The following is a 254,223-nucleotide window of genomic DNA, read 5'->3' as shown; positions in this document are numbered from 1 at the left end:
AATGACAGAAAAAAATTAAATATAAAATGACAACAGAAACACACATGCCCTTTGTTGTTTCTTGTGTTAAATCTTAGATTGGTCATTATTCTAAACACTGACATGAATGTTGATAATGTCGATTGTACATTTATTGATTGATTGAATTTCACTGTAATTCATACTCCACACCTCTATCATTAAAATGCTAATATCAATCAGAGATACAGTAGACTGACTAAAAGGATGAAATGCACCAAAAGCATTGATTCCTATGCTTAAAAGGACCCATTATTCCTGAAGGTGCTAGTGCAGATGATTTCAAGCAAAACGTCCAGTTACAGTATTAATTAGTATCAGTTCAATTCTTCCTTTGTTTCTGTAAAACACATTTTAACAAGTCATTTAGATCAGGAAATAGTTGAAGGTATTCATTGATTACAAATGCACAACAGCCTTTTTTTTATCTTTTTTTTTTTTTTTTACAGCATTAGCAGTAGCAAAGGTCAGCTGTAGTGACGCAAACATGACACCAGCGAGTAGCTCCAGTTCTAACTGGCTACTTTGTGACATTTAACTGGTTTCTTTAGCCATTATATGTTTTACATTATTTTCTATAAATGCATTCAGTGTTTGTCTGTCTTATTCCATTATGCTGGGAGGGATAGACAGTGGACAGGACACCAGTCCATTCCAGTAAGCATGTTTATATGACGATGAAAACAATGTTGACATGCATTTCCCTTTACCTCAATGGAAATATTTCCATCCTTTACAGTTATTTTTTTGCAGTGTTAATTCAACACTAAAAAAGAGTTCAATTTAACACTGTATACAAGTGTATTTGTTCTTTATCTGAATTAGTGTTTAATGAAGTTTTTCCACAAATGTAATTCATTCATTCTACTCCGCCTGTTGTTGTAATACCTTTGAAAGACTAAATGAATTGCATATTTAACACAGAAAAATGTATGTGTTGTATCTGTCTCCACTAGCCAACTGCTAAGCTGACGTAATGGGTTATTTAGTATTGCATGAAAGCACCTGTTTGAGTAAATTTAGTTTAACAAAACCCAAATTTCCAATTGAACTCCTTATTTGTTCCTGAGTGGTTTTTAGAGTGAGAGTCCTGCAGGTGTTAACGTGTCTATAACCTCATTGTTAAAGTGCTTTGAGGTGGCATCCACTCTTATTCACGTTCATCTGCTTATTGATAATATTAGATTCCGAAGAAAAACCACTTCCTTTTTCCCGTGTCAGGGTTTCATGGAGCATACATACAATAGAAGTTTCTGATCCTCCTCAGGGGTCGACTCTACACTTTAATATTTAACTATAGAGTCTAAAGTTTAATATCTGAATCGGTGGGAATGCTGCAGGTGACTGAAGTTATGTCGCGTAATATCTACTACTAACCACTGACCCAGTCAGTGATTGGTCGAAGCCTCACTTTGTTTATCACTCTTTAAGAAATGTGGCTTTCGCTTTCAAAGATAATGCACGTTATGTGTGAAGAATAGGGAAATGCTGCATGCTTTGAAGGAGCATTTCCCTTTTCTGACATATTGGTATGGAACCCCGGTTGTAAAGTTGTGCATGCTAAAATAAATGGCAACTTATTGAAACATTTAATAACAAAATGTGAATTTAATTTAGATTTAATATTTAACATTTAGATTTAGATTGAACATTTAGCTTTGGATTTATCATTTAGATTTAGATTGAACATTTAATATTTAATATTTACTTTTAAAATGTAGATTTAAGATTTAGATTTAATATTTAGATTTAACATTTAGATTAAGCCTTTAGATTTAACATTTTAATTTAGATTTAATATTTAACATTTAAGATTTACTTTTAAGATTTAGATTTAAGATTTAGATTTAATATTTAGATTTAACATTTAGATTAAACATTTCAATTTAGATTTAATATTTAACATTTAACATTTACTTTTAAGATTTAGATTTAACATTTAGATTTAATACTTAACATCTAGATTTAGATTTAACATTTAGATATAGATTTAATATTTAACATTTAGATTTAACATTTCACATTTAGATTTAACATTTAGATTTAGATTTAGCATTGACAGTATATTTTATGAGAAATAAAATATCACAAATTTCACAAATATTGCCGTAAACCTGGTTAAAAGTAATGTTAAAAAAAATTCACATAGGTTTTTTGAACGTGGTTTGTTGCTAAATGTTGCAAGAAGGTTGCAGTTTATTTTAGCATGCACAACTTTACAATCAGAGATACATTGGTGCATACTGATGACTTCTAAACATTGCTTTAATGCATTTTAACTTTCCAGCACTAATACTGTTTTATAAGGGGTTTTTTTTTTCTAATTTTAATTTTATTTATTTTCAACCAGACTTTCTAGTGAGAGTCACCTGTTTCTTTATCTCTCCTTCCTTTCTCTTCCACCCACTCACTCAGTCAGAGTTGCCAAGCCTCACCTGTTTGTGCTATTTATAATACTGCTGATGGCAGAAAAGTTTGAACAGGTTTTAAAGATTTCGAAAGGAGCCAGACACACCCATACCTGTAAGTAACGCAGGTGTCCGGTTTCAGGTTCATCTGCTGATTTCAAATAAAAAACTAGTTTACAGGAAGACAAAGCATGTAGAGACAAACAAACACAAACTGATTATCAAAAATGATTTTAAAACAATGTCAGTATTAAAAATGACAATGTTAAATGATAAGAAATTTTCATGAGCAGGTTTACCAACAATAATCAGTGGATTGTTTTTGTACAGTTATAACCCTATATGTGCAAACAGAAATGATCTTAAAGAGACTCGTTGAGGAGTTTCTTTATAGGGCTGTAAACAGTTTATCAGAGGATTATAAAGTCTGACTTGAAAACAGTCAATCAGTGACATATCAACGTTATAAACAGGCCTACATGAGAGAGGAGTCTAATGTCTGCTGATTCATTGTTGTCATGCAAAAAGTTGGTCACTGGTCAACAACAACAACAACAACATGTTTTTCATATAAATTAGCATTAAAGCCCTTTGATCAGAGAATCAGTGATTTCTTTTTTTTTTTTAACTCAGTGAAGCCACAAAAATGGGGCCACATGATTAACATTCAGGTCAGCATTTAAAATAATAATCAATCTTGATTATTGATACAGCTTTTGTTGTCATTTAGTTTGTTTTTGGAGTCATTTTGTAAAATATTCTGTAGTTGGGTGTGTTTTCAGGGTCATTTTGTTGATTTTCTTCACATTTTCTGCTTTTGCAGTAATATTTATATATTGTTGTTGTTTTTTATTTTGTTTTTTTGTGTATTTTTGTAGCTGTTTAGTGTGTGTTTTCTTTTTGGTGTTGTCCTTTTTTTATAATTTTTGTCATTGTGTATGTTTACTTCCAGGCCGTTGCTTACTCATGTCTGCCTTAGTTTGTTAAAACTCGTCATAGATCCTGTAAAGCCTCAGGGCACAACCAGTGATCATAGAAGCTGAAAACAAAAGGGCCACTTTTGCCATTACTCTATAGCGCCATCTACGTATAGAAGAAAGGTGTAGCCTATTTCTCAAATATACTACTTTCATAAAAAGAAAAAAATATTCTTGAGAGCAAATAAAATATATAAAATATGAAGGATAAAAAGTTGAATATCACATATCACATTAAGTGCGTAAGTTTGGGGAATTTCAATGCAGTAACTTTTTAGCGTCAAACTGGTAGGGGAATTCCATCCATCCATCCATCCATCCATCCATTTATTCATCCATCCATCCATCCATCCATCCATCCATCCATCCATCCATCCATCCATTCATTTATTCATCCATCCATCCATTTATCCATCCATCCATCCATCCATCCATCCATCCATTTATCCATCCATTTATCCATCCATCCATCCATCCATCCATCCATCCATTTATCCATCCATCCATCCATCCATTTATCCATCCATCCATCCATACATCCATCCATTTATCCATCCATTTATCCATCCATCCATCCATTTATCCATCTATCCATCCATCCATTTATCCATTTATCCATCCATACATCCATCCATTTATCCATCCATCCACCCATTTATCCACCCATCCATCCATCCATCCATCCATCCATCCATCCATCCATCCATCCGTTTATCCAACCATCCATCCATGCAGTGATTTGGGCTATCCCAAAATCTTAGAATGTAAACACGGAAAATCCCTTGGAAAATATCTAAAACACAATAAATGATTTAGAAATGTTTAAACTGACAGGAAACGAAAGTTAGAAGGATATAATTTTTAGTAACTGTAAGTACTTCCCAGTGTCCTCAGGGAATCCCCTTGTTTCCCAGTCCAATGAAGCGCCTGAGGCAAACCTGTCAAGTATCCAGGAAACTCCCGTATTTTACCCCTTATTCCCGCCATCGTCCCGTATTAGTATTTTCCCGTAAATATCCCGTATTTTAATGTAATAATAATTAAAAGATGTCTTACTAAACTGAACACCGTCACGAGCCTCGTGAGAACTTCCACCTGAAATGGCCTTAGTGTCAGTCAACACGAGATTAGTGCTGACAGCAGCAACAAACCCAGAAACAACTCAGAACAGAGATGAATTAATGAAGACGTTCCTGTGGAAAAAAACCTAAGAACTGGTGTAAATACGTTGTGAAATGTGACAGAGTTTATTTTCCTAAAGAGCAGCAGGATGGGACACAGTTACACGTTCTGTAAAATCATGAAAAATCAGCCAATCACAAGCTCCACAAATATACACTGCTTTAAAAAAGTGTTAAAGAATGTAAAGTCTGTAATAAATGTTTAATAAGTCATTAGTGAATACCAGAGAACCACATGAGTGAACATGAGAAATTATGAGAAAATATGTAATGAAACTAAATTGTGTAAATGCAACGTGTTGACTTGTATATGAACTGTAAGTATATTAAATAAACACGTGCTTCATATACACATTTATGTTTTTATTTAGGCTGTTTTATAATTTAGGAATTAGGGCTGGGCGATATATCGTGATTCAAGATGTATTGAGTTTTCTATTTTGGCGATATAGAACACTAATATATACATACATATATATATATATATATTATAGCTTATTATGTATCAAATACTAGTTTTAGGAGTCACTGCTTTTACTTCTCAGAACAACATGTAAAGCTCAGTTAGATGGATTAATGTGTGCACATATTGATCAGCTGTTTGTTAATAAATGTTCCTGTGTGGCATTTAGCATCAGCAAATTTAACCCAGAATTGTTTTTCTGGTCAGACTTTATTTGGTAAAATTATCTAAGATTTATATCATATATCACTATTTTGATAAAAATATATTGAGATATGAGTTTTGGTCCATATCACCCAGCCCTAGTAGGAATGTTCACAGCATTTTAATGTTAATAAAGGTCGACCTACCAGATTCTAATCACATAATTGTATTTAATAAGTGGTTGATAGGTGGGTATTTTAGATTTCTTGTACATCTATCTTAAAATATAAGTGATACTGGAGTTTGGTTGAGGTGGTGGGACGACTGGTAGTGGACGCCAGAAAATGTCCCTTATTTTCAAATCCAAAACTTGTCAGGTATGGCCTGAGTCAGAGAGAATGAGGGGGGTGTGATTACAACTTCTTACCACCAGAGGGCCCCAGTGTTCCATTACTATGTTGTGCGCCTGTCAGTTTGACACGTGCTGTGTCACAATTATCCCAGAGACCAAACGTCTTCTCGGAGAGAAGAGGTGAACACAGGAGGGTCAAAACTCATTTGACCTCATGACCAGTTTAATCTAAAGTGAGCCAGAGCAGAAAAATACAGATTTTTTTGTGGATAAAAGAGTCATTTTGTGATGGGGTTGAGATTTCCACACTTAAAGAGATCCTCCACCGTTTTTACAAATGTGGCCTAAAACCTTTGACATGTCCTTATTAGAATATCTATGCCTAGCAAAACGCATTATTTAGCACCATATTTGTTTCATTAACTTTTAAAACTGGGACAACTGTACTCCATGCGCCACCATGTTGAAATGACATCATTGACGACGCCAATCGCCCCTTTCAGTCCATTGAGTTCTAGGTGAAGCATTTAGGATCATTTAGCAGCTTTTTCAGTCAAAATGACAACTTATGCTGCTTTGGGTTGCTCTAAATAATCAGTAAAAGTGAAAAAAAATTGACCGCAGTGGTCGACAGTTCCATCTCTGCTGTTTTGTAGACCACATGAAGAAGAAAAGAAGAGCAAAAAATCTGGACTTAAACCATTAAACCATACCTTCAACCATTTTTGACAAGAACAACCGGTATTACAGACGGACACGTTTCTGGCAGATGTTTTTAACCCACCAGAACAGAGAAGAACAAGAAGAAGACATCGAAACGCGTATGAAAGTAAGTGAAAGTTGATTAGGATACTCTTATATTTTTCATATCAGGCTATCATATCATAATACTCGTTCGACTGTAATACCGGTCCGTCGGAAACACTTCCGTTGTGGCCTGTTTGCATTCGTGTTGTGACCTGTTTGCATTTGTGTTCGTTTCTGTAAATGCATTCACCTGACACTTCCCAGCCACCGTATAAAAGTCTCTAACAACGTAACTCCACCTTTGCTGAATGTCTATGTGCTCCCGCGGCCGGTGGATATCGATTTTGTTACGGGGGAGGGGGCGCGACTGGGTTTGCAACCGCTCAATTCACCGCTTTATGTCCAGACAAGCGCTAAGAGCGGGGTTTGCTCGTTCTCTGTTTCACTAGGCTTGTTTTCTCGGTGCATCACTAGAAACAACAGACTTATGGGTCTACGGAGCACCCACGGTGCTCTGAGCTGCTACGGGAAGCAGGAGGGTCAAATGTCATCAGCTGCTGTCCTTTAAAACTTTTTTACACAATTTCATTCATGAATTTTAGATTCCAGTTTTTATTATTTGCTAGTCACTGTGTTTTTGGCACTCAAAATATTTGTATATTATGTACATTATATTAAGAATTGTATTTTTTTTTAATGAATTCGGGAAAACTGAAGTGACAACTTTTGATAGTGCCCTTCCAACCAATAAATTGTATTTCATACTATTTTGTACTTGTAAAGGTGAAATTTGGAATTAGTGATATCGCATTGTATCATTTTGAGTACAGTTTTGGGATGTATTGGGATTAATCTTATTGTAATATGCAAATCAATCATATTGTATTGTCAGATCCATGGCAATGCAACCCCTAGTTTACATGTTCGTGTGTGTGTGTGCACCAGAGCAGATCCTATGAATTAACAAAGAAAATGAAGTAAAACTTAGGAAAGTGACAGTCTGACAGTAACATGAAGGACATTGTGATGCTTTTGGGTGGATGGAGGGACAAATAAAACAGACCAATAATTTGGAAGTGGGTCAACAAAAAAAAAAAAAAACCTGACATAACTTTGGAAATCTAAACAATGAACATCAACAAAGTGGAGCCGCATGGAGCATTTTAATGGAGGCTTTGGGACGTCAGTCAACATGACGTTTATGACTGTAGCGTCCCTCATAATTGGCCGTTTATTGTGCTCACGCGCACGCTTGCAGTTGGTTTTTGCTCTGTTTAAAGCAGTAGCTTGGATACATGGGACAGTGTCCGTGGTATTTGGGATTGTAAAGAGCTCGATGAGAGAGAGAGAGAGAGATGGCCGAGGGGGGGGGGGGGGGGGGGGGGGGGGGGGGGCGATGGCAAAGACTGATAATTTGAACACTTGCCAGGGGTACGTTGTCAAATTCAAAAGGAATTTCAAAGAAGCGAGCCATTCACTTTTTTCTTTTCCTTCTCTCTGTCTTTTTTTTTTTTTTTTTTCTTCTCTTATTCCGCTTTTCTTTCTCCTCGCACGGTTGCAGGTCGTTTGAATCCACCAATGAGCTTTCAGCTTGGGACACATTGGGATGGAAATGAGCCCAGCGCGTGCTGAAAGCTCGGGATTGTTTATTGAGCTCCCGGAGCCACGCGCCTGGCCCGCGGGACCCAGCGTGCAGGGAGGGCGGGGCCTGGTTACGAAGCGTGCGTCTCAGAAAAGGGTGTGTGTGTGTGTGTGTGTGTGTGTGTGTGTGTGTGTTTGGGGGGGGAGAGGGTGGGGGGCGCGTGTTGAAAAAGAGGTGTGCTGCCAAAGTTTGGGTCAGATCGGCTCGTTGAGTAAAAGCAGTCAAGAGAGAGAGAGAGAGAGACTTGGAGCAGGAGTTTTGGCCTCACGGTGCCCACGCGAAGGACACGAGACCAGCGACATGGAAACGACCACCATCACCACCACGCACACCGCCTTCACTTTCGGCCGCGCCAGCCTCAGCCTGCACGCACCTGCCCAGGAGTGCGCACCTGCTGTCCCTGCAGCAGCAGCAGCAGCAGCAGCAGCAGCGGCGGCGGCGGCGGCGGGGGCGCAGTCCAACCCCAACCCGAGTGGATACCAAAGCAAGTGCAAAGTGCTGAAGAGACAGCGCTCCGACTCCCCGGAGCTGCTGCGCTGCAAGCGGCGGCTGAGCTTCAACGGGCTGAGCTACTCCATCCCTCCACAGCAGCCCGTGGCCGTGGCACGGAGGAACGAGCGCGAGAGGAACCGGGTCAAGCAGGTCAACATGGGCTTCCAGACACTACGTCAGCACGTGCCGAACGGCGCCGCGAACAAGAAGATGAGCAAAGTGGAGACGCTGAGGTCCGCTGTGGAGTACATCAGGGCGCTGCAGCAGCTCCTGGACGAGCACGACGCGGTGTCCGCAGCGTTCCAGTGCGGACTTCCGTCTCCAACGCTGTCCAACAGCTACTCCGCGGACCCGGAGTCTCCTCACTCCACCTACTCCTCAGACGAAGGAGGCTATGAGCCTCTGAGCTCAGAGGAACAGGAGCTTTTGGACTTCACCACATGGTTTGACCGCTACTGAGACTGTAAACATGAGCAAATTCACCACATGCTGCGTCTGTGCGTAAAAGCGCACGAAACAGACTCAACAAAAAAGCGCCAGATCAGTGCGTAAAAGCCACCAATGATGCTGGAGAAGACTGGTCAAGCACTATTTCACTCTCCGATGAAGACTTCAAAGGGATCTGTTGCTAGAGGAGAAGATTAAGTGTGTGTGTGTGTGTGTGAGAGTGTGATGTCTGTGTGTGTGAGCATCTTGTTGCGTCGCAGCGCACTGAGGAGGGAGGTGGACTCAGTGAAGGAACTGTTGATGCTGCTGTGCTTAAATAAGTGCAATTAGAGTTGGTGGTGCAGCGTCACGAGCTGTACTGGTTTCGATGGTCACGTTGCACTGGGACTGCATGTGTTCTGTCTTCTTTGGAGGATGTAACCGAGATGATGCGCAAAAAAAAAAAAACAAAGAAGAAAAGACTGTTTTTGACCATGAATACTATATATATGATCCCTCTGTCAATACACACTGCAACATTCAGCAAACAGTTTATACACCACAAGACATATTATTTTTGTACTATTCTCACTGTTATTGTCAGTTATGTGACAGCATGAAAAAGCTGTCATCATGCACTGGAGTTTGTGTGAGTTTGTGGATATACTTCCTGTGACAGATTGTAGTTTCCTAATATGTGACAAAGATACTTTTTATTGTATGTATATGAATGCACTTGTTCAGTTTGCTGTAGCCTGAAAATGTAAATATTTGATTTTTTTAACAGATATATTTTGTGCAAAACGACTTCTTTTTGTAATAAATAAAGCCGAATCTATTTATATTATTATAAGCCCTTTTTGCTGACTGTGTTTTTGTGCCTATTGCATGCATTGTGTTTGGATTGCGTGCGTGTGTGTGTGTGTGTGTGTGTGTGTGTGTGTGTGTGGCAGTAATTGAGCAAACTAGGAAGCCTTTCTTTTTATTCAAAGCACCCTGCATGACCTTTTCTCGACTTGGTTGGACAAACGGGGGGAAAATTGCGCAGCTGGGTGAGCACTCAATAACCATTATAGCGGTGCACCTTCCACTGCGCTTTGTCCACATCCACGACAGGGAGATTAATATTAGGTTTCATGCATTGCATTGTTTCTTTTGCACACTCTTTTTTTCCCCTGCTTTTAACTAACAGCACAGAGGGCCTGGGGCGTATATATGAGAGGGTGGTGGGGGGATTTTTACTTCACTCAAAGGATGGATGGAGACACTTTGAAATACAGCCCGGGGAAAGTCAGCAAGACAATGACAAGGGGTCAAAATTCTTATTGCTCGATTGAGATCAATCTAAATAAAAACCCGGGGTTGTAGACTAGTTGTATCCCCGACTGTGTTTTTCATGGCGCACACAGGCCAATCTGAAAAAGTCCACCTCCTGCAAAATGGGGATAACAGCGCCCCATTGCGCGCGCTATTGTGTGCGCCTTTGCGCCTCATTATGCGAATTATTGGAGTATCGTCCATTGTGTATAAAACACTGAGGCCAGATTCAGGGAAGAAGCAGGACGAGGGAGAATAATTTTATTTCATATCACCTGGTGCTGTCTCTGTGGGAGTGGAACACTGGAAACAAGAATGGATGATTAAAAAGTGAAAGTATTATCTCACAAAATGTGGCGAGGACAACAAAAAAAAAAAAAAAAAAAAAAGAAAAAGAAAAAGAATGGAATAATACAAAAGTAAGAAGAACAAACTATACTTCACTATAACAACTTCACTATAATAAAACTGTCTCCACGCGCTCTGTGCAGGTGTCAGCCACGTGCCTGCACTAATGTCTGGCCTCTGATTGGTCGGTGGCTCGCGTTTGTGCGCATTGACACAATCAAACAAGTGATAAATGACATTAATTACGCTCTGCATCATAACCTTCTACGTCACAAAGAGCCGTAGAGAACAAATCAATGCAGGAGCCACAACTCCCCGCTGTCCTCTTGTTGTTCGCTAGTGTTGGTGAAGCCGGGGACACTCACTGAAAATAAGCATTTGTCGCTTGTCTTTCCAGAGACGGAAAAAGCAATTTTGTCCACGGCAGGAATAGGGAGGAGCAGATTTATTCATGTCATTTTGTCCGCATGGCTCACAGACAATACTTAAGGGTGGTATTAATTTTGGCGTAAAGTTCAATGCAGACAATCAATCAAATGCAGGTCACTTGTGCGTAAAAGCCATTATTCATGCAAGATCCTGAGCACACGCATCCAAAGTAGGGGGAGTAAAGGTCATCTGTTGCTCTCAACTCAGCACCAGCTCATTACTTCACTTTTTACAGAATATTTTGACTCATTTTAGGGGAAAATCACTGACAACCTTTTTATATTTGGACCACTTTTTAAAGATGAAACCCCAAAAAGTTTATCTGAAAGCAGTGGTTCTCGAACCTTTTTGGCTCAAGTACCCCCTTTTTCTTGTTAACAAATCCAAGTACCCCTTGTCCAAGTATAAAATTTTTCTCAGAATTCAAAGAAAAAAACAACTACAGAAAACAATGATACACATTTTAAAGAATGTCATTATGTAAATAAGTGGAATAAAACAGTATTTAGTTCCTCCTGAACAAATTTATTTCCATAGTTTTTTATCATTTTCGGCCACCTCCCGCCTAGTGTGGAACAAAGACTGACCCTTGTATTTTCAGTTCATGTTCTAATCAAGATAATTTCCATCATCATTATTATGAATATCATTTTTAACTAGAATAAATAAAATAAATAAAACCTCATATTTTGTAATGCTTTTATCTGTTGATTTTCCACTTTCTCTCTCTCAAGTATATCCCCCATAGTGCAATTGCGTAGCCCTAGGGTACACGTACCCCCATTTGAGAAACACTGTCTCAAATAGAACTGGGGGTCGTGGCCATTTTTCTGAATCGATTCAATTGTGATTAATAAGGTTTTGAATCGATTAATCACTATTCAATTTCGATTCAGTATTGATTGATTGATTGTTCATATTTCATTATGAAGACGGTTCCAAACATTTGGGGCATCTTTCTACACAGAGCTTTGTCTGCCATATTTTTGCTAAATTGAAAGCACTCTGGTGTTGAGCAGGCGCAGTAGACAACTTCGCTAAAGCCAGACTGTAGAGCGAGACTACTGGGGTTTGATTTTTTTTTTTTTTTTTTTTTAACTCTATCCGCTAGAGTAAAATAAATCAATTTCAGCACCTATGAATTGATTTTGGAAAATGTCAATGAAATCAGTTCAAGATGAAATCTTAAAGCAAAAATTTCTCAAAATCAGTTTTTCAACACTAATTTTAACAATCTCTTTGTTTTTGATTGTTTTTAACTAAAAAACAACAAACAAAAAAATCTAGATCTTTGCACGGTTGATGTATCAAATTAAGGCCCGGGGGACAAATCTGGCCCTTTAGAGCACTGATTGCAAAGACTGGGTCGCGACCCACAGATGTGTCGCACAAGATTTTATTGGGGTTGCCAAATACATTTGCAATATTACAGTCTTTTAAGATTTACTACCACTCTACCACACTAACGGTTTCCACCCTAGTGGCCTTTTCCACCGAGCAGGAGCTGGAGCTAACTTGGAGCTAGTGTGTTTTAGCTCTGATTTCTTCTGTTTCCAACATAGCGGCAGCTCTCGGAGCTAAAAACGAGAGCTACGCTGACCCCAACTAGCTTCTGGGTGACAGCTCAGCTCCAAAGTGGGCGGGTGCTAGGTGGAGTTATCGATGGTCCTCCAAAAATGAAAAGCAGCCATTTTTTAGGTTCGTGAGCGGCTGTTAGCATTAGCGCGCATCCAACAAAAAAAAAAAAACACTTAAAAGTGATTCCAAAGTGAGTCCAAGCAGACACAGTAGTGGTCAGAGGAGGAGAACATTGTTTCCTGGTACTGTGGGTGTCTGAAGAGATTCAGGGGAAAGTGGACGGAGCCCCGCGGACCGAACAGAACTACAACCAGGGAGGAGCCCGTCATGTAGAACTGTTACTAATCCTGGTAAGTTTTATTTCACCCTGTTGTTAACCTACTACCAATATTCGCTTGCTAAAATATTCCTTCATCAATATTCTGAACGTTACGTCTAACATGGTGCAGGTTAACCAATTGGCCACTGGTAACCTAGGAAACAATAACAAGGCTTTAATATTCCTGCAAGCAGCAGCAATATATCATTGACCTGTATTCAGAACTTTCCTTGTTTTTACCCAATGGCCATGTAATAATATTACTGAACTATACGTTAACGTTTTTTTCTCATTTCAGAGTTGTTGACGTGGATTTGGAGCCAATGTTTCACCTGTAGGTCAGCTCACCGTCATCTCAGAACAAATCCAGATTCATTCATTCTATACAAACATAAACATGATCAATATTATTTGTTGGTCCATCCGGAAATATCAATATACACCATTTACTTGACTTTACATTTGTTTAAGAATAAATTAAACTATTGTTAAGAACTAATACTATTTTTTAATGCTTCTTTGTAGGAAAAACGGGGGAAGATGTTAACACAGATGTCCCTCCATGGAGTAGTCAGGGACACGGTTCATGGACCAGAACCAGCAGGACCAGGAACTCGTCCATGGTCCATAACCACCAGCTCATGATGAACTCCACACCACTGGTTGGACTGGTGTTGATTCTGGAGCAGATAGAGGCAGGATTTGACCCTCTGTAATAGAAAACAGAATGATTTACATATATATATATATGTAGTTGGTTTGTAAATCTATTTTACTTTGTGTAAATAAAGTTATTTATTATTATTTTTTCCAGATAATGTATAATTGCTCTTTACATCCACAGATTCTGAGTTTCAAACATCAGCATGTGTTATTTTTTGCCCCAAGATAGAAACATAACCTGCCCTGCTGCAGCACATACTATTAGGTTTGTACTTTTTTTTTTATTTTGATACATTTATAGGAATATAAAGTTCATGCAATAATTAAGGAGTAGGACATTTCAATACAATAATGCAAATGAGATTTCCTCAAATCAAATGATTCATTGAAACAAATAAAACAGTAGCAGTGGGTATAAAACAAATGAGGGTCAATAAGGTGTCATGTGTCCTTAATCATTAACAGCATCACTAACACAATTTGAATAGCATGTTGAAGAGGACACACAAACATATGTTTATTCAAATACAACAGCATCCCTTCAGTCACACACACAGTAGGTCCTCGGTTCAAACGCAGGTAGTGGAATGACATCAGGACACTTAAGTTTGACACAAACTTGCGCTGATTCTGGTCCTAGCAGCAGAGTGATCACGGACTTGCACAATCAGCCTTAAAAGCATCTATAATGATAAACAAATATGTATAAATAAACTTATTGTTTTTATCTGCTGTACTTATGCAAACGTAGTCGAAGTATAGCAAAGGCTACACTAACACGGTCATTGTTAAAAAATAAAACATCTCTCAAATAAATCAAGGAAGTTCTCTGTGTGTGTGTGCGTGTGCATGTGTGTAGAGCAAATTTCTCTGTTTGACCTGAAACTACACACCAGTGATGTGCCGTGACCACTAGGGTTGGGTAGGCACGTTGCAAATCGAGACCACCAATGACAATTCCATATGTTTCTGCTGGCAAGTGTTAATTCAATTCGAATCAACTTTATTTGTATAACACAATTTACAACAAAGTCATCTCAATGTGCTTATCAAAATATAAAATTCATAATAAGAAAGAAAAAACACAACAAGATCTACATGAACAAGTATTTAGCCATCTAACAAAATCAACACCATTAAAGAAACATAGACAATTATTTAATATAGCCTCCATACTCTCCCAACAAGTTATACAGTATCTCATGACACGGCAGCACATCCGTTGTTTGTGTTAGAAATACAGAAACATGGAGAAAATGACAACAACAACAACTCAGAACAGCCTCAGTGAGGAGCATCCACAAAGCCAATCCTTCCTTTTGTTCCTTTCACTGAGAAAAGTATGAAACATTTTCTGACTTTACCTTTGCTGAAGGTCTGGTAGCTCAGGTGTTGGTCTCCCATCTTTTAAAAACTGTCGTTTTTCCTCAAAAAAAAGCTTCTTTATCATCTCTAGCACTGTCATCCTGCCTGTTGAGGAGCTTATAGAGGAATCCCGGATTTGGTGAAAACTTCTTAATTCTTTCATTGATCTCTAAATCAATCAGTCCATTTTCAGAAAGCAAGCAGCCGAGATACCTAAACATAACTACTTATTTTGTCCTGGTACCTCCAAGGCTAATATCTGTTGTTATTTGAGATCCACTGAACTTCCATTTTTTCTAAGTTAAGCTAAAGCCCATGTTTCTTGAAGCATTCAAACCACATCGTAAATTGGTTCTGTAGGTCTTCCTCACTTTTATCCAACTGAGCTATGTCATCAGCGTATATCAGGACGTTGGTCAGTGGCTAAGTATCTGCTACTTCTTTTGATGACAAGGTCTAAGTACATAATGAAAAGCAGAGGAGAAAGTCTGCAAACTTGTCTTACTCCCGTTGTTGTATCAAACCATAGGTTTTCTCCCACTCCTGTAGAAACTGTACTCGTATGTGCTTATGATTGCTCTTCGGAGATGGTAAGGGACAGTATAATGTTCCAGCACTTTCCACAGACTAGCTATGGGGACTCTATCAAAGGCTTTTTCAAGATCTATGATTGCCATGAAGAGTGGTTGATTATACTCCCAGTGCTTGTCCATTACACGTTTCATGGCAAAAATCATGTCCACAGTACTCCTGCCTGGTCTGAAACCATGTTGCCATACTCCTCGTTGGCTCTCTACCCAATCCGATCTTTTCATAGATTTTTGCTATATGGTTTAGTAGAGAGATTCCTCTGTAGTTTTTATAAGCTAGGTGGTCTCCTTTACTATTGTATATACAGTATGTATGTATATGTATATAACTGCTTTTCCTCATTCAGATGGTATTTTACCTGACTGGTAGGCCAACGTGAATAGTTCTGCAATTGTTGGTGCAAGAAGAGTGGATCCTATTTTTAATATTCCATTAGGTATTAGATCAGTCCCAGGTGCTTTCTCTGACTTTTATGCTTTAATTGCCACTTCCACTTCACTGATGGTAATCATTTTTTCTCTTAATTCAAGTTGTTCTTGTTGGTCAGGTTGCGGTAGTTGGTAGTCTGCCTCAGCCCCTCCTGGATCACAATTTACTAGGGTGCAGAAGTAGTTCCTCCACATTTCATTTATCTCCTTCTGGTCCGTTGGTATCTCTCCCATTCCAAGATCTTTGATGTTGTATATCTTTTCAGTATTTCCTTTTCTATGTTTTGGCCATATGGAATATTAATTTTTTGTTGCGTTGCAGGTCTTCTTCCAGGTCTTGACATATTTTCTCCCACCTTTCCTGTTTTGCTATACTCTTTGCTTTGTTGGCTGCATTCTGCTTCTCCTCATGGACTCCTAGTTTCAGTTGTTAACAAGGTGTTAGCTTATTTTTGTCCATCCTGCTGTATTTGTATTCAATGGATTCCTCAACTGCTTCATAGATGTCAGATTTCACCTTACTCCAACTCTCTTCAATGTTCTCAAGGATGAAAATAGTCAGGAATGTTCCTTTATGCACAAATTTGCTTCTCTCACAGTTTATATACTAGGCCTATTGTGAATTGGGTCACGGTTTGTCAGTTTTAAAAAACGGGTCACCAAAAAAAACTTTGGGAACCATTGCTTTAGAGCATTCAATTCGGCCCGCAGGAGAAAATAAAAACGTCTCAGCTCCTTCGAATACACAAATTCAGCAAAACTCGACAATATTTGCCAGGAATCACAGTTTTTCATTACATATATCACAAGACTGCATGACTGCAGGCATTTTTAATCTCAAATGGTTGAAAAAACTTTTCCTAAAATTGTTCAACAAAAATAGCCCACAGCTATCCAACAACGATGGAAGTTTCATTCATTCATTCATTCTTTCTTTCTTTCTTTCTTTCTTTCTTTCTTTCTTTCCAACCAATAATTGTCATAACATGTAAATCAATGATGATATTTTCTCACTTATGATGTGATGGTGTAGTAGTGGAATGTAATTATGGAAGCTAGGCTAATGACAATTCTCCTTTCTGCCCCTTAAAATATTGGAGCAAAATAAGCTCTTGGTGTTGGTAATGGGAAATGTTGGTTGGCCTGAGGCTTTTTTTGAATGGGATTTGTTTTTTTTGCTTGGTCCGGATGCATGTTTCTTTGTGCGCTCCAGGTTTTAGTTTTTTATTCTATCTAGGGCGAGTTAAGGGCTTAAAGTGATGTTTGAAAGTATGGTTAATTTAACACACTCAACATTTAATATATGTTTGAAAGATTTTCCCAAATTAACAAAAAATTACACAACAAAAGAACATTCTTATGTCTTAAATCATGGTTCTCAAACTTTATAGGCACAAGTACCCCCTTTCTCTTACTTTTGAATCTAAGTATACCCCATTTTGTTTGATACCACATTTTGCTCAGAATTCTGTAAAAAAACAACTATAGTGCATCATGATGGAATTAATGAGTGATAACACACATTTTAAAGAATCTCTTTTCATAAATACATTCGATGAAATATTTCTATCATCATTTTGTGTATTTTGTTGTTTTGTTTCTGTTCTTTTTATGATTGTGTTTTTGGCATTATTTAAATTATTCTCTCTGTGCGTTTTTGTTCTTGCTTGGTTTTTTCTTATGTCGCTTGTATATGTTTTTCTATTTTTGTGTATTTAGTAGTGATCTGGTGTGTCTTTGGTGTCATTTTATATCAAAAAGACACCCGCCCCCCCCGTACCCCCATTTGAGAAACACTGCTCTACAAACTCAGACATTTGATAGAAAGCTTTCAGTGACAACTGAAAGCATTATCATCATCATATGAAACATTAATTTGTCCCAATGCTTTTGTCCAAAATGCAAAATCAATGGCTTTCAAGAGACTTGACAATATTTGGACATAATCTACTGTCCAAATCAGAAGGCGTCTCAACTGTTTTACCCAATAAGTGACTCTTTATACATCAATCCCAAAAATATTAGAAAAACTAATTCAATAATATATACATTTATCTGGTGGAATAAAACACATTATATTAAGAAATCACATATTGTAAAAGATCATGACGGTATTAAATTATTTGATTTTGAAGCAATGATTGGTACTTGCAGAATAAATTGGATTAAAGCATTTTTAGCAAAGCCGGATTCCATCTGATTTCGCAACCCTTAAAAAACATCTTTAAGAAATAGGGAGGATTAGAGTTTTTACTAGAATGTGACTAGACATCTCCAAACTCAATCGTTCGTTGAGAGATTACAAAAAAGTGTCCCCTATTAAACTTTATACTTCTGAGTTTAAAGTTGGAATTCTGAGTAAAAAGTAAGAATTCTGAGCTTAAAGTCAGAATTCTGAGGGAAAACGTGTTTATTAGGGGTGGGGAAAAAATTGAATCACATAGGAATTGCGATTCTAATCATCCACAATTCTGAATCGATTCATATACTTCAAAAATCAACGTTTTTTTTCATCATTATTTTTTCATTTCTTTATAAGTCAAACGATACAAGTAGAAAAACAAAACCAGAACAACAACAAAACACAGTATATATATATATATATATATATATATATATATGGTCCGACCCAACTTAATAACTTCAACTCAAAACCTTAACACTTTTTATGAACATTCTTTTTATTAATTTGTTCTTTCTTTCTTTTTTTTTTATAGCAATCCCTTCCTGCAATAGAAGGAGAAAATGATATAGAGAGAGGAAGATAAGAGAGGGGAACATTCTAAATCATCATGGGGGGGGATAGAGATTGAAAGAGTCAAACTTGAGTCTTGTGTTATGTTTCAATGTTTGGTTTTGCGGCGGATTCTTTTCCGTAGGGGTTTCTTTTTAGTGTGGCTGGACCACTCTTCTTCTAATTTCATAGTTTCATTATTCATTTTCTGCTCATGCACGAGGAGATCCTTTACTTTCAATTCTTTGTCTTTGATGCCGACGTTCTTCTGAGATTCTGATATCTGCGTGGAGATTAGAATCAGACAAGGTGAATTGATTTGTAAAGTGCATTTCATACACAAGACAAAGAAATTTGTATTCCTATTATATTTATATATAATAGTAATACAAATTTATTTGCCTTGTATATATATATATATAAAGGAGAAGTAGTTGTTTTTTTAATGATATATATATATATATATCATTAAAAAAACAACTACTTTTCTTTTTTCCAATAAAACAAAAGAAAAAAGTTTGTATAATTTTTTTCATGGTCAGACACAACTTAATTCAGTTCAACTTAAAAAATTATTTATATAAACGTGTTTTTTTTTTCATTTGTTCTTTCATCTTTCACTCAGAATTCTGACTTTAAACTCAGAATTTTGAATTCAAAGTCAGAATTCAGAGTTTAAAACTGGAATTCTGAAAAAAAAAGTCAGAACTTTAAAACTGGACTAATGTGCTCTGACCTCTTTATTCTAGTTAAGACCTGATTAGAATTAGAATATCTTTATTGTCATTGTGAACATTTACAGCAAAATTAAATATAAAAAGTGTCATTAAGAAACCAAGTAAGTACATGTTGAATACATGAAATAATCACTCACTGTTGTTTCCTGCTGAAGCTCCCTGGTTTTCTCTTCTACTTGTTTTTTGTTCTGATCCAGTAAGAGTGTGAGCTTGGAGATCTGCTGTTTCTGACTCTGAAAGATGGAGGTGGTTTCCTGCTCCCACCTCCGAATCTTCATCTGGTCAGACTCGCATCGGCCCAACTCCGTTTCCATTTCTTTCTTCATCATCATTATTCGCTCCTCTTCCCATTGTTGTTTCTGCTCCCGGAACTCCTTTCGGGAAAGTTCTAGGTCCACTTTGAGTTGGGCCAGGTCCTTCTCTTGGAGTTCCAACAGGTAACTTGCAAAGAATTTCTTTTTTTTCCTCTTTGCACATGTGATACACCCTGGTGGTGCTTGGTCAGGTACCGGTGTGCAGCCTGGTTAACAGGGATTACCTGGTACAGTGGCTGGTGGATGGTTCACATGCACATCATCACCCTTGTCTGCAGGAGATAATGGTTTGTTTCCTTTCTTCTTCTGCATCTTAGCCTTCTTCCTACTTTTGTTCAACAAGGGCTCAGAATCCCCAAAGTCAACAAAAGTAACATTTATAACTGGTTTTTGCTCCATTGTCAACGTTTCAAGAAACAAAAGTAAGAGAATGTTCAACTGAACAGTGAAGTTTATATCGAGCTGAGCTTTGAACTGTGTCTGTTAAGGAGAATCCAGGCACCTTCAAGTGACTCTTCTTTCATCTTCTGTGTTTGCTTTCCTTCCTGTTGTTAACAAACAATAAAATAATGAAATTAAAAAAATCTAAACGGGGGAGGAAAAAAAGACACCCCCCCCACGAGCAAAAAAAAAAAAACAAAAACAAAAAAAAACCTCATGATGAATTAAAAGCCTAGGAGTTAAAGTGGATTTAAAGCAGGATTTGAAAGTCTTCAGTGTGGGGGTCTGTTCGGAGTTGGGGGTTAGTTTACTCTACAGCAGTGATTCTCAAACTTTTTTTTTTCGCTCAAGCACCCCCATTGTCTTATTTCTGAATCCAAGTACCCCCTTTCAGTGGGTGTGTGTGTGTGTGTGTGCGTGTGTGTGTGTGGGGGGGGGTTATATCATATTTCATTTACTAAAATTATTAAACTGTGTAGTTTTAAGCAGCGTGACAAGTAAACTGAGGTTATTATTTAAAATTTGTGTTTACAATGGGATTTTGGGGGGGGGGGGGGGGGGGGGGGGGGGGGCAAAATAAACTGCAAAACTCCATATTTTAATGTTTTTATTTGTTAATTTTCCAATCTCTCTCTCTCTCTCTCTCTCTCTCTCTCTCTCTCTCTTTCTCTCACTCCCTCGTACCCGTTGTAATGCCATCACATACCCCTGAGTGTACACATACCCCCATTTGAGAAACTCTGTCTTTAATAATCCTGAACTTGAATTTATTGCAACAACCTAAAGCACATATATCTTGCCAGTATAAACTGTATATGTACCGTATATAGTGGTAAATTGATCAGGGAGTAAATTAGTTGTAGACAATGGCGTAGATGAATAAGTAGATGAACAACCTTGGGCTGTGCTGTCAGAGAGTGTTAATGTTTAGCCCGATGTTCACACTCAAAAAAAAAGTGATGAAGCAGGTGAAGCAACGGACCAACACACCTGACAGGTAATGACCTTTTTGAGGCCGGAGGAGTCACATAAATGGAGCTGTATATTATAAATACATGCTAAAACTGTCACTAATTGATTAAAAACACTGGTTTAACTGCAATTTTTCTTAATCACATTTTGTTGTTGTTTTATGTTTTATTTGGAGACTATTGATGAAATATTTTGTTATTATTAGTGATTTTTTTATTATATCAAATCAGATAATCACCATTTTTGTCTGTAACTACTCATATTTGTATGGTGTATAGAATCTAGACTCAACCCATTTTAGTTATTGATAATAAATATATCCTTTCGTCATGCATGCTGTCTGTGTGTTATTAGCAAATAGCAAAGAGAGCAACTCTTTCTATATCGTGGAGCAGAATAGAGGAATTATCACTACAAAGGTGTAAAGGTTAAACTGGTGTATATGTGATCCAATGAGGAGTTACTGGGAGCGGGAGGCAAAGCATCATTACTGTGATCAGCAGTGGTGATGATGGCCAGTGGCTCCTGATGGGTGGTTTGCATGTTCTCCCTGTGCTTGTGTTTATTTTCTCGTGTTTGCTCTCACATTCAACTAACTTGTAGGTGAACTTTATTGGAGTCTCTTAATTGCACACGTGTGTGAATGTAATTGTTTGTCTTTTTGTGTTGGTCCTGCTCCAAACCTGCATCCCTCCAGGGTGTCCCCTGCTTTTCACCAGCAAACCCCAGTGAGCCTGTATAGGATAAAATAAGAACAATGTGTGAAAGAATGAAATTAAAACTTCTCCAAAGAAAGTTTGTAGTTCCTGGTTTTTAACGTTTGTTGATGCAACCTTCAATAATTTGTGATGTATAAAGTATTTTATATGATCCACTATGCCATGGAAAACATCCATATCATTCTGTGAGTAATTTGTATTTATATAATTGAATTTTAGGCACAGCATATAACAACTAACACAACAAATTTGATGAAGGCGGAGCCAACCTGAAAGCTAAGTTCAAAATCATGCTTGCTTTTGAAAATCTGCGACCCTACCTTTAAATGATCAGCTTACAGAGTTACTAAAGGATGAGTTCCCTTCAAAATATACTTGGACTTTAAAAGGCTTATTCAAGTAGTATGCCACTTTCATTTTGCCCCCAGTTAGTAGAGGAAGTGAACAGCCCTCTTGCTGTTGCAGCCTCTGGCTCTACAGACAGTGACGGCCGGAGGAGTGATGTGGGGAAAAACTCAAAGCCAATTGGATATCACAGTGTTATGCAAAGTTGCTTCAAAAGTTTACATTTTTCAACTTTGAGCGACTTCCAGCGACTCAGATCATGCCATTGAGTTGCTGAAATCGCGGGATTTGTGTTGCTTGAAGGGAGGTCGCGTCATTTACATTGACTTAGAATGTAATCTAGTTGCCAGAGTCGCTGAAGTCGCGTACGGTGTGAACGCACCTTTAGAAAACGAGGCGAATAAATCAGGCAAACAAATCCCAGAGCGTTTTAACCCCTAAGATTCTTCAGAATGAACTCATCCTAAATATCATACGGGCAAGAACAAGATGTTTTTCAAACTGGCTGCTCGTCAATAAATTCATCATTCAAAGTTTATCTGGTTACGTGTAACATGGGATACACAAACAGACATAATGGGAACAGAAACAATATGGTTAATATATTTTTGCATGCCTTATTATTCCCAAAATATTTATTGTTTAAACAAAGAAAATAATATTAATAATGGCAAAGCCTTCACTAATCATTCAGCTCTTTAAATGACTTCTTAAAAACAATAACCTCAAAAGTTGATCTAAACCTGACTTTACTTTTGATTCCTGAAAGAAGTCAATGGTTTGACTCCTGTCTGGGTTCCGTCTTAGCCAAAGGGAAAAATCTTCTCTTTTCACCCAAAGAGAAGACTGCAGTTTGAATGAATGCAGCTCAGCACTTTTAACTGACACTTGTGCGTGCTTGTGAATAGAGTCTAAACTTCAGACATCCCAGTGGAGGAAGAACCAAGCTCAAGTCTGGAGGTTGAAGAAATAGAGGAGGTGGGGATTTGTGGTCGGGTGAAGGTGGCGGGCTGTGATTTGCATGGACCATTGTGCTGCACAAGTTTGGGTGCTTTTTTTTTTTTTTTTTTGCTTAGTCCCTTTTGGCCATTTACTTCCACTCTGGCTGGCTGTGGTGAGCTGTGAATAGTCTCTGCTTGGAGGAGACACAAAGGCGCTTTTGTGTTACGGCAGCACCATATTCATCATGTAATGCCTGTAAGACAAATCTGATTGGACGTCTCTGTCACTTTGATGTGGGTCCAGAGTGCGAGTGGCCCTGAGATTGCTAACTTCACTCTCTATTGCCTATTCTGCTGCATTGATATGGGAGAGTGGAGGTGAGGAGGGGAGGGTGAGGAGAGCTAGTTTGTGCAGGAGAAGGAGGAGGGGAGGTGAGAGCAGGCGGGAGGTAGCCCTCATTATTTGCAGGAGCAAATTCATAATAAATTTCCCCATTCTACAAAACCAGGTCGAGATGATTGACACTACTTTACGCCAGGCGGAACAAAAGCTCTGATTCAAGCAGAATGCTAAATGAATGGGGCGAGCATGGACTCAATTCAAACAATTTGAATCTCTCTCTGTCCTCTCCGGGTCCTCCTCGTCTCTTCTCTCCCCCTTCTCTCACACTTTCCCTCTTTTTTTTTTTCCTAACCCAACTCTCCTGCCTCTTTTGTCTGAAGCATTCTCATTTTACAGGGTAATTCTACGCCAACGGATGTGCTAATTGTGCTGGATTAAACTGATGCTGGTGGACTCCTGTGATACGGAGCTTATTCTTGCCTAATGACTGTAATGATGGTTCAGAAACACTGCTGCCTGCCATGACAAGTGGGTTGCTTGTAAAGTGCTCGAGATTGAGATGTTTGTTTTTTTTTTTATTTGAATGAAGATGGAGAAGAATGAACAGACCTGATCCTAGTATGAGGTGAAGGGATGAGGGACAAATAGGGTTCCTTTAAGTGAACGATATGACTTTGTTGTTCGCTTCTATGCAAATTGGGAAAGTTTCAATAGAATTCAGGAAACTTGATGTTTTTCTTTGTAAAAAGATGCTCATTCACTATATATATACTGTACATGCTAAAATGTTAAAGCCTCGGACTGCACAATACAACAACACCACCTTCTTCTAAATCATTTCAACTTCCTGCATTTTTCAAAGAGTAACTAACACCAAAAAACATTGTTTTTTTCTCCTGAAACCAAATATATTTGGGTTGGAAGTAGTGTTGTTGATTGATTCTTATCCAATTTTTTACATTTTAATCAGCTGTAAAAACGCAAAACTGACTGCCCTCTGTGAGCTAAAACCTGCTATTACAATCAAATTTTGCTATTGGATGAGAATGGTGGTTTGCGACATTTTGGTGGCTTCTTATGTCAACAACCAGCACTGCTGGCCCCGCCCCTTCCTATAGAAACTAGCACCTGTGGTGAGTAGGTTGAATTGTGAATAGAGAGGTAAAGTGAGTACTGTGTAGTTAGTTAGCATAGCACAGGTTCTTCTTTGGAGATTATAAGTACTGTGTTTACTGGGCGTGTCTTAACTGCTCCAGGAGCCCCGCCCATATTCAAGACCTTTTTTTGACACAAAAACCTCAGGGTTTAGTTACTCTTTCAGTTTAACTTGCCTCATGGTTTAGTCTTACTGTCAGTACATGATCCGTACCAGAAACACGATCGATTCTGAGCATGTGCACTTTCTTCACTTGCAATGTGTCGCGACAGACTAACATGTAAACCTGGAAATTATGTTTTATTTTTGTTTTAGAGCAAAACTAAATGTTTTTTTTATGAGGCCTTGTAATTGCTACAATCATTTTTTTTTTTTTTTTTTTTATCATTTTTGCACACAATTCAAATATAACTTACTGAGAGTTGCTGTAAAGTTGCACTTCAGTAAGTTAGATTTACTGGATTTACCTCCAGTAAGCAGGAAAGCCATTTGGATTCATGTTATATAGCCGCTGTTGTCCTCATAAACCTTCTAACAGTGATTTACTCACAAATGTGAAAGGTTGAAATTGCTGCTCAAAAGGTATGTTTTTTAATCCATCATAAATTATCGGTTTGTTGACAAATGGTAAGGTTTTTTGGAAAAGTTTTGCGCGTTGCATTGTGGGATTTGGAGCCCGGTCGAAGAATGCAAAGATGGTGCACAAGCATAAAAGTTTTTTTTTAGAAGTGTTTGACTTCATTCTTACCTTGATTTCTTTAGTTTCAGTTATTTGCGTGATGTCATTTTTTTGTTCTGCTTTGTTCATCATGTTCACCGTGATACATTGTCGCTCCGATTTCAGACGAATTTTCATAGAAAACCAAAATATCGACATTTGCCATTTTCAATCAATGAAGTTTTTGTGGTCACACTGGCATCAGCAGTGGGTGAAAACAACTTTTGGATGAAATACAAATTTGTTTATTCATTTTAATTTTTACTCAACATTATTTTTAATATGTTTTTTACTTATATAGACGCATTTGATGCTCTCATGGCCATCGTTGCACTTAATCATTTGTTTGCATATTCATTTACTCCTTGTCATTCAGTTTGCCTTACAACCTCTTTTGTAAAGTCTTTTTCCTTGTTTTTTTTTTGAGTGTGTGTATTATTGTTGTGTCTTAATATGCCGCTCTTTGCTTATCTAATTACCACATGGGGATTATTAACATTTTTTGTGATTCAGGTACATCAAAAACAATCCCTCGTGATTTTTTTTGATTTAATCAAAATCTCACTCTATTTAAACTTAACAGTTTCTATTAAACATCTTACATAACACATGTTTAAATATATACTCAATTTTGTAAAGTTGGCAAAAATAGAAAGGCTCTGTGTTTCCATGAGCGTCTTTCTTTATATTTTACCAGTACTTTGTTTGAGATCAGGTGCATTCCCTCAGTCAACGATGCCTCTTTATCTATCAGTGCTTGCAAACTCTCTGGCTTGTGTGCCATTTTTTTAGGACTGTCTGCATGCCAAAGGTCACACCTGTAACCCTGAAAAACACACACTTTTTTTTTTCATCCCAACAAAGTTGTGTTCCCTCCCTAAACACACAAACTCACACTTAAATGCACACATGACTCAATGTCCCATAGTCCCCAGCAGGCTGAAGCTTGCCCCAGGAGAACCAGTTCACAGGGACACACCGCAGCCTCTTCGTTCCCTGACATGTCTTGTTCTCATCTTTAGATCACATGCGTCATGCCTCTGTTGTTGCATTCAGGCAGATAGTAAGAGACTTAGACATTTTCTTTTATGTCTTGTGAATGTCACACAATTGCTGTGCCTTCTTCTATTGTGTCACAGCAATGGCCTCTGGGTATGAACGGTTTGTGCGTGAAGAGGAGCGACATGAAAGCACGAGTAGGATTAAGTATAGAATAAAAAAAGATAATATACGTGTGTGTGTGTGTGTGTAGTTTAGTTCTGTTAAGGATACTTGAAGTAAAATTTAATTGCAAACTATCAAAAGAACATATGAAATAGTAGAGCAGACATGGGTAACTGGCGGTCCCGAAAAGTGCAGACAGTGATTTTAAAAAAACAACAAAAACATCCAAAATGACTGAAAAATATGCAAGGTGACAAAAACAAAACAGAAAAATGTTAAGATTACAAAAAGAAAATGAAAGAAAAATATACCAAATGATTGAAAAAAAAAACTAAATGATGCCAAAAACACACAAACAATAGCAATACACAAAAAAGACAACAAATTCACACAATAGGAAAGAAAAACATCCAAAATGACAGTGAAAACACACAAAAGTGCAAAATATCATTACAAAAGCATCCAAAATGACAGAAAAACACACAAGATGACTAAAACAAAACAGAAAAATGTTAAACTGACAAAAAAACACAAAATGAAAGAAAAATATACCAAATGATTGCAGAAACACACAAACAAACAAAACTTGCAAAAATATACACCAAAAACACATTGAATGACAAAAAAACAAACCAAATTGAGAGAAAAAGTTACTAAATGATGCCAAAAACACACAAACAACAATAAGAATACACAAAAAGACAACAAAATTACATAATATGAAAGAAAAATGTACAAAATGACAATGAAAACACGCAAAAAACAACAACAAAATAAATAAATAAATGATTGGTGAGATTCATAATGTTGCCCTCAGATCAGCACATTTATAATTAATACATTAAACACATTTTATGATATAAACATTTAAATGTGTAAGTCATGAACAATTGTGTTTTCATTTCCAATTTCTCTGGCAATGTCAATTTTTTCCTCAATATTTTTATGATTTTTATGATGCCACACAGCTACAAGCCCATTAACAATTAGCAGTCATTTTTAAGACTTGGACTTACTTGATATTGTTGAGAAATGGAGAAAAGGCCAGAGAATGGCTTAAGCCAAGATTACTGTGCCTACAAATATTTATACATGAATGTGTAGATCATACAATTGCACACAAACAAGAAAAATCAATATAAATAGGTTACTGCATGGCTTAAAAGTCTTTTAAAAGTTTTTTTAAATTATTTTTCAAGTTTTACATTTAAAAATATGTGTTTATATAATCTATAGACGCCATACTAGATGTCGTCCCCATATATGCAGTATTTGAATCACGGATAGTTACTCGACTCAATTTTATCTTTATCCGATTTGTATCCACAGGCAGAAAATCCACAAATTTAACTGTGATTTGCAAATTTAAATGTGCAAAATTCTACTAAAATGTTTTATTTGTGCGTGAAAAAAAAAAATATATTTTGATGGTAGCCTTACTCATTCAGAGAATCTCTGGGGAAATAAAAGGCAAATGTAATCCACAGATGTCCAACCTGTGAAGGGAGCAATGTGGTAGTGTCCTTTAACATACATACGCACGCCCACGCACACGCACACGCACACACACACACGCACACGCACACACACACACACACACACACGCACACACACACACACACACACACACACACACTGAGTTTCCCCCCTCTCAGAAACAAGGTAGAGGGAGGATTAGTGAGCACCATTTAGAGCCCCCATTCAGCCCAGCATTTCATTTCATTAGCTTGTGACCCCTCTAGTTAATTATTTTGATCTGGCCAAAGACTTGGCCTGCTTTTGATGATTCTGACTGACTCACCGCCCTCACCAGAATGCACAATACTTAACACACCCATTGAGGGCAAGCAATAACAGCAGTGAATGGGAAAGAGGCGAGAAAAGGGAAAAAAAAGATTGAAAGTGGCATTTACCAGTCAGCAGCAGAAGCTGTGTGGAAAGGGGAACCTGGTGATGGCAGGGTGGCGTGACACCCTTAGACTTTTTTTTGTCAGAGTTCACTATTGTGCCTCATTGATGGAGTGGCCCTCCTTTTTAAAGGATGAAAATTACTGCGGGGCTTTATGTCAAAGAAAAGAAAAGCTATGAAGAAATAAACCCACAGGCCGTGCATCTTTAAAATGACTGTAATGGAAGTAAATCCTCTAAAGATCTTTCATTTAAAGTGCCACTTTGGCACAGGAATTTTCCGTCCTGAAATGAGACGGTACCAAGAACCTGTTGATGATTGTCAGACGAAATAGGAAATGGTTTATATGAGGGTAATAAACTTCCAACTAATTTGTTATGTTGATATTAAATCTGTGGTTTCATAAAATGGTGAAATTTAGTTTATTTTCATCAACTTCTACTTCTTCTCCTCTCCTTCCACTCCACCTGCCCTGCTGTTGCCGTGCTGCACTAATTGCCTATATTTGTTGATCCTACGTGTGTTTGCGAAGGGATAGCTTCCGTTTACCCACAGCCACACGGCTCCATATTGAACGCAAACACAATAAAACCCGAGCAGCTTGTGTTTTTTAATGCCTCATGAGCACACCATCCAATACACATTACATGATTTTATCCAAACATGAAGGATGGAAAGTTGGAGAGATGATGGAAAAGGTTTTGATATGCCTTTTTTTTTCTCGGGCCTCGCGCTTCGTCGTGTTTTTCTGCCTTGTTTTTCACTGGCTGCACTGCTGGCCAGTTTACTCTGTCTGGCTATGCATGTAAAGAGTGTCCCTTCTTTGTTCCAGCCTTAGGCCCACCGCCAAGCACCCCCTTCTTCAAACTTAAGCTACGCACACACACACACACACACACACACACACACGTACAAACGCACACATTTGCACACACAGTTCTAAAATCAACCATTTTTATTTTTTTTTACCAACTCGAACAACTCTCTCCCCCCTCTCCCCTGTGCTGCCCTTAAATTGCCTGGAACAATAAGGGAGGATAGGGCCGCAGAGACAAGCATCACTTTAAAAAGCAGGTGTCTAGAACTTTTCAGTGCTCGTCGATTTCAAACGGAGACCCTTTAACCTCGCTGCTTTTCTGGCTGGTGGCTGAGGTAGCCAGTCAGAAGCCTAATCAGTCTCGTCTGACAATGCTGGGAGGTTGAGGGCTGTCAGTCCTTCTTTCAGACAGCGGCTCCAATGAAGCCATGGAAGGGGAACCCCTGATTGATTAGTGCCTCTTTATTGAAGTGTGTGTGGGGAGCAATGGAGAGTGTGTGACTATAGGGGCCCAGCCAGAAAGCCTTATTTAAATCCAGCCAGAAAGAGTACTATAATTATGACTTTTTCTTTCTGCTGGCAGGTTAAAGCTGACAGAGAGGGTTCTTATGGCTCACTTCATCCCCTCAGTCTCCTAAAGAGAGATTATTACTACCCCTAAGAGCCAGGGCCAGTCAGGCTCATCAGCTTGGCTTTTTAGACCTCAGCCACAAAACCAGGTCCAGAGTACGACTCAGAGGAAAAGTGGTTGGGTGCTGAGATGAAGACGAAACACTGTGTAATCCTATTTCAGCCTTTTTACACATAGCACGACAACAGTTGATCAGTTTGCGTGCCAAGCATTTGAAATAAATGAAACAGACAATCTAGAACAGAAGGTCACTTCACAGACATCGCTGGTGTTTAGATGTACTCTGGCCTAAAAAACAAACACAAACAGTGGCTGGCTCAAGGGTCAGATCAATTAGCAGAATGTGGCTGAACATGTGTGGGCTTGTTTGTAGGAGGTCTTACAGCTTCTTCTTTATCTCTTTCTTTTGAACTGATCATCTGGCATCACACTGGACCCCGTCTGCTAGCCCGTCTGTGACTCTGTTTTAAAACAACGTCTTTGCTTCTGTTGTTAAGCAACCACTCGTACTTGATGGCCATTTTTAGATTTGGTCGTCTCAGTTAGTGGGTAGGCTGAACATTTGATCACTTTCATTGCTGGGTCAAATAATGCAGAGGTTTCACTTGACGGTGAGAGTGCAAACCTTTGCCAATTGCCAAATCTCCTCTTTGCCAGATATTGTTATGTAGATTAGTGATCCTGATAATAGTGCCATGATCTTTAACACTTTTAAGGCTTAGGAGAAATGTATATCCCCAATAATGATTATATAGTAGGTCCAAATGTATGGGAACCCCCATTTTTTGGAAAACCTGCAAAAAAAAGCGCGATGAAAATGGGTGGGTTAACTGAGGTACCAACCCGACATTACTAAGTCAAATTTCATAAAGATTGGTTTATTACGAACTGGGATATGAACTTTAACATTCCTGCCAATGATAAGAGATAGGTTGATTTTTGAAACTGGTTCAAAAACCGTTTTCATTTTCGAAAGTAACAAATACATATACAAACAAACATGACGACCAATATACTTTTGGTTTTCAAAAGTAATTAATAAAAAAGTGCCAGAGAAAATATGGTTGAAAATTGTTTGAATGTTGTGAGGCTGTAGTTTACATTAGACAATAAGTGTAGTAAAATGTACGTGCAGTGGGATAATCCTTTATCATTGTCTAAACATGAGTTTCAATACCAGAAAAAAGCAGAACTAAAGCAAATTTTTTTTCATTAGTACTTACAGTATAGTGAGACTATACTTGACGTTCTTACAAGGCAATGACACAATAGCATTGAATCGGATGGAATGAGAAAAAGCCACCAATCAACTGTTTGCTACTTTCGTCATTCTCTTTGTAAAATGTATTGTTTAATCTGCAACATTTGCGTCTAAGATCTGAACTTGATGAAAGTTGTCGGTGCGTCTTTGGATTCTTCTTCATTCACAACAACACGTTTACCAGCTTTTGTTGACATTGAAAGTGATTGACCCAACGAGGCCCAGGTTAAAAACACTATATTTGTTTTTTATTTTTAACTACATGTGGCTTATGCCATCACTGTGAGAGAACTTGACTGCCTGCTTTTGTCATTTGACTCTTAAGATTACCAGAAGCAAAGAACAGAAACTCAAACACTTTGAAGAGCACAAAAAGACCTATCATTTCTATTGATCTAAAGAAGCTGTCAGCTTTGATCATGTCTTCATTTTCCTCTTTGCTTTCACTCACTAAGAAGAATATCAGGGGCATTTTTATTATTATTGGAGACTGTTTAGTGGCATGTGGCTGCATGTCTGCACTCTAAAACAGTATTCAGAGCTTGTTAGATAATAACTTCATTTTGGGTCTTATCTCTTTGTTTCCCGTCCATAGACTTTTCAGGAATACAGGATTCAGCAGTACATAAAGGCCTCATCCACACGAACACACGCAGGCACGCCCGTACAAACACACAACAGACACGTACAAACACACTTGTTTAAGCATTAACCTTGTCAACCGCAGTTCTTTACATATCCTGTGCACACACACATGCATGCACACACGTTGCATGGAGGGGGAAAATTCCAACGTGAGCCCATTTATCAGAAGAAGAAGCTCAGCGATTAGATATCAGTGATAAAGATTTTAAGTCAACATTCAGGCAGGTGTCGGGCGTGTTTACTACAAACGAGTGACTCCAGTCAGGGGTCTTTGAAAGCAATAAAGGATTAAACTTTTCCACCTTTCGTCCCTCCATCATCCTCCATCCCTGCTGACATGTGCCAAGGTTATAGCTGGTGCTTTACCAGAACAAGAAGTAATATATAGATTATAGAAAAGAAACTTTTTGTGCCCTGAAGAATGAAAAACTCTCAGGACCCCACCATCGTGACAAAATTAAAAGTTTGGACAATCCATCAAATCTCCTAAAAATAACATAACATTTGTGATCACATATTTTGGAACAATAATAAAGCTCTTTATTAATAAAGTGCAAAGAAAATGAACTTACTACTTTACATGCTAAGGGTTCAGCAATGCCATTCTAGTGCCAACACCCCCCTGGCATGATGTCACCCCCACCCAGGAAATGGTAGAACGTGATATTCAACACGATCTTACATGGAAATGTGAAAGTGTAACCAAAAATAATGTTTCTATTTTTGTGCTTGCCACCATGCTGCGGGACACTACTTTCAACCTTGTGTGCCAATTGTAAGGTTTTTTTTGTGCAATATCATGTTAATATAACATTTAATTCAGGGTTTGGGTTTTGGTTATGGTGATGAATACCACTGACATACATTAATTTGTAATTTGTTCATTTTTGTTTGTTACTTGCGACTCAGGAAACCTTACATAACATAATTCTATGACAGTTTTAACAAACTCCCTGAGACTGGGCTATGATACCAGTTTAAAGAAAAACAGACTATGAACAAATTTTGCCCTGGTTGTCTAATAAATATTGATTACGCCTAAAAATTTAATATACTCAATGCATGCATTGAGGCTATTTTATTTTTCAATGTGTTGTTCAATGACATTAAAAGCCTTTACATTGATCAGAGGTGTCCAAACATGGTGGTCGAAAGCTACAGGACTGCAGATTCTTGGATTCTCCCAAGTCTAACAGAGGCTTCACACTGAAGTTTTTTGATCAGGCCATAGTTAGAAAATATTTAGCATTTCTAAACTTTTAGAGTAAAACCTGCTGAGCAAAAACTAACAAACCCCAACAAGCATGTCGTGAACTCAAACAGACACATTAATGCTCTCTGTTAAAGTTTAACATACTGGATGATTGGATTGAGATAGCACTTACCTTTAGGTGTAACGTTGCTCCATTTTTGCAGGTTCGCTCGTAAAACCAGTAAGGATATGAAGAGAAGTGGGTGTGAGAGGCCTCAGAGAGTATTAGTCATACTCTGACAGTCACCAACGATGAAACTGTATATCACTCAGCTGTAAATGACACAACACATGGCATTTCAAATAAAAAAAAAACATTAGAAATCAATGCATTTAATGAGAATGAGTGAAATTGGTGTCTGTTTGACCTGTAGGATCCCAGTATCACTGAGGTGATAAGTAATCTCATGAAGTCAGGAATGTGCAATGTGCTTTCACTTCTACTGGGGGGTCCGAATTCAACTAAATCAACGATGGCAGGAAAACCTACAGCAGAGACAGTAGCGTGTTTGCCCTCCCAATCATTACGAGAGGCACTTTGTAAAGTCAGCCACTCCATCAGGCTTTGACACGGACGGGGCCGCAGGTCCTGGAAATTAACTAAGTTATCCATTCAGATGCTCCTTTCTACACAGGAAAACAGGCCCAGAGAATCTGGTCCATTTGTTTGCAGATCAATCAAAGTCCATTTCTGGCCTCTTTTAAGGTTTGACATCACAGAATTAGATTGGAGCGTCTTCCCAGTGAACCATTCCTGAGATAGTTTCCTCACAATAGACAACAAAAGAGTGCCAGTTGGTTTTCCTGCAGGGATTCTCTACTGTATTGGGAAAAATACAGATGGATGGACAGCATGGATTGGGAGCTATTGTTGCACAATTGGGAGCTAGTCCAGCATCTGCTGCCCATGGGGACCAGTTACTCCACTGAAGGAGTCAATTCACTCACAATGGTAAACCATTCTGCGCATATTGGCCACAGTTACATGATGCTTTTTAATTCTGAATTAATTATTCAGAATTAAAGTATTCTGCTTTGTGTTTACATGGAAATAGTAATTTCAAATTAAGATTTACATGTAAACACATTTATTCACCTTTATTTAATTCCTCTTTAGGTCTGTGGGTTGGGAAGGCTTCTGATTGGACAGGGGGTGAACGTGACATATTCACAGCAACTGGAAAAAAACACAAAACAAACCCTTTGTTCCACATAATAAGAACTGTTTTCATCTTTTTTTGTTTGTAGTTTTGAAGCAGCAGCTGGACAAAACATACGGTTTCACTTTCCTCAACTGAGGAATAGAAGGGAGATGGAGTACCAGAGACCGTACTTTGGCCAATCAAAGCCAGCAGTTAGTGAAACGGCTGCTCTTCCTCTATTATACAGGATGTTAAAGCTGATATCTGGAGTTTCTGAGAGGACGTCTTGATGCCCCGCCCTCAACAGCCTCACTTCCTCTCACTGCCTCTCCCAATCGACCAGAAGCCACAAGCGCATCGCGGAACATAACAAGGTTGCAACAGGTTGCATTGATATAGGTCTATGGGTCAGGTCAGAGCCAAAATCATATTTACCTATTTGCTGTTGTGACACCTTGTTTCCGTGCACAGTTCCGCATTCACTTTGACTGGCAGTCCCACAAACAGGACGTTGAAGCCTATTGGCTGGGCACACTTGTATAGGGGTCTATAGGGCGAAGGAGGGACTTATATACATGAATGTATATGAATGGCAGTAGACCATAGTAAAAGACTAGTTAGGTAATTTTTTGCATTTCAAAAGAATCATACATACACATAGATTTCTCAGGAACTCCGAATATCAGCTTTAAGCTCTGTGGTCTGGTGCAGGGCTGCATGTCTTCCCATGAAGCCTGTCTCATTTGCTGATGTCCGCGTGCGTGTAATAAGTCTGTGAATGTTTGCGTGTTTATGCTTCCATCCATCCACTCTTTTCAATATATCCATATCCTCTGAAGCTATTATTCAACAAATAGTTTTGGCTCGAGTCCAACACTTGCATCGGGCGGCCATATTGGTTTATGTCTTCACCAGCGCGCCATCGCGACAGAACGAACATGTGCAGAACGACTGGATTTAATTGAAAGCAAAATCAACATATACAAGATCGAGGAATTATTCCATTCGGAATTAAAATCAGAATAAACCAGACACCTACTTTAAGTTTAATTTGGAATGGTCATTTTCATTCGGAATTTGATGTTTACGAGTTCATTTAAAAAGATTGAATTTTTATTTCAGAATGAAAGGGAAATTAAAGCTCTACACGTAGCCATTGTAAAACTATTCTGTATATACTGTAGATAACAATGGATTAGAAGAGAATTTAAAAAATGTTTACATAGTTTTTCAAATAGATTTAACAAAACGTTTTTAAAAATTGTATTTTCCTGATTTTCAACAGTAAGATGTCTTTATTTTATACTTACAAAGTCAAATCCCTCTCATGTCTAACCTGTAAAGATGCATCCTCAATAGCTTTTTTTCAATGATAACAGAAGGAGAGTAAACAGAAATATGATAAAGCAAAGAGGAACCTACAACTGGAGGTTCGATGTGCTGCCAAAGTTTACTTAATGTTAAACCAATAAGATAATAGAAGAACTATGTTGTCTAGAGTCACTCTCTGTCAGATAATGGCTGAACTGGGCCCAGTTTGGCGTGTGGTCTCTATGCTTGTATCAGTGACTCTGATTTTCAGTTAGATAGTGGCCAAGACGTTAGTGTTTGCAGTGTTTACAGCTCTCTCTCTCAGGCAGGTGTAACTTTAATGCAACACGTGTAACCTGGTGAACTTTGCTCTGAAGAGGCATTGTTTGTAACTCCCCCCCCCACACACACACACACACGCACACGCGCACACACGCACACACACACACACACACACACACACAAAGAGGGCCTGGGTTTTATAGTGTTTTCTGTGTGATTTATTGAGGTTTTTGTTTCAGTACTTTTAATTAGGGTTTTTCTCCTCCTGTGTAGGTTTTAATGAGGTGTTTTGTCTGTCTGTGGGTTTAGGTCCCTCACTATCCGCTGATTATGCTGAGTGAGTTTTGATTAACTCTTTCTTCTCATCGCACACAGGGGAAGCCACTCTTTCCTAATTACCTTCACCCACTACTTAATGGGACGCTGCATTGACACCGAGAGGGATATTTTTAATCATTATAATGTTGATTTATTTGTTTTTAGAGTTGATTTTGAACCCTGGTGAATTTTTAAGTGTTCTTATATTTAAACTCTTCACTGCTTGTTGTTGCAATTGTTTTCATGTAAAGCACATTGAATGGCTTTGTGAATGAAATGCGCCACACAATTAAATTTGTATATATGTTTGTATAACAGTACAGCTGATGCTACATTCAACGCAACTCAGAAATGGGCATTATAACTAGGGGCGTAGCAAGATCTTATGATATTAAAACGTCCCAAGAAGTTTTGTTGGGGATTCTAGACTATCTCATTTAGGTTGAAATTGTTGTTTTTCTCTTCAGATTCTCATTAGCTGACTCTCTCTAACCTCCATCATTGTTGTTGTTCTTCTTGTAGAGGCATTTTGTTGCCCCCACAGGTCAGCAAAGGAAATGTGTGTAGACAATAAATCGTGTGTGGAGTTATTTTTTATAAGATGACATGATGATGATGATGATGATGATTGACATATATTATTTGTGTGGTTCAGATTTATTTGTGTGGTTCAGGTTTAGTCTGGAATTAATTCAATCTGATATTTGCACTTTAAGTTTTTGCACTTTAAAATAAAAAAAAAAAGTCTTATTTATTTTATTGATTAATTTCTTTTAGTTAAAATTAAACTTAAATTTATCAACGGTAATTTGATTAAAAAAATAAAGGTACAATGTAAAATAATAATATATCTTTAAATTTATTAATAAAAAAAAAAAAATCCATAAAATAAATATTTATTTATTTATTTTAATTATTAAAAAAAATTCTTGCACTCAAATATTGTTTTCTTTCCGTTTCAAGATCATCAATCTTGTGAACCTAAAATCTTGTATCTTGTCATTTCGTAAACTCTGTGTTGTAGATGCGATAAACAAACTGATCGGGTTATCTTTTTAAAAAAATCAACAGTAAGTAAAGCCTTTATGTTAGTCGGATAAAACAAAATTTACATTAGGACAGATACAATACAATACAGAAAATGAGTCCAAAACGCACAAACCTTTTGTCATTTCCTGTACTATGCTCCGATTGGCCATTATTCTAAATATGAACGTTGATAACGTGGCCCTCTGATCTCTGATGTAGAGAAACGGCTGTAAACTAGAAACATTCTAGTGTCAAAAGAATCAGGCGGTAAGTTTTTCACAATGTGTCTAAAGACCTTTGTTGTTCATTCAGTCTGAGTCAGTACTAGTTTTTAGCCTCTGTATCCTCACACCTCTGCACGCTACAGCTCCAAACTCTGTTTCCGCCACATCTGTTGGCTTCAGGGCTCAACATGTAAGGAGCGGGGACATTCTTTCTGACCTCATGGAAAGCAAAGGAATAGCAGTCAGGTTTGACTGGAGAATGTGGCGGCTGTCAGGAGGAAAGCAGACGGTCGGTGAACCTTCGCAAACGTGACACATGGCCACAGGCTTAGCAAGAGTTGGGTTGAGCAAACAAGTGGAATAATCTGAGGCAAAAATGAAAGTAATTCTCCATCTTTCTTTACTCATTTGTTCTGAAGCATTTCAAAAATGAGAAAATTTCCCTTCATGGTCGTGTGTTTGCTGAGCTGCACACTTTTGTTTTTTTTTTTTTAAATATGTGGAAGCTACTGCCAGTGCACAAACAAAACAAATATGCATGATCAAACACTGTATTGTTTTTCCACAAACATTCTGAGATATTGTGTTGTTGTGCTGGCAAATTAGAATTCCCAAGCACCAGAAACAATTTTCCATTTAGAAGACAAGAACACAAGTTTTTGTTTATCCAGGGATCCATTTAATTAGCCTCTATTTGGTTTGTTTAGCGTTTCCTACTCATGATCTAATTTCTTATTTGGTTGCTCTTCAGATCTGTAAATGAATGCATCAGCTGAGTGCAGAAGCTGCATGTGGTGTAGAATTCATTAAGACTGCTTGTCTTTCATGTGTGTGTGTGTGTGTGTGTGTGTGTGTGTGTGTGTGTGCACGAGTCTCATCATGATGGAATCCCCAAAATAGTCTGTGTGTGTGCATGTGTGAGTACGTACGTGTGATGCAACGGTGAAAGGCACCATCTGTTCAAGTGACAGTAATGAAGTGAGAGGCATTGTGGTATAAAGCCTGAAACCTATTCATCACAGCTGTAGGCACACCAAGCATATTCCCTCAGTCATAGGGATACCCACACACACACACACACACACACACACACACACACACACACACACACACACACACACACACACACACACACACACACACACACACACACACACACACACCCTATATTGTGTTGAAGTGGGCATTTTTCTGTGGTTTGTTTTTAAATAAGTTATTTGAGTTTGAAAAACAGGATTTTAGGTCATATATGACAATGATTGACAGCCGCGGATCTTGCGTAGCTCTCTTTGTGAATAGCAGTTAAGTCTTGAAGGTAAGCCAAGACGCGATTTGTTTTGTACTAACCTCTGAACAAGCCGTTGGTAGAATTTCCAGTGGGAAAGATACTTATATGCTTGGCGTAGCTGGGCTGCGTAAGTCATCAGGGCATTACGCTAAATGGACCCTACTGCCCAGACTCGGGCTCCAAATGAGCTCAAATTTGCAAGATGGCAGCGCCCCTAAGTGCCGTATTTTGGCTTCAAGAACCTTGAGTGGGAACAGCTACAGTGCACGCCCACTGGTACAGACACAGTGGGTCACTGCTGAAGCTTAAAAGTTCCTTACTACATACTTTGCAAGAGCTGCAAGCACTTATTACCCTCTCGTTGGACGTAATAAAAGACAGATTCCAATACGTTTTGGAGGGGATCTGGAACAATAAACTGATTCTGGGTCAGTTTAAAAAATCAAAGAATCCCTATCTCTCATCATTGACCAAACTTAAAAAATTCATCTTAGCGCGTACTTGTTGGGTTGGTTCCACCATGACCTCATGAAGGCTGCTTTCACACCAGTTTAGTCCTGGACTTGGTCCGAGTGGGCAGAGAACAGGTGATAATTTTATCACCTTGGTTTGGCTCAGTTTGCTTTCAAATCGCAACTTCTGATCTGAGCTAACCAATTTCTCTCTCCAGAAAAACATAAACCTGAAGAAGAGGCTCTCATCTATGGGTCAAAGCGAGCACTTAATGCTCAGAAACATCTGCCTTCTCTGTTTGTTCTTTCCCAACATTCAACAATGGAGCAGCAACAAGTTGCCGAGCTTTTGGTGTTTTGTGCTGTCACCGATTCTTCCTGACCTCCCACAATGCTGTGCGGTCAATGTCATCTCTGCTACTTCCTGTTTTTTCACCTAATTAGTCTAGGCTTTGATTGGAAATGCTCCAAGACTGATAGAAACAATCTGTTTGATCTGTTCTAGACTTTGTTTGCACGTTCACATCGCCCAAACGAGGCGGACTATCCAGTGTAGATGCACCCTGAGTTTCATGTACTTTTAATCTGGATTACGCATTTCATTGAGTTCATGCTGATATCTGGTAATAAAGGTGCCAAGCGATGCTCAGTTTGTTTTTTTTTTTTTTTTTTTTTTTTTTTTTTTTTTTTTTTTTAAAGGATTTTTTTGGCTCTAGTGGCCTTTATATGACAGTTGCTTGACAGGAAAGGGGTCAGAGAGAGCAGGGAATGACACGCAGGAAAGGGTCCCAGGCCGGAATCGAACCTGGACCCGCTGCAGGTGAGGAACTATAGCCTCTGTACATGGGGCGGGCGCTCTACCCACTGAGCTAAACACCGCCCCTCAGTTTGTTTTTAATCTTTAATTTAACATAATATTTTCCACTTTCGCTGAGTGCTGCTGCTGAACTCCAGCAGACTGATTGTGACGTCAGCTCTGGAATCCTCAGCTCTTGTATCAGCGATACGTCTGAAGCACACAAAAGTTTAATTTCTGGTTGCTGGAGAAGTTCACTTTGAAAATGGTCGCCCTTCATGTTCAGATGAATTTAAGCATGAGTGCAACATGGCAACACAGACACTCCACAGAGAGTGATCGGCAACGTCCAGGCTTTAAAGTTTACACACTAAGTGATGACATTTCTTCCAGGCCTTTAAAGGGTGAACGATCATGGCACCATGATAAGGATCACTGATCCAGATAATTGACAATATCTGGCAAAGGTGATACAGTATATGGTGCTGGGCAGAGGTTTACGCTCTAAGTGATCTTGTTTTCTGTAATCCAATTTGATCAGGTGAAAGTAGAATGTTCTTTAAGTCTGAATCAAGATCAACCTATAGATTTTTAGTTATTCACAATAGGAGCCACAGATAAAAGTAATACACATATTATCAACATATAACCACACATCCTGTCTTTAATGAAAACAATATACAATAGCTGGCACAAATATGAGAAATCATTTAAGACTGTATACCAAAATGAATAATCTATTTGTTTTATAAGTTGTTAGAAACTTTTATATTTATTCTTTAATTTATTTTGCTTCTTTTTTAAAAAAAAAATCACACAAGACTTTTTTTTTTAATAGAATGGTTAAAATAATCAAGAACTCTACAAAATAAAATTAAGCTTGAGGTTTCCTGAGAATATTTTTTTCTTTTGTACCTAATCGTTTAGTCGAGCAAACATTCTGGTTTCTCCTTCTTTGCAGCTTTCTATCAGCTCCACACCAGGGCTTGATCTGTAAGATAAACCAAGACAGACTTCATCTCTGTGCAAATGATTGGATTCATTGTTTAAACATTGACATCAGCTGGAAACGTGCTTTTCCCACCTCTGTTTAACCAGACATGCTTTTCCTAACGCCACCAACACTAATATTGACTCATACAACCTAATCCCTCAATGTCTTGCCTTGCCTTCAAGCCCTGAATGCTGTCATTAAACAGGCCATTTATCATATTTTCAGACACGCTGAGTCGGTCTCCTCCGTGTTACCTACGCTCCCTCCTAACTCTGCATACTTATTGTTATGTGGCTGCACAGTTAAAGGCAGAGCAGCTTACTTTCAATTCTGTTGTTAGCTTTAAAAGAACCCCTCCCACCCCCACCCCCTCCCTCCGCTGCCACCATCAGGACCGTCGGCCATGCTCAGCATCTCTGTTACCGATACACAATGAGGTTCATTCTCTTCACTTGTTGCCCTCTCTCTGCATGACTTGCTTGTGTGTCCTCCATTTTTTACACTATATCAACACACGCTTTGTACTTGACTGCTCTTTGTGACCCCCCCCCGACTGAGGAAACCCCCTTCATCAACCGCCTTCTTAACCAAAATCACCTAGGAATCACTATATGACAACACATGATTGTATATTATGTGATTCTTAGATCTTATAACAGATTACATGTTTAGAGGTGTCTGGTGTCATTTCTCTAGACTTGTTCTAAAACAGGGGTGTCTTTCACTTTTGCCCGGGGGACAAATATGTACAGAGCAGTTTAATCCCAAGTGGGCCGCATATAAATGCTATTTAAGTGTAACAATATCCAATCAATAAATTACATATTAGTCCCTGCAATATCTTCTCTTTCAAAATGCATTAATTTTTACTTAATTTACTGAAGTTGTTAAATATTTTAAGAAAAAAAATGCAGGACTTTTTGAAAAAACAAGAGTTCTTTGAAGTAATTAAGATATAAAAAGCAGTCAGGTTGTTTCTGTCATTTTAATTTCTCTTTAGGGCCAAATTGGATGCTTTAAATCAGTGGAACTCAAACCTTTTTGGCTCAAGGACCCCCTTTCTCTTATTTCTGAATCCAAGTACCCCCTTTGTCCAACTACCACATTTTGCTCAGAATTCAATTAAAAAACACGTATAGAGCGTAATTATGGAATGAATGACTGACACATTTTAAAGAATCTCATTTTGTAATTAAGTGGAATGAAACAGTGTTTAGTGCCTCCTGAATAGATTCATTTCAATAGTTTTTTTTATCATTTATGGACATCTCCTGCCTGATGTGGGACCAAGACTGACCCTTGTATTTTCAGTTCATGTTCTTTTCAAGATAATTTCTATCATCATTTTGTGTGTTTTTGGTGTCATTTTGTGTATTTTGTTGTTGTTTGTCTATTCTTCTGATTATTCAGTATATTTATCTCTTATTTTGTGTGTTTGTGTTGTTGTTTTGCGAGTTGCTGGTAATAGTAAGTATTTTTCTCTCTTAGTCCGTGTGTTTTGGGTGTCATTTTGTGTTTTTTGTTGTTGTTTGTCGGTTCTTTTTGTTAATGAGTATATTTTTCTCTTATCTCGTGTGTTTTTTGTTGTCGTTTTGATGTAATATTTAGTACAATTATCATTTTTACCTTTAAAAATAAACATTATAAAACCCCATATTTTTATTGCTTTCATTTGTTAATTTTCCACTTTCTCTCTTTCTTTCAAGTACCCCCTGTAGTGCCATCACTGCTCTAAAGGTTCGGATTTGTCTCCAGGTCTTGAGTTTGACACATGTATTCTAAAGCAGAGATTCTCAACTGGTGGGGCCTGTACTGGGTAGGTCGTGGACAGCTGGTCAAAAATAAATAAACACTTAAATTATCTAATGGTGGACTTGTCTTTTATTTTGAAAGAACATTTTCTTGCTGAGAAAATGCTGAGAAATGCATGTTGCACAGGAAAATATATAGATTTACATTTTAAAAAAGATTATGTATTGTGTGTTTTCAACAGCTATTTTAGAAAAAATAACTTTGGTTGGTTGAATTCTAAGAAAATGTGGGTCCCAGGGTTAGACCAGTTGAGAACTTCTGTTCTAAAGTGTTGGTTACATTCTTCTTCTCCTGTTATGATGACTAAGTCACTGTCATATATTATTTGTAAAGTGAGTCTGCTGTGCGTAATCATCCACCTGTGAGCTCAAAGCCCAGCATGCTTTTCAAGTGCGTTCCTCATCAAAGAAAAACAGCATAAACCTCTTTTTAATGCATTGTCGTCCCGTGTAGTTTTACAAATTGCTCCATGCATCTTTTAATGGTTCTACTCTTGGTGCTCTGTTGTTGAGTGCGTTTAATTCTTCTCTCTCTTCATCGCCCTTCTTCACTTGCTGTCCCGCCTTCTCTCCTCCCTACCACCGCCGCCTCCTCCTCCTTATTTACTGGGTTGCTAGTGTGCCTCACGCTCTGTATAGGGCCCCACTTTGCATTTCATCAAGCTTGTGTATGTGTGTATGTGTGTGTGTGTGTGTCTATGTATAGGACACCTCGCACACACACACCCCCTCCTCCGTTTTCTCTGTAGCTGAAAGCACAGACACAGCGTCCCTCCCCTCTAGCCTGCAGGATAAGTCTACTATCATGCTAATGCCCATGTCCTGAGACTAATAGGTCCTTTTACACTGGAGGTTTTCATTCCTCTTGCCACGCTAAAGGGTTTAGTGCCAAGGCCCTTTCTCTCCTCCCTAAACTTTCAAACAGGATAAATATTTCTGTGATTCCTCTGCCCGAACGGAGCGTTTAGAAACCGTTCTCTGTATAATTGGCTCCGATGCCCTTGATACGCTTTCTGTAAACACACCAGGCGAAACGCAGGAGCGCACAATTAAAATAAAAGAAAAACAAAGGGTACAGGATTATGCTGTGCATTTGTGTCTGTGTGTGAATATCAGCTCAAGGGTGAGTGAGTGTCTGATTGTGTGCACGTGTGTATTTGTGTCGTTTTATTTAGATGAACTCAAAAACTCAGCTCTTCTTCAATGATATATTATCAATAGCATTTTTCATATGTCTTTCCAAATGTGTAATTGTACCCACATATCCCCTTTATCTTCATGTTTATAATACTGTAGCTAATCCTTGTGTGGATCGCGTTTTTGTGGACTTGTGTCATCCATCTCTAAACAGGCAAATGTCAGACAGAGGGTGTAGAGATATGTTTCTAGGTAAATGTGGGTGGGATTACCACTTTGACCAATTTGGTTATTTTAGGAAAGGATATGAAAGAAAATATGCAACTTCGACACCTAAAGTCTTGGATTGTTTGGCTAGTGTGAGTGAAACTGTGCTGCGCTTGAACACGGAATGTTTGGAAAGGTCGGCCTGAGTCCGAATGGGCGGGAAACAGCTGACTCAAATATACTCGGGGGGACTGTGCACACAGCGGACTCAAGCAATCCTTAATGCTTCTCTGCAGTCCTTGTACTCCTGGGACGTGTTGTAAAGGTGTCTGTACTTTTGTAGCTTATCTGCCAGTTTCACCAGGTGGGTGAAATGCAGGTTAGCATTACATTTAATGCGGGTCGATACAATGGCGAGCAGTGTTTTGTGTGACACCAGGTATGCTGACTAGTGTGCGTAGTCGTAAACACAGAGGTTTGCACTTAATTGGCCTGGCGGACTCCTAGCGGATGTACGCTCAAGTATGTTTGAGGGTTATTTTAACACTTAGGTTTGTCTCGGTTTGCGTTCAGAGAGCAACTTCTGATCCACTCCAAACAGCCTCTTTTGCTGTTGTGTTGCTTGAGGGCGTTGTTCCTGGAGTAGAGACTTCTCTCGGCAGAAAAACAATGCGTCAAAGCGAACACTTAAAAGTGCACAGAAACATCCGCCTTCTCCGCAACGTTCGACAATGGAGCAGCAACAAGTTGCCAAGGTTTCAGTGGTTTCAATGCCCTGTTTTGCTCCGTTGCAGGTTCTTCCTGACCACCCAAAATGCCGTGCGCTCAACGTCATCTCCGCTTCACTTCCTGTTTTTTATCTGTGCCAGGGTGCATTCACAGCTAACCTAATGCTTCGTGTTTTGTTTCGAACACGGACTGAAGCCGGGAAGCACATTTCTACCACAACAAAGTTACAATACCACAGAGGTCCTATAGATGAGATTCATAACGGCGTTGAAAGATGGTAAACTTGACAAGACGCATGTGGTTTGTAGAGAATGCCGTGCTGCTAAACCTTACACAAACTGAGGCGCTCACTTGTATCAATACGGCCGCCGCTGCTCCCCCTAACTCAGATTCCTCTGAGACAGACTGAAATCAGAGCTCCAGCAAAACTGGTGAGAAAAGTATCAGAAATAACTTAGTCTCGGCGGTACTCTGGCAACCCCCTCTACCTGTGATAAAGCCATAACTGACACCAGATCTGTTTTCAAAAGTGTATTTTATTTTATTCTTTAGTTTGTTTAATGGATATTAAATATGACTCAGTGAGGGTCTGTTTACAGCAGCTGTGACTAGTGACAAATAATAATTTGCATATTTCTTTGCACAAGCAGTTGCGAAAGACCTAATTGTGAAAGGTTATTATTAGACTTATTCACATTGTAAATGTTGATGCTACTGTATTAGTCTATTACTTGCTGAAGAGTTCATATTAAGTGTCTGTTTGAGTGATGTTGTCTTCCTGTTAAAGTTGTGACAGTCATGTTGTCATGTTGAATCGTATCGTACCACACAAAATTGCATTGTATCGCATTGTGTAGAATTAAATCACCATCAAATCAATATCAAATTGCATCAAATCGGGAACTGGAGTGAATTGCATCGCATCGCACTGCAGGGGATTTAATGTATTGCTAATGTATCGTATCGTTGGTAGTGTATAGAGGTGCGCATTGAATCGTCAGTGATGGAGATTCACATGCTTAGTATATAAACGTGATGAGAGCACTAGTTGACAGAAAAACAAGCATGCTGTATTACCTAAAGTCTACATGAAGTCTTTAATTTCACCATGCAAGCTTGTTTGCAGCCATCAGCCTCAATTAGAACAATTCAGTGGTAAAACATTGTGTCCTCTAGTCATGCAGCCTGCAGTATTCTTTTTAGACAAAAGTGACCTCACATCGCTGACACCAACATTTCATTGACTTGCAGGTTGTTTTTTTTTTTTTAAATTGCGCTCTGTTGCCTGAAAAAAGAAAACATGACTCGAACTTAAGTAGACGGTTCAGTGAGGTCGGAGCTTGTTAGACTTTTACTCTATTTTGGTTTTTCTTATCACATTGTGTTGTAAATACACAGACAAGATGTTGGCGGCAGTTGATGATCAAAAGGACACACACGCACACGCACACGCACACAGGCATGCATGCACGCACACACACGCACTACTAACACAAAAACAGACTAAGGTTTATGTTTACATAATTTACAAAGACAGGATCAGATACTGGCTTATTATTTTTTAGCTTAGTGACAATTAAACTGAAATTACCTTAAAATTAATATAAGTTTGCCTCTGTCAATTATTAAGAAAATCCTTTTAATTATGTTGATTTATAGTTTTTTTTTTAAAATCATAGTTATTGAGAACGATTGACCTTCAGCGAATGTATAGAGTGAGTTGAAATACATCATGGAGCCTTGGATGCAAAGTACCTTGTACAATGCAGTTACATCACCATAAAAATATTTATATTTACATATTTCCACCCACAAAATCCAGTTGGAATGAGTTATCAGTTGAGTGCATTTCCTCACGATAGTTTGCCGTGGTATGTGACGGACAGGACTGCACTTGTCTTAATGTACAGAAGCAAATGAACGTGGCCTTGAGCAAGAATGGCTTTGACTCTGAGCAAGTCAGCAGAAATCCAAGAGAGGGAAAAGTATGAACTACATTTTATCCTGTCATTTGGAAAACCTTCAAAAAACACAATTCCAAACTTTATTCAGAAAACACTGTTCTGTCGCTCCCTTTACATCAGGTTGCTTCCTGCGTGACGCTGAGGTACATAGAAGGTATTCCACTCCACTCGCACACACTGTCAGATCTCGTGTTTTCAAGTTGTTGTTTTTTTTTGACCTTTTTGGGTGCAAAAATCTGTCCCTTTAGAAGAAGACACCTTCCAGGTCCCACCCTTCTCTGCTTTGAGTGAGAAGGACAAGCCCTATGGACTGTGGACATGTCAATGCATTCTGACAACTCCGTCGAGCACATGAAATGACTGCTGGCCATCACTGATGCTGCTACTGGGCACCTCCATCTCTATTGTGTTTTATTTCATTTTTTTTCTTTTGAAGAACCAGAGTGCCCGACAGGCTTTAGTCCTCATAAATGGAATCAGATCTCATGTTTTCATTTATTTACATTTAGGAAATGATATCAAACATTTCCATATTATTATCTAAAAATGCATTTTCCCACCTTATTTTCCTTTTCTGCCACTTTGATTTGTCTTTGCCATAAAAGGAACAAGTCAGTGGGCAGGTAAAGAATATCAGATCGTTTCATACTAAGCAGTATACTGTATGTACTGACCATATTTAGAATACAGGTAACACTTGAAACCTTTAGAAACTGTTCATACAACCATACCGTGTGTTGTTAGGAAACATTTGTCCTTAAGATGTTCGTCAATATAAAGAAAGAATGTAATACAAATAAATACATACATTTTTCGTGCCTTAGTCTAATGCAGACATAGGCAACTGGTTGCCCAAGGGCCACATGCGGCACCTCCAAATAAATGCACAAAATAACTCCACAAACACACAAAATGACAGATTAAGAAACAAAATGAAGAAAAACACACACACAATGACAGTAACATAAAGAAAAGGACAATAAAAACACACAAAATGGCAGAAAAATACAAGAAATTACTCCCAAACAATAAAACAAAAGAAGTACATATAAAATTACTCCAAAAACACATGCAATGACAACAAACACACACAGAATGAGAGCCAACTATATACAAAATAGACAACAAAAAACACAATTTGACTCCAAAAATATACAAAATGACAGAACAACGCACAAATATACAACAATCAGACAACATGACAACAATATACACAAACTGACTGCCAAAACACGCAAACCCTTTGTTATTTTCTGTATTAATACTCCGATCGGTCATTATTCCAAATACTGACATGAATGTTGATAATGTGGCCCTATACCTATAAAGTATCTTACAATTATTGCTGAATGCAGTAATACTAACGGTCAGAAGAACAGAGAAAGTGGCCTTAAGCTGTCAGAGGGAAGATGTTAAAGAGACATTTAAAGCAAAACAAGTGACCCTCTGGGTAGTTTTTTCTCCTCTGCTTTGCCTCTCCACCTTAATTGTTAAAGGTGCGGTATGCATCAGCAGGAACCTTTGACAGATAACAGTGTCATACTCTTCACCTCAGAAAGCTTTTAACTTTTGTTGCCTTGCTTCAGGCCATACACTAACTGAAAGTCAAATTTTATGGCCAAAACACATTCACTTTAACGGACAGTAACCAGGAGAACATCACCTTCAGTTACAGGTACAATGTGTTGTGTGATGGAACCTCAGTCATTTACTAATATTAGATTTATAATATTATTCATTTAAACAAAACATGCATGTTGTCACACAGTCTGACACCCATCATCATGCTTGAATACATACAGATGAAAACAAAATAACTTTACTATATTATTATAAGCCAGTGGTTCTCAACTTTTTCAGCCCTTGAAGAACACGCCTCTCGTCAAGGTGTTCCTTCACATTAAAACCTACCCATCTTTACGTTATCTGTGGGATTAAACCACTCAGGTAATCTAACATTGGTGTATAGAGCAGTGGTTCAAAACCTTTTCAGCCCGTGCCCCCCAAAATAAAGGTGCCAGAGACCAGGGACCCCGACTGAACCTGAAGGTGGTTGAACACAGACATGAACATTGAGGAACGATCATGTGGAGACATAAGTGGGAATAAAGGGGAGAGATTTTTGGGGCCACGATAAAGTCAGCAAAATGATGGTCCATTGTTCTATGAATCTGTGATAACCACATTTATGTATTTATTTGAATAATATCCATTGTTATCCAGGAAGTTTATTATTATTATTTGCATCATAGTATAGTCATCTTAAAGTTGTAAGTCCTTGTTTTAATTCAAAATAAAATGGGTTAAAAGTGACCAAAAATGGTGGAAAAGGTGATGAAATTGGATTTTAAAAACCACAAAAATTGGTTAAAAGTTGCACATTAGAGTGGCCAAAAACAGACAGAAAAAGATGTAATAAGCTGGTACAAAGTGTCAATATTGACTTAAAACTGGCAGAAATAGGGGGAGTGGTTGAAAGATCTTGAAAGTGGAAAAATGTGCAGAACAGGCATTGAAATTTGATGGTGAAGAGGCAGAAACGGGAGTAATGCAGCAAAAATGCAATAAAAGGAAAAATATGGCAAGAAAAAGAAATGAAAATAAGTTAAAATATGGCAAGTTTGGTGTAGTTGCAGAAAAAAAAATATAAACAAAATTACAAGCAAAAATGTGCTCAAATTGTTCAGAATCTATACTTAGTTTCTTGAAGTCATCTTGCGACCCCCTCCTAGTGTCTTGCGACCCCAAGCGGAGTCCAGACCCCAAGGTTGAGAATCCCTGATTTAAGCATATAAATATACACATTTTGAGACGAGAACATTGGGAAAAAAGTGCCTATACCGTAGCCCATTATTACTGTATTTCCTTTCCATTTTCTCTTAGTGTGCATTGATTACTTCACAAAAGCTCACTGACATGACAACCAATCTGGTTAAAAAAATGATTAAGTCACTCTTCAGATTTGCCTGCATGTCAACTGTCTTTGATTACTAGTAACTGAAGCGATAGTGTGAACTCACTCGGGGTGACCTCAGTGAGCCGGGCTAAGCTGATTGACAGCTAACCCGCAGGTAAAAGGGCCAGGTATGCACACGAGTCCTCCTCACTCCAGCTCTACATGTGTGAACACCTGACAGCAAGTGACAGCCAACAACTGAGTCTCATCCCAAACCTTACAGAGTGCAGGAGTCTGCCTGATCGTGCAAGATGACGTGTATTAATAACAATCAGCAGTAAAACAAAAGATTTTAATGTTATTTATTGTCTGTGTTGACACAGATGACTTACATACGCACACACACACACACAGTTAAAGAAATAAAATATTCATGTGTAAAAGTCAATGTTGATGGATCCGTGACTCTAAGTGTATTTATAGTCAACATCCTGATGTGCACACATAAACACGCTCACCACTGCGACCGTTAACTGCTCTCTGCATGTGGTTACAGGTATTAAAGAAAAAAGGGAAGAGTCATTATTATTGTAAAAAAAACCCTCAAGATTTCTCCTTTGTGTGTGCGTGTGAATGAGATATAATGACGCCGAATGCAAATGGAACACAGGAAGATCCTCCAATCAGACATTTGACCCCGGAGGCTCTCGGTCTGTGGTAAACCAGCATGAATAAAATCAGTCAGATGTTGTTGTAACAATAGACATGTCTCAGTGGTGTAACTCCACTTTTAGTCATTCACCTAAAAGTACCTTCAATCCTTTCTTGTTTAGTTCTGAAGTTTGTTGAATTCCCAAAACTTCATATTTGGACATGTTTACAATTTTCCCTAATTTGACACAGATTGTTTGCATACAGTTCATGTCTATACCTGTGCAAACAAAGATGACTGAGAATCTAATGGAAGGTTTGGAAAGTGATGAAAGGCAGTTACAGTAAGATGTTACATATTTTGTCAGGAGTGGTTATAAGACAGATTTATGGTAACTTTTATAATTCTGACACGTTTGAGGTGAGTTAGGAGAACGAAGAACAGCTTCTCTTCACAGCTCCAGTTCTTCAGTTCTTCTTCGTTTTTTTAGGGGAAAGACAAACAAAAATGTTTATCACTTTTTTTTTTTTTTGTAATTCAGTTGATAAAGAATCCTAACTGTTAACACCTACTCAGGTCACAGTTAGGCAGCAAAAATATAAAGTCTAATATTAGCTTCTAGCAATGGGATGATATACTGAGTTCATGATACAGTTTTTTTTGCTCCTCTGCAAGAATGTACAAGTCCATGGCTGTGTTTTAAATAGCACACTCCGTACTATACACTACAAACTCAATGAGTATATACTATCTTCTATATACTATAAGTATGAATAGGATGATGACTGTTTCATTCTGACATTTTGGAGGTTTTCGGATACCCGCCATCGTGCTACTGACAAAACTTCCGGTTAATTTCAAAACAAGAGCCCTATTTACAAAAGAGTTAAAAAAAAAAAAACTAATGGAAGATAAGAAGAGATGCTTTTGTTTTGAAAAGGGAATGTTTGACTTTTAGCTTGTAGACGGTCTCAGGTCGATTTTACGTTCCGCTCGTAATGCATCATGAGTTGCGCGTGGTGCACGCCGGTTGGACGACTGTGATGTCACGAGACAGAGGAGTTTTCACGATATTTATATAATCGCGCGAGAACACAGTTAAATATATGTATTATAAACACAACAATAAACAGATAAACAGGTCAGTGTTCCTAACAAAGGAGGACAAGAAGGTTAACTCTCTGGATTTGTCATAGCCACATTTTTTAGCAAAAGAGAAGAGATAAAACTGCACCAGTAAAACATGAGCTAAATCAAAGTTGCTGCAGTTTACAGTGCAGTTACAGTATGAGAGGAAACAATATAGTCAATGTGATTTTTTTACACATTATGACATTTTGGTGATGTATTTACTTGAAATATAATCTGAAGTGTTTTATTTTGAGTACGTGCTTAATTTCCTGTTTAGCTTCATTTGCTCTGTGCTGATTGATGCGTCGTGCTCCGGTGTCCACCAGAAATAGAAGCCCTGTGTATATCTGGCGCAGGGCACCAGACTACCGCATCTGGGAAGGAGCAGACACGCAGCGCAGTGGACCCGGTGGAAATTACCACATAGACTAAAGTGAAAACCTATCAGCTCTGGTGGTGCAGCGGTGACGTAACGCAGCGGAGCCGCATCCAGTGGATATTGGGGGTTAGTATGATTAGTACATTAGTGTGATTTTGAACACAGCCCATCTCTCTGCAGTCTGCCAGCTACTGGTCACTTCCTAGTTCCAGATGTATTGTTGGTTTTCAGAAGCTCGTCTTGATAAAATTGTTTTTTGTATGCACTTGTTGTTTAATCATACCACAGATTTACATGAACGTAATAAAACCGGCCTATAGTTGAGAAACCGAAAATAGGCATTTATATATTAAAAAACATAAACAAATCTCGACCATCCCGAATATATCCATATCACTAAAATGCAGTTTCCTACAAAGCAAATACAAGTTAAAGAATTAAAAGAGAGTTATGGTTGAAGTCACATCTTCTAACACAACCATGCTGATGCTTTATTATTTTCCACGCCTGCATCAACTCTCGTTGTTTACTATCTTCTCTTTGCTGTGATTGGTCACAGTCGTCTGACCTCAGGCAAAAACTTTTTTACCGCCTTCTATTAAACCACACATGTCAACGAGGCCCCGAAGATATATAGTTACACTGTTGTTTACTTTTTACATTTTGTGAGCTATTGTGATCCAGCCTGCATGGATTTCCCCGCAAAGCAGACTTTGATAACGTGCCAACTTCAGTTGGTCTCACACACACACACACACACACACACACACACACACACACACACACACACACACACACACACACACACACACACACACACACACACACACACACACACACACACACACAGAGCAGATAATATTGACAATACAGTAATGTACTGTACAGTATATAACTCATTTATCAATGCTGAAGCTAGGTTTTTACCAAAATTAACTAGAGATGTCCCAATTTATCTATTCAACTTCTAATACAATAGCAATATTTCATCATTGGGTGTTGCCCAATTAACGATATCAATCCGGTACAAATATTACTTAAGCAGAGAACAATAGTCAGCAACAGCAACATTTATCTTGTGTTTTGTCGTCCAGTAGTCGTCCTGTTTCTACTTTTATTTTCATTATAATATTCTGCAAACTTTGTCCATGGATGCCAATTTTATGAAAAATGAGGTGAAATCTTTAATACATCAGTGGCCACGTTTACATGGGAGCTTTAATTCCTCTTTAAAGTGGAATAAAAGGTAATTCCTCTTTAACCTGACCATATAAACACTTAATTCCTAATGCTAATTTCATTCCGAATTAATCTTATTCCCAATTAGGTGGCTGGTTTTTAATTCCGAATTAAATAATTCCTCTTTCTTGTAAACAGTTAACAACACTTATTTCCACTTTAAGTTGATTCCGGTCGTTTTGCGTATGTGATGACATAATCCTGCATGGCTGCCCGGACAGGAGCCGACACTATTTAATAAGAGCCTTAAAAAAAATGGATATAGTGAAAAAAGGAGATGGACAGAGCCATAAACATGCGGACATTAACGCGGACACATGGACTATCACACACATGGAGATCAGCAAATGGAACAGGCTTCATCGGACAGGTGAAGCCTGTTCAACTGGAGACGGAGTAAATGCGTCCCCATAATGCAGTTCTCATGTGTGATCTTCTGTGTTACAGCCGACAATAAAAGGTTTGTTGTGTGTTTCTCCCGATAGACGTGATCGACGTGATACGTCATGTTCGCCCCCTGTCCAATAAGAGCCTTCCCATCCCCCAGACCTAAAGCGGAATTAACTAAAGCCGAATAAACCGGTTTTCCATGTAAACCTCAATTTGGGAATTATTACATGTAAACACGAAGCAGAACACTTCTGGAATAACTAATTTTGAATTAAAAAAACATCATGTAACCGTGGTCACTGACCCATGAATAGATAAACAACAAATTAGAAGACACTGAAAAATAACCTAGAAAAATCCAACAAAAAACTAAAAATGTATCATTTAAAAGTGCAAAAATAACACCTAGTTTCCCTTGACATTTGCATATTCTACAATTTATTAGAGTGCTTATATCAGAGATTACGTGTTGTTTTGCTGATATCTGACCAATATCCAATATCAGTATTGGATCGGGACACCCTTTAAAAATAACAGATTTCTCAGAAAATGATTTAGTTTATGATATTGTGACCAATGTAATGATTTTTGGTGCATGTTTCCCCTTTTTGATACAGTATTACCTTGTAAATACCTGGTAAATAGGGGAATGTAAAAGGAAGGGTTACCCAAATGGGTAATTGTATTCCTACTAGCTTATTTTTTTTATTTCCTATTAGTGCAATCTTTTTACGACAGCTATGCATGTTTTAATATTGCAATGAAATAAATATATTTATTGTATAGCTTAATTGTGACCATCCCTAAGAAAGAGTAAGCACAACTTTAAAAGAGGGAAGATATAAAAAGAGATGGCAGTGTTACACCTGGGTGATGGGGAAAGGAACAGGGAAGAGGGAGTTCGGGTGGGACATTATTTCATTTGATTCTTCTATATCTTTTACTTTGTGGTTCAAAGTTTTCATTCATTCATTGACTCAATTATTGTGATGAACAAGTCAAATCCAATCCTACTTTATTCATAAAGCAACTTAAAGATCCCAGGGGGACAAAGTGCTGTACATAGTGACATCACATAGAAAATATATATACAGTATATATATATTAAAAAAAAAAAATATTTAACCCACATTTAACTCTGTAAAACCATCCATCCATCCATTTTCATACCCGCTTATTCCCGTTTAACAGGGTCGCGGCGGTCTGCCGGTGCCAATCTCCGGCTCTCATAGGGCGCTGGGCGGGGGTACACCCTGGACAGGGCGCCACTCTGTAAAACCCCAATATAAAAACAAAAAACACAAAATAAATAGTTTAAAAGTGTACATGAAGTTAACACTTTGCTGTCCGAAAAAAAAAAAATGAATAGTCTAAATATTCAGGTCCTTCCTCTTCTTCTGACTTCATTCCTCTCTGTGTTTGATGGAGGTGATGTGAAAGTAGTCAGATGGAGTTGGCAGTTGAACAACAGGCTGTCAACCTGTGTGATCTTTACCAAACTGCTTTCTGTCACTAACTCTCATACATGCCTCAACCCTTTCTCTACCCTAGTCTTTATTCCTGGCTCAGTGATTGTGTTGGTCATCTATTAAAAAAAAAAAAAAAGTCAACAACACACATACCTTTCAAAATCTGCTGCCCTTGTTTTCCCCCTCGCTCTTCATTCTTTTACCATGTGCCATTTTGCCCCCCACGCTAATGGATGCCTTCATTAAATGTCAATTATACACCAGAGGCCACACAGTTGAAGGAGAGAACACAAAGATTTCTGACCCTCAAAGGTCAACATGCTTATGGGTATTCAGCTCCTGTTGGAGAACAGTCTGTCAACTCCAGGTTCTTGGACTTCTTCTGACTGGTTGTTGTTCAACCATGAACACAAAACTGGACCAAAAATGCCAAAGTGTTTGCCTTACTTTAGATTTTTTCATTTATTTTGAGTTTTTGGGGACGTGAGCTGAGCTCGATTGGTCAGTGGCAAAAGAAAAATCTCAGCATTGCCATACTACTACAGCCATGGGAATATTTGGATCACACATCTGTGCACTCCCTAGTGTGTTGCTGTGAACCTCATAACGCAGAAGGGCCTGGCCAGATGGTGTGTATGGTGGGAAGTAGAGTAGGGGGATGCCACATGTTGTGAGTCTCTATTCAGGCAAGCTGTGCAATGTGGAAATGCTCCCAGCTCTAAAATAAATAAAAGAAAAACCTGTAGCAGCACCCAGAGTGATCTTACACACCAGTTGCACTAGATCTCAATGAAATGAGAACATAAAACAAGACTAACCTCTTTCTTAATAATGTTTTTGGTGCAGTTCTGCATTTATGAACATCAGCACAATCGCTCTCATATTCTCACCATGAGAGAATTAAATTCCCTTTTGTATCGTATGGATCCAAATTACACAAGAGTGTTTACTCAAGACTTATGTGTGTGTGTTAGGACGAATCCTGTGATTAAAACATGCAAAACAGACAGGGAGACAAAAACTGTGGGAAAGACAGAAAAAATAGAAAGCCATCTGCCAATATTAGTCAGATGCTACAAAAAGGCAGAACAGGGAATGCTTTAATGCACAGGATTGTAATTCATATATACCAATGTAGGAAAAAAAGTTTCTAGAATTTATTTCTGGGTGATATAAATGTTGACGAGCACCCCTACCTCAGTGAAGATGTACCTTTGGGATCATAAACTCTCAGTCACAGCAGTTTTATATTTTTCCCTTCTTTCCATGAAACAGCTCCCACATTACTAATGCATCTCCCTGTCAGCAAGAGCTGAGAATAGATACACACTGACCCATTTTACCAAAATCACTCTGACCCCTAACTAAGGTGAGAGCTTACTTTTGGTCTACAGCTATAAATAATAGCTAAGCTCATGCGTTCTTTTCCTAGTGTTTCAAAGGAAAGTCCACCAACGCTACAGGTGACATTCAAGAAGGGATGGTTGACTTCTGGAGAGTCAGTGTTTCAGGTCAGAGGTCTCTCTCTCTCATTGAAACACTTTCCCATGCACCCTCGCTGCTTGTTTGAAGGTGTGATCGTGGGCTCACAAATTGTTTGTCCAGCTAACTAGTTTAGTGGTTTTGAAAGGTGGAAAGATGTGACAGAGGGGAGATTCTCGTGGGAGACTGATGGTTAAGTTCATCTGACTCCTTGACCCATGTCTATCCTTCCTATCTTTCTCTGTCCTTGAAGGTGCCTCCTTTCAGCCCCCTGGTCACCACCTCTGGCCTTATGGCCCTGGATGTCCACCTCCAGTGTGCTCCTGTCCACCCACTGTGTCCCCCCAAAGAGCCCAAAGGTCAAAGCTGCAGCAGTGAAAGTGAGAATGCATCTCTTTTTCTGGCCTGTTTGTTCAAGGCTGCTTTTATTCTGGGCATGATCAAGCAACCAAGTTCAGCTCCAAGATAAACCAAACCCCCTCCCTTGGCGTCTCTTCTCTCAGTATCCCCAGGGAGGTGCACCCCCTTGCTGAGTGTCCCCTGCCTTTCTCTGCACCTCATCCCTGGCAGAGGGCCAGCTATCTGTTTATTTTCTTTTTTGCATGCCTTCTTTTGTTTTCTGTTTCCCTCTAAAACTATCCCATCCTTCCATGAGTCTTTCTCATAACCCTTACCCGTCGCAGGGTTCTTCAACCTCCTTCTACTCTCCGCTTTCTCACAACTTTTACTTTGAGCTCCTCTTTATCCCACATCTCATCTTTTTCTTCATCTTTTGTGTTTAATCTTCGGTTTCTATATCTCATCTCTGATCTTCTTTCCTCCTTCCATCTCTTTTTCAGTGTGGTCTAGACATCCCGTAGTCTGGAAACGGGCCCATCCCGGGCCTGCCCCTGAGGCCCTCCGCACTGCCCCGTGGGTAATGGGCATTGTGTATTCCTACTGATCCCTGACGGGGCCATATTGTGCCTCGGCGGGATGTCAGAAGCACAAAGCCAACCGGCCTGCCACATTGTCTCACACTCCAAATGAAGAAGTTCCTCCTCTGGCTTCCAAAACAGCCTTGAAATGTCAGAGAAGAGGAGGGAGGCTTGTGTGTGAGGGCAGCGGTATGTTTTTTTAAAACAAAAATGTGTGTGAGTGTGCGTGTGTGAGGGTATGTGTGTGTATTACGGATGAGGGTGGCGTGTTACTCATTAATGCACCAACACTCGACTCATTTGGAAGCAAATCCTACAGGCGTATACAAGAGTCACACATACTCTTGGGAGCTTATTCTCACACTTTTGCACACAGGGAGGCTAGCTAGGATTCAAAAGTTTACTACCAATTGATCTGTCCTATCATACAGACCGTTGGTTGTGTTATAGTTGACTATGGTCATCAAAGGTTTGATTCTTCAGGTGCGTGTGTACAAACGGATAAACAGAGATAAGCAGCTTCATGGACAGGTCTTTGCCCTCACAGCTATCACTGAGCAGGAGTGATTGTTATAAGACGTGCCGTTTAGTTTTCTGTCTGCGTGACGAGTCAATAATATTAACCTTAGACAGATAACAAACTCCACTTCCTTTATGTCGTTTCTGGTTGACCTTGACTTTGTTGACTTCTGGTCCATCCTTCACAGGTGCATTATCAAACACTACAAGCATTTTTATTTAAATCTCAAAAAGTTGACCAACAACAATAAACAAGCGCCATCATTTTCTGCGTTTTATTTTAAATATATAGTGTATGCCTCATAGATCAATAAATTGAAAAGAATTTTCTTGAAAAAAAAACATGTACAAGGTCGAAATTGCTGCTCGACATTTGACATTTTTGGAAAAGTTTCCCCACTGCATTGTGGGATATGGAGTCCTGGAAACAGATGCATAGAAGTGTTTTTTTTTTTTTTTTTTTACTTCATTCTTACTGTGATTTTTGTGTTTCTTCGCCAAACAAAGAGGACAGTGATTGTTTGGCGAAGCGCTGAGTTGGTTTAAATCCTACCTATCAGACAGAGCTCACTTTGTTCATGTTAATAATCTTTCCTCAGCGCACACCAGAGTTAATCATGGAGTTCCACAAGGTTCAGTTCTGGGACCAATACTCTTTACATTATATATGCTTCCACTAGATAACATTATCAGAGAACATAATATAAATTTCCATTGCTTTGCGGATGATACACAGCTTTATCTCTCAATGAAATCAGATGAAACTTATCAGCTATTAAAACTCCAGGCTTGTCTTAAAGACATCACATCCTGGATGAGCTGTAACTTTCTCCATCTTAACCGAGATAAAACTGAAGTGATTTTATTTGGTCCAAAAGACCTCAGAGAGAAATTATCAGAACAAATAGTGTGACTGGATGGCATTACTCTGTTACCCAGCACCACAGTAAAAAAAGCTTTGGCGTTATCTTTGATACTAACTTATTTTTTAACTCTCATATTAAAAAAAATAACAAGGACAGCCTTCTTCTACCTCCATTGTATTTCTAAAATCAGGAATATCTTGGCCCAGAGTGATGCTGAAAAACTAATCAATACATTTGTTTCATCGAGGTTAGATTATTGTAACTCCCTACTGTCAGGATGTCCTAGTAACTCACTAAAAGTTCTCCAGTTAATTCAGAATGCTGCAGCTAGAATACTAACAGGTACTAACAGGAGAGAGCATATTTCTCCAGTATTGGCTTCCCTTCATTGGCTTCCTGTAAAATCTAGAATAGAGTTTAAAATCCTCCTGTTGGCCTAGAAAGCTCTACATGATCAAGCTCCTGTGTATCTTAAAGACCTGTTAGTGCCCTATCGTCCAGGCAGAACACTCTGCTCTCAGTTTGTTGGTCTTTTCAAAGTTCCTAAAGTGTCTAGAAGTAGAACAGGAGGCAGAGCATTCAGCTACCAGGCTTCTCGCCTTTGGAACCAGCTCCCAGTCTTCGTATGGGAGGCTGCTACTCTCTCCAACTTTAAGGTTAAACTCATAACCTACTTATTTGCTAAAGCGTAAACCGTATAATAGCGTTAACCTGACCACTAGGAACAAAGCCTCAAATTAGGAACCTAAAAATAGGATCTAAAAATCAAGATTATATAGTAGAATACCAACATCATACTCAAACAATGCCCCACTGCTGTTCCTTGTTGCATAACCCATCATACTGCTCAAACTGCTTCACACCATTTACACTGATGTCCACCACATATATCAATAAGTGCGACCAGTACAAGACAAAACATTGTCTGTAGTGGTAGCATTTCAGAGTATGGATGATGCCGTAAGGCATTTAATGTTAACCCAACCACTAGGAACGAGTGTATCATGTTTTTCCTGCAGTCTGTGCCTTCTCCTCGCCCTCCGCTCTCTTTTCTGTTTCAGGTGTCTTGATGCTGGAACTGATTGATGGCTCGCGGCTCAACTAGTCTGGAACACTTGGATGGACTGATCATTGGTTCGCGGCTCAACTAGTCTGGAACACTTGGATGGACTGATCATTGGTTCGCGGCTCAACTAGTCTGGAACACTTGGATGGACTGATCCTTGGTTCACGGCTCAACTAGTCTGGAACACTCAGATGGACTGATCATTGGTTCACGGCTCAACTAGTCTGGAACACTTGGATGGACTGATCATTGGTTCGCGGCTCAACTAGTCTGGAACACTTGGATGGACTGATCATTGGTTCGCGGCTCAACTAGTCTGGGACACTAGGGTGGTCTATCCTTCTATCCTATTCTATTTGCCCTTCTGTTCACTAAACCCAACCAGTCAAAGTGGATGGCTGACACCTCTGAACGTGGTTCAGCTGGAGATTTTTTCCTATAAAAAGGGCTGTTTTTTTCTTCCCACTGTTGCTAAATGCTTGTTCATGTGGATCTTGTTTGGTTCTTTCTTTCTTACTATGTACTCTATTTTTTTGTTAAGTGCTTTGAGATTAAATTGAATTGATTGGCTTGACACCATTTTTGTTCTAGTTTGTTCCTGGTTTTCCCCGTAATATCACCTCACCCTGAGAGACATTCAGTTTCAGCCAATTCAGATATTTCTCTGTAAGCCATAAAATAAATATCTGGCATTGTTTGCAGCCAATTTCAGTCCGTGAAACACCAGAAATGTGTTGGAAGTGACTTTGGCAGAGTTTTTGTGGTCAAACACAAGAAAACACGATAAGAATGATGTAAAAATTATTTTATGCATCCAGTTACGGGATGCATAGAAGTGGATTTAAACAAGTTAAGTGTTTACAAGAAAGAGGAATTATCTCATTCGGAATAAACCAGCCAGATTTACGTTTAATTTGGAACTAAATTAGCATTAGAAATTAAGTGTTTACATGGTCAGTTTAAAGAGGAATTAACTTTTATTCTGCTTTAAGGAGGAATTAAAGCTCTCATGTAAACATGGCCATTGTCAATAAGAGTGTTTACAGCAGAGATCAAGTCAAACTTTTGAGTGACATTTTCAATCTTTTACATCTTTTTTTTTGCAAATTTTATTCAATTTATTGATCTATGAAGCCTATACTGTGTTTTTATTATTTAAAAAAAAATGATCGTCTTCAGTTGATTTAAATATGGCCATGGGCCCAAAACCAAAAAGATAACCACCACATGTAAAGAAGCAGAAACCATCAAACTGTCTGTATTGTAGTGTCTTTTCCAATGCAAGTCTACCACAGGTGCTAAATAGAAAAGACAATCTCTCTCACAAACACACACGCACACACACACACGCACACACACACACACACACACGCGCACACACACACACACACACACACACACACACACACACACACACACACACACACACACACACACACACACACACACACACACACACACACACACACACACACACACACACACACTTACCAAATGCTGCCATTTTGGACATTCTGTGAAACTTAATTTAACAAATAGATTTTTTTAGATCATACTATAGGTACTAAAAGGGGTGACCATTACAGAGTGGGTCGTCCAATAACCGAAGGGTTGCGGGTTTGAATCCTGCTCTGTCCAAGTCATTGTTGTTGTGTCCTTAGGCAACGCCTTTTACTCACATTGTCTCGTATGAATGGGTATGACTTGTGCATGAATGTTGGTGGTGGTGGGCGAAGGGGCCGTATGCACGAAATGGCAGCCATGCTTCTGTACCACCACTGGTATGACTGATGTGAGTGACTGGTGTGAATGAATAATGGTTTTCTATAACGTCTGTAGTGCGCTTTGAGTCTCCTTGAAAAAAGCGCTATATAAACTCAAACCATTGTCATTATTCTTATCAAAATGATGAAAACAATATTTTTAACAATGATGAAATTACAGTTATAAACCTTTACTGTACACTTGCCTGTTGTCTTTTTTCTCAATACACAGTTTGATCAGCTGTCTTCTAAGAAAAAGTAAACCACAAACAAGTAGCCACTTACACATTCCCAGCATACAATCACTTATTGTTAATCTGCACAAGAATGTAGATCCAACCCAAAACCTGCCAACGCGTATTTGTGACCCTCACTATTTAAATTGGGTTAATTAGTCACTACCATCAACAGTGTTTGTGAGTCCTTTCTTTAAAATTGTAGACAAACGTTTCTTACATATGCTAACAGTGCCCAGGTGCTAGCTCAAATGACTAATGATTTTATTGTGTTGCACATTCCAAACGATATCACAAGGAATTACAAGAAGCTTAATGAACTTTTGTTCACACATCTATATTGTTAAATATGTGTCTTTGTCTGCCAGCTGGAGTCCAGGTCAACAGTATATGTTTGTGTGTTTGGGCTACAGGTTAAACATGAATGATGACACTGAGCACAGTTATACTGGCTGTGGCTCATAATAAAGACTGTTTCAAGGCCCAGAGGGCTTGGCCGGTGCTCGGTCCAGTTGCTCAGAGAACCACAGGAAGACACCGTCTGCATGGTTAAACTTTAGAGCTTTAATTCATGTCTTAAACTTATACGGGAGCTTTCCAGAGTGTTGCAAAGATGGTACTTTACTCGGAAAAAGTAATAGAATGGCTGTTAGGGATGGGAATCGAAAACCGGTTCATGTTTAGAACGGTTCCCAGTGTTTCAATTCCTTGGAATTGTTTGCCAACATTTCAAAGGATTCCCCTCATCGATTCCAGTCAGGTCACCCCGTACGGTGAGTAGCTTACGCAAGTTACGCAAGGTGCGTGGCAACGTCAATCACCAGTGCAGCCAGCAGGAAACATGGCACCCAAGTGGCACAAACGCCTGAAAGTTGTTATTTTTCACAAAAGAGGATGACAACAGGGCAACCTGCAACACTCACAAAGTGGATAGTTCATCACAAGGAGGGAATATTACCAGTATGCAGGAACATTTGCATACTTAGCAGCAATCGTTTTGGATCTGCTCCGGAGTGAATCTCAACTCAACAGTACTAGCACGCCCCCTGCTGTGGATACTGCAGCTGGTAACTAACTACTAACTAGCACTGCCTATCATGTTAGCACCCATTCCCACATTGTAAAACCTGCTTTTAACTGTTAACGTTAAATGAACGTCTTTTCATGTATTTCATTTAGATGGCCATGGCAAAGGACAGAGTTTGATTGGTTCAGACACTGCAGTACTCGCTCTAGTTCAGAACTAACAGTGATTGAACAACAATGAGGAGGATGTGCACTTCAGTCAGTGGAGTGGGATTTGGAACAAACTCAGTCAAGACCTCCAAACATGAGACTGTTTAAAAAAAGGCTGAAATTTAAAATATTAACTTAATACAGGTATGAAGTACGGTGAAAAAACTATAGGGTGTCTCTTACACTGCAAACAGGATTATACACGGGTGATTGTAGATATAATTTTATATATAGGTTTTGGGTGTTTACAGGCATGTTGGGAAGACATTGACATTTTGTGTTTATATACTGTATGTGTGTGTATATATCTGATAAATATGCATATGTGTAAATATTGTATATATACATATATGTATATATAAGTAATCTATAGTATATAGTCTTACAGTTATATTTACATATATAATACTATTTCTAATACAGAAAGACAATTATAATAAATAACTATTAAATATTGGAGAAGGGGTAGGATTTGACAAGTTTACTTCTTCCTACCCATTTACAGGCATGCTAATCAGATATGAGATATGTATGTATGTATGTTGATAAGTACAGTATATGTGGGTCTAATTAAACATAGTTTATACATTTTTTGTAACTTGTATTAAATGTCACATGCCTGAAAAAAAAAAAATAAGAATATAGATAAAATAAATAAAGCAATAGTTTACATCGTCTGCCTCTAGCTTCTCCTAGAGCAGTGATTCCCAATCTTTTCACAGTCCCATACCCCTTCAGACATTTAATCTTAAGCCATGTACTCCGTACTTCTGCACACTTAAAAAATATAATCATGAAAGGCAGGGTTTTCCAAACTTGGGGTTTCAAACTGGGATTCAAATGGGGTCCCCTGAAATGTCTTTTTACAATTTTATCTCACACCCACACACACACACACACACACACACGCACACACACACACACACACACACACACACACACACACACACACACACACACACACACACACACACACACACACACACACACACACACACACACACACACACACAAACCAATCCTAAACAACTGTATTCTATACTTTTACATTCTCAAATATACAGTAAATCTAGTTCAAATAAAAATATCTGAGCACTTGTCACTTTGTGCACTAGTCCTGGCAACAACAAACATTATCAAATGCTAATTCTAGAAAGAGATGTTTTTTTTTTTACAATTATAATTTTTTATTCATGTACCCCCTATGACAATTTGCGTACCCCTGAGGGTACCCGTACCCCACTTTGGGAACCTAGGTCCTAGAGGGAAGAGTAAAATCACACAGGCCTGGATAGATACCACTGAGCTGTGAGTCACTGACTAAGTTACTAATTCACCTTGTTTGTTCTCCTTGTTTTCCAAATGAGAATCGATAAGAGAATCGATGAAGAACCGAATTGTTAAGCAGAATCAAAAAAGGAATCGGAATTGTTAAATCCTTATCAATTCCCATCCCTAATGACTGTAATGTTTAATTTAAGTAATACATATCACATACCACAGCAACCACCTTGAACCAGTGACTGGTAAAGACTTATTGATGCACATAAAAATGTAAATGGCTGAAATAGATTATTTGGCTTAGTTTAATGCATTGCATTGTGGAATGTGGAGTCCTGTAGTCGAATGCATATACGTTTTTTTACTTCATTTTTGTTGTGGTTTCTTGTGTTTCTTTCCCCAACACATTTCTGGTTTTTTCATGGACTGAAAAAAGTGGCAAAACAATGGTGGATGTTTATTTTGGGACCGACACAAAAATATAGAAAGAAACGCAAGAAACCACAGAAAGAACCTGTTTATGCAACAATGTGTGAAACTTTTCCAAAAATGTTCAATGAGAGAGTGTTTACAGTAGAGATCAAAACAAACTTTCGAGTCGCAACATCAACCTTTTATGTAGGCCCAATGCGGACTATACCCGGGACAGGATGCCACACAGTCTAATGCTATTCTAAACGCCTGTTTATATCTTCACACTGTTCATCATCTTTTTTTTTATCTTCTGTTTTTCACCATGTCTTTTCTCCAACATATCTCTCCATTCTGCAGTAATGAACATGCTGTAGCCACAGGCCAGGCCGTGCTCTGTGCTAATCCTTCATTTCACCTTGAGGGCCGGTCTTGCCCTGGCACTCGGACTCTGTTCCAGGATTTAATGAAACATTCTTGGTGTTGCCGTGTTTCTTTTGCACGTTTTTTATTTATTTTTTTTAATTTGCGGCATGCACATAACTGAATTTACCCTCACGCCAAGGTGTACACAATACAATAGTTTTCTTTTATTTAGACAAACACTCTTTAATTCTTTTACATTAACCATATGACAACAGACACTAATCATTCCCTCAGCCAAAAAAAATGAATGCATGACTTTCAAACCTTTAATCACATTCTAAATTTACTTTTACCTCATTAATACCTGTCAATATTTCTGGTAAACGTGATCATCATTAGACCTACTTTAGCTGTTGCTGTTGTTAGATTAATTTCATTTCATGTATAATAGGAACAGCAGAAGCAGCAGCACATCTTGGGTAACTGTGTAAATGGCCACGTTTACATGGGAGCTTAAATTCCCCTATAATTCAGAATAAAAGTTAAATCCTTTTTAAACTGACCATGTGAACACCTAATTTCAAATGAAAATGGCCATTCCGAATTAATTCCGGCTGGCTTTTATTCTGAATTCAATAATTCCTCAATCTTGTGAACATTTAATTATGCTTAAAATTAATTGCGATCGTTCTGCGCATGCTCGTCCTTTTGCAATGCGCTGGTGACGACATAATCCAAGATGGCCGCCCGTACTCGAGCCGAGACTATTTATTTAAGAAGAGCCTTATAAGAAATGGATATAATTAAAAGAGTAGATAGACAGAAACATGCGGACATTCACACAGACACACAGACTTATTACACACAGACATCAGCAAACGAGACAGGTTTCCTCTGGGAACATGAGGCCTGCACTACATGCAGGTCGTCCAAAGGTTCTCCTTTAACTCTAAATCCTGTAGAGTGGAGGCAATGCTGCCGTCGTATTAAGCACTGGCCTTGATTGGCCAAAGTAGTGTCTGCTGCCTCCCTTCTCCGGTACTCTATCTACCTTCTCCTGCTCAGCGGACGAAAGTGAAACAGTATGTTATTGTGGAGCTGCTTTTCAAAACTACAACAAAAATAAAAGTGAAAACAGTTCTTAGTATGTGGTCTTCTATGGTATAGCCAAAAAGAACGGGTTTCCAAATAATTCAGTTTGGAATAATTTGTCCCGAATTAAAGAACATCATGTAACCGTGGCCATTCATACCTGTCAACATTTCTGGTTAACGTGATCACAATTACACCTACTTTAGATGTTGCTGTTGTTAGATTACTAGAAACAGCAGCATATCTGTGCAACTGTGTCCTTTATTGCATTTCGTCTGAGTTGTTTGAAACCTCACAAAGGCAGGAGGACTATATTTCACACCAAATGGTAAAGTAATGTTATATCTTCTTTTTCCCACACACAATCATGTCATTATTCTACATATTTTTATTTAATGACTTTTTGGCTTGATATGTGCCAAGTGGAACGCTATCTGCTCAGGTATGGTCAGCAGCCAAAGACTGGACTGGGTCAGAGAAGATAAAGCTTATTTTTTGTTGAAATGGTAAAGAGGGCCGGAGTGTAAAGCTTTGGTTAGCCCTGACTGTCGCTGAGTGTGTGTTATCTTCTCTGGGCTAACACAGGGCCTCATTCATACTCAGGTCTTTATAACTAGCCAAAGAAAGACTAATTTGGGTGGAGGCTTTTTTTTTTGGCAGAGGGGGTCAGTATTGGGAGCTGTATTGTTTGTCTAATCCGCAGTGACTGGGAAGTTGTACACTGTGCAAATAGCACATATTTGAGCTGCTCTGTTCTAAAGTAAAGCCCCTTCTGCCCCAAACACTCAGATAAGCAGTGAGCTTGCTTCAACTCAGAGAAACCAGTCCAACTTTCCTTAAGCCCTTCTTCGTACTATTTTGCAGTCCATCAGGCTGTAGCCCATTACTTATCAGACTGTTTTGGAGAAGGAAAAAGACAATAACATTGATCAAGAAACTAATTTAGCTGCATCAAGCAATCGGTGAAGCATCTACAGGGAGATCGGCTGGAAGGAGTCGAGATGATTTTGTTTTATTGGACAGCACAATGTAAGTCTTTTTAGTAACGGTGTAAAAAAGAGAAACTAAAACCATCAATCGACATCGTCAGTGAAACACAGCTTTTCTTTTATCTTATTGTTAAAAAGTATGATTTTTATTTAAATGTCTGAAATGTTTTCAGCAAACAAATTGTCGAAACTTCAAAATTGCTTGGTATTTTTTTCTAGCTTGGTCACCGATTCGAATCCAACCTGGTCCATCACTGTGGGATGTTGAGAAGGTCCCTTAACCCATAGCTGCTCATGTTGTACGTCGCTTTGGATAAAAGCTTCTGCTAATTGTAATTGAATGTCCAGGACTGTCCTGTTCCACACCACGCCTGCCATCGTGGACTGAGGTTGTTGTCGGCAGATATAGACGACAGAAAATGGAAATTGGCGTCCCTCCTCCTCTGCTTACTCTCCACAATCGTTTAGAAGCTCTCTCACATGAAAACGGGGGCAAACTCGGTCCAATTAAGCTGACCGAAACAACCGCCAGGAAAACGCCTCCACCACCGCCTGGATTAAATTCCCACAGGCCAAAAACCTACTTAAATACTGAAGCGTATACAGTATAATAGAATTAACTTAATGGCTAGAGCGGACATGGGCTCGGCGGTAAACGGTCGCATTTTAGAGTCCTTGGAGTCACAGTTAGATTTCATATAAACGGGAAGAGATTCAAATTCTGATGGAGCTCGTTATGATTTACAGTCCGCATAAACAGGACTGAATCAGGACATAATCTGATCGCTAGAGTGAACATGGGCTCATCTGTAAACGGTCGCATTTTCTGGTTCAATAAACAGGAAGAGATTAAAATTATGATGGCGCTGGTTATGATTTACAGTCTGCATAAACAGGACTGAATCAGAACATAACCTAACCATTAGACCAAATATGGGCTCGTCTGTGAACGGTTGCAATTACAGACCTTGGAGTCGCTGTTAGCTTACCAATAAACAGAAAGAGATTTGTCAATTTTATAATAAGTACTGACTAGGCCTCTGGGAGTGAGGCCCAAGGCCAAGGCAGACTGACTTGATAATACTGTATAATGTTTTTCTGCAGTCAGTGCCTTCTCCTCACCCTTCTCTATCTTCTTTATTTCAGGTGTCGTGAAGCTGTTGATGGCAGTTCCTGATCTGTGGTTCACGTCTCAACTAGTCTGGGACACTCTGATGTTCTATCTCTCTATCCTGTTCTGTTGGTCCTTCTGTCCACTAACCCCAACCAGTCGCAGCAGATGGCTGCCACCTCTGAACCTGGTTCTGCTGGAGATTTCTTCCTGTTAAAAAGGAGTTGTTTCTTCCCACTGTTGCTAAATGCTTGTTCATGTGGCTCTTGTTGGGTTTTTTCTTTCTTATTATGAATTTTATATTTTGATAAGCGCATTGAGATTACTTTGTTGTAAATTGCGCTATACAAATAAAGTTGAATTGAATTGAATAGAATTAAACCAAATCTAATTCGAATCATGGCAGACTTTGTGATATACAGTTGTGTTCAAAATTATTCAACCCCCACTACAGTAAAATATTTTAGCAAGTCTGACATTTATTTATTTTTAATCTTGTTTATAATCAAATCAAATAAGGACTTGTAAAATAGACAAATAAAACTTAGATTACAACATTTTTTTGTAATATACCAACCAATGTCCTTTCTGTGATTACCTTATTGACAAAATTATTCAACCCCTTACTCACATACATATTTAGTACTTAATACAACTCCCTTTGGCAATAATAACATTCTTCAGATATGAAACATAGCTTGACACAAGTTTCTTGCAGTGATCTACAGGTATCTTAGCCCATTCTTCATGGGCAAAGGTCTCCAGTTCATTGACATTCTTGGGCTTGCGTGCTGCAAATGCCTTCTTCAAGCCCCACCAGAGATTTTCTACAGGATTTAAGTCGGCCAATTGTGATGGCCACTCCAGAATCTTCCAACCCTTCGTCTGCAACAAAGCTATGATAGATTCTGGAGGTATGTTTGGGATTGTTGTTCTGTTGGAAGGTCCAACGTCTCCCAAGCTTCAGCTTTGTCACTGACTGCATGACATTTAAACCAAAGACTTCCTGGTAGATAATTGAATTCATGGTACCTTGCACACTCTGGAGATTCCCTGTACCTGTAGAAGCGAAACAGCCTCAGAGCATGACTGACCCCCCACCATGCTTCACAGTAGGCAACAGTATTTTCTTTATAGGCCTCATTTTTCCTCGTCCAGACATATCATTGATCTATAAGCCCAAATAGTTCCAATTTTGTCTCGTTGCTCCAGACAACAGTATCCCAAAACCTTTGTGGCTTGTCCACGTCATTTTTGGCATACTGGAGTTGACTCTGGAGTCAGCAGGGGGTGCGCCGAGTAGTTCTGGCATGGAAGCCTTCATTTTGCAAACCTGAGTACCTCTGTCTGACAAGTCCTGTCGCAGTTCCTCAGGTGTCACCTGGGGATTTTTCTCACCTTTCGCTTCAGGCACCGGACAGCAGTTGCCAACAGCATCTTCTTTCTGCCCCGCCCAGGTAGCGTTTCCACTGTGAATTCAGCTTTAAACTTGCAAATTATGTTTCCAGTTGTGTCTCTTGAAATGTTTAACATCTTTTCTATCTTTTTATATCCATGTCTTTGCTTATGAAGAGAAATTAGCTGCTCTCTTGACTTCTTTGACCATTCCCTGGACTTCACCATGTTGCAAAGACACCATTAACCGTCAAGAAGGAGCCGAGTAAATGTGCTTAATCGTTGCTTGTTATGGTTCTGTTCACATCTACAGGTGTTTTTAACAGCTGATTGAAATCTCCATTCTAAAGACTTGTCTTTTAGCGGGTTGAATCTTTAGGGGGTTGAATAAATTTGTCAGTGAGGAAATCAGAAAAAGGACATTTGTTGGTATATGACAAAAAATATTATAGTAATTGAAGTTGCGTTTGTTTATTTTACAAGTCCTTATTTGATCTGATTATAAACAAGATAAAAAATAAATTTCAAACTTGCTAAAATACTTCACTGTAGTGGGGGTTGAATAATATCGAACTCAACTGTAGATGAATATTGTACGGTTGTTTAAAGCATCAATATCACATGGCATTATCATGAAACTGGTGATTTACAGTAAGGGTACTAAACTTGTATTTAAAAAAAAGTGATTTGCCTTCTCTTTGGGCTTTGTTATTCAATTCCTTTTTCATTGCCTTACAGTTAACATGTTTGCAATAAGATTTTAGGATCATATTTGAACAAACGTGCCTCAGAATAGTTTTTTGTCTCCCTGTGTGTGTTACCTATAGAACAACTTCCTTTACCTATAAATGACATAAAACAATGGTTAAATCAAATCTGACGTCCTGAACCAAATCTACTTTGTTAGGAACTATCAGTTACTGAGAATGTAAATGGAATACAATACAAACTTTCACAATAAATAAATTAGAAAGCTCTCAGACAGCACAGACTTTTCACCACGCCATATTGGTCCCTATATGCATTGTCGCCTAAATCTTACAAAAATATCCTCCTGTCCATAACAATGGTTTTCTTTCAGATCAGGATGAAACTCGGTGACTTGATAGAGGAACGAACCCAACATATCTCAATCGAATTTTATGAACATCAGACAATTAAGAACTCAGATATTTAATTTTGCAAATGATGAAATACAGGGATTTTTCTATTTTTTTAAACTGATCCCATTTAGACTTTTCACAAACAAATATAAAAGGAATAAAATATAGCCTCCTTTGGCAAAGTTAATGAATGAATGATTGTTTTTTTAAAAAAAAACTGTGTAAATAAGTCATCTGTAATTTGAAAAGATATTTTAGGATCATGATTGTGGTGTTAGACTCCAAAATATAGTAAACCAAAAGGTAGAACCAGCAAGCCCGTCAATACCAATTACCCAATACTTCAGTCAGTCATCCTGACTTTCCAAACAAGTACTACTCCATCAGTCTCACTTAATGTCACCCTTTCTCAATGGATGATCTGCTACTCTACACTTAAGTCTCATTAAGTCTTCATACCTCTTTGCACTTTAATCCTAATATAGGAAAGGAAGTATTCAGTCGTAGACAGACAGTTGTAGACCCATGAGAATGTTCAACTCTTTTCATATCAACAAGTAGTATTGCAGCCAAAGCCCAAGTTCTTGACCTTTTAAATGATTTAATATAATTTTCCTTTTGAACAGAAACCCAAAGTCCATACAGAAAATGTAACCATTTCCCACCTAGTCATACCAGTGGAGGTAAGCAATCTGTAGCTATAGATGTCGAGGAGGACTCTAATGGTGCATTCACACTGAAGAATCCTAGAGCTCCAGGATTTGTTTGCTTGGATAGTCGTGCCTTGTTTGGGAGGTGTAAACACGCAAACCAAGTCTAGAGCAGATTAGGCAGGCACATTCTAGAACAACTGTTTTGGCAGGACTTGGAGCGTTTCCTATCAAAGTCTAGAGCAATTCAGGTACGCCGTGAACACAAATGCTCTCATCTCACAGTAGATGTAGACGTATACATAGAAAGCACGGCATTGTGGGTGGGCAGGATGCCGGCTACGGTGCAAAACAGGACATCAAAACAACCAAAAGCTTGGCAAATTGTTGCTGCTCCATTGATGAATGTTGTGAAAGGACAGTCTGAGAAGAATTTTCTGTGCTCTTATGTGCTTGCTTTGACCAATAGATGAGACCGTCTTCTTCTCATTTCTGTTTGTCTGCCCAGAGAAGTCTCTACTCCATTAACAGCGCCCCCAAATGACTCTTTCATACAACTGCATCAGAGACTGTTTGGAGCAGATCAAAAAGCAAGCTGTGTGAACACAAACCAAACCTAATCAAGGTGAGACAATTATCATCTGTTCTTCAGCCCATGACTGCACTTCCAGGATGGAGAGGGATTCACGTTGTCATCCCTGCCATTATTTGACCAACAAGACACAATAATCAGTCCAAAATCTGCTGTTTATTCAGGTTACCTAAAAAAATAGCCCAAATCCCGACAGCTGCAGCTGCTGGTGCCATTATCTTGTGTTTATTGAGATAGATCTTTGCATCAGAACTTTAGAGGCCTGCTTGCAGTTGGGGCCTTTTGCTAATCTCCCCGTTATCTGCACAGAACTGCATAAAACCACCATCCACAATAGCAGTGCAGATCAACACTAACAAGGCTAACTTGTCCAACAAAGTGTTGCTTTATTTCGGCCACTCTTCAAAACACACAAGCTATAATCTATGGGGGAGTGTTTGGATTTGAGGTTTGAATCTTTCAAAGGCATGGCTTTCCTTTCGTCCTTTTGCGCTTTATTGAGAAATTCCCTTATCTAGCCTCAGCAGTAGCGTAGTGCAGAAAAGAGCAGGCCGCTTCATTGTCAACCTTTCAGAGTTCTAGTCTTGTTTGATAGTGTTTTTTTGCGGATCACTTGACACCCCTCCTTTTTTTGAACACCACCCATACTCCCATCATTGTTTGCCTCTTCTATTCTCCCCCTAACCAAATTGAGGGGATTTTGGGGGGGGGTATCAAAAAGCGGGATGAAGGGAGGATAGGGAAGTTTGTCATTGGTTTGAAAAAGTGAAAGGCCTCAGCCTGCCATGAGCACAGCCAGGGTGAACCTAAAAGCAATACAACCATATGGAGCCTTCAGACAATTAAATTACTTTTATTCACATCTTCCACCCCCCGTCTTTGTTTTTTTTCCCCCTTTCATTTTCCTAAAGAAATTAGTACCGACCTTTGCATTTTTCACCTCAGAGCAAATGAAAGATGGGGACAAATTCCAGCCCCACTAAAAAGTTAATGAAATAATGAGATCATGCCTTGCCCAACACGTTCAGATCATTTTGGTGAAAAGGATTTTCTTAAGGTGAATCCTTAATCAATGCTTCTAAAGAAATTTAGCTCATGTTCTAAATCCAGATAAATGACCATAAAGCAGTGTTTTCTGACCCTCACTTCTTTTTGTACAAAGGATTTTAGTATTTTTACCACAACAAGCAAAAATCTAAATTGGAAGAAGTATTACATCGTCTCTCCAGAAGTGAATTTTATATGCCAATGCAACAAACTTCTGCCACTTAGTATAAATGTGAGACGTGGACAATAGCCCGTGGGTACTTCATGAGCCACAGCACCATGCACGAGTTTCCGGGTAGAGCTCACGCCAGAATCAATGCCTGGGTGGCCAATTAGCAAAAAGCTAAAAAAAGACCCTGTGCCATCCACCAATGATGGCTGGGGGAGCAAAGAGAGGGTTTTGTATGTTCTCATCCTCTTTTTCCTCCCTCCCCCTGTTTTTCTTTTCCCCTCCAACTCTGTCAGTCAACTTGTTGTCCCCCTGCAGAAACTCTGTCAGAATACTCAATGAGGATTACTAGACTGGAAGCATTTGAATTTGTAGACTTACGTGTGTAGGTCTCCATGTGTGTGTTTATGTATGTATGAATGGCTGTGTGTGTCTGCGTGTGTGTGTCACTTTTTTGTGGAACAAAAATGTCCCAGTGTGTCTCCAGACAGACTCTTGGCTGTGTCCCTTTGGCCATAGAAGATTACAAACCCTCTCTTTTGCTTCTTCACACTCATCTGCAGTTATCCATTCCCCTGCCAATGACCCAGTGAGACACATTCATTTCGTCAACTAGGCCTCAGATCTTTGCTCATCACTAATATCTCCTCGTGGATGAAAGGACAAAAGCTGTTTACCAGAAACTCCTCATTATTCAAAAGTAGAGTTGTGAGTAGAAGTGTTCATCAGACTATGAAATATAATACTCAGCTGTGGTCACGACCATTGATTGTTAAAATAACCTTTGGTATAAACAATATTTTGTAAATCACTAAAAATGTGCAAGTAGTTATGATTACAAGTTTACATTTGCCAGGAAGTAATTAAATTACTCTTAAGGTACTATATGTAAAAAAGCAGCATTTGTTGCTAATTAAGAAGCATCATAGAACAGGAAATACCAAGCAACACTTGGATCATATCTACTTGTAACTGGCTCTCAATCTGTGCAAGCATCGACAGAGGAAGGAGGTTGCGAGTGAATATATGTGTATGTGTATTATATCAATGAAATTTGGAATATATAGCAACTTATCCATGTTGTTTGCATTTTTCCCTAATCTTTTTATATTATGGAATACGTAAAAATAGTTTAAGTAAATGAAATAAGAAAAAAAAAAAACTTTTTATGCAAATCGAACTCATCACCTTGGGCTTGAAAACCAAACATTTGAACTGTGCGTCACGTGGCGTCTAAGATGTTATAATTTACATCCAATATGATGAAGAATGATGATGATGATGATGATGTTTGCTGTTGTTGTCATAATTTGAGGAAACTTAGTGTTGACTTTTATAATATAGTGACCATTATATTATGGTATTTTTCATGTTTTTTATCATATTGATCTGAAATTGGCGGGATTTCTTTTCCATGTTGCTCCGGTCCGGTCCCGAAGGTCTACCTAGCCAACCGGAGCTGTAATCCAAGAGGACTTACACTTATAGTAAAACTGAAGTTGAGGTATAGAGTTTACCTTATTTATTACAAACACGCTTTACAAGTAAGCACGAGACTCTCTAACAGCGTGTGCTCCACCCTGCTTTTAGAAGAAAGAGCACGAGCTTCCGGATGGTTCCGGTTTTTCCTTCACAGTCCCGCCTTGATGGAGGAATCCCCGCTCTTCACCCTATCATGTGTCAGTGGCTCATGTGACGTGCAACGGTGTGTGACGCAGTGTGCTAAAGCCATATGTACTTCTAAGAATATGTATGTGTTTATGAGTTTGCAATTATCCCTTAAAACATATTTGGATTAGAGTAGGAAGCCAGAACAAAACAACTGTGTGTCTTTCTTTCTTTTTTTGTCTCTTTCACGACAGAAGCAACATCAAAACAATAAAAGCAAAATATTGAATACATATGGTGTAATCGCTATACGGAGAAAAACAAACAAGAAATAGATTTAACACAAATTGTACATACAGTATGTCTTGCAAAAATGTTTTTCTGAATTTTTCAAATGTCAATATTTCAGAGAAGGACATAGTATTTCATAAAGAGGTTAGATCAGTTGCAAAAACATAATTGTACAATATAAAAAAGAATGTTAGTTTCTTTTTTAAAGCAACTAAATTACCTTTAAAAGCAAGAAAGTTCGGAAAACACACAGGGGTCACAGGTCTCAAAATGTACTCTCCTCAGCAATCACCTATGTATCCCCTAGTTAGAAAACCCACTGACTAATTCATTGGTTGGAGCGTAGGTGGAGGGGGGGGGTTGCTAAGATTTGGGCTTTTGTTGGCTTTTAATCACTGCAAAAACCTTTCTGTCAAAAAATGATTCCATCTTTGGTTGCAGAATGTCAGATTGTGGATATTTGGATGCACATTTGTGTTCAAGCATGCAGTTTTCTATCTGTGTATGAGCATGTGTGTGTACGCATATGGCATTGGCTGCGTATTAAGGAGCATAGACCTGGAGTGGGGTGCTGCTGCTGGATTCGGGTCTTTGTGGTGTTTCTGTGAAGCGGGGTCGACCTTGTGGGGCTCTCCTCTGGGGCTCAGACAAAGCCAGTGCAGGATTATCCACCCCAGGACAAAGTGTGTGATTAGCATAAGAAAACAGGCAGCTCCAGCCCCACAGCCAAGGACTGCCAGGCCTGCTGGAGAGGTGGGCTGCCACTCATTAGCTACAGGCTGAGGCTGAATGCAGGCACACACTCACTGCCTTACATATACACACAAGCAAAGACAATAGACGCACAAGCACGTACTGGCTTGCATGCTCATACTGATACGCGTGTATGCTTGCACAACATTTGAAATAAATCTGTGTGTTTCATGCAGCCATTAAGTGATACAATTTGATTGAAACCCTACTTACCGCTTATTTTTATTTTTGTGTTATCATGGCCAATATCAAATATTTCTTTTATTTTTAATTTTTTCCTTAATTTTTCTTTAAATAGTTATCTTACTTGCTCTTTGTGTCTTTGGCTGCTGTAACGTGTTAATTTCCCCACTATGGGATAAAATAAAGTATATAATCATAATTTAGCCAAAATTTCAGTACAAATGCAATCTCACTTTGATTTTTTGATTTTATTTTGAGAGCGCCACTCGTAATATTTTTAATTAAGAAAAAAAAAACAAAATAAGAAGAAATCTCGGTGAGTGAAAGTCAACCTGCCCTGATGCTATGACCCCGCTGAGAGCCACAGGTTCTTTTGTAGTGTTTCCATTTAAAGCCTCTGATCAGAGATCTCCCACCTCTTCACTGAGGAGTATCTGAAGTCTACCATGGATTAGCAGGATGAGCTGATCCTCATCTATCTCCTCATCTGTCTCTCTGTGTCCTCAGAGGAGAATGAGAGGAAGACATCTTTTGTTGAAGAGAGGCAACCCACTCAAATAGAGCCAGAGCGGATCCACCAGCTGAGGAGGTTCAGGAAGCGAAGGGAAGTGTGAAGCTGATTTTACAACAGTTTAGTGCCTGAATTGGTCCGAATGGATGGAGGGCAGGTAATAATTTTATCTAGGATGACCATATTTGGACTTTTAAAAAAAGTTTACTCTTATACTTGATGTTTTATTGAATCTAACAGCAAAATTAAAAAAAAAAAAAATATATATATATATATAGATAAATAAGTTGTTATTGTTCATATAGATTTATAAATTAATTTCACTCTTTGTAACAACGGGTTAAAACAATGACTGAAGTCAATCACCTTTATTATGCATTATAACAATCAGTCCTTAAAAAATATAAACCTTTTTAAAATCTGTTAATCAGTGAAACAATTAAAAACAACTCCTCCTACACATAGAAAAAACATGAAGAAGAAAAATTCAAGGCTTACAGAACAGTAAATAAAAATCAATATACTCTTCAATAAATAACTTTGAAAGTTTGCATCATATGGTCCCATGCTGAGTCTGAGCTTTATTCTGTCTGTTGTCTGTGGAGATGGGAGGTGATGGACCTGATGGAAAATTTACCTCAACTTCCTATACATTCTAAGTTTCTCCCAGTGGCTCCTTCTTTATCAAGCCCTTCTCTTTAATTAAATCCACTGGTATTTGGTCTCTTTCAATCCATCTTGTCTCCCCCTCTCTCACCTCCTCGCCCTGCTCATTCATATCTTCTACACAACATATGGAGTGTTATCCTGTAAACGCATCCCCAGGTTGTGTTTAGCCCAGGATGAGGCTGTCTGAAGGGGTCTCGCCAGTCTGTTGTGGGCATGACCAGTAGGGCTTCAAACTCAGCCTCCATGGCCACCGTGTAATGGTCCTGGAGGATGAGCATGGTGGTGTGTTCCCAATTTTTAGCAATCCCAGTAATAAATGTTTGTGTTTTATTACAGGGGCAGGAAGGTTTAATTAAGGTGGATAAATGATTAGTCGGGGGGAGGAGGTGGGAGGGGGCTTAGAGGCTGAAATATTCTTTAGATAGTGGGCCAGTTTTATTATTTTATAAATAACACACTTTTACCCCAAAGTCTGGGTCATCAGGCTGGGGTTTATCATCCCTGGTGTTGTGGGGCAGGCACAGCCACGGCGCTGCGCCTGCCCCACAACACCACCCATGTGCCGCTTAATGGCGGCACATGGGGCGCTCATTAGAGCAATATTTCAAGGTTATAAAGTAATCCGCGGGTCAAAAAATTGTGGCTGCAGCCGTGTGTAGCACGGTGATCTCCGGTCCATGTGATGGACATATATGCGCGTCGCTCTCAGCTGTTATAGAAGCGATCTGAGGAGAGCGGCAGCAGCCTGATGGGACCGCGGTGTGTTTGTCATGGTCCCGACGGTAGGAAACTACCGTCCACCCCCCCTCATATACCCAGTCTATCCATAACAGGAGTAAAACAGCCAAAAGGGGGAAAAGGCAAGCTGGTAACGCAATGTTTCAGTCCTTAAAAAAACCTTCTTCAGGCAGGCATGCTTGCTAATACTCGTGTAAAAACGTGCAGGAACAGACTGCAATAAATGCGTCTCTCGGGAAATCTGGGCATGGAGTGATGAATCATAACCTTTGAATTGAGGGGGCAAGACATTTATTTGAGGGAGCACTGCCCCCTCTGGCCCCTACGTTGAGCCAGCCCCACTCTAAACTTTGTTTACGTGTTCACACCGCCCAAATGAGGAGGACTATCTAAGTAAACTGCTGTAGGATCCGTCGGTGTGAATGCACCCTGAGTCATCACAGAAGAAGAAGAAGAAGAAGAAGAAGAAGAAGAAGAAGAAGAAGAAGAAGAAGAAGAAGAAGAAGATTTTTTTTTTTGATTTTTACGAACACACTTTATTTACAATTACATAATTTGCATTTCTTCACATTTACATACCTAGAAAAAAGGAATAAATAAATTTAAAACATACAATAGAAAAATAAATACAACCAAAAATACATTAGTAAGACATTTAGTGCAACAGAATACTAGAAAACGTCAGTTTGTCTCTGCTTACAGTGCAGAGTATGTCTTCATAGCACCAAATGTTCTTAAAATCATCAAAATTGTTAGTAAATTTATAAAAACTGAATTCCAGTCTCAGTCGGCACCTGATATTACAGCAGAGTACTGTGGCTGCTTCCTGAGCTGGCTTACCTTCTACTTTGTTTTTACGTGTTACATAAACAGCTAGTTTGGCTTCACCAGAAACAAAATTCAACAGCTAACCCTTTTCATGATTACTTTTTCTGTAAGGCAAGGCAAGGCAAGGCAAATTTATTTGTATAGCGCATTTCATACTCAAGGCAACTCAATGTGCTTTACATGATAAAACATTCAACTGTTTAAAATCAATAAGAACATTTAAAATCATCAGTAAAATCAATTAAAATCATCAGTAAAATCAATTAAAATCATCAGTAAAATCAATTAAAATCATCAGTAAAATCATCATGACATCAACAACATGACAAAAAATCTCTCTCTCAATCATATGCAGTAGAGAAAAGAAGTGCCTTTAACTTTGATTTAAAAATGTTCACATTAGATGCTGACTTCAGCTCTGCTGGCAGTTTGTTCCACTTCTTTGCAGCATAACAACTAAAAGCAGCATCACCATGTTTACTGTGAGCTCTGGGCTCCACTATCTGACCTGTGTCCATAGATCTGAGAGACCTGCTGGGTTCATACCTGACTAACATGTCACTGATGTATTCTGGACCAAACCCATTCACAGATTTATACACCAGCAGCAGAACTTTAAAGTCTATTCTGAGGCTGACTGAGAGCCAATGTAAAGACTTTAAAACTGGAGTAATGTGTTCTGACCTCTTTGTTCTGGTTAAGACCCGAGCTGCAGCGTTCTGGACCAGCTGTAGCTGTTTGATGCTCTTTTGGGGATTCCTGTCAGAAGACCATTACAATAGTCCAGTCTACTGGAGATAAAAACATGGACCAGTTTCTCCTGATCTTTCTGAGCCATTAAACCTTTCACTCTGGAGATGTTCTTTAGGTGGTAGAAGGCTGTTTTTGTGATAGATTTGATCTGACTGCTGAATGTAAGATCTGAGTCAATCAGAACACCAAGGTTTTTGACTTGGTCTTTAGCTTTTAAAGATCGAGACTTAAGATAATTGCTGACAGCAGTCCTCTTTTCCTTGTTTCCTTGTTACCTTGTAGCCTACACCATAAATGAAACTCTTTTCACTAAACGTTTCTCCAAACAAACCAAAAATCTCTGTTAAAAGAGCGAAGAGCACTGCAAGTCTCTTACACTCACTAAACATATGGAAAACTGTTTCCCGAGCGAGACAAAAGGGACACAGGTTCGACACAGCAGGGTTAAGTACAGAAACAAAAGCACCAGTAGCAATTGCGCCATGTAAAATTCTCCACTGGAGGTCGGCTGCTTTTCCTGAGGGGAAGTTTATAGAGTACCCTCCACAGTCCAGTATACAGTCCATCTCCACCAAGTTTATCAGTCCATACGGTGGGTGCTCTGTCACACAGCCATTTTTTATTAATAGCCTTAACACAGTTTTGGTATCAAAACGTTTTTAGAAGCTTCCCTACTACCTTTTCAGTAATGCCCTCCCTTCCTCCTCGTCATCGCCTCGTTGCCAAGAAAGACACCAAGGTACTTGAGGCCATCAGTCCTCCACGATAGGCTCCCAGGAAGAACTGGGAGACCGCCACGCCATCTGCTGACAGCAAGGGCTTCACTTTTGTCCCAATTCACACGTGCTGAAGACAGAGTGTTAAATAAATTAGTTAAGTTCAATAAAATGTCCACTTCTTTTTGACTTTTAATAAATACGACATCATTTGCATAAGCCGATAAAACAAAGTTCCTCCCGGAGCCAGGTAAAACCAAACCGTCGATGTTCATGCGAATTTGACAGAGGAGGGGTTCTATGGAGAGTGCATAGAGCATCCCAGACAGAGCACAGCCCTGCCTAATACCCCTATGCACCCTGAAAGGTGCACACAGACTGCCATTAAACTTCAGTATACTCTCAATGCCACAGTACAACGCCCTGATCTTGGCAATGAAACCAGTGCTGAACCCAAACCTCTCCATAATTTTCCAGAGAAAGCTGTGTTCAACACGGTCAAATGCCTTTTCCTGATCCAATGAAACAAGACCAGTATCTATACCCGATGAGCTGGGCACCTCCAAAACATCTCGAATTAGGTAGACTTTGTCTACCATGGACCTGCCGGGAACACAGTAGGATTGGTCCCTGTGGATGACCTGCTCCATAGCTTTCCTCAACCGGATCGCCAATGCCTTGGAAAAGATTTTATAATCCGTGCATAGGAGGGACACAGGGCGACCGTGCTTTATTTCTCGCAGACTTCCTTTTTTGGCAGGAGGGTAACAACAGCTCTGCGACTGGAAAGTGGTAGCGAGCCTGAGGCCAGACTATCATTGGACACAGCTCACATGTCGGGAGCTAATAAGACCCAGAAAGCCTTAAAAAACTCAACCGTCAGGCCGTCGATGCCAGGGGCCCGCCGTCCCTGCTTACTCTGCAGTGCAACAGCGAGCTCCTCCATTTGTAGAGGTCGGCTCAGCTTCAAGTTAGTCTCCGCAGAGACTTGAGGTAGCACACCACCGAACTCCTCAACTAGTGGGTCACTCTCATTGCACTCACTGGTGTAAAGTGACGTGTAAAACTCCACAGCTTGCTTTCGTATGTGGGCAGGCTCTACCAGCTCCTCCCCTGTGTCCGAAAGCAAAGAGTGAATTACTTTTCTCTGCCCATGCTTTTTTTCTAAGCTAAAGAAGAAGCAAGAGGGAGCATCCATCTCCGTGATGTTCTGAACCATGGACAGAACCAGTGCACCATGTATCCTACAATCCAGCAGGCTGGCTAAAGCCAATTTTTTAGATTTGAGGGTTTCAATGCCCCCCTGATTTCCAGAGTAATAACTAGTTTCTAACTCCACAATCTCAGTCTCCAGGTCTTTTATAGACCCACAGGCGTCACGTGTGGCATTGAGTGTATGCTGCTGGCACAATTGTTTGATCTGGATTTTGCCATAGTCCCACCACTGCTTAAGACATGTAAACTCAGCTTTCCTACGACTAAAGGTGTTCCAGAAAAACCTAAAAATCTCACTAAAACCTTTATCAGGAGTCAAACTTCAGTTAAAATGCCAGTATACACTCCTTGGTAAAATGTTTTTCATGGCAACGTGACATAAAACCAAACAATGATCAGTAAAACCAGCTGGCACTATGTCGCATCGCTTAAAAACATTAAAATGGCGTTTAAAACAGTAAAAACAATCAAGCCTGGCTGATGATATCCTGTTTTCTGTCAGGTGGGACCAAGTATACTGTCTGCAGTCTGCGTGCACCCTCCTCAACACATCCACGAGGCCATGCGTGCTGATCAGCTGTCTCAGAACGCGCTGGGAAGCCGGGTGTGGCTCTGCATGATTACGATCTAAAAACCCAAATTCAGTACAGTTAAAATCCCCATCCAAGAATAAAAAATCCTCCAGGCCACAGAGATCCAACCTCGCTTTAACTATTTCTAAAAAGCTCTTCCTCTCTGAACCGTTTGTTGGAGCATAAATATTAACAAACACCAGTGTGTGGATATCACATTGGGCTTTAACCAATAGACACCTGCCCTTTACCACATGCTCAACGTCTACTTTTGTGGGAATAAAAGTCCTGGAGAAAATAAAACCTACTCCACCACTGGACGTGGTGTTGTGGCTCAGGATCACCTCCCTTTCCCATTCTTTAACCCAGTCTCTCTCTACATTCATCGCTGTGCGTTTCTTGCAAAAATAAAACATCAATGTTTTTTCTTCTTGCTGTGTCGAACACTAGTGCCCTTATTTTTCCTCTCTCGCCCCATTTATGTTTAAGGACCCCACCCTAAAAGAATTCATAGGAAAAGAGGGGGATAAAAGAAAAAAAACCTAAACCAAATAAAAAGGAGAAAAACAAAACAAAAATCCTCATCATAAACTATAAATTAAGCTGTTTTTGAACTTTAATCATCTGCTTTTTTAGTCAAAAAATTTCTTGTTCAGTCAGGTCTGATGTAGCTCTACCTTTAATAATGCGTTTGGCTGAATTATAAAAAAAATAATTTATCGGGAAAGTGTTGTTCCAAATTAAGTCCTTTCATGCCTTTGGTCTGCTGCAAGAATGCTTTAAACATTTTTTCGGAATAAAATTTGCTTTCTCGGCTGACTGTTGTCTGAGAGAGAGTGAAAGAAACATCACTACTGTCAGACACACAATCATCACTGTCACTGCTGACAGCTTCACTCATCCCGCCCCTCACCCACCCAGCGCTACGCACAGCAGCAGCACGCACTGGCAGTGCACTTCTGGGCCGATTACGCCCCTCCACTACAGGAGCGCCCTACGACACACCTTCATTTGTAGGCATCATAGCCTCAGTAACTGTGCGCTCCTCACGCACACCCTGTCTCACCAAATTCACCTGCCTCCTCCCTCTCCACCAGGCCACCCACAGCCCCACCAGTCTCACTGAGCTCAACAATCATCTTATTGATCACCTCCACACTCTCCCCCTGCTCACCTGCCGCTCTGTTGTCTCCACCTATTTCCCCCCTTATCTCAGGTACCTCCGGTCCCTCATCATTATCCTTACCCGTTTCACTTTCTACGTCTCCCAACACCTCATTACACTCATCGACCCCCGATCTCTCCTCCACCTGATGCTCCGAACCCTCCTCAGCGTCTCCCCTCCCCGCAGTCGGACCGGGCTGCCCGGCGGCAGTCACAGAAGTAGAGGCGGCAGCAGCCGCCTCGTCGGCCGGGCCCCGTGGCTCGGCCGGCACGGCCGAGACGTGCGCAGCTCCACCTGCACGATCAGGACATGCTCTAATAAGGTGCCCCTCCACCCCACAGCCGAAACACTTTAGCTGGGAAGAGGTAGCAAAAAACATACAATCAAAGCCATCGATCTTTACAATGAAACGGTAATTAAATTCCTCCGACCTGTTATTGAGGATCATGAAGAGTTGGCGGCAATGAGACACAACGTGTTTCAGTAATGGTGACTTGCACCCTGACAACATCTTCCCGATTGGTGACACCACTTTACCGTGGCGTGACAGCTCTCTCACCAGGAACTCATCACTGATAAACGGCAGCACATTTGACAGCGTGATCGTAGACGCAGGCTGCAACAGAAGCGTGACCTGCTCAAACAACCCATTAACAGTGATCCCACTCTACACTAACAGTCGTACCTGCTCCACCTCCTCCACAAACAACACCACAGCCTTATTTATCCGGGCAGTGGACTTCACCGTGCTGTGCCCGATAACATCCCCTACCGCTAAAGCCACGTCCTCCACACTGCACGGAGAGCCAGCACCCACTCTGATGCCGTGCTTCCGTGACAGGTGTGTGAGGACGCCAGAAGCCATGACGGCGTCTGAGTGGCCCGTCGGCCAGGCAAAGCCCGCCGACAAAAAAAAGACACACCAACACAAAAGAAAAACGAGAAAAGTGACACAACACACAAATATAAACTATCAATATCCAAAAACCACAAAGAAAGTAACACACAAAGTCACTTTCACAAGCTTCACTCTCCTTCCCCACACTACTCACACTCCTCTCACAAGAAGAAGAAGAAGAAGAAGAAGAAGAAGAAGAAGAAGAAGAAGAAGAAGAAGAAGAAGAAGAAGAAGAAGAAGAAGAAGAAGAAGAAGAAGAAGAAGAAGAAGAAGAAGAAGAAGAAGAAGAAGAAGAAGAAGAAGAAGAAGAAGAAGCTTGTAGATTCCAGCCAGTAAGATCAACACAAAGGCTGGGATAGAAAACAACAGAACAGAGGGAGATGATGGTTTTTATGGTTATGGGTGGCAGCCTTTGAGGTCACGGGAGGTCAACAGTTCACCTTGGGTGACCCTTGGTCACTGTTACAGCAGCTTGTTGTCTCAAGCTAATCCAACATATGTCTTTGTTTTCTCCAACTTTGTTCTGTTTTACAATGTTTTTGTTTGGTCGCTGTTATTCAGCTGAAGACACATGTTATAAGCAGAGGTGTATAAAGTTACTGAAAAAAACTAATAATAATTAAATAAAAGTACAAATACAATAACTCAAAAGGACTTTGGTAAAGGTAAAAGAACCTTATTAGAAAATCACTCCAGTAAAAATCTTACAACAGCTTACATTTAATGTACTTAAGTATAAAAGTATCTTGTGAAAAGTATCAAAAGTACAAGAAAAAGTAACAGCCATCAACGTTCTCCTCTTGTTCTCTTTATTTCACTTCAAGGTAAATGACAAAGACGTGGTTTGATAAAACGAACAAACAAAAACACTGAGCAAACATGAACAGTTAGTGAATCAAGTGTCTGCCTGAGATATTGATTGATATTGGCTGCAACTCTCACTTTCAGAAACTGGTAGAATTTCTCAGATAAAACAAATATTAGCAAAGTTATGCTCTCTTAAATTAACCTGTCCCTGAGATGTGTTCAGGGTCCCCTGGAAACCCAGACATTTTGATGAGTTTGTAAATTCAGCCAAGACGGTCCTGACAAGACGTGAAAAGAGGACATGTCCAGGTAAAAGAGGACGTATGGTCACCCTGATCAATGGTAACTGCTGAGGTAGCATGTTGGTCTCCACCTCCCTGGGTACCCCAACCCCACCATTTCTTCCCATCCATGCTGGAACTCAAAGTTGTTCTTTTTGTGCTCTTTGACATGCCCACTCCAGATTTATTATATTCAAATTTTAATTTGTATCGAGTAACAAGGTGGCAAAAACAAAAGTAAATGAGTAAAAGTATATTTTTAAACTTTTCAATGTAGTAGTGTAAAAGTAAAAGTGCTGAAAATCATCAGAAAAAACCTACTTAAAGCAAATATCAGGAGTTTCTGAGAAATGTCTCGATGTCCCACCCTAAAACGCTCCACTTCCTCCCCCTGCCTCTACCAATCTACCAGAAGCCACACCTCTACTTCTCTACATGTGCATCGCGGAACATAACAAGGTCGCATCGGGTCACATTATTATAGGTCTATGGGTCAGGTAAGAGCCATAATCATATTTACCTGTTTGCTGTTGTGACGCACGCAGTGTTTGGAGTAATGGCTTTTTTTTTTTTTCAGTAACGGGGTAATCTAACTAAATACTTTTTACTCCGTTACAACGCCGTTATCGTTACTGAACGTTAAATACATTATATTTAGGAGAGAAGACTTTGTCAACATCCGCTGTAAGCAACTCAAATTTAATGAAGCACCTCACACGACATACGCATCTAAAAAATCTGAATTCTTTGACATATAGCAACTTTTTTTTTTAACAGTAACGCAAATAGTTACTTTCCTTGGTAATGAGTTACTTATATTATAGAGTAATTCAGTTACTAACTCAGTTACTTTTAGGATCACGTAGTGAGTAACTATAACTAATTACTTTTTTAAAGTAACGTTCCCAACACTGGACACGCGGTCTTGTTTTCATGCACAGTTCCGCATTCACTTTGGTTGACAGACTCAAAAACAGGAAGTCAAAGCCTATTGGCTGGGCGATCACAGGCGCTCATTTCCATTTGTATAGGAGTCTATAGGACGAAGGAGGGACTTATATACAATAATGTATATTAATAACCACCGCTAGTAGACCATAGTAAGACTAGTTTGATATTTTTTCTCATTTCAAAAGAATCATACATGAACATAGATTTCTCAGAAACTCCGGATATCCACTTTAAGTTAGTAACAAAGTTCATTAACTAACTTCGTTATACACCTCTGGTTGCAAAACCACATTTTTGTACACTGTCTAAATTAGTTCTCCTGCTATCCATCCTACTTATATTCTACTATTGCACATCTTTTCTCTTTTTTAATCCATCTTTCCTCTTTTCTGTCCGTCCTAAGGGTGGGAGACAGGTCACAGCTTTAGGGGGACGGCAAGCCTGTCACGTGTTGCTTTGTGACGACTTTCACCAGAACATACCACTAAAGTTACCCAAGCAACGTCTGTGCTCCCCCCACCCCCACTCCCGCCCCCCGACTGTAGATTGGAGGAAACGGGTGCATTCCTCCTCGGGCCAGTATTCTCCAGTGACTGCTGGAAAGGTCACTTTGACTTTTAATGTCCCTCCTTTGGGTATGATTCATGATTTGCTCTTCACACGGGCCTGTTGATGTTTAGGTTTGAGTTGAGATAAATTCCAAACTGACTGGACGCCGTGCTATTTGTCTACCTGGAAATGGCTGCCAAAGCACAATTTGTTGAACTGGGAATTAGTGAATGTCGCACAAGAGGAATGGCTTCTGGTGTTGGGTTCTATAAATATTTGACTCTCGTTTCTCGAGTCGTCATCGTAAGCAGAAGTTCTAGCGATCCTGCTCTCTTTACCAGTGGGAACAGGGAGGCACTGCGTCTGATTAATAGGCTTGAAGTGATCATAGATCATGCTTTTTGGGAAGACCTAGAAAAAGTTTGGGCCTACCGCCCATATTGTACACAATATCTTATTCAGCAATGACTTTAGCCTGTTGGTTGTGAATTTTTTCCCAAATTAAAATAAAGAAAGTCAAATTTATCTCAGTTTTCTTTAAACCAGTGTTTAGCTGGTTGAGGACTATTTTTCTTAAAGCACAAGTTGACTACTAAATTATTTTTCCAAACTAATAATTGAACTTTGTCTTTAATTAACCATATACAAAAAAAAATTTTTCTTTTTTTTTTTTTTAAATCTAACATATAGCTGAATATATAGTGTATGGCATACAGCTTTATTACAGTGGGGGCCACAAAGATGGGATCATCTAACCTAAAATGTTTTGTATTCCCGTTGACATTTTGTATTGTTGTGCATTTTCTGATCATTTTGTGTATTTGTTTTGCCATATTGTATGTTTTTGGAGATACAGTATTTGATCTTTTTGGAATCATATTTATTCTTTTTGGAGTTTTTGTTGTCTATTTGTGTAAATTGTGTGGCCTTTTTGTGTTTTTGCATTTTTGTTGTCAAAAAATTCTGGTCATTATGTATTTTTTTTTCTCTCATTTTGGGCTTTTTTGTTTGTTTGTTGTGTGTTTTTCCATTTATTTGGTGTCATTTCTGTCATTTTCTATGTCTTTGTTTGTCTTTGTTGACTTTTTGATGTTTTCCAGGCCATGTTGTGTATTAGCTTTGGGGCTGCACAAAATAAGACTGTGGCCCACCAGTTGTAGGGGCCGTAGGAGTCACCAAAATCCAATCGTGGGTCTCTGGTTGAAAAGGTTTTAAAAAGCATCTTTCTATGGTTTGCAGTGCAAAAAGTTTGCACCTAAATAATACCTTTCTCATACAAAGGAGCATCACTTATAGTTTTAGTCCAATCTTTTTTATTTTTTTATTGCGTTTAACCATAGTTAGAAAGTTTTTTTTTTTTTTACCAGAAGCAAGTATGCAGCAAAACTTACCGTAACCGTATTTTCTTTATTATGTGGTTTTGCCTTTCGACAGCAAATGTAACAAGTGTTGCTGTGTTGGTTTCAATCTTTACATGTTTTGCCTTCACTTGTAACAGTAACGTTGTCTCAAAGATGTCGAAAACATAATAAACGCACAACTGAAATATGAGGAAAAGTGAGTTTGTTTATTCAAAAGATTTGAGCCTATAAAACACCTACTATCGTAGTCTTAGGGCCACTACTTCCTGATCATCAAAATAATAAAATGTGTGAAGCATAATTTCTCTTCTTCAGTAAAACAGAATTCTTACTTTATTGCCTTGAAGTCAAGATAGCCACACAAAAGACTTTTCACAATACAAGCAGTAAATATATGATATTACAAGTTAATATTGATAAAATATAAAAGCATAACCAACATAATTAACACAAATTGCTTGAGAAAAGTGTGCTATTGTTACATAATGCTGTAATGCATTTGTAAAAATGTATCAGACTGTAATAGTTTTAGTCATCCAAAAACATCTTATCTTAGCAGAATATCTGTAGTTTGAGCATGTGATTATTTTGCCAGTGTGCATGTTCATCTGACTGTGAGATCATGTGTGAGCGTCACAGATGGCCTGGGGTCCCTTTGCTGACATGACTCTCATTTATAACCTTCAGGGGTGGTGGATGCTGCTCTCTTTGCCTCTGCATCACTCTTTCAGTCATTGTCATCCTACACACATACACGCACATGCACACGCACACACACACACACACACACACACACACACACACACACACACACACACACACACACACACACACACACACACACACACACACACACACACACACACACACACTGCATTGCGCAGCTGTCCACAAGGGGGACTTGTTGATCGTGATCACTGATCTATCAGCACACACCTTATTTCTTATGATTTAGATAAGTTTCTTAGGTTACTCGTTGCATATTTATGGTCACAATATCCCCAAATGTACATCAACCAACTGATGAATCGCATTGTTCGACAGTCTATGCTTTTTTTCAATTCCCCAAGAGATTGAGCTCAACAAGCTGTTACCCATCTTATCCCAAACCCCACCTCCACCCCTCCACACCCCACCACCCCATCCATCAACGCAGCAACCAGTGATCAGTGAAGAAAAGGGATCAGTTCCTTCTGGTGTGTTCCCTCAGCCCATTTAGCACGGGTCCCCACCCTGGGGCCGTGGGGCATGGCTCTGTGCCTCGATACAGGAACCAGTGGGAGCTCACACACAATGCTTTCTAATGGATCCCAGTGGTGTTTAATGAGCTTGAAGATACGATGCTCCGTATGGTGACGTTCACCTGGGAAAATCCCAATCTGTGGCACACACACACACAAACACACACACCACTGGCTTTATGCAACCTCAGCAGCACACTATTGTCCCCCCAGTGAATGGGGCTGGAACGTGGTCAGTCACGCTTTATATTGGGACGTTGTGTGGCTGACGACTGATTGTAAGCATTTTTGTTACTATGTTCGACCGCCTGAACTTTTTGTAACTTTTTTCTTTAGTCCTTTATGTCCTTGAATTACACACAATACCCTAGACCTGATGTCCCCCCCCCCCCCCCCCCCCCCCCCCCCCCCCCCTCACACACACACACACAATTTCTCATGTTGATGCTTCTCATTAATTAACGATAGTGGCTTCCTTTTATTCCACCTTCCTGCCCCCCCTCATTCCACCAGTCTGTTTCCCAAGTCTCTGGGGTCTCATAAAGTAGCTCAGTGAATATACACATTTCTACTTTCTTTCAGCAGAATTGTGTTGTCTTCTAACTCAACATCTGCATAGTTAGTAAGTATTCCCAACAGTCAGCTTTAAAACTCTGCTTTTTACCTTTATTATGTTGTCATTTGCAGTATATTCTACAAGTGTTTGATTAATTAGCATAACATCCTCACTATTGCTTTTCATGTTCTTTATTATTGGTATTCTATATGATTTGTCAGTTAACTCTTACCCTATGTTTTGTGAGATTGTATGAACCACGGAACCCCAGCATACAGAATACTCAGGTCAATTTTGCTCTGTTCTGGTATTTTTGTAAGTTTAACTGTTATTGATTATTTGGCATGAAAAAATTATATACTGTCAGTGTATATATATTTACACCAATTGAAAAGTGACATCATACTGATTCTGAGAGGTATACTGAGGGTTACACTGACTCCACGGGGGTGTACTGACCCCGAGAGGGTAATTCTGACTCCAAGGGGTTACATATACTGACTCTGAAAATTAATTCTGACTCTGAAAGGTAATACTGACTCTGAGGGGTAATTTTGACTCTGAGGGGTAAATCAGACTGAGAGGTAATTCTGACTCTGATGGGTTATACAGACTCTGAGGGGTAATTCTGACTGTAGGGTTCTTGCATGCTGTTGAGCGTAGGGCCCTCCCCGACATTGTAATTTTGCTCCCCTAGGGAGCAATGGCGCCCCCTACGGTCAGTTTTGAGCAACGTAGGGGGGGTTTTCTCTTGTTTTTTTCCGTCGTAGTAATTGTTGCACACTTGGACTGGCACAGATGTGCACAGGTTGTTTTAACCCTCTTTTTTAATCTGAATAACCCAGAAACACATACATCAGCCGCACCATCTATTTAATACAGGCAATAAGCTTGGATGTCCCCGTCTTCACCTGAGGACCCCTGCAGCCACTTAGCTGCCCCCAATGCTGCCTGTGTGCACCGTCCAATATAAACAGTGCTTTAACTAGACATTGTGCACATGAAGCTGCTCCTCATGTTTATAACTCGCAACGGATCATTCTACATACTTACGCACGAATGTGAACACCTTCGAGTTGAAACGTCTGAGTTTTCTATTACAAAGGACCAAGGCATGTCTCTGCCTGCTCTGAAATCAACACCAGTCAAACTAGTGGTGTGGAGTTCATCATGAGCTGGAGGTTATGGACCATGGACGTGGTCCTGGTCCTGCTGGTTCTGGTCCAGGAACCGTGCCCCTGACTGCTCCATGGAGGAACATCTGCATTAACATCTTCCTCCTTTTTGTCTACATAGAAGCATTAAAAAATAGTATTAGTTCTTAATAATAGTTTCATTTGTTCATAAACAAATATACATTCAAGTAAATGGTAAATATTGATGTTTCAGGATGGACCAACAGATAATATTGTTCATAATGATGTTTGCATAGAATGAATAAATCTTACTGGATTTGTCCTGTGATGAAGATGAGCTGACCTACAGATGAAACATTGGCTCCAAATCCACATCAACAACTCTGAAATGAGCAAAAAACATTGTTAACATATAGTTCAGTAAGATTATTTAGGGTTCTCACCAGAAATGTATCACAGCATAGGGGGTGTGGTGCATGAGTGAGCGCCGCCGGCGCGCAAAATTTAAAAACTTTTGAGGACAGTCCACGCTGAGTCCGTTGAGCCTGACTATGTTTGAGCCTTAAGTGCTGAGACAAATGTACAGCTGTAGTGGTCAACATGCTTCCATTCACTGTGCTCTGCTGTGCAGTTATACAGCTGTCCGTGTTTCTAGACGGTGCCTTTGCCGCCGGTCCCTTCCAGTCCACGGTATGTTTGAGCCTCTGCGTACAGCGGAGTCGGGACTGTCTGCACTCCTCGGAGCTTAAATACGTGGACAGTTATCACGGTTAGGAAAGCAGAGGATGCATTGCACACAGGAAGCATTGGAGGCAGCTAAAGGGCTGCAGGGGTCCTTAGGTAAAGACAGAAGCATCCGAGCCAATCGCCTGTATTAAATAGGTGCGGCTGATGAATGTGTTTCTGGGTTGTACAGATTAAAAAGGGTTAAAATAACCCGTGCACACCTGGAAGTCTCTTTTGTGCCCATGTGTGCAACAACAGAAAACCCTTTGCTGAAAACTGAACGTAGGGGGCGCCATTGCTCCATAGGAGAGAAAAATTACAACGTTGGGGGCCCCTATGCTCAACAGTGCTGGCGAGAACCCTGTTATTACATGGCCATTGTGTTATAACAAGGGAAGTTCTGAATAAATAAAATATTTCTGCTGCTTTCAGGAATATTAAAGCATTGTTATTGTTTCCTAGCTAATCAGCAGCTAACTGGCTAGCCTTCACCACGTTAGACGTAACGTTCATAATATTGATGAGGGAATATTGTAGCAAGCGTATTATAGTAGGCTAACAACAGGGTGAAATAAAACTTACCAGGATTAGTAACAGAGTTCTACATGACGGGCTCCTCAGTGGATGATGTTCTGTTCGGTCCGCGGGGCTCGGTCCACTTTCCCCTGAATCTCTTTAGACACCCACAGTAACATTAAACAATGTTCTCCTCCTCTGACAACTGCTGAGTCTTCTTGGACTCACTTTTAAATGTTTTTTGTTTTTTGTTGGTTGTGCAAGCTTAAAAAATGGCTGCTTTTTGTTTTTGCAGAACCGTCAATAACCCCACCTAGCACCCGTCCACTTTGGAGCTGAGCTTTAGCCCAGATGCTAGTTGGGGTCAGCAAAGCTCTCGTTTTTAGCTCCGAGAGCTGGAGCTCTGTTTGAGAAAACAGAAAGAATCGGAGCTAAAACACGCACGAGCTTCTACTTGGCTCCAGCTCCTGCCTGGAGGAAAAGACCTATCAGAGGTGTTATACTGACTCTGAGGTATAATTCTGACTCTGAGGGGTTATACTGACTCTGAGGTATAATTCTGACTCTGAGGGGTTATACTGACTCTGAGGTATAATTCTGACTCTGAGGGGTTATACTGACTCTGAGGTATAATTCTGACTCTGAGGGGTTATACTGACTCTGAGGGGTTATACTGACTCTGAGGGGTTATACTGACTCTGAGGTATAATTCTGACTCTGAGGGGTTATACTGACTCTGAGGTATAATTCTGACTCTGAGGGGTTATACTGACTGTGAGGTATAATTCTGACTCTGAGGGGTTATACTGACTCTGAGGTATAATTCTGACTCTGAGGGGTTATACTGACTCTGAGGTATAATTCTGACTCTGAGGGGTTATACTGACTCTGAGGTATAATTCTGACTCTGAGGGGTTATACTGACTCTGAGGTATAATTCTGACTCTGAGGGGTTATACTGACTCTGAGGGGTTATACTGACTCTGAGGGGTTATACTGACTCTGAGGTATAATTCTGACTCTGAGGGGTTATACTGACTCTGAGGTATAATTCTGACTCTGAGGGGTTATACTGACTCTGAGGTATAATTCTGACTCTGAGGGATTATACTGACTCTGAGGTATAATTCTGACTCTGAGGGGTTATACTGACTCAGAGGGGTTATACTGACTCAGAGGGGTTATGCTGACTTCAAGGGGTTCAGCTTATGATTCATCACTTGCATTTTCTTCTGGAAATGCGGTTTGTCTAGTTTTTTTTTTTACATCATAAACCTGTTCTCTGTGTATTTTCCCTGTTCTACTTCATAGGGAAAGCACCTGCAGGCCAGAGTAGTTCCTGTGTCCAGCAGTGTGTATAATAATGCTTCATCAGCAGAGGGCGTGAAGGTGGCCCAGCAGGGACTTTAGACACAAAGGCAACACTCATTATAAGCCACCTGTTTTTGTTTGAAATTAGGAGAAGACTAGTAGAGCCGATACAAAAGTAACATTATAAAACACACTAATATTATATTTATTGTGATGAACTTACATGTGTGGTCTGTTAAAAGCTATGTCAATCAAATGTGTAATTTAATGTAATGACGTTGCCCATGGTTACCTTTATGCCTCATAGACGGGACAAAATAACACTATAAAATACACTGGATTTTTTTTTTTTTTTAAATAGCAAATAACAGCTAACAAGCAATCAACTCTAAATATTAAATTTTTTTCTCTCCATTTTATTATTTTTCATTTATTTATATATATTCAATTTTTATACAAAAAAATATTTTCAACATTTAAAATCTTTCATTAAAAAATGCAGCTGCATTAGCAGAGGTGTAACTCCAGTCACTCATTAAAATGATAATTGGATTGTTTCCAAACTTAAGTAATTTTAAACTTGAGGATGTGTTACACGTGATGTGTTAAAAAATGAACGCAACCTTTTAATCAAAAAAAGTATACCACTGTGTAAATTTACTCACCAGCGAGTATGCAGGGTTGTTTCGTCAGGATCCTGGTTGGGAGAATGTATGTACATGTGAACATTCAGCTGGGTGTGAGTAAATGGCCGTGTTACTTTTGTCATATTGGCCATCCCCCTACTTTTGTTCTTCTAAAAAACACTCTCCTTATATATCGTCACTCTTTTAAGTTTTTATTGTCAGTCCACAAAAACCATGCAATGAATGCTTCTTTCTTCTGGGTTTCTATCAAAAGCAGCATTTGTACCTCAGCTTTCCTTTAGTTGAAAGCACATGTTGCACAAAAATGTGTCACAAGTGTCTTTGATGCCAACCATAGCAAATGCTGGACTTTGTGTGTGTTTCTTTCATCGTCTTCTACATTTGTGCTCTCAGTCCCCCTCCTCACCTGAGTTCTAAGGTTCCACATCATGAGGAATCTCCAGCCAGGTCAACAGACCATGATAAGCCTCGGCTCGTGGGCCCCCGAGTCTGGAACTCGGGGCTGTTGCTGCCACCCAGAGGGAGTGCCTTTGGACGCAAGGGGAGGGTCAGGGCGTCTCCTTTTGACAGCTCTACACACAGAGCATGAGGGTCTGCTGGTGACCATGGGGCCATCGAGGGGGCCATAACTATACTGCTTTAGATAGCACCCTACCCCGGTTCCATCCCCCAAACCTCTGGGCCGTTGTTCGTCTAGCGTAGAGGGTGTGTTGGTAGGAGAGACCAGGAGAGGAGAGGCATAGCGGTGACAAAAGGCCTTCTTTTGGCCAGCACTGTTCTGCATGGCAGCGGCTGTATTCTTCTCCCCCTTTTTTGCCTTTTCTTTTCTTTGAGTTTGCTCGCTTTGTGAGGACATGATGGAAACCCAGGGAGGGGCAGATATGATGGATGAAACTGGGGTATAGATGACACAGGGAGGGGTAGGGTATCAGGATAAAGGAGCCCAGTGTCGTGCTCCCTGTCTGAGAGGAACGTGCGAGGCGCGGGGTGGCCTTGGGTGCAGGGGGTGCAGTTTTAATGCTGCGTGTGTTTCATTTTGAGGTAATGAGAATAGAAAATGGGGGAAGGGGTTTGGAGTGTCACTGAGATGAGGGAATGTGAGGGTCCACTTGTTAAGATTGATGTTGTTCCAGCTGGGGGAATAGTCCGAGAAGACTGAATATTGCATCTTTTTGTCACCAGGGGAGGACAATGTGCCAAATCATTGACAATTATGAAGTCCTTTTGCAGAAAAAATGCAACATTTTTTAAATGATCAGTTAAATATTTATCATTTGATCTGAAAAAAGGAGCAAGTGGGTCAGAAAATGAATGGATGGATTTATTGTTTGTGCAAGATTATTTTAAAGTGATATTCTACATGGTTGTATGTTTGTATGTGTCTCACACACACACACACACACACACACACACACACACACACACACACACACACACACACACACACACACACACACACACACACACACACACACACACACACACACACACACACACGCTGATGTATGTGCAACTCAGTTCTCTGAGGGTAAAAAGATAGATGAGGACTCAGAGGTAGGATGAGACTGTAATATTTCATCACAGACGATATAAAACACAGGACTAGATAATCATCACATGACTATCTTCTAGCCAGCCCCGTAATACCACACAGATAGTGCAGGATAATGTCATCTATTCTGAAGCTGGGTCTTCCTGGTTACTTCGTGAGTATATCTTACTACTTCATGGATTTGCCTGAGATTGTAAAGATTCTTGCACCTTGCACCCAGGAATGCCTCTTCTGCAAATCAATGGCAAGATGTTTCCCCACTGGCTCCTGGTCCCTGGTCCATCTTGCAATGTGGAATTTCTAGATAATCCAAATACAAACCCATGTAATTTCTGGGTTGGTGGCTTGTCTCCACCTGGACCAGAGTCAGTCTACCAATGCTTTGTGTTGTAAACCAACTGCTTGTTTTCAAAACTTAGTTAAAATGCTTTGGATTCTTGTTGAATGGGTCAAATAGTTGAAGCAGTGACTTTAAACATACCATTCCCTCAGTAATTGATCAGATTAACTGCATCTCTTTGTTGCCACACACAAACCACCTGCTGCAGGATAAAACATCCCTACGACACACTTTGACTTTCGTCTCATCAAGAAAAGACAACACTCCTCCCCTGTGTGCCTCACAGACAGGTAGGAAACAAAAAGAAAACCAGGACAGACGCCAATCTTCCAAGCATCACATCGCAACGGAGCACAGGCAACCTGCTGGCTTCCCCCCAGAGGGCTGAGATCAGTATCAAGCTGCATGCTGCCTGTCCAAGGGAAGGCAGCATGGCGGCTGTCAGCACAGTGCTCAGAGAGAGACATCCTCTGAGGGCTGTGACAAAGGTGGCTGGTCCACAGGGATTAGCCATTAGCATGCAAGTTTGTGTGTTTAATGCTGGTCTGAATGGAAAGGCCAAGAGCCAACACCCTGGTCCATTCTTAGGCAGGGAAGTGTTACTGTTTCATTTGCTAATTCTTGTCTGACTTATGCATATATCCGTGCATACATGCATATATATCAGAGGAAGATGGTTCCAGAATGCCAAAAGACTCTTGCACTGTTCAGTGTGTAGTGTGTCTAAAAGTCTAACACAAAATAAATCTTGGATGTGGAATCTTTGCAGTTTGAATTCAGCAGAATCTTCGCACAGTTCAACTTACCTTCAGCTCATTCAAACTTTTTGGGATTTTCCAGGCTAAAAGTTACTAAAACTCCTTGTCATTGGACACAAATTGCTGATGTAACGTACCAATGGCATCACTGTCTCACATTAATGAGTTCAGTCCTTCTGTTTGGAGCACATTGAGTTGCCTTGTGTATGAATTGCGCTATACAAATACATTTGTCTTGCCTTGCCTTGGAGTTTGCATGTTTACACTTTTTGTTTTAGTTTTTTTGAAAAATGTAGTTTTAGACCCTTTTGTACAGTATATTCACTATTAAAGAAGTTTCATTTAACTTTATTCAAAGTTGACTAAAGTCAATACTGATTTGTTCTTGAAGCTTCGAGTCAGTCATGGTACTCATGAACTGTGGACCGACGATAACCAGAAGTTTGCATGTTCTTCCAGAGTGTGTGTGTTTACATCATATCATTTATACATACTTTACATCACATTGAAGCGTTTTTCTTTCTTCTTCTGCAACAGAATGGATATTTCTGAATTCTCTCTATTCTTTCATGCCACTTGTTTAGTCCAGTTTGTATTCAGGTGTTTGCTTGTGCGCTCACCAACAAAATAAAACAAAACATGGCCTAATGTTCCTTATACCAACCCAGTGTCAGAGTTTGTGAAAATTATTTATAATATTTTTTTTTGTTGATTGTCAGGAAAAGTTTGTGCATTGCTTGACACAAATCTTATTTGTGCTGCGTAGCACAAAATTGTGCGTAACTTCTGGGAACTTATTGCTAAAATGTATGTCAATGAGATTGACCTAATTAACAATTACTCTTACCCAAATCCTGAATAAAATGTTCTGATAAGATGTAATAGAGCGAAATAACATCCAATTGAAATACTTGAGTTTGAAAGTCGTGTCCCACAGTACGTAAAGAATGCGAAAATTGTGTTGGCATGCACAAAAATAAAAAAAAAATTTTTTTTTTTGACAATGTCATGTTTTCCTATGAGATTTTGTTGCTTATTCAGCATTTTCATGCAGTTTAAATTATACATTTAATGTGTTTAAGTTCAATTGCATTTTTCCAGATTAAAAAGCTGTTGTAATTTATGATGCAAACTTGAGATCATTAATTTAAACCAATGGCGTATGTGGCTTGCAGTTGCCTTTGGATGGACTGACCGATAAGGGTTCGGTGCTAAAAGGCCTTTGACCTCCATTGAATGAGTAAAGATGATTGAATTATTACTATTATCTTTTTTGGGATCATTTGGGATCATCTTTAGTGTCAAATTAAAATTCATTGAGATTTTGTAACTTTAGATTTTCCAATGAAATAATGAAGCTCAGACATTTCGATCCTGAATGCCTATTAATTAATGTATGTGTGTAAGCCTGATGGCACTGATGGAAAGAAATGTATGGACATTTCTATTAATGCTGGTCTGGACTGATTGTGTTGGTGTGTTTTTTTTTGGGGGGGGGGGTTTCCACTGTGTGATTATATGCTCAGTCTTGCTGGCTGGTGGCTGATAATAATACAAGAGGCCGTGTGTTTGTGCATCTCTGGATTGAGGAGATTCCCACCGAGCTCAGCGTGTCTGGGCTCTGTGTGTTTTTGGGGTTGCACGCGTGACTCCGCCAGCTGTTCCATTCTCCTGGTTGCCCCTGCAACCCTACGCAGCCCTTGTCCTTTAGCGACCCCTCCTTCCCTCAGAGGCCTGCTCTTCATCTGATAAGAGCCACACTAGCCAAACTCTCAGCAGAGCTCCTCAAAGCTCCTCGTTTGCAGCTCGCCGCCGCCCCACAATAATGCTCCCTCCTTCCCTTCCACGCTCACAACATTAACATGTGAAAACACTGGGTCTTATCTCTAGTTCACTGGGGCAATGGTACAACAGCCAAACGTGCGCGTGAGGAAAAGTGGCCACGAGGAGTCGGCGATGCCAACACGACTGAAGCTTGATCACATTGCTGATGGATACTGGTTTGATTTCTGTTTCTGAGTTACAACATCCTCAAGCATTACTCGACTATACGATAATTAAACAAGTCCTCTGGAGTTATTCAGCTGAAGTTCAAAGACTTCATTCTTTGTTCTCTTTTGTGTTTTACTTAGTGTTATCACATTTGTGTTGCTGCCAACAGCCAACGGCTAAGGATGTGGCAGAAGAAAGATCCCAGGAGATGAAAACACTTCCACTCATTGGAATATTGGAATTTGTTCATTTAAGAAGAACGTGCCTCTCGTCAAGGCGTTCCTTCCCATTACGACTGATTTGCCTTTAGGTGACCTATAGAATTAAACCACTCAGGTAATGTAACATTGGTTGTATAGACCAGTGGTTCTCAAACTTTTCAGCTCGTGACCCCAAAAATAAAGGTGCCAGAAATCAGGCAGGGACCCCCACTGCACCTGAAGGTGGTTGAACACAGACATGAACATTGAAGAACAGTCATGTGGAGAGAGGGCCATCTATGAGGGGGAATAAAGGGAAAAGCTTTTTGGGGTCAATCCATAAAGTCAGCAAAATGTTGGTCCACTGTTCTATGAATCTGTGATAACCACATTTATCTATTGATCTGTTAGTATCCACCGTTACCCAGGAAGTTCATAATTATTTGCGCCACATTATATAGTTATCTTAAAGATATAAACGATTGCTTTAATCAGAAATAAAATAGGTTAAAAGTGACCAAAATTGGTGGAAAGGTTGGCGAAACCAGAGAAACTGGTTAAAAGTGAAAAATTAGAGTGGCCAAAAACGGACAGAAAAAGTGGTAAAAAGGATTCAAAGTGTCAATATTGGAACAATTAGATTAAACTGGCAAATAATGGGCATGACAAATCGTGAATGTGGTTAAGTTCGTAAAAAATAAGCATGAAATATGGTGAAAACAGGTTAAAAGTGACAATGGCCACGGTTACATGATGTTTTTTAATTAAGCTATTCCAAATTAAATAATTTGGAATTAAAGTGTTCTGCTTCGTGTTTACATGGAAATAGTAATTCCTGAACTGAGGTTTACATGGAAAACTGGTTAAACCGGCTTTAGTTAATCCAGCTTTAGGCCTGGGGGTTGGGGAGGTTGTGATTGGACAGGGGGAGAATGTGAAATATCACGTCTATCGGGAAAAACGCACAACAAACCTTTAATTGTCGGCTGTAACACAGAACACCACACATGAGAACTGTTTTCACCTTTATTTTGATTGTAGTTTTGAAGCAACAGCTCGACAGTAACACACGGTTTCAGTTTGGACCGCGGAGCGGAAGAGAGATCGGAATAAATCACCGGTAAAAAACCATAATAATCATCAGGAATAAATAGTTGCTCCGTGGTAAAGTTAGTAGCTCTAACAACTGGTAAAATGTTAATCTTGGTGATATTACAGTCTGTGAATGCAGTACAGTGATGCATTTACTCCGCCTCCGGGTCCTAGTGCCAGCCGTCCGGTGAAGCCTGTTCCGTTTACCACGTTTACCGAGGTCCGTGTGTATTTAATTAGTCTGCATGTTTATGCCTCCGTCCATCCACTCTTTTCATTATTTCCTTGTCTTTTAAGGCTCTTATTAAATAGTCTAAGCTGGAGTCCGGGACGCCGCCATCTTGGATTATGTCGTCACCAGCGCGTCATCGCCGCAAGTCGCAAATGCGCAAAATGATTCGAATGAACTTAAAGTGGAATTAACCAAATTAAGTGTTTACAAGAAAGATTACCTATCTAATTCAGAAATAAAAACGGAATAAACCAGCCACCTAATTCGAATTTAAGTTTAATTTGGAATTAAATTAGCATTAGGAATTAAGTGTTTACATGGACAGGTTCAAGAGGAATTCACTTTTATTCCATTTTAAAGAGGAATTAAAGCTCCCATGTAAACGTGGCCAATAATGGGTCAACATATGCGACATAAGGTGGGAAAAGGGGCGGAAAGGGTTTAGAACTGCTGAAAATGTCTTGAAAGTGGAAAAGGCAGAAAAGGCATTGGAATTTGAGTATTGTAACAAAAATTCATTAAAAGGAGCAAAAATAAAGCAAGAAAAAGTCATGAAAACTGATTAAAACATGGCCAGTTTGGTGTAGTTGCAGAAAAAGGGTAAAATACGCAAAAATGGATTCAAATTAAAAAAAATGTTTTATTAGTTTGGCGACCCCCTCCCAGTGTCACGTGACCCCAAATGGGGTCCTGACCCCAAGGTTTAGAAAACCTTGAATAGAGAAAAGTCATCCCAAGGCTTCCTGCAAAAGACGACAAGGTGAAGCTTTATTTAAAACCTTTGCAGAGAAGGGCTTGAAGTAAACGGGGAGAAGGAAAGAGGGTGAGGATGGAATGGCAGAGAAAGGATAAGGTTGATAAGAGATGATTGAGAGGGAGACAAAAACAGATTCAACAAGGCCTGGACGTGTGGTGTCAGCGATGGTATCACAGGTTATCTGATTCATCATAACATTCAGCGGATATTAGAGTGTGAGATGTGATACACGGCTTTGGGGGATATTGCAAAGCAAAGGAGGACGGCTGCATTGATAATATCCGTCTCTGAATTCACTAAAATGGTTGTACAAGATGGAGATAGTTGCCAAGAAGCCAACATACATCTGATCAGCCATGAATTAAGGCCCACGTTTAAGGAAATCCAAGAGAACACTCTGGGGGAATAAATGAACGTTTTAAAATGATTTACTCTGATTAAAATGTATTAATTTTCAACAAGTGTGCACACTAACCTTTCTATTGCTGAGTATGTTCTGCTCTAATGCTTTATGTTTTATTCTACATCATCTGACACAATGGGAAAGCTTTGGTTTTGTGTTTGTTGCTGTACAACATAAACTAATAAATAATCAAATGAACTGTTGCAGATGTTATTTATGGAGTTAAAAATCATGCCAAAGCATCACAAACACACACAACACTTTACATATTTGATGTTTTTGTTGTTGTAGAAATAAACAATTTTACAACCCCAAAAAAGTGTTAGATGACTTTTGGCACTAGTTTTCCATCTTGCAGATTCCCATACAAAGACCAACAAACCTTTGAAGAAATATCCTATTTTGTACTTTGGATTAATTTTTTTGTATTGATTGAAAAAAATAAAATAAAACATGTTTCTTTGTATGAGTGAGACATGCAGTATTTGTTTAATTGGTATGTTTCTTATTTGCAAAACAAAATGCATAAGCTTGTGAATGAAAACCACACTGAGTTTGTTTGTGAATCGTTTGTGAGGTTTTGACATGATTTTAACTCCATAAATATGGTCTCTGTTGGAAAAATCTCTTTCTCACGAATAAATAGTATTTTTGGAGCCATCAGGCAGGTGGTGATATGTCCTCACACAGCACTGAATTAGCCTTTTACAAACACCCACGGTACAACACTGCCACCTGTTGGTGAACTAGCAGAACTACAGAAACCCTGAAATCATTGAAAAACAATCTCAGCAACCTACAGCTGTAGTTAATGATTGCTTAATTCAAAAATAAATACATAAATCACGTTTCTAATAAAGTTAGGCTCAGATAAGGCATTAAAAAATATCTGAAACTAATTAGTGTAGGGTTTTATGTAATGATCAATGCATTTATGATTGTTTTTATTCAGCAAATTTGTTCAAATAAATAATTTTTTCTTCGAAAGTAATGCAGAGATGATGAACCCTAACCCTAACCCTAATACTCTTGATTCTTTATGTTTATTGTTGTTGTTTTTAACGAATATCCATAATAACGATTTAATTTTTTTTTTTAAAGTAAAATTCTATGATAGTGATTTTTTTGTGGATTGTAATAGTTTACAACAAAGTAATTTATATGTATAAATATACTTTATAAATTATACATACTGTATATTTCTTGGATGTCTGGGACACATTAGCAGTTTAAAACAGTCCTACAAAATATAAGATAATGTGAAATCTGCAAAAAAAACTCAAACTTGATGGATAAAGAGGATCTCAGTCAATATTTTATATTACTCCAAATGTACAGAACACAAACAAACACCATTGTGGGGACGAAACACGTTTGTAAAGAACAAAAGAAGCTGACTTTGAAGTTACAGAAATAACTTTTACAAACTGGCTAAACTTTGTCCTGAGAGATGATTTCCAGTTTCACAGTGAACTTTATTTGCATATTTTATCCTTACAGTCAATGATTGTTCCTTTGGGGGAAAAGTACATCATTTATTATTTTTTCTTTGGTTTGTTTCTCAACCACTTTATATTAACAAAGATGCAACTACAGCTATGTTTTTTTTTTTTTAACCTTTAACTATAACCTCTAAATAGTTTTAAATCTCCTTCCGACAGTGTTGAAGAAATCATTTAAATTGATCAAACACAAAACAAGAAGCCTTCAATTATTTCAGTCATTACACATGGTCACACATTAATGTACATTACTCTGAATGTTAAAGTAAAAGATTGATTTGTCTTCTCTCTAACCGTTGGTCTTCTGATGCAATTGAGCAAAATTATTTCAGGGAATGATTTACAAACTTTAGGGCGTGTCTGTTACAAATTATTTCCAAAAAAAAACAAATGGTCCTCTTCACATTTTAGGCAGAATTTAATAATAATAATGAAAAAAAATTCTATAAAAAAAAAAAAAAATAAAAAAATATTGTGATAAAATACTGAAAAGGGAAAAAACAACTGGTAATCTTCAAAAATATTCTCCAATTTAATAACAGATAATATACATATTAAAAGGAGCTGCTCATATTTGTTTAAATTCTGTAAAATTGTAAAAATGATGTCGGTTGAGTACCCAAGTATTTTACAAAAACTGGAAAAATATAAAATATAGATGTTCCTGTCTTTAAGAAAATGGACGGTTAATATTAATAGCGATTTCTCACTGCTTATACCATTGTTTGAATGCTGTCTGCTAATTCATGAACTTCTTTATCTTTGGAAACGCAGGCTGTGATTTATGTACAGTGTTTTTAACTCTGTTTATAACAAACAAACAAACAAACAAACAAACAAAGGGACTGCCTGTAATGCAGTGCAGCTATGATTCCAGCAGGGGGAGTCAACACATAAGTTCAGTGCTTCAGTGAGCTGATGGAGGCCAGTGAAGAGAGGACTGTTCAGTCCTCATGCTGCCTCCACACTCCTCATCTTCATCATCATCATCATCATCATCATCATCATCATCATCATCATCATCATCATCATCATCTGTCTATCAAAAAACAGCTACAGCTGCTCACACTCCTCTCTGAGGCCAACGCTCTGCTGTGAGCTTTGGGACTCAGTTCTGGGAATGGAGGGGGGATCTGTGGGGGGCTGTGGAGGGTCCTGTGGACTTTCATATTGAGGAAGTTCTCCTTCCGTAGGAGGTTCTGGGTCTTGAAGGTACGGAGGAGGAGGGAGATCGAACCAGGGAGGTCGACTGAGGGAGAAACAGATGAGAGATCAACTTATAATATATTTCCATTTCTCATGTATTTCATTTAATTTGAATTAAAGCTGCCGGAGATGATTTTTTTTTTTTTTTTTAAATTATTATCAGATAAAGACAAAGAGAAGGTCTCATAGATCTATAAATCAAAGATATTTCCTCAAAAAAAAAAAGAAAGTTGAAATTGGCGCACACAACTTTGGATCTCAATTAGGAACAGGTTGGCATGGAGTGCTGCAAGGAAGTGAAAGAAGTTCTGCCAAGGAGTCGCCTCAGTGCCCCTCAATTATATTCTAGTCTAAAGTCTAAAGATTCTGCTGTAGAAACATTAAAACACAGTCTTACGCGTATAACAAATCAGGAAAAGTCATGTGATCAAAAATGTCACATGATTACTTTTTATTTAAAAATAATTACAGAGAAACAGATTAACAACTAAGTCCAACAAAAACTGAAGTTTCTGTCACTTTAGTTTCGCTATTTCATCTTTGGAAGATTTTTCATTTTTTTTTATTCAGTTTATTTCCGACATGGTCACATTCACTTTTTTTTTTTTTTTTTTTGTACATGCCGAAAAAGGAGACGAGAGAAGCAGTTTGCTTATCTGGGTCCCGTCCCCTGTTTTACCATCGCAAATTTACATGAGTTTACATGTCTCTCTGGTCAAACATTCTTGAGTTGTTCTGAACAGTCCTTTTTTTGTGTATTCTCATCTGTAGTCAGTGTTGTCTTTTTTTAAAAATTTTTTTTATTCCTCCTCCTCTCTATCGTTGTTCGTGTTGGCCTTGTTCCCTGCCAGACGTTGTTAGCATTCCTCCAGTTCAAGAATAGTTCCTCTTTCGAAGGTGTTTGGAAGGTTTTTCCCTTTTCATCCATAGTGTCACCACTCGGGAATGTCTCTTTTGGACACACAAGTTTGCAGCTTGTTTTGTCTCTACATCAAGGTTAATCCAGCTGTTGTTAGTTCTATTGGCAGTGTTGTATTTTCCACTGTTAGATTTAACTTGTATAAACACATTAATATATCTTAGTTCATAAGCAAGGTAGTAATTTCATTGTACAGGAAAATGTGTTTCTAACTGCACATATGACAATAAACACTTTGAATTTAAATTTAATGTAATCCTTAATCACCCCACCACCTAGTAATTGAAATGAATAAATGACAGACCTTTTTTACTCTTGGTTTCCACATTTAATTCAGTCTCCGTAAAATAATCACAGTCTGAGTTTTGTTTCCAGTGTTTATATAGATCTGGGTCCATATCCATGATTACCATCAGTAATGTTGTTGTTTAGGTGGATCCTTCGTATTTTCCCAAGTCTTCCATCGTTTTGATGAGGATTGGTTTTCCGTTCTCTTCTCCCAGTGGTGTGATGTAAATCCTGCAGTTCCTTGTCCACGTCTTTAGAATCTTTCCTCCTTTTTTTTATTTGGTGTGCCTTCCATGCGATGCTTGCATTTTTTTTTTGTCAGGCTTTCATTAATAAAAACCTTCGTTTCCTTCAGGTTTCTTGCTTGCTTCAGTAGTTCTCCTTTGAATTTCATATTCGTGAAGGTTATTTTTACAGCTCTGTTATCATTTTTCTTTGGCAGGAGATGGCAGGAGTTGATGTTGTCAGGGTTCAGGACAATGTCCTTCGACTCCAGGTAGTCAATGACCTGTTGTTCAATCGATTTTGTTTCTTCGTCACTCGCGTAACTCCTGGGTTTTATCTTTAGGCCTGTGATGATGACATCTTTCTCTCTTTCCTTTTGTTCCAACTCTTCAACCCTGGCGTTCAACAATTTTATCTCTTCAGCATTTCTTTCACTCTTTTCTTTCAGTACCTTTACTTCGCTTTGTAGGTTTTCCAGTGAGTTTTCCAGCGTCTTTTCCAACGACTTTATCTCGGCAGATAGGTTTCGTAGACCCTCGCGTATCATCTCCTTGACCTCTTCCAAACCCGATTTGGGTTCTGAAGGGCCTCCCTCCGGTTTTTTCACCATTTTCCTTCAGTCTTGGGCCCGATTTTTCAGGCTGTTCAGCTGTAGCCAAGGTCGTGTTATCGGAGTGAAACAGCCAAAAATATAACAAATATATACAAATATTCAACTATATGTACACACACACACACACACACACACACACACACACACACACACACACACACACACACACACACACACACACACACACATATATATAAATTTAAAGGAAGGGAGAGAAATCCAGTTTTCCATTTAAGCCGGGGTATTGAGTCATTTTTAAAGTATAAATCCAAAACCACTCTGAAAGTTTTGTGCATTGCATTGTGGGATTTGGAGTTCTGTAGAAGAATACAAAGACAGTTCTGGGGCCTCATTTATAAATGCTGCGTACATACAAAAGATAGCGTATGCCACTTATGAGCAACTTTTGGGACTTAAAAAACTAACTAGGCGAGATAATGTGCGCCCCTCCACGGCAGCTCTGACCCTGCCGTAAGCACAAAATCATGAGAAACGGGAAACTCCGCCCCCAACAGGAGAAAGATGAAATTAAAGATGGCGCTGTGAAATTTATACATTTGTGTGAAATATCTAAGCATTGCATATTTCACAATACACATCATATATGAAGGATATGGTTGCAAAAACGAAGGAGGAAAAAATTATACTGACGCCCCAGAGTGTGAGTAATGTGCGCCTACAAAGACAGTTTTATATTAATAATAATAATAATAATAATAATAATAATAATAATAATAATAATTGTAATTAAAATCACATGATCGTTGTGCAAAACTGCTGATCATTTGGCTGCAACACCTGTAGCTGTGATAAAAAGGAACGAGCACACAATGTGTAAAGACGCACAGTGGTTTATCTGGCACTGCTGAAGGACAAGGTGCACGGGAGTCTCGGTAGGGAGAGAATCTACAGAGACCCGCGAGACCTAAAGGCAGGACCCCCCTGTGAGGACGAGGTGCTGCGGTGGGAGGGAGGACGAGGTGCTGCGGAGCCCCCGGCCTCACTCACCTCAGCCACGCACCACCGACCAGTAAACACCCTGGGACTGATGAAAAATATGGTTTTACTTGAAATCAAATATTGTGAATTACGTATAATACCAAAGGTGTTTCATTCATATTATTTCAAGCAAGGAAATACAATTTAATCCCATGCTTCTGGCATATAGTGCATCGGTGTCCCCTCAACGTCTGTTACAACACAGAGGGGTTTCCCCATGATCCTCCAGCTTTTGGTCTGTGAGGCTGAGCTATGGTGAGCTTTGTTAAACAGACACTCTTCCTATGGAGAGTGATACACATTTTCTCCTGCGCTTCTATGTCTGATTATTTCTTTTTCACCTCAGTCACAGTCTGACACTCTGAGGCAACGCTAAGCGATCTGCCTTTCTATCATTCATAATGCGCACTGTTACCAAATTATCTCTCCTGTATGTTTCCACCTCAACAATTAATACCTCCACCTGAATTGAGTGAATTTTTTTTTATTTGCTCGTTTTCCCCCTCGACCCACTGTGAAAATTTGTATTAGTGAATATTCATTAAGGGCGTTCACCGGACCTTTTAAGGTGTTTCCTCACGTGCAACAACTTTCGAGTTGATTGTAATGTAAAAACGGAACCAGCGTGTGCCCTTGTTAATAAGTCTGACAGTTTTTTTGCGCGAGCACTTCCTGGTTTTTACGCCAGCTGAAGTGATCTTACCTAGGCACAGTTTTATAAATGAGATCCCTGAATCGGAAAAGTTTCTTTAAGTAAAGTTTTTACTTGTTTCTTACTGTGATTTCTTCTCCAGACAACGGCAATTCATGCGTTCATTCATTCGTTCTGCTTTGTTTATCGTGTTCACTGTGATATCCGGTCACTGCGATTTCATATGTTAAGGTGTCATTTATTCAGACAACTGTTCTTCAGGAAGTTTACTTTGATCCCACATGTTTCGAATGTCAACTGCCAGTCTTCTTCAGAGGCGTCTGCTGATGGCTTTGATGTTTCGAATGTGATGTTTGAAACATCAAAGCGATCAAATTATTGAAAAAGAAGACAACAATAACTAGCTGGAATTATCGCTCCGATTTCAGCCGTATTCAGGTTTTTGCGTGGAAACATAAATGTAATCATTGACCATTGTTTTTAATCCATGAAAACACCAGAAATGTCACTTTGGGGTCACACTGGCATCAGTTGAGGATGAGAAACACTTCTGGATGAACACAGGTAGTTATCGTCCCCAGCAGCTTTAATAGCAGATATAATAATCACTTCTAAAACCCGGTAGATCTAATCCTCCTTTCACCTGACATCCAGGACAGCCTGTGAATATGATGGTGGTGAGTCCACGGTGTGCTCACTGGGATACAGCCTTCCCGACAGCAGCTGCAGAGCTTGTGGCGTTGAGCTGTACAATCCTGTGGAGGAGGAAAAAGCTCGACCTCCTGCGTGGATGTGACCTCGGTCCAAGATGACCAATCGGGACAGCAGCAGAGGCTGGTGGTGGTGATGGGATTGCCCTCGAACGCCTCGGGGCAGCAAGACACTGCGTTTCCTTTGGTGATGAAGCACCAACGCCAGCAAAGCCACGACCAGGACGAAGATGACGGCGCTGCCAATCACAGCGTAGGTGATGCTGGGGTAGTAGCGTAGGCGGTAGTCCAGTGTCACCAGGTCCTGTCCAGGAGCTTCTGTGGGCGAAATGGAAGGTAGATGGAGTACAAAATAAGGATGAGTCATGAAGATGAGTAGGAGTAGAGAGTGAGGAAGAAAACACCACATAGAGCGGGCGTGTCAAACTCATTTTAGCTCAGGGGCTAAATAAAAACCAGTTCTAGATCAAGTGGGCCGTAGGTTTTTGGTGGGGAACTAGTATTTTTCAATGTGTGCCTTATGTAAATGATATACAGTATAAAGAATGTAAAGAAGAGACAAAAATTAGATGGACAATACTGGCAGGATTTAAAATTCCTTGATTTTGTGACTAATTGTTGTAGTAGAACAATTCTACTCCAGTACAAGTACAAGTAAGTCATCACACATAAAATACTAAAGTACAAGTAAAAAGTAGCTCAATTAAATAGCCACTGTTTCCTTACGTACAGTAAACATCTCATGTATAAACTTAAAAAGGGAGAGATGAAATCTTGTACATTTGGAACTTAATATATTTTCCACAAAGGCATCTGTATAAAATACAAGTTTTGTCAAAATATACTATTCTTTTTAAAATAAAATAACACCAATGAATTCAATGAAATAATATATATATACAGTATATATATATCAACATTTATGAACTCTAAAACAGTGCCAAATGTGCCATGTGGGTAACAAGATAATAGGTAGAAACCACAACCTAAACTAAAGAATGTGGCTGGACGTTGATCAGAAATGGCACAACTAAGAACATATTTGTTCATGTTCAATGTAAATAAAAAATATATCCCCAAAAATAGTAATTTAGTCGATAATGGTTGGGTGTTAAAAATGCAACAAATTACTTATTTTCAAATGTACTTAAGTACAAGTACTTTTACTGAACTCAATTACAGTAACGTAATCCATTACTTTCACTTCTGAATTTGAGTCAGTTATGTCGAATTGGTTCCTGAATTACTCCATCCGGAACAAATCCAGGTTGCACATTTCATCGCGAGTTTTCAAAAAAAAATTGGGGTTTCCATAAATGTGAAACTCCTGTTTGATTATTAATGGGGACATTTCTTCCAATCCTCTACAGTTTTTACAAATGTGGACTAAAATCTTTGAAATATTCTGATTACAAAATCTATGCCTAACAAAACGCATTATTTTGCAACATATTTGTTCCATTAACTTTTTAAAATGGAACTGTCACTACATAATCTTTTCACGGAGCAGATCCTTTCAACGCATACAGGAAACGCGTCTACATCCAGTCCGTCTGTTTAACAGCAGTTCGTGTACTATTTAAAAGGTTGAAACCCTGCTATTTAAAAATAATTAGAAATGTGTGTTTTGAGTTAATTCCGATTGATTTAGTTTTTAATTTTATTTTCTGTTTGCTTTTTGTTTGTCAATGTTGTGTATTGTCTTTTTATCAGTTTTTTTTTTTCACTTATTCTTCTTTTTGACTGCTGCTCTGAGCTCTTGGCGTTACACCTTCACTTATTGCTGCTCTGAGCAGCAGTGGATCCTGGTGTCCAGTATTTACATGCACGGAGCTCCTCTTGTCTTCTTCATGCCGTCTACGAAACAGCAGAGTTGGAACTGTCGCCCCCTGCAGTCACACATTTTTTCGGGCCAGGGATTTTGTTTATCAAATTTTGGTAAACAAAAGAGGTTTACATCAACTTTTTTAAACTTTTACTGATTTTTAAAGCAACCCAAAGCAGCACAAGTTGTCATTTTGACTGAAAAAGCTGCTAAATGATCCTGAAAGCCTTCACTCCTATAGAACTCGATGGACTGAAGGGGCGATTTGCACCATCAATGATGTCATTTCAACATGGCGGCGTACAGACTCGAAAACAGTAAAATAGTCCCATTTTAAAAAGTTAATAAAAGCAAATATGGTGCAAAATTATTGCGTTTTGTTAGGCATAGATCTTCTAATAAGGACATTTTAAAGGTTTTAGGCCACATTTGTAAAAACAGTGAAGGATCCCATTAAAGTGTGAACGATCATGGTTCCATGGTCAGGATCATTGATCCAGATAATTGCCAATATCTTCCATAAAAAAATATTGGTGCTTGGTGGAGGTTTGCACTCTCTCATACTACTCTTGTTTTGAATGCAGTCTGGGATTTATGGGTCAGGAGCCTCTTTGGGAAATTACAGCGCTGTAAAATAAGCTTTAGTGGACTCGGATCCTCAAAACCTTTTCTTCCGAATCATTAACTGAGAACAGGAAGAAACCAACCTGAATGAGCGGAATGGAACCAAAGCTAAAAACACTAGAACTGAATTTCTAACATCACTCTACACTTCAAAGATTGACATTCAATTAGCCTTGAAATAGTTTTCGTCAAACACGAAGAAGACCTGAGGCCGTCTAACATGGAATCCTTGTGTAGATGAAGAACAGAACCAAGCAGAGCAGAGCAGAGCAGCCTGAAACCAGGGGAGGGAAAACTGTGCTGCTAGCTTTATGTTCCAGATAAGATGAGGGAATTGTGCTTAAACATTTCCGCTGACTGATATTACTGAGATGGAATTTCAATCAGGCACTCGGGATGGAACTCATGTAAAGGGAGTTTTATCACACCAGCTGGGTGTGGAAGTGTGTCGGAAAGGGAAATAAAGGGAAGATGGAAGGAACCAAATCTATTATGGAGCGCCAGGAAAAATGAGTTAATGAGAAATGGAGGGATATTAAAGGGTTTACTGTTATTGCTTCACTTTAAATTACACGACTGCCTCAGAAGGTTTTAAACATCAAACCTCTGGGTGGATTTTCACTTCAAAATGCTTTCTATGTTCCATAATTCTGCTTGAAAGATTATATACGCCAAAACCCAAAACTCCTCAAACACTCTGACTTTTTTTTTTCACCAGCCATCCAGTGAACAGTCAAAGAGTTTGGTCAGAAGGTTTGCCAGGAATTGATCATTACAAGATATTTGGATTGAATAACATAAAACATTTCCATCTGTGAGGATTAAATCCTCAGAAACAGAAAAAAAACAGCCTTTTACAGTGTATGGGCAGCTTTACATGGTCTTCAAGCTTTTTATATAAATTACACTTTTGGTGATCCCCACACAATTAAAAATAGTATTACAAAGTGTTGAATTTAACTGAACCCATAGCGCAACATTTGGAGTTACCGACAGAGAAAATAGTACAGTAGCTGCAAAGAATGTTTACACCAAACAGCTACTAACGTCATCAAAATAGTTATTATTTCAGTCCCAGCCAAAGGGAGTAACCCATTTAAATGGACAAAATTTGTAATATTATTACCCAACTGAAAACAAATGTATGTGGTATGAAGTTGTTCATTTATTTGAGTCCAATTCTTGATATTTTGGTCAAAGTATACACATTTGACATATTTTGAGAAAAAAATGTCAGAGTGACTGCCTTCAATGGGTTGAAACCTCGGCTAATACACCCGGAGTTTTGTTATTGGCTGAAAATGTTGGTCTGTGACGCATGATGGCTTCTTACATCACGGACCACCACTGTTGGCCCCGCCCCCTCCTATAAATCTAACACCTGTGGACTGTGGTGAGTAGGTTGGATTGAAATAATTGTGAATAGAGAGGTATAGTGAGTGTTGAGTTGCTAGTTAGCATAGCATAGATTGTTCTTGGGAGATTTTATAGTATAGACTAGGCGTGTCTTAACTGCCAGGAGCCCCGCCCACAAAGCATTTAGTTATTAAGGTTTAGTTACTCTCATGAAAAACGTCCGCATGGACACGTTTTAAGTTGGTATTTTTGTCTATGTGCACAGTGGTCATTTAGATAGTCGTCTGTTCACCTATTAAAATGTAGCAAATTCAGCAAAAAGATCCTGCGTTCTCGCCCCGGTTGGACACTCTCTGTGTGAAGTAGCCCAAATTCCTCCCACCTTTCAAAAACACATATGTTATGCTAAATGGATGAATTATTTTTTTCTTACAGCATAAATGGGCCACTGGCGGCCAGGTGCTACCCACAAAGTGAGTCCAAAAACACACAATGGCTCCATAAACACATCAAAAAGCAAATTATACAAAATTACAACAAAAACAAAGAAAAGTAAAAACACAAAAGATCAGATCAGTCATCATTCTAAATGCTGACATGAATGTTGATCATGTGACCCTCAGATCAGGTAAAATCACATTTTTGTTGCCATGGCTGTGATAAAAGTGTTGCATGTTACTATATATAACATAAAACCTGGACATAATATCAATATCACAGTTTCATGCATGTTATCTATAATCTGTTATGAATGGATCAGTCAAATATGACAATGTACTGATTGTTCCCTTAACCCTTAGCCTAAAACAGCTACGTGATGTTTAATGCTAGCAAATAAGAGGCTAAAAGGATGTGTACAAAAACAATCAGCTGTTCCTTCATTAGTCCAACACTTGATCCAATTCCTTTTAATTTAATCGTTGAAAGCTTTATACTCACTGATTTATCAGAGACGGACAGGTTCTTTCCCATTGTTCCAAATCAGTGTGTTAAATTAAAAAACAGTAATTAAAGCCACTTTAAAAACAGGGACAATCAAAGTGTATCTTAAACTCTCTGATTCCCAGAAGAGGAAGAATGTTCTCTGTTTAATCTAGACACAGTGTCGTGTGGTGTGTTTACTCTCTTTATATCTGACCTTGAAGACCCGAGGGAGCTTCTGCGGTGTTTGTGTGGGTCGAAGAGTGCTCACACACAGTGTCGACTTCAACAACCACTACCCCTGGCACGCAGCCGGTTTCTGTGCCAGTATGTATAGCGAGGGGGGCCCGATGCCTTAATTAAATCTAATCTAATGCAGATGCTCCGCCCGAAGCCCCTCCAGCCACCAGCCAATAAAACAAGCCCCCCACGACCCCACCCTGGTGATTTTAAATTGGCCAAGTCCTTCACGCTACCAATGAATTATGAGCTGAACTTTGAGCAGAGAAAGACCAAAACAAAGAAGAATCATTAATTACACTCACACACACAAAAAACACAAATGAAGAGATCCTGGCCCTCGCAGTGTCTGAAGTTTTGGTGCAGTCCTCAGGGAGCAAAGGAAACGCACACAAAAGAAACTCATAACGATGTCACGTTAACAATAGAAGTCTACTCGGGACATCAGCGCTCCAGTTCTGAAAGGCTGTTTCAACTCAGAAGGGAGATGAAAGACAAGAAAAGAAGAAAGAGCGACAGAGGAGAAGGGTCCTGTGTGCGTCTGCCTCTCCCGCTGTGTGTGGGGCTGAGCCCTGCTTTCTCAGCGACACACAGGCGGTTGTAGTTAATAACACACACAAAAAGGTGCAATTATTAAGCACAATGATCGGTGGGGATAACGCTAGTTCAGATTCACAATGAGAACATTAACTACAACTCCAGGGACACACAAACACAATCGCACTCCAGCCCTGCTAATGGCAGACTTTTGTGTTCACAAAAACCGAAACAATTCTCTATAGATCTACTCATCACAAAAATTGGGTTTAAAGAATTTCAAAATAAAAGCACAAAAGCAAGAAAAGCTCCGTCTTCTTTAGCCGAATGCAGGAAATAAAAAGATCCGATGTTTGTAATTTCTGCCAAACATGGAACATTTTCACCAGGGTTTGTTTATTTGATGGTTTGTCTGTTAGCAGGATTTTGTCAAAAACACAAAACAGATTTTGACACAATTTTACCCAAAGAAAGACCTTAAGCCAGGGGTCTGCAACCTGCGGCTCTGGAACCTCATGTGGCTCTTTGGCTCTTTTGCAATGGCTCCCAATAGCTTTAAAAAAAAAATTAAAATAATGAATTGTTATGAAAATATGTTAATGAAAAATGAGTTTCACACCAAATAAAATTATGAAAATCATGATATTGACAATTTGTCAACCTAAAAATAAATTGTATTGTGCAATAACTCTGCCACTGCACTACTTCACCTCCTAAAATCTCTACAGACCATCAACTTTCCTCATACCTGTGGCTAACCCTAAGTTTGAAATCCCTGCTAAGATAACTAAACCAAAACAAAAGACTATTCTGGATCCGGAAGGACTTTAATCCTGGTGAGACGAGGCAAAACGGCTCCTTTGAGAATAAAGGTTGCAGACCACTGCCTTAAGCCATGGAAGATTCTGTTTGTGGCGGTTTTGATGAACAAGATGGAGTCAGGGACAGGTGTGGGGACAGGGTTTGTTATGTCATGGTAGTGACCCCATTTTGATATCACAGTCATTTTTTTTCTAGAATTATTTTTTGTTATACTAGTCACGAGTAGCACTAAAGTGACGAGATGCACCACCAAGTCATTTGAACTAGATTTGTATTTGAGAAAGTGAATGTATGAAACACATTTGTTGGAGATAATGTGTGTTTTAAGTTGAAAAACAAAAATCATTTAAAGTCTTTTTTTATTTTTTTGATCAGTTAATAGACATTCCAGGCAACCCAATTTGAATTCTGGGCGACCCCATGTGGGGTCACAACCCCAAGAATGAAAAAAAACTGGTTTAGGGGAACAGATCGGTCTGGGATTCGGAGGTTACATGGCTGAGCCTCCTCAGGCAGAGGCCTTGGTGTGTGCTTCCAGTGTACAATGGTATCTGGCCTGCTGAGGGCACTATCACCAGAACTGACCAGAAGAGAGTTTTGTAATTACATATCAGATTCCATTCATATCTGGAGGGGATCTGCATTAATCTACAGATTCTGGATGAGTTTTAAAATGAAAAAAAACATCAATTTTTCTTATCATGTTCCTATGCGACTGATCATTATTAAATTTGACTCATATTTATGTCAGAGGTTAGTTCTTTAATTAATTACCTCAATGAGTTTCATCCGGATTGTACCTTTAATAGCAAATTTTCGAAAAATTGTGTTTCTCATACACTTGGACCTACTGTATGATTATCAATAAAAAAATTAGTAACACTTTACTTGAAATTTTATGTAGGGTTGACATTACACTGTCATTATTATGACATAACACCTGTCATTAGCATGAATAAGGTGTCATGAAGGCTGTCATTAAGCGTCGTTTGTTACCCTAACCCAGGAGCCATTTTGCCTCATCTCACCTAGATTAAAGTGCTTCTGGAGCCGAAAATAATACCTTCTCAATAAATACAATACAGTGTATTACATTCTATACAATTAAAATGATATATCATAATGATTTATTTATTTCAATCATGTAAATGGCAACTTAACAACAGTTTAAAATAAAATAAATGAACATCAAGAAATAACATCAAAACAGTATCTTGGAACTTCAAGTTCTTACTCATCTCAGTTTACATGAACACAATGTTCTATAAAGAAGTTTTTTTGACGGGCTACAAAAAGTTACTTTAATTTAATAACGCAATCATGTCAGTCAACACACGCTAATTGCTAATTTCATGCTACATATCAAGCATGCATATTTAGATAGTAGTCACGGCACATTGGTGGTTAAATTAATCTGTCCCCACACAATTAAAATCTCTATTTTCCTCCGGAATAGTGTTTTTTTTTTTGGTTTAGTTATCTTACCAATGATTTAAAACTTAAGGTTAGCCGCAGGTGCAGGAAAGTTAATGGTCTGTAGAGGTTGCAGGAGGTAAAGTAGGAAAGTGGCCGAGTTATTGTACAACAGGATTTATTTTTAGGTTAACAAATTGTAATATCATGATTTTATTTGGTGTCAATGTCATTAATCGACTCTGTAAGAAAATAACAACTCTTTATTTCAATATATGTTTTAAAGCTATAGGGAGCCATTGCAAAAGAGTCAAAGAGCCACATGAGACTCCAGAGCAGCAGGTTGCAGACCCCTGCCCTAACCCCTAACCCAAACCCTAACTAATCCCACCAGATCCCTCCACCTAACCCAAAAAATGCCAACATAGCTCCAAAGGTGTCATAATTTAGCAAAAGGTTTCATAATTTAGTGAACAACACTTCATGCACCTTATTCATGCTACTGACAAATACTGACAGTGTAATATCAGCCTTATGCGTAAAACGTCAAGTAAAGCATGACCAAATTTTCTTACAACTCTTAAAGAGATCCTCCACTGTTTTTACAATGTGGAATAAAAGCTTTGAAAAGTCCTTGTTAGAAGATCTATGCCTAACAAAACACATTGTTGTTCACCATATTCCTTTTATAAATGAGAATACTTTACCGTTTTAGAGCCTGTGTTCTGCCATCTTGAAATCGCGTGATTGATGACATCACAAGTCCTATTTGCCTCTAAACATCCTATTGTTTCCCATTGGAGTGGAACGTTCAGCCTGCTTTTTACATCATTTAGCAGTTTTTTTGGTCAAAATGCCGATTTGTGCTGCCTTTGGTTACTCTAAATAATCAGGATAAGTTAAATATGCTGATGTAAACCTCTTTTGTTTACCGAAAGAGAATAAAAATAGTTGTGACCCGAAAGAAATCTCGTAAACAGTGCGTAGCTGACGTACTGAGTAAATCATATACGTTGAAGGACTTCTGTCTGAAAGGACCTCTATTCTCAGGGTTTCTGTGTCTTCAACAGGTTTTAGGCCACATTTGTAAAAACAGAGAAGTATCCCTTAATAATAGTACCATAATCAGCATCACTGATCCAGATAACTGGCAAAAAGGCAATTTGGCACTTGGCAGATGTTTGAGCACTCTGAGTGCTCTTGTTTATCACATTATCTTATCTGTACCCGAGGGCTCTCAGATTTGTCCTGCAGTTCTAAGGAATTAGCTGTTTGCAAAAGGACGTGAGCACAGAGCTCATATCTCAACCGCTGTGAGTCGATTTTACTGTGTTTTGAACTAAAAAAAAAGACAATAAAAGGATCTAAATCCATAAAATATTCTACGAGACCCAAATTGTGCTGACATTTTGTAGTTGCAATGAAATATTACATGTTTCCCTTCCTGTTTTACAAAATCTGAATTATATACTGTACCTTTGCAACATTGCTGCTGTCAGATAGAAATGTCATGATCAAAGCTGAACATCAGGGTTCACGACAAGATTTCCCATCTCATGAAAGTGAACATTAAAAGATTCACCTACATTTTGTGCTGTCAAACAGAAGCAAAGCGTTGACAGCTGAAGGGGCTCAAGCCTGTAGTAGTGAGTACACCTGCTCTATTGCATTCTGATGCAACGCTTGCAAGATCATCTCAAGCAACCATTCCCACCTTTGGGAATGTTGTGTTCTTGTTCTGACTTTAAGCATTCAGGTTTACTCCCATTTTTTGGAATTGATTAACAGTTTTGGGACTGTGGCGTCTGAGCTGGAGATAGCAGAGAGTAAGCTGCTGATGAAACAGCTATATGGAAGTATTTGAGGGAAAACGCCAGAAACAGCAGATTGAAATGGTTAAGATCTGCTGAGATGCAGTGATCATTTATGGAAGGAGTGAAGGAGAATCTGAAGATGATTGGCTTGTTCATTGATGATGCAACAGGTAGGAAGAGAAGCCTGGCATTTGAGAGGAATGAAATAAAGACAATACTGTGAAAATATCAGACAGGAAAGTAATGGTATACAAGTACTCACGTTACTATATTTGAGGTGCTTTTATGGGTACTTGTACTTTTTTGAGTATATTTCTAAATCAGTCATTTTACTTATACTTAAATATGTTTGAAAAGGAGTAAAGTTATTCATTACCTTTCCACATCCTACCATTAATGAGTAAATTATTATTTTTATTTTCGTTTCATGGTCTCATTAAAGACAGTGGACATAATCCATATGTTCTTAGTCGTACCATTTCTGATCAACATCCAGCCATTTTCTTGGGTTCAGGTTGCGGTTTCTACCTATTATGTTATTATCCACATGGCACCTTTGGAATGGCACTGTTTTAAGGTTCATAAATGTATCTATACTGAGAGTCTGATAGATGTTTCTATTATTATTGAAAATTGCCAAATATATTGTAAATGTAGGAGTTCTTATTTTTTTGTCCTGGAACTCCTCTTAGGCTATTAAAGCAGCACTAATGACACATATTTCATCTCGGAGGCAATGTCAAGGATGTGCAGTCAACCATTTTTTGGAGCCAAATTGTCAATGTCAAGGTCAAGGTCGCGTCAAGTGTCAAAAACCAAAATGTTCCATATTTCTACGAATATTTTTCATACAAGTGTGATGCTTACTTGAAAAGCTCATTTTAAGTGAACTATTTTATTTCTTTGGACCGAAGCTGTACGACCTACCTTTTTACCCTATAACTTCCACTGGTACCATTAAATACCATTTCCTGTGTGACCTTGACCTTTGCCCAAGGTCATATTTGAGGTCAAGAACTCCTCAGAAAAGTGAACAAAGTGAGACCTCCAAGCTCTCAGGACAACGAGGCTCAGCCAAAAAAAAAAACTTGGTACAAATTGAGACACAGTGCTCAGACTGGTACCATTGAACAACATTTCCATTCAATGTGTGACCTTGACCTTTGCTGAAGGTCATATTTAAGGTCAAGGTCAGTGTTTTGTTTTTCCTGTATTATTAATTTAAATTTAATTAGTAAAAAGAACAAACTTATCAACAAATCCAGATACAGGTTGTTATTTTTGCCATTTTTTTCAATTTTCAATTGCCAAATACGTATTCGCCTTGCGAATACAGGTGTTGACTAGTTTGATATTGAATTCATTGGTGTTATTTTATTTTAAAAATACTTGAACATTTTGACAAACCTTTTATTTTATACAGATGCTTCATGGGTTTATACAAGAGATGTTTACTGCATGCAAGGAAACCAATGCAAGATTTATTACCAAAAATAAATGTGGGGGGTGAAAGTAACTAGAAACTTTTACTTTGAGTACAGTTTAATTGAGCAACGTTTTACTTGTACTTGAGTATTTAATGTATGACTTATTTGTACTTGAGTACAATTTCAATCAAATAACAGTACTTCTACTTGAGTAGGATATATCAGTACTCTTTACACCTCTGGAAAATAATGATTTAGATAAGCTCTTACAGGTAAAAGGTACATTAATATTTTTGAGGTATATTTTCTATCATTCCCTTGATAGCCTTTACTATATTAACATTCTGATCATTTTGGAGTTGATTCCAGGAAGAGCAGCATAAAACTGTAATGACTTCTTACCAAGGTCAGTTGAGCCTTAAGGTATCAACTGCAGGATTAAGTCCAGGGAAGGAAGAAAATCCCTTCCTTTGGATTTCTGATTGATGTCCACCAACAGATGAAGCGGAAGGACTGAATCTATGTCGGTTACAAATAAAACTACATTTGACCTTGAAGCTGAAACCAATCAACATTATAAATGTGAGTGTGTGAGTAGTTCAATCTTTAGTGTAAAAAAAAAAAAAGCTCAAAATGATCACATTTTTCCCCACAAAGTACACCCTGGCATACATTAATAAGTTACACAGTGGCATAATTTAGCACATACTGTAAGCAGCAACATTGGGACCTGGAATGAGCAAAGACTTGAAGATACAAAGCTAATATTTCATTTCTTTTTTAACTGATGCCATGACAAAGGTTAAAATATTTCATCAGGATTGCCGGCATTGTTATTCCATTCAGATTCTGAGATACTTACTCTCTCTACCCTCCATTGTTGGTGTTACACCAACACCATTAATAAAATACTCCATGAATTTAAAAAAAAAAAAAAAAAAAAAAAAAAAACTCCATACCATAAATACTCCAACACCAACAATGGAGGTGTTGTTGTTTTTCTAGTAGAATAGATGGAGCAGAGGCCTGATGCTGCATATATATACTGTATGTAGTGACATATTTAGGTTTACTATTCTATCATTTGGTACTTTGTCCCTGCGGTCATTTAATAAATAAATTGAATATTTCTGTAATGGTGTCCTTTGTGGTGAAAAAAATTGCTCATTGTTGGGTGTAAAGTTCCACGCTTGTTGGTCTTTATTCTACTCGCATATATCCATATATATTTAGACAGAGACAAAATGATTCTAATTTTAATTCTGTACAGTACCAAAATGAATTTTAAGTTAAACAACTCAGATGCAGTTGAAGTACAGACTTTCAGCTTCAATTCAGTGGGTTGAACAAAAAGATTGCATACAAATCTGAGGAACTAAAGCAATTTTTAAAGGCAATCCTTTTTTTCAGGGGCTCAAAAGTAATTGGAGAAAGTAAATAACTGAAAATAAAACATTCTTTTCTAATACTTGGTTGAAAGCCATTTGATGTCAATGACTTCCTGAAGTATGGAACTCATGGACATCACCAGACGCTGGGTTTCCTCCTTTTTAATGCTCTGCCAGGCCTTTACTGCAGCAGCTTTCAGTTGCTGTTTGTTTGTGGGCATTTCTTTCTAAAGTTTAGTCTTTACCAGGTGAAATCCATGCTCAATTGGGTTGGGATCAGGTGACTGACTTGGCTGTTCAAGAATATTCCATTTCTTTGTTTTAATAAAGTCCTAGCTTGCTTTGACTCTATGTTTTGGGTCATTATCCATCTGTATTATGAAACACACAATTTGGCTTGAACACCTCAGAATTCATCCCACTGGTTCCGTCCTGCGTCACGTCATCAATAAACACCAGTGACCCAGTGCTACTATCAGCCATGCTTGCCCAACCATCACACTGCCTCCACCATGTTTTACAGCCGATGTGGTAGGCTTTGGATCATGAGCTGTACCACGCTTTCTCCATACGTTTGTCTTGCCATCATTCTGGTAGAGGTTGATCTTAGTTTCATCTGTCCAAATAATGTTCCTACAGAACTGTGCTGGCTTATTTTTAGAGGTTTTTTTTTAACAAAGTCTAATCATAGCCTTTCTGTTCTTGAGGATTATGAGTGGCTTACACCGTGCAGTGAACCCTCTGTATTTACTCTCATGCAGTCTTCTCTTTATGGTCGACCTGGACAATGACACGACTTCCTCCTGGAGAGGGTTTTTAACTTGTGAAGGGGTTTCTTTTCACCATGGAAATGATTCTGCGATCATCCACCACTGTTGTCTTCCGTGGAAGTGCAGGTCTTTTTACATTGCCAAGTTCACCAGTGCTTTCTTTATTTCTTTCTTTCTCAGGATGTACCAAACTCTAGATTTAGCCACTCCTAATATTGTAGCAATTTCACGGATGGCTTTTATCTGTTTTTTGCAGCTTAAGAATGGCTTGTTTCACCTGCATGGAGAGCACCTTTGACCACATGTTGTCTTCAGAGCAAAATCTTACAAATACAAGCACGACACCTCAAATCAACTCCAGGACTTTTATATGTTTAAATGCTAATAACATAACAAAGGAATTGCCCACACCTGCCCATAAAATTGTCCAATTACCTTTGGTCCCTTTTGAACTAAGATGGCCCATGTTAAGGACCTGAAACTCCTAAACCCTTCATTCAATCTGAATGTGGATCCCCTTAAATGAAAGCTGAGACTCTGCACTTTATGTCCATTTCATCACTATAATTGGAATTTGTCTCATTATGCAGGTAACACAACAAAACTTGTGTCAGTGTCCAAATATATATGGACCTAACTCTGTAGGTACTGAATTTGAGTTCCATAATAAGTAGTCTAATCACGTTTTTTGTTTTTTTCCAGATCCTTCTCATTTGGCTGCATTCATTTAGGACAGGGGTCTGCAACCTTTACTCTCAAAGGAGCCATTTAACCTCATCTCACCCCAAATAAAGTCCTACTGGAGCCGGAAAAATAAAATAAAATGAATTGACATAAAAAAATAACAACAAAACCGTGTCTTGCATCTTCAAATTCTTACGCATTTCAGTTTACATGAACACAATTTATATAAATAATATTTTTTTATGTTAATGTATTTAATGTATTAATGCATGATCATCTGGTCAACACATGCTAATTGCTAATTTCTTGCCACACATAAAACATGCATATTTAACCTGCACATTGGTAGTTAAAAGAATCTGTTCCCACACAATTAAAATCTCTGTTTTCTTCCAGAATAGTGTTTTTGTTGGTTTAGTTATCTTACCAGGGATTTAAAACTTAAACTTAAGTTAACAAATTGTTATATCATGATTTTATTTGTCATTAATCATTAATAGCCTCTGTAAGAAAATAACTCTTTATTTCAGTATTTTTTTAAAGCTATATGGAGCCATGGCAAAGGACTCAAAGAGCCACATGAGGCTCCAGAGCCGCAGGTTGCAGACCCCTGATTTAAGAGGACGTGTGGACCCAGGACAGAACTTTGCAGAACACCACTGGAAAAATTTTAATATTCTAAATGTTTCCTAGCATATACTTTGATCTTTATCTCTCTTTTTGATTTGTTTTTTAAAGTGATGGTGCAAAGTAACAAATAAGATTTGAAAAACAATTAAATATTTTTATCAATTCAGTGTAATTAACGAATGTACAAGTAGAATATTCAGATCCCTTTACATGTGGTGTATTGATACAAAAGGCAGGTATAGAAAATGCTTCAGTGACACACATTAATAACCTCACTCGGCAGATTTCCTCAAGGCACTGGCATCTTTTTCATCACATTCATACTGTATTCATAAAGCCATAAACCATGTTTATGTGGAGGCTTGGGGAAGCAAGGTGGAGCCACTTTAATTACATCAGTGTCTTTACCACCTTTGTCGCCTCCCTCCCCTCACTCCTCTCCTCTGATTTCTCCTCTATCCTTCTCCTCAATGTCCTTCTTCAATATGTTGTCCTCGTGTCAGTAATTTACTGACATTGGAGGCATTGTCCCTTACTGGTATAACACACACAACCACTGCAGTTGGTTTGGTTTATTCACTCAAAACATTGATTATCCAAAGCAGAAGCAATAAAAAATCCCTTTTTTTTTTTAATTAATTCCAAATTACCCTGAGTTTTCTTTATGCTTCTATTTCGACTTATCCCAATTCGGTCATTTGCTAAATTTCCACTCTTTAGAAGTTGGCCACCCTTTTTTTCCATTTCATTACTTTCCTGCTGAATCAATTCAATTGCTTCTGCCCCACAGGATAGAATTATAGGGACAACGGGAGGTCAGAGACAGGAAAGAAGCTGTGGATGAATGGAACAGAAATGTAGAGAGAGAGAGAATGTACACAGTATCATTTCATGGATTGTGTGCAGAGTCTCTCAACACTGAATTTCACTCCACACATGCAATCCAATTGCATCCAGTCTAACTTTGAAACCACTATAAGAGGCTGAGTCATAGAAACCCCTGCTGTGAGCTTTATGAGTCAGCAACAAACTTCATTTTGAGAACTTGGCACTCAGCCTTCTTGTCTCATCTATTTTGTTTAAAGAGAAGATATTAATTCAGACCTGTCGGAATTTTGGGCACAAATCACTCATAAAGATGTGAAGAAAGTTTGAGGAACACGAGCACTATATTTATCATGAAATAGGTCATTTTTAATGTTAAATATGAGTAAATACCACAAGGTATTACATGATGGGAAATTTTAGAAAACGTATTTTTTTTATTTGAAGAGCAAAACATTTAATGCTGCTGGGGACGATCCCTAACATTTTTTAAACTTAAACTTTCATCCACGACTGATGCCAGTGTGCACCACAAAAAAGGGATTTTATATTGTGCCAAAACAATGTGAGATGTTGATATTGTGGCTTTGCACAGAAACAACCAAATACTGGGGAAAATGTAATGTTTCACAAAGTGACAAAATCTCGAGAAAATAAAAAATAATCATGCGTTCACACCGAAAGCGACTCTGGTGACTAGATTACATTTAAAATCAATGCAAATGACGCGACGTCAAGCGACTTCCATCAAATTCACTCAAAGTTAATCATTTTTCACTTTCAAGCTACTTCAAGTGACGCTTTGTCGTGACATTGAATTAGTTTCTCCCATCGTCACTCCCCCGTCACCCACTGGTCGATATATAGATGAAGCGAGCAAAAAGCGTGACTATATTCAAGCGACTCATCACGAGCAATCTAAGCAACTACAGTCGCTGAAGTCACGTTCGGTGTGAACGTACCTTAAAAAAAAAGGGAGTCACTGTCTTCTTTGTCTGGCAAAAAAAACACAAGAATGAAGTAAAAAATCTTTTTAACAAAACTTTTCTGCTTCAGCACCATCTTTGCATTCATCTACAGGATTCCCAATCCCACAATGCAATGCACAAATCTTCATCCAAGTTCAAGTCACATGACCATTCTTCAACGAACCCAATCTTTGTGATGGAATCAAAAACTAACTTGCGAGAGGCAATTTCAACCTTTGACATTAAGTAAATTATTTCCTGAAGAAATACCTTTGATTTATTGATCTATGAGGCCTAAACTACGTCTTTATCTGGTATTAAAATGTTCGGGATTGTCGCCAGCAGCTTTAGGTGAGTTTTCCTGTGATCAATAAGAAATCAGAATGACTATCTGTGCAAGTAGAAATTGTATAAATAGTAGTTTAAAAAAAGGCACAAAATGATGTTGCTATCTGTCTAGAAAAAGGGTGGAAAATGAAAGGTTTTATTGAAATACTGTCGCATGCAATAACGATAGAAAAACAACAACAATAAAATCACTCCCAAAATCTATGACATCATGTGCTCTTTTACTTTTTTAAATAGAAAAATATGCTATTTACATACTTGCAATGATGAATGGATACTTAAACTTAAAAGTGTGGTTATGAACTACATGCAATGCCAGAAAATACATTATACAAAATCCTAATTCGTTTTTTAATTGAGTTAAAAAAAAAAAAAGGGTGTGTGCCAATATTTGTGCACAACGGTCCTTTGAGCACGCAGTGATTAAAACATGCTTTTGTCTGTTTTTAATCAAACTACGATGAACACCGGGCATCGTATTAAGCTGCTGAACATTTTCCGTGGCGTGTAGCCAGTCGAGATAAGGAAAACGCCCGGGGGGCCGACATTACCCCTATCTTTATTGGTTCATCAAAGATGAATAAGCAAAATGAAATGAAATGTGGCTAATAAAAGGTTCACATATTCTAATGGCTACAATTAAAACACCTCTAAGTGAAGCCGCGGGGCTCGGCCCTGAGGGGGAAAAGATTGAGGTTGCACAGCCGCACTGTAATTTTCCAACGCAGGAATACTCATTGAGCATGCACAAAGTCCAATTAAGAATGTGTGTGCATGTGTGTGTGTGTGGCGGTTTAATCATCCTCTTGTTGCTGGATTCGTTACAACAAAAGACATACAGCAGCCGTCAGCTGGTAGAGGTTGGTCACTAAAGAACTTGCGAGGGTTTGTTTAATTAAAGGTACATAGCGTCAGAGATCAGAGGAGGAAATAATAACCACTAGGGGGCAGGCCGTCCATGCATGTAACACACACTGTAGCAGTTAGTAACAGGATGAGCAGAGGACTGAGAGGGGCGAGAAGTTAAGAATGCCATCCGTCTTCAAACATACGCACAACTAGACACACACGGCATCTCATTTTCAAATTGTGTAAGGCAATACAGAAGAATACATAGCATTTTCACACCCACCCACAGACAGACTGCTGTGGTATTAGTCAGCAAAGACTGGACAAACACAATGTCACAAACACAAAGTTGAGATAACGGATATAAGGATAAGGGATTTTTTTCAGTATATTTCTAAATCAATCATTTACTTGTACTTAAGTGCATTTTAAAACAAGGAATTAGTTAAATTTCTACACCCATTTGTTACTGAGTAAATTATTATTACTGTTTGCTTTAAAACGATCAACAGACATTGTGAAACTACAAAACAAATAAATTGACCAGACAACAATCTGCAACCAGATTAAATGCAAAGGTAAAACAGCATCAAATGGAGGTTATTTTCTCAGTTTTAGAGTTCATCAATGTATCTATACTTAGAGCCTGATCATTTTTGTTATTCTATATTCATTTGTGTTATTTTATGTAAAAAAGAACTGTACATTTTGACAAACCTTTTATTTTATACAGATGTCTTTGTGGAAAATAAATCAAGTTCCAATTGTGAAAGATCTGGTCTGTTCTTTTTAACATTTGTACATGAGATGCTTACTGTATGCAAGGGAACTGTGACAAGATTTACTACCAAAAATAAACATGGGGGAGGAAAGTCACTAGTAACTATTACTTTGAATATATTGAGCTACTTTTTACTCATACTCGAGTATTTTATGTATAACGTACTTGTACTTGAGTACAATTTCAATCAAGTAACAGTACTTCTACATGAGTAGGATAGATCAGTACTCTTTACACCTTTGAGGATTTCAGGGATTACAACAAGTTACTTATGGGTTGTTTAGTGTCAAATAAACCAAGTGTGGGAAACTCTGTTTTGGTATCCAATGAATAGTCTCACAAACAGTTTAAAATGTGAAACTATTTTTGTCTTTCCAACAAACCTGCAAATAAACGTGGGTTTGCATTTAGTATCTGACAGTCACCTAGTTTTCTTGCCTTTTGCATTTCCTTGTTGCATTTTTATTCACACTATAAACATAAGCAGGCACGGGTGTGTGCAAACAGCTAAGGTTGTTTGTTGTTCTACTACTGACGAATTCTAAAAACAGAATATTCAGCTGTTTTTTGGGGCTCGTTAGAACGGGCTCAGTAGCACCTGAAGTTTTCAGCATTTTTTTTAACTAACTTTGTTTAACTACCGTATATGGTGTCACATGTTTTAGAGCAAAGATACAGACAACAGTGTGGTTCGCTCTCTGTGTATTCAGGTTATTTATGGTGAGGATAATGGATTTTTTAATTAATTTAGTACCTGTATTGTAAATTTAGAAACAAATGAAATATTTTTGTATCCTGAATGGTAACAATCAAAGTATTTGTGTGTGTGTGTGTGTGTGTGTGTGTGGGGGGGGGGGGGGGGGGGGGGGAGCGCATATCTCCCTGACCTGGAACTTTCTGAACAGCTTGTGCATAGCCCCATGGTGTACATCCATTATTTTGGACTTATTTGGTGTTGCAAAAAATGTTATTTTAATTTTATTTTGAACGCGGGTTAGACCGGACATGAGAGGGGAAGGGGCTTCCGGATATTCTCTGGCTCGGCTCTGTGCTGTGAACACATGCTCGCAAAGTTTGCGTAAACATGCACATTTCTCCGTGAAACGCTGATATTTTCACCACGTGTTTATAACCTAATGCGCACCTTGGATGTACATGCCGCATGCACACAGAGCCGTTTAGAGAGAGATTTGTGACAACGGAAGTTTGAAATAAACTCAAATATTTCCCTGAAGTTATTGCCGGGAAATGGCTGTGGCTTTGCTCAAAGCGAACCTTGCACATTTCTCCATGAACACGGCATTATAAACGCTGATATTTTCACCACGTGTTTATAACCTAATGCGCACCCTGAATGTACATGACGTGTTTGTGTGTAATTAATTTTCCTTGGGTCTAAGGACAGGGGACGCTCCGGGACATTTATTATCCGTTTGCTTAAGTCCATCGAACATTGGTGCTAACTGTATTTATCAAATTATCATGCACATGTCCCATAGAAATAAAGCAGGGAAATCGCAGACGCTATTTTACTTTGCACCCGCAAATATAGCCCATTATAACAAGACAGAGTACAGAGTATGTACACCTCTTTGTGCATCTAACCTTCAAACACATACTCATTTGGCCATAATTAACAACTCTACTTAAGCTCCCACTATATGAATACATACTTCCAATGGGCACTGCACTAGTTTTAGAAAACAAGGATCCTAAATTTTGTAATTTTTATCCCTTAATATAGTCTTATCTTAAAAAAAAAAAAATTGCAAAATGTTTCATATTTTCCACCTTACTATTTAGCCTTATCTCAGAAAAACGTTTTAATGCCAAATACAAGTACAATTATAATTATGTAATAATTGTAATTAATAATCAATTATACAATTACATTTATATTTGACCCCAACCCTCAAACTTGTACTTTTCTGCTTATACTTGCAAACTCAGAATGGAAGCATCCATGCCAAAATTAGATCCCATTATTTCCTTTTACTGAGCTAACATTCTTATGCTGCCCTGGAACATTCATATCCTTCCTTGCAGAGTGGTTTAGACTATTTTGATCTGTCTAAACCAATCAATTTCACCAGTCAATTATATGTATTTTTTTGTCAACCTTTGCTACCAAAATATATCCCATAAAAAGTTGATAGATTGAACAATGTTCTGCCAAGCCACACTCAACGTGAGCCATGTTCACTGCTGTAAAAAAAAACAGTTTCCAATCTTTTTTGCATCCTGGCATTAATATTCATGCCCATGGCTGGCACCTCGCTCCTGTACGCTGACATGTACTGTAGGTCGCTTTTCATTAGCATGCATGGAGAAAGACGACATTAATGACAGGTTTTATATTTGTGTGCATGTGGCGTAAGTGCTGTATAAGCCTGCCTGACACTTTTATCATTAAGAGCATGTTTTTTATGGTTTCTTGGTTGACAGGAGTGGATTGTAAGAGTATATCTGTTGTATATGTATATTCACTTTTTCCTGTCAGTGTGTGTGTGTGTGTGTGTGTGTAAGGGGGGGTTATGTGTCCTATCAGGCAGTGTATTGTGCAGTGCATGCATCAGTGTGTGTGCAGCTCTAGAGAAGGAAGGTTTTCATGCTTCATTGCGCCTCTATTTGCCTGCCCTGTAATAACTTGTCCGCTCGATTGCTTGCAACTATCAGACCCCCAATAACACTCAGTCACAGCTAACAGTAGGCAGCAATAGGAGCGGAGAGCCAGTGGCTTGGAGTTAATAGATGACTTTAGAATGTGGGGAACCTCCACAGAGGAGAGGGAAGAGCAGAAGGCAAAGGAAAAATAGAAAGGTTAGAACAACGAGGCTGAAGGGCAAGCAAAAGAAATACATTGTACAGCAAATAGTGTACTTATACTAAAGCAGCAGTACCTATACAATAATGGAGTACTTTAGAGGTTGAATAAAGTCATACAGATAAATCAAGTGAGTACGAAGACAACTTCTCGGACTCAAAACAGTAAATCATTACATTTAAGATTGAAATTCTACGTCCTGTAGAAATCCACTATTTGGTTACGTCAATGGGTTAGGAATGGGATTGATAAAAACAAGACATGGGCAAATGGCGGTCCGAGGGACTTTTGTGTGACCCCAAAAGTAAACGCAAAAAATAACTGACTGAGAAATACACAATACAGTAAAAATACACACCATTACAAAAAAAATGCCCAAAGGACAAGAAAATACAGCAATGTACTACATAAACATACAAGATGACGGTATGTTACACACAAAAAATGATAGAAAAATGTGCAAATTGACAAAAAAAGAATCACAAAATAACTTAGAACACACAGAACTACAATAAAAATACAAATAATGACACAAAAAGTATACAAAAGGATTAAAAAAAGACTGGCAAAACCCTTTGTTTTTTCCTGTATTAATGCTCAGTTTCATTATTACAAATGCTGACATTATTGTTGATATTGTTGGATCAGACAATCACAGACAGTTTTGTGACCTATTTTATTGTTGATTTAATGTTTTTACTGCTGATTGTAATGTTCTTATTGATTTTTAAACAGCTTAATGTTATCTGTTGCACTTTTTAATCATGTAAAGCACATTAAATTGTCTTGTGTATGAAATGTGCTATACCAGGGGACTGCTGCTATAAAAATACATTTGCCTTGCCCCCACTGTGATAAAACTTGTCCACCCTGATACAGACCATTCCAATGCACCAATGGTATCACATGCTAAACACATGCTTAACTGCAAGAAGTTGGTGGGTAATCTTAACATTTCATCAAAGCATTGAGAGCTTTGACTCACAACACCCTGCTTAGTCACTGTCTCACTGCCAATCTAGCAGTTTGACATAAAAATCGTCTTTGTATGTTTTATTTGATACTTTGCTGAAGGACAAAATAGTGAGACATGACTTGCTTTTTACTGTAACAGCATCTTAAACCTTTGTTTTATTTTTTGTATATTAGATATTGACAGAGCTGGTAGCATGGCTGTCTAGGCAAACCTTCCAGTAGGTGAGTGTCTACGGGTTTGTGAGCCATACACCAAGCAACATAGGGTCCATTTCAGCTTAACTATTTTCTAGATTGTTAAGTAGATGTAAGTAAAAGCCAATGTACACAAAACAGAGAATTAATGTGTAGTTGGCCCTGCAAACTCATACGTATTTCTGTCAATCCATGAAACAGTTGAGATTAATGTCTGAGACTCTTAGGGTGTACTCACACTGGCAACTGGGGCCGTTCCGAGCTCACAGCAGGAATCCCCCCCTCCCTGTCCCTTTTCTGACACGGTAGAACGGACGTGATCACCAGCTCAACTCGGTTCCCACAGAAAAACACATCATCACGTTAATTTATGACACACGTATGGCGTTACGTCACCATTAAGCGACTCTGGGTTTGTTGTTGACAGTACATTCTGTTAATTTCATATTTTCTGTTGCGTAGGGTAACTATAAACCAAGATTTACCCAATAAATGTCGTTCTGATTTTGTGGAGCTAGTCTTTGTTTACATTAATATAAGTGTAAATAGATGCTTTTAATGTGTGAGACAATTTAGGACAGAGTATTTGTGTGTTTGTTTAAACTTTGTGTGTCTGTGTCCATCTGATCATATTTATCTCCATCACTTTCAGTTTTCCTTTTGATGAACATGACATTATCTAACTCTTCTTTTATTTCTTCTTCTTTAAGTCCATGCAGAGTGGACACGCCCCTCCCTGGACATTAAAACCATGAGCTGATCCTAGTTTCCATCATCTGGTCTAGACCCATCACTTCTACAGACAACAGACAGAATGAAGCTCAGAGTCAACATGGGATGCTCTTATTTATTGAAATGTATATTAAATGATTATTTAATTTTCTGTAATTTTATTTTTTAGGAGATGTTTTTAATTGTTTCAATAATTTAGAGACTTAAGGAACAGATTGTTATAATGCATAATAAAGGTGATTTACTTGAGTCATCACTAATTTCAGATTGTTTTTAAGTCTTTGTATAAAAATATTTTAACAGGACAACAATGATGTGCAGAGCTGCAGTAATGTTGGCTTCATACAATAATAATAATAATAATAATAATAATAATAACCACTGCACACACCACCAGAGAAGCTTCCAGTGAATAATTTACAATTACAATTTACAATTTACATTGAGATCTCAGTGTCATCATCAGTGAACTTTTTTTTTTTTGTAAATTATTCACTGGAAGCTTAGATATTGTTACAAAAATATCAGAGTTTGTTGTTTTGAGAAGAGTCATATTAATGATTAAAAGTTATGATTGTATTATATTCTAAAGTTTAGAATTATCTGGCTCGTCTTCCTTTCTTTCTGTTCACAGCATAACCTTATATTTAGTTCTACAAAATGTGTTTACAGCTAATTTTACTGATTATTGTTACACATCATCCTGTATGTGCATTATATACAGTATAAATGTGTAGATTTAACCTTTTCATTAAATACAAAGCAAACAACATGCAAACAGAAAAACAAAGGTAGAAATAGTGTATTTAAATTATGAAATTAGTGAGTTGTTAAAGTGCTGAGCTGCAGCGGAGGGTCTTCTTCTGCAGAGACGTGATGATGAGGGGTCCGAGTAAAACCCAAAATTCCATGGTAATTTTGAGGGTATAAACATGCATATAAACACATTACTGGTATATTAACCCATATAAACCAAAAAATATAGAAATGGGACATTTTACGGCTGCAAATGTGTAACATATTACTGGTATTTTGAGAACAGGACACATGTAGATTTCTGAGCAATTCATTATAGTTGTGCAGGACTAACAGGAACTCCACATACTGATAATTGGTATTGCCACATGTGCACTAACACAACACGACCTAAGAAGAGAACTAAAATAAGATTAAAAATAAATAAATAGTTGCAACAATTTGCAGTCTTGTTCCAGGTTCTGCTGTCATAATATTCCCATCCTTGTACTTCCAATGTTTAAATGTTTTGTTTTTGAGGTTCATGTTACATTTTGCAAAAGGTTGCACTTTATTTCTGGCTTATTGATTTTTGTTTGGAAAATTATTACCCTTTCTTTCAGACATTTCATTTATTTGGGCTTGTATTTGTGATGTTCTGTTTTTGGTTACATTTAGATGAATAAATTAATACACTACACTTTGCTCCCCAAGACACTGTGTTTGTTTTCATTCTACAGAGTTTGTGAGTATGTGTCCCAGAACATTGAAACACCATATATATATTTATATTATTTATACATTAGCAGCAGTACAATGTCCAATTTCCATATTTTTCTGGTTTAAATGGGTTAATATACCAGTAATATGTGTTTATATGTATATTTATACCCTCGGAAATACCCAGACCTGATGATGAGCTGCTACACTCCGTTACTGTCCCGCTGTCGGCTGAACAAAGAGAAGTCCTGACGGTCATGTTGTCCTCTTCCTCCATGAATTCTCTGTGGTGTTGTTCATATGTATCAGGTAACGCCATATCTGAACTTTTCATCGGTAAACGAGCACTTCTGACACCGCTATCATTGCGGAATGCGGATGTTTATGTGCCGCAAAGCGTCGCGCGGTACCAACGTCATCACATTTTGCGCGCGGGTCGAGTCGAGTTGTGCGTGCGCACCCCCTGAGGTGCAGTTCACAACTACGCAGGCCAGACAATGGCCCCCCCATGGTTTCACACATGCACCGAGCTGGTTAGGAACGACCCTGGTTGCCAGTGTGAGTACACCCTTAATCTGTGTCTTTTTTTGTGCCTTTAGCCTCCAGATTGCAAGTGACTGTTCGTGACTGAAGGAGCATACAAAATTAATTTAGTTTTGCATGCGTAATATTTAGTCCGTCTAAAGTGTGTTTATTAAATGACTTCTGACAACCATGTTTCTGTGAACCGTTAAGGATCCTTTTTCACTTTTAACGTCTGTCACTACTCGAGATCCTAAACGCAACATGGCACGAGTAAAAAGGGTCACAAATTAAATCCCCTGTTCTGCGCTTTTTAAAAGATGAGAAGAGCCAAGGATTCAATAGCTAAAGAGTAAACAGTCCAAACAAGAACATTAGAGCTGCTAATTTAACTGTTCAATAAGACTTTGATGTAAAAGCAGAGAAAATCTTACACAATTGATCCTCAATAAACAAGAAGACATAGTCATCAATATCAACTGCCAAAAAAACAACCAAAAACAGATCAAGGGTAATAACTCAGGAAAAAATAATTGTGCGCTTCTGATTTTCAAACTCCATTAAGGTATTGATACCCTGTAGCCACACACTGAATTTGGTTATCCAATCTTAAAAAACAGTATTCGCGAAAAGCTGTCCCCTTAAACTGACGGAGAGCTCAAACCTATATCCCACTTCCACACTTTGGGGTGGTTAATAATAAGCAGGAGGAATTGTATGCTTTTGTTTTTGAAGGCTAATTGGCTACACAACTGTAATGAGCAGATATATGTGACCAAAAAAAAAGGAGAAACATTAAAATAAAGAAAAGTTCTCCACCACAAAATCAACAAAGGGAAGACTCAGGAGACGGTACAGCCACTTCTTTCTTCGTCAAACAGATTGGATGCTTTTACTGTAGCACGAACATGGGAGATTCAACTCTTCTTTTTATCCCACCTCTGAGGTGAGTGATGGCGTTATTATGGAGGTTGGGCTACGTTTTCTATGAAGAGAAGGAAGAATGTGAAGGTTGAGAGGGCGTTTGGGACCGCTGAGAGGCTTTGACTACACGCCTGTCCCGCTAAACCTGATGGGTGCAGTCTCCATGGAAACAGCTCTTTGGGGCCGAAAGGTGTTTTAGAAACATAGGGAGAGGTGCCTGGATGGTGTGAAAAACTCCCACATACTACACGCACATACACACATGGGCAAAAAAGACTGGATACGATGAAGGTGAACAATAGGGCTGTAAAGATTAAAAGTCACAGATTCATCCGACAGCTGTCTATTTAAAAAAATTAAGGTGTTGACTTATTGTCTGGCATTCAGAAAAAGTAAAAAAAAATACTTTATTAGATTATGTAAAAGGGTGAATGTGTCCTCCTTTTGTCTGAGTGAAATACATCCTTTCAGTCAGAAATGCTGCCCTTTAATAATTAAGAGAACATATTGTGTGCTTGCAGCATACTAAAAAAGAAAAAAATCATCCTATTCATGTAAAATTAATTTTCATCCATAGCTTAAGGTGAATTTAAAGTAAGCTGAAGGGCTTAACGTGCCTGAGAAATCCTACACAAAAATAGCAAATAGAAATACAAGATTCAATGCACTAGAATATGAAGCAGATTTCATAAACAACTGATGATATCACAAAAAAGTATTTTTTTCCTATGTTTAGTTTTTTTTGGAACTGCACAGTGAAAGACAATCTAAAACCAAGCCTAATTACTGAAAGTCTGGCAGCACTCTCTTACAGGACCTCTAATAACTGTGTACCACTGCTCACTGCGCTAATAGCCCACATTGTCTTTGTTCTTATTGTACTAATTTTTATCCACAACATTGTTTCCCCCCATGCTAATGTCACATCACTTCTTCTCCACCATTAATTTAAGTTTCACACTCCTCAAAGCTTTCACCATTCTATGTGTTCGCAACAACTCCAACTAGGTAGACGTTCAACTTGAAAGAATTTAAATGAAAGGAAAGTTCCTGTCCAAACTCTGTGAAAATATAACCTATGAAACAACACATATTATATAAAGAACTGGCTTCAGTATCTTATAGGTAGTGTTGTGCTCAACGATATCTGAGACCAAGGCTGTGTCTGATCCTAACGTACGTAAGTTAGACATCAAAATTAGTTTGTAGTGCATTCACATTAGATAGTATGAAAGGATTGAGTACCCAAGAAACACCTGGATGTATACTATATCAAGACATTTTTTAAGTGTGCACTGTGGGCACACTTAATTGCCCCATGATGCATTGCGAGTGGAACGTAAAATCTTCTTAGGAGTGGCTTCAAGCAAAGAATCAAACATCCCCTTAAATAAAAAAAACATCAATTGTCTTCTATTAGTTTTGTAAATAGGGCGCTTGTGAATCGGAAGTTTTGTCAGTAGCACAATGGCAGGTCTCTGAAAATCTAAGAAATGTGGGAATTAAATGTGTATATGTGAGTTTTATGGATCAAAATAACCAGAAGTTGCTAATCTACTCACTTTCTTCCTTAAAATGCAAGGACTGAATCATAACATAACCTAATCGCTAGAGCAAACATGGGCTCATCTGTAAACGATCGCATTTTCTGGTTCAATAAACGGGAAGAGATTCAAATTCTGATGTAGCTGGTTATGATTTACACTCCGCATTGAAAGGACTGAATCATAACATAACCTAACCGCTAGAGCGGACATGGGCTCATCTGTGAATGGTCGCATTTACAGACCTTGGAGTTGATGTTAGCTTACCAATAAATGAGATTTGTCACTTTTATAACAAGTATTGACTAGGCCACTGGGAGTGAGGCCCAAGGCCAAGGCAGGCTGACCTGATAATACTGTATAATGTTTTTCTGCAGTCAGTGCCTTCTCCTCACCCTTCTCTGTCTTCTCTATTTCAGGTGTCGTGAAGCTGATGATGGCAGTTCCTGATCGGCTCAACTAGTCTGGGACACTCTGATGTTCTATCTCTCTATCCTGTTCTGTTGGTCCTTCTGTCTACTAACCCCAACCAGTCAAAGCAGGTGGCTGCCACCTCTGAACCTGGTTCTGCTGGAGATTTCTTCCAGTTAAAAGGGAGTTGTTTCTTCCCACTGTGGCTAAATGCTTGTTTATGTGGATCTTGTTGGGTTTTTCTTTCTTATTATGAATTTTATATTTTAATAAGCTCATTAGAATGACTTCGTTGTAAATTGCGCTATACAAATAAAGTTGAATTGAATTGAATTTAATAGAACTTTCAAAGGTGGCAAATGTATTTAGCCTCAGTGTGCCTTTTTTTTTTTTGTCGTTGTAGGTTTGAAATGCATCTTGGGAAACTTGGAAGTATACTTCAGTGGGAACGGTCACCATCCTAATCATACTTATAGTATATAGTAGACAGTATATACTAACTAACAGAGTGTGCCATTTTAAAAACAGCCCAAGACTTGCCCGATACCAGAATGCACTGAGACCAAGACAAGACCACGACTTTTGGGAGTCAAGACCAAATCAAGACCAAGACCAGAACAAGCTGAGGCCATTTCAAAAACCAGACAAGTTTGAACAGTTTAAGAACATTCTCCCTCTAGTTTTAATTTATTTTAAATACATTTGGCAGACAAAAAAGGGTTTCTTCAACTCTGTCAAAGAGGAACATTTAAAAACCTCAACTCTTAAGTCTAGCATGCATTTAAAAGCCACTGATAAGTGCAGAAGGATTTCAAATATCTGAAAACAAATGTGACATAAGACAACCAAATCAACTATTTGACAATTAGAATAGCATTTGATACTTTCTTCATCCAGTACAGGGTCGTAAGGACACCAGGTTGTTACTGGGTGACATAAAACAGTATGTTTTGTTTCAAAGTAAATCTTATTTGCTTTTTTGAAACAGTCTCTGTGGAGACCAGACATGTACCTGACATATTTGTAGGATATGCTTTTCAGTCACAAAAAAGGTCTGAATGGCAGCTCAGAGACTAAGTAAACTCAAGATAGGGTCTTGGTCTTTTTTGTACTTGTATTAAAACCAGCGATGTAATTGAAGCAGTAAAGAAGGAAAAGAAAAATGATCCATGGTGGAATTGCACCATATGACAGCAATAATGAGATATGCGATTTTATTGTCGGCTCTGAGGACGCCTGTCATGAAGATATGTGGCTGAGAACCCAATAGTGGCAGAAGCTGCCTTGTGTTTCTACAATAAAATATTTCATTTCAGAGCCTGTATGGGATTTCTCAAGTTGTGGTATTTCTTTGTACACTTATAAAACGCGGTCTTGCATTGCAAGGAAATCAATCTAAAATGAGTGTTTACAAAAAGGGTCAGCAGCAATGACTAGTGCGCAGTAAAAGCCTATAAACTATAAAAGTGGTGATAGTCTTTGTGAGATCAGATAAGAGTCAGATCAGATTATTCCAAGTTTCACCTGCTGCGCTGATCACAAATTGACTGAAACTTTAGTTGTCAGATCTATCCCTGAGGACAGAACTGGTGACATGGCTTCAAGGTTGTTGGTAAATCAATCTACACAAGGACACCAACCGCTCAATGTTCTGCCTCCAAAGGCAAAATGTAATTAAAAAAGGAACAAAAAAAGAGAAAATGTTTTAAAAACCCTTTTTGTGTTGGATTGTTATTGTACATTTAAAGTGCTTTCAGAAAAAAAGGATAATACCGTATTTACTAAAACAAACAGCTATACCGATGACTGAAATACTTGCAGTTAAGTAAATGTTACATTTAAAAAGGTATCCTTGTGAATAAAAACATATAATTCGGGGTGGGACGATTCGATACGAAAGCCAATGATTGGTTTGCAATGAAAAAAAAAATGACAATTGAAAGAATAAGCTCCTACTCTAAGTATGACCTTTTCAACTCAATATAGGAATATAAAAAAAATGAAATGTTCATTATCAACAATCTAGTGTGTAGTAGTTTGTGCAGGTTTTTGAGATACAACTCTCGACAATACATTTTATGACCTTTAAAATGACTTTTTATTGATTGAATTTTTGTATTTGGCACAGTTTAAAAGAGAATGAAACTTAACAACAACAATAATAATAATGAATGGACAGCAACAATAAGCAATTTAAAGAGGCATGCCAGGGAAAACCCAAAAAACTCTCAACCCTTGAAGAGGAAAGCTTTCAATAAAACAGTTAAAATTACTTTTAATTAAAAAAAAAATACACTGTGTGCATTTTAAAATACAGTAGATGCAACACTATATTAACATTCATGCAATTTCCAAATTGTACACAGTTTGTTCCCATTTTCATGTGACCTGAGCAGAGTGGTCATTGAAAGTCAAAGGCTACTACAGACAGACTGCTCAAGTATGTTAAAACTGCTACACACACACACACACACACACCTACTCCTCTTCTCCCGCTCACCCACCTTGTGAACCCAATTCATCCAGGCAGGCTACGCCTCAATAGGTCAGGGCACGGTGAGGGGAGAAGAGCGTGAGGGTAGACAAGTGCTTGGCTTAAGATCAAGTGGGATAAAACACACAACAAATACACACACATATACACACACACACACACACACAAAGCAAAGCTATTTCCTATTTATGAACACACATCACAATACATATTCAGACATGCAAGTGATAATGCACCCAAGACATTCACTCAGACAAACCCTCACCAGCCACATACAATACCAGTTCCCCAGTGGTTTCCATGCTGCCCTTTTCTTCCACTGGCTGAGAAACAGAACAGGACGCCCTAATGCCCATTCAACCATTTAATCCCTTCTCCTGGAACAAAAGGCCTGGTCAGGTCTGTGGGGCCATCAAGGGCCCATGCCTGTTTTTATCAAAGTCAAACAACACAACAACAGAGAGCGTTGCTATAGATCTATTGCTGTGTTCATTTCTCTGTCTTCAGCTAGAGTGGAATCAATGGCCTCTGCCATGAGTGATAAGAAGGCAAGCATGGCACTGCCTGAAAAACACCTAAGATAAGGGCGGTCCAAGAGAGTTGGCTAAGATTATATACAAAGTGATGCAGAACTGTGATGGTTAGAGGAGCCATCATGGACACAGTGTTTGAAGAAACGAGGAATAGCATGTCACTATCTCTGAGTGTTTTACACACTTCTCGGATATTACAGAGTCCCTGTTTCATGTGTCTCTCAAATTCTCCTCTCCCTTTCCTCGCATATCAATTTGCATTTCGTAGCACATCATATCAAATGCACAGTAGGAGATAGGCGACACATTCTTGGAGACAAAAAGGCTGAAAACAACAGGAAATCCACTGCACAAAATGTGATTTAGAGAATCTTAGCCTGGCTTTTTCTCCACGCCGACGCTTCAATAAAAAAGAGAAACAGTACACACAGAAATATGATGTGAAGTTTCACACAAGATGGGATCATACTGTGAAGACTGTGAATAACATGCAGTATACATGAACATTATAAATTCAGCCTTCAGGCTTCCTGATCGAACAGAAGCTCTGGGATAAAGTCAGTTTAACCCTAATAATTGGGGAGGATGTTTTGTTTCACATCTTTTGAATTTCCATGTGTTTCAGCACTGCCTTGAGGTTTATACCAGTTTATCAAGAGCCTTGTTTTTTTGTTTCATCACTGGAGGCAACTTCTTTTTTCTTATGTTTGTCTACAGGTTTAAACCAATCTTCATTCCAAACCACGTCTTAACGTCAATACCACCCAGCTGTAAAGCACATCAACTGCGTTAATCTACACAGCTGAATTGATTCTGATGTTGTTGATCTTCACACACATACCGATATTGGTTCGATCGGATCAAATGAGTATTTGAATTAACACACTTTTCCTGACGTTGTTGTCCATCAGCATCAGGCTCATGCTTGCAGCTACTTATTTACATAGCAGAGAAACAGGATCTAACCGTTACGACTACAGCTGAGAAACAGACCGGAGATCAAACTAAGTGGCATGCACCGCAACGGAGTCAACTTCCTGCCCAGCTAATTAATGGTTCTTCCAGCATCATCTACTGCCTGAGGGAGTCGTGCAATACGGTGTTAGAGAGAGTGAACATAAAGCAGGAGGAGGAGGTTTGATTGCTGAGGTCCAACTAGCGCTAGCTGCATTTCCATTGCACTTGGAAATGTAGAAAATCTAAATAGCGCAATGAAAAAAAGGTAATGAAAACACTTGAATTAAAAAAAAATGCTCAAATTAGACAAAAAATTCAACAGCTTAAAATCTATAAGAACATTTAAAATCATCAGTAAAATCAATTAAAAATAATCGACAAACACATCAACAACATGACCAAAAAGAGTGCCTTTAACTTTGATTTAAAAATGTTCACATTGGATGCTGACTTCAGCTCTGCTGGCAGTTTGTTACACTTGTTTGCAGCATAACAACTAAAAGCAGCATCACCATGTTTACTGTGAGCTCTGGTCTCCACTATCTGACCTGTGTCCATAAATCTGAGAGACCTGCTGGGTTCATACCTGACTAACATCTCACTGATGGATTCTGGACCAAACCCATTCACAGACTTATACACATCACAGGACTTAATGTACCGGGTCTCTCCGAGAAAACATGAAGCAATACGTGCGGACGAGTGGATGAATATCCGACCGGAGCTCGATGATACCCGTTGGGTCGTTTGAACAGATATTTAGATCTGCTGGTCTGGTTTAGGTCATGCTCAGTCACATAGCGTCCTTGCGCACAGCGTTCATGGCATTCTTGCCAGTAGTAGTGAGCGCAACTTCTGCACTGTAGGCAGGGCCATCGAGCAGAGGAGGACAGCCTTAAAGCTGCCCACCATCGATGCAATCCTTTTCCTGCACAAGAACATGAATTATCCTTTGCTTTGACTCATGGATAATGTAAATAGATCCACGGGGTCTCTTGCGTACACTGCGCACCTGTTTGTGTCTCAAGTTTGCTTGTTACCTGTGCGCTGATCTGTTCTGTTGAAATTAACAGTTGTTTGTAAATAAAAGTGGGCTTACCACTAAAACAAACATTAATATATCATTTGTATGAGGAAAAAAAGGAGGTTTTAACTGTCAGGTTTGGGTCGGGCTGGAATGTAAATATCTTAATACCTGTTGGCTTTGGGTTGGGCTTGGACAAAAAAATGCGGCCCAATCTGCATTCTAGTGTGGACAGAAGAGTGGATTGAGACATTTCTTAGCATTATACTTGAGAAAAATATGACTGCCATTTTAGACAGCAAATATTGTGCTTGAGCCCTTTATTAACATTATGTATATGGTTAAAGGGCAGAAAACATATCTGATGTATAAACTAACTTAGGTGATCACAACTTTCTGTCCAGTTTCTGCACATAACATTTAAAAAAAGAGAATAAAGACAAAAGGTTAAAAAAGATTAACGTGATATCAAAAGTAAACGTAAACAGAATGAAGTGACTTTCAAAGAACTAAATTGATCCTGCGGCACCCATCAAGAAAATTTGTTGTCATTTTTTGTTTTTGTTTTGCTTTCCATCTTTGAATTGTTGCTGACAGCACAGAGATGGGATTGTTGGCCCTACTCCTCTGACAAAAAATAAATAAGATAACAAAAATTTTAGAAGTAAATAAGTAAAGGCCACTAAAGGTTTTGGTGAATTGGCCACCAAACAAACATTACTTTCACTTTTTAAAAAAAGAGAAATGAGCAAAGGTTGGAAGTTTATTCATCTAAGTGCCTTCAAAATGCTAAGCATTGAATCATAGCAGGGAAAACTAGAAACGTTCATCTCTAACTGTTTAATGATGAAAGAAGCAGTACTACACACAAAACAGGTAATTAAACTCCATGTTTTGCTAAATGCTTATATATTGTAGTTTGTAACCCTTAATCCTGACGCTCTAACCTAAGGATGGAAAAAAGCCTGTGATTTATACTTCAAAGACAGTTCCTTAAGGCATTAAGGCATTAAAGCAGAACTTCAGATATTCAAGTGAAATTAACATTAAGATTTTTGCAAAGACTCGTCCATCTAAGGAAGAGTAAAGATTGTAATAATAAAAAAAGTCCAATAATGATTTTAGATCCCCACTTTTCATTAACACCAACATTGAAATGAATGAAAGAAGATACCGTATATAAAATACCAGAAAAATCTGCCTGTATTATTTATTGATTTTTTTTACTCTTAATTTATTTTGCAGGCTCTTCTTTTTAAAGGCACAATTTAGCAAAGCCAGAGGGGACATTAATGTTCTCTGAACAACAATAAACAGTGTATTTAACATTAAAAAAAGAGGAACCACTGGGAAAGATAAAAATGAAATGGAGGTTGGTAAAAAGCAAAGTCATGAGAAAATATTTCTTTTGAATACAATCCTTGTGACCACAGGCAGGCGGAAGAATCGGGAGCAGAGAACAAAGAACTGAGGATAGCGATGATGATGAAAAGAGGGAAGACAAGAAGGGGCGAGGAGAGGTGAAATTGTAAGAAAAGTTGATGAAAAGAGGGTGGAGATAAGAGTCAAATGCCAAATCTGAGACATATTTGGAGGGGGAGGGGTGTTTTGGTATAAGAAGTGTGAGAAAGAGAAAGAAGAGGGAGGCTATTGAGAAAAAAATGGGAACGCCAATTAGGAAAAATGCTGCTGGGTCTCAGTAATTACCATGAATGACACCACTGTTGCATACTGGGAGTAATCTCAGCCCTCGCTCCATCTGTGTTTCAAGGTGACTCTTGAAAGTGTTGTTACCTTGAGTAGTTTTCCACTCCTTCCCTGATGCTAGTTGTTATTTCCACATATGCTTCTTCCTTTTTCACAATTCTCCTTATCCCTATCACACATCTTTACTTCACTCCTGCTGAATCTCATCTCATCCTTTGTCGTTTTCCTTTTGGCTTTGTTCATACTTTTGCTTCCTGTTTCAGACTGCATATTCCTATTGCTGCAGATACCTTGTTCCCTGCGTGCTTTTTCATGTTCCCCACTCACTCAGCTTCTCTTTTAACTCTCCCTAGTGCCCACCCCTCTCCCCCCCCGCACCCATGACCCCTTCCCTATATACAGTCTCCAGCTCCTTTTTTTGCTGTCTGCTTCATTGTCCACCGGCTTGATTCCCTGTCTCTCCACACAATGCATCTATGGTGTTTTCTCCTTTTCCCTTCAATGGCTCTGCCACCCTCTTAATCCCTATCTACAACAGCTTCCCACTAGCCCTCCATCAGTCCCTCCCATGTGCTTTCCATTCCTCTCTTGCCACGTCATCTTCACACTCACATTTTGTTCATTTGTCATCCTATATTCTAGCACCTTGTCTTCCCAAACCAGCACCTCCCACACATCTCATCCTCACATACTCCAATGTGCAATCACTCTTTTTCTCTCTAGAGAACTCGGCTTTTCACTTCAGGCCACATCCCTTTTACATTTCCCTGATGGATACGCTGTGGCCAAATATATTCGTGATATTTTAAACACTTAAGCCACACAAACATCATCTAAACCGCCTTCTCAAACACACTTTGCATTCTATCACACCTCAGTAATTGCATAAATAAACGCCTTTACTCAAGCCATGTAAAAGGCAAATGCTTACTGTACTGGAGGGAAAAACATTTCCAGGAAATAGTCTAGCCTATTAGACTAAAAGCTAACTGACCGCTAATGGAGCACTCATGAATGTGTGTTCTTTGACCAGATGATGCTGCCACACAGCAATTGATGATGGATCTTTTACTGTCAGATGGACCAATAAATAAATAAATCCACTGAAAATATTATTCCACACTGTTGCTTGTGTTTGTAGTAAAAAGTCTTGCACAATTAAATAGCCAGCAAGTCAGATGGACACAACTGGTAACCCAAACAAATAGGAAAATAACCAGTCAGTTATTCTCTGTTAAACACCATTGACGTTCTCCACCTGGGATAGAGCTTTAATCGGACCAAAAAAAAGAAGACCCGACCTGGCCCGAGCCCGAAAGAACCCGACCTGATTGACCCGAATGCAGCACATATTGATCCGATGCAAGTTGCTTTAATGTCAGCTTTATTTACTGGTCCCTCGTTCTGTATACAACTATAAAGATGACAAGCAGCTTCATGTGCCACTGCTGACGGTACGTGCATCTTTCTTGTGTTAGTCGAATCACATCACCTGGCCATTTATTTACTGCGGTGTGCCCGAACCCGGCCCGAGCCTGTGGTATAACTATCGAGGTTAAGCCCAAACCGTACTCAGCCCATCAGGTTTGGCCAAAAACTTTAACCTGGGATATAATGCAACTAAAGCAGGGTAAACACATAAGGATTTTTCTAAATTTGAAGAGATATTTCCTTTGTTACAGACTCCAGACACGAAGACACAAAAAAATCAGGCATAGAAAAGCTTTGTTCGTACCGTGTGTGGTTGGCTTCGATAATCACAACACAACACACACAGACCTATTCTGTCCAACCACTGATCTTATTCCAGGAGAGAAATATTGCATGATCAAACGAGGTTAACAAGGTGATCTTATGCTGTGTTCCGAGCAACTCTGGGATTTTACGACCTCCTACTTGAAAAATTGACCTGGAACGCTTCCAGAAGTTGGAGCTCCCCTCGGTATCCCAGATCAATTAAGCAGAGTGCTTACTTTGTCAATTTAATACTCGATAAAGTCGAAGAAAAAATCAAATATTATCTGTTTGAAATATTTGGACGTGCTGCCGCTGAACTCAATAGAACTCGGGATCAGAATTTTCTACTCGGAAATGTAGAGTTTCGAGTTGCCTGGAATGCAACATTACGTGTTTCTTCTTGATTGGCTACATTCAGTTCCACGTCACAAATCACGGGGTCATGAGTCGGAAGTCGTCAGTTTTCCCCACACACGCAAAGAGTTTTGTGAGTGATGTAAATTTCGAATGAGTTCAGTATTTACGATTGTCGGCCCCGACTCATTTCAGAGTCGATTATCAGCACGCTCTTAACCCAGCTCAGACCACATGCAGGATAATCTTTTAAGACATAAATTAATCTGGCATTTGCTGTGCTTGGTTGGGAAGGGTGAAAATCATTATTTCAAAACATTTATTTTCATGTTTGTTTGACTGTTTGCTGTTTCACCCAGGCGGACAGGACCCGGAAGTTATGACGGGACCCGGGTGTGTGTGTGTGTGTGTGTGAGAGAAACGATAAGCACCCCTGCACTAAGAAATGTTAAGTGCTAACTAAATAGATTTATTTGTACAAATGTGTGTCTTATCAGAGTCTACCTAAACAAAACTTGAGAGCCCTGTACTACTATTACTACTACTACTACTATAACGTAGTAGGGAAAGATTATAAACGCTGATATTTTCACCACGTGTTTATAACCTAATGTGCACTTTACGCAAATAAGGAAAAGCAAAACAAAAGCATGTGGGGAAGCGCGCAAGGCTGTTACACTGCGCGCTCTATTTTGTGTTTCTTCACTATGGTAGTATGTTGGATATACATGACATGTTTGTGTGTAATTAATTTTCCCACAGGGTTTTTGGAGTTTTTCCTTGCCAAAGGAAGGTCTAATTAGAGGGGATGCTCCGGGACATTTATTATCCATTTGCTTAAGTCCAGCGAACATTGGTGCAAACTTTATTTACCAGTTTATCGTGTGCATGTCCCATAGAATTAAACCAGAGAAATTGCGCACGCTATTTTACTTTGCACCCGCAAATAAAACCCCTTTATAACACTACAGAGTACAGAGTATGTACACCTCGTTGTACATCTAACCTTCAAACACATACTCATTTGGCCATAATTGACAACTCTACTTAAGCTCCCACTATATGAATATAAACTTCAGATGGACACTGTACTAGTAAGAACTAATGTTCTGTATGAAGTTGCTGAAAAGTTTTTAAATAGATGTACAAAGTTCTTATTTGACGAAATAAAGGAAAAATACATGAAAAACACATTGCATCGGTAAAGTAACACATCTTAGGTGTAACTTCTGAATTTCATTACTACTCAGGAAATATATTAGACTTTTCTGCCTAAATTCAGATTGTAAAAAAATAAGCTGGGAATTTATAACAAAGAAGGATTAAGTTGTGAAAGTTATTCTAGGATTCAGAAGCTCGGAAAAAAAGGGAAAACTACTACAGTTATACACATTATTTCAAGGAACTCTGCTCCTCTTTTGCTGCGTGTGGACAGAGGGGCCAGCAAAGGGCAGGTCTTTTACACAAAGTGTCAGTGTAGCAGGGAAATACAGCAGTTGAGGCCGAGGTTGAAAGACTAAGGTAAATGTGAAGCTCACAGACGCATGAAATGGTGAGTTGTCTTTGTTTTTTCATTCCTTTTCAACACCTGGGGATTTTATTACAGTAGTTCAGACTCAGAACTGCAAACACAGATGAATGTATGTTAAAGAAAATTGAAACAATCCTCTTTTTCCTCACTTCTTTGTAGATGAACTGATCCTGCCTGTTTAATCAATACAATACAAAATATTGTGATTCCACTGCCACTTCATTGCGGCAAGTTTTAAAGCTTGCACATTTACATTGGTTCTGAAAACAAACTGCTCACGTACAACAATGGTTTTAATGCCCGAGAGTAATAACCCAGATTTTCTACTTTGCAAAGTACGATTTCCCATTGGATGGAAAATCTCTTGAACATATTTCCACATCCTCTTTTTTTAGAACCATCCCAAAGGTTCCTTAAATACATTTTGATCTACTTTCTAAACCAATTACTCATTGAAAAACATGACATTAGCTGCAGCATCAGTAAATTAGCAAACAAATATGTATGTATGTATTTATCTATACTGGTGGTAATGCTCACGTCTGTTGAAATGTTATCCCATGCTATTAACTCAACAAACACTATGTGAAAGTTTATTTCTAGCCATAAACCTGCTCCATCTGGCATTTCATTCTTAATCAATAATTAGGAAATAAAACTTCACTCTGACTCTTTACTTGGTCCCTTGTGTCCCACCATATATCCCTTACTCCATCCATTAGAGGATGTTGTTCAGTTGTTGTCTACAAATTGTCTGGTGCATTATGGCTTTACCTGCTAATCTGGAAGCTTCAACTGTAAACTTTGCTCCTTGTGGTTATTTATGGGTCTTTGTATGTCACTTTTCAGTCATCGTGACCATACAAAATTACTAAGATAATAGCAAACATTGTCTGATTATTTGTAATAAATATGTAAATGTATAAACATTAAGAATAACATTAAAATGATTCATCAATTAAACTGTTTAAACCGATAAAAAAAATGAGTAAATACAAATGATCTTAGTCGATGCATGGTTTAATTAGTGTTACCGGAAACGCTGTGTCTGATTTTCATGAAGTATTAGTGCCTTTACTTCTATTATTAAAGGGGACAAATTATGTAAAATCAGTTTTTTGCAGTCTTTTTGAACACAAATGAGGTAACATGAATGTCCACATGGCACAGAAAATATGAAATAAATCCATACAGTCGTTTGTTTGTGGTCTGTGTAAGTCTTACAACACAGAGAAAATTGCTCTGTTTCAAATTTTTAACATTTATGATGTCACAAATGAAATCAAGAAAGAAAATACCCTCCCCTCCGCTGGTATCTCCACCCCTAACCTGATGAAAACTTTTCCGAAAGTCCGCAATTGTATGTCTCGCGAGCAAAGGAGTGATAGCTAAAACTAAATACAGAACTTACCTGCTGCCGGTGCCGCGCCTCCACAGTGAACGTACACTGTAGTGTTAGCACTATTTGTTCATGCGGAGGTGTACTCCACTCTTGTGGTTCGGAGCATTGGCGAACCTGTTATATAGCTTCTTATTTCTGATCTGATGTGTTTGTGACACAATGCGATGCAGCGGTTGGAGAAAACAAATGATTATCACCTTAAATGCACTATTCATGTAGTTAGAAGAGCAGAGGAGGAAAAAGAGACTTAGCAGCTTAAGACTCCAGTGAGAGTTTGAATGGCTGCTGCTGCTGTGAGACCCTAAGCGCTGAGACGGACTCACTTAGTGTTTTACTGTAATGTGCAGTTTTTTGACTGAAAACAATGTGTGTGGATAGCAAAAAAAAAAATCGCTTTAGTGATCACTGATCACACGTACAAGAGCGAGACATGAAGTGAGTGAGCGTCTTTAGACACGCCCACTCATGAATATGCAAAAGTAGGCCCCAAAACGGCCCGATTTCAGAACTGCTTAGAAAGTGACTTTTCAGAGGCTAAAACTCTGGAAAACAGGCGAGTTTGGGAAAATAAACCTCAAATACTATGTTTTTGAGGATCTTAGAACAAATAGAGATGGGTGAAAAATAGCATAATATGTCCCCTTTAAACTGCTGCCTAATTACCTAAAGAATAATAAAGTAGTCAGTATAGTGTGGCCAAACTATCAACAAAAGATGACCGAAAGAAAAAAAGACAGCAAGCGTTTAAAGTGTGGGACCACTATATACTAAATAAAGACAACCCTATGGATGTGTTTCAGCTTCAGTGACGTGGACATTTACCAAGGAACGGTTCAGCTGTTTGGCTCCGAGGCATAAAGTCACATGTACTCTCTGTTATTTCAAGCATTTCACAACATAAGGTTTTATATGTTGATATATGAATAACAATAAAAAAAAGTACATAGAAAAAGGAAACTGTTGAAATTATTGATGAAATATTAAATTTAAAAATGTCAAATGTAAGATGTTTCTTTTATTTTCATTTTAATGTCAAATTGTATTTTTTTCATTGTTGAATATTGGTTAAAAAAAGTTGAGTTTTACCTCTAGTTAGAACATCATGAACGGTTTAGTGAAACACTATGGTTGTGTTTATTGAAGCAATGCAGTTTATTAGGCCTTTATTTAAAGCCATATGAAATAACTTTGTTGGATTGTTGTATGTTTAATAATTTTGTGCAATAAAAAAAGCTCATGCGGATTTCTGTATCACGTAAATTTGTTAGTTGTGGAACAAGATCAAGAATAATAAAGATTGCAAAATGTGTGATTATATGCTTAAAACATAATCAATTACTAAAAAAATTGTTTATTGCAGCCATAATAAACAATTTCTAACTAAATGAAAGGCTTTTGAGCCCAAACAGAGGGATAATTAATATTGTTTTTAGTCTTAATCTTAATTAAATCTGCTGTAATATAATATTATACAATAATATAACAAAACAATGACAAAAATACCCACTATTTTGTAACAGACCATGCCAGTGTTTTCCATGATGTTCTTCTTTTAAACAAAAGCTCAATATACTCAACAGTGGGTCTATTGTTTGAATTGAAGTTCCTCCACTTGTCTGTAGGTGGAGGTCGTCGCTTGACCACTATCGCCATGGCGACTGAATGAGGACAGGTTTTACGAGGGATGGGCTGTTAGTCAACGGGAGACTAAACAGTAACGGCTGAGTCGTCCTGATTCCAGGACGAGGATGAATCATTCAGAGTCTGGTCCCCAGTGTGAGGCCCTCTGTCGCAGCCATTGCCCAAGGCAGCAGGGCCCTGAAATCACTGAATGACAAACACTTAACCTTGATGAGTGGCATTGGAATGGGAATAAAAACACTTTAGTTTAATCCACATTGAAAGAGTTAAAGAGTATACTACTCTAGGTGTGATCCTCAGCCACAATGTTAGCTGGAAATCACAAATAAATAGTATATGCTGTAAAGTAGCCAAAAATGTTGCTATAATGGGTAGGAACCAAAAAGCTCTCTTCATCTAGTAATGTTCTCTAATCCTACCTCATATCAACTATTGCTTGGAAGTATGGGGCAATACCTATAGCAGTCATCTGCAAGGCTTATATAGACTTAAAGAAAAAAAAAAGGCCATTCGAAATTGTGCACAACGTATATAGGGACCATACCCACTCATTGTTCTTATTTTTTTTCATTACTTTATAATTATATTTATATTCTAACACTAAAACTTGATGACTTAATAAAAATGAAATTTGTCATTAATATATAAAGCCATAAATAACCAACGCCCTCTAAACATTCAACAAAAGTTTGCTAATAGAGAGGGAAGATAATACCTAAGGGGAGGGGCCTAATCTGAAGGTACAGTATGCTCGTACTACCCTGGAGAGTCAATATATCACACAAAAACGTGTCAACCTATGGAACAGTTCAGATTAAAACGTGAAGAGAGCTGCGAGTCTACAGAAATTAAAAACGACAAATTACATTAAACCATTGCTCTTTTTTAACTGTGGATAACCCTGTAACATATCATATATCATAAACACCAATATAATGTATGTATAAATGTATGTAGATTGTGATAATTCTGTTTGATGTCAAAATGTACATAAAGTAGAACTAAGTAACTTGCGCTTAGCGCTCCCCCTAATGGTCCCTTTTGGTTATGTCACTGTCGTAAACACTCCGCACCCCCCGCCGCCTGCCCCGCCCCACAGCTACATGCGCACCTTTGCTCTCCCAAGACGGTAGCAACCGATCACTGAAAAATCCTAATACAACAGTGACACTATCGGTGCTTTCACACATATAGTCCCACGTGACCATGTGAACAGTATGAGGAAGAGAGACAAGTAAAATAAATGAATGATGTGGGAGTAATACGGAAGGGAGTGTGGAAATGTGTGTGATGTGTTTGTTTGTGTGCTGACAAAGCGGCTCTGAAAATGGATGGATGGATAGTTAAGATAGATGGATGGATATTTGTGTGTGTGCTGCCTGATGGAGTGCTGGGTTGCGAGTGTGTGTGCATGCCTGCTGCACAACCACACACACTGTCGTTGCGGCGGCGTAACGACAATGTGTGTGTGATTGCTGTGTGTTGCTGCAGAGCTGTCACAGCATGGACTTGCTCCATTCCTCGGACAAAGGTCTTCGCTGCCATTATTTTGCTGGCCTCACCATGATATAAGTTTGAGAAAAGTTAATTTGTAGACAACCGTGTGCAGCCAAGGGGCTGGTCATAATCTAGCATTAGTTTGTATTGGGTTGCCGTAAAGTAGTACGTCTTGCCACCGGGTCGGAGGCAGGAAAAGTTACAAGCGCGGTTTTCTAGCCAGAGACAGCAGGGGGGCATGAAAGACCCCCAATCACCCCATAAACACTTGTATTACCCTCACAGGGACTATCAAAAGGATTTATTAACACCTATGTGCACAATAGAGCGTACACGAGCCTAGTTTTCCTCCTGCACAGCTCTGTTTCCAAGTTGGAGTTGGCATCACTGATGCAAGCTTACCTTCCAAAAGAAGATTTGGCCTTTTCCCACTTAGTCAGACTTGCCACCGATAAGTGAAAATCCATTTTCAAAGGACTCAGTGCACACCAGGCACGAGCATGTACGACGTCCTTATGTAAACATATCACCAGAATGATTGACAACTAGGAGGACCAATAGTTAAAATGATCCACCTGGAATTAGAAGCCAAAAAAACATTGCCCACTATACCTTTCAGTTGCTATTTGTACGTTATGATAATTGAATGGGGGGTAGGCACTATACGCGTCCTTGCTTCTGTCTACTCCTTTTGAGCTTACTTGTGTTTCTTGTGTTTTGTAAAAAATACTAATATATATTGCTCAAATAAATTACAGTAAACTAAACTAAAACACACTCACAAAAAATTGTATTTTTTTCCCTTCATGGGGAGATAAAACAAAATCTTTGAATTACGTAGAATCAACACCTGCCCAGTTCCACATCTCCCGCAGTAACACATCATCTTGCCAACTGCGTGGACCGTCTGAGACACTCTGCTTTGTGGACACACATGCCTGAGGCAGCACAGAACCTTAAAACTTTTGCAATGTTCCAGTCCATGGGTGGTGACATGTGCAACCTCCCTCATTTGTGTCTGTCAACTGGGCCTTGGCTCTGATAAACTGGCACCATTACATTCCACTCCCACACCTCAGTCTGCTGCCATTATATTCTCCCACACCGTTATTCAGCGCCCTCCCACTTGTTTCTCTTTCTGCCAGCTTTCTGTGTGCGAACGATGAAGGCCATGAATCGACCAAAGTCTCAGTGTCACACATATCTCTGATGGAATAATTGCACATGGATTACCATGTCACCTCAAAGCTGCTGGAGACGATATTTTTGTTAGCAGATAAAGACATACATAGTGTCTTTATTATCATAGATTTTTATTGATCTATGAGGCCTAAAGGTCTACTAAGATCATTTGTGTGGGAAAAAAAGATGTGAAAGGTTTGCCTATTCCTATTGTTTATTTTGCACTGACATTCCAACTACGCACAAAATAAAATGTTTAACTTTATCCCACTCATACATGAAATAATATTGGACATTGGCCTATAACTAACTGGGCTGCTGAAATAGTCAAATGAAATATGTTCTTGAATTAAAACACAAAGTGCATTGAAGTTCTTGAGCTTTATCACAGTGACTCTCCTCTCCTGTGGTTGTCTCCAAGCATTTTCTCTGCATTCATTGCCGCATGCACCATTTCTTCTGTGCGACATTATGTGGGAAAAGTGGCGGAAAGGGTTTATGAGTACCGAAAATGTCTTGGAAAAAATGTGCAGAAAAGGTATTGAAATTTGATGGCGAAGTGGCAGAAATGGGAGTAATGCAGCAAAAATGCATTAAAAGGAGCAAAATTGTGGCAAGGAAAAGTGATGAAAATAGGTTAAAATATGGCAAGTCTGATGGAGTTACAGAAAAAAGCAAAAATGGGCTCAAATTGTTACAATAAATACTTAATTTCTTGAAGGCATCTGGCAACCCCCTCCCAGTATCTCACACCCCCAAATGGGGTCCTGACCCCAAAGTTGAGAACCCCTGCCTTAGATGGATGCATATGTGTTTTTACTTGAAGCCTTAGCATCTTTGTTATTGGAGGTCCAAATCTGTAAGCAATCAACATGAAGATGTAGCTTCGTAATTCAAAAATAAAAGTTTTTGTTTTTTTGATTGTTATTTTAAACATAATGCTACTGAGGACTTCTTACAAAGCCTGAGGGGGACATAAGCAGTAGAAAGCTGCAGATTACTCTCTGTGGGAGGTGAGCATCCCTGGAGTTTAAAATGAGGGATTTGACTTCTCAGAGAGTGAGTAGAGCAGAAAGTTAAAACTGCTTATTGTATTGTCAGTAGGGATAGAGCCGGCTTGTACTCATTAAAGTGGAGCTCAAGAAGTGCATTGTTAAAGTACAATCATAAAGGACATTTAACAACAGTTAAATGTCAGTCTTCTCCTCTTAAGTCAGGATTCTTTTTTTATTTTTTTATAAACCAGCCAAGGTCAGGGATAATGTCAGCTGCTCGCAATTTGACAGTGTACTCGTGTAACTCACTGGTGTTGCGTGTCTGCTTGGCAAACTGTGTCTCATTCTGACCTTAAAGGTTTTAACAAGACTTGCAGGGTAGGGATTACTTTTTAAAGGGTCATTAAACAGATCTGTGTCCTCTACTTCACTGGACAATGTGAAGGATTTGATTGGTTGAGGAACTTCCAACAACAAAATATGCAAACCATTTCACACAATGAGGACTGTGTAAACAAAGACCAACCCCTCCCTCGGTGTGTATTTTCCTCCACGTAAAGCTGACAGAACAAACTCCTGAGGTAAAAAAAAATATTCTTATCGTTTACCATAAATAATATAGATGTTCAGTAGAAATGTGAAAGTGCTTTTCTTTCCTATAATATGTTTAATTTATTCAGAAAACCGTTTTTTTCAGGAAATTTACTTTGATCTCCAGACATGTTTCGACTGTCAACTGCCAGTCTTCTTCAGGGCCATCTGATGATCGCTTTGATGTGTTCTTGACTTCCGCGTAATAATTCCAGCAAGTTCTTTTTTTAATAATTTGTTAAGGTTTCATTTATGAAGACAACTGTTTTCAAGGAAATTTACTTTGATCTTCTCACATGTTTTGACTGTCAACTGCCTGCCTGGCAAATAAGTTGTTGAAATTACTCTGCTTTCCTCCTGAAATGGTATAGTACAAGACATGGCCGACAAAATCTTACACATTGTTTATGACCACGCAAATGTGAGGAGTGTTGTATTGTATTTTGAAGTAAATTATGTCACCAAGGAGAAGTCTGAGGTGTTAAAGCAGGAGTTCACACATCTAAACTGTGAAAACAGATCTCGCAGTTTTAAAGATTTACTGCATTCACCACATTTTATAGAATCTTTTGTTCTGGTGTATAACTCTGTGAATGGGTTTGGGTCCAGAATACATCAGGTATGAACCCAGCAGGCCTCTCAGATCTATGGACACAGGTCAGATAGTGGAGCCCAGAGTTCACAGTAAACATGGTGACATCCAATGTGAACACTTTTCAATCCAAGTTAAATGCTCTCGTTTTGCGCGTCATGCGCGTTTTTTTTCAAAATGTGGAGAGGGCGTTTCTTTTTTAAACATCGTCCACAATACCTTTAATGTTGTACTTTTAATCACATAAAATCATTGAATTGCCTTGTGTATGAAATGCGCGACACAAATAAATTAGCCTTACCTTGCGGTACATTGCATTGTCATGTAAATTATATGTAAATGACTTCCATGGTGGGCAGTAAATGTCAGTTGCTAAATCCATTTGGTTAGAATTAATTTAAATTGATGATATGCCCTTTCATTTAAGTAAAAGCTCCGGAGGTTGTGGGGTTTTCAATAAACATCAAAGGCAGCAGTTATTTTGTGTTTAGTTTATTCACTTTTTTGCGCTGAATTACAAATAAATGGAATTGTGAGAAGAGGATCAGTAGAAAAAAGGGTCATATGATGAGTATGTAGGACATTAGCATTAGAGCAGTTCACACTGTTTTTAAACATAAAAACAACATAGTAACCAAACAGTCCTTTGTAGTCGATGACTACACAAACCATAGTTTATCTTCAAAAACACACAAAGTCTTTGAAGCCATCCTATAATCCCCTGGCTCTTTCTTTTCACCTTCACATGCATCACTATACTTATTCTCTTTTTTACCAAAATGTGCAACACAGTGGTCGTTTTGTTTTTAGGTGTTGCTGGAATTACATTTTTCCACTGTAACCACACCAGTTGATATACTGCTGGCCTGGGTAATGAAATTATAATGAGAAATGTTAATGTGAGCATTTTAAATCATTTACTCTACTTATGATGCTCTGAGGGGAATCCTTTTAAACACTCCAGTTTCTTCATCAAAGTCATTGTGCTTTTTCAAAACTTAATTCTGCTGTGAATATCAGACAGTTATATTTGGAAGCTACCCAGTTATTTTGTACAGTCCAGTACGCAGAACAATTGCAGATTCACCGTGACGCTGTTCCTGATTGTGTGGTTCTGCATAAACGCATCCATGCACATGTTTCTTTGGATATGTTGAGTGGCTTTCTTGCTCTCAAACTACCCTACGGCGGTGGTTCAACGGCGATTCGTTGCAGAGGCAAACATGTGCACGCTCGCTAGTCTTTGTATCCTTTTGCTGCAAACCGACTGGAAGAAGTTGATGTAAAAATGAAGCCGTGCTTTACAAAACCAACTTTCATGTCATCTCTGTTTTCCTAAGTTCCACCGCTCTGCCTCAGGGCTGGACTGGAGATGGATGCTGCTCTCATCCTCTTCCCATGCTATTAAATCCCTGCCCTTTTCCCCGCCACTCCAAAATCACCTGCCTCCCTTTGCTCACCTCCATCCTCCTGAGCATTGCCATTCATTGTCTCCTGCGACTCAATTCTTGGCTCACTTTATTATGTTTATGTGGTGCACATTTCAATTTGGCTCCATGATATATAGCCACTGCAGTGGTTGCATCCCACTTCTCCAATCTCACAGGGCAAAGATTGCACCCATGCATTTATTGAAGGCTTTGCAGGGGCTGATATTTTACCAGCTTTCTGCTGTTATAAAATGTAATTACCTCTAAAGCAAAAAAAAATATATACACATAATGTATAGGCAGCTTTGTGATTTTATTTTGCTCCATACTATAAATAAAGACTGAAAGCATTTGGGGAAAGCTTTCAGAGAGTAGTGTTACTTCTGCAAAATAGTTTTGTCTGACACCTCAATGGTGGGATAGAGCAGTCAATAAACACTGTCATGAACCTTCAGAGGCTGCAATCGGACTTAAAACAGCTGTAAGATGTGAAAGATGGAAGAAGCATAATGAGACAGTGACAGGCACACTGTAATGTGAATGTGTGCATGTGTGTTCAATTCAGAAATGTAGAAACAAAGGCTATGTCTGAAATGGCTCAATGAGTATATAGTGTCTACTATATACTATAAGTATGGTTAGAATGATTAGGATGATACGTCCAAGTTTCCCAAGATGCATTTTGAACTTACAATGACGAAAGCCTGAAGCACACTGAGGCTAAATATCGCCTTTGATTCTCCACCTTTGAAAGTTCTGAAAGCATTTTGTGGTGGATGGTTAGCGTGGTAGGGAGAAGCTGTGTGGGATGTGGTTCAGGGAAGAAACAGTTGCTTATTAATCACAGGTGTAGCACATTGTGATTAATCACACCTGCTTTATATCCTGCAGGGGAGCTGCTGGAGAGGAGGACTGACAGCCTCAAGGAACAGGCTGTACACAGAGTACACCATCAGAGTGTGTGTGTGTGTGTGTGCGTGTGTGCGTGTGTGCGTGTGCGTGTGTGTGCGTGTGCGTGCGTGTGTGTGCGTGTGCGGGCAATAAAGCCTTTAAAACCCTCAAGCCAAGTGTGTTTCTGTCTCTGGAACCCCGACCTCATCAAAAGAACTTGGTACACATTTTAAGTGAGAAAGTGACCAAGTATCAACATGTGGTCATTTGATCCATAAAAGTCGCAGAAACAAGTTTCATACTGACAAAACTTCCTGTTAACTTCAAAAGAAAATACCTATTTAAAAAAGCTTTAAAAAACTAATGAAAGACAAGAAGAGATGCTTTTGTTTTGAAAAGGGGATGTTTGAGCTTTAGCTTGAAACCGGTCCCAGGACGATTTTACATTACGCTCACAGTGCATCATGGAGCGGTTGAGTATGACTAGTTTCCCCACCGTACACACATACAAAATGTCCCGATAAAGTATACATCCGGGTATTTCTCACATAACTCAATATTTCCACACCAATGTGAATGCACTACATATCGGTAAACATTTTCAGGTCAGACTTAGTATGAGTACTACATTAGTATCACATTTCAAACACAGCCAAACACTTGTGCTCTACACATTAAATACTGAAGTAAAATAAAATCAGAAGAAGCAAACAGCTAAGAAGTAGCTACTCATTTCTGTGCCAATTTGTGCCAATTTACTGTCTGCCCATAGCCAGAACTGGATTGGTTATTGTTTACTTGTCTTCTAAGAAAATGGAGTGCATTTGATATTGATATCAATCAATATTGCTGCCTTACAACACTCAGGCTTCTATTTAAGGCTGGGTTGTGTAATTCTTTGCGGTTTGGACGGAAGATGTGTTCTCTCTAAAGGAGAGGAACGGTACCATTGCACTCACTTCCTTCACGTGGATCAAACTCCCTCGTAATTTGATTATTATGTTATTTTCTAAACAAAAAAAATCAATGAAAGGATGATTGAAGTAATTAATGAACACGCTGAATGATTCTTGTGGTACTACAGTCCACCTCACAGAGTATTATTTACAGTATTATCATATTTCAAATGATAGAAATTAATAAAAAAAAAAAAAAAAACAGCAAAAGTTTTTTCTTAATATCTCAGATGTAGCAGTTAGAGGGGGGATTAATACTGATTGCCTGTAGTTTTCAGGGTACTACAGAGATTTTTGAACAAGTTATCACTTCCGCCAAAGAGCAATATTGTCACCTTCATTTATTTGTTTGTCTGCTAGTAGGATTATACATTTCAACCAAAGATACACCTTAAACTACGGAAGATTCTACTCACTTTTGGAGGGAATCCGCATCAATGTGTTGATTCTAGATCAGTTTAAAAAATGGAAAATCCCTATCACTAATTATTGGCGATAGACCAATAAATTAAAACCTATCTGTAATCATTGGCAAAATTAAGAAAATTCAAATCTCCATTCTTAATTGACCGATCTTTATTCAATTTGTCTCAGTTATGTAGATTTGGTTCCTTAATCACAAAGTTTCCTCCATATCAGGTCCAGTTTGCACATTTCATTGCAATTTTTGTTAAAAAATGGGGGTGCCCATACATATTGATCTACTGTAATGATATTAATGGGGATAGAAATTTCTTATAAGCATTTAAAGTGTGAACGATCATGATAACATGATCCCCTGCAACCTTTTAGAGGTAAAAGTAGGAAGAGATGACGAGACAACATGATATTGGTTTTGTTGTTGACATTTCTGATAAAGAAAATAACTCTGTAGTATGTTCTCTGTGTTCCACTGAGCACAACGAGGTGTATAATGTACTTATGACACCTTTTGATCACTAGATATCAATGTGAGAAAATGGAATCTGTGAATATCTTTCTAACTTAACGTAACTCAGGTGCACGACCCAGTAGCTAATGATCTACGACACCAACTGGTCCGAGGGCGAGGTGGGTTTCATTTGGGTTCATTTATGTAGGAATGTTGACTTAAGCAGGAACGATAGTCTGCTCTTCACGCCTGCAGCCGTTGTGCGTAAGGCTGACAGGTAACACATGCCTGTCAGACGTGAGAGTGAGCGCTACACCAGTGGTTCTCGAACTTTTTTGGCTGAAGTACCCCCTTTCTTTTATTTCTGAATCCACGTACCCCCTTTGTCCGACTACAACATTTGACTTAGAAAACTATTTAAAAACAACTATAGAGCATAATGATGGAATGAATGATGTGAACATTTTAAAGAAAATCATTTTGTAAATAAGTTAAAAGAAACAGTATTTAGTGCAGCTGTTCCCACCCTTTCTTGTATCGTGACCCCAATTTGATATCAAAAATTTCTGGAGACCCCAAAGACATTTTTTTTTTTTAGAATTTGTTTTTGATCTTTTTTTTTTTTTTTTCCTTTTGTTTAACTGCATTTTAGCTGAACTAGATTTATATTTCACAGGGTGAAAGTAAAGAAATACAGTCGTTTAAGATTGTGCGTTGTTTTAATTTAAAAAAAGAATAAGAATTTCAAATTTTCAAAAATCTGTTTGAATTTTTTAGAAATTTCAGGCGATCCCATTTCCACTCCAAGCATCCCCACATGGGGTCCTGTCCCCAAGGTTGAAACAATGATTTAGCAGCTCCTGAATAAATGTATTCCTATAGCTTTTATCATTTCTGGTCCTCTCACGCCTGGGGTGAGACCAGGACTGACACAATTTTCCACTCTCTCTCTCTCAAGTACCCCCTGTAATGCCATCACGTACCCCCATTTGAGAAACACTTATCTACACAGTAAAATTGGAATTTTGTTACTGTACGTGTTAAGAAATATTATTCTAAATCTGTGAAATGGGAGCAAAAAGCTAATTTGAGCACAAAGATCATAGATACTGTATAAGGGCCACAGTGTGTGGTTCTGCATTGATTTTAAAATCTTGTATTTAAAGATAGATCCCCTCCTTTCTTCCTCTCAATAAAATAAACATGTTAAGGAGGTACAAAATTGACTCGTATATTAATTTTTATTGATGAAACTAACTGAAACAAGGTAAGAAAACATTATTATTATTATATTTTTAATTTCAGAGTGATTTTAGCTGCCAAAAAAAACATTATGTTTAAGTTTTACCTTTTAAAGCTTCCCTTTATTAGTGTGTGCAGATATTTTTCGGAGCTAATGAAAAGCCTTGTCCTCCTTTGTGGACGTACAGTTCTATAAAGACTGATAACTGACAGTGGTCCATGTTGACTAGAGGAGGATGTACATCCACGTTGGCCTGTTTGCCCTATTGTTGACAGGAGCTGTCCATCGAGCCAAGAGAATAGAAACAGCTTTGCAAAACAGCTGCCAGTGAACGAGTCGCTCAATGTAGGAAGGCATCAGATTTAATCATCAGTGCAAGTCAGCTCAGTGTCGTCAAACATTAGACCTTTTCAGCGCTAAATCAAAGTAGCAGACCAAGTTCATTTAAGTCAAAAGAGATCACATTAGATAATGTCTTATATTATATATATGTACTGTATATACTGAAGTTGAAGCAGTTTTTTGTGATGCTTTCTGAAAAACATCCAATAAATAAAGTGATTATCAGATCAGCTACAAACTTTCCACCTGCTGTGAAGATCAGGGTCAAATAATTCAGACACATTCTGTCTCAGAGAATTGAGCAAACAACAAAAAAATGAAACAACAGCATTTATTGCATTTTGCCGCCAAAGAACTGCCTCGACTTGTTCATAAAGGTAATAATCTCCCTTACAAGGCATGATAAAGAGTAATTACAGAGTACAAGTCTGCCATCGAAATGTTTACCATTCCTAGGAGAAGCTAGAAAACATTATAGGCTTATAACATTCATATAGTGTAGGCGCCAAGTGCCTACGTTGAGAAGCAATGATGTGGTGTTAAGTAGAGCTGTGAATCAATCAATTCTGGTTTCCCAAATCGATTCAATTCACGATTTAATTAGATTTTTGATTCAGTCAAAGTGCCCATTTGACTTGTAATATGGAAGAAATTCTCAGAGATTTAATGCTAAATAGTAGAAAGTGTTGTTCATGTTTACATTAAGAATTGAGCCCACAGCACTACACAATGCATTACACACGGTAGAAAAGACGTATCAAATGATTGATTTTAGGATCTTATGAATCCATAATGGGCTATTGAAAGCTATTGAAATCCAATATTTCTTTTAAAACCTGTATATTTACTTCCTTAAAATTAAATAGGGCGGTCTCAACAACGTCTTTACGTGAACTTATTAGTGCCGCAACCTTAGTCAATTCCCCACAGCAGGTGAGGAAACAGGGCCACCAAAGGATTTGGGGAAGCACCTGGTTTATTTCAGATCTTAGTGAATGTGTGTAGTCTTACCTGCTGTGGTCAGGCACAGCTCCTCATCGCTGTTGTCCTGACAGTTGTCCTGACCATTGCACAAGAAACTTCGGTCCACGCAGCGGCCGTTTCGACACTTGAAGCGAGCCTCAGAACACACCAGAGGGTTCCCTGCTGTGGTAGCACAGCACAAAAGTACGTATATGATCACAATGTTTTATCAAATGGTATTGCATTATTTAATACACTGCTGTTAGTTATTAGGTTTTTAATTTGATTGTACTATTTTATCCTCCTATCACTCCTGTCCTTGGGGTCAATTTGATCCCATTCAATGTTTATCATTCAACAAATAATAGTTGACTTTTTTTTTTTTTGCATCAAATTTCATGACTTTTCCTAATTTGATAGGTGGTAGATACATTAACAAAGCGAGCGCCACATTTTTAAGAAGTTAGAAATTAAACACTGACTTAATACACAATAATAAAAAAAAGAAGTTAATGGTAATGACTCTCGTGCTCCAGTTTTTTAGTTGTTCTGCCTCTAATAAATGCTGCATAATTATCTTATAAGTGGATACGGCCAGTGGTGAGGCAGCGCATAGTACGACTGGGAGCCTGAAGCGAAGCGCCATTTAAATGGGTAGAGATTAGCGTTGTGAGTGGAGGCCCTGCAGGGGAGCAACACAGCCTCTGACAATAGTGAGTGATTGGCACGAATCGCATTACCCACGGGGAGAGCTGTGAAGAGGTTATCCGAGAACAAACTGTGTTCCTATTGATATGGAACTGGTAGTCCCTCAGTTCACAACCAAATAAGAGGGTAATCTTTGTGGTGCTGTGGATGTGGCTCAGCTATTTGCCTGTTTATGCGCAATGCAGACAGTCTCATGGCAAATGGCATTAGAATTTAAGGCAACGCTATTGTTAGCTAGTCTTTCAGGATGAAACATTAATAGAATGTCACCAGAAACGAGTCAAGTTTCTCCTTCCATGTCACATAGATGGGAAAACTTGATTTTTAGGCATATAATTTATTACAAATTCTAATCATTTGTATAATTTGCTGAATTTGTATTCTACTTATGAAAAAATACCCCAAACTTACACATTCTGAGTCAGGCCAATGAAGAGCCAAAGGTTAAGTAGTTCATGACCTATTTTGGAATAGCAGGAAGCACTGTGCTGAATGGAATATGAACGTTACATTTGTTCATGCTCATGATACCTAAATATTTACTTTAAAATGAATCATTATATGTAAATTTATCAGTCAAAGGAGTTATTCTAGCTGTAGCAAACAAAGGAAAACTTGCAGATCATTAAAACAGTTAAAATATATTTTTCACAAACTATATTCTGAGAGGATACGAGAAAGAAACGTACATTGTACATCATTAACTTATAATGATGTACAATGTGCCTTTTTTTTCCCCCCGATACACTTTATTTTGTTTTCCACTGTTTTGTTTTCCTACATGTGCTCCAACTGATTCAAATGAACTCAATTAAATATTGTTTATTTGCTCTAAATTCTATCTATCTATATCTATATTAATGTCTGTCTATGTCTATCTGTCTGTCTATCCATCCATCCATCCATCCATCCATTTACGAGAAAAGAGGAAAAGCAAAAATGAGGGCAGGACTAGATACATTTTATTAACCTTTTTGAACAACGTAGGATTATCTTGTTATTCAGTCGTATCTTTAATTTTTTGCCTGAGCACTGTATGTTTTATTTTACTTATTAATTTTTATTTTACCCTGATTATAAATACAATTTGATACATAAATCTACACAGTTGATTCTTCTTTCATTAAGTTTCCAAAATCAAAAATTCTAACAAATGAACTCAAATAAGTTTGTAATATGCTGCTCAAATAAATAAATGAAATGAAATGAATGAACTTTTGTACTTTGATTTTACATGTGAACTTGTAACTTCTTCAGTTTGAGACTTTGTTGCTCTCACCTTTTCAACTTTTCAAGAAGGCCACCAGGAATCATAAAAAATGAAACACATGCTGCAATATTTACAACTTCACCTTCACACACTAGTTTTAAGCGCTCATCTATTAGTGAGTATAAACAACTGGAGGACAGCAGATCCTGATACAAATGATGAATTCATGTGACCATAGCGATAAACACAATGTTATCCTGCGTGAGACTTACTGCAGTTGTCTTCGTCGCTGCCATCAGGACAGTCTCTGAAGCCATTACAGCGGAAGCGTCCAATGATGCAGTGAACGCCGTTGGCACAGGCGAAGAACGTAGGAGCACACTTAGACCTCACCTTAGCTGCAGGGGCATGAAGAGAAGAACAATTAATTTAGTCCGTGGGAGAAAAGATGATGCAGCAGATTCCAAAGCTGTTCATCATATTTTATGATTATATTAGAACAAAAGAAGACTGACCAGTCGGAACCATAAGGTTTATCATTGCTATAATATAAAAGTGGTGCCACTGTGGTAGATCAATGCATTAAACCACATCGCTATTCATAACTGTACGATGTGTTAGGGAGACCATTCATAAGTCGATTCCTTTATTCTACATTGTTGATGTTTCAATTTGCATAAGATGGAAAAGAAAAGGGTGAACTCTGAAACCAAAAGAGCAAATCAAGCAGTTGACTTTCTATGGATTCTACCATTGATCAACCCTAAGGAGGCCACAAGTCTAATCTCCCAAGACACACACAGTGACTGAATGATTCGCCTGCAGGCCATTAGTGCCCAGTGTCATCTAGTTAGCACTAGAGCTCACGTCTTGGCTATAACACATTGATATTTTTCAAACAAAATCACAGTTAGACACAAGAAAAGACGTCTGAAAAGTGAAATGATTTCAGGTATTATTAAAAAGATACAAAGAAGTTATGTTGTGCTCAAGAACACAGTATCTGAGACCAAGACTGTGTTCAAAATTGCACACTATGTTCTATACACTACAGACTCAATGAGTGTATACTGTCTACTACTATAAGTATGATTAGGATGATGACCGTTTCCACTGAAGTATACCTCCAAGTTTCCCAAGATGCATTTCGAACCGACAACGACAAAAACCGGAAGCACACTGAGACTAAATATCTTTGTTGATTCTCTACCTTGGAAAGTTCTGAAAACATTTGAACCAAGTAGAATATCAACGTGTGGTCATTTGACCCATAAAACTCACGTATACTGTACACATATCATTCTTACATTTCATAGTTTTTCAGAGACCCTAAATAATGGTAGACAATAAGTTATGTTTTTGTTTTGAAAGGGGGATGCTTGATTTTTAGCTTGAAGCTGGTTCCAGGACAATTTTACATGATGGGGCGGTTGAGTATGATTAGTGTGCCCACCGTGCACACTTATAAGATGTCCCCATATAGTATACATCCGGGAATTTATCATGGACTCAATTTTTTCATATTATTTAAAGTAAATGCATTACATACTAATTTTGACTTCAAACTTAGGATGAGTAGTATGCTAGTATACAATTTCGAACATAGCCCAAGACTTCCCAAGCCCAGAATGCACCAAGACCAAGACAAGACCAAGACAAGACCAAAACTTTTGGGAGTCGAGACCAAGATAAGCCAAGACCGAGGCCATTTTAATGTACAGTAAGTGTTTAGAGATATTTCTGACTAAAAATAAGAAGGATGGTCCCAGTTTTTGCAGGTGTCTGACACATAAGGCTACTCAAAAGATTTGCACGGAGGAAGAACAATCAGACACATATGCACAGCAGTCTATGCTGTAAACTGTAAAACTTTATTATGCTGTCATCATCTGTCATTAGCGTGTTCATTTTTCTCTTCCTGCACTCGACGAACGCGGTCACATTTTTCTCTGCTCCCTCTCTCCCACTCTTATCTGCCCTTGCTGCTGCTTGTTTTGTCTTGTGAATCTAATACATCTACATCTCTATCCAAAAACCAAAATCATGGAATTGATTAGTTGGTCTCTCAATGCAATCGACCAAATTTTTTCGACAAAAAGAACGAGAAGAGGTGAGCCCGCCTATCTGGATGGTACGTTTGCGGCTGGATACGTGCTCGACTCTTGGGACAAGTGGATAATCGTGTGTCTGTCCATCTTTTCCATGGACGACGTGGAAGACATCGACATCATTTAAATTATGGTAGCAGGCATGCTGCTGATTGGAGCTGGCAGCTTTCTGACTTATCACAGTCTGTATTACGTTGGCAGATGGAGGAGGGCTCTCAACACTCTACTTGATCCAAAAAGTAACTGAGTTAGTAATTGAATTACTCTATAATAAAAGTAACTCATTACCAAGGAAAGTAACTATTTGCTGTTTCTGTTAAAAAAAAAAAAAAGTTGCTATATGTCAAAGAATTTAGATTTTTAGATGCGCGTCATTGTGAGGTGCTTCATTAAATTTGAGTTGCTTACAACAGATGTGGACAAAGTCTTCACTCCTGGATATAATGAACACTTCACATACACGTTCTTGCCTTTGACCACAATTAATTTAAAGTAGTGTTTGTATCGTCACATTAAATATGCCAACTTTTCATCAGACTACTCCACGCTCACCATCTCTGCTGATTCATCAAATCTGTAGTGGTTGTGCGTGTGGCGCGTGTGCTGGCACATGTATAAAAACACTGGCTCTGATTGGCTACCATGAAACATGACGTTGACCTTAGCCAATCATAATCGCTCACCTTGTTTTTAACCCACCTCCTCACTACAGCTGCGTATGAAGCCAGGGGTGATTTCGGTAAACAGTTTATTCAATCAGTACATGTAATGCACCGTATTTAACGTTCAGTAACGTTAACGGTGTTGTACCGGCATAAAAAGTAGTTAGATTACCCCGTTACTGAAAAAAAAAAACACCGTTATTTTAAACGCCGTTATTCCAAACACTGGTGATGAACAAACTCAAAAGTAAGCAGGATGCTATTTTGGAACGTTGAATCGAACTTGGAGAAGTTGAATGCTCGGCTTGCAAGTTAAAGGCAAAGGAGAGTGGGATCTGTCTTTTTCTCCTCTTCTGACCTCATGTTTTTCTACTCTCATCTAAGATACAAAGCGCTATCTTAGTGACGGCCCACAGTTCTCTCCGCTCATGTCCTCCCATGTTATATGTGATTGTCTTTTCATGTTTCTTGGACAGGGATATACAGTAACTGAAATGCAAATTTTCCCATGTGGGACGATAACAGTTATCTCATCTCATCATAAGGTGTCATGGCGGCTGTTATAAAGTGTTGTTTGCTAAATTATGACACCTTTGGAGCTATGTTGGCATTTTTTGGGTTAGGTGGAGGGATATAGTGGAGTTAGGTAGGGTTAAGGTTAGGGTAACAAACGACACTTGATGACAGCCTTCATGACACCTTATTAATGCTAATGACAAGTGTCATGTCATAATATTGACAGTGTAATATCAGTCTTTATGAATAAAACTCTGTGAACTTTATTATCCTAATTGCACTAATGAACAATACAATCTGAGCAAACATGAAAACATAGAACGCTAACAATACCAGAAGATAATGTTATATTATTTGTTAAAAGGGAACAGAAGTTAAACCCAGCTTTAAAGCAAAATGACATTACGAGTAGTATGAAACAACAGAACAGCTAAAGAAAAACACACATGAAGAAAGGGAGAAAAAGAGAATGGGCACACATGAATTGTCAAAGGAAACCAATGCACATCCAATGGATGGATGTGTGTTTTGTGTTTCAGCGCTGAAAAAGAAATGGTAGGAGCGTCCTGCTAATAGGTTGGCACAAAGCCTCCACAAATGCCAGGGGTGCACAGTCTCCTCTACAATATAGTGTGCTGATTTATGAGCTCTTTCAAGCTACAGCGATTATGTTTTGCAGGGCGAGGCATAACAACCACCAGGGTTTGGAGCCCACATCTCCTGGGATTAAATGCAGTCCAATGAATGTGGAAGGAAGCAGGACAGCTTCTCATCTTTGTGTGTGCAGTCTGGGAAATCTCTGTTTACCTGGATGCAGAGACCAGAGATAATCAAATCTCATGTTATCGGAGCTATCATATCAATTAGAGACCAGGAAATAAATTAAAAAAACATTTGTTTTGTGGGGAAATAAAAGGGTTAGAAAAAGCACATGTTGCTGTTAATGAAAAATTTGATCAAGAATGCAGCTATAATTAATAAATGCTGAAGCAATGTGGTAAGAAAAAACAAGAAGACAAAAATCTTATTCTAGTATTGTCAAGTGCATTTTGCACTTCGCAGCTTCCAATATAATATGTATTTTAGACTTGATACAGTAAGTGTCGTCCAAAGAAATCCCCTTGTGAAAACTCTTATTGTGGCGTTGTCAGAGATCATCCTAGTTGATTGTATTGCGGAAATACAATCATGTAGCTCTTATTATGCCGACTAAACAAATGTGTTTACTGAGTGCATAATAAGTTTTTAACCCCCAAGAGCCAAAAGTTTAAAAAAATAAGCCAACATGATAAATAGTAAATAAATGATAAATAAAACTAGGAGAGCTCAGTTCTGTGATTATTTTTTAATTAAATGTAAATGAGTTAGACGTTTTTTTTTTTTTTCTACAGGATTTTAAATTCCATTTGCATACTGAAAAAATAAGATAGTTTTGTTGAAGTAAACTTAAGTATTTCTCCTGTATTACAAATAGTCAACCAAAACATGTACAAAAAAAGGTGTAAAAGTGTCAGGCCTACAAAAATATGAACAGAGCAAATTATTGTATATTGAAAGTTTATGTTAAGTCGAGAACATCTTTATCGTTTACAGCAGTGTTTTCAAACTAGTACCCCTATTTGAACATGTTGCAGGGGGAACTTGGAAACATTTAGGAATTTCTTTCCAACATATTTAGTCATTTTATTTCCTATTTCAAAAACTGTATGTGTCCACAATGCAGTTCTTCCATATATTGACCAGTGTTAATTTTGTTGACTAAAAATCTCAGTAATTTTTTACATTTATTTAAGTAACAATAACTAGACAATGACTTAAAAAAAAAAAAAAAAAAAAAAAAAAAGATGTTGACAAAAACTACATCAAAATAAATTAATCTTTTTGTAGACGAATATAAACAAAACATTAATTTCGTCACATGGGACAAAATCCAACCAGAACTCAAGTGATCATGAGGTCACATTCAATAGGTCTGTGTATTTATTTACAAACATTAATATGATCCAAAATCATGTTATTTGAATCTTTAAAAACATGTACAAACTCCTATACTTGATATTTTTAAAATCATAATGTAAATTAGTTGACTAAAACGAGAGTATAACTGAAATAGTTCTGATTTTAACTAAAACTAAGTCGCATTTTAGTCAAAAGACTGTGACTGAAACAAAATCAAATTTTACTGTCAAAATTAACACTGCTATTGATATTAAACGGCATTAATGGAAAAAATACATAATAATGTGGTCCTTTCTCCATTTCATTGTTCATTATTTAGTTGTATTAGTTGCATCTCTGAAGACGATATTTAGTCGTAGATTTTCAGGGCGGGAAAAGCTCTTATTCACTGCAATGTCAGAAAATCTGTTCTAAATCAGAGTAAACTGTACAAGCTGACATGTATGAGCTACTGCTGCTCAATCTGCAGATGAGAGTTCAGAGACATGTAAACAACATAAACAAAACAAGGGGCACACGTGACATACAAGTATTTGTCAGTTGAAGGTAATGGGTGGGTTTTTAATGAAGTGGTTAGATGTTTTGAAGGAAGCATATGTACTAATAGCTAAAGCAGAGCAACTATAACACAATACAAAAGTGTCACGGGTCTTGGTGGAGTTAGAGACCATTTGCAGAATCATAAAACAGAAATTCAAAGTAACAAAATAGAAATAAAGATAATCCAAGGAAAATACACCAAAAGCAAGCATTCTCTGTAAGAAATGCAGCACACCTGAGTGCCAAACAGAATGGTGCCACACTACACACTAAATGAGTATATACTATCTACTATTAGAATGATTAGCAGGATCCTCTGTAACTGTAACTGTAACGGGAGAGTCCCAATGTGGTATTGGGTCTCAGTTAGAGTCTGAGGTACTGATTACAAAGTGAGATGTCCAGTGTGAGGCCTGGAGGTTTGTGGTTTTGTGCCAGCGCTTAGAGAGAGTGTGAAGAATTAACACGGGAAGGTTATGAGATAATCACAGGATTTGGACTGTACTGTAAATAACGGAGAGTGCAACGACTGTAACAAAAGCATTCCTAGTTTGGAATGGGCCGTGTGCTGCAGTTATTAAGACAGTATTGATTAAAAAATGAAAAAAAACTACAGAAAATCCCCCCCACGTTGCTGAAAACGGAGCATAGAGGGCGCCATCGCTCCGTAGGGAAACAAAATTAATACATCGAGAGCCCAAACACTCGACAGCGCTGGCGAGAATCCTGATTAAGTATACTTCCAAGTTTCCCAAAATGCATTTCGAACCTATAACGACAAAAACCTGAAGCACACTGAGGCTAAATATCTCCAGTGATTAACCACCTTTGAAAGTTCTGAAACCATTTTAAGTGAGAAAGTGACCAAGTAGAATATCAACATGTGGTCATTTGATTCATAAAACTCGCGGAAAACACATTTCATGCCAACATTTTCAGAGATCCGCCATTGTACTGGTGACTAAACTTCCAGTTAACTTCAAAACAACAGCTCTATTTACAAAAGTGCTAAAAACTAATGAAAAACAAAAAGGAACGCTTTTGTTTTGAAATGGGGATATTTGCCTTTTAGCTTGAAGTCGGCCCTAGGATGATTTTACATTTTGCTCGCAAAGCATCATGGGGCGGTCAAGTAAGAATAGTGCCCACCATGCATACTTCAAAAATGTACCAATATACAACCGGGTATTTCTCGCTTACTCAATCATCCCATACTATTTAATGTAAAAGCACTGGATACTCATTTTGACATCAAACGTAGTAAGAGTAGCACGTTAGTATGCAATTTGGAACACGGCCACTGACAGGACACACACAGGAATACATGGCAGGACAAGAGGACACAGGTGTTAATATGGATCAAAAGATGAACTAGAAACGTAAATGCTACACAAATCCAAAATAAACAGGGATTGACTGAGATAAAACAAACACTTCATCAGAGACCATGACAGAAAGCTGTTTCCAATTATTAAACTCAAGATTGAAAAATAAAAACTCATTTGGTTTCTTTTGATTGCTCTAAGATTGACTTCTGCTTTAACAAACAAAACTTTGACAGAGCAGTTGTTTTTTTGTGATTGCAGATGTTTTTTTTGTTTTAATGCTTTTGCTTCTTTGCTCTTCAAACCATAACCAACCCTTATATTGAATCTTCTCCCTTTTCATGCCAAGTTCTGTTCTCTCGTCTCTAAGCTTGTAGAAGACGTTCAGTTAAAGCCAGCGGGACATTGGACGATCTCCAAAAGTTGTTCCGCTATTCAGCTGAACAGCACAAATGAAAACGAATAGGGTTAGCAATCAGACAGATTCCTGGAGGTAAGACTATCACCAGCAGAAAAAAAAAACATGCTTGGCTCAGCATACAACACACAGCTGGAGGATAATGAATAAGCAACACCAACAAAAACATCTTCTTAACAACTTCAAAGAACTTTTCATCTTTTCAACCAACCTTGTGCGGTTTTTCTTTTTCGACAATAAAAGTACAAATAAAATAAAAAAATCTGCTTTTATTTGATCGGGAGATAAAACTAAGTTTAAATCTTTCCCATTAAATGTAAAGCTGTCATATAATTGAAACGAAATCATTGCATTTGTCTCTAGCCTCCTCAAGGCTTTGGCTTTTATGTTAAGATGAATGAGTTTTTCTGCTGCTGCTTTAAATGATTGCAAGCTTTGCTCCTTAAAAAATGCATCTCTATGTCCTCCACACGTCTTCCCTCACAGTAATTCCTCAGAGAAGTGAGTCGTTTCTTCAGCACAGGTAGACTCAGTCATGATGGGCCTTAATGATTGACAGAGTGAGTAGAAACACTAGAAGAAGAGACTATAGAGAAAGAAAACAGATGCTGTGAGTACTCAAGCCACCCCAAAGGTAGAGGTTTCTCTGACCTTGCCGTGCATTTCTGGAGAGAAAAAAATCAATAATGGATCCGTGTTAAAACAAGAGGAACTTGAACAGTCTAGCAAACAGGGGATTAAAATATTCACAAAGTACAACTCACTGAAGACATCCCACTCATTAATGCAAGCAAATAGTCATTTGTCTGAGCAGCTATTCATCTTCAGTGCTTTATTGGCCAATGATAATGTGCAGTAGACCAGAGTTCATTTTGTTGAATAAAGATTTTTGTCATAGCTTTCGTCGACAATACCATCCAATATCAGGTTGATCAATGGTAATTGAATCTTTTAAAAAAAAATGCATAAACTTGTGCTTTATATTTTGGTCGACTATAACTGTAACAGATTGAGTCGACTAAAATATGTCATGTCATTTGGTTGACTAAAACTAAACTATAACTGAAATAGTAAAAGACTATGAGTAAAACTAAATCAAAATTTGCTGTCAAAACTAACACTCCAGTCAACAAATTTTGTGTGAGATCAGGGCAGCTTGAGTGGCTGACAGACAAAAACACCAGTAATTTTTTCAGTTATTTGCCATAAAACCATTATAAAAGTGACAGCAAAATGAGTAAAATCAGGAAGTGCTGTGACAGATAACAACAGTGAAACAAATGGCATTGCAGAACGTCACGTCTCAAACGTCGTGTCTGGACACGACGCATGTTTCATTCCTTTGAAGATTTCAGGGCAATTGTTTTGACCAATTTGTGATTATCGGTGGAACAAGGACATCATTCAAGCTAATGGGGCTAGAAAGAGTGAGACACAGGGCAACAGTCAGAGGGAGACTGTATATGGAGCCCAATGAATATTTTATACCTCCTTGGTATTAATTACACCAGTCGGCCATATTGATCTGTCAGCCATTAAGTGCAAGAAAATTCCAATTGTTAGTCCAAACAAGCCTTTGTAGAACTGTTTTCTTTTCTATTTTATCTCTATCATTGTAGTATGGTAAATATTTCATTGCTGCCTTTCAGGTTTATTTTTTCTTTAATTATTCCTTCTGTAATGAGATAAAAATCTGTGAACAACCTGCAAAACGTTTCATGTGAGCTATTGCTTTTGGCTTGGTTGTGTTTTTTTGTGCTGCACCCTCCTGATTTACACCCACACAAAGCCACAAATACAAACACTGAGCAACACGGAGGCAGATAAGAATAGAGTTGGAACAAAGACATACAAGGTAAAACAAAACTAAATAAAACAGTCCTAATAGCTGGAGAATGGCTTATTTAGTTTACACTGGCCACTATCACAAAAATGCATTACTTTTATTTTAACGACGCTCTGTATAGTCACGCTTAGTGTGGTCATGAATTGTCTGCGCAAATAAGACGTCAATCGTGTCTCTTTTATAGTAATCTGTCTTTCCTCCTGGTGCTGATGAGGCTTTTGTTACTGTCGGGTATTTAAAAGCTATTTTGAACTTAATGTCTCATGGGGTATTTTGTGAAGGTCAGTCAACAATAATAAAAGCCGTTCCAGGCTATTGTTCGTGCAACAGAGCAGAAAATGATAATGTGATCATGATAAGAGTAATAAAAAAAATGTATCCTACAAAAGTGTGTTTTAAATATCTAACAGGATTTATAAACTGTGCAACAAGTGATGAAAAATCTAAACGTTCAGCGTTATCAGGTGTTAACAGTACGTTCGTCCTCAAGTCCTTCCTCAGGGTTCTTAAAGTGTTGAACTGATTAAAACGGAACTTTGTGATTTTGTGAATGGAGTTACTAAAATGAACTAATGTTGTATGTTTACTAAGGGTGTAACAACACATGTATTTGTATTGAACCGTTTCGGTACAGGACGGTCGGTTCGGGTACAGGGTTGTGCACGGGTGAGTTCCCGGAACAGAACGGAAGTTGCGTGTGTTTACGTCTGCCTGCAGCTACATCTGCAGCCCGTGTACGACATGGCTAAAGCTAGCGAGAAACCAGAGCTGGAGGACCCTCCCCTGTCACTAAAGTCTCCTGCTTGGGAACACTTCGGCTTCCGGGTGAAATACTGCAACGAAGAAAGATCAGTGGATAAAACGAGGGCAGTGTGCTGACATTGTTCAGCTGAGATCGGGTACGTTTCCGGGAACACAATGAACATGATAACTCACTTCAAACGGCACCGCCCGAGTGCAAATATCACTGTGAAAAAGATAGAAAACGTCCTTAGTGCAAAGCAGCTGACTGGCCAAAGCTGTAACAACTGATATCAGAGTCTTTATAGCAGCAGATAAAAGCTGTTAACAAGCTGTGAGGAGCTTATTTTGATAATATTTTATGTATTTTTTGTTTGAGAATATTACCTGGCAGCACTTTAAAACAGTGTAGTATTTTTTTTTTAAACTTCATTTTCACATTCTGTATAAAGTTAAATACATTGTTGGTTTACTAAAGTTTGGAATGAATAAGCAAATTTATATTTTGCATTTGTAAGTACCAGCAGATCTGCACTTACTGCAGACAATGTGGACAAGTACATTTTTCTGGCCAAAAATATGAAGGTCTAAACCAAGGGCTTCATGCTGGAACTGTGCTGTACTTTTTGTTTGTTAAAAGCTATTTACAAGCTGTGAGCTTATTTCTATAATATTCAATGTATTTTTTGCTTGAGAATATTATTACCAGGCAGCACTTTACAAGAGTTGTATTTTTTTTTTTTACTTTATTTTCATATTCTGTATAATATGTAAATACATTGTTGGTTTACTAAAGTTTCGAATAAACAACAAGCAAATTTATGTTTTGCATTTTGTTCCATACTGTACCGAAAATGAACTGAACCGTGACCTCAAAACCGAGGTATGTATCGAACCGTGATTTTTGTGTATTGTTACACGCCTAATTGTTTACTTTTCACAAGATTTTGTGCAATACAGATTGGAAACTTTATCATAATGTATTTTTAACTGTTGGAGTTAAATCTGCCAATTTACTTTTAGCTCATAGAAAGTAGATCTGCCAATTGTGGAAAAGTAATGTCTTAATTGAATGATAGGGGAACAGTTGTGTTGTGCTGTTTTTGTTTACTCCCATCAGACTTGAGTCAGCTCACCTTTATCTACAGAAATAAATGTTTCTGTAGATTCTCGTTTAGTCTTCTTTATAATTTCAAAATTTCCCAAATTCCGTTTCAGCGTTTACCCATTTACTCTTCACGTTACACTCTGTTTAGATGACATTACTGGATATTAAAGGGTCCATGTTAAGCTAAATGGACTTTTCTGTGCTTTAAACATCATAAAAGTGCTATATGAGCTTCATACACATGCCCAAAGTGTTTTTTTCATAGATTCCCTCAATCATTAGTTAGAGGGTGATTTGCTCCTTTCTTACTGCAGGGTGAGCACAAACACCTCGCTCCAATTTAATGACGCGTTCCCACTTTGATGTCGAATTTGACGCAGCACTGAGCTGGAGAAGCCACGCCTCCAGGAAGCTCTCTGCCGTGATTGAAATGAAAACAGCCACGCCCACAAAGGTGAGCACTTCAGCGTCCTTCACGCAGTGCGATGTATGTATTTTCTACAGTCTATGTCTGTACCGGTGAGGAGGAAGTCAGTATCCCGTCTATAGACACGCCCACTCATGAATATGCATTAGTAGGACGCAAATCAGCCCGTTTGTGTAGAGTTGCCCAGAAAGTGACTTTTCAGAGGCTGAAACTCTGGAAAACAGGCGAGTTTAGTAAAATAAACCTCAAATACTATGTTTTCGGGGTTCTTAGAACAAATGGAGATGGGTGACCTTTAAACATTTCAAAAATTGTTTGTTTCTATATGCTTCAGATGATTTACAAAGGGGGTTTACGCTAAAATCAAGCAAGCAACACACCCTTTAAACAGGAAAAATAACATGGAAATGTGTGATATGGTCCTAAAACATGATTTGTGAACATTTTAATAATCGGAAAATCGGAGGCCCTGTATTTGGCATTGTCTGTTCACTGTGTTTGTGCCAGTTTGGCTGTTCATCTATCCACCTGCCTACAAGTGCTGCAAATTCTGCCTGAAGAATACACACATTAAAGCCTTGTAATAGTTGAATTCAAATTATTTTATTATTTTTGCATGTTTTTTCCACCGTTATTTTCCTTAATGTTGTATTTTCTTCTGTTTTTCTTTACTGAATTTGCTTTATTTATGCTGTAACCAACCTTCCTGGACTGCTTCTGTCTGGTCCGAGCCACTACCTCATTCAACCTTTATGTGAAAGCCTAGTTGACATCATAAGGCATAATGGTACGTTAGATGTGACTGTAAGTGAAATTATTCTAAATCAAAGCTGAGTACACTTCCAACTTGGTAGCATTCCATATAGGAAATCACAACAAACACATATTGAAAATATTGTTAGCATCAACACGCATGACATCATCTAAGTAGAATTCACACTAAAAACATGACATATTGCACTCCCTTATAAAAGGATATGTGATTAAAAAATCAAAGCTGTGGAGGCTGGTTCTGGCTTCCTACAACCAGCCTGTAATATAATAAGCTTGTCTTAGATTAAATAAAACAAAAGCTGAATGTAATCAATTCCTTCCTTAGCACGGACCGTTATTTCAAAGTATCCTTGTGACTTTATTGACTCTTTTGTTAGAGGAGACGGAGAGGGCAAACAAACGAGAATAAGTTGTGTTTGGAAGGGCGATGCACAGATGCCGGTTCCAAAAGATTAAACATTTTTTACCATTCAGTGAATGACTGCTGGCCTGTCAAGTTAAACGGACTGGAACACAATTACGATGACATTGGTGAACAAGGATTTTCCTTCCAAACTTAGAGCAGGTGAAAGGAAACGCAAAAGTGCACAAGTAAGCATTTTTGTTAATTATTTACAGTTTAGCCAAGTTTTTTTTCTTCCTCTTGCCCTTTGGTGTGTGTATTTAGGTCAATTCAACATGCACTTGACCAATCAGAAGATCAGGTCTCTGAACCTTTTGAAGAGTGTTAAAGTTGTGTTTGGTTTTTTAGTTTTAACTGCATTTACAGAGAAAATGCAAGCAAGAATGCTGTATTTGGCAAGTGTCACTCCAAGACAATTTATTAGAGGTGGGAACAAGTCACTGCTTCTCAAGTTTCAAGTAAGTCTCAAGTCATGTCGCTAAAGTTCGGAATCAAGATCCAAGTCAACTCTTGACTCAAGGCCATTCAAGACCAAGTCAAGCAAAAAGTCTTTACAAGTCATGAGTACATAATGTACCACAGTCAAATAATAGTAATGCAATCTGACATTTCTCGTTTCCTCTGTTAACCAAACAAACAATAATCATACTGAGAAGTAGAACGAGGTATAACTTTTCCAAATCATTTATCAATCACGGTTTAATCTGGAAGGGTAAGAAGTCAAGTCTTTCAGAGTCAATATGTTCAAGTCCGTGTAAAGTCACAAGTCATTTGTTTTTAGGTCGAGTGTCAAGTCGAGTTTAAAGTCATCAAATTTGAGACACTAGTCCAAGTCTAGTCTAAGTCATGTTACTCAAGGCCACACCTCTGGTTTTTGATGTCACAGGGGTATTCCCCTCGGTATAACCCCTCGGAGTCAGTAAAATGGTCAATAAAAAATAAGTAATTAATCAATAACCATCAAACTTTAAAAAATGACAGGATACTCTTTAACGGCAGATATTTAGAAAGGATGTTGAGTTCGGGGACATCAGAGCCACAAGACATTAAACATTTTAAATGTAAAACAGCTGATAACGATGGGAACCAATTGGCATGTATACATGACGCAAACAACATCTCCCGTCTCCTTGGTAATAAGGGAAGGCGCTCAGCGGGTTTGCACACGCTTGTCCACCTCCTGCTTCTTATTTCCCTCAATCATGGCAGGACACACACTCGCCACATGAGCCGCTGCTTTGAGCAGCCTTATTTTCACACAGTAGTGATGAAAGATGTCTGTTCAAACAGACATATACAAACAGAGCGGTGAATGTGCGTGCCTGTGTTAACATGCGCTTGTTCCACGTACGCCCTGATGTGTTCATCTGTAGACATTTCCAAATGTGCAAACAGTGGAAGTCGCTACAGTTGTTTAATAAAAGCAGGCTTTCTACAAATAAATGCGTTGTTAGTAGGAGAAAAAAAAAAGATAACTCGAAAAATTTGCATTGCCACAACAATGCAAGTGGGAATGTGAAAAAGAGTAGCCAACTCCATTAGCTGTATGTGTTAAAAGTCAACAAACACAATGAACAGCATTACGTTCAGTCATTGAGCAGTCACTGAGGATTTATCAAATATTTATTGAGAGGCAAGTTTACAGACTAAATGCAGGGTAAGATTCAAACAAGGTTCCACTTGATGATTGCTCAAAGGAAGGTAGAAGCAGGCTCTGATCACACTGAGCTAAAGCTGCACATAGAAGTTCTCGGATAAAAGTTCTACTTGTGGAACAAAAGTAAGGGGTGAATGCTAAGTATTCCCACTAAAAGTATAATTATAAGAAATAGGATGATTGTAGCATCATTTTAAGCTATAGATTGTTAGTGTAGCTGCAGGATTAAAGCTTTACCAGCAGTTTTCCTTAAAGCAGCTACCACACTCAAATCAACCTAATCAAGCATTCCAAGCCTTGCAAAAGCAGCTTAATTTGAAAAAAACCAAAAAATACATTAAAAGTAAAAGAGTTAGCATTTTACAAATCAAATATTATCATTGTCACTAAGGAGCAGAACATTTTGAATGGTGTAGATTGGTTAAGATTTGGCAGAGAAGTAGCAGAGCAAAATATGGTCAGAAGAATAAGAATGAGAAAGAATTTAAAAAAAAATGTGCATTCCCACAATATCTGTGGGAATCAGGTGGGGTTTCTGTCACTGATCTGTCGGCTTCCTCCACTTGCTGGGCACAGACAGAAAAATTTGGCCTGATCGTCACTTTAGCCAAAACCCAGCAGGATTGTCCTTAGTAGTCTGAAACCTGGGGTACCTTGATTGATAAAATCGGACTAAATGTCGGGGACGAGTTATTCACAAAAAGTGTTATGGGGGTACGACGTGAACAGACATTGAAAACAGTGCGACAGCATTGGAAACTAGAATATAAACCGACCAGCACTGAGGAACCTCCATGCATGGCCACAAATTACACATGCAGAGCCCCCTCATGCAGCCTCAGACAGAGAAATAATCTCATCAAAAAAGCATAAATATTCAATTCAGCCAAACATTCCAGAATTATGAGCATCCTCTCAACTTCACCTTTCTCATTAAAGCCGTAGCGAGTTGCATTTCAAAGTTTCAGCGTGACGAATATGTTGCATTACTACTATATGTTCAATCAACAAATGTTTGTTAGATTCATTTTCCAAAAGTAGACTAGGCTAATTAATTTAATAAAGCACACAAATAATAATTCTGAATAAGATGTTTTATCGTGTGCATTATTATTATTATTATTATTATTATTATTATTTATTATATATTATTTATTATATATTATTCCACAACAGGATAGGTCAAATTCAGGGACAAATTTCACTGTAGAGCTACATTGTATATCCCATTACATTGTTGTGTTTTTATTAACTGTGCAGGAGTAGTGGTTAAAGGTCTGATGGGGCACGGGACTGTGAAAAGTTTGGAAATCACTGATATAAAGAAAGGATCTCCATAGTTGGGAATGCTTTGCAGCATGTGTGCACCTCTTTGCAAGTCCAAAGCACGTAGACTTTCTTGCCAGTTGTGCAAATGCAGAACTAGCACTGGGGCTAAAATAAAACTTTAACCAAAATTTGAAGTCACATCTTCAGCACATTCCCGAGGCTCAACCAAAGTGACTCCTTGTGGAAAAGCTGAAATATTAAAGTCAAGAAATAAATGCTAAAAGCTAAAAGAAGTATCACTATAATTGATTTTCGCTTTCATAGCAGCATGTTGACAAATGTTTACAAAGCAACTTGGTTTAGTGTCAAAGGTAATGTGCTTGTTTGTGCAAAAAAGCAGCTTGTGCAGATTTAAAATCAATTCAAGGTTGAAAATTGTTCATCTTTGTATGACTTCTCAGAGAAGTCAGATGTAAATTGTTCACCTCTGTTTTTTTTTTGTTTTTTTACATTTGCCAAGTTAAAATAAATCAAACTAATGAGCCACTTGGGACATGTCTTTATATATTTGAGACTTTTATATTTGAAAGAATATGATTTAGCTGCATCTAATGCAGATCAAAGACTAGAATTACTTCAGAGCCAAAAAAAAAAGGGGGAATTACTCATACATTGTGAAAGAACTGACAAATGTAAAATAATGTATAAATCAAAGGATGCATTTCTATGAAACTGTGCAATGAAAGCATTGATTTATATTACAGCCTGAAGGAAATATAGTGCTTTTCTGCCTCCAAGGTAACATTATTGATTGGAAAGGACAGTGTATACAGGAGTATTTCTGGTCATAGAAAGGCAAAGAGAGTCTGGCTATATTTCACTCCAAATTGGATTTGTAGAGAAATCTACCATAAAACACCCGAGCCATGTGGCTGGATGACAGAGGCAGTTAGCTAAGTCCACAAACTGTCTTTCACTACAGCAAATCTGCCGTCCTCATTTATTTAATGTGTACATAACCGAATGTGTGTGTGTGAGTTTTTGTTTTGGTTTTTTTTGTCAGAGAGTGAATGATTATAAATCTACTTGCAGGGACTCCAGAAGACGCATTAAGTATGAAGTCCCTGTGTTTTCCTTAGACAATACACAGGTCCTGTTGGAGCCACTATATTGAGTCCTCGCCTCCTCCTTTCCCATCCCCAGCATGTGTTTGTCTTCTCTGTCAGTCTCTGCAGAGCTCAATGATCAGAAGTTTGTCTGGGGACACTTGTGAAGCACAGACCCAACACACCTGCTGACAAATAACCATTTGTTTTAAGGATAATGGGACCCACTTTAGAGCAGATAATGAGGTCGGAGACAACAAATAAAGAAATGCTGCGTGAGTTTCATTGTCATAAAGGGAACAATGTTTAATGAAAAAAGACTGTGATTACAGAGGTACGTATCTCTCTTATCAACTGTTTGCATCTCAAAATGGTGAAGGTGGGATAATGTATCACACAACGATATACTGCAATATTAAAACAAGCATGTATTTTCAATGAAAGGAGACATGTTGAAAAAACATATTATACACTATAAACTCAATGAGTATATATTGTCCACTATATACTATAAGTATGATTAGGATGATGACAGTTCCCACTGAAATATACTTCCAAGTTTCCCAAGATGCATTTCAAACCTACAACGACAAAAACCAGAATCTCCATTGATTCTCCACCTTTGAAAGTTGTTAAAGCATTTTAAGTGAGAAAGTGACCAAGCAGAATATCAACATGTGGTCATTTGATCCACCTTCAAAATCAGAGCCACATTTACATAAGCGTTAAAAAAACTAATGGAAGACAAGAAGAGATCCTTTTGTTTTGAAAAGAGGATGTTTGACTTTTAGATTGAAGCTGGTCCCAAGACGTTTTAACAATCCCTGAATGTCCGCTCACAATGCATCATGGGGCGGTTGAGTATGACTAGTGTGCCCATCGTGCATACTTATACATTCGAGTATTTCTCATGTGAACAAACTACATATTATTTTTGATGTCAAACTTAGTATGAATAGTACGTTAGTGTGACATTTCAAACACCAAAGTCAATGTCCAAAGGTCTCAGAAGGTAAACATGTTATTATTGTTGAAAAAGATCACGTCCATATATTTAATCTGGGCAATGCAGACTGTTCTAGTTTGATATTTAAAAAGAAAAAAAAAAAAAAAAAGAGAAAAAAAAAAAGAAACTTGTTATGCAAAGTTCAAGCAGAGAAGATTATTTTTTGAAGATTGTCATGATGTAGTTATAATTTGGTTTGAATTGTATTCTGTCTGTGTTCTATTTGCAGGGTGACACTTTTTATAGGCATTTGTTATGTTATTGTTCATTTATTTATTTATTTTTTTTAAAATATACTTTTATTGATCTGAAAAGGACATACCCATAAGTCTGTAAGTATTTCCAAAGTTAATATTTTGGATATTTTTCCAATTGCTATTTTTATGTCCTTTTCCCTTTTCAAAAATATCGTATCGTCATCATGAACCCATTCCTATCTAACGTATCGTATCATGGATTCTAGGTATCGTTCCACTCCTACAAAACACTATTCGTGACGTCAGCATCTTGGTACTTTAACGGAGTGAAACTGAATATTTCATCCATTGATCGCTGCTTATTTGCAACTCTGATGACACTGATTGACCTCAACCTTTAAAGATCACCTCTGTCAGGACTGTTTTTACTATCTCGGTATGAAAAAACCTACAGTCTTTCCAATACCGATGTGCTTGAACTGTTAAAAATCTAAACTTGTATTTCAGGTGAGCATCTGCAACGGTACTTCTCACAAAATATCCAAAACACCAGCTCCATTACTTTGTAAATCAGAAACTTAGATTAAATCTAATTCTGATGCAAATGCTGCAAGTGAAAGTGAATCTTCTATTTCTATTTATTTGGCCTGCCAAGCTGTTGACAGTTTAAGGTCACACATTGATGAGAATCTGGGGCACGGATCTTCTCTATATAAAGTTTCAGTGATTTCATCATCTTAGCAAGACATTGGCCTTATCCTGTAGGTACCGTAAATATAAATAAGAGAGCCCTCCTTGGCCACTACAAGTTGCTTTGTTTACAAGAAGGAAGTGAATAAAGTTTAGCATGCATGCTGTGTGTGTGTGAGCATGTGTGTGTGTGTGTGTGTGTGTGTGTGTGTGTGTGTGTGTGTGTGTGTGCGCGCTGTCAGGCCGGGGGACATATTTTCAACTTTTTTTTCTTTTTTTGCACATTGGCTGCTTGTTCCCCGAGCTGCCAGCAAACCAGAACAGTGAGAGAAGTGAGTGCTTGAGGATGGGTGGGAGAGCAACTGAAAGAGAGGTGACAGAACAGTCAGACAGCATTTGTAAATTGTTTTTGTGGCAAAAAAAAAAAAAAAATGTCAAGTGAGAAAAAAAAAACAAAAAAAAAAACTGCTTTGACAAAACAACAAGCCTGTGTGAGACAAAAGATGGGAAAAAAATAATCAAATGGAAAGAAATTGAGAAGCTAAAGCATGAGGTGGAAAAAATGGGACTTAGGACACTTAGAGAGACAAATACTTTGGGAGATTGGATTTTAAATTTAGTGTGACCGAGCCTCAAACTCCATCTTCATCAGCAATCCTATCTTTATGTGGAGCACTCGCTGAGATGAGAGGGCGGACAGACGAGGAGGAGCGGCAGACCGGGAAGATCAAAGCCACATAAAATGTGAGGCTGAAAGCTGAACTATTACAGACGTACAGTAGAATTATGCATGTGGCACAATTGCCGCATGCAGAAATAATCAGCCTTCGCCTTTGATGGTGTTTGCGTGCTAAACTGGGGTCAAAAGTCTCTAGTAAGAGGATGAGTGCATGCTGTGCAAGAGTTAGGATTATTTAAGTTGGCAGAAATTGGTGTTTAAACAGCCCAGAAAGGAGAAAAAAAATAGATAAATTCCCTAATATGCTTCAGTGCTTAAAGCAGGGTTTTTCAAACGTTGAGTAGTGACCCCATGTGGGGCCACCTGAAATGTCTAGTAATAATATTTTTAAAAGTATATATATACATATATACATAATTAAAAAAATGATTTGATGGTATTTTAAAATTTTAAAGTTTTTGCTTTAAAAAAGTACATTTTTTATTTTATTTTATTTAAAATGTAAAAAAAATGTAATTTTTGTCTTTATTTGTATTTTTTATTTTTATTTAACAATTTAGCAAAATTAAAAAAACAACAACAACAAAACAAAACCAATATGTAATATCACATAGATTGACCCAAGAAGAGGCAGAAAGGTCAAAGTTTTAGCCTAAATAATAACATTTTTTTTCAAATGAAAACACCACACTCAAACAACTGAATTCTCCCGTCTGCTTCAGTCCTTTTCCTCTTATGCGCTTCCAAACCTAGAATAAGTGCAGTGCCTCAATAAGGTGAAACATTATATTTCACTAGAAATATGGACTTAGTTACATTTTAAACCACACGGACTCGTGCGTCGTGCAGCAGCAGCTGTGATCACCCGAGTTGTGCCTCAGCTGCTGCTGCTTGATTGGTTAAAACTCTGACAGACGCAGATTTCTGTCCACGTTGCCACAGCGATGTCCAACTACTTTCACACTATGTCCAAAGTAAAGCCACAGTTTGATCCACTACAGAGTAAATAATAATGAAACAAGATGTCATATGCGGAGGTTGGTGAAATGCACATGAGAGGATGGATACCAGAAACTGTTCCCACACATATTTAAATGAGGCCCATCTCGGACTCGCTCACATCAGCTCCACAGGCATTAGACAATTTATATTTAAAACTGCATATATGTAGGAAGCCAATGGTTTTGTTTCACTGTAAACATCTCAGGATGCTCTACGAGGTTTTTTTCCTCAAAACCGCAGCGCATCACAATCATTTCTGAATGCAGGGATGGAAAAAACGAATGAAATCAGGCTTTCCACACAAACAAATGTTCATTTGTCCTTGTATGAGAGGAAAAAATTAGAGATTTTAAGTGTAACTCGGACAGAAGAATGCCTGTTACAACCTGTTACATTGTTTATCAATGAAGGCCTTTCAAATTAAAAGTGAACTTTATCATTTTCACGGATTTCAATGACATTTACAAGCGTTGGGAAACCTCCATGTTCTGTGATTTCTAGACAGCCCCCCCAAAAAATGACATCATGCCCCAGTCCACCTCCTTTGCTTCAGACCGCCTTCATTCACATACTACGTGCTTTTGCTCTACATACGCGTGGTGGGCGTGTCAGAAACCTGGACGGAAAAATATGCGCAGGAGAGAGGCGCGTAACTGCAGGCAAGTAAAAAAGCGCTTAAGTCCAGACGTTTGAATAGACCCCTAACTGATTAGTGGATGATGCTGTCAGTTGTTATCAGCTACTGACAGATGAAGGGGCTGGACTAGCTTTACTTCTGTGCCTGCCTGAACTAACGTGATGCTCAATTTTTAAAGAAAAAAAACAGTGTGAAAAAAGTTGGGAAAAATGCACAGAAAATGGTTAAAAAGGGAATTGATGAAACGAGGGAAACGGTAACTTACGACAGCCCTTCTCGTCGCTGTTGTCAAAGCAATCCGGCGATCCGTCACACTGCAATCCGCCTGGGACGCACCTCCCATCTCCGCACATGAAGTTCCCAGGATTGTTGCACTCTGTGGTGAAGTTGCTCCCCGAAAGCAGCTGGCACTCTGATTAATGAAGACAAAAGACGGGAACAATGAAGTTCTCACCAAGAAAAAGCGCAAACTGTTACAAACTCGTATCATAAAAAATTCACACACGCAGAGAAATAACTCATCCCACTGATAGTCATCGTCTCCGTCAATATGAAAGACTGTCAGTATCTCTGTTGTGGAAAGACATAGAACTATTAAAGACAGCAGCTCTATTTAAAACACAGAATCAATCTTAAGACAGATAAAGAAGAGCAGATTCTTCATTGCAGGCCAGAGCCAGACATTTATAGCTGTGATATCACAATATAAACAGATAAGAAAGGATACAGTACATACACATAAATATACACACATCCTCAACAAAGATGAACCGATACAGGACATACACACTGAAAGCTCACGGCCACAAATATGGAATCATTCTCACTGACGCAATGCAGCTACAGTGCGAGGAGCAGCAATGTGAAACAGGCTTTAGGCTGAGGTTTGACACTAAGCAGGAAACAGTTTCACTCGTAAACAAAGCAACGTGGCAGTAATGAGGAGTTCTGGGTAAACCAGGGAGCACTTTCATGCCGCAGTAGTGGAAGTGGCATCAGCTTTCATTACAGTGGTGAACATGAGGCAGAAGGTGCACCTGCTGCAAGAGGCTTTTATACCTGCTGTACACAACACATGATGGAGTGGTTTAGCATCACAAAGACTGACCAAGGTCTGGAATTAAAAAAAAAGACCAAGTGAGGAAAAAGTAGGCAAATGATGAATTCAACATTTACAGACACTTATTTTAAAAGACTAAGCTATGGATTAGATTCAGACTAGTAGTTGAGTTTGTTTTTTTGCTTATGAACTCATACCGACATACGGAGAGAATTGCATTGGGTAAAAATCTTCTGCAGACACAGGAAAAAGCCTCGTTTCACTTGAGAAAATGAATTGATTCAAACACTTTTTATCGATTTTGCAAGACGACTTTAAACCAACTCTGAAGCAGAAGAGAAAAACTAATTTCATTCAGAGGCCAAGTGCGGAGCGTTTAGATCTCAAGTGGGCTGCAGATTTTAGGTGGGAAAGGGAGCAATTTCAACATTAATGTGCCTTAGTTTGCACTTCCATGTATCTGTAAATCATATCTAAAGTTTGGAAAGCACCAAAATATCCAAGAAATGGGTGACAGAATTCAGTCCCTTGATTGTCTGACCATTTTTTTTTTTTTTTTAATTTTGGAAAACTGTAAAAATATTTGAAAGAAACTGCAGGATTTTGTAAAAAAAAAATAAATAATAATCTAGAGTTCTTTCATTAATTTATGAGTAAAAATGACTGTTATCATGTGATAAAAGCATGAAAAATCTATGAGCCCTGCAAATATTGTGGAGTTTCATTGCGTTTCTGTATTTGGAGAGACTGAGATATTTACAATAAAATTAGTTGGTAATTTACACAATTTTATCTGTCATCTTTACTCTCATGCGGGCCAAATAGGATGCTCTAAAGGGCCAGATTGGCCCCCGAGTCTTGAGTTTGACACGATCTTGATAGAAAAAAAAGTAGCTGGTATCTACTTGTCATCGTGTATCTTTAGAAGTAGAGTGGGGAGTTCAATAATTAGATGAGGAAATGTGATAAATGTCAGATGTGGGTACCAAGTGTTTGAAACAACACTGTTAATAAGTCTGAAAATATCTTAAAGTGATTAAATGTTCGCAGATATTCACAACAGAATTGAAAAAATTCCGTTTCCTTAAAGCTGATATCCGCAGTTTCTGAGAAATCTATGTTTATGTATAATTCTTTTGAAATGCAAACAAATACCTAACTAGTCTTTTACTATGGTCTACTGCTGGTGGTCATTCATATACATTAATATATGTAAGTCCCTCCTTCATAATTGTCCTATAGACCCCTATACAAATGGAAACGATCGCCGAGTGCGACCAGCCAATAGGCTTTGACTTCCTTTTTTTGAGACTGTGCATTGAAACAAGGCCACGCGTCACAACAGCAAACAGGTAAATATGATTTAGGCTCTTACCTGACCCATACACCTATAGCAATGCGACCCGATGTGACCTTGTTATGTTCCGCGATGCAGAAAAGTAGAGGCGTGGCTTCTGGTAGATTGCGCAGGCAGTGGGAGGAAGTGAGGCTGTTGAGGGCGGGACTTTGAGACGTCCTCTCAGAAACTCCGGACATCAGCTTTAAACCACAACTGATTTTTAATTTTGTTCTGGTTTTATTTATACTGGTGTGAATTTTATCCAAATATTTTCAACCACAGTGAAAAGTGATTTCCCATTTAAACTTACTTTAAAATGAAAGACTTTCAAGGTTTAAAATTCCACCACTCCTTTTTTTTTCATCTGATTGCTGATTGTTTGATATTAGTCCAGTATATGTTGATGTCACAACAGTCATTTTAATGTGTTAAGAAGTAACTAAACATTGAGGTTTTGGCTGAGTTGCATCTAGACACGCCCAGTCTATAGTATAAACTATCCAAAGAACAATCCATGCTATGCTAACTAGCGACTTAATACTCACTATAACTCTCTATTAACAATTCTCTCAATCCAACCTACTCACCTCAGATTAGCGTCCACAGGTGATAGTTTTTATAGGAGGGGCGGGGCCAACGGCAGTGGTTTGTGATGAAAGGAGACACCAAAAACATCATAAACCACCATTTCAGCCAATAGCAAAAATGCTATTGTAATACATGGGTTTCAGTGAGTGCATCACTCTTACATTTTTACAACAACATAAATATGCAAAATCTAAATACTTTGACTAAAATTACAACCACAATCAATCAACAGCACTTCTTCATAATCCAATACATTCTTTTTTAGCTTTGGGGTTTAGTTACTCTTTAGGTAACATTTCACAAGCGTCCCATGAGAGTCACAAACATAAGAGTCAGTAAAATGATTTAAAATAAGAGAGGCATGGGTTTAACTAAAAAAAGAGGTAATAAATCAAAAATGTGTGTTCTGAGAGTTCATGTATTAATGAAGGCCACACTGACCAAAGAGAGATGCTTGTAAGACTCGTCACAAAAACCTTCACACATCAGCATCAACACATTGTATTTGTATGCTTGTGTCATTCAACCAATGCCGTAACAAGCCTGGATCCTTGAAATGTTCTACCTCGGAGCTAATGAACATGTACATCTCATTACTGCAGTAAGTTTAGCTACACAGCTCATTACAGATGGCTGCGTATTAGAAATGGAGAAATAATTCCCAAACGTTTTTTGTGGGTGCCACAACAATCTCAAGGTAAAATGGACTGTTTCCACTGCCACATCTCTGCTTATTTCAATTATTGATCTGACGTGCTTTTAACTGTGATGTAGTAAATTGCTGTGGGCGATCTGTCTGTGCAACAGTGGTTGTACGGCACAGCGTGACTGACAGCAGGATGAGACGAGAGTGGGATAACGGCGTACGCCTGTGTTGATCTGGTAAAGGGATTTGTGGACCAATTACTTAGAGCAAATATTGACTCTACATGTGCTTCTGGACACCCATTTGGTCCGTCTCCCATCACTCACGATTCTTAGCTTCTTGAGATCTTTATCTTTGCCCCTAGCTCATTTAAAAGTGAATACTTGATCACTTTAACCTTTCCTTCTCTCTTCTTTCTCTCACTCCTCTTTCCTGTAGGGGGTATCCTGGCTTTGGAGCAGGTGGCTCCCGATCTGTAATTCTCTGTCTAACCATCTTGGAAAAAATTAGACTGCTATTATCTCTATCTTTTTCTGTTCTCCCATTCCTTTCTAGTAATTTCAATCAGTCAAGGCAGATGGCTCAAGGTTTTTTTCTTTTTCACTTATGCTTGCTATTGTGAACGTGTAGAATATGGCTTTTTCTTTAAAGCTGAATTCTAAATTTAACACTATATTTACAGTGAGATGACTGTATTGTATTTAGTGCAGCAAAAATAGATTTAATTGTCAAAGATAAAAAAAAATTGTTAGCAAGATACTTGGTGTGTGCTAGAGGATCTTTCTAATATCCCTCAGCTGCCAATACTGTTGAATACATCAATTAGAATTTGATGTTAATTTAAAACAACGTGTATTTACACAAACCTAATTTCCCTCAACAGATAAACCAAATTGTTGTACATTTTCTGTCTGTCTTTTGGGATTACTTATTGCCAAATGTGAATCAAAACTAACTAAAAGCAAAGTTACAAGGCTGTAATTGATTAATATTACCCAATTCTGAAGTACGTAAGTAAGTAAGTAAGTAATTTATTTATAAAGCGCTTTTTGCAGATAAAATCACAAAGTGCTGTACAGAGCTGTGGTGAAAATACAAGTGCAACATCAAAATAGCATCATAAAACATGGGTGCATATACATCAAAAGAGCAGCAACATAAATGCTTATTAAAAAATGTAAATTTTTATGAATAGAGCAAAGTTTTCAACAGTTTTTTAAAAGTGTCCACACAGTTGAGCTCCCTGAGAAACTGGTGCAGGTTATTCCAGAGTCTGGGGGCCACAGCCTGGAATGCCAGATCACCTTGGGTTTTAAATTTTGTTTTTGGGATGTGTAGGAGACCCTGACCTGAAGACCGAAGGCTTCGCCCTGAAGTGTAGGGGCACAACAAGTCCATGATATATTTAGGGGCCTGACCATGTAACGTTCGGAACGTAAGAACTAAGATTTTGTACTCTATTCGAAACTTCACTGGAAGCCAGTGCAGAGTGGAAAGAACGGGGGTCATGTGTGATGTTCTGGGAGCACCAGTTAAAAGTCTGGCAGCAGCGTTCTGTGCAATCTGGAGTCTGTTTAGCATCCACTCATTAAAACAAGTAAAAACAGAATTACAATAGTCAATACGTGATGATATAAATGCGTGTATGACCAGTTTGAGATCTGTTTTTGATAATAGATGCCTCACTTTAGAGATATTTCTCAGGTATTAAAAACAGTTTTTGGTCAGTTGACAACAGTGTCCCTCCAAAGACATGGACTGATCAAAAACAACCCCAAGGTTTCAGAGGCTGGTTTTAACAGATGAGCCCAGATCACCAAGAGAGTTTTTAATCAGAGGGATCTTTATCAGGAGCAATGATCAGAGTTTCTGTTTTGTTTGAATTTATCTGGAGATAATTTAATGACAATCAGTTTTTGATACAGGATATACAATCTAAGAACTCAGATAAAAAGTGAAACTCTGAGTCATTAAAGGAGCAGTATGACTGGCCATCGTCAGCATAAAAATGACAAGACACATTTTTAAAACCACAGATCAACCGACCAAGAGGCATCAGATACAGTAAAAACAAAACAGGCCCCAGAACAGAGCCCTGGGCTACTCCACATGACGGGTTGGACATATTGGACATAACATCATTAATAGCAACATTAAAAGTTCTTCACCAGAACAGCACCAGAAAACCCCATCTCAGATTTGAGTCAATCGACCAGTATACTATGATCTACAGTATCAAAGGCAGCTGTCAGATCAAGTAAAACCAAAACTGTGTAACGACCATTGTCAGCGGCCATCATCACATCACTAGAAACTTTCAGAAGAGCAGTTTCAGTGGAGTGGATTGGCCTAAAGCCATAATGTTATTTATCATAAAAATCATGCTGTTCCATGTATGAGGTCAGCTGCTTATCTACCACTTTATCTGTGATTTTAGACATGAAGGGAAGCTTAGATATGGGCCGTTTATAGTCTCCCCCGGCTCAAGATTGGGTTTTTTAAGAATGGGGTTTACTACAGCCTGTTTAAAGAAGCTGGGGAGCCAGCCAGATAAAAGTGAAAGGTTTATCAATTTTACCACCCAAGGACCGACAACATCAAAAACATTTAAGAGCAGGGAAGTAAGAACAAAGTCTACAGCGCTCAATAAGGGTTTCAATCTTTCCTACTAAAACCTGATCATCCTGTAGGCTGACACGAGTGAAGGAGGGCCATGAGCTCACGGGGCCGATGCAGTGCACAAGCTAACCAAGGGAGGAGTGACACTAGCCCTGATGTCTTGTACTTTGTTTCCAAAAATTTTTAAAAAGAAAAGAGTCAGAAAACCCACTGATTGCTGCTTCACTAAGAATGCGTCTCCATTTTTGCCAGTGTAAGTCAGATTAAATATGATACAGCAGTGGTCACTTATTTGCAAGTCTTCAATACCTAGATGGTCAATCTTTAAACCAAAAGAAAAGACCAAATCTAAAGTATGACCTTTAGTGTGTGTTGGACCTGACACATGTTGCAAAAAGTGGAAACAGTCCATAAGAGACATCAGCTCAGCTGCCATGGGACAGGAGGAATTATCAACATGCAGATTAAAATCACCAAGGATTATAACACTCTCCAACAATAGATGACATAAACTCAGAGAATTCATCAAGAAATAAACGAGCAGGACCAGGAGGTTGGTAGATTAAAACACAGTAAAAAGAGTGTTAATTTCCAACCTTACAAGTCTGGAGCTCGAAGGAGCTGAACGTGTTCATGTCCAACAGTCTGCAGCTGAAAGCGTCGCGGTAAACGAGAGCTAATCCTCCTCCATGTCACGTGAGCCGTGGAGTTCCAAGCACGGAACAATCCGGAGGCCATGTTTCTGTAAGGTACAGCAGATCCAACCCACGGGACATAAAAAGGTCCTTCAGGAGGTGAGATTTGTTAGCTAGCGATCTAGCATTCTGCAAGCCGAGGCGTAGAGTCACTTCCTCGTCAGTCTGGGGAGAGCCGCGGTGCAGCGGACAAAGCCACACGTGACCCACACCACAGTGCCGGGGAAGGCATCCGCGGAGCAGCACTTCGAGCGGCAGGTGACGTAAGCCGGAGACCAGACGCACGGGCTGAATCCACCGTAATCCATGTGATAACTGGCATCCAGGATCCGTCCCAGGATGTGACCTCCAGAACGCCTTTATCCTCAACAAGAGTCCACCACGTTTACCCCGTTTTTTGGCACGCTTCTTCCGGGGAACAGGTGTGCGCAGCCGGGAGTCAGGTACTGACGCCAAGTGAGGAGGAAGTCTGGATGTTTGATCCTCAGAGTTGAAGCCCAGACGTACTTCATGTGAACGATTTAGGTCAATAAGTGCCTGACGGTCATACGCTATCAGCGCAGTGATGTTTTGCAATAGAATACTGATCAGCGCAGCTACAAACAAAAGTTTCAGCAGAGCGGGCAGATGGCAGCCGGAACATGCTGGTGGCATCTTGGTCTGCTCAGGGGCTCCTATGTGTTAATATCTAAATCTGTAAAAATATGTGTATGTGCGCTCGAGCTGTGCCATACTTTACAACTGATGCTATTGAGGTTTCAAAACAACTTGTAAAATGTTTAACGTTCAAATTATAAAACAGAAATAAATAGAAACTGTTCAGAATCATTATTGTTTGTACGAAGAACTCCATAGTATTATCTTAAGAAAAGTAAATTCAACTGCTGGCCTTTGGTTTATCTCCAATCAGTTAGTTGACTTAAGGGAGAATAACAAGTGTATGCAGAATATTATCAATATAGCGATGTAATAATAACTACAGAATTACAAAGAAGCCTGGTTTGAAGTTTGTCTGTTTGTTCATATTTGCTTATGACAAAAGTAAAATAAAATTTGGTAGCTCAATGCCTCCAAACAATATAAGTTCAACAGTTGGGTTCATAAAAGTTTTATAAAGTGGAAAATGTTCCCAGTGATTGTTATGGCCCAAAGATAGACACACACGCTTCTCTGCTTTGGTTCCATCATAATAGAATGTTTTTGACACTGAGAAATGTCACAAATTGGGGAAGGAATTAAGCTGATTCATGCTACTAGGGACATTTATTACAAAATCTAAATGTTGTCCATGGTTATGCAAGTGGAACATTGCTCATTCCTTTCAAAAGGGTTAACTACCGGTATGTATCAGTGAATATAGATTAACATTTGGACAAGCAAATGCCATTGCATGAATGACAAGCCACCAACTTGTATTCCCAGACTTTCCAAGAGTTCACTTCATACATAATCATTGGGATTTGACAGCTTTGAGAATTAAAATGCATCCTGGGCAATTCTCTGAATATTCAAACGTAGGTCCATCCATCTAACGACCAGTTGTTTTGAACAGTTCACTTCAGTTTGTCAGTTTATTAATGAATATGTGAGGCAAAATTAGATGAATTGCATCATTACAGAGGGACAATGGTGTGTCACTTTTACATAGTAAGTCAAACCTAATTTCCTAAGCTTCCCGAAAAGGTATATACCCCTATAAAAGGAAATTATTTTGTAATGAGAATGAAAATGTTTAGTTCTGAAGTTAAATCCCAGGTAAGTTATAAGTCCCTCTAATTTTTCCTGAACTTCTGTTTGAAATTCCCTGCCAATTCATGGTATTTTGCTTTGAACATTATTTGTGCTGTTTGATAGTCAACCAGAACCTTACATTTGTATTGTTTTTGTCTGTAAAAGTAGTAGCTTTTAGAGCCTGATCGATTAATTGGACTTGGCCAATAGCCCAGCCGATTAATCGATCGGGCTCTGATATGTATATTCACTTTTTGATATGTGGGTGTTGTGCTTTCTGCATTATAAGACAGTAATGATTACAAATTTAAAACACTGGGAGAAGTGAAGTAGTTCATTGTTTTATACATTTTAAATTTTCTGATTTTTACTGTTTAACAGTTAATCAACTTGACTTTTTTCCAATTGTATTCTAGAAATAGTTTGCATAGTTAACCATTTCTTATTCATCAGTGGCTTTACCATTCTTGTGTTGAAAGTGTTACTTATTAAATTCCTTATTTTGATTTAGTGGTGTTCTGCTTCTCTGTCCTAAATCATTATTTGGGAATTTGTATTAATCAATGTTCTATTACATATATCTGCGGATATCGGCTTTTTAAACTCTCAATGTCGGTATCGGGATATCAAGTTCTAGTAGGTTTGTGTTGTCCTGATATCCAGAAAACGTTTTCTCGATTGTGGTGATTGAAATTCTTCCATCCTGCTCTGTCTCGAAAATGAACTGTGCCTTTGGTGATACCTCTGCTGCCACATTCAGCAGGAAAGTATTGTGGGAGGAAGCTAGGAAATAAACAAACTACGCCATGAGGTACATAAACACTGTGTGGGTGGTGGCATGAAAACAGCCTGACTCGGAGAATGAAGGGCAAACTAATATAAAAAAAACAATGCAACTCAGCTTGATGTACAGGAATGTTTAGAACAGAAAAAGTGACAAAGAAACTAAGATATAGACAGTTACATTGTTTTCTGCTCTGGCTCCTATGCAAGCTCCATCCCCACACACTTCCTGCATGGGAAAGGTCACAGATATAAATCTATATCTGAAATGACTATTGGCTTGGCTGTTACTGCTCTGACCCCATCTTCATCAACAGGCTTAGATATCAAAGATGCATGGATTGGCCAGGAAAGAAATGTGATTGTTCCAATTTTGTTGAGCAGTTCAGTTTTCCAAGCACAAAAAAAATAAGGGGTCTATTATCCCGTCTGGACTTAAGTGCTTTTTTGCGCTGACACACCCACCGCGCGTAAAGTAGAACAAAAGTGTGAATGAAGTGAATGAAGGCAGGTTGCAGGAAAGGAGGCGGTGATGTCGTTTTTTTTGGGCTGTCTAGAAATCACGAAATCTGGAGTTTTCCCAACGCTTGTAAATGTCATTGAAATCCGTGAAAATGATCACATTCACTTTTAACTCATTCAGTGCCAGCCATTTTCAGATTTTCTACCCCCCTCAGTGCCAGCCATTTTTGAGCATTTTGACTGATTTGAAAGACCCACAGAATGTTTTCTACTATGACTACCTGAACTCTGACACCAGATTCTGAAAGATTGATGATCTACTTTCATCAAAAAAAAACATTTGTTTCTGACTTGTTTCGTTCTTTTGTAATCAGCCGTTGAATAGAGCAAGTTTTATACAAATCTTCAAAGCCTTTTTGTAAAAAAAACCCTGTCAGTGACTTTAAAGCTATTTTTTTTTTTGCTTTAGTGACAACTCTACGTGACATACCAAACCCTTGGGGGGCTGGTTGGTGGGGCTGGCGCTGGGGCTGGGGGTGGAGGGGGCCGCCGCCTGTGCTACTAAGTAGTGGCGCTGGGGCGGCACCCCTACCTCTGGCTGCCCTTCTAATCCATCCAATTTTAATTACACCTCAACACACCACCTCCCAGAGGGTGGGACCACCACTTCCACCCTCCGGAGCTATTGCACCACATATACACATAGGTTGGATGGGGAGCACCGCTCCCCTCTATCCACCTTTTTTTAATAGCACTTCATACATTCACTAAACACACACATTCACTCAGGGGATAGGGAAGTGCTTCTCCATTAGGGAATGAAGAGGCACCATAACAGGGTGGTGGGTAGCCTCACATATTTGGGCCTGTCGGGTGGGGCCCAAATATTGATGGCTGGGTCGCCGTGTAGAGACGGGAGGGTGCGGTCGGGCGTGGCGAGGCGGTGTGTCTCTGGGGGCTCTCTTTGCGGGGTCTCTCCGGGCGGTGCCGGCCTGGTGGGGTGTGAGGGTGCCCCTTCCCTACGGGTGGGGCTTGGTGCTTGTCTCGTCTCCTGGTTGCCTTGGGGGCGCGCCTCGCTGCATGTGCGATGTGGGGGGTGGGCACGCTGGGGAGTGCTGCGCTTTTGGCTGGGGGCTGCTGCTCCGCATTGGTTGTGTGCCATTGGGGTGCCTCTCTCCCGCGGTGGCGGCTGCCGGTCGCTCTTGCGCCGGGGGGGGCATTGCCCCGTGGCTTGTGCTGTCCGGTGGGGGCGATCTTGCTGGTTTTGGCCCCCGCCGGCTGCCCATTCGGCGCGGCTCTGGCCGTTTGCTGGCCGTGGGCCTTGGCTCCTCTGCTGGGGTCTCGGGCAGGGTCCTCTCTGGGGCCTCCCCTCGGGGGGTTGGGTACTTGGGTGTGGGGGGTGGGATGCTGGTGGGGGGCCTTGGGGTTGGGGGTTGGGGTCGGTGGCGATACACACTGGGTGCTCGGTGTGGGGGGCGGTGGCTGCCTCTCGGCCTGGGATCTTGGGGGCGTCTGGGGGGCTTCTTGGCCGTGGGGGGGTGGCCTCCTACTAATCCCCGTGAAAAAATGCAAATGACGAGTTATCTCGTCAATGGCACTGAGCTTTTGGATTTGAAATGACGAGATATCTTGTCAATGGCACTGAGTGAGTTAATTTGAAACGCCTTCATTGATAAACAATGTAACAGGTTGATTTGATCAGATTATTGCAGTGTGACTGAGGATCGGCCGCATCCTGTCCGATAGTCATAGTTAAAATCTCTCTCTTTGATCATCTTGATCATCATCATCGCTGTAAAGCGTGACCGAGTTAGATGCTGGAGAAATAACCCGGCCGCAGAGCATCCTGCTTTAATACAGAGAGATGTTTGCAGTGAAACAGAACTATTGGCTTCCATAATACGCAGTTTTAAATATAAATTGTTTAAAGTGACCTGAGCTGAGCCTCATTAAAATATGTGTGGGAACAGTTTGTGGTCCATCCTCATCCTCATATGACAGCTTGTTTCACTCTGTCGTGGATCAAACTGTGACTTGACGATGGACATTGTATGAAAATAGTTGCCTTAAATCATAAAAGAATGTTCTTTAAAAAAAAATCCACAAATGCAAGCATTTTTCCCTTGCAAAGAAGAAAATAACTGAAGGAGACATTCGGTTTGAAACTCCATCAAGCATGCAGCGTTATATACCACCGTCTGATAATGTCAATACAAACATGAGCAGTAAGGTCTGCTTGTGTCGGAGGATAAAGAAGGAGAGAATCAATGTGGTTTAAACCTCTGAATGCAAACTAGTCTTTTTTTTTCCACGTACAAGGATAGAATTTTTCTTTCACTCACACAACTTCTTAATGGGCTGGCTACACAAGCTGTAGGATACGATGCACAGCGGGGCAGTGGTAATTTAGCTGTCTTTTTTTAGTGTTGTGTGCTTCACATGCCGAAAGAGAACTTCCCAGAGACCAAAAAGGAAGAAGCTAGAGAGAGAGGTTATCCGTCTATTTCTTTGCTTAGTGAGGCATCCAGGATAAATGAGCACAAGTGTAAAGAAGCCTGGTCTGCATCAATTAAAGAGACCCTGCAGACAGACAGACACATATAGGCAGGGCAGCACAATCACAAAGCAACAGAGCAAGCAAAGCCGTAATGGTCTGAAAGAGAAAAAAAGAGAAAAGAGCAGGGATGCATAAAAAAGAGACGACGAGTCTGAATAAAGCCACATTGCTTTCAGACAATGTCAGGCTCAGGCAGAATTTGTTAATTTTCTCTTTCTGTGTTTGGAGCAGAGTTGTTACAAGCTTTATATTAGGAAATATAACGTACAAAGGTAAACAACAAGTCATCCTGAGAGAGGAAGAAGGCTAGAGAAAATATATCTCCATTTTCAAAGTAATAAAACATATAAGTGATTGCAAAAAGAAGTTGGAATCCTTGATGGCACACGAAGCCACATTCATCACAACATTAGTTTATTTGCTTTTGTCAGCACTGCCTTTAACACTGCACCAGGTGACAGAGACTAAAGGGATTTTCTTGAAAAGCAACATAAATTGGTTGAAAGGTTTTTCAAACACTGGTTGAATTTTTGTATTATCATTTTACATTGTATATCCTGAGTGCCCTATCTGTGTCTGCCTTTCACTGCAAAGTTTGTTGGAGCTCAATCTCATCAATTTACCAGTTTAACCACTGCTAAACATCGACCACCTGTTTTGATCACAATGAGGAGCAAAAGTGCCCCAACTTTGATGCTAAGTAGTGCGTAGTTTGGGTATTCTGCAACCAACAGAATTACTCTAACTACCTCCAACCCAGTAATATTATATTGGATTACAACCCTTTGTTTTTTTCTGTAACATAAATTCACACTTCTCTTCTTGAATGTGGAATCTTGCCATGAGTTTACCCAGCAGGTAACATGTCTTGAGCTGTGTTTCCATTCCAGTTTTTTGCAAAATAAAAGTGGTATTTCAAAAAAAAAAAAAAAAGTGTATTTGGCTGAGAATGTGTTTTCACTGAAGGTTGTTTTGACCATAATTCCTGTGAAATCTCATTCGGCAATACTTCACTGGAGGAAAATCGATGCTCAAAACCTCCTAATAACACAATGTATGCTGTCTAATGTAGCAGTAACAATTAATAAATAATAAGGTTGAGAAATGTCTCAGTCTCCTCTTCTGTCCACAGGTACCGCGCCATGTTTTCTCAGAGATGAGACCAGGTACGTCACGCTTTGTGACGTGCAATTGTGTAAAAAGTGTTTCCGTTGCACTTTTGTGATACCATTGATTAGCTGTGTTTCCATTACCCTTGGAAATGCGCAAAATCTAAATAGAGCAATAAAAACTGGTAATGGAAACACCAGAATTTGGAAAAAAACACCAAAGTATCGCTCAAAGGGTTTTACGCTTTCATGAGGAGGTATTTCAGGCGTTTCAATATTGAAATGTGTCGCAAAAGCGCTATGGAAACACCTTTTCTGCAAATACATGTCACAGCACGTGATGTACCTGGTCACATGACCACTGCTCTCCGAGAAAACATAGCGCAGTATGTCTAAACAGAAGGGAAGACCGGGACGTTTTTTAGCATTAGACTTTAGAATTATTACTGCCACATTAGACGTGAAACAATAAAGGAATACGGAGTGTTATAAGAAGGTCCGTCTTCCTGCAGTGAAGTGTCGCGGGATGAGATTTCATGGGAGTTGCAAGGCTCCACCCCAAAATGGAAACACGTTCAATGGAAACACATTCAAAGCGCAATCATACTTTATAAACATTTAGAAATATCGCTTTTATTTTTGCAACAATCTGTAATGGAAACCCAGTTGATATCGAAACATCTGAAAAACCTCATGAAAGCGTAAAAACTTTTTCGAAATATTTTCGTTTTTTTTTTTTTTTTAAATTCAGGCGTTTCCATTCCCAGTTTTTATTGTGCTATTTAAATTTCCCACGGTAATGGAAACACACTTATTGACACAGTGGTCGTCTTTAGCTTTACCACAAATTTAAACCACCTCCATCCTCAATATGAATTTTACATTCATAAACCTCACATTGCAGGCAAACCAACTTGAAGGATACAAAGTTACTAAAGATGCTTTTCATTACATACTTTCAACATTGGGCAAACCTAAAAAATGGATTAATATTTAGCTTCAGGATAAGACTCTAACCATGATTAAAACCTATATAAGCCGCCATTTCATTTAAACACTGCCGCTAACCATACATGAGGGCAGTTTAGCCATGAAAAATACCGGTGAAAAACTGCTCCGTTTGAATAATATGTATCATTCTGTACTCAAAGTTGAGGACTTGGAGTTTAACTTTCTCTGGAAAAGGCGACATTGATGTTTCCATTGAAATAAGCATCACAACAGGTCAAAGCTGTAAATATTTTCATAATCAAACATGTACAGCTACAAATTTATGAAAACTTGCACCCATAGTGTGTCAATAAAACTCATTTGCAACACTATTATCACTATTATTGCCTTTGAATCATCGAAAGTAGCTAAATGAGATCCCATTAATCAGACCCTGGTCTCCCATTATTCTAGGATCACAGATCACAACAAGCCTATAGTTTCACATAATTGGTTTATTCTATCTGTTTATGAGACTAGGGGAGGCATTACAATGGAGATTAAAAGAAGAATGCAAAACAATGTAAACACTAACACAATTGTGTGAGATCTAGTGTTGTTTAAGATAAAAAACAAAAAAAAAAAACTGTTTATGTAAATATGTATGCAAATTCTGTATTTAAGGGCGATTTAGATTAATTTAAATTAATTACTAGACATAGTTTTTCCTATCTCATCAAATTTCATGTTGAAACATTTCAGATTTTTGGTATTGTCTGTTCATGGTCAAACCTAAAAGTGGAAAACCCTTTTTTCGAGTCTATTTGTCAGACTCTGCAGCTACCCTTCACCGACTGCTGGGTTCTGAAATGCCTTGCTGAACAAATTGGCATTTTATCACAACCAACTGGAATGAATAGTGAGAAATATTGCAGACAGAGCAAATTAACCATAAACCGTCACACCTATGGAGAACCTTTAAATGTTGAATAGAAAACATAAAGTAACATATTAAAACAGATAATCCACAGAGATAAAAATATGTGGTTTTGACTTTCCAAATGCAAAACTGCTCACTTGAATATTCTATATGTATATCAAATGGCAGCATTTTAAATTTGATCAAATTTACAGTTTGGAGATGGAGATAGTAATTGGATTTTTTACAACTTGCAGGCTTTTTATACACCAAGGTGATGTTCTGTAGCAGAGAGTAGGATAAGAAAAGTGGGAAGAAGGAGAGAGAAAATAGGCACCCTTCCTTTTAAAAGTGCCTGGAGGAAAGAAAGTGATCAAATGATGGAAGTAGTAGGGAGCTACACTACAAAAAAAAAAAAAAAAAAAAGCACAGGCTGCCTTTGTCTATCTTCTCGTCTGTGTATTAGCAAGTAATGAGCTCCTAATTGTGTAGCCAGGGCATGGAGTCACTGCAGGGGTTGAAAAGCAGTGGGAATTAACGATATCTGCCAAATGTACCAAGGCACTGTTAGCAAAGAAAAAGAAGCTAGTGAGAGAGTGCATAAGGTGAGTGGATAAAGAAATGAAGGGGTCTGAGATAGGGACAAAATGAAGGAAAATGGGTTAAAAGCAAAATGATGATGGCGTTGCAATGGGAATCTTTATTTCTGCAGAATGCAGATGAGAAAAAGAGCTGACCTTGAATATATCCTTTTGCAATGTCTCGCACCTTTATCTCTTTCTGTATAAAATGACATTTACTGAACTAAATGGTAATGAGTCAAAATGATAATAATTCAAACGGGTGCGCCTTGGTTTAAAAGGTACAGGGTGTATAAATACTTCTTACAGAGGCAGCTGAAGGTGTAACTAAAGGTCATTTCGTCAAGATTTCAGTCTATGGGCTGTCGGTAAAAGGCAAACGTGGGCAGAGGCGCAACATGATGGAAAAGACATGAAACGGTGCTGATAAAGGTCATGACAGTATTAGGTGGCCAAACGGTAATTACGATTGAGCAGATGAGTTCGAAGGCGATAGATTTCTCAATTCTTTTACTTCCTGTTAAAGCTGCTGGAGACGAAAACACTTTTTTAAATGGATAAAGACATAGTGTAGGCCACATAGATCAATAAAAAATAATTTGCCCAGAATAAGATTTAAAAGGTTGAAATTGTTGCTCTGAAGTTTGTTTTCATCGCCACTTTAAACACTCTTTTTGACATAGCTGGAAAAGTTTCACGCATTGCATTGTGGAAGTGTTTTTACATCGTTCTTACCATGAATTCTTGTGTTTCTTGTGCCAAAGTGTCTTCCCAACACATTTCTGGTGTTTTCACAGAATGAAATTTGTGGCAAAACAACGGCAGATGCTTGTTTTAGGGCTTACACAGAAAAATCTGAATCTGGCCAAAATTGAATGTCTCGCTTCGTGACCTGATATATCACGGAGGAATACCGGGAACAAACTAGAACAAAAACTGAATAAGGGAAATCACTGTCCTCCTTGTCTGGCAAAGAAACAGAAGAAGTTGCGGTAAAAATGAAGGGGAAAAAAACATCTATGCATCCGTCTACACCAGTGTTTCTGAAATGGGGTTACGCGTACCCCTAGGCAGGGGGTTCTTGAGAAAGAGTGGTAAATTAACAAATAAAAGCATGAAAAATATGGGGATTTTAAACAGTTTATTTTACTATTTTTGGTTAAAATGATTCTCATGACAAATGATTCTCATTTCTGGTCATCTCCCACAGACCAGAAATGATGAAAACTGTAGAAATAAATCAATTCAGGAGGCACTAAACACTGTTCCATTCCACTTTTTTTTTTTTTTTTTTTTTTTATCACGTTTGATTCTTTAAAATCATTCATTCCAACATTATGCACTATATGTGTTGTTTATATAGTATTCTGAGCACACTGGTATTTGATTGGGTTGAGAACCCCTGGTCAACAGGACTCCACATACCACAATGCATTGCACAAAACTTTTCAGACAATGTCAATAAACCGAGTGTTTACAGTGAAGATCAAAACAAACTTTCTAGTGGAATTTTCAACTTTTTACCTTCAATTCTGCTGCAAAACCAATGACAGATGTTTATTTTGGGGCTTACACAGAAAACTCTAAATCCAGCCAGAATTAAATGTCTTGCGTGGTGATTTGATATCATGAAGAATGCTGGGAACAAACTAGAGCGAATCATGGACCTATTTGTCTGGTGAAGAAACACAAGAAATCATGGCAAGAATGAAGGAAAAACACTTCTATGCAACCATTTACGGAGACTCCACATTCCACAATGCAACGTGTGAAACTTTTGCAACAATGTCAATTAGAGGAGTTTACAGTGGAGACGAAAAAACTTTAGAGCGGCAATTTCAACTTTACACATTTTATTTTTTTTGAGCAAATGATCTTCGATTTATTGATCTATGAGGCTTGCACTTTGTCTTTATCTCGTCTCCAGCAGCTTTAAGCCTCAGTACCTCCAGCATGATATCAATAACAAGATGTACGAGAAGTGTATTGTTTTTTTCTCATAACTTCCCTCGTTGAGTCCACCTAGGCTTGTGTTAAAACAGAAATCCCTTCTCCTTAACCCATCACAGCATGCTTGCAGTTTCGTGTCTCCTGTTGGCCATTCTGCTGGTGAAATGTTTCCCCCTGACTCACTTATCAAGTGTTTTCCTCTGGTTTGTAAAATCCTGGACTTCTAAGTTGTCATGGTAATGGATGAAAAGCACTCCCCTGCCACAGAGAAAAAGCTTTACAGGTTTCACATTATGAAAGACGACCATTTATTTTCCAGCATCCGACGCGTCAACGCTCCAGTGACTTAACATCCTATGCAGAGTCACGTCCAGAACTGCAAAGCCTTCAAACCTCCATGGACCCACCGTCCGCTCTCCTATTACCAGGTCAATGTGAACAAATACTCCAACATTCTCCCACGTTAGCACTTTCTGATGGTTCTTACTTTACATATGTGTCTCTAAGTGGCTTGTTGACCAGGTGACTGAACATGCTTCTCTTTGCATCCACTCTTCTCACCATCCATCTACCTCATTTCCCTTTTCCCTGCTGTAACACAAGTACCATCAGGAAATTCAATGAAAAGTGAAGGACCAAATCAAAACAAAGTCCTTGCTATAGGAACAGTTTAATGGGTTGGTTCCTGGTTTTAAAAACACACTTTCATCAACAAAAACAATATGTAACAATGTCATGGCAACGTGGGGGGAGGGCAACTTACATTTTTACTCAACTAGGGGGCAGAAGGTTTGAGCATTCTTTTCCTGTATTCTTTTAGTGTATAAAAGTATGTTGGTGTCATAAGTTACAAATGCAGTCAAGACTGTGTGACCGGCTGCAGCGGTCACCCAAGGAGGAATCTATCATAATCCATCATAATCAGCTGTGGCGCGGTTCCTTCCAGACAGACGAGCTACTGACCCACGGAGGACACGGTGGAGATGGGAATCCAACAAGAAAAATGGAACCTTCACCTGCTCAGCTTTCTAAGTCAGACATTTTTAACCATGTCAGGGCACGGACATGCATCCTAAGAGGTGGAAGAATCTAAAACCTAAAACGTGCGTTTGCTACAGATTGACTTCCTTTGTTGCCAAAGGACATTTGCTAATTTTCACTATGTCATTTGAGACTAAGGTTCTAAAGTAAATGTTAGTCTTTGCCTAGACAAGGTTTAATCTGTTTCTTTATTACATCCTACAGCAGGGAATAGAAACTTTGCTCACAGTGGGGGCCAAAAAAATATAATTGTCTGATCCAACGGCCATTATATTAAAATATATCATCTCAGGATTTAAATAACACAGGGAACTATTAAAGGGTTTAGTCTGTTTTAGTTTAGTTTTTTTAAATATACTAGTGTAGTGTAGGAAGTATGCAGATATTTAGCACTGTAATAAAGGTTAGCATACATCTGCAGCCTGCTGAGAGAGAGAGAGAGAGAGAGAGAGAGAGTTAAAACTACAAATGAACTTTCTTCTGTTGATTCTTGTTTTTTATTGTTTTTTTCTTCACTTATCAATTGATTTTTATTTGTATAGCGCTAATTCATAACACATTATCGTAAGACACTTCACAGAAAGTCAACATTGAGCTGTTCTAACTTATCCTGAGTTACCATGACTACCTATGACAATTTTAAGAACCTTTTCAGTTCTTAAAATTGTCAGCTCCTGTGGGGCATGCGGGTGGGGCATCCATACAAATCTGACATTGCACACCATTGAACCAAGCAGCAGCCATGTTGAAAGTCTCAGCCCTGTCTGTCCCTGAACCACAGAGAAATTTGAGCCACAGACACACAGACAGACAGACTAACAGACAGACATGTCTAGTAATTTTTGTGTATTTTTGAAGTCCTTTTTAAGTATTTTTAGAGTCATTTTTTTGTTTTTACTTGATAAATTATGCTTTATTTTTATTTTTTTCATTCAGTTTTTGTTGTTGTTTTGTATGTCAGGAGTTGCTTTGTGTATTTCTATTGTCATTTTGTGTTTTGGGGTAATTTTTGTTCCTGTTTTCTTTATTTTTCAGTCATTTTTGTGCATATTAGTAGTCGTCTTGTGTGTTTTTGGAGTGAATTTTTTTGTGTGTTTTTGCTGCTCTGATATCTTTATTCCAATATCACGGGGAATACCAGGGAACATACTAGAACAAAAATGGTGTCAAGGGAATCACTGTCCTCCTTGCCTGGCGGAAAAAAACTAGGGGTGTCCCGATCCGATATTGACATCGGTCCGATATCAACCAGAAAACGAATATCGGATTTTATCGGACTACATCTAAAATCTCCAATATCTATAACATTATTATGATATACAGGTGATGGATTTCCTGCTTGGCATCTCTGCCCGCCGCGCCTCCTCCAGCTCACTTTTGGGTAGCTGCAGGGTCATCAGCTGGTACCACTGTTCACGGATGTTTCGCCCCCATGATATTTATTCAATTGTAGAACACTGTAGATAATATGTTGAAGGTTAAAATTTATGTCACCAATTGGTTAATAATAAATGGTCAGTTTTTCTCATACCTACTGTTGCTGACTATTGTTCTATGTTTGAGTAAAATCACTTGATCAAGCCTTTTCTAACATTTCACACTACAAAATAAATAATAAAAGTATGTATGATTCGTGCCGATATTGGATCGATATCGGTATCGGCCAACACTCAAGGCCGCAATATCGGTATTGTATCGAAAGGGAAAAAGTTGTATCGAAACATCCCTAAAAAAACACAAGAACTCCTGGTAAGAATGAAGTAAAGTCACTTCCATGCATCCGTCTATGGGACTCTACATCCCATAATGCAATGCAACAAATGGACTGTTTACAGTAGAGCTGAAAACAAACATTCAAGCAGCAATGCCAGCCTTTTTCCCTTTCTTTAAGGAGTAAATTATGTTCTATTCATTAATCTATGAGGCATACACTATATTTCTTATATTCTGGTATAAAGTTATGTTGGGAGGCAGCTTTAACATCAGCTGCTAAAGTATTTGTAAAAAAAAAATTGTGATTCATCAATTACAATTTTTTTTCACCACCGCATTCATGTATAAGAAGACCGTGCAAGAAAAAAGACATCCCACAACTTAGACAGGAAGTCCAATGTGCCTCTCACAGATATAACACAAAAAGGTCATTATTGTCCTCTATTCAATTCTCCAGTCCAGTCAAAGTACAGCAATGCTAATGCATGTTTTTGGACTGTGGAAGGAAACTGGAGCAGTAGCATTAAAGTCACAAGCATGCACACGCGCACGTACATGCACACGCGCACGTACATGCACACGCACGCACACACACACGCACACAGAGACAACTACATACTTCACAGAGAGACTCTCTGGGGCCAGCAAGGCCTGACCTTGATCACTTTGTAATGTGATGCAGCAACACAAACCATCATGTCACTGAATAACAATGCAGTTTTACACTACACCACCACAAAAAAAAGTCCATCAAACAATAGTTCACGTTGCTTAGTGAAACACAAGCAAGCAACGCTTCATAACGTCTTATTAGAGTTTGGAAATAAAAACCGTCTCTGGTTATGTCACATTGCCAATGGAATGATATTAAAACACTGATATCCAAATAGCATACATGTAAAATGTAATGCAAAGTGCACACTCACTGTCACGGTTCATCTACATATTACAGTAATTATTTAGTGTAATAGTGACTTTTTTTAAAAAAATATTTAAAGTAAGTACACGCCCAGGTTTTTGCTGACCTGACACTAGGGGGAAATTTTTTAAAAAATCCCTTGATTATGGGCGTTGCTTCTAGAGTAGTTAAAACACACCCAGTCACAGTAGCCCCGCCCTCAAAGTTCCACATGGAACAGTCAATCGATGCTCACTGAGGACTGTAAGAGGAGGAGACCAGTCCCTCCTCCCATCTTTTATAGGAGGGGCGGGGCCAACAGTGACGGTTAGTGACATCACTGTTCCAAAGAGACGTCACTGATCTAATCTCAGCTAATAGTAAAATTAAATTGCAATATCCAGCGTTCAACCCATAGAGGGCAGTCACTCTGACATTTTACAACAAAAAATGGTCATTTTAAATACTTTGACTGAAATGTGAAGAGGGTGGGACTAGGATCAATAAACTATTACTTTATACCTAATCATATATGTATTCAGCAGCATTTTAAGCTATACTTACACTTTAATACAAAAACTAAATAAACTGCACACATGTATTGTACATTTGTGCAACTGCATCATGGGGGCTGTTGTTGTCTTCCTTTATTCATGTATTTTGTAAAAAGAAACTTTTACTTTTATCAGTCTATCCAAACTCTCTCAATTGTCTTAGTTTTTCTTGTACCCAAAAAAAGTACAGAAATGTGTTTTTGTGACATCAAATGAGTCGAAATATAGCTCAATGATTCTGGTATTAATTAAATCATTTAAAATGTTTAAATTCTGGGCTAATGCCAAGCAATGGTTGACAGGAAAGCATCGTTCAGGCAATTAACATGTGCTTCGCATTAGATTTTGACAGGCGGGAGTGACTTTGTAAACAGCGAGCGAGAATGGATGAGTGATTCCTATGTCGAAGCAGTGCCTCGCCTCTTCTGGTGCCGGTCCAACAGCAGATTATCCTTCATACTTACTGCACTTTATACACACAAATAGGACCGACTATAAGAATGAATGAATGATTGGGAGAAAAGACGACAAGAGGAAAAACGAGCAAGAGGACTGACCTCAAGGTTAATGAAGCTGTGCAGTTATGCTCTCTATATACTGACTTCTACCGACATGCATTGCATCACCTATGCTCTGTGTTAGAAAAAAAAAAAAAGTTAAAATAGCTGTCCTGAACTTATTATTATCCTTAATAGAAACTAATTAGATTTAGCTTCTCTATATCAATATCAAAGGTCCTCAGTTCAAGATCTGAAATTAATTGTGACACAAATACATTGTTATTCCTGAGTCAAAGTATTAGGATTGATTTTATTTGTTTAATTGGTACTCTACGAGAGAGGCGGGTACAACAAGTGCATAATAGGTTTTCAGGTCCTTAAGTTTCACTTGAGAGGTTGCTAAATCAAAATGAGTTTGTGTAAGCCAGGGAGCAACAACAAGTGAAGATAATTAAATTTGCGCTTGTGGTCAACTGTCTGTTCAGTGCAATTTCTCCCACAGACCAGTTTATAGGTATTAGGGTTGGGCACCAAGAACCAGTTCCAAATAGAAACCGGTTCCTAACATCCAGTTCCGGAACCGTTACAAAGATTTTTGAATTTCGATTTTTTTTTTCGATTCCTAAATGCAGTTTGTTTCAGCGGCTTGCTCTGTTTGTTTACGCGGGGTTTGTATAAGGTGCGTTCAGAACGTGACTGTAGCGACTACAGTCTGTGTGAGTGAGTGTGTGTGTGTGTGTGTGTGTGTGTGTGTGTGTGTGTGTGTGTGTGTGTGTGTGTGTGTGTGTGTGTGTGTGTGTGTGTGTGTGTGTGTGTGTGTGTGTCACACACAGGTTGACAGGGGAGAGAGCGAGCGCTGATCACTTCTTCTCCGGGCCGTATCATAGACAGCATCGCTACGGTTTAAATGATCAACTTAGGGAGTTACTAAAGGATGAGTTCACCCAGAATTTAGGCGTATTGCAGAAGTTAACAGCTTTAGTTTAGCCCCGTTAAATGAGGAAGTGTAGGACAGTCCTCTGCTGCTGCCGTCTCTATTACAGAGTATCGGCCGGTTGTTTCTTTTTATTTTTTTATTGACACGTGCACTGCATGCAACTATTACAATATAAACAATTCACACTATCTCCCGTTTATATAAAACTTGTAAATTATTTACAGTCATATACAATTTGCATATGTACATAAAGAAAAAAATACTTGGGGTACTTAAACTTTTATCAACACATTTAAGGATTCAAAAATGCCTCGTCTTATACTCCATAATCCTTATATTAGTCTATTTTCTTTTTAAAGTGGTGCCATTTTTGTGGCTTTAGACTCCAATTACATTTATGTATATAATATCTTCCCTACAATATAAACAAGTTCAAAATATAACTACTTTCTATAGTTTCTTTTTCCACTGTATCCAAAATAATAATATTTTTTTTCTCAACAAGAACTGTTGATTGATTTGACTGTTCCAGAGTTTGAGTTTGTTTTATTTAGTTTCACATCTACCTGGGCTGTAGCTCTTTGTTTTTTAGACTGCTGCCAACTTCTTTATAGTTTCATTTCAGCAAGTTTCAGTTTTACAGTTGGGGACCTTTGTAATGGAATACCCTAGTTACATTACAGCAACCAAATTAAACTGTATCAACTAAGTAAATTAATAAAAATGGCCTGTGTAAAGACTTTTTTAAATGAAAAAAATTCTCCTGTGAAATCTGTGACCTGTTGACCTGCACAACTCAAAGAATCGGAATCGAGAATCAGAATCGTTAAAATCCAAACGATGCCCAACCCTAATAGGTACCGCAGTACTCCATGCCTCGCCTGACCAAAACTTTTTTTTTTAAACTTTAAAAAAATGGAGATGTGCGTTCTGGTATTATCCCACACGCTGACAAGGGAAGATCTCCATAGCAGAAAGAAAAGAAAGTGACACTAATCTTAAGACCTAAAGCTGAGAGGAATCTGTCAGACTGTCATAAGTGATACAAGATGATATTCTAGAGGAAAGGAATAGCTGGAAATGTTACACTCTAGTCTACACCACCTTATTATCATTATTTATCTTTTTTTTATGCCGGCACCTTATTTTTTCATTTGTATCAGACTAATTGAGTGACGAGATAGAGAAAAATCTTGCCTAAAGATTATTCTAATCCCACAGATAAATGCAATGCCTGTGACTTCATGCATTTAAAACAAGGTTTAATTCCAAGGTTATTGAGCCAATCTGCATATACAGTATACCACAAGACACTGAATGCATATGTGATCACTTTTTGACCAAAAAGGACAAAAATAAATCCATGATTGCAAACAAATGCAAATAAACAATTATTTCAGTGATTGGACATCTAAACTCGGGGATGGAGTCGGGCAGCTGAGAGGAATGATAAAAATAATGATTGTGTATGAAGGTTATAGTAAATCCACATTGCATAATTTTCCACTCTCGTTTTTGCAGTAGAAACGTCCTTCTGTGTTTACCTCACTGTACTACATTGACCATTCAAAAACACCAATCAGATATCCTTAACTCATTCAGTGCCAGCCATTTTCAAAATTTCTACCCACTCAGTGCCAGCCATATTAGAGCATTTTGACAAATTTTCAAAGACCCACAGCATATTTTGTACTATGACAATCTATGACTGAAATCTGAAACCAGATTCTGAAAGATTAAAATCTCTAATGTCATCAGAAAAAATAAATTTGTTTCTAGCTTGTTTCGTTCTTCTGTAATCAGCAGTTGAATAGAGGCAAGTTTCACACCAATCGCCAGTTTGTGACATAAAGCTTTTCGGAAAAAACCTATTAGTGACTTTTAAGCAGTTTTTTTTTTTTTTTTTTCGCTTTAGTGACACCACAACATTAGTTTCCTTCTATAAAACTACAAAAACTACACTGAGACAAGGCTTTTGATAGCAAAATTATTATTATTTTGCTATCTGGGTCAGAGGTGAATGGATTTTTTTACTGTACTTTGGCCTTCCTCCAAGTCTCTCCCTCCGTCATTCTCCACACACGCAACTTCCTCCTCCTACCGAACATGCCGAGTGTTTTGATCGTTTTATCTCACCATCTCCACACTCTCAATATTCCACTTAGGTTCCACACATGCTCTGGTTGAGTGTGTGCTGCTGGGAGCTTTAGCATCAACTCTCGAAGCGCTGTTTTTTGTCTTGTAAACTCTTTTCCTCTCCCTCTGAGCTCTGCTTATCATCTCTCATCCAAAGGTGCACTGCTATCACCTACATGTCACCAGTTGGTCACTGCATCATGGTACAAGTTAGATATACCACCGGAGAGCTTCGTCACACTGTCTCCTAGCAACCCCAGCCAAAAAACACAATTCAGATCTATAGACGTGAATGGCACTCAATGAGTTAATATCCTTAATCTTGATTTCTACACTTTGCGTATTCCGTACAGGGTCAGAGGAAATGTTGGGGCCTATTTTAAATCACCTTGATACATTTTCCAAACTCAGTTTCAGAGTTTACCCATTCCTGCGTCAGTTTACCCTTTTTCATTTTGTTTTTGTTTCATTGGCTTTCTCTAATCACATGTCATTATTGGCTTTTACATTTACAGAAATGGTGTCATACCTGCTCAATACGGTTACTTGAGTTAACTATTGTTATTATTTTCATATTTCTCTGCTGTATTTGTGCCGAATACACATACTGAAATCAATATTGAACGTCTGTCCGTTTGTAAAGTAACTACTGTACATATAAAATTGCACCAAAATATGTTGGTGAGGGTTTAGTCCATGTCATACAGCTCTTTCCATTTCAGCAGGTAAAGTTTGTTATATTGTATAGGGGGAGAATGAACACAATTACAAATATAAAAACATGGTAACAAATAGATAAAACATAAGTGCCATATTTATTCATTCATTTGTGTATTTATTTTTGCAATTACTTATTTATTCAAGTATATATTTCATTATATTTTTCATGTATTCATTCATTTATTTATTTGTAATGATGTCTGTTTTTTTTTGTCCTCCATAATATTGCATCATATTTGGCACGAAAATTTATAATAAAAATGTGCGTGTAAATGTGTGATATTGTTACAAGTTACATGATATTCATGTACGGGTATATTCCCTGTTAAATTGCAATTTCTACACGTTTGTATTAAAGAATAAAAATTAAAAAAATAATAATAATTTAATATTAAAACAAATAGTAATAATAAAAATAAAAAGTGGTATTTCCCTTTCAGGTAGTGATTTCAATTTTTTCTGTCCGTTTTTCGTCATCATTGATAACCGGAGCCCCGAGTTAGTCTTTTTTTTGGGGGGGGGGGGCTTTTTGTTGACTTTAAAAATCGTGTTTATTTAGTTTGATAGAAGGATGTTGGGATTTCAGCCGAAAATAGCCTTGCAGTGTCCAGATTGGCTGCCACGTATACTGTGAGACACAGTCCAGCAAATGACTACAGCTCACAGGGGACAGTGGGGGAGCCAGCTGTCAGAGGGCCAGGTTCTGTTCCCCATCTGACAGCAGGCTATGCTACACAGGGAATAGAGACTCTGGGTCGCACTCCTCTCACTCGGGGCACCTTGGATGAAGATAAAAGGAGAGAAAAGAAGGCGGTTGCTGCTGCAAAATTGGCAAATGCTCTGTAATTTCTATGCAAAATAAATTGCCCATCACGTCATAACTGGAATCTTATTAAAATGTTGCTCCAGTCTCATTTTGGGACTGGAGGATATCTTTAAGGGAGAGCAAAAGTTTTTTGTTTTTTTTTAATCTTGTATGAAGACAAAGCTAACTGACAACAGCAGGACTCAAGTTACACCACTTTTCCTTCACAAAGAAGAAGCTCAAAGACCTTTACATAGAAACAACAGATAAAAAGAGAGAATTATACATATTCGTTAAAAACAGAATTTGGATGAGAAAACATAGTATTTAAAAAATACAAAAAATAATTAAAAATAAAAAAAGGTGGCAAGATAAATTAAGAAAATAAGTCTTAAATTTGTTCTTTACATCTGTCTACATTCTATGTAGATTTTAATTTGTCAGACATGCTGTTTCACAGACTAAAAAAAGAGAAAGCCTAACTGTATGATTTAGTAAAAACTTCAGGGATAATTTAATGACGACTGTTTAAGGACCTGAAAGGTCAAGTGGGCTCATATTTTAACAAATTTAGTTTAACAACTAGAAACAAGACCATTTGGAGGTGTAAAAATCAACAATAATAATAATAATAATAATAATAATAATAATAAAAACAGTTTACTTCTCAATGGTTTTAGCTTAAATTAGAGCTGGGCGATATAGACCAAAAGTCATATCTCGATATATTTTCTCAAAATGGCAATATTCATTATCAATCTTGATACTTTTAATTCAAATAAAGTCTGACCAGAAAAACAATTCTGGGTTAAATTTATTCACAAATGGTTGCACTTTATGTGCCACTTTTGGCTTCTTCTCCTGTAAGACAGCACGTGTGAGTGAGTTCTGTAGTGTGGCTTGTTTAAGGGAAGGTCTGGGTTAGGAGACACTCAGCAATTCATCTAACTGAGCTTTACATTCTGTTTTGAAAAGTTGCGAAAGCAGCGTCTCCTAAAACGAGTATTTTAATACAAAATGAGCTATATAAAAAAATATATACATAAATATATATATAAATATAAGTGATATTGTGATTTTCTATATCGCCAAAACAGAAAACTCGATATATCTTGAATCTCGATGTATCGCCCAGCCCAAGCTTAAATACATCATCTTTCAATGTGATGTTGTTCAATGTGACATTGTTCAATGTGACAGATCCATTCAGAGGTTTCTTTTAAACATACATTAAGGTTTTTATTAGGGGTGTCCCGATCCAATATTGATATCAGATATCAATTTGATATTAGCAACAACAACAAAAAAAAAAAAAAAAAAAATCAAGTAACGGATTATATTGGCCTGCATCTAAAATCTTTGATAATTTGTTTTTTTAGGTTATTTTTCATGGTTTTATCATAATGTTTTTATTAATTCTATTCAAGTGTAGAATGTTTATGTTTGCATTAAACTAGTGCTTATTATGCACTTATAACAATCATATGTCAATTTGCTTTTGTTTTGTTTAAGGTTAAAATGTATGTAACTCAATGGTTAATAAGAAATGGGTCAGTTTTTCCTCTGTTTGTATAATATCACTTGGTCAAGACTTTTCTAACATTCCATTCTTATACATAAATGAATAAGGTAAAAAGTATGTATGACCTGTGTTGATACAGTATTGGTCAACTGTCATGGCTGCAATATTGATATCGTATTGGAAGTTAAAAAAAAAAAATCGGTACACCTCTAGTTTCATGTATTTGGATAAATGTAAAACATGCCGTTAAATTAGTAAAACACCAACATATTCTAAATAAAAACCCAAATCTATTCATGAACGTACAAATTCTTCACTAAATGTTGAGATGAATTCAAACTAAAACTTTTCTTTCTTTCACCTTTCACTATAAACTGGAATGTTCAAACAAACCACTTCCTGTAAGTAGATTATCCAAAGTCATTCAAGTAAAAACTAAAATTAGTTTTATAAAAGCAGAACTCCATTCCAGCATAGCAAAGTAGTTTGGATCAATAACCAATGAGCTGTCCACAAACTTTTGAATATAAAGTGTATCTTTATAGTTCCTCTCTGTCTTCATTAATCTATGAAATATTTAGCATCATGATTTATGAATCAGATGTGTTCAAAGAGACGAGACAGAGCACCTACAACCCTGCTGAAAAATATAATAACACTTAAACTGAATGGTCTTTAATATGTAGAAAGACCATAAAAGATTTGCTGAGTAAAGTGTAGCAGTATTTGATGGCTGATGCAGTAAACCTATTCAATATGTGCACAGACGAGTTAAAAGTCATCTGTTCGTAGACTCTGAATTGTGACTCCAGACACATGGCTTTGTTTAACAACCCAAGGAACTGAGCACTGTGGGCCTGTCTAATCGCTGGATGTCTATGCAACAATGACTAGAGGCATATCAACCATTCCAGTGCTCATAGAAATAGGTTTTTTCTTGTGTACAGACACAGGGAGAGCCGTGCACTGACCGTCCCTGCTTTAGCTTTCTCACCACTGATGCAATGGTGCAAATGTAAATAGTCCTAAATGCAGGAAATAGGGATGTCAAAATTAATTATGAGGCAGGTGAAAATCGATTCAAAGGTGTCACGGTTCACATTGATACTCTGAAATTGAATCGCTCTACTTTTTAAAAAAAAAAAGGAGAAAAAAAAAATAACTTTTTTTTTTTTTTTTTTTACAGCAAAGGGGGCTATCTATTTAGAATTTGAAATTTAGGATGCACCACCGTGTTTTAAATCAAAAGTGTGGAAGCATTTTGGCTTCCCCAAAACAAAATGATAGAAGTGAGAAAGAAAGAACACGTGAAATCCAAAGTAATAGGGGCACAGAGAGGAAAGGGAGAAATATGGGATTTGTATTAAAGTCCAATTATTAAAGTATAAAATACATTTTCAGTTGCACTTTTACAAAGAAAAGGAACTATTTTGCAGCTTTGCATAGTTTACTGTAGAGCCAGAATTTAAATGAATAAGCTTCTTCTTCATATGTACTATTTCATTCAGGATTTATTTTTAATTAAATTGCATTGTTAGTAATATTTTTCAGTCATCATTTGTATAAAGTCTCATTTTGTAAAATCATATCATGAACCCAGTATCGTGAATCGAATCGTATCAGGAGTTGAGTGAACAGTTACATCCCTAGCAGGAAACTATGCAGTTCTTGAAAATATTTTTTCTGTCAACAAATGAAAACATAATGCAACAGTCTCTGTGTACAGACTTCTCTTTATTTAAAATCAGGCCCCAATATGACCACAGACCACACGGTAACTTAGTTACTTAGCAACGCATTAACCACTTTCTACAGTAACGAGTAATCTAGCACGTTACTAATTACTTATCCAAATCACTGGGAGTTACTATTTATGTCATTTTTCTCACAAGTCATGGTATCAGGGAGAGGACAACGCATGTGTTCCATACTCACACTTAATTTTAGGTTAGGTTGTTTTGAAAAAAGTATTTATGTTATGTGAAGTCAAGAAAGACTGTCTTTATACTATCTTTCATAAAAACATGTATTTTTTTTTCACGTAATAGTTTGTCAGGAGGTAAATGGATGACATTACTGTTGAAACACATTTCCATTAAAGTTAGTGTTGCCAAAACCAGTTGTCATTTTTATGTTGAGACGGTAAGGGTTGCTGAATGTGACTAATAAAGTAACTTTTTATCTAACTTCATTACTTATAGAATCAAGTACTCAGTGAAGTAACTCTGTTACTTTTTAAAGGAGTAATCAGTAGTCGGATTACTTTTTGAAGGCAACTGTGGCAACACTGACAGTCAGAACAAGTGACAGAATTCCTCGCAAACGGACAAATGTTTTAAATTTCGCTCATGATCTTGCACTACGTAAACACATGGCTGCGTGAGAGAGCCTGTCCATCTGCTTCCGACTTCGGTTAGTGTTTTCTTTTTTTTTTTTTCTTCTTCGCCTTATACTGAATATGTCACGGTTGGGGAACGCTCCTGATTAGTTGACGCGCTGCAACATGCTCCAAAAGTTCAACAATCCCAACACCAGCGCCAGACACACGCCAAAAGAGTCCGCCGCGCGAAGAACTTCCAAACGACCTCCGACGGTACCTAGAAGCACGTTCACCATATATCGTGAATGTAAACCTGCCGCCTTCGACACGCGCCATAAACCTTCCTAGCTTCTGTAACTCATTTGAAGCATAAAAATATAAAATAATGATAATAAGAAGAACAGTAGATGACTCTATTAACCCTATTTATATCATGTTTTATACAATTTCAGGAAGATTAATAGCCAGTAAAGTCATACGAATTTGGTTTTTGGGGTCAATGAGGTTTAAAAACGATTTTCAACGCTTGATACTTTAGAAAAAGTTGTTTATTTCCATTCTAAAAATTAGGATGGAAAAAATAGAAATAATTTGAAATTTTATGCAGGACTACCAAAATTGTATGAATAAGAGCAATTTTAAATATGTTTTGGAAGCAGCAGTCCCATTCCAATTCCAATGTATTTATAAAGCATGTTTAAACACAAACAAACTTTAACCAAAGTGCTGTACAATAAAACATAAAATATATACAAAAAATACAACATTAAACATTAAAAGACAACATCTGTTAAAAATGGCATCGACTCACACGGTGTTAAAATCCACAGCAAACAACTTGTCTATTCAAATATGCAAATATTTAAATAAACCCGTTACCTGTGGTTTTCCATGTTAGGACAGCTAATCAGTGGTATGATTTGAAATACACTGTAATTAACTACATTGGCTTAATGCAACATTACAAGCAGCTAAAAATCACACTTTAATTTATATTGTACTTTTCAAACAAATCAAATACAATTCAAAGTAGAAGTGATGGACAAACTGTAGGATGTAAAAAAAATAAATTTCGAAAACATCAAAACTGAATGAGACAAAAATATATGTTGGGTAGTTAAAATAATAAAAAATAATACAAGCAATAACTAATAATATAATAATTAAATATTAGTTGAAAAAATAATGTGATTATAATAAAACAGTAATATGATAATGAAAAAATAGAAGAAATTATGTAATGATTATCAAAGGTAAAATGTTGATCAAAAACCAAACAGAAAATAATATAAACACCAAAATAAATCAGAATTCACTCAAAGCATAAATTATATTTATTATTTTCAACCTTTTAAATAGTACACAAACTGCCGTAAAACAGACGTATGGGAACTCTGAAAGTACATTCTTGGCACTTGGAGAAGTGCCAGGACGCTCAATTGACATTTTTAGAAGTCCCGGAACTCCGTACCGGTGCGTTCCAGCCCACTTAAACCACTGCTTGTAATACTGTCTAAAAACTGACATGTTTTACTCGCACAGCTAATGGAGCACGTGTTTTGTGTCCTCGGCTGAGAGTAACAATAAAAAATATATGTATTTATTATTGAATCCAAAAAAGTTTAATCTGACTGATCCTTAAGACATTTCTCCAGCAAAAACCAACTGGTCACACAAACACGGGATTTATTCTGTTGCAGACTGTTGCATCACTGTCTGATAACAGAGAGTGGACAAATATTTAAATGTTGACTGAGGAATGAGTGAAGACCAAAGAAACAAAAATACTCTATACGCTTCATTATAAACGGTTTAAAAGCCTTTATAATTTGAACCTTTAGCCATATTGTAAAAAATTAAAAAAGAAGTATGTTCCAGTACAAGAATTGTAGGTAAGCTGGCAACGTTTAGTGAACAACAGGAGAGAATGTGTGTGTTTTTTGGACATTGGCCTGCTGACAGGCTTTAACAGCCTGTCTGAGGTGAGCCCTGCCTTGGGTAGAATCCAGCAACCACAGCCAAACTTTGACCAAAGTGGGCACAAATAGATTTTAAAAAGATGGAGTACTTTCCCAATTACAGATCCAACATTATCAATATTGTAGGAAAACCTTTTATGTAAACAAGATGTTTTTTTTTATATATATCCACCTTAGTTCTATTCCTCTTAAATCTTTGCCTGGTATTTAAAAACAACAACAGCTCCATGTTACTGATGAGCCTATTGACAAAAAACATTTACTCTTCTTTTTGAATAATATGTTAAAGGTTTCATTTATTCAGACTACTTATTTTCAGGAAATTTACTTTGATCTCCTGACAAGTTTCGACTGTCAATGCGATCAGCAGACGCCTCTGAAGAAGACTGGCATTTGACAGTCAAAATATGTCAGGAGATCAAAGTCAATTTCCTGGAAAAAAAAGTTGTCTGAATAAATGAAACCTTAACATATCATTCAAAAGGGAGACAAAATAAACATGCTGGAATGACTACTGAAGTGAAGGACACATCAAAGCAATCAGCAGACACCTCTGAAAAAGAATGGCATTTGACAGTCGAAATATGTCAGGAGATCAAAGTCAATTTCCTGAAAAAGAGTTGTCTGAATAAATGAAACCTTAACATAATGACAAATGTCAATCTCTATCAAAGTATTAAAAAAAAAAAAAAAAAAACTTTATACAATCTGTGACAGGTGTGAGAGCATCTGCATTGCATTATATTTTCTAAGATTATTACCTTGCACTATGAAAGTCAATAATAATTACGCACACACACACACACCAGTCACACTATGAGCTAATGATACCACTCACACAAGCCCAATGGGGAAAACATAGCAGGGTATTATTCAGAGAGAAAATCCCTGACATTAATCATTGGTACATGGCCCTTTGCAACAGCATGAAGAAACAGAGTTGGCTTTGGCAGCTCCCAATAAATCTCTAGCTCCACCAGCTAATGTAATCATATTTGCACTTCAGTCTCCCTGACATTAAAACAAACATGTTTCTTTTTAGCTCAAGACATTTGGACTTGTAGGAAATCATAGTTGAAGCTAATCGTGATAATGACAGCTCCATTATTCTGGAACATCCCTGCAGGCAATGGCTGCACGGTAATCCACCACACAAGCACACTGAAGACTACTGGGTGTGTACAGAGATGTGAGTCACATGTGAACAGGCATTATTTAGTAAAACTTTGATGTATAAACCTTGACTACGAGGTAGGGCTGAACAATGTTGGAAAATAATCTAATTGCGATTTATTTTTTCCTCAATATTGCGATTGCGATTTAATATGCGATTATTTTTTCGAGGGCCTCTTGTCATGTATTTTTCAATTAACACAAGCAATAAATCAATCTGTTTCATAATAAACAATTTCAGATTTATTTAAACTTGAAATAAAATATTCATTTCAAAGCACATATTACAACAATAAAGCAAACAAATCTGTGGCTTTACCTCTTCAACATATCTAACTAACTTCACGTTTCATTAAACATGTAAATATTTGGACTGCACTTCTTAAACACGCTCTGAACATAACAGGATAGTACAAGACAGGACAAGGAAAAAAATATATAAATAAATAAAATAAAAATTGCAGCCTTCGCGAAAAAATCGCGTTTTATGATATTGCGATAATATCGCAAATACAATAAATGGTTCAGCCCTACCATGAGAGCACGCTCTGGCCTTCATCACAGCCAGGTAAGTTTCCCATGTGGCAGGGATAACAAACAAACACATGTTAACAACACTGGACCAGAATATTAAATATTTATTACCAGGTTTGAATTACAAGCTTTAGAATTGAATGTTCGGTCATTTAAAGTTGGACAAAGAAGTGACAAACCTTACTCTTTTAATCATTTAACCTTGTGCTTTTCTACCTGTTACAACATTAAACTCTTGAATAAAAATTACTAATGCAATTTATAGAAGTAGAATTAGAAATTTGAATTTCTTCCAAAAAACAAATATGTTGGCTTTTTGTGCCTGTGTGTGTCTCTGATGCACCGTCTGTGTTTTACGTTCTATCTGTGACGGTCTGTGCAGTACTAAGATGGAGTCCAGTGGCCCATGAACAGAGATGGGCAACTTAGTGATTGTATCTGATCCCAGGTCCACATTATCAACTTTCATGTCCACATTTAGAATAATTACCCATCAGAGGAAACAACAAAGATTTGTATGTTTTTTGTGTATTATTGTCGTTTTCCAATATTTTGTTTTGTGATATTTGTGTTATGGGTATTTTTTTGTGCATTGTTACTATTGCTTTGTGTACGGTGTTTTTTTTTTTTTTTTTGGTTATTCTTGTGTATTTTTGTAGTTGTCTTGTGTGTTTTTGTTGTCATTTTTGTATATTTCTATCGCTGGTATTTTTTGGGTCGTTTTCTGTTGTTTTTGTATGCGTTATGGGTATTTTTTTTGTGCATTTCGTTATTGTTTTTAGTATTTTTTCTGTTAATATGGTGTTTTGTAGTCTTGTGTGTTTTTGGAGTAAATCTCACATATTTTTGCTGATGGTTTGTGTATTTTTGGAGTCATTTTTGCATATTTATTTCTGACAGGGGCCACCCAAGAATGGACTGGGCCACGAGTCGCCTATGTCTGGCTTAGAATAATCAGGGATAAAAGATGCAGGAATGGATGGGTGAATCAATCAATTGATAGCTTGTTTGCCTTGCCTATTGTTGTCATTTATCATTTCTTTTTTGTTATTTTGGTGTGTTATGAGTCATTTTTGTGTATTTTATTGCTTTCTGTATAGTATTTTTCTGTTATTCTCCAGCAGTTTTGTAGTTGTGTAGCTGTGTTTTTATTGTCAGTTTTGTATAGAGGGTTTTCACGGCATGTCATCAACCGCGTCATCAATTCAGAAGTCGCCCTTTTGGCGATAAGCAGCAGATAAACAAACAGCACGCATTAGGAATGTAACGATTAATCGTAAGGCAGTTAAAAATCGATTCATAGGTATCACGGTTGATATCGATTTTCTGAAAATTGAATCGCAGTATTTTTTTTAACCAGCAGATCCACAAGTGTAGGCGGCGGGCGCAGCCTGCTAATACTTTCTTTCTGGCCACCTTCTACACTTAAATATGTTAATAAATGATTCATTACCCCTTTAGCACTGAAAGAATATCTGTAATAGTCACGTTTTTCTATTAGCTCTGTCTGCTAGCATAGCTTCTCTTCTTCACTGCAAGATATCTGCATGCCAACCGACCACTGTGTTACCAGCGCCCTCTGCTGGTCCAAACAAATATGATGTAAATCAGTGCAATCACTTTTTTTTTTTTTTTTTTAAGTCCAATTGTTAAGGCACAAAATACATTTTCAGTTGCACTTTTAAAAGAAAAAGAACTATTATGCAGTTTTGCATTGTTTATTATAGAACCAGAATTTAAATTAATAGGCTTCATTTTCATTTGTATTATTCCTTTATTTATTTCATTCAAGATTTATTTTTAGTTAAATTGCATTGTTTTGAATAGTTTATCAAGGAATTCTTTTGACAATGAAAAATAAAAGGAAAATAGTACAGTATTTTCTAGTTTTTTTCCCAAAAAGAAAAAATTGTCTACAGTCCCATTTTGTAAAATAAATCATGAGAGAATCGTATCGTGAACCCAGTATCGTGAATCGAATCGTATCGGGAGTTGAGTGAATCGTTACATCCCTAGCACGCATACAAGCAAATCCTGAATTTCGCGGGGAAATGGTGAATTAATGCGATCGATAAACCACAGAAAAGCTTGACCAGAGAGACAAGCTTTGATGTAAATTTTCGGTGTACAAAACCGGGGACGGGACCTCGATAAGCAAACTGCTTCTCTCGTCTCCTTTTTCGGAATGTACAAAAAAAAAAAAAAAAAAAATGTAAAAAAAGTGAATGTAACCATGTCGGAAATAAACTGAATAAATAAAGAAAATATATACTGTATATATATCGTCAACTACCTGGTTTTCACCAAACCCATACACAGTGGAAGAGCTTAAATCTAATAAAAGTTTGGAGGCCTATAACCAGGTGGAGTGTGGATCAAGTCATCAACGACAGATGTGATGAAATACAGCACATTTTAGCTCTACATTTTAACAACTGTGTTGCTACTGTAGCAGGCTATTAAATGTGATTTTATTAAGTCAATAATGTCACATGCAGTGGCTTGATATGAATTATATTATCATAATCACACTAGAGCCACTGCTATCAACAATTCACTTAACTGACAAGAAATGGGCCGAACAAATTCAGATGTTGACCAGATTTTTGTCTCATAAATCCTGGATTAGCTTTGCTAGCCACAAGCTCCTCCTTTCCTCTGATCATTTTTGACATTTGTTCTCCCTGATTTGTTATAACTTTTGGAATTCTATAAAACTTCAAATGTTTTTCACAGTCTGACCGACTGGTACAGCCAAAAACACGGCAAAAATTCACCATTTGCTCTCGAAATTCTGGATTTGCGCGTGCGGTTTGGTTTGCTGCTGCAATATTGCCAAAATGGCGACTTACGGGTTAATGATTCTGTTGTGGGTTTCTTTGTGTGGGTCATTTTCTGTTACTTTCTATGTGTTATGAGTACGAGTGTATTTTTGTTATTGTTTTGCCTATTTTTCTGTTGTTATTGTGTATTTTTGGAGTCTTGTGTGTTTTTGGAATAAATCTCACATATTTTTGCTAATGTTTTGAGTATTTTTGGAGTCATATTTTATTTTATTTTTTTTGTACATTTATTTATGATGGAGAAATGGACCAATGTCTGTCTTAGAATAATCAGGAGTATAAGATCCCCCCCCCCCCCCCCCCCCCCTTTTTAAAAATGGTCAGTTTTGGACTTCCTATCAGGTGATCAAACTGGCCACATGAACTTCTAAATCATGGTCATAGGACTAAATCTTGTTTTGTTTTTGTTTTTTTGTTTAGTTTTTTTTTTAGTTTGCCAAACACCAAAATGCTGATTTCAAGCCTCTTTCTGCACGTTTCCAGGTGAGCAGATGGTAAAGTAGTGACAGACTGTTCTCCAGTGTCCTTCATAGGCTTTATTCAGCTGCTCAGAGCTGGAAAACACATTGATTTGTCAGCAGTGGTCTGCTGTCAACAACCTCTGACTGTCATAACGGTGGAGACCAGCCTCATCCTCACAGCACACACACACACACGCGCGCACACACACACACTGGACCGTGTCTCTTGCAAAAAAAAAAAAAAAAAAAAAGAATCCCACTCATAGATGACTGTGTGCTTCAAACTTTCATTGTCTGTTTCCCAACAAAAACAAGAAGAATCGGATAAAAGTGAAAGTTCGTGTTATTTGAACGTGTGTTTTTGTGTGTGTGTGTGTTTTTTGTGCAAAATAAGTTGTTGGAGGAGAACATTGTGTTTTTAAAGCTTGATCCTTTAGTTGAGAGGATTATTCCACATTATTAACCCCTTCTTTCCTCTGTGTCATCGCGTTAGCTCAGTAACTCACCCACAGTCCTGGAACCAGAGCCAGAACCCAGCAGAAGGTACCAGATCCACATCATACCATCGCCTTCCTTACCCCAGGCCTGGTCGGGCTTTCCTGCCCCGCGATGGGGCTCAACACTGGGGGCAAAAAAAAAAAAACAGAAAGTTCTCCGATGAATCCAACTCCTGCCGTTTGTAGGTTTAAATCCCTCCTATCGTCCCTGAAGGAGAACCCGAAATAGGTTCGGGTCGGGTCAGAATAAGTAGGGAGTTCGGGTTGAGTGAGAAGAACCAGTCCGTGGATCTGGAGGAGCTGTCGGTGCAGCAGGCGGGCTGTGTGTGGACTGTCTGTGGGGCTGAGAGGGAGGCGGAGCCGGAGAGCCTCAAAGCCCCGGAGCAGAGGTCGGTCAGTCCGGACCAAAGTTCCACATGCAGTAAATCATTAAAGCAATATTTAAAGTAAAACATTTTCAGTTTTATAATATTCACAATGACTAAAACGGTTCTAATTAACCTAAAACAGAGGAAAACAACTTTTATCACAGCAAGGGCCACCAAAGTTTTTGGCTCAAAAGCCCCATTTCTCTTACTTCTGAATCCAAGATCATAACGATGGAATAAATAAGTGATAACATACATTTTCAATCATCTCATTTTGTAAATGAGTGGAGTAAAAACAGTGTTTAATGCAGTGGCTATCCGTACGTTTGCCGTATCAATATAGTGAAATTCTATCCGTACGCAGATCCCCTGATTGGCCAGTTTAGGTCACGTGATAGGTCAGTCATTGGCCAGTTTAGACCACATGACTAAGACTAAACCAAACCCCTAAAAAATGTTGCGATATAGGGTTATAACCTAACCTAACCACCCTAACCCAATCTAAGTACATGTACTTCGTTATACGTACCAATAGCACCAAAGGTTGTCCGTACGTCAACCGTACGAATAGACTTTTTCAATCTTTTTTGGCTCGTGACTACATTTGATATCAAACATTTCAGGTGACCCCTCATGGTGTCACGACCCCAAGGTAAAAAAAAAAAACCACTGATTTAGGTGTGAGACCAAGACTGACCTTCGTATTTTCAGTTCATGTTCTAATAAAGATCATTTCCATCATCATTATTCTGATTATTCCTTTTAATTAAAAAATAAACAAAATAAAACCCCATATTTGTAATGTTTTCATTTGTCAATTTTCCCCTCGTTCTCTCTCAAGTATCCCCTGTAGTGCCACTGTGTACCCTAAGGGTACACGTACCCCCATTTAAGAAACACTGTTTGAGAGCATTCAGTTTGGCCCCCAAGAGAAAGTAAAAATGACAGAAACAACATGAAGAATCAATGTGTAAATGACCAACTAATTCAGTTGAAGTTATCACAGTCCCTCAAAATACACAAATTCAATGAAACTTTACAACGTGTGCCAGCGCTCACAGTTTTCACATGTTCATATCACATGATGGAAATCATTTTTAAAAGCAAATTGTTAAAAGAACTCTCAATTTTAAAAGAAAAAAAATCTGCAATTTAACTCAAATTATTACACAAGATTTCCCCAAATTAAATAAAAAGTTCATCATTGTCGGTGCCTTATATACTTTACTTGTATTGGAAGGGCAAAGTAGGGCATATTATTGTTGAAATTTCTTGTTTTCCCAGCTTGCCCATTTGAGTTCAAACTGGTTCATGTTTGGCCCCTGAACTGAAAAGAGTTTGACACCCCTGATTTAGAATAATGACCCATCTGAGATCAATTGCTCATGTTTTCTGTATTTTAATTTTAATTTTATTTTTGCGTGTTGAGTATTTTTTTGTTTATTTTCTCTTATAGTTTTACATATTCTGTAATATCTTAACTGTTTTCTTATGCAATAATATCTTAACTTTTTTCTCATCTTATAATATATTTTTATCTTGTTTCATATGTTTTTATCTTAGTGTTGACTGTTATATTGCTGTGATATTCTCTATTATGTCAGATGTAAACTGCTCTATGTTTACATGTATTGGTAGTGAAGTTACTTTTTTTTCTCTGTGGCTTTTAATTTGAAGTTGAAAATCGCTTTATTTTTTTACTTGAGTAAATGTTAAGTACTCTTTGAGTATCAAATATTACATATTAAATACAAATAAGAAAAACAATAATAAATATTTATATAAAATAATAACACAAATATGAATTATTTTCATTTATTTCCAATGTAAATCAAAAATAGATTTACTTCCATCATGATTTATTGGTAATGGTTAGATATGTGATGTATTTTAAAACTTTTTTTTCTGCTTACAAATTGGAGGCTAAATGAAGACTTTACTGATCAAGATGACAAATAACAATCCCAAGCATGCAGACAGGAAAGCATGGAGCAAACCTGGGAGACTGGAAGCCCACAAGAGGTCCTTGGTCTAATTTTGTATTGCCCTCAAAGTAAACACACAAAATGAGAGAAAAATTCACAAAACAACAAGAAAAATACACAAAAGAACAAAAAAATACATAAAAGGTCAACAAAACACAAATTTATCAAAAAATACATTAAACAATATTACAAAAGTCAAAATACCTGGAATAAGGTCAAAAAGTATACATACACTGAACAAAAATATAAACGCAACGTGTTTTTCATGAGCTGAACTCAAAGATCTAAAACTTTTTCTAAATACACAAAACATTCTTACTATTTCTCACAAATATTGTTCACAAATCTGTGTTAATGAACACTTTTTGTTTGCAGAGATAATCCATCCCACCTCACAGGTGTGGCATATCAAGATGCTGATTAGACAGCATGATCATACCTGTCAAGTTTTGGATTTGAAAATAAAGGAAATTTTCTGGCGCCCACTACCAGCCGTCCCACCACCCCAACCAAACTCCAGTATCACTTATATTTTAAGATAGATGTACAAAAAATGTAAAATAGCCACTTATCAACCACTTATTAAATACACTTATGTGATTAGAATCTGGTAGGTCGACATTTATTTACATTAAAATGCTGTGAACATTCCTACTAGGACTGGGTGATATGGACCAAAACAAAATAGTGATATATGATATAAATCTAGATAATTTTATTAAAAAAAGTCTGACCAGAAAGACAATTCTGGGTTAAATTTGCTGATGCTAAATGCCACACAGGAACATTTATTAACAAACAGCTGATCAATATGTGCACACATTAAACATCTAACTGAGCTTTACATGTTGTTGTGAGAAGTAAAAGCAGTGACTAAAACTAGTTTTTTGTTTCATATGATATACAAAATATTATAGTTTTCTATATCGCCAAAATAGAAAACTCGATACATCTTGAATCTCGATATATCGCCCAGCTCTACTTCCTAAATTATAAAACAGCCTAAATAAAAACATAAATGTGTATATGAAGCACATGTGTTTATTTAATATACTTACAGTTCATATACAAATCAACACATTGCATATTTACTGTTAATTTCACATTGCTTGTCTTTAAGTTAGACATTAACATTTTATTTTATGACATATTTTATTTTAATTTCTCATGCTCACTCATGTGGTTCTCTGGTATTCACTAATGACTTATTATAGACACATTTATTACAGATTTTTCATTTTTTAGCACTTTTGAAAGCAGTGTATATTTGTGGAGCTTGTGATTGGCTGATTTTTCATGGTGACTTGTGTCATTCCTTCCACTGTGGTAGACGTTAAAATCTCAGTTATTAATATAACAGAACGTGTAACTGTGTCCCATCCTGATGGTCTTTAGGAAGATAAAGTCTCTGTCACATTTCACAACGTATTTACACCAGTTCTTTGGTTTTTTTTCACAGGAACGTCTTCATTAATTCATCTCTTTTCTGAGTTGTTTCCGGGTTTGTTGCTGCTGTCAGCACTAATCTCGTGAGGACTGACACTCAGGCCATTTCAGGTGGAAGTTGTCGTAAAGCTAGTGACGGCGTTCAGTTTAGTAAGACATCTTTTAATTATTATTACATTAAAATACAGGATATTTACAGGAAAATACTAATACGTGAAGATGGCGGGAAAGAGGGGTAAAATACGGGAGTTTCCTGGCTAAAACGGGATACTTGACAGGTATGAGCATGATTATTGCACAGGTGTGCCGTAGGCTGGCCACAATAAAAGGCCACTCTAAAAATGTTTAATCACAGCACAATGCCACAGATGTCGAAAGTTCTGAGGGAGCGTACAATCGTCATGCTGGCTCCAGGAATGTCCACCAGCGCTGTTGCCCGTGAAATTCATGTTAATTTCTCTACCATAAGCCGTCTCCAAAGGTGTTTCAGAGAATATGGCAGTACATCCAACCAGCCTCACAACCACAGACCACGTGTAACCACACCAGCCCAGGACCTCCATATCCAGCATGTTCACCTCCATGATCGTCTGAGACCAGCCACCCAGACAGCTGCTGCAACAATCTGTTTGCATAACCAAAGAATTTCTGCACAAACTGTCAGAAACTGTCTCAGTGAAGCTCATATGCATGCTCATCGTCCTCATCGGGGTCTCGACCTGACTGCAGTTTGTGGTCGTAATCGACTTGAGTGGGAAAATGCTCACATTCAATGGCGTCTGACACGTTGGGGAGGTGTTCTTGTCACGTGTGTGGCATTGTGTAAGTGAGTGGTTTGCTGATGACAATGTTGTGGATGGAGTGGCACATGGTGGTGGTGGGGTTATGGTATGGGCACTAAGTGAGGAAGACAGTATTATTACCAAATGTAGAGGGCGCTCAAGTGCTCAAAGACTACTGTACAGCTTTATAGTGATACTGATCAAATGGTGAAACTTGATACATTATTCAGCAGTCAAAACAGTTGAATGACTTTATCACCTAAAATGACGGAACAATTGACTATTTTTGCATGCTTGTGAGTGAGGCCCAAAGTGTACAGCTAATGCTAATAATCACGTTATTGAGCAGGTTACACGTGCAACATGCCTGCTTTTACTTTGCTCTTTAGCTTAAAGTTAAAAACAACGATAGATACACCTCACTGTTACTTCAAAAGGCAGAGGTGTTACAGTTGCATCAGCATTTTATTGGGTTCCTTAAAGCACCTGCTGAGCAGAGTAGAAATAAAAAAAAAAGTCTCAAGTCATCTTTAAACAGATATGATGAAAATACAATTTGTCAAAATAAATAAAAAAATACATAATCAAAGTTTTAAGGAGCAGTAAAGCTATGTTTTCCTGTAAAATCCACTTTTTTCAAGTTGGCAATATACTCAATAACACAACATCTTGACAGTGTTGAAAAGAGTCTGTAAAAAACACTGAGAGAGAGAAAGCAAATTCCTTTTTGTCTTGTTGAGAAATGCAGAATTTGAATATTGCCTAATGAGACTTTAATACAAATCACATGCAACATATGCCGTTATAGTGGAATAGAAAATGATGGCATCTTGTTGCTTCAAGCTTGTGCCGATTTCTCTGGCATTAGAGAGAAGAAGAAGAAGAAAGAGGAGGAGAGGAGAGGAGGATTCACCTATCAAACCCCTCTCTTTTCTTTATCATACCGCTGCAGCTGTTTGTAGACAGACAACCTTGCTTCAAACAAACAAACCCCTCCGTTTGATAGCATGCTAACCTGGAGGCACAAGATTGGGATGAGCCTGAATATCAGACGTTTCAAGCTCACTATATTTATTCTAAGACTGTCTTATCTAGCCAAAAACCAGACTCAAACTCCAGGAAAGGGTCCTGGCCCATCTGCTGGATGTGCTCAAACTTTGTGAAAAAAAAAAAAAAAAATCTTACCTTGATTGTGCAGAAGTTTTTGTCCTCATCCTTCCAATAGTTGCCTATTGGGCCCAGTGCATTCCCTTCCTTTGTAATGAGTCCTAAAGCTCAACGGATGAACAGATGCACTCAGCACTAACTCTTACGAAGTTGGCAGGTGTTGAATATTTTAATAACGGACACAGTTGATAAAGTACTCTGAAGACAAACCCAGAACACATAAAGCTCAGTGCATACAGAAGAGATGAAGTTTACTCAGTCATTGCTAAGTGGATTTAATTCAGCTCGCCTCAAGTTATCATTAACATTAACACTGAGCTCTTTCACAAATTGTGTCGCCTGATCCGTGAACCAGAACGCCGTAATCAGTTTGTATCGGCTCTGCGAGCAATGCTGGCGAGCTAAACACAGAAATGTGCTCCAATACATCACTGATGGACACATCAGTGTTTCAGTAATGCCCTTCAATTAGTTTAGACCATCTAAAAACAGCTCAGGCCTAATTAGCCACCGGCTAACAAAGGGGCTCATTAGGGGATATTAGATATATTATGAAGGTTCTTATTGACATAATGGCAGGAGAAACCCAATTAGTGGCCAAATTCAGAAAGTAGACAATCAAATGTGTAAAAAGGGGGCCTGGAGCGACCTCAGATGACATTCCCTATGGCTGAGTCACGCACTGACAGGGGATACCGCCTGGAGACGTCAAAGTGGAGTGAAAATGCTATGCAGAAAGTATCGCTACTGAAGTTGAAGACGGTTGAAAAGGTGTGGTTTCAGCAGATTTGAGGGTCATGCATAAAACCTACTTGTCAAAAAAGATAGAGCACTGTGTGTATATACTGTAAATCTATATAAAATATTGTCAAGTTGCCTCAAGCCTCCATTTCTTTAATGAAAAAACATCACAAGTTCACAGTCAATCTCGCACCGAATTCCCAATGCCACACAAGACTTTGAGATCATGAAAGCAGCCGGCCAGCCACTGCAGTGAGAAGAAAAAATGCCTTTGACATAAAGTAAAGTGGTTATGAGGCGTGGGACACAACAGTCAGTTCTATTTATAAAGTTCTGTCAGAGACCCTGAGGTGAAGCACGCACAGAGTTGGAAATCCACTTTACACTTCAACGGACATGAGGCAGGGACAGCACCGTCGTTATACTGTAGCTACTTCTGCCTCACAACAAGTCACCGTGACCTTCTTACATGTTCTCCCACAGTCCCAAAAATATTCAAGTTATGTAAATTGGAGTGACTAAATTGCCAGTTTAGTGATTGCGTGTGATTTGTTTAAACCGTTAAAAATTCAGATTTATCTTTTAAGAGATCTAATTTGATTTGTGTTCTTCTTCATATTACAAATTAAATGCATCTTTTATCAGTTTAGAGAATGAATTGAATGCGACCCTGAAGTGACCCGCATGAGCAAAAGATATCCTGAGGTCATACGCGCCATGTATTTATTACTGTGTTTACAGAAGTAAATATGGAGGCATCACTGCAAAAATGTATGACCTCCGTCAAAGAGGTTATAAATGTTTTCACCAGCGTGTATTCATTTGTTTGTCTTTCAGTGGGATTACGTCAAAAGTACTTAAAGCAGAACTAAGTAACTTTTTCACACAAATAAATCCTTCTCATAGTCCCTGTGAGGGTAATACAAGTGTTTATGGGGTGTTTGGGTGGGGTCTTTCATCTCCCCCTGTTGTCTGGCCAGAAAACAACTTGCAACTTTTTCTGCCTGCGACCCGGTGACAAGACGTACTGCTTTACGACAGCCCAATACACACTAATGCTAGATTGTGACACGGTTGTCTACAAATTAACTTTTCTCAAACTTATATCAATGGCGGAGCCAGCAAAAAAAAAGCCAGAGAAGACCTTTGTCCGAGGAATGGAGCAACTCCATGCAGTGACAGCTCAGCAGCAACACACAGAAAACACAGTGTGTGTGATTGCACAACAGGCAGGCACGCACACACACTCGAAACCCAGCGCTCCATCAGGCAGCACACAAACAAATATCCATTCATCCATCTATCCATTTTCAGAGCCGCTTTGTCAGCACATAAACACACACATCACACACATTTCCACACTCTCTTCCGTATTACTCCCACATCATTCATTTATTTTACTTGTCTCTCTTCCTCATACTGTTGACATGGTCACATGGGACTATATGTGTGAAAGCACCGTTAGTGTCACTGTTGTATTAGGATTTTTCAGTGATCAGTTGCTACCATCTTGGGAGAGCAAAGTTGCGCATGTAGCTGCTGGGTGGGGCAGGCGGCGAGGGGGGCGGAGTTTTTATGACAGTGACATAACCAAAAGGTACCATTAGGGGGAGCGCTAAGCGCAAGGTACTTAGTTCTGCTTTAATGGTTTTTTACAAAATTTTCATAGACCTTACACCAGGGGTGCACAATACGTTGATCGCGGAGTCATTTTGTGTTGATCGCACACGTGGGCAGCTAGACGTCATAAATGAATGAGAACGACACAGTCACTTATTATAAAAATGAAACCTAACAAATCAGCTTTTGGCCTCAGGTTGAGGGGGCGCTAGCACACTAATCTGTTGATTTACAATCTTCAATAATAAGTAGAAGAAGACCCTCCTCCTGCCCCAAGCCGCTCCACACCCGCTCACACTGACCTAACCAGGTACTGTACACATACTATCAGCATCTTCAGACAACCTCCGTGTATGGAAGCCATTGAAGTTTTTCAAAAGAACAAAGTGAGCTACAAATACTGAAACATTCTGTGTGCGACCGACTGGCACTGCTAAATGTGTTTTTTATTGTGGGTCTTTGATGAAGTGAGCAGCTGTGTTTGGTGCTTTGCATTTTCAAAATAATTTTTTTCATTGCATTTAAAAAAAAAAAGTATTTCAATCAAACTCAGTTTTTAAGTGTTACTGTTTCAATATTATTTTTGTATTTGAATACAAATAAGTGTAACAAACTGTCAGTAGAGCTGAAGTGGGCTCTTAAAAACATTTTTAAATCCAAGTTAAAGGCACTCTTTTTCTCTACTGCAACTACATTTGCCAAGCCTGATTTATGTTCTTATTTATTTTAAAAAGGTTGAATGTTTTCTGATGCAATTTTTAATCATGTAAGGCACCATGAATTACCTTGGATATGAAATGCGCTACACAAATACATTTGCCAAGCCTGCCTAGCCTTAATATTGTACATTTTCAGACCCACTTATTCCTGTTTAGGGTCTGCCGGTGCCAATCTCCAGCTCTCATTGGGCGCTGGGCGGGGTACACCCTGGACAAATATTGAATAATTATTTTTTAATTGTAAAAGTATTAATAAATATAATAATTGTAACAGTAATAATCTAATTCTAATTATTTTCAATTATAACCACCCCCAACACAGTAGATTGTGAAAAGCTGTCTGTGGTAAAAAGTAGCTTGCAAGCTGAAAAAGTGTGTGCACCCCTGCCTTACACCATGGATGATTTCATTACATTTTGGAGGGGATGTAGATCAATGTACTGATTCTGCATCTCTCATCATTGACGATTAAAAATTATTGGTTCATAATTGACTGATCTTTATGAAATTGTATTTAGTTATGTCAGGTTGGTTCCTCAATTACCTTACAAAGTTTCACCTGGATCAGATCTGCATTGTACATTTCATGTATTGTTATTAATATCATTTTTTTCCAAGCCTTTAAAGAGTGAATGATCATGGTTCCATAATCCGGATCCAGAAAACTGCCATAATGTGGTGAAGACTATATTTGGTGCTTTTTGTAGGTTTGACTCTTTCAGTGCTCTTGTTAATTCTAAGACCTCACTCTCCCTCCACTTTCCACTCCGTCCTACGCCATGGTTGTTTTGGATGTTCACAGCAGTCACGTTGCAAAGTATCAGATATGTATAGGATTTTGTAGCATGTATGAAAGTGGCTTGGCTTGGATTTGAGCTGTTTAAACTGTTGTTAACTGATTGAATACAGGTCACATAAGGAGAAAAAAAAAATCGGATTCAGGACACATCTGCCTGTAGTTTGAATTGAGCCTTAGTGAATAGAGAATTTCTCAAACACCCTCCGATCTAAACATCTGCACTAAAATCCAAAGTGCTACTTCATATGAGAGAGTTGACATCCAAGCTGTTCATCACTTCTGAAAGTAGATAACTTTGCCGTTCAGTCATGTCCTCTGTCACTAAGAGCTCTTCTTCTAATATATCATTCTATCTCAAGAGAATGTGAACTGAGGGCAAGAGAGCAATTATAAAGCCGTTTAGAGCTAGAGTATGACACGTCCTTGTCATGTCTGACTGACGTCAAGGTATCTGGGAAATGCCACGGCCCCTTGAGGACTGTCAAGGGTGGAATCACTCTGGTGTGAGTCTTGTTCTATTTATTAACCTGAGTTGCAGTGTGAAGGACGTCTTTGTTTGTGAGTTCTTTGACTTTAGTGTGTGAGTCAGAGAGAGAGATGGTCAAAGAGAAAGATCAGGAATAACAAGCGCAAGGGCAGCAGGTTACAGCAAGTCTTTCAGCCTGCCCATTAAAAAGTTGATTGCAGTGCTTATTATTCAAAGCAACACACACCTACAATTTCTTTGTTGCACAAACTTTGGCCTTGTTTTAGGTAACTTGCAGAGGTTTCTTCTTCGTCTTGCATAGACATGTGAAAGGAAATCTATAGATTTCTGGTTAAATATTAAATAATGCATGTATAATGTTTTTTTGTTTAGGAAGTAACTGTAAGTGTGCAAAGCAATGGCTAAAGTATTTGGTTATTCTGTGATGTACCATACATACTGGAATTAGTTGCATCTCCACATTGAAGAAATAAAGTCTTGTCTTTTAAATGTGAACGATTTTAAAGGTTTGGATGAATTCCAAACAGTAAGAATAACAATAACTAACTAAAGATAGATCAATAAAAGGTTGAAATTGCTTCTCAAAAGTTTGTTTTGATCTCCATGGGAAACGGTCTGTTTATTGACATTGACAGAAAAGTTTACTGCATTACATTGTGGAGTCACGTAGATGGATGCATAAAAGTGTTTTTACTTCATTCTTCCTGTGATTTCTTCTGTTGGCTTGACACCATTTGTTCCTAATATTCCCTGTAATCTTACCTCACTTCATGAGACGTTCAATTTCTGCCGGATCTAGATCTTTCTGTGTAAGCCCCAACATAAACATCTACAGTTTATATTGCCACAACTTTCAGTCTGTGAAAACACCAAAAATATGGTGGGAAGTCACTTCAGCAAAGTCTTTTGGGGCAAACACAAGAAATCACATTAGGAACGATGTAAAAAAAAAAAAAAACTTCTACATCTACGGGACTCCACATCCCACAATGCAATGAGTGAAACTTTTCAGACAATGTCAATACGAAAGTGTTTTCAGTGAAGATCAAGACCAACTTTTGAGCAGCAATTTAAACCTTTTAATTTTATTTCTTTTTCCCAGCAAATGATCTTTGATTTATTGATTATGAGGCCGACACTGTGTCTTCACCAGGAAACTCTGGAGTAATAAGCAGTGTCACTGCGGGGAGAGAACTCATGCCTGGATGCTCTGGGCTGGGACTGGAGCAGCACAAAGCGCAACGGAACTTGCTGAGAGCCAAGGCTTTGATCTCAGGGTGAAGAATTTCTAGCTCAAGGTCTGCTGCTTGTGGGGTCAGAGCCCTATACTCAAATATTAACTCAGTACTTCCTCATTCCTTTGCAGGCACACAGATGTTCTCAAACAAATAAATCACTTTACCCGTTCACATCTCACGGGCAAGTTCCTATTGAATCAGTGCTTTGCGGCTGTGAAGCTGAGACATAGTGACATCCTTTGACACAGCCTCCTTTTTATTGGCTGCTAGCACTAAGAAACAGAGGTTGATGAAAGCAGAAAACATGACCATGATTTTTGAAACGTAAAAAAAAATGCAAAAAAAATGTAATTCCAGTATAAATGAGTCCCTTGCCAAACACTGGATACAGACACAAAACACACGGTGAAACATGAACATTTATGAGCTGTAATGATATTTAGTGTGCATCCCTGTAAGCTTCTTTCTCTACCTTCTTCCCGGATCTGTGTCTCTATGTTAGGGTGACCATATTTTGATTTCCATGGCAGTACTCAACGTTTTATGTTGAATCTACCATGTAACGACAAAATAAAATATTGTAGATAAATAAGCTGTTATTGTCCATAAGGTTTAAAAATCGATTCATCGTTTTATAACAAAGACTTAAAAACAATCTGAAATCAGTGGTGACTCAAGTCAATCACCTTTATTATCACATAGTATTATACTAATCTGTCCTAACATCTCCTCCTAGAAACTTAAACTATAACAAAAAAAAACTCAAAGCTTACAGATCATTAAATAGCCATTAAATATACGCTTCAATAAAGAAATGTGACCTTTACGTCATATAGGATAAGTAGAATCACTTTACTTTTAGTTTTATACATAAGGCTGACATTACACTGTGTTTTTTATGACATGAAGGCAGTCATTAAGTGTCGTTCGTTACCCTAACACCAACCTTAACCCTACTTCACTCCACTAGATCCCTCCACCTAACCTAAAAAATGCCAACATAGCTCCAAAGGTGTCATAAGTTAGCAAACAACACTTAAAGCTGCTGAATGTAAGTTTTTTTGGCATCATTTGGTCAAAAATCCATAATCATCTTTTAGCATATTGTAATCCAAAGTTATCTGAGTGAACAGTAAATATCTCCTCCTTCCTGGCTCTGTAAATGATATTTATAAATCCAGGAGTCTGATGCTGGATGTCAGCCAATTAGAGATCTTTCTACAAAGACGTGTGCTCCATAAGCTGTTTTGAGCATTATTATTGGCTTCTCGAGTGAAGTCAGGCGCGTTCACGTACCACCGGTAGTAAAAGTGAAATGACAGACGTCCAAGCAGAAGTCTCCATCGCAGCGTTAGACTCAACAGTTACACGGCAAATCAAACAGAAAAAGGCAGACCGATGTGGAGAAGAAACAGTTTAAAGGCACAAACACTTTGTGTCCTTGCAGATCCCCGTGACTGCGCAGGATCCGCCACATACAGTGGTTTCAGAGGGAGAAGGAGAAAAGACAGGACACATCATGCATAAGCCTAAGAGAAGCTTATTCACAGTGAAATCATTTTACAGTCTGAATGCAGAGTGATGGTTGCCAGTGTGCTCAGAGCAGCTGCCGCTCAGGCAACTGAGATCACAGCCGATTGTGTATGCTTGTGGCATGGACAAGCTGACGGCAGCAGCCGCTGCTGAGGGCAGTAACTACAGTGATACATGCATTCATGTCAGAGTCTCTAAAACACCAGGAAAATCTCCACCAATACAAGATAAAGTCCATCCATTTGTGTCAAGTCTCTGTTGAGAAAAAAGTTGCAAAGAGCGTTTTTAATTAAATCCACCGGCACTTGTGAATAAAATTATTATCATGACATGATACTGGCTGTAAGGAGTAACTTTCTCAGATATATTAAACGGAGTTAAGGTCTTTTAAAGTCACGTGTTCCAGAAATGCGTTCAGGGTACCTGGGAAACCCAGAAATGTTCATCTATTTATAAAATCCATCCAGACTTCAAAAGAAGACATGTCCGGGTAAATCCGAACGCATGGTCACCCTACTCTATGTCTGTGTGTATCTCTATCTGCGAGCACAGTTATCTTCTGGGCTGGGCCCTCCTCCTTCATACCCAGCGGAGTCTGATACAAACACGATATATCACAGGACATGCTAGCTCTGCTCGCTCAGTCGCTGACCTTGAGGTCATGTGAAAGCAGTGCACAACTTGTGTGAGTGTTCAAAGCAAAGCAACAGAGTATCAGGGCCTACCTTTAATTAGTTTCCAAGGGCTCATACTGACAAATCTGATGCAACATTTACACACTTACAAACAGGGCCGGCCGTCCTAACAGGCAACACAGGCGGCCGCCAAATTGCACCCCCCATTTTTTATTTTTTTAAATAATAATTAAAAAAGGCATAATAAATGTGAAACATGCCCTTTTCAATCACTGTACATGTTTTCTCTTATTTGAATATTAATGTTAAAAATCTGTAATTATACCTGCTAATCTTCTGCCCATATTTATATTTCTATTTATTTTATTTTAATTATTGTTCTATTCTATATAATTCTATTGTGTTGTTTGCACATTGTGTTCTTTGGTTTTAAGATTTGTGTTACTGACTAGTAAAACCAAACAGGAAAGTAGAAATTTCCTTGCGCTGAAACTTTTACATTTTATTTTAACTTTTGATTTCACTGCTTTGCATTGCTTTTGGATTTTGCACCATTTTTGTTATTGTTCCCTCGAGACATTTGCACTATACTTGTAGGTGTTATGTTGTGTTATAGTGCATTATTCTAAACTTTAAAATAGGTTGTATTTTTTTTTTCAATGGTTCGCTTGCATTGTTTTGTCTTGATATGTAAAATAAATAATAATGTGTACACACTGTGTATAGACTGGAAAAAAATACACTTTATCTATTTTTATCTATTCATAGGGGGCGGGGTCCAAGTCCACTCTTGCCTAGGGCACTGAATGAACTAAAGCCAGCACTGCTTACAAATAGACACGTATTTTTTGCTGCTTTTAAAAGTTTAAAAACAGGCGCAATAACCAACCTGAGGAGCAACACTTGTTCTCAGCAAACCTTTCAGGGCAAGATATTGACTCTTCCTGGATGGCAGTTTCTGCTTCCCTGTTTGATCCATCCTAATGTGATACAGCGACAAACTGCTTACTATTGTCTGACCCCGTTAGCCAGCGTAAATGTCAGCTGAGAGCGAGAAGCACTGGCCTCTGACTCTGTTTTCCTTGGCTTGATTTAATTGAGGAAGCCTCATTAATTGCCTTTTGTGGTGGTGCTCGTGCAGCTACAAACACCGACTTAGACCTTTAATTATACGAACAATGAACATGACTGGGTGCTTGTTTAATCACGTTGCCTCTTTTGTTGTCATCTTTATCATGGCTCATAATTCATGGTTAACGTAGGAAATACGGTATGTTTTCTTGTGATGAGAACAATAATCTGAGTATTTTCTGGTCAAGAAACATGGCTGTGGTCCATCTATAGCAGAGAGGGGCAACTTTTATCATAGTAGGGGCCACCATAGTATGATTGCCTGATCTAAGGGCCATATTATCAACATTAATGCTATTATTTGGAACAATGTTCAATTTGAACATTATTACAGGAAAGAATAAAGGGTTAGGTGCTTTTGAATCAGAATCAAAAATACTTTAATAATCCCAGGGGGAAATTATTTTCTTTACACCTCCAGATATACAAACAACATACATTATACAAGCTACATTTATTAAGAACAATAAAAATATGAAAATAACGGTACATATATTTTGTTGTTGTTTTCTGTGTTTTTGCATATTTCTCTCTCATTTGGTGCATTTTTGTTGTTGTTTTGTGTTTTAGAGTAATTTGTGTAATTTTGTTGTTGTTATGAGTGTTTTTGGAGGGGTTTTTTTGTGTGTTTTTGTTGTCATTTTATAAATTTTTTTGTCATTCTGTGCATTTTTGTTGTGGTTGTTTTGTGTGTCATGAGTCATTTTGTGTATTTTTATTGTACTTTTGTGTGTTTTTCCATAATTTTGCATAGATATGTATTTTTGTTGTCTTTTTCTGTATATTTCTCTCTCATTTGGTGCGTTTTTGCTTTGTGTTTTGGAGTAGTCTTTTGTGTGATTTTTTGTTGTGACTTTTTACATATTTTTCTGTCATTTTGTGCATTTTTTTTGTTGGTTTTGTGTGTTATGAGTCCTTTTGCATAACCGTTCTGTCCTTTTTTGTTGTATATATATATATATATATATTACTTTGAATCAAGTTGTGCATTTACTTTAGGGAATGCATAACATTAGACCCAGGACTGCATGTGTCCCCCGGGGCTGTCAGTTGCTCATGTCTGATCTACTGTATACTGTATATTGACTTTTTTATGTGGAGCTGTAAATATAAATATAAATGTATAGAATAACGTGACACTCTTTCTGTATAAATGCTTACTTATGTTAGCTATGGTCAAAACAAAAACTAGTACCAAAAACATTTTTAAAGCTCTGAATGACAGGATTAACTGTACATCATGGTATTACACTTTAATGTAGCGCCGCACTCCCTGGACCATGTTATAAATAAATAAGCTTACATGCCCTCGGCCTTGGTTGAAATCTTGCATTGACTTGACTAAAAAATGTTCGATCCGGCTATAATAAACAATATAATAATAAATAAATAAAACGATGTCTCTATGGTGGCTGGCATTGATGGAAAATACAATGAATGTTGAATGATTGTTTCCATCTCTAGCTTCTCTTTGTCCTCTGATCCTTCATTTTCCAAGCTGTAGCTTTTCTACACAAGTAGAAAACATTTTTGCAAAATATTATAGAAATATACGACACTGTAATGACAATCTAACCATTATTATTAGTGTTGTTACCACAGGGACGGACATTGCCAATTAGCTTTGGCTATAAATGTTGTAGTGTGGTACATGTTGATTGTTCACACTTGTCCCTATCAAATAAATGAATAAATAATGTTCTTCTGTTGTTCAGAGCATGATTGAACTCATTAATGGGTCATTCCATGTCATTTCAACAAATGGCCCAAGCACTTTGGTCTCAGGAAATCCTGAAAGCATTTATTTTTTTAAAACATAATCAACCATGAACAAACTTCTCATGTCATGAGGATGCACACAAATCAACACATACCCCCCCCCCTCACTAAATTGGCCATATCTCAGACATTGTTGATCTAATCAAACTAAAAATGTACAGTGTGCCTATTGAATAATTACAGAATAATTGAAATGTTCTTAAATTTTGTTGAAATGACATGTAATGACCCTTATTAATTCAAAATTTTACAGCCAAAAAAAATAAAAAACAACAGCAAAAAAAACACATGTATAGAAACAAAAAATGTATTTATTTCACCTTCAGCAGTGACGTGTACTTAGGCTAGGCAAGGTAGGCAGTGCCTACCCAAGGGTGATTGATATTTTGATTATTTGTTTTAATTATAACATAATTATAAATTATTTATTTTTCAATTTCCGTTAGCCTACAGTACCTATAAGTTTGAATTTTGTGCTTTTCATAGCCCTTTTCATCGCTATTTCCTGGTACGGCAGAGACGCTACACAGTCTCACTCCGCTGTAAGGCAGGAGGAGGCCACACCCCCTCCCAAAAGTACATTGCTGCTCTGCCTCTGTTCTCATAGCATGTTTTTATGTGTTTGCGCATGCGCAGTCAGTTCCCCAAGATGACAACCATTTACGTAAAAAAGCAGCTCTCTATGCTGCCTTTGGACATAACCGCGCTATGCTAAATGCTATACGTAAGTTCACAGTACATTAGTGAATTGATACAGCGTGGCCGCTGCTGCTACGTTCTCTAGCTCATGGGCGGGATAACACTACAGGCAGGGTGACAGCGCTAGAGACGATAAAGAAACTTTCTTTTGAGGAAAAATGACAGCTTTTAAAAGATGTGAGACCAACACCTGAGCTACCAGACCTTCATCTAAGGTAAGATCAGAACATGTTTCATATTTTCCACAGTGAAAGATACAAAAGGAAGGATTGACTTTGTGGATGCTCCTCACTGAGGCTGTTCTGAGTTGTTGTTGTTGACATTTTCTCCATGTTTCTGTTTACAACACAAACAACAGATGCGCTGCCGTGTCATGAGATATATCTTGTTAGGAGAGTATGGAGGCTATATTAAATAATTGTTTAAGTTTCTTTAATGGTGTTTATGATGATTTTGTTAGATGGCTAAATGCTTGTTCAGGTGGATCTTGTTGGGTTTTTTTTTATTTCTTATTATGAATTTTATATTTTAATAAGCGCATTGAGATGACTTTGTTGTAAATTGCACTATACAAATAAAATTGAATTGAATTGCCAGCAGAAACATATGAAATTGTCATTGGTGGTCTTGATTTGCAACGCCCTGCCTACCCTACCCTAGTGGTCACGACAGGTCACTGACCTTGAGATACTGTTTTAAATTATTTCATGGTGTAAAAATGATATTTTCTACCCCATGTAATATTATTTAGCAGACAGCTGCTCTGCAATCAGGAAAGTGGAGGAAAATCATGAGTCTTAGAATACTGTTTTGAAAGCAAGTCTGCTGCTCAAGAACTTCCTTTCAATTTCTCTTTTGTATTAGAAAAAGAAAGGACAAATAACAGACGTTTGTGTGTAACTATTTCAATATGAATTCATAAAAGCTCTTCAATAGCTTTGGTTTTGTATTCCATCCAGAGAAAAAGATGACAAGGCCAGGCAGAAATATTCTAACCCACTTTGAGAGGACTCCAGCTCTCACTTCACAGTCTGCCCATACACATGGAGACCCTGCAGGGCACTAGAAAAGGTGCTTAAAAATGGATTGCATTCATCTCAATCTCCTGCCTGCCAGCACTAATGGATGTTCGCCTGCTTTGAGGGGACAATGAAATCAAAGACGGACAGAAGTTTTGGGCTCCTGTGTTCCCAAGCGACAAATGCAAACATCTTTATTCCTATAGTGTCATTGTTTCCAATGGAAACAACTTGAGTTCTCATACAGCTTTCTCATTGTCTTCAAAGTAAATCTTCATTTTTCTTTTCACACATTTACCCTGGTGAGCCACTTTAGTGTAATCAGCACAAAGAATAGCATTACTCTTTATTCTTCCCAACCTTCCCAATGTTTCCACGGATAAAAGATGGTTCATAAATGTTAAAACGAGCGCTTGGATTCAAATTTCTAGGCCACATACAGAAATCTAACTGCTTTGCCTTGAGCGAATATCATACACACCTGATTCTTAAGGCATAAATATACAAAGAGCATAGATATTGTTGCTTAGGGGAGATGTTCACGCACCATTATGTTTTTCTTTCTGCTGCAACTTATGGATCCAGGAGCCAAACTGGCTACGTGCCGTTTTTTTATACTTGGCTTTAAAAATCCTCCTCACTTCACACATCGTTGTTTCAGCCTCAAATTTATTTTTACCAAAAAAACAAAACAAAAATATACTTAAAAATTCCAGCAAGTTTTTTTGTCTTATGTTAAAGCTGAGTTTCTGAGAAATCTATGTGCATGTATGGTTATTTTGAAATGCGAAAAAATACCCAACTAGTCTTTTACTATTGTCTACTGCCAGTAGTTATTCATATACATTAATGTATATAAGTCCCTCCTTCGTCCTATAGATCCCTATACAAATGGAAACGATCGCCGCGATCGACCAGCCAATAGGCTTCGACCAGCCAATAGGCTTCGATTCCTGTTTTTGAGACTGTTAATCAAAATGAATTGTGCACGGATACAAGGCCGCGCGTCACAACAGCAAACAGGTAAATATGATTTTGGCTCTTACCTGACCCATAGACCTAAATCAATGCGACCCGATGCAACCTTGTTATGTTCCACTATGCGCGGGCAGAAAAGTAGAGGCGTGGCTTCTGGTAGATTGGCAGAGGTAGTGGTAGGAAGTGAGGCTGTTTAGGGCGGGAAATCGAGACGTTTCTCAGAAACTCTGGATATCAACTTTAAGGTTTCCTTTATTCAGACAACTTTTTTCCAGAAAATTCATTTTGATCTCCTGACATGTTTCAACTGTCAACTGCCAGTCTTCTTCAGAGGTGTCTGCTAATCACTTTGATAAGTACTTGACTTCTGCATAATAATTCCAGCAAGTTCCTTTTGAATAATATTTTAAGATTTTGTTCATTTAAAACAACTTTTTTTCAGGAAATTTACTTTGATCTCCTGACAGGTTTCAACTGTCAACTGTAAGTCTTCTTCTGAGGCACATCATGATTGCTTTGATGTGTCATAGACCTCCAAGTAAGTTATTTTTTGTCTTCTTTTTGAATAATATGTTATGTTAAGTTTTTTTGAGGTAAAAATAAAGATTATCGCTGGGTATAATGAGCTTTTTTGTTTCATGCAACAGTATCATATAAAACACCTGGATCTCCACGTAGAGGAAGAACTACAGCATTTTTTTTGTATTTTGTTGCAGTGATAAAAAGATCAGACATTTCTTTTTCTGAAATCAGGTCAACAAAATATCTCCTGTGTGAAACAGCTCCCCAAGCAAACAGGCAAACAAACCAAAAACAGCAAATAGAGTTCTTTAGTCTTGAAGTACTTGAAGAGGTTGGTATACTTTTTGTGTTTTTTAACTTGGTGTAGCTAAAACTCCAACAATGATCAGAGGAAAAACTCATTACTACAGATACTTCATGGAAAATACACAAACTTGTATGTGGCCTAATCATCACCACTGCACTTCGCCACTTTAAGTCTGTTTTTTAAGATGTATATTTTTGGGGTTGTGAAAGGGTGAAGTGTTTGAGGACGTATTTGCAGAGATAAAAAAGAGGAAGGACTATTTTTCAATATAAAGTTCCTCTTTCAATGAAATTAAACTGTATAAAAACAGTCCAACAAAGCAGAAAATAACACATAACAAAAACTGGGAACAAAAATAAGAAGGTGAAACTGAAAAGGATTGAGACATAAAATTACAGGAAACAAGGGCACTAAGAGCCAAGCACCAAATCTCCTCTTTGCCAGATATTGGCAGTTATCTGGCTCAGTGACCCTAATCATGGTACCTTGATCTTTCACACTTTAAAGGATTGGAAGAAATTTCTATCAATAATGATACAGTAGGTCCAAATGTATGGGCTTCCCCATTTTTTTTGAAAAATCATGATTAACTCACTCACTGCCATATTGCCAGGCATTTTTTTAAGACCCAGAGAATATTTTGTACTATGGCAATCTGCATTCTGAAAGATTAGACTCTCTCGTTTCATCAGAAAAAAATTATTTTGTTTCCAGTTTGTTTTGTTCTTCCGTAATCAGCAGTTGAACAGAAACAAGTTTCACACAAATCGCCAGTTTGAGACAAAAAGCTGAGAAAAACGGCTTTTATTTTATGTATTTTGGGGTTCCTCCAAGTCTCTCCCCCGTCATTCTCCCCACACGCAACTTCCTCCTCATCCCGGACATGCCGAGTATCACCGCTTGCCCTGTTTTTGTTATTGTTTTCCTGCACTATTACAACACTCTCAATAGTCCACTTAGTTCTACACATACCCTGGTTGAGTGTGTGCTGCCGTGAGCTTCAGCATCAACTCCTTTCCTCTCCCACTAAGCTCTGCCCAACATGGGGGATCTCTCAACCAAAGGTGTGCTGCTGCCACCTACATGGCACCAGTTGGTCACTACATCACGGTACAAGCTCGATATTCACAGGAGAGCTTCGTCACACTGTCTCCTAGCAACCCCAGCACAATTAACATCTTTAGACGGTCCTTGGCAGTCAATGAGTTAAATGTGCAATCAAGATCCAATCCCAATGAAACTCGGTGGTGTCATTAAGAAACCAACCGGACATAACTGAGTCATATTTCAACTTTCAATTTCCCTTACAAACAGATATATGGATTTTTAAAATTTCGTCAAATTTGGTCCATAATCAGTGTATTCTATCGGATTCTTTCCAAAACTTAAGGGAATCTTCCATGGCGTAAAGTCTATCTTTGGTTAAGATTTTGACAAAATCTGTTGAGTATCTTTGACATAATCCTGCTAAAAGGCAAATATTACTTGGCATAAATAACAAACCTAAATCCTCACAGAATTAATTATTAGTCAAATTTAGAATGGGAAATAATAACAATAATAATAATATTCCAACACAACACATCATGTCGTCTTTTTCTTCAGTCTGCTGAGGCAACATTTTGTATGAATTGGATGTAGAAAAATAATAATGACAGAACGGATGCAAATAGATAGACAGCATTAATACGGAAATTAGACATTTCATTATTATCATTCTTTAATTCTGGTTAAACCAACTCCATTTGCTTCATTACATTGAATTAAGGTCATGATGGACTTACAAGACTTTAAAAAGCTTACTTTCTAAGTCATTTCACTAGTATCCAGAAATTTCTAGATATTTTTTAATAGTGAGAAAAAGTTAATAAAGTTTATTTAGAATTACTAGTAAAAAATGTTACAATTAAAGGTGCATCTAAAGAAATTAGAATATCATGAAAAAGTTTAGTCCTTCATTTCAGAAAGTCAAACCCATATATGATATAGGCTCATGACACATAGAGTGAAATATTTCAAGCCTTTATTTCTTGAAACTTTGATGATTATGGCTTACAGATAACGAAAAACCCAAAAATTAGTGTCTCAGAAAATTAGAATACTGTATTGTGAAAAAGTTCAGTTTTGGAAAGTCATGGGCTGCGTCCGAATAGTACCTCCTATCTCCTTTCCTATCCACTGTACCTTTGCCTCTTTAAGCTGAGGAAAAGAGGCTCAATGTTTCCTTTATAACCTTCTTTAGCCTAGGAAACACTGATGCATCCTTTACCAAAGGAGACCAGATAATGCTGGCCCACAATTCCTTGTGGCGACAGCATTTAAAGGGACACGCACACCTGAGCGCTCACGGAAACTCACAGTGACTGACGGAGATCATGTAAATTACCAGTGCAATAATATGCGTTGAACAACTTTAAATAAATAATCTAAAACCCATACATTATGATATATAAGACACATTATCAGATTATAACTGACATAAAACAGACACAACATAATTCATATTAGTGAGTGGAAGGTGAGTGTGAGCATCCATTCTTAATGTGACGTTATTTTAGTTTCACTTTTGTTCCTCGTAGCCTGGTAGCTTCTTTTCCTTTGATTTACATTCAAACCTTGGGATTTTTGAGATTATATCAGAGGAACGTGTCATAAATGAGCTTTGAGTCCATTTTCGTAAATGTTTAGTTTTTTCACCACGCCAGACGTCACTAACCTTCGCGGCCATCTGATTGTCAAAATAAAACGTGATCGCATTTCCCTAACTCATCTCCTAACACACTTCCCAATGCTTAACCCTGTGACGTCATCCACGAGGTTATGGAAAAGTGGATAGGAAAGGAGAAAGGAGGGACTAGCCATGGTGTGACACCCTAATCAGCTCATTAACTCAAAACACCTGCAAAGGTTTCCTGAGCCTTTAAATGGTCTCTCAGTCTGGGTCAGTAGGCTACACAATCATTTGGAAGACTGCTGACTTGACAGATGTCCAGAAGACAGTCATCGACACCCTCCACAAGGAGGATAAGCCACAAAAGATCATTGCTAAAGAAGCTGGTTGTTCACAGAGTGCTGTAACCAAGCATAATCATAGAAAGTTGAGTGGAAGGAGAAAGGTGCACCAGCTAAAGGGATGACTGCAGCCTTGAGAGGATTGTCAAGCTAAATGCATTCAAGAATTTGGGGGAGCTTCAGAAGGAGTGGACCGAGGCTGGAGTCAACGCATCAAGAGCTACAGACGAAACCTAGACATGGGATACAAATGTTACATTCCTCGTGTCAAGCCACTCCTGAACAAGAGACAACTTCAGACGCGTCTTATACCTGGTCTGTGGAGAAAAAGAAGTGGACTGTTTCCCAGTGGTCCAAAGTCCTTTTTTCAGATGAAAGTCAATGTTGCACATCATTTGAAATTCAAGGTTCCAGAGTCTGGAGGAAGAGTGGAGAAGTTCAGAATCCACGATGTTTGAAGTCTATGGGGAAGTCTGTGATGATTGAAGTCCACAGTCAACGCCACCGTCTACCAGGACATTTTAGAGCACTACATGCTTCTTTCTGCTGACAAGCTTTATGGAGATGCTGATTTCATTTTCCAGCAGGACTTGGCACCTGCCCACACTGCCCAAAGGTACCAAAAGCTGGTTCAATGACCATGGTGTCACTGTGATTGATTGGCCAGCAAACTGGCCTGACCTGAACCCCATAGAGAATATATGGGGTATTGTCAAGAGGAAGGTGAGAGACACCAGACCCAACAGTGCAGATGACCTGAAGGCTGCCATCAAACCATTACGCCTGAGCAGTGCCACAGGTTGATCGCCTCCATGCCACGCTGCATTGATGCAGTAATTCATGCAAAACGAGGCCCAACCAAGTATTAAGTGCATGGAAATGAACATACTTTTCAGAAGCCTTACATTTTTGTTTAAAATATCATTTTTTTACTGATCTTATGCAATATTCTAATTATCCGAGACACTGAATTTTGGGTTTAAGCCATAATCACCAACATTTCAAGAAATAAAGGCTTGAAATTTTTCACTTATTGTGTCATGAGCGAATATCAAATACTGTATGGGTTTGACTTTCTGAAATGAGTGACCAAAAATATTAAACTTTTTCATGATATTCTAATTTTTTGAGATATACCTGTATGTTAAAATCCAGTAACAGTCATATTTTATAAGATTACAATTAGTGCCTACTTTCATAGCAAAAAATACAGAGATTTTAAAAACCTTTATTGATCGGTAATTTGCATATTATTGCCTTGTTCATTCCAAACCTGTGGACCTTTAGTTTAAACATTCATATCTATTTTCTTTTATCTCAATGAAATGTTTTCTTCTTGTTAAATGGAGAGCCAGTAAAAGAAAATTGGAAACAATACTTGAGACAAATATAAATTAATGCCCAAGAATAGGTTTCTATCATAGAATCAATCATTCCCGGAAATGTCATCGAATGGCTGGAACATGATTTGGTTAAGTGTTAAAAGTTCATTTTTTTTTAATGCATTTAAATAGTCGTTTGGTTAAGAAATCAATGTGACTGTTGAAATTGAGGAACTAATCAATACGAGTCATCACAGGAGGTCACCTTCCTCAGTCTGCATCAAATCCTTCTCCAGGTCTGATGTGGATGTAGAACTCACCACAGCTTTAAATACAATCTTATTCAAATAATCTTTGGTAAACTTTTGTTTGCATTGCACTTTATTCCCCATTTATTTTCCTCGCACAGGAAAAAGCAAATCTCCTACCAACAGGTGTATGATTTCTTCACAACTTTCTATAGAACCTTCTGATAACAGTCAATTATTTGATTGAAAAAACCTCATTCCTGTTTATCACTGTGGGATATTCATGGCCTCCTCTGTGTATTTCCCTCCATTGATCGACCCGACCGCACTCTTTAGTAACACTGAGCAGTTGTGCTGCAGCTTTAAAGCTCTAAGCCAACGTGGAGCTGGGAGTAATTTATTCCTGACGGACAGGAGACTTCCCAGAATCCCCTGCTAATCACTCAGTCCACTCCCTGCTTTTTTGCCTTTATATAGGATTAATTTCTTCCTCTGACGGTTATTTTGGAACGCTGTCATGGCAACAGGGTTTAGAAGTAGAATAATACTCCACGTACCTCATATAGTCCAGTGATGTGACTCACAGCGGGGGCGGCAATAGTATAATTATTTAGAATTATATCAAAGGGTCACATTATCAACATTCATGTCAGCATTTAGAATAATGACCAATCTGAGTGTTAATCAGAGAGTTTGTGTATCTGTTTGCTGTGATTTTTGTACATTTTTCTCAAATTTTGTTTAATTCTATTTATTGTTCTCTAATTTTGTGTATTTTTTTGTAATTTAATTTATTTTTCTCTCATTTGAGTATCTTTATCTTCATTTTTGTGTGTTATTGGCATCCTTTTGTATTTGTCTCATTTTGTTGTCATCTCGAGTGCTACGAGAAGACTATTGTTGTAATTAGCGCTTTATAAATGAAGTTGAATTGAATTGTTTGAAATCATTGTGTGTTTTTAGAGTGATTTTGTGTATCTTTCATTGTCATTTTGTGTGTTTTGAGAGTCACTTTGTGTGTCTTTGGAGTCATTTTGTTTATTTTTTGGACACTTTGTTCTTGGAATAATTTTATATATTTTTTTTTTTTATTTTGAGTGTTTTTAGAGTGATTTTGTGTATTTTTCATTGTCACTTTGTGTGTCTTTGGTCATTTTGTGTATTTTTGTTCTCATTTTGTGCATTTTTGTATAATTTCATCTGTCTTATGCATGTTGTTTTGTATATTTGTGTGTATTTGGAGTAATTTTATGTATTTCTTTTTACTTTTTTGTTGAGGCCTCCGGGCCACCAGTTGCCCATATCTGTTAAAGTCAAATCAAAGTTTAAACAAGACACTGTAACTTTGCTTTAAAGAAGCTTTTTTTTTTCCGCCACTACACTCAAGTTTAAAAACATAAACTTAATTATCTTGGGATGTTTTCTACATAATCAGCTGCTGTCACTGATTTATTAGGGTTGGTCTTAGGATAAAAGATTGCCTGATGAATGACGGATGCTGATGCTGTGAACTGCCTATTTGTGCCGCAGTCGGCATTAATCTCTGGCACTCGAATGCGTGCGCATTCACACATTATGTAAAGTGGTGGCATTTGATCTGAGTTGTATTAGAGAGAAGAGAATCAAATAAACAGCACAGTGTCCCTGCTGCAAAAGGTCAACATCACAACATGTAAACGCTCTGCGTGAATGATTTCATTCCTTTTCCCATTATAACTCAACATAGTTCAGACAAAGACCACTTTAAAAAGAGAATGTAGGACAATAACATTTGATCTTTTTTAAAGGAATAACACTGATTCTTCAATATTGGCTGGTTGGCTGCTTTGGGAAAAAATGTAATTCATAGATTTTACAGGTGAATATTTTGTCAATGAAAAGTTATTAATTACTGGATTTTTTTTTCATACTTTTTGAATTTGACAACACCAAACACACACACAAACGTATATAAAAGTATACACTGAAAACATTTGTCAGTTTTAACCATAGTTATTTTTCCTGTTAAGTCAGTATTGTAACAATCAGTCTTTTTAAAATCTGGTCTTAAGATGAATCGTACTTTATACGTGACCTATTTGGCATTTTAGTCATAGCTGCATTTGTTATTAATGCCATATTTTTCAACGCTGTAACTTTTTTAAACAGCTATATTTAAGGAATATTGTTAGTTTTTTGTTAATGGGCTTTGCTGTTGAAGGGAAATACATTGGTGCGTGTGGGCGAATATCAGATGTTAATCATGTAAAGTACTTTGTATAATTCATTGTAGAAACTGTGCTATAGAAATAAAAATTTGATTTGATTGGAAATGTTTTAAAACAATGGGAAGACGTGGAAGTCATTGGAAATCGAAGCCTTGCATGTTCAGAGAAAATGTGTAAATAGAAAACCACTGAGATTCCAACTTTTTGGGGGTTCTAAAGATGCAGTTTATGGAGGGATTCCTCAACTATCAAATGGTTTTTAAACTGCTACAATTTAATAATGACAACCTCATTAGAATTAAATCTGAACTTGTAATATATTCAATAGTCTGCATATAGGTAGAAACAGCTCAGGCACTGTGTAACAAAGGGAAAGGGTAGATAAAATGTATGGGACCACTTGTGCAATAACATGTCCATCCTTACCGCACTGTGTGCATGATAGTGTTCATACAGTGTATACACACTTGCATCTTGAAGTTACTGGCTCTTTTCAACTATTTTTTAATGCATATTTTTCTTAAATTTTAATCTAATTTTGCATTTTCATTTATTCTGCTCTCCTGCTGTAACACTGTAAATTTCTCTATTTGCAAGATGAATAAAGGATTATATTATCTTATCTTAAAGGATGAATACTTTTTTCCAGAAATATTTTGTCCTATTGATTGTCTGCACATGCAGTCGAAGGTCAACATTACATGTAGTGCAATCTGTTCACGACAGCAATGCATGTTTTACTATTGCAATTAAATAAATGCATTTATTTTATTGAATGATTGTGACCAGGAAGAGTAAGAAACACTTTATTAAAGGGAGGATATAAGAAGAGAGGGCAGTGTTACACCTTGGTGAGGGGGAAGGGAACAGGGAAGAGAGAGTCATGGAAGGACAATTGACAATTGAAATTGCTGCTTAAACGTTTGTTTTGATCTCCACTGTAAACAATCTGTTTATTGACATTGTCGGAAAAAATGCTGCATTGCATTGTGGGATGTGGAGTCACTTAGACAGATGCATAAAAGTGTTTTTACTTGTGATTTCTTGTGTTTGCTCCAAACAACTATGCCAATTACATTTCTGGTGTTTTCACTGAAAGTTGTGGCAAAATAAACTGTAGGTGTTTATGTTGGGGCTCACTCAGAAAAGGAGGACACTGATTGGCTTGAAATCATTTTTGTTCTAGTATAAAGTATAAATGTGCTTTGAATGCGTTTCCATTGAAGGTGCAACTCCCGTGAAATCACATCCTGTGAGACTTTGCTGTAGGAAGACGGACGATCCAAACCTCCTTATAACTCTCCACATTCCTTTGTTGTTTACTGTCTAATGTGGCAGTATAGTTTTTAAGTATAATACTAAGAAATGTCTGCGTCTCCTCTTCTGTCCACACGTACCACGCCATGTTTTCTGGGATAGAAGTGGTCATGTGACCAGGTACGTCAGGTTCTGTGACGTGTATTTGCGGAATAAAGGGTTTTCATTGCGCTTTTGCAATACGTTTCAATATTGAAACGTCTAAAATTCCTCCTCATGAAAGCGTAAAAACGTTTTAGCGATATTTGAGTGTTTTTTTTTTTTTTTTTTTTTTTTTTAATTCAGTTGTTTGTATTTCCAGTTTTTATTGCACTATTTAGATTTTGCACATTTCCAAAGGTAATGAAAACCCAACTTTTTGGGTTCAAGCACAAGAAATCATGTAAATAATCAAGTAAGAATGAAGTAAAAACACTTTTTTGCATCCATCCAAGCCGACGAGACTCCACATCCCATAATGCAATGCATGAAACTTTTCCGACAATGTCAATAAACAGAGCATGTAGAGTGGAGATAAAAACACATGTTCAATCTGTAATTTCATTCTTTTACATCTTTTTTTCAAGCAAATAATCTTTGATATTTATGTTTTGTTTTATGCATCTGATAAAAATGATCATCTCCAGCAGCTTTAAGTTGACCAAAGGAAATGTGTGTGAAATAAATAACTTGATATTAATTGTGACGATGTCATGTGGTTTCTGACCCGTGAGGGGTTTATAATCACATGCTAACAAACCCAGTGAGTAGCGCTGTAGATGTTTGATGGTCAACCTTTCCTATCATAAAACTATTAAAGCATCCACATCATCAGCGACGGGGGGGCGAGTTTTTAATTTGGTGGCCTCGGGGCAGACCTGGGGGCCAGATGGTCAGACCCTTCCTCCCCTCAGACCAAGCCAGAGCAATTACTACTGCTGCTTGACACACAGACCTGTGTCACCACCGCAATTAACAAGCTCCGGAGGAGCCGGGGCAGCCAGAAAAAGGACAGAGTGTGTACACAGCATGAATGATGAGAGGAAAGAGGAATGATGGAGACAGGAAAACACCAGTGCATTAAGCTTCGTTGACAAGGCTTAGTAAAAAGTACAGTAAGTGTTGAAGGTGTGCGTGGTTTATGTCAGCATGTGTTTCTTTTTCAGTTATTTGATCTTCAAATGACCTTTGGGAAGCAAGCAGAAACCCAGCTTCCTCTTTCTTTGATATGCAGCATTCACTATTGTAGTGAGGCTTCATCTCGTGTGTGTGTGTGTGTGTGTTATTATAGCTCTGAGCATACGTTATCTTTGCAGGGGTTTCATTTCATTTACTGCTCTCTATTATCCATTATCAACTGGTGGATTCCATGAAACTCCATTCCTCCCATGCAGGTCCCAGACTCCCAGACAGATTCACCATATATTCTTACATCTAAACCCAATAAGGCTGTAACGCAGCTACATCGATCTGTGCTCGGCAAGTTGGCCTTCCGGATGGAATTAATCAATCTAAAAACATTTTAAAAGATAATCAGTCGTTTGTATCGATACAAGGAAATAATGCATTGGATTTAAGCATAGCAGGATTTATATGGATGTGTTTTAAAAGCGCTTTTAATGATAAAGACGTTACCGTCTGGGACGTCACAAGGGTAGTGCGACAGCAGACAATGAACAAAACGGAGAAACTGGCAAGCGTGAAAATTGATGAATCCACCTTTGGGTCCAATGTGTGGAAACACTTTGGTTTTAACACAGACGGAAGTATTCTAAAGGCGTGGCTCACTGTGTCGCCCACCGACCACAGGGCCCTTCTGGCAGTGTTTACAGCAGCAGCAGCAGCAGCAGCAAAGCATGTAGCGTTAGCTCTGCAGAAGCGTCATGATAACCATCATGTTAAAAGGAAAAGTAGCAGGTTAAACCACTGCTCATTTAACCTGAAAAGATCTAGGTTGTACTTTATTTTTGATGTAAATATTGTATTATTTTCATGTATAAAAAACCAGCAGAAGAGTCAGGTAAACCTAATATAGGGTGACCCGATTTACATCCTGTGTCCTGGTCGATTTCCACCAAACCAATGATTTGTCTCGGTTTATCAGAAGCTCAGTCCAGTTTGTCCAGTTTATTAAGAAAAGACCCTGAAAGCAGCAGCGAATTTTGCTTACAAACGTGATCTCTGTGGACTGTAAGCTGTCAATCACAACAGTTGCCACGGTAGCACTTGCAATATAAACCAATTAAACTTCAACATGCCAAAAAGAAAAACACTTTAAAATTGCTTCAGCCGTTACAATAATAATGTAATTTATGTGACCTTTTTTAATTACAAATAAAAACATATGTAAATAGTTTCTTTTGAAAATCCGTTGTTTACCTGTTTGTTCATGTCCATAATTCATTTTAGGGATGTCCCGATACAACTTTTTCATTTCCGATATGATACCGATATTGCAGCCTTGCATATCGGCTGATACCGATATTAATCCGATAAAAGCATGAATCATACATTTATTTATTTCTTTTTTTAAATCTAATAAATAGATAATAATGACTTATTTTGTAGTGTGGAATGTGTACGGAAAAGCTTGATCAAGTGATGTTGCTCAAACAGAGAACAATAGTCAGCAACAGTAGGTATGAGAAAAACATTTATTATTAAACAATTGGTTACATACAACTAGGAATGTGCGATATTTTATCGTTTATGATTTATCGTCAAAAACATTCTCACTGGTAAGAATATGTCATCCCACGATATAAACGATAAATTCCCATGTTGGAAATTAGCGAGGGCCACGGGCCATTTGTGCCTCAATTTAACTAAGAATGTCCCCAAAAAAAACGTGTTACGCACCAAAACTGCCCCTGTTTGTTGTCAACTTATTATTCTCTGGAGCAGAATGTTGTTTACAGAAGCTCTACGTGCTCCGCCACCTCCCCCCGCACACACCATCGTCTGTGTGTGTGTAAGGTGCTCGTCACGGCTACCAGAAGCTACTATGCTGCGATACATCATGGACCACTATTTGGTTAAAACCAGACAACCATCCAACAAAGGGAACCCATTCAAGTTCCTCTGTCAGATCCACCCAAAGTTCCACAAACACGGGGACAGAGATGAACCTGTAGCAACGATTATGAACTGGAAACTCAACTAAAGCTAGCTATGCTAAGCTAACCAACCAACACACAGACTGGGCTAAGAGCTAATGCTAACCACGGCATATAAGGAACAAACCAAGTAAAAAGAACACATCTTACTGTCATAAAACCACAGAGAGCCATCAATTTGTTTATGGTCAGATTTAAGA

At 38.3% G+C, this 254,223-nt stretch overlaps 2 protein-coding genes across 4 annotated transcripts; one reads left to right on the top strand and one right to left on the bottom strand.

The window, feature by feature from the left end:
* The first annotated feature begins 8,149 nt into the window (after nt 1-8,149).
* On the top strand, nt 8,150-9,407 carry ascl1b (achaete-scute family bHLH transcription factor 1b). Of its 2 annotated transcripts, XM_028450697.1 has the most exons (2): nt 8,150-8,336; nt 8,382-9,407. In XM_028450697.1, exons 1-2 carry the CDS (start codon nt 8,233-8,235, stop codon nt 8,881-8,883), a joined length of 606 nt encoding a protein of 201 aa, XP_028306498.1. In that variant the 5' UTR covers nt 8,150-8,232; the 3' UTR covers nt 8,884-9,407. The 2 variants fall into 2 exon arrangements, with proteins under 2 accessions (XP_028306498.1, XP_028306497.1); XM_028450696.1 differs by having other exon boundaries at nt 8,150-9,407.
* Nucleotides 9,408-103,414: 94,007 nt separating this feature from the next.
* On the bottom strand, nt 103,415-223,190 carry ldlrad3 (low density lipoprotein receptor class A domain containing 3). 2 transcript variants are annotated; one of them, XM_028450065.1, is made up of 6 exons: nt 222,877-223,190; nt 184,531-184,677; nt 163,468-163,593; nt 161,326-161,460; nt 108,474-108,855; nt 103,415-104,177 (listed from the first exon to the last, which is right to left on the bottom strand). In XM_028450065.1, the coding sequence occupies exons 1-6, from the start codon at nt 222,929-222,931 to the stop codon at nt 103,982-103,984; spliced, it is 1,041 nt and encodes a 346-aa protein (XP_028305866.1). In that variant the 5' UTR covers nt 222,932-223,190; the 3' UTR covers nt 103,415-103,981. The 2 variants fall into 2 exon arrangements, with proteins under 2 accessions (XP_028305866.1, XP_028305865.1); XM_028450064.1 differs by having other exon boundaries at nt 103,416-104,177; nt 108,474-108,858.
* Between the last annotated feature and the right edge of the window lie 31,033 nt (nt 223,191-254,223).

Source organism: Gouania willdenowi, chromosome 6, assembly GCF_900634775.1.
Source record: "Gouania willdenowi chromosome 6, fGouWil2.1, whole genome shotgun sequence".
In the NCBI taxonomy this organism is placed as follows: Eukaryota; Metazoa; Chordata; class Actinopteri; order Blenniiformes; family Gobiesocidae; genus Gouania; species Gouania willdenowi.
The sequence above is the reverse complement of the archived record's forward strand: the minus strand, read 5'-3'. Positions and strand labels throughout refer to the sequence as shown.

What these genes read in the sequence shown, in the direction of transcription:
- ldlrad3 (XM_028450064.1), bottom strand. Translation starts at nt 222,931, where the DNA reads ATGATGTGGATCTGGTACCTTCTGCTGGGTTCTGGCTCTGGTTCCAGG. An exon ending in CAGCGACGAGAAGGGCTGTC is followed by an intron (nt 163,594 to 184,530) that starts GTAAGTTACCGT and finishes ATGCCCCTGCAG; the next exon opens with CTAAGGTGAGGTCTAAGTGT. An exon ending in GCTGTGCCTGACCACAGCAG is followed by an intron (nt 108,859 to 161,325) that starts GTAAGACTACAC and finishes TTTCGCCCACAG; the next exon opens with AAGCTCCTGGACAGGACCTG.
- ascl1b (XM_028450696.1), top strand. Translation starts at nt 8,233, where the DNA reads ATGGAAACGACCACCATCACCACCACGCACACCGCCTTCACTTTCGGC.